Raw genomic sequence first — 288,358 nt, forward strand, 5'->3', positions numbered from 1 at the left:
TTTAGCTTTTACATCTTACTGATTCCATTTTTATTTCTTTAATTCTTAGTTCCTTTATAAATCTCTTCCAAGAGATCTACAGCTGAATCCCACATATACATACATGTTTATATATATATATTTAGCAGTAATGTTAAATAATGTAAATGTCATAGAGACTATTTAGATAAACGTGTGCATTTATGATTATATAGTCTTGTTATATTATAATATTTAAATATATACTTAAGCATTTCTATAAATCTCAAGCATATGCAAATATGTTATTGTTAAGGTAAATAACAAATGCAAACTCATAAGATCTTTATACATATATCTTTGCTATTGAATTCATCTTCAAGGCATTGACACTTGCTTAGAATTTAGTCACTTTCATTGCTGATTTTCTAATTCATTTCAATCACCAAATGTGTGTGACTCTGTTGTGAAACAGTGCTCTGACAGCATACCCTGCTTCCTTTGAGTTACACTCTGCAGCCCTCTCCCATGCACTACATCATGACTGAACTCAACACTGGTTTTTGAGTCTTCAAAAATATTGATCTTCAGAAATGCAGCATAAACCTGCACATTAACTAATCCAGTGTCTTTCCTATTTGACTATATTTTTAGAAATCAAGAAACAGCAGAAGCTGCATCTCCAAATTTCCAATGTGATTATAACAGTCCCTTTCTACAAGTTAATGTAGGCAAGTAGATGATAAATGAACCTAATTCTGCCACCATGTTCGTAATCTGGCAAATTTTATACAGTCTACCCACTTTTGTTAGGGCTGCTTTATTTTGGTGATGAATTAATCATGCTGTAGTCATCTTCTCCACATGATTTTTTTTTTCTGAGAGCAATTTTGGAATTATAGAAAAACATTTAATACATTTATCCCTCCCTCCCCCCCCCCCAATATCTTATCTTGTAGGCAATCATCCCTTTTTTCCTCTTGTTTTCCTTTGTTGTTTTTTTTTTCTTTGGCCTCTGGAGACTCTAAGAAGTATGTGAATTTGCGTTTTTGAGTACTTGAATAGGGGTGACAAAAACTTTCACAGAGACTATGAAATGATGAGACTCTTCCAACCTAGCTCTGCATTTCTCACCTCTGGAAGATGTATGGAATGCAATCACATTAGTCTTTTGACATAAAAACATAGAATCACAGAATGGGTCAGAAGTTACCTTTAAAAATTATCTAGTCCACCCCCGCAGTGATGGGCAGAGACATCTTTTACTGTCCTAATGTTTGCACTGCCCCTCAGTAGGGCATGATTTAAAATAAGAGATATGCATTAATTCTTAGGTCCTATTCTGATTCATGCATCTTTCCAATTATTCTTTATGCTTAATACTTGGGCATCCTCAGTAGATATACATTTAGTGCTCTAAACCCAAGATTCACCTGTTTTTATCTTTCCTCTGTGTTGCTGTTTTTTTGGGGTTGGGTTTTTTGTTGTTTTTTTGTTGGGGTTTTTTTATTATTTTATTTTTTGTTTTTCAGAGCTGATATCACTGTTCCAGGTGCCACCTTGGCTTGAGCACCTGTGTCCAACTTAAAATTAAAAAGTGTCCCATTTGTTTTCAGGCTGACAGTTCATTCATCTTCTGCTGCTGCCTCGGCCATTACTGCAATGAGGAACAGCTCTGAGCTAATGGCTCTGTAGTCATCCTCTTTGTCCTTGGTATCTATTCATATTCTACTGGTACTTGCAAGTCCTGGCAACATGATAAAGTTCAATGCACTTCTATCTTCTTCCAAAAACTATTAATTACAGTGGTGAGTGCTGTTTGCTACAGGATGTACAGGTTCATGTGCTGCCTTTTGAGGCTGCCAGCTTCCTGTTACAAGTCCCTTCACTGAAAATATTCTAGCCAATAACTCCAACAAAGGCCACTCCATTCAGTTTCTTGACATCTGACAATTTCATCTTATGAAAGGTTTCTGGTTTCAGCCCCCCATGGAGGGATTGTCTACTCAGTCTTAATCATGGCACTTGTATTCCAATCTGTGGTAGACATACAGTGGGTAATTTCTTGGTCAGTATCCTGAATGTACAATGATCCACATTCCTGATCTGCACCTCCTAATTTCCTGACTTCAATAAGTGTTGAGACCAACATATTCATTTTGAAATACGTTTAAATTAATTTTGAAGTAGGTTAAAAAAACCAGAAAACCATGAAACTAAAGAAGGACATATAAGAAAACCAGTGTCTGAAATTATTAGAAGATATATGAAAAAATAAAACAGAAAACATCAATGTTCCACTGTAAAACACTGTCATGTACTCGTATCTTGTTTACTGATTGCAGTATGTCAGACAGTAGTGCTCAAAAGGTAGAGCAAATGGTTATAAGCATGTTGATGAATATGGAGCAGTTTTTCCCACTTGTGAAACAAATCCATGACAAAGACAGTAATAGCAAATTATACATGGTAGGGTAACAGGAAAGGAAACAGGAATAATTTAGAATTTCTCCAAGCACTGACATTACACAAAAAATTTTTTAGGCAGTGGATATAAAACCAGCAAAAGCCAATGCATTTTCCAAGCAAGATAAAATTTCAAGAAATCCCTGCCTCTGGGAGCTCAGAAGAAGATTTTACGTATTCACAGAAAATAGGTTAGCTAACAGTTGTCTATCAAATGTGATCATCTGGGGCAACCTTTGTCTAGGAGTGCTCTTCATCTACAGTTAGAATAGTGTATCAGCGGAACTCTCTGTATGCTACTAATTATCTTTTTAACAAACTATTTTTTAACAGTTCAGTGATGTCTGTGATTACAGAGATAGTTGGTCTAAAGTTATATCAGTCCAGACCAAGAAGCTGAGCACTTTCTCCAACACATACTTGCAGACCAGTGTTCTGTTACTGTTGATGAGAGATGTGGGATATCATCACAGCCTTTTTCAATGACAATCCAAAAAATTACTGGACGAACCTCTGCAGCTGACCCAGTATACAGTTTTACTAATTTAACTAAGGTACAATTACAGATAAAAATTTAAAAGCAAAAGATATTATAAATAGAAAACCTCTCTATTAGTTCTCCTATGGATGAATACACATTGTTTAACAAACTTACAGCAGTAATGTAGACAAGGTTTTGATTTATAAAATTAATTACCCATCTTATATCTGAAGGAAGGATTCTAATGTTATGTTTTGATATGAATGTTCTTTCAAGTTCCAAAAGTAATGAATACAGAATGTAGCATATAATCAACATTTAGTTGGGATAAATATATTCAGGATTAATTATTATGACCATTTTGGTTTAATGCATACTTATCATAAGTTATTAAAGGGATTATTGTCTAATTATCATTATTACTATAATTTACATTTTGCAATAATAAGTTTAATTCAGAATAAACAGGAATTTTTCCAAATTTTGAAATAAAAACTGGGAACTTTTTCTTACCTACTCACGTTATGCAGAAGAATGACGAAGAAGATGCAGCTGTGTCAAGGACATTACATAAGCTTAGTTTTGGAATTAACTAATCAATGCCAGTTACTGTTTTTGTTTATCTTGATTATAATATGGACAACTGACTATCTTTCCAGTAAGTCTATAAACACAGACTATGTGTACAAGACATCTCAGGGATCCTATGCATACAGAAACAATGACTCTGTGTAGGCTTCAAGGCTTGGCTGACCTCATATCGTATTTGTACACACCCTGATCTATACAGCAGTTAATTAAAGGATTTTGGTGCTTCATACAAACTTACTAAAGTAACCCTATTATTGGTTTCCTTATGTTTAAGCTATCTTTTGAAGGAAATATGAATATGACAGTGACTTGTCTTGGGCCTACTGCATAGGGGCAATTGCAAACTAAAGCAGACTCTGCTCTATTAACTTCTTCAGCATTTAAGTTACAGAGTACTGCTGTCACCTCTTCTCGGAGCAGGTTGGTGGGGAGAGGGGCACAAATCTTATTACAAGAGCAATAAGCAACTGATTTTCAATGTAATCTGCTGGAAAAGATATATTTTTACTTTAGGCCAATATTCTGTTTGCTACGGGTGCTTTGAAAACATCCCAGATAACACTGAAAGGATTTATCCAACCTGCAAATATAATAATCATTATTGTGTCCTGTTCTCCAAGCAAAATTTTTCATTTAAGAGTAGGTATTAAAGAAGTTTCCATATTGTTTTAGTGTTTTAATTATATCAACATTCTTTTTGAAACATTTGGAACAGAAAATTAGACCTTAATTTTGAAAGAGACAGCTGGATTTAGTTTAACATCAGCTCTTAAATGTTTAAATTACACTTCTTCTGAGCTCTGACTCTCAAGCATAGGGCAATGTTTAGCAGCACCTCTAGCTCCAAAACCCCTCATTGAGCAAACAGAGCTCCTATTGTTCTCTTTTTCATGTTTCATTTTCTCAACAGTGTGATCACCTTCCTTTTCCAGGCTCAGACAACTGTCAAAAAACCCACCCTATCAGGCAGTTCTTTATAACCAGTGACATGGTCACTGTGACTCATATGGTTAAGTTTTTTAACATGAGTAGGACACAGGCATGAACTGGCAATAATACAGTCTTTCAAAAATTACTTTGGAAGTTAATAGAGCTGAAGGGGTTTTTTACCAGAAAGTGAACTACTCTGTGCAAAGCAAAGGGTGTGGTTGTTTACAAATGGTATCCTGACCAACAGTTAGTACAGTTACCTTAAGGATATCAGAAAATATAATGTTTCCTCTTTGAGTATATTGAATTCATTCAAGCAACTTCTATTTTTAAGTCCTAAAGTATGAAAACATGTACCATTGGGTAGCTTCAGTTTGAAGGATTCTAAAAAAGCAAAGAAAGTGATGGTCTTGTGGAAAGAATAAAAGAAATGCTGGAAGTGGATAAAAAGCATGTTAATATGTTCCAGTTCCAACCTCATGAAAAGCAAAGATATCTTTAACTTATTTTTAATTTTTGCTCAGATGTGGAGGAAAGAAAAATTGGGAAACAGATTAAAAAAAGACTTTAAAAAGACAAGATACTTCATACCCTTGAGATACTCATGAAATTCTTCCAGTTATTATAGGACATCATATAACTAAGAAAAGTCAGTGGCCTTTAACCCTGCTGGGTAGTCAGTTCTCTTCCTATCAATCCTGATGAGTTATAATTACTGTAATCACATTCCTCTCTTTGTATTTATTTTTTCCAAATCAGTTGGGTGCTCCTCTGCATACACCGGAGTGGTAGAAGCTTGAGCAGAAACCTGGAAGGCAGGAGCGGAGTGAGAGTGCTGTGCTAGAATTCTGCATCTTACCCTATCTACCTGTGCTGCTACTCTTGGGGCACATTGAATATCTCAGAAAACTAGATCCAGAACCAAGGTATGACAAGGTCAAAAAAAACCCACAAAAACCAGTGGCTGCTACTATGAAAGGAACCTGGCATTCTTGAAAATCTCAATGTATCCTATGTCGTGTTCCTTTGGTTCAAGGATCCTGTACCAGGCTGAGAACATGGCAAAATATTACCTAAACTCTGCATGATGCATTTTTATTTCATATAACTAGTTAAGTAAATGCATAATCACATTAGGTCCTACAGAGTCTTTTGCTCCATTTGTATCACACTGCTTTTTAATCTACCTACAACTACCCAAAGTATTTTCCTCTATAGTATATCTTTTAAAAAGTAGGACCTTTATTGATTCACCTACTCTGACTATCTGAATAAAAAGAATATTCTCAGAGCACAATAATACTCAGCACAACATGGCACATACATCAGCTATTACAGGCACTTGCTCTTAACCAAATTAGCAGACTGGTATGGTACCTTACCTTCTACTTTTTCAAAGATAAAGGCTCAGTTCATGAAGAGAATGATTGGATATGCCATATGCAAAATATCGTCTGCAGAATCAGGCTGAAAGGATGTGGTCCTTGCCAATGCCAAAACAGAAACATATTTAACTCTTTTCCTCCAAAATTAATATGAAAGAGGAAAAGAAAATAGACATAAAATGTGAATCCCACTCAATGATTAATCACCATTCCAGCAGCAGTAAGCTAGAGAGGCACCAGAAAGTAATTGTAGCAAGAGCTTCAAAAAGCTACAGAAATGCCAAAACATACAGTCAGCAAAAGGAAAAAGTAAAAAAAATACAAATTATCTGAGGAGACCAAAACTAAAAGTTATTGTAAACTATCTTGAAAGTCAGTGAACCCCAATAGTCATTGATAATAAAGAGGACAACAGTGAGTTTCTGGTTAAGGATACCAGTGGTCAAAATCACTGCAGGATGCCAGACAAGAATCCAAACTCATAGTACCACAGGGTAATATGTAAATATAGACAAATCATTATATGTAATGTGCCCTGTGTATCAGAGCATACTGTGAGATTAAAGGAACTAAAGCATCTGCAGGTAATACTTTTTTTTTTTAGGCAAGGAAAGTCACATAAGCCATGTAGACATGAAAAGACCCCTCTAGAAAGTATTTGAGATGGCTAACTCACCCAGTACTAACCTGCCTGTACATGTTGAAAGTTTCTGAATAACTCTCTAACCCAGCTATATGTTTCAGGGCCTAGGCACCTGCTGGGCATATGTCTTCTGGCAAGGAAGCAGAGGTGACTGCTGTTGTCCTCACATGACTTTAAAGCATCAACATCTGTCAGTGAAAAAACAAAGGCTCTCATGCTAAGTTATGACAGAACAAGTCACAAAGCCCACTGGCACAAAAATATCCTGATGGCAGTTAGGAAGCCAGGCAAGCTGAGATATGTTCAGCCCAGAGTGAAAACTCAGTCTGAAAGCCCTAGTGCTTACAATGTCAAAGAAAAATATTTTCAAACCTAGTTAATGTCTCTTCTATCTCATGATTGCTTATGACAAATCAAATTGGACAATGAAAATGTACACAACAGAGTCTGGACTATTGTGCTAGGCATGAGGTTTAGAAAAGCAATGGGTTTGTTTTGTTTTGGGAGAGAATGCATAGTAACATCATCAAGTGCTTGAAGGACTTTCTAGAACTCAAATTACTGTTCTCAATTGATTATTTTAACAATTTTGTTAAAATTTGTCCAAGGACCCCAGTCTAATACATTTTTAAGGTACTATAGAGAGGCACAAAGCACAGAACACAGAAAGGTTCATGACTATTCTGCTTTTTCTCTAATAACAAAAGGCACAAAACTTCACATAGAGACTTCTGCATCAAATCTAAAAATCAGACTATATAACAGAGTGATATCTGTATATCACACAATTTTAGACAAATCCTGATCTTAAGGTAGCAAATCATGGCAAACTGGTTTCTCCTGTTTGAGCATAAGACAAGTTACAAACAAGTGTGAAAGGCAGGGAAAGAAAAAGGGCAAGGGCAGAGAGAGCAAAAACAACACGGGAGCAAGTGATAAAATCCAGCTGTTGGAGAAAAAGAGTGTGGATAGACTAAAGGGTCATAATCTCAAAGTTATTTTCCTTGCTAAATCAGAAGCGTTCAAAGTTTGGCAAATACATTTTTGGAAACAAAGAAGTAACCAAGGAACCAAGAAGATGCTGGATGCTACAAAAAGAATTAACTAGACACAACAGGAGGAAATTAAATGATAAAGGAAGCAACACTGAAGCTGCAGAAGGTGTTTAAATCTCTTGTTTTGGACACTTAAAATAGGATTGCATGATGTCTAATAGTCCCTACAGGTAAGGATAAGAACATGGACTAGGAGACCTAGCAAGTGTTTTTTCTCTGAACCTCTGCCATAATTTTAAGTTGATTGTCCTGTCTCAGTTTGACAGTATTCATCCAGCATTTCACTTTGGAAGTCTGTGAAATACCACATTCCCTTGCCCAGAGCAGCTGACAGCTAACAAAGACTTTCTGTCAAATGACAACCATGTTAAAACAAGGTCAACCATTGTTACAGCATCCATAAAATTGGATATGGGAACCAGTACATGCTAGGAAGATTTCTCTAAAAACAATTTTCAATAAATACTCTCTGTCCATTCAACATATTTTCAACACAAGGAATGAAAATGTCTCTCATTAAGACCAATAATTTTCTCAGCAGAAAAAACCTGTGAGACTGCAGGATGGGCAGCTAAAGGTGCTATTTCTCCCCTATTGCTTGCCATCCATTTCATACACACACAAAAGTGATCAAGAGGTTGTGGCAAAATTTGTGTCTACAGAAATGCCACTTTGAGTTCACTCCAAAGGTACATTGTATAGGTTGTATTCTCCTGCTTAAACAAAAACTAACCATTATGCTGTCATACAGAAATTGTGTTTCAGCAAGGAACTTGAGTGAAATGCGAATGGAGGACTTGCTTGGCTATCATATGAATAGCTTGCCTTAAAAAAAAATAGCAAGATGGATCCTTGGCCCGTATTTCAAACACTTGGTGAACAGACTCCTGTTAACTTCACTGCACTTTAGATTATAACCACTGCCATCAAGATGAAAAATTGCAAGCACTTAAAGTAAAGGTTCTGGATGGACTGAAAAACTAGATTTATTATCCCTCTAAGGGCATATCTGGAGGAAATTAGTATGCAATATATTGCTATACACAAGCAACCTCACATTGAAATTCAGGATTTGAAATGTTGGTAAAAATATAATTTATTAGAACCTTTTTATCTCTCATCAGCTCTGTTTCCTTTTGAAATCGTCTACTTTCTAAAGTAAATCTGAACTTTATATTTGCATAAACAACTGAATGGGCTCTTTTTCAAGCTTCCAGGCAGACATAGGATAAACAATAACCTGAAGTAAATAACCTGCAGTATAAGCAAGAACTACTAATAACATGTGGTCATCAGCAAGATTTTTTTTTATATCAGCCTTCTGGTGGGCATAAATTTTGGCTGATTTGCAAAATGTTGTCAGAAGAGAATTTAACTGGCAGGAAATTATTCATAGTACTGCCAAGTGAAATATATGCAATGGTTTGTCAAATTAAACAGAAAAATTGCAGAAAGAGAGGAGTCTGAACCCAAGACAGCCCATACCATCACATTCGACATGGGCATTTGCGGGGAAAGTGAGTGTGAAACCATAAAAAACTACTGATCTGCAGAACAGGGAATTATTTGTGCTGTAAATAGGTCACATTATAAAAGTGCAGGTATATTATAAATGTGACTTTCTTTTTAACATAAAGAAGATACTGCCCATATAAAGATGAAGGAGATAAATAGTTTCTGCTAAGTCTGTCACAGAAGAGAATTGGGTGGATGAGTATGTTTGCACCCTTCAAGACACCAAAGGAAGCAGCTGTCAAAATGTTAAAAGTAGTTTCTATAGCCATTTATGCAAACATGTCTCAGAGTGCTGAACAGACATCAATTAACTATATATAAAAGTCTTCAAAATCATATATTCACCAAAATAACTACTCACTAGCCAAGTTTCCACAGTGAGTCATTTCACTTGTTTCATGGCATAGAGCAACTTTTTTTTGGTGTGTGGTTGTTTTTTTTTGTTTTTGTTTTGTAAAGTAATGTATATTCAGGGTTTGGCTTACAGGGTCCAGTGTGTGAGTCTCCATAGATCCAGGTCCATAGAGGCGGTAGCACTGATCAGATCAATCCTCTGACCCATAAAACATAAGTGTTGTTGGCTCTGGAACAGCTTTTGAAAAAGAGGAGTGGGAGCACTGAAGTTTATGCAAAAAGTTTGTTCTTTACTTCAAAGACAAGTCACAGGTGTAATCCTGGTGTTTAGAAAAATTCAAGGAATGTGGCAACTGAGGTGAAGCTAAAAGAAGGTGATGTTTGAGGGTGTTACCACAGCTCTACTATTTTTACCCAGCACATGGGACAGGCTGGCTGTGCAAGGGAACAGGCTGTCTAAATACTCTCCTTGCCATCATCGCCTTGGGAGCAGGGCTACATGAATGTCTGAATTTTGTGTTTGTTGACTGAGCAACAGCAAGAAATTACATTAGGTTGAAGTGAATTGCTTAGAATTCTTTAGCTCTTCTTTGATATGTTTCTTTATACCCTTTTTTTCCCAAACATACTGATCAGTTTTGAAAGAAAAATTCAAGATTTATTTTTCAACTTCTCCAGTTTTCCCCTCCCCACACTTTTTTTTTTTGCTAGAATTATTGCTTGATTTGTCACAAGTCATTTCAGTATTCTCCAAATCACACTTCTCATGAAGTGACTATTCAAAAGCATTGCTCAATTCTACCCAATGGGAATGATTCATCTCCAGAATTCCCAGAAAGGATGCTAGTCCATACTAACATCTTGCAGAAGTCAGAAAATTGCACTGTCTTTCCAATGCTGAGGGACTGATGGGTTTTAAAGACTACAATTGGGAAGATTTTATTCTCTGTGGAAAGCCATACCAGGAATACTATCTTGAAAGATTTGTTAAACTGACCTCATATTTATGAAAAATATTTACAGATCACTGCACATATTGATCAATGATGCATGAGAATAATGTTCATTAACCACTTAATGATTTCTGCAGCTGGCATGCAAAGTCATGGTATATGACTATGCAAAATAAAAAAATAAGCATTTAATTCCCCCCCCCCTCCCCCCCCAAAAAACAAAAACAAAAACAAAAAAGCATACAAAAAACCAAACCAAATTCTTATTCTTTATGATTTGGTTTGTGCCCTTCTGGTCTAAATCTAAGGATATTCTTTTGTTCTGTGACTTATGTCTATTCAATAACATGGAAGACTCTTTCTTGCAAAATAGGAAACTGTTCTTATTTCACTGCCAAAGAATGAAATACAATGAGGAATACACAACAGACCTGTGTTTACTCAGTCATTTCTCAGAACAAAGACTGTTCTAATCCTGTTTATTTGTTTCTCCTACGAATCTACTGTTTTGCATTCCTTCAAATCAGACTTTCTAACCCAAACATTTTGGTCATCATACTGTGTGTCTTGACCTTTTGAAATCTTTATGGCATCTTCTAGTAGATAAAAATGAAGATTAAAGCAGAAATGGACATTGAAAGCCACGTCTTCACACCTGAGTTTCTTACTAGCAGAGGCATCACCCTTTATATGAAGTGTTCCATTGCCATCACTGCCAAGCAAAGAAATTTAGAGTTGGCCAGATGGTTTTCAATCCCTATATTTGCAAAAACTAATATTTATATAAGAAGACATTACAGGCAAGAGAGCAGCTGTAAATTATTCAGGCACTCATCTGGAGAAGATGTCTCCATTCTTAGCACATGTTTATAATTGAAGCATGGTCCAACTTTTCCAAACCTCCATTGAGTCACTCACAAAGAACAGCTTCATGCATGGTGCATATCACAGTGTCCCACGGCTAATGTTCTGTCACTTGGAGTAATTTCTATCCCCAGAGTACTGGGACATTTTGAAATCAGACCTCCTTTTTATGGCCAAGCCTTTAAAGCCCTCTTGCTTTGCCGTTGTGCTGTCCCCATCTTGCAGTTGCATCTGTCATTTTGTATATTACATGTTCTGGCAGGCTGACCTGAAGACAAAGCAATGTGGAGGGCTGGAGACCAAACAACACAAATCTTATGTTTCATCCCATCCACTCTACTGGCATTTCTGAGGCAACATGTAAGAACTCCTGGTGAGCAGCTTTGTAGTGTTAGATGCAAACAGGTTTTTGGTGATGCCAACCATAGAAGTTAAGGCATATGAGGTGAAAAGGAAGAGGCTGTTAAGGCAACCCAAGCTCTAACAGCAGCTCTTTGCTGAGACTAATTCAACTTTTGTCAAATTAAGGATGAAAACATGCAGATGGCTAGACCTGGTTGTTGAGGAATACATTCAGTGCAGGTGGCTTGGTGTGCAAGCTGCAGTTGAGCTCTGGAGGGCAAGAACCTGAGCCCAAGCCCAATCCCGAGGCAAGAGCCATGAAGTGCCAACCCTTCTTATAATAAAAGGCATGGGGACCTGTGACACCAGCAAAGTGAGTGGACTTTTAGTGGACAGCAGGAACCAACAACCCCCAGACTTTCCCGTTCTTAGACTGTAAGGATATAAAACCCCAGAGGCACTCAGCTCAAGCTCCCACTTATTTATTTATCACACCATGATTAAATTATTTTAAGGATCTTGACATCTGAGACTCTGCTATGGAAAACCTAGAGTTGGCAAGTAAGGAAATCTGGTCTGACTGTGTGAGTGTGGGGTATATAGCTGTGAAGGGGCTCAGTCCCAGCTCAAGAGACTGGGAGTGCAAGACACTACCAGCATGGCTCTTGGATGGTTAGACAGGGAAGTTTCCTTAACACAATGAAGAGTTTACTCTGGGATGCTACATTTAATGGTGAGAATAAAATAAGGAATGCATTCCACACAGGTAGTCTGTAAACAACGCACACAACTTTCCATATAAGATTTGTGACTGACATATGTATGAAGGGGTGGGTAAAATGCTATGAAACATTTATTATGCTTCATTTGGGAATTTTAGTGTAATCTGGGGGAGGGATTTTAAACTCTGCATGTTTGTACATTAAAATAAAGCATCTGAATGTTCAGTGAATGCAGACAATTTAACGAATTGTTTAATGAATTAGTGAAGTGATGGTGGCCATTTTAATGAATCACTCCAGACTGGAACCCATGAATGTAAAGATATTTGCAGTGAATTTTTAATAAATGAGGATGCCAAATTGAATTCTGTGAACAGTAGAAAAGAGAAGGATTAAACACACAACTGTGACCAGTAAAAAGTATTATTAAACACAGACAATCATTTGCCAAGTTAAAACCTTAAACTCAAATTAAACAGGACAGATTTCTATAGGCTGTTTTACTGTGTACCATAATGCTATCCACCATGCTTTCCAAGAAGCCTCTTTACCCTTTTGTTATCTTTCTCAGCTGTGTCTGTGCTGACTCTACCATTTTCTCTCTTTTATTTTTCTCTCTCTTTTCTTCATTCCCTTCTTTCAACTCTTTTTTACTCCCTTAGAGTGCATATATTTGCTCTCAAGGCAGTGCCACTGGAAGACGTTGCTCACTAAGGGGCACTCCAGCAGACTGGCCCTATTTTGTAGACTGAAATATATTGTGTTCCCTAATGATGAAAACATCAGATAGTGGTCTAGTTGAGAAACTATGTAGTGATCTCATTTGCCAGATTGGTGTTTTCAGAGCTGAGAACAGGGTGAAAGAGAATTACAGGCCCTACGGATAGTGCCAAGTGAACTGCCTTGCCATGGAATCTGTGCATCAAATTAAAACATATACTTTGGCTTGTTTTTCTTAAAAGAAGATGCTCATGGATCAACATAATGGATGCTGCAAAATAGCTAGAATTCTGCTGTAACCAAAATATCTTTCTCTGCTGGAAAAATTTGTGTTGTGTGACTTGGCTTGTCTACTATATCATACTTCATGTTGGTGAAAGGGTAAGAACATAGGGTTTTGCCCTCCCTGTACCAACTGCAATAGAGAAAAGTGTACTTCCTTTAAACTTAATCACCACAGTGTTACCATTTTCACTGAGGATAATTTGGGGCTTTTGGAGGAAAAACGAAGAAAGTAGAAGAACAAATGTCAATGTATGGGGAGCAGTAAGCAAGAGACAGCAGGAGACACTAATGTGGGGCATGGATTGAGCAATACAAAGAAAAGGACTGGGAAGCCTGGTCTAGTACAGCTCCTGGATAATTGCCAGGTAATATCAAGGGAACATGCAGATAAAAGCATTTTCTTCCTCTTGTTTGAAGCAACAGAGAGCACATTAATGTCTCTCATACACTAAGCAATGGAGATGACCCACTTTTCTACTCAGCACTTTCCTGCATGCAGCCTCTCTTGTATGAAACAAAAGATGGGGAGAGAAAGTCGAGACAATAAAAAAGAAGCACATTATAAAATGGCAGACACCTGATAGCACCTGATAGATGAATGTGTTAATGTCTCCCTGCCTACACTAGCTCCTGCAGATGAGTCTCCTCACAAATATATGTGTCATCAGTGTGCCTTTGGCAGCCAGGAGACCCAGCTGTATCCTGGAATGCACTGAGCACAGCATCACCAGCCAGATGAGGGAGGTGATTGTCCTGCTCTACTCTGTACCAATAAGGGTTCACCTTGAGCTCTGTGTGCAGTTTTATGTGCCACAATATAAGACATAAAGCTATTAGAAAATGTCCAAAAGGGAATCATGAAGGTGGTAAAGGGTCTAGAGGGAAAGCCACACAAGGAGTGGCTGGAGTCCTTTGCGTTGTTCAGCCTAGAGAAGAGAACACTGAAGAAAAACCTCAGAAGAAAAGGGGCAGGAACTGAAATTTTCTGTCTGGTGACCAGCAATAGGACCTGAGGGAATGGCATGAAGCTGCATCAGGGGAGATTTTTGTTAGACAGTAGGAAAAGGTTCTTCACCCAGAGTGTTTGGGCCATGCAATAGGCTCCCCAGGGAAGGAGTCATGGCATCAAGCATGCCAGAGTTTAAGAGTTTATACAGCATTCTTGGATACATGCTGTGATTCTCAGGGTGGTCCTGTGCAGGCATTAGACTTTGATCTTGTAGATCCCTTCTAACTCAGAATATTCTATGATTCTATGATTTAGAGTGTCTTTATTGTGGGTGGCATGATGTTGATCTCAGTTTTGTTCAGATAGCTACCTAGCAAGCTGAGCACTGGCATGATTGCTTGTGAGAACTGAAGTCCACAACCTCAGGCATAAGCTCAGACATGAGATCTGATTCAGGTACCTGAAGTCATGCAGAATAGACTGTGACTGTAAAATAGCATTGAATAACATGGTTTGCTCTAGCCAGCATGACCTGGCAGTAGCAGGGGACCACAGTAAAGGACTAGTTGGCACATGCCTAGCCCTCCTGTACAAATAAACTTTACTGTTGCGGAAAACATCACCTCTCACTGAAAGCTAATTCCACCATTGGTTTATTGAAGAATATTGTCTGAGAGCAATAGGTATTTTAACAGAGAAGAGCAATGGTTAACCAGAAAATGAACAAAACAAATGAAAAGAAAGCATAGAAAATACTTCAGCTGATATGAACCAACAGCTAATTGAAGAATTTCAGTCTTCCAGTTTTGTTCTCACATAGCATGCCTGTGGTCTCTTTTTTGGAAAATTGTGACATGACTTCATATTGTCTTTCTATCATGGCTGCAAAGAGTCAGCAAAAATTAAGCACTCAGAAGCAGATGCTGCAGTCATATGCTCAAACATTGTACAAGTTTTTTACAAATAATTTCTCTCAGATCTCTTTTACAAGTATTTAGTAATGCTCCATTTGGAAATCAAAGTTTTTCAACTTCTTATTTACTTGTTACAGTTTTTGTCCGATAGTTAGAAAAATTGTTTTCTCATTTAAACCTAAAATTCATAACCTTTTTTACATAGTACTCCTTCAAACATAGAGCAAGAAGATACATAAGCAAACAAGGCTTAATTTTGAAGTGCTTAATTGCCACAATTTTGCCCACTTTCATGGCAATTGTGAGTCTATAAGGGATTTTTCTATAAATCTGTTGCTAAATGTAATGACTATGATACAAAGTGATGACAAGAGACCTCCAGTTCCTCTAAAAGTTTGCCCTAGGAATCTTTTGCACATACAAACAAAAATTGGAAAAAACCCACAAACAACAAACAACAAAACACTGCTACTCTAGATATGTAGAATTGTCTTAAAGCTGTTTAAATAAAAGACAAAATATTACCTGGTTTAAATTAAGGTAAAATAGAGTAAGTGTGATCTTTGTAGCAATGGTAAAATTCTGTTACTTAACATCGAGTTACAGTTCCATGGTAATGCTTATTTGAATTTTTTATTTGTGCTGCAAAGTCCCAGAGTTTTACACATATAATTAAAATCCTTTATACCAAGCTCAAGAGCTATTACCATGGTTCTCATTCCAGCTTCTCTTTCAGGTGTAACCTTGAGTGGCCTCCATCCTTCAATTTACTCTTTCTCAACATCATTACTGTTTTGCTGTAATAACAACAACCCGAAGAAGAGTGAGAGGTAAACCCCTTACCTTTTATGATTACCTCTCCATCAAGTCCTAAGAATTTGCTTTGGAAGACAACAGGAGGAACTTTACTATTATTTTATTTGGAGAGCTAAAGAAGTTACGTATCTCCACCTCTGAGAATGAAAGTATTCTAGCTGAAAGAAAAACCATGCATACTCACTGAAAAGCACACATTAATCACAACATTGTTAAAAAAAAGTCTTTATGTCTCTAGCTGCAGAGCAGCTATTCACACAGGAAAATGCCAGATTCCTTCAGAGCCAGTGTGGGTTACGAAGCACTTGCTCAAACATCATCCTTCCAAAGTGTAAGTTTGTCACTGAAATCATGGAATCTGTCCACCTGCATATTAATAATGCAGCAGTTTCTCTAGTCTGGGAGACAATTCTCATTTCTCCCACGCCACAGAGAAAGTCAAGTCATACAACTTTTAGTGAGATTTAGGATTCCTGGGAACACAAGGGGCTCCACAATGAAACTCATTAGGCTTAATTGCATAAGACTATTCACAGGACTTTGCAAACTTAAGCAGCTGCTCCTCCCCTTGTTTATGTTTCCTCATATATCTTTCCTTTGTCTTATAAATGTCATCATACATCTAAGAATGGATTTTACAATGAAGTAATTTTTTTGTTCTGTGGGATATTGTCTTTTGCTGAAAGGAAGTTATTTGTTTGTTTGTCCTAGTTTTGATATAACTTTAACAGAAAATTATTTAGACAATGTTTTTTCATCTCCAGGACAATTGTGGTAGTCAAAAATAGGATAAAGAACAAGTAATTTCATAGACTTGCCAATAGGGAGGGCACAGACTCTGGTTCTACAAGAATAAGATTTAAGTCCATCCTCGGATTAAGACTAAAGATTAAATCTCAGATCTTCTATAACATAGAGGAATGCTTACAACTAATACAGTGCTATTCAGATAATTTTTCTGGATTTTTTTCCAGCAAAAATAAAGAGTAAAGAGCAAAAAATAAAAAAATCCTAGGGCTGCAGAATCTGACTCAAGTTCATTTTTAAGGATGCCGAAGACCTGCATGGCATTTATCTCCCCTAACTCTAGACCAAAAAAAAACCAAAACCAAAAACAAAAAACCCCAACCACAACCAAAAATTCCCACATCTGAGGTAGCTGACTAAAAAGCTTTTATAGTCACCTGTGAGCAACAGGTACTTCAAAGTTTCAATATATCACTATAATGATAATGCTATCATGAATTACACTGACTGTAGAAACCGTCTTTCACCTGACATCCTTTTTTTGGTTTTACTCTGTTTCATGTTATGCTGCTTTTTCTCTCTTTATTTCCTCTCTCTTTCTCCTGAGATTATGCCTTTAAATCTTTTTTTCAATTAGCTCTTTTCATTACTCGGTAGCAGTCTTAAGGTATTTCCCCAAGTTCAGTGAGTTTGTCTTTGTTGGAATCCAACTTGTAATGCACTGCACTTTCCAGTGTTTTCAAGAATGCCTCTATTGCTTCTGGCTCTTCACATTTCCTTGTGATGTTTCCTGCTTTAACAATTAATGTGGCAGGCAATGGAGTGCCATGGTGACTCATGGGGCATTTTTCTTCTCCAGAAGAAAGAGGGGTGCCACCTAAGGTAGTTTTTCTTCTCTGTCACCAGTCTGGTTGCAGATATAAAGTTTCTTACACTTCATCCTCTCTGCATCATTGGTTGTTCATTGATTTGACTTCTCTACTGCTTTTTTACAAAATAAATTGCTTTTCTTAGATATTCAAAACCTTTCAGTCAGGGAGCTGGAGTTACTGTGGCTTTTGGCACTGGATATCCATGGGCTTTTCCAATTTATTCATTTCAATAATCATCCAAATTTAGCATGGTTTATAGCTATTTTATTATTTAAAAAAACAAAACAGCTCAGATTCCACATTATTTTCCCTTCTTCTCCGGACAGAAATACAAAGGTTAATTAATCCTTGAAAGTTCTATGGATTACTGACTTTTTTCCTTATGTTGCTATTTTCATGAGGTGTTTTAGTTCACTATTCTTTTATCTTCTCATTATGAAATTTTAAACTCAGTTAGCACTACTCCTGAGTTAAGGATAGTCAGAGTGGTCTTTGTGTCAACAAGAAATGTCCTGAGAGATTAGAAATTATTTATAAATCTCAAAGAAATTTAGCCTTAGCTTCTCCCTACTCACTCAAGTGTCTGTGATAGACAAAATTTCATGCAGAGTTTTCTCCATATCCAGGCAGTCTGCAGTTCATGGATTTCTGAGGCAGAAATAGAAGGTTTTTTTAACATCCCTTATTGGATTGTATTTCCAAGGTTTTCACCAATCACAAAAAATACTGGACTACATAACATCTGCAATGATTTCCACAAAGACTTCATATGTATAGGTGTCACCATTCGTATGCTTCCATTCTGACAACTGATGATTTTATTTGATATCTTCCCTGGTTTTGTATGGGGACAGTGTAAACAGTCTTTTCCTAATCCTATTCTCTGAGCTGTTTATGCCTTCTTAGACTTTCAGCATGTGCAATAACAATGTATGTGCTGCATCTTTTTTTGAGCCTGAAAAGCCCCTTCATTCCTCCTGCAGAATTCTTTCTCAATACCTTTGCCCATATCCTTGTCACTTTTCCCTCTTCTAGTTTTACTTTTTCTTTTTTTTTCATATATATATATATATATATATATATATATATATATATATGGAGAATGAGAAGTGCATATAATATCCAAGAAGAAAGAGATACAGTGCTCTCTAGTCTTTTCAGGTGCTGCTGAGTGTCTTATGTTTTTTTTTCCTCTTAAGAAATCATAGAATCATAGAATTATTTAGGTGAGAGGAGACCCTTAACATCAATGAGTCCAACTGTTAGCCTAACCCTGCCAAGTTCACCATTAAACCATGTCCCTAAATGCCACAAACCCAAAAAGAAAATGCAAGTGATTTGTATGCTGAGCTGGGAGTTTTGCAATGATTTCCCAGACAATCAAGCTAATATGCAAAACATGGCAGAAGAATCACTACAGATCAGTCAGTTTTTCAGCAGGACTTGGTTCCATCCCAGGGCATATGTCCAAGAGAGGAATGGTCTGAGAAAGTTTAGTAAATGGGAATTTTGTAACAATCTGGGCATAAGATCCAAAATGACCTTGCACACAAGAAAGAAATAGCCCATCAAAGGCAGTTGTCCCTGTGCACAATAGAACAGCCATTTTGGGAAATATTAATCTGAAATATATGTGTATCTGTGCTTTTTATAATCACAACTATTACTTCAGAAATCCAAGCAGCTAAGGCAGATTTTTTCTGCAATTTTCCCTTCGAGGCCACCAAAATATTTACCAGGACTCATATGCTTTGTTGGGTTTGTCACTTGCAGCTCTGTCCTCATTGCTGAATACCTGTAAGATCACAGGTCTCCTACAGACACACACATTGCCTGTAATGAGGAATCCTTAAGCAAGAGTCTCTCAAAAGTGGGTGAGGAAGAGTAGGGCCAGAAGGGATCATGGCTCAGCAAAGGCACCACACAACATTACAGAGACGTTGGAAGACCGAGAGCCACCTGCAGCCTGCAGCAGCCCTTTATTTTCAGGCAAGGCCAGAGTCCAAGTTTTGGCATGCAGCACAACAGCCATCACTGTGTCCTGTGGATAGCAGGTCATGGTATGTGCTTACCAGTGTTATTATGAATTTTCTTTGTCTTTCTTCCCTCTCTTGCTTCTTTAAACACTCAACAGAAATTACAGCTCTTGAAATTTAAATCTAAATTATATTAGGGTTCTAAACTTTCCTCAACATTCAAAAAATTATTCTTCAATCACCAACATAACTTTTAAGACAAAATTGCATATATATTGCGTTCACTGTTTCACTCTGGTAAATATATATACATTTTTGCTGTGCCATGATTGTCAACCATGTATGTGGTGTATAATCTGGTTGAGTTAAAATAATTTTCAAGATTTAACCCTTTTTCTCTTTCTATTGCCTGACATTTTAAATTCACGTGTACCACCAGGGACCCAACCCTGGATTTGTCAAAGGACTGCCTAACATCTCTGTGCTAAAAGAGTATTAGCCATCCTAGTGGTAAATGAGTCTCCCCTTGTAGCTGGAGACTGTATGTTCTGCTATTGTCCTTGTAAATTTTAAATCAATTACCTGATGGACTGTCACACATTTCAGATTAGACTCTAAATTAATTGTTCTTATGATAGTTCTTATGTGAAGAAGACAGATATTTTCCTTTCCTATACTACCTATGACAATAAACATTCCTTATTAGTGTGTCTACATTAGGAGAGCTTTAAATTCTCTCTAAGAAACCAATCAACAGTGGAACAGAACATAGTACAGTCTACCTCTTGCAGATAAATACCAACTGGTATACCTTTCAAAAATATTAGGAGGGTTTAATTAAGATCACAAAAATATTTTCCAAGCTACATGGTTAAAGCCTGGCCTTTAATGATGGTTTTACCTTACACATGAAAGCTATTGATTCAGCAATTGTGGTTTAATTATAAAGCACTTATAAAATCATCCTCTGAGTCCCAAGGGGAAAATAATATTCTTCCCTTTTTCTTTTCCTTCCTTTCTTTCTTTTCCTTCCTCTCTTTCTCTCTTTCTTCTCCTTCCTCTCTTTCTCTCTTTCTTTTCCTTTCTTTCTTTCCTTGTTTCTCTCTCCTTCTTTCCTTCTCCCTCTCTTTCTCTCTTCTCTTTCACTCTTCCTTCCTTCCTTCCTTCCTTCCTTCCTTCCTTCCTTCCTTCCTTCCTTCCTTCCTTCCTTCCTTCCTTCCTTCCTTCCTTCCTTCCTTCCTTCCTTCCTTCCTTCCTTCCTTCCTTCCTTCCTTCCTTCCTTCCTTCCTTCCTTCCTTCCTTCCTTCCTTCCTTCCTTCCTTCCTTCCTTCCTTCCTTCCTTCCTTCCTCCCTTCCTCCATCCCTCCCTCCCTTCCTTCTTCTTTCTTTCTTTCTTTCTTTCTTTCTTTCTTTCTTTCTTTCTTTCTTTCTTTCTTTCTTTCTTTCTTTCTTTCTTTCTTTCTTTCTTTCTTTCTTTCTTTCTTTCTTTCTTTCTTTCTTTCTTTCTTTCTTTCTTTCTTTCTTTCTTTCTTTCTTTCTTTCTTTTCTTTCCTTCTTTTCTTTCTTTCTTTTCTTTTCTTTCTTTTCTTTTCTTTCTTTCTTTTCTTTCACCACAGCTTCAAAAAGAACTTTAAACAAATCTTTTAAATGTTAGCAGTAGAAAAAATATATGAAGTATTATAACATTTTTTTAATCTCTCCTTGGATTACTGAAAGTGATACTGATGTCTCATGTCTTCATCATCAGAATAAAAACCAAACCAAACTAAACCAAACCAAACTTATGTGTACTTTAATGAGGGACTGAGGGAAAAAATCCCAAATAAATAGAACAGTAATTCAGAACAGCAAACATATCCCCTCCTCTGAGTGAGCAGTGAGAAACTGGGGAATGACAACACACTTTCTCTTTTCTACCTTTGGGGAAAGACTTTCAAAACAGCTCTGGACATGATGTCCAAAAACTACATTCAAAGTAAAAGGATATAAACCACTACATTCAAAGAGCATTAACCATCTGTCTTAAACTCACTAAGGTAAGGAAATTCAGAACTAAGACTGTAACTCCTTACTTACACCCTTGTAGCCAGTCCACATGGAATGACAGATCACCCACTGCTAAGAGTCAACTGCAATCTCAGCTTTAATGTTGAATATCTTTGCTCTTTAAGTGCTGAACTGGATCTGGAATGTTAACCTATTTGTTAGTTTTCTTTTTTTTCAGTAATATGAATAAAAGCAAATAAAACATATGAAGAGTATGTTTTGAAATAGTTTTTATTTTAATTTTTGCAGCTTATATTTTTTTCCAGTGATCAAATTTGAAGAAAAACTAATTATAGGGAAAAAATGTGCTTTTTTACTATGATCTTATGCCAAGGTTCAGTCCAGTGCAAAATTTTACAGTTATGTGAACCCCTAAAAGGAGAAGTTTATAATGGAAGCATTGACAAACCCTTAAGCAGAGCAAGGCAAGTAAATGTCTCTATAATTTACTCAATAAGGACCTTGCAATTACAGCTCTCAATACAAGGGGAGACTGTAGGGGGAATGAAGGATTTTCCTCCCTGTGATATTTCTGGCATAATTTGTGCTGAAAATTTTCCAGGATTTGTTGAGCCATAACCACAACTCACTTTTCCACCAACAAAATATTAAGGATACAACAGGTTTTCACTACACTTGTAGAAAAAATTTTTGCTTTCTTACCAAAACTATATTTTATTGCTTATTCTCCAATTATAGTTAACAAAAAGATTCTGAAATTCCTCTAATTTTGAAAATTGCCCTTACCTTGTATGAGGAGAATGTGAAATTTCAGTAAAATCACACTTAATTCCAAGGAAAAGGGCTTATATTGTGCAAATACTAAACCTCCTACATCAAGCCATTAGAAACTGTTCCTCTTTATCAAAATTTAAACAGATATAAAAACTTTTCAGTGATTCATTCAGTCAGGCTACCCAGCTGCAGCTTCATCTTTAAACTTTATGACCACAATCTTCCATCTGTAATTCTTTCCATGTTGCATTAAAGATCACCTTTGTCAGCTTCGATGTATCACTTTTTCTCCAACATCAAGACATTGCTTCTGGAGCATCCTTCAGAGAAGAATAACCACAGAAAAGTCCTTCCAAATAACTTTTTCAGAATGGGACTACATGGAAGAATACTGTAACTGCAATATCCTGTAGGATATCTATCTCTGGGACAGACAGGAGGGAGGGGGAAGGAAAAATAGAGAGATCATATAATAATTTCATATACAGACATACATGGAACCATTAGCAACAGAGTGGAAATGGACAGAAACATAAATTGGGCATTCTGGTGAGATCAAAGACTGTGAAGGAAAAAGGCGTAGGCTTTTGGCAAGTATTTCTTGAATATGAAGGTAGTTTTATTCATTGCATGGCAATGGCCACTGTTCTTGGCCCCCACTTGGGTCATGTTTCCATTAACGTGACATTGAGTTGGTTTTTTTCCACCTACCCTTTGATTTACAACACATTAAATAAACCGAGATTTGCTCCCCTGAAACCAAGAGAGTTTTACACCAGTATAAATCTGATATGAATGAGAAGGCAGCTCAATTTTGAGGACATTAGGATTTGGCTTTAATAAAACCCCCACAAAATTGATTCCATTCTATCAAATCTTGTATGGGAGAGACAAGTAATAACACTTTATATCTTTCTCTCCAGGCTTGCTGTATGTGTCCATTGCTGAGCTTCACAGGTCCTCCTTTTTCCTTTGCTGCTGAAAGACCAGCTTCCCCTGTCAATTCCTCTGTGGTGGATGAAAGGATGGCAGTGGTGTAAAGTAAAGGCTAAATGTTTTTAATTCAATCAGACAAAATCCTCTGAGTACAGATACTGATAAAGACAACATATTCCCTGCCAGCCCCAGCCCATGAGGGGCACAGCAGGAGCTGTGCTGGGTCAGGCTCTGGGCAGTGTTATAGTTGCCTTCAGAGGTGATAAGGTTTTGCTGGACACTCGGGGCACGAGAACTGAGGCTGTCCCTTGATAGTTTACTATCGCCTTCACCTCCCAACCTCATTGTGGAGAGTACCATGGTCTGCATCTCACAAAAGAGGTGTATCATCTTGATGCCAGATGGGACTGATGACACCAACCCAACTCTGTTGACTCTTTTTGACTGCATTGACCTTGAGGCCAGAGATTTTACTAGGGTTGCCCCATATTCTTGTCCAGTATTATATATCCTCCAAAATTGTTACTGAACTACAATGTATATTTTACTGTCTATATGTTCTTTTTTGTTTTTTGGACAATAATTTAAGAGCATAAAAACTTACATATGAATCACACACTCATAGGTGTAAGTGGAAACATCCAAGCTATATTATGCTAAAAAGAACTCCAACCAACCATGCTAGGTGCACTTTCATGGGATTAATGGCTCATCCATCTTTGTCAGTTTCTAGTCCACCTTGTTACCTTTATTTCCATTTCTAATAACATATGGAATTTCTTCTTAAAAGTCAACAGTTTTTTAGAACACACTGTCCTGTAGTCACAAATTGGGTAAGCAACCAGGTAACTGTGCCCCAACACAGTAATATGCTGTCATAATATCAAGAGCATGAATTAAATGAAGAAAAGGGTTCTATCTCCATAAGCCACCTGAGAATGTATCCATCTGCTCACAGGAATTCTTAAATTTGGGAGTATACAAGGGGAGTATATGTTAAAATCTAAGAAACCAAAGAGGAAAATAATGTCAGCTTCTGGCACCTTTAAAGCTAACTGTCCTTAACCCTTCCCTACCCAACATACAGGTCTTTGCATAATCAAGGCATGAACGACTTTCAGTGTTTGTCTCTGGATTGCACTGACATGGTCATATTTGCTTGTGTGAGTCTCTTTGAAAAAGCTTCTCTTGATACTTTTGTTCAGTCATGACAATTTCTACTGAACATAATTTTTTCACACTTTTTTCCACTGTTTTCTTTTCAAATAATCCTTTTTCTAGGCTGAAATATTCCCACTGCTTTCAAGTCTAGAGGGTAACATTGGAAAATTTGAGCAAAATCCCTTTAAACTGCTTTTACATCATTGTCAAAGTCTACTGAAGCCAATGGAAAGATGCCTGCTGAATTCAATATTCTTTGGATGACACTCTCACTGTGTGAAATAGAGGTTCTATTCCTTTTTATGTTTAAACTCGGATATTCTCTACCATCATGGGCCATAAATTATCCAGGAGGATATTTTCCTACCACAAAATTTCTAATCACCACAGGGAGGATCTTTTCCCAATAGCTACAGTCACAGATCTACCTTACTTTCTTTCTCTTTAACATCAATGTCATTTATACATCTATATATGTCTTATACATCTTAGACATTTAAGGACCAAGATGGGGAATCTAAAGATACATGATTCTTTTAGACAGGAACCACCTTTGTTGTGAAACAAAGAACACTATCTTGTAACCAGTGATTCATATACAATATGACTATAAAATTTTTGGTCAGCTGATACCATACAATGACCTTATAATAATGAGCATCTCAGTGCTGCAGTAGTTGCAGGAATGGGAGAAGTTAGGGCTACAAAGGGAAGAGGACTTGGGGTAGTTGTGCATGATTCTTCAGCCAAAAGCACAGTAAACACCTTGGACGAAAAGTACTTGTAGTAGCTACTAAAATATACAGATGAAAAGAAAGGATATGAGGGAATTCAGAGAGCTTGCCTGAGATGACATGCAACACCACTACTAAAAGCTGGTGAAATCTTTTCAGCAAGTATTTAATTCACTGCAAAAATGGTGTTTGGTCCAATAAATGAATTTGAATTGAATTTTCTGAATAATTCTGATGCTTTAAAAGTACATATATATCTGAAAAACTAGATAAAACCGAAGAGGAGGAGAAGGAAGAGGTAGGAGAATTATTTTCTGATCCACACTGTGCCTTAGCAGAATAACTACAAATTTATACCACCAGACAGTAGATTTTTCTTTCACAGATTGTCCTTCTTAGGACAATTTGATGAATTTGGCAGTATAGTACTAAAGAGCAGATGAGAATCCTTCTATAGTCTAAGGCTTGAAACATCCCAAGGCAAGCTCTAGCTCATAATCCAGAAAAATATCTGATAATTTAAAGCTAAATAGAACTCTATCATTAGAGAACATTTACTAGCACAACCAGAGAGATTTTCAAGATGCAAAGTCCATCCAAAGGCTGATCCCCTGGCTTTGGGATGGGCAAAGTACCTTAGACCACATGTCAGCTTGCTTCTCTTTCTTAACTATGCCCAAAAGGCACTTGAACTTTTTCTTTCAAACTGAAAATGTAAGGTAAACTTTTTCCTTTTATACATGTTAAAAAAAATTTAAAAAAAACTAATTTGAATTTTACAATTTTTAAAAATTATTTCTGGTCAGTCTAATTACTATTTGTTCCTCTTTTAAGATTCTAAGAGAGAGGTTACGGCAAGGGCTTTCCCACAGACATGAAAGCTCAACAGGTCAATTGTTAAAATTCTAAACAGGAGCCTGTTAAAAATTCAGTGCTGCATTTTAAAAAAAGACATGCACATTGTCTGAAATACAAGGCTGAGACTCACAAAGTCACAAAGAGCAATGTAGGTCATCTCCAATCTCTCTGCTCACAGTAGGCTGATTTGTTGGAGCCTGTCTCAGGCTTTCACCTTGCCATCCAGAAGTTTTATTCAGCTCAGTCATATCCAGAACTGGAACAGATTAATCAGGAGGAAAGCTGTACTTAAAAGACAAAATAATTTAGATAAACAAAGAAGAATTACTGAATGGATGAGGTAATGTAAAATTTCAGGATATTCATTCCATAATTTGTGCATTTATTTCATTCAAACTATGCTAGATAACACATATGACGGTTTTGGAGTAAGAAAAGTTATTTCCCATGTTGACTGATTCATCCTGACTTGGTTATACCAAGTAAGTTTGCTGAAAATACTAAATTAGGAGGAGCTGTTGACTACCTCAAAGGCAGAGAGGTCCTGCAGAGAGACCTTTACAAATTAGAGAGACAGGCAATCACCAACCATACCAAGTTAGATGAAGACAAGTGCAGTATTCCGCAGCTGGGGCAGGACAACCCTGGATGTTCATACAGACTGGGGAAAAAGAGGCTGGAGAGCAACCCCACAGAAAGGAACCTGGGATCCTGGCCGATGGCAAGTTGAATCTGAGTCAGCAGTGCCCTAGCAGCCAGGAGGGCCAGCTGTGTCCTGGGGGGCATCAGGCAAAGTGATGCCAGTTGGTCAAGGCAAGGGATTATCCTGCTCTGCTCTGCACTGGGGCTGCCTCACCTTGAATATTGCAGCAAGTTTTGAGCACTACAATATAAGAAGGATATAAAACTATTAGACCACATCCAAAAGAGAGCTACAAAGATAATGAAGAATCTAGAGGGGAAGCCATATGAGAAGCAATTGGGGTCACTTGGTCTGTTCAACCTGAAGACTGAGAGGAGACCTCATTGCAGTCTACAGCTTCCTCACAAGGGAAAGCAGAGGAGCAGGCACATATCTCTCTGCTGACCAGTGAAAGGACCCAAGGGAATGGCATGAAGCTGAGTCAGAAGAGGTTTAGGTTGGATATTAGAAAAAGGATTTTTTTTTTAATCCTAATGGTATTTTGGCACTGGAACAGGCTCCCAAGGGTCACTATACATGACCCTCATGCACCAAGCATGTTTGAGTGCAAGAAGCTTTTGAACAAAGCTCTCAGGCACATAGTGTGATTCTGTGTGTGCCAGAAGCTGGACTCTGATGACTCTTCTGGGTCCCTTTCAACCCAGGATATTCTATGAGTCTATGATTCTATGCTGGGAGTACTCAGATGCTTTCAGCTGTCTGCTAATGTGTCATGAGAGTGTTTCTGGCATAGCAACTGGAGTTATCTTAGTTGTTGTAGTAAGAGTTCCTAATGGCAAGTTGCAAAATGTTTATGTCTCCTGAGCCAACCCATATTTAATCTGCTGAGAAATTTCTTGATTTACCTGCCAAGTGGAAGAAACTAATAAGAAAAAAATAATGAAAATATTATGGGAAGCATTTTTTTTTCTTTATGTGCTGTTTTTCAAACCAGAAAGGAAATATGGTTAGTGGCTTTTGGAAACAATCAGAGTTCATTTAAAGAGTTAAGAGCTCCATAGGAAAATATTTGCAATGAAATGACAAGATAAAGCAGTGAAAGGCCTGGAAAGCAAAGGAATAAAAAGTGGTACTATAGATTCTCTTAAACAGGTGTTAGACAGATATAAGAGTAGATGAAATAAAATTGAAAATAAATAGTTCTTGCATCTGTGATTGCAAATAGTCAAGAAATTGGACAACTTGTAAATCATTTTCAATCTGTCATATATGAACCATCACATGGAGGTAACTTCAGTGGCAGGGTGACCAAAACATTAGCCTTTCAGGTTGTGGAGACCCCATTCTATTTCCAACATTAGACTCCTTCTACCAGATATTGAACCTTCCCAAGGTCTCTGGAGGGCAGAAGAATGAAAGTGTCTCTGGTCCATATGCACTGCAGACAGAATAACCTCAATGGAGCTGCACTGATTTAGAGTATGTGAGGATCTAGCCTTCTGTGGGAATGATTCGTCCTAACTGAAAGCTTTTCGCAGAATATGAATTAAGATTAAGGCTGAAAAAGAGTGAAAGGAAAAGAAGGAAGTAACCTTCCTTTGTGAGGAAGGGAAAACCCTGGTCCCTAGCCTGTATCTTTTACCAGGAAAAAAAGGTGTGTTTTGCATAGCTGGAGAGTTTAAGTGTTTATTTTCTCTGTCAGTTGCCCGTGGCATAACTACAAGACCAAGGGCTCACTTTGCTCCTATCAGTTAGAATCCATTACAATAGTTAAAACAGAGAGAAGCATCTGAGCTTGAACCTGCATTTAATTATCTAGCCTGGAAGCAGGTTTGTAATAGAGAGGGTTGATCCAGAGCAAGCAGGGATAAGTGCCTGAAGTCTGGATTGGTATCCAATTCTTGCTTTAATTTTTGAAACCTTTTCCCCCATGGCTGATTAAAATTAAACTGCTCATTTAGAAAATTCAAGCATTCGCGTGAACATGAATGAAGCACTGAATGCAGCTCAGTAGTAGACAGGTCTTAGTAGTTTTGTTCCTTCAGGTCAGCTTTAGTTGACACTGATTATGTTGAGCAATCATTTATCTAAGAAAAGGTTTAGTTTGGTTGCTGTCTCTTCTATAATACAGTTATCTCTTATCTTAAGTCTTGAAGAATTTATGCAGTTGAAAGATAAATATAGCTTATTTACAGCTATAAACACATAGGTTAATGCTAAAATTAATTTAAATTAAAATACCATTTCTTATCCCCCCCGATCCAAAACCTACTTCCAATAGTACCCTTTTCAGACTCTTGAAAGCTGGGGAATTCTCTCAGATTTAAATTTCTTTCAACATTTAGGAATAATTGCATTGTAAGAAACTCCTGGGTAACTAAGTTCTTTTCAGCTTTCTCAAAGAAACTCAAACATGAAATTCCTTTTTAACTGAGGAAATTATGACTTTGCTGTTCACTAAAAGACCAATTTTTATTTATGAGGCTTCAGACCTGTCTGAAATGCTAATGCAATTAATATGATATTCACAGGTTCTTTTTTCTTTGCAAAACTGAGACTGTATAGATTAGGTAAAAATTTGTGAATTAAACTCTTTATTAAATAACTTATTTTTACATCTTCAGGTAGCCAAATAAAGAATCTTTAGTATTCTCTCTCAGAAATAATTTAAACGTGTTAAAACAGCTTTCAGCAAGCCCTTACAATGGAACTTCTCTTTGATCACATTCAACCTTGGTGCAGTTGTAGCTTCAAGCATACATGACTCAGACAGGAAAGAGTTTTTTAAGTAATTTATGTCTCTCTCCCTACTCAATGTTGCTAATCACATTGCCACCCACTTCTTTTGGTAAATGATTTACAGCCTTAGTGCATATAATCACCTGCAGTAACTGAGTCACAGAGAATGTTTTTGAACCCTGAATCTCTGTGGGTATGCAAAGGAACTGGGAACCTCCAGCTCCTCATGAGGTCTCGGTAGCCTCTCAGTTTTGCATATATTTGTGCTCTAATTACATCTCACAGCAGGTGCTTTCTAAATCATTCTTCTCAGGTGAGGCAAACTATACAGGAAAATATTAACTGGCATGCACATTCAAATTTTCAGAAAACAGGTGGTCCCTCCCATGCTGAATGTGTCCCTCCATAGCTTTAGGAAAGCACAGACTTTATGAAACTTAACCTTAATTAAAAAAAAAAGAGGTATAATCATGATCTTGGTATTAAATCCCCTTGGACCAACCTAACTGCAGTAGAAGGTGTGGGATTGTATTTTATACTTTCACATACAGGTCTACTCTGCCATAACATTACCAGAAGCAGTGACTTGTCCTTCCCACATGCCCTCCCCAGCTCCCAATGCTCTCAGCTGTCAGATGCAAAGTTCCTTGATTTTAGTGTTTCCCTGTTTGGGGAGCACTTCTTGAGGCATGTGAAGAAAACAACAAAACTAGAGAATTCTCTGAAAAGGTCAACCCAACAGCATTCTTACAGGATTCTACAAATTTTCTCTTCTGCACCCACCCTGCAGGAAATGGGATTGTTTTGTTTTGTTCTTTTCCTATTTGTTGAAGCAAACAGCTACATACAGACAAAAATGCTAATATGACCCACCCAAACGCAAAAGAATTCAACAGTGTGGGAGGTTTTCATTACAAAGAGGAAGAAGTCTGTTCAACACAATGTTTTTGTCTGTGGTATTTCAACCTGAAGCTTCACAAGGATAATTTCAACTTGTAGATATCCCTTTCTCTTTTCCTTTGAACAAGACAAAACTCTGACACTCTTTTAAAATTATATTAAATACTTTACTGTTCATTTATGCAAGATGAGATGTTAGAGGTGTTATGGGTGTTAAGGTCTGATGCAAATTCTATGCACAAGGTATAACCAAAGTACACAAAAGGCAAATGAAAGATTGAAAATTAAGCTTTTCCCTCAGGTTTCAAACTATTGCACACCCACTAAGGGTGATTTTCACAGCACATGCTCTGATGCTAGGATACAGCAAATGTGCACCATTCTGGGGTGGTTTTAATGTTACTCTGAGCAGTCAAGAGCTTATGGCCATAAGACAGCAAAAGATACAGTCTGGAGCAGCTAAGCTGAAGTCCATTCATTTAGTTCATTATTTTTAAAAGACTGCATAAAGGAGAGAAATAGGAAGGAATAAAGTGATAAACAAGTGATGACATGTAGGAACTACGGCAATAATGTGAATCTCACTTTCCAATCAGATCAAGGATTAGTTGAAACCATCAACAATATCAGAATCATTTTAGTCATCTCTGGCACTTCTCTGAGAAGCCCTCAATATCAGAGAACAAAGATCTGTTGTGTTCCAGTGCCTTCCCAAACCTTGCAACCCTCTCCTTTGACCCTTCATGAAACCTCCATATAGGGTGAAAGTGGAAGCTGGTTTTCATTCAACTCTTTTGTTGCATTGCTATGCTGTAGTTCTACCACCTGCTCTTGTGATTTACTCTCCTGCTAGTTATGAGATATTCTCCTAAATCAAATTTTCTTTTTTTACACTCCCCTCCCCCCAAGTTTTTTCATATTTCCATTTGTCTAGCTAAAATTAGGAGCAGTTGTGTAGGATTTGTACACTTCCACACAGTTGTAAGGAACTACCTGCAGTAACACTGAGCTCAGTTCAAGTACAGATGGTCCGCTGAGGACGCAACCAGTGTAAAGCTGGACTACAAATGCCTTTGTGCTCTTTCAGTTTTAAAACACCTTCACGTTGCTCATGGGAACAGGAGTGCCCTGGCTATGGACCAGACACTGAGCTGGGACAGGAACAAGTAATGTCCTGACATGATTGATTTTTAACATGAGATGATTCCTTCCAGACATGAGAGATTTACAAATGACCTCTTAACATTTTAATTGCTTCTATACTTTTTGAACAATATGGCCCAGGCACTGCCTCCCAGTGGTGCAAAGATGGTGTTCAGCAAGGGGCATTGGCAAGCAGTACTTGTTTCTAGATTAGACTTCCACAAGCTTCAGAGCTGAGAAGCTAATTCTGAGATCAAATGTGGCAAAAAAACAATGTGAGAATTTTTCAGTAAGTGAATTACACTTTTAATATGCTGGCCTCAGCCGGTGGCTCTGCGGATGAAGTAGTTTTCTACCATATAGAATTGCTGCCTACTATTATGCCCAGAAGCATCGGTAGAGTTCATTAAAAAAGACATTAAAAGTCTGCTGTTAAGAACACCAAATCAAGCAGTTAAAAGGTAAGAAATGCCAGCAATAAGATTGGCTCACCAACAGCTTTCCTGAGCATAATATTGTAACATTTAATTATATTATGATAATTCCTCCACACACACCCCTTTTTTTCTTTTGATCAGTGCCTCATTTGCTTCTTCTAATCCAACTCTTGTTGAATTATTTTAAACACTTTTACTTCTTTAAGTGTTGCAGTCCTTTCGTGATATATTTGATTTTAATTTTTGTTTCACTATACAAAGTAAAAGCAAAAATCATCAAAGACACTTTCCACAGTTCCCCAGTATTACTAAGTGTACTGATCACCTATTTGTCATAATATCTGAATGCTCAGTCTTTGAGCTGAAAAACATCTCTAGCTCTCTCTAACTCCTCCAATCACATTAAAGACTGATGATACTTCATATTCACAACCAGGAAGAAATAAAATTTCACTCATTTTCATTTCATAACTTCTGAGTACGTGGTTTGGCAACATGAACTTATTTTCAACTTAAAAAAAAGGCCGAATCTGATTATATTATGGGCCATTTTCATGGTATCTCTTCTGCTGGATGATCACCTTGCCAAATTGTTACTTCTTTCTTCAGATGTCAGCATTGCTAAAATTTGAAAAAGGAAAATAAAGCTCAGCAGTCTGTGCTTAGGAACAACTCCCACTTTCCCCTTGCACACTTATTTCCATACTCTTAATTCACAAAGCTGCCTGCTGTGGTACTACCTAGTGGTTCACAACCAGTGCAATAGTCATTCATTTGAAGGAGACAGATTCCTGTCAAATTGGATTCTTTTAAAATCTGACTACAACAAAAAAGAAATTAGACACTAGTAACCAATGTCTACTGTGTGCCATTTCATCCCTGGCACAGCAGCTAATAAAAAAACCCCTTTGAATACAATGCTAAAATATATTATGAGTTAACTTGAAGCTATTCAATTTGTTTATGTTTTATTTCTATGGTTTACTGCATTACCCACATCACTTATTTCCTAGGTATATAACATGCATATATCCTGTCTGAATCTGAAAATATATGCCCAATTTAAAGAACTTCCCAGTTTCAAAAAATAAATGTTTTCATAAAACCTCTTTGTAATCAGTCCCCCACCCAAGAAAAAAAAAAAGGAAAAGCTTTCACAATTTTGTAGGTATTGTGTGAAGATAGATGTGTAGCAAAGCTATTAACAGGTTGTCATATTCTTGTAGACGATGTTATAAATTGAAAAATATGATAATGAGGAAAATACAACAAGGATTAATAAAAGTATCAGTGGCTGCATAATTCTCAGGGCAACAGCTTTCACCTACTTTCATCGAAAATGTCCTCATGATGCTGTCACCTGCTTTCCAGCACAGAGCAAATAGACTGTACTATAAACTTGAAACATTTAAATGCAAATGCCTCAAGCACAACTAGGGGTTCAGTGTTTTCCAAACTATTTATCACTGTTGAATTCTGTATGAGAGGAATTTATTGCCTCCAGGCCTTCAACTGACCAAACAGTGAATAAAATAAGAAAGAAAATCTGCTGAATGTACATCTCTGCACAAGTTACTTCTTGTGAGTTAATTCTTTGAATAGTATTCTCTTAAAAAGCCTTGTAGCAGGTCAACCATTTGTTGTATCTCATTTTATTTTTCCTCATTTTTAATATGTTAGCTAACATTTTTCTCCATTCCTGTTATCAACCAAACTATTTTATATAGGCAACAGTGTTCACTCACTTTCCATCTTTAATATTCTGGTTCGAATTTCTTTTTACATAAGTCAGGATTTTTACAGTCAGGCTCTCACCCTTTCTTATTTCTGATTAAACCACTTTCTCATAGATTTCTAGTTTTCCTTGCCCTTAACTTTGTTATTACTTCCGTCACAACAATGCCAATAGTTCCTAGACAAGACTGGGAACAACATACCATATTATTTTCTCTCTAAACACCTAATAAAAGGCAGGATCTTTTATCATCAGTATGGACAAGATAGACATGAGATGGCAAAACCCCCTTATTATCAACATCTTTGCTTTAGATGTGAATAATGGAAGCCACGTAAAAGATCTGGATATCTAGCTGCTAAGTTAAAACCCAGTTTAAAATCAGCCTGTGGAGGAGCTGAAAAAATGAAAGGACAACTGGTAAGAAACACTCCATACCTTTAGTCACAAAATATTTAAAACATGAGAACCAGATCCACTTTGCCTTTTTCATGCATGGTATGGCAGGAGGACCCTTTCTCTTTTCTCCTGCTGTCTGTGGATGACGTAGAGGAAGGCAGCTCAGCTCCCCTGTCCGTCCTTTTACCGCCTGCTGTGTGCTGGGTGGAGGACAGACAGATTGCACCATTCATGACCTCCTCCCCAGGCACTGCTTAGGATTACAGGCACAGAGCAGTAACATATTTTACCAGAGCTTTTGTCACAATTGCACAATTGAAATCCTAAGTATTGTTTTTGTTGACACCCACTGTATGGCATAAATAGCTTCTTATGCTGTCAGTTGACTTGTGCTCACCCATGTATTTAATTTCTTTCTTCATATGTTCCAAGGACATCTAGTCCCTTGGGAAAGACCTTTGGAAAAATACTATAATTAGCTCCACTCTTTATAGGACAGTTGCATTGTCAGATCTAGTCACTGTTGGTTGAAAACACTCACAAGCATCAGTATTGACTATATTCTCTCCAGTCTCTCAGTTACTATTGCTTGTGTGTTTTTCTTGGCTTTTTTTAGAGTTCTGCTCTGGCTTTCAATTGAGTATATATTCTTATTGTCCTGTGCAGTATTACAAATATTTGCTGTGAAGTATCATTGATATGATTCAGAAAGTATGCTTTATGAAGGCTCAGAGCAATGGTTTTCAATATTTTTGCATGTTCTGGAAAAAATTTTGAATTCATCAACACTAAGGAGAAACTCAGTGCATTTTATATGGATATGAAGGCAGAGTGAAGGTGATCTATTCATTACCAAGTACATGCAAGTGTGTTTTGAATACAGACTCAAAACATCCTTGAGTTTTGCAATTAGTTGAAGATATCTGCAAGTTAACTGGTCTCCAGTTACAGATGTATTGTCATGGTTGTAGCTCCACAAATGAGTTTAGGATCCCCAGTCAGTCCTACATCTTCAGATGACTCCTGTTCTGACCAGTTTGAAATAAACCAGCTGGTTTTCCAAGGAGAAAAACACAAAAGCAGTGTGGTAGCTTTTAAACCAATTTGATTCCTATAGACAATACAGACACAGCAGGCTCAGGGTAATTTGTATTTCAATCTAAATAGGTATGAACCTGCCAAAAGTTGTATAGATATACCCTCTGTGACTGTGCTCATCTATAAAATGAATAAAACAATTATTTTTTTAAACATTATCCATCTTGTTTTTGAAAACTCTTCATTTGATGCTGTATCCCTGAATTAATTAGTGTAACAAGACCCTTGTCTTGATGTCATGGAAATAATTATATTCACTGGAATTATCTTGCAGTGATGCTAAAACCGGGGGAGTTAGGATGGAATAATAAATATGTTAGGCTACAGGTAAGCAGTGTACAGAAACTGGTATTATGAATGACAAGCATTGCCTGTCAAAATATTTGCAAAACTTGTTAACTTGCAAACACACATGAAAAAGTACAATATATATTTGGGAAAAGCTTCTACAATGGAGTGGTAAATTCCCAAGAATTCGACTGACACAACCTTGCTGAACAAAAGAGAAAGCAGAGGATTTGTATGTAAAATAAGGGAAAGAATCTGATTGAAGGAGACAAATACTCAGGACAGCTATTCTCCACAGGAAATAGGAGCCTAACTCTTCAGCTCTGTGGCTGTGAAGGAGTAAGGGATGCATGTACCCCACCTGGGAATAAAGAGGTTTCCCTGCTGAAAGATGCTGCTCCCACCACTGGTTTCTTTTCCAAGAACATCTGTACCTCTGGGCCCAAAATCCAGTTTCTGTCTGGCTTGGCACACTGAGGCAAAAACTATGAGAGGGTAGTGATATGTTTGCCTTGAAGAGCTCTCCAGCAAAGTTAAATGTTTTTCAGTGAATATTTCTGCACAATTAAAAATTTTCAAATTAATTCCATAGTCGGCAGGACTATTTTAACTAGAAATTAATGAATTAACCAGAAATTCATGAGCCTTCTCTAGCATTGCTTAAGTTTCTGGCCCTTGGTGTACTATGTTTGGTCTTTGGTCTCTGCTGCTCCACTTAAGCTATGCAGATGATGGTCTTCAGGCTCTACAAAATTAACATGTAGGGGATAACCTGTGAGCAACACATTTGTGGGTTTTATGTAAAAATTGCGAGTCATGTTTCTGATGCCATATACTACCAATATTGAACCTAACTACCCAATGTAAAATGTTTTCCATCCTTCTTTCATTGATATTTCCTTAATTCTCTTGTATGTATTCCCTACTTGTTTACACTGAGCCATTCCAGCTTCCAATGAAGATAATGATATAATTAGTCACTTCAAACATGCTAGGTTTCTGACCCACAGAATAGTTTAAAACACAAAGCCAGTCCTCATTTCAGTGATGCAGAGGATCCCTGACTACTAAGTATAATCCCTTTTGCAACAGAAGGGGAATTAGAATAGGTATATTATCACACTGAGCTTTTTCCTCAGCCAGGCAGGAACTGAATGGACTGAGCAGCCTAACATCTGTAGCAGGCAGAGGTTGTGGGTGTTAGCCCCCCAGGGCACCTAAGCTTCATCAAGGCTCTGACATTTTCCCCATAAGGGACTAGTGAGGCATCCCCTGAGCCAGATCACTGTTGTACAACCCTGTCATGTTCACATCTTTCCTAGTGAACTATCACCTAACGTGAATCTATGTTTTTGCAACGATGATTTGCCAAGAAAATTCATGTCTTCTCCTAATGAGACTGAACATCAAAAACTGATTCCAGAGTAATGATTGCATGTTCAGTGAACACAAACATATCTACTGACGTTTTTCAGTGTAGGAAAAAGTATAGTCTTGACAAAATTAAGCCATTGGTCTATTTCACTCTCTCAACTGCCTATCAAAACAGTATAATTTTAGAGTTCCCCCCATGCGTGTACATGCAGCATGGTTGAAAGGGCAGGGCACTGAATGGCAATTTGCTGTTTTAAAATGTGCAGTTCAATCTATGGCAAAATATTGGTGCATTATGTAGAGTCAGCAGACTGTTCATGACAGCTCTATGAATAATAATGGTGAATTCATCATCATGGTTTTGCTCCTGCTGGATATTATTATGCAAGACTGTTTCATAGTAACTATTATTGAACTGCAACTTATAGAAAAGCTCAAAGTTTGCAAGTTCAGTAGAGAAAAATTGTTTTCTCATTTTTCTAATTTAATTCTGCATTTACAACAACTCTCAGTTTAACATTTCACATAGATTTAATCCTTTACCTTCTTTCCATGTGGAGGGTTAAGACTCAGGAGAAAGACAGGCAGAGTTGCAACAAGTTTTTCTTCTTCTCTTCCTTCTCTCCTTCACTGGTCTCCACTCTCTCCAGACTCTTGCTGTTAACCCAGTGATCTTCCGACCCGAGCAAGTATAGAAATGTTCCCATTTAGCGATTTCTCTGTGGAACCTTACTTGCTTGTCTCCTCATCCTTCCTAGAAGCTTCTAGCAGAAGCCCAGAAGTCCTAATAAATGCACAGGACAGCAAGACTTAGAAAAGATAAGCAGGAAGCATTAGAATTTGAAATCCTGAGTTCTGAACCTTCATCTTTAAAGATTCTTACCTGGGAGCTGTCATTGTGTTGCATTACCATTTTCCGGAGCAACAATAGGCAAAGAGATTTGGCTCATACCCATCTCCTTTGTTAGTTGGTAACTCCTATAGGCTATCAGGGTCACAGGGCTAAGGTCAAGGTCATTCAGAATCAGCTCATCCTTTGTGTGCCCTTCCAGTGCCTCTGGATGACCTTCATGCTTGAGGACTCTGAAAACAGAGATGGGAGCTTTCTGTGCAGAAAGATATTCAAAGGAAGCTAATGCAGACACCAGAGATGAGGCCATGTGGATCAGATGCATGGTAATGTCCTTAGCGAGGCAGACCTTTTCAATGCAGTGATTTTCTGTGAGGCTATATTAGTTAAGAGTAATCAGTCTTGAAAATTATGATGCCATCATGGATGATTTTTGTTCATATGCAATGAAAGACCTGTAGTGTTTGTGTAAGTAAAACCTAGAGAAGTACATGTAGAAAATACTTGAGGTATAAATTGATTTCCTGATTCAAAAAGAAATGTATTCAATACACCTTACCATAAAGGATAGTTACTTTGTTGGGGGGTTTTGTTTGTTTTCTTTTCTTTTCACCACTGCTGGTGCCTTTTGAAGCAAAAGTAACCTACTGGGTTTTTTTTTCTGATCTTTCCTGGGAAGGCATTCTGCTTTTGTTCAGTGTGCAAAAGGTAGCAGATGGGATGCCAGCTAATTACTACTGCTGTTTTCAGCTGCTGCTCTTTCTTATTCTTGCCTATGTTTTCCCTCTGTGAATTTATTGTGGCTACTAAGCTGTAGGACAGGAAAATGCCTATCACAAGTCTCAGCTTGCAGGCTGACAAAATGGAGGGAAGCAATGTCCCAGGGATCCCAGTAACTGGTTATGCACTGCAGTCCTGAGAGTGCTCCCACGCTGTGCTTATCTCCTGCAAGAGTGTGTTTGAGAGGATTATGTCAATGCTATACTGTTCCCAATTTCTTAGGCAGGTGTATCTCATTTTATGTCTACATATGCTAGAAAAGTGTAAGGCAAGAAATAAAATTTAGAATTACGACAAACAAAGATTAAAACCTACTTCTTGGTCTTTCCTAATGTCATCTAGGTATTGCATGCATTTGCAGTTTAATCTCTGTTTATTTATTTATTTTTACACTAGATTTTATTTTTGAGAAACTGGGACTGTACTAAGACATAATACAAATGTATAAGTCCAACCTTCAGCATATGCAATATCGATACTTAAGAATTTTTTTTAATTTCTGTCTCTCAGCTTTTCCCCCAAAATTTTCATATAGTTATTAGTTTTCAGTTTTCCTCTTTTGAATTTAATTCTTTCTCTTCTGCTCATTAATTGCTGACTTTTCTTAACTGAAGCACAAAACAATAAACCATTTCTGGTTTGAACAAAGCACTGCTTAGGATAATACTAGCTCTTTCAGTGTATGTCTCTGAAGTCTTTAATACAAATATGTCTCCATCTTGGGAAAATGTATGAAAGCACATCATAGTATCTGTGAGCAAGTTTATCTGTTCAGTTTTTTTTCTTTTGTCTCTAGCATATTTGTACAGATTCCTGGAAAGAATTAAACTCTAACAAAATGTAGAGCAAATTGCAGAAAAATACCCAACCAACCAAACAAAAGCCCAAACAAATAAACTCTCCCTAAAACCAAACCAAAACAAAACCCCCTAAACTAATGTGGTTTATATAAAAAGAAATTTCCCTTAGAACAGGACTGTATGGTATCAGCTAACCTATGTCACATATTTCAGTACCCATGTGTTACTGCTGGGTTTTGGTAAATTATGCTATGGTTGTCACATTTTTCCTGGCAGCATCTCTCAGCTGCTGTACTTTGGGGAATTATGTTGCAGCAATGAAAACATGGTGTGTCTGGTGCTGTGGCACGCCAAGGGAAATGAGATCATAGTTCAGCTGATGAATTTCTCCCTGGAAATTTAGTGGGCACCTTCTGGAAACAAAAATTCCTAAAGTGTGGGTAACCACAGGCAGAAAAAGTGTATGCATGCCAACAAGAGAAAAAGTCACCATGAAATGAATTCTGTTACAAAAAGGTAGTAATGATATTAATCCTAAGGACTGAACTTTTATATAGCCAGTGATTTATTTGCACCCAGTTGTTTGCCCTCTTTTGCTGTAAGTACATACCAAATTTCTCTGAGAACCATTGTCTTGAAAGTCTTTTCAGGTACTTCCAAGTAAAATTATTATAGAATCTTTAATTGCCAAAAAAATTCATACCAAAATCCCAATAGGCAAATTTTGAAAGATACACATCTTAGCTCTGGGATTTGCTAAAATTTTTGTATGCAGTATTTATTTTAACCAAAGGCATTGACTTGTGTATAGAAAGGATAACAAATACTACTCTGGGATGGCAGCCATTGTCTTAAACACATGATCACTCACTTTAGGGAGGTCCAGAGCATTAAAACCACCTCTGATTTCAAAGAGTGTTGAGGACTACATCTACATTAAAACCTGACCAGCAGAGCTCAGAGACATCCTTATTTTGTATGATTGCCTGCCATAAAAAGTAATGTGACCCAAAAGGCTTATAGGGAATTCCTTAGCAGGAGATTCTTTTGGAGACTTGCTTCCTCCATGATGAATCTTTGTCTGCTAAGAGGAGAGGGTTTAGGGAGTTTCTGTGCAAAAGAGACTACAATAATTGGAATTCTGTGATGTGAGTCCAAACCATGAAAGATACTGACAGAGAACCATCTGGCCCACCCCTTTTGACAGGTAAAAGGGCACAGGAAAATGTAGTCTCAGCTTTCAAAAGATGACAAGAACCAGAAATTTACCTTAAATGATTTCAGCTATCAAGTCCATGGCACTACGGTGATTGAACATCCGGTCCATCAGCTGGAGGGACACAACCCTGAGCAGCCCTGAAGAAGGGCTGAAGAAGGTCTGAAGCAGCCCTGAAGAAGCTCTGAAGAAGGGAATGTCAGAGAGACGCTTTTCAGAAATATTAGATACTTGAAGAGCATCATTCACAGAAAAATTATTGCCACACAGGTGACCAAGGATGGATCTTGGAGAGGAAATGCAGCAGGGGGTTTTTAAAAGATGAAGAGGGGAAAGATGCTACTTAGAGCTTTGCCTAAACTTTTGTGGCCATAGCAGAAAGATTCCTCTAATTCCCACAGGTCATGCAGCGAATCTACCATGATTATCTAAGCACATAGGAATATGTCATAGGAATGACAAAACTGATCCTGAGTTTGGAGCTGAAGGGGAAGAGTGAAATTGTCAAGAGTGATAAGCAGAGAAGGAAGAGTGGTAGGTTCAAATTAAAGACTTATCTGTGATCTTTTTTGCTTCATATGACAGGGAGTCACCATGAATACACAAACTGTCAATTCAACACACACAATGGAACAGAAACACACAGGACAGAGAGGTGAAAATATTGGCCTGGGAATAATAGAAAAAAACCAAACAAAAGAAAAAGGTGTACAATGAAAAAAAGAGAGTCTGTAGTGGCTTTGAGGGAGTCCCATGGAGAAGGGAGAAGGAGCTGCTGTAAAAGATGCTGAAAGAGCAATAAAGAGGGTTGATGGAAAGCCACAAGGGGGTACTGCCACAAAAGCCAGGCAAGAAGAAAAGTGATCAAGGGTATCAGATTAGACAGGAAGGTCAAAGAGGACACAGAGATTCCCGTGTTAGCCAGAAAGAGGTCATTTGAGACCTTGATGAATTAGTTTGAATGGGGAGGGCTGGAGCCAGATTGCAATGAGTCAGAGGAAAGGAAATCAATGTAGTGGTCGTAAACAGGCATTTCAAGTCACTCAGAAGTAAAAGGGAAAAGGGAGTGCTGGGAAAGAAATAAAAGCTGACCTATTTGCACTGGAAATTCACAAACAATGTACTGTTTATCCCTTTCCTTTCCTCAATGTATGAATTACCTTGTTATTTTGTTTTCTGATGAATCTTGTTGTTGTTTTCATTTTGAAGATCAGAAAAGTTTCCAGACTCCCTGATTTTAACAATCACCCATTAATATATCTCAGGCACCTACCCAAGGAAATGCATATATATAGCAGTCTCTATGAATTTGTCTCTTAAATTTATTATTCAATCTTGATCTAACCATAGAGCTTCATTTGTTTTCATGATTACTACTTGTGTGATGTCTTGTACTGGAGTTCATGGGTGCCAAACTAAAATTAAATTTGGTTTTAAATCCCTGGAACTCTTACAGAAACATGAAGCGAGCGATTGTACTATAGAATACAGTGTAGAGAAGCCTGACTTACCATGCTGTTTCTCCAAAAACATGTTTGGTCATTTCAAAGAGGACATTTGACACACCAACCACACATTTTGCCAACCTAGCAACGTTTAAAAGATATAAAAGCATTGTGATAGAAATGCAAATGTTTAGAATTTAGTAATACAATTTTCACTGGAATGAGAAGGTAGCTCACAAGGAGAAACATTTGACAATTACATGCGAATAATGACTTGTGCTTTCTGGCACTAGCCTTGGGGTCAGTAAGTACCTCAAAATAAAGCAGAGTAATGGAGTTGAGAATTTTCACAACTGGCTGGAAGCAATTCTTGCTGTCTCTTTGTAAGATCACAGTTTTCATGTGCTAACTTTTGCTCATGATGTCTTAATTTTATCAGAGTGAACACCTGTTATGGGTTTAGCCAGGCCTAAATTTAGGCTTTAGCTTTCACTTTAGGCATTAGATTATGAGCTGACTCAAACTGGGTCAGGCCAGCTGACAGATAACTTCTACTGGCCAATGGTATTCCCATACCATATTCCAACATCATCTCAAATATAAACACAGTAGAGTAAGAGGAGTTCTCTCAGTTCCTGATGGCTGTGGTGCTATGTGGATGTGCTCTGTGCTGCTCTACTGATTAGGCCCAGCACCACCTCACAGGAAAGTAAAATGTTTATTTTAATTTTCTCTACTTTGGTCTTGTCCCTCAGGAGATTGAGTTCTCTTGGGTGGTTTTATAGCTAGAATGGTGGGATTTGTGTTCAAAAGGGTTCAATTTTCTGTTGAGTGGAGAGGTGAAAAAATTATTTGTTATATCTAACTTCAGTAAGTGTGTGTTATATTGTAGTTGTCTTTTAATTTTCTCTTTTCTGTATAAATATATAACTAGTTGACTTCAAGTTTAAGTGTCCAGAAGGTTTCTCCCTTTTCTTGGCAAGGTGAGGAGAGAGTTTTTGTCCTTTGGTTTATACTTGGCATTTTGCCGAAGTATTCAAACCAAAACAACACCTCCAAAATAGAAAAGTCCCTTTGAATCACAGTTTGATCCTAAATACATACTTGAAGCAATACCATACTGTTTAGCAGCTAGCCCTGCAGTCAGATCACTGGTGGCCCACAGCGCCTTTCTATGTGACCTGTAAAAGATTTTGGTCATGGGTGTCCCTTGCAGAAATTGCTGATGGGCAAGGAGACAGTGCCTGCAGGTCCCCCTCTAACCATGAGCCCCCTCTGTGGGAGTCAGCCTGGGAGCCCCAAATCTCCCTGTGTCAGGCACAGGCTGCTCCCCAACTCAGATACATTTTGCTTTGCAGCCTGGGATGTGCTGTCCCACCTGTAAAGTAATTCTCCACAAACAAAACTTAGGGAGCCTCTAGTGAAGACTACATTGTATCTTTAAAAACAAAATCACTTTAACATCATTCAGCTTCACCTTCCTCTCCTCCAGAGCAATAAAGCAGTTTATCTGACTGGATTTTTTTCCCCTTGATATTTAAATCCATAATTTCGTCCATGTTAAATGAATAGCGTCTACAGCAGATTTAATTTCAAGTTACAAAAAAATAATCTTAGAGATTTAGCTTGATTTTCAAATAGTGAATTACTCTCACTTCAGATTTTGCAAGTGTGTTTTTTATTTGCAAACGTGGGTGGAATATTCTGCATAAAAACATCTCCAACTATGCTGTGCTCTGAAGATGTCCCCAGAGACTATTAATATGGTGGGTCACCAAGTTTTTATAGAAACGACACGCACGATTTGATGAAGTTTTCAATATTAAAAGCAAAAAATATAGCATTTAATAAGCTGTGAATAATCCTGATAGCACACATATGCACACATGCACATTTAGCTCATCTACATTTGAATACAAGTGTTTAGACTGACATTATCTACTAAATGTCTTCCAGGGAAAGCACACAGAAGGAGACAGAACTTAAACGTCTGAAATGAAACACTAATTCGGGGCTACATTTCCACGTTATTTACACTGCTGTAATGTTACTGTGGGCAAGGTAAATATGGACGTGTTTCAGCCCAAAGACATAGCTCACTGTCTCTGCAAGTGCCCATCTGGGTGACATTTTCCCACTTCGCATGACTGGCACACAAGAACCAGCCTGCCTGTCAGTGTTTCCATCCTCCCCTAGAAAAACAAATGTGTTGGAAAAGTCATTATTACTTCTTCCAACATCCCTTTGGTCATACATAGGGCTGCACAGGGAGGGATTGGGTGTTATACCCATGTAATGGAATTGCTTTTCAGCATCTGCTTGGTGTCCAGAGCTGGAGCTGTCTGGCACCACATTGCTTTCTCAAGGTCCTGTAATATGGCTGCATCAGAAATAACTATTTGCATTCTGAGGGATTTTTTTCTAGCATATATCCACCATATAGAATATTCTCCCTGCCTTCTTTGCCTTTAAAACATTCTCAAGAATAAAACTTAGTGGTAGGGAGTACATTAGAGACAAACACATGAGATTCCAAGGATTATTTATAAAGTACCTGACAGTGACGGCTTATGCTCATTCTTTCTCCCTAGTGTATGCTATGTGCAAAATGCAGATTTTCTACCTCAGGCAGATTTCGTTTAGGTGTTTTTTTCCATATTATCCAGGCCACTTAATATTTTGCAAATTCCCAAATGGAGTCATAAAATCTTTTATCCTGGAAAAGATCTTTATGATCATCGAGTCCAACCACCACTACAGGTATTGCCAAAAATTCTAATTAAACCTATACCATTTGGAAAAGAAAAAAAAAAAAGAAGAAAAAAGATATTAATCTTTTTTATGTTTTTCTGTGCATTCTTATATAGTTCCTACCTGATAGGTACTACTGACCAAATATCCAAATATTCTCCAGGGAGTCAACTCACAATTGTGTAAGATTTTTGCATTACTACACATATCAGAAGGCCACTGAAAATATTGCAAACTATGTCTGTTCCTTGGATTTCTGACAGCATCCCTGATATACTCTCAACTTCTGAATTGCATCTGGCAGAATCAAGGGATCCTGAATTTTCCCTTTCCCACATTTCAGTACTAAGAAGCTGGAAAGTGTTGGCTTTCAATGAAGTTACCTTTTTCTAGCAAATTGAAGAAGTATACAGAAAAAGGGCACAGTTAAAACGACACAATATTTTGAAAAGATGAGGGGGAACCTTTGCAATTCTAATTATTTATTTAACTGTAGTCACTACACTACAAAATTACTGTCCTCACCCTCCCATTGAAAAACAAATGACTGTGGCCAATTTTGCTTGACAACTGGTTGTCATACTTTAAAAAGTCTATCGGCATGTGGTCTCTCAGCAATTATTCTGTAAACAGTGTTTCAGGATGCTGCAGCTCTTTGGCATGACCTCAAATTCTTTGTATAAACAGAATGCACAAGTTGGAGTCAGTGGGATTTGATGAACAAGTATTGAAGAACCCTTTTAATAAGCTTGAGGGGCAAGGGAAGGAACAACAGGGTAACATGTCTGAGGGGGAGGCTGTTTTGCTATTGTGGTCAGCAGCTGGAGCAGGTTGGATAGCAGAGCAGCCTTGAATCAGTCCTCAGTATCACATGTTGAACAGCACTAACAGCACCTTTCAAGCTGCAGAATGAAAATTCAGAATAATCAAAGACAGATAAAAATGGAGCTCATTGCCCATAAATGCAGAATTTTATCCCTTGTTGTAAGATAAACACCTTCAATCACCTATGATGTTTATTTTATTAGTAATAATCACTTAGTATTTACGCAGTCAAAACACTGTTCTGCCCAAGAAGAACAGTTTCAAGGAATGAAAATAAAGCATTCCCAAACAGTATGCAAGCTATATCAGATTGGTTCCTTTTTGTTTTTCCATGAAGAATTACACATTACATTATGTATGTTAATAAAATACACCTCCATTAAATACAAAACAATAATGTGACAGAGTAAAGGAGCAAATGGAAATGGATGCTTAGCCTGAGGAACTGGGCTCGAAAAGTTTCTAGCAGTTTTATTCATGCATTTCCTACCCTGTTTAATTTTAGACTAGTCAGAGTTCTCACTGCTAACAATTGTGCAGACAAAGGCTATTGAAATTGGGTCACCTGAAAAGGCAGAGTTGTTATGTCTTCTCCAAAATCTTGTCTTTTGATCATTTCCATACTTTTTAGATGGAGGGCTTGAGCTCAACTAGGTATATCAAGACAACTCATTTATATCCTTCAAGAATGTCTCCATTAATTTAGTCTTAAATAATGTTCTTGTATGTTTTAGTTTCTATGACTTTCATAAGCCCTATATCCTAATTACTCTGCTAATTAGTGGAAAGTCCCATGCTTCTCATAGTTGCACCTGCCTCTGGAATTTTTATGGAGAGCAAATTTAAAAAGCATTTTGTTCTGACAGTGTGGGGACTGGATCTTAAGATTTAGCAAACATAATACCACATGCTTTCTTCTCAATAGTTACATTTATTCTGCAATAAAGTCAAAGGTTTTCTCTGGATACATCAGTAGAAAGTGGAAGCAAAGATACAGTGAGCATCAGTAGCTTTCCTAGATGTTTACAATTGAGATATTATCTAAACTTGAGCTTTTAATGAATCTTAGGTTTGGTATTCCTTATAAATTGATGACAATTAGATGATCTGAGGGTTATGCAAAATTTTAAAGACTGTATCTGAACTTTGATTTGAGGAATAATCTGAAATCCCATGCCCAGAAGCACCACAATCCTCTTTCTGCTCCCTGTCCAGGTCCCTAAAGTTAGAGGGCTGAGGAAAGGGAAGCCCAATTAAGGCAGGTGGGGAAGAGCTGCTACCTCCCTGCTCAAAGAGGTAAAGCACCAGGAGTACAGAGCACACTGTATGATACACCTGCCCTCTGCTTAAAGACAACCAAGGCCTGTAGCTCACAATGAAACAAAAGAATTCACATAAAAAGAGAAAAGGTCCTCAAACTATCCACCTCCTGAAGGGATTTCTGCCTTAGCTTCAGGCTGACTGACATGCCAGACTAGTTCCTCAGATATATACTATCCCTTATGAATAAAGTCCCACTTACACATGTAGTCCTCAAAGATTCTTCCCAATGACAAAGGAGTTAAGGTAGTTGGCCTTACCAACCACCTGGCTCTGCACCTCATTTATGAATTTGCAGCTCCTTCCACTGACAGGGTACCTGTGAGTCCCATATGCTTTTATAAGAAAGGAAAAATAACATCTAGAAGCAGAAGAAAACCAGATTTAAGATGAATTTTCCTCACTGAAATTCTGCAGCAACCTAAGGCCATCTGAATAAGAAGATATAGGGTTAAGATACACACTTTAGGCAACACATAGGCTGTGTTTACTTCCAGAGTAATTTTCTGTCTGTCAAAATAATGTTGAAAGAAACTGCATTTCTCATTCCCAAAAACTTCATGATGTTGATGATGGGATGAAAGCAACTTGGATTCCCTTTGTATCAAACACACAGTCATGTTCCTGGTGCTGCCTTCTATCTGACTCTTAGGCATCAGGCTACCGCTTTGATTGAATCTGAGTTTCAAAGAAAACCTCCTCTGGGATCCTCTGCCATTCTCAGTCATGCAAAAAAAAAAAAAAAAGGAAAAAGAAAAAAAGAAGTAGGCATTTTAGAGTTCATCTTCCTAGAGAGTGTATATAATCCTTTCTCCATGACAGGCTTCTAATTTTCATCATTTCTGAAATTTGACCCAGAATTTTTTTGTCTCTTCTCCAATATCACTAAAGAGGTTGGGAATGAAGTTATCTGATCATCAAGTACTTGAATATCTCAGTTGTTGGTGTTGTAAGACTTGCTGTCGCAAAGAAAAGCAAATAGAAGTTGGGAGTGGTAAGGAGCTCATGGGATGGTAAGGAGCTCTTCACAAAAAGGGAGCCTGTTCTTCTGACAACTCATGCAAAAGGCATAACTGAGGAATAACTACAAAGTTCAGATGATATTTTCTGATGGTGATATGTCAGCATTGTGAAATCAGGCAGGTTATGAAGGCAGGTAGAGGGCCAAGTCTTACCTGTAAAATAATCATTTCTAACCTTTATAATACACTTATTGTGCAACATCACAGAGAGAAAACACATTTCAGGCTTTTTAGGGTATCAAAAAATTGTTGATGTTTAGTGAGGGGAAAAAAGCAAGAAAGAAAAAGAAATATTTTAGCATAGATCAGTGAAAATGAGTGTTTCTTATACTATCACTTTTAAAGTCAAAATTTCTGTACTATTAGCTGGCTAAATATTTGCTTATTTTGCATTTTTTCACTCTAGTGACACTAGAGAAACTGAAACTTATTACAGTTTTCAGGAGTTTTATGACTTGGAACAGCAGTGATTTAAAAGGAGAGAACATTTTAGTAACTTCTTCTTTTGTTCAACTGTGCTATCCAATTGTTAAGTGGAAAAAATATACATAAGAGGATTAGACTAAATAATGAATAACTGCCAGTTTCCTTCTCTTTCTAGAGTAGCACAATGTATCAAAGGTTTAAACCCTTTCAGACAAGTTTAAACCTCCTAGTATTGTAGCATAAAAAAGACATTATTCAGCATATAGCATTTGCAGATTTGTTAGTTTTCAAACAAACATAGTAAAGTCTGCACAAGTTACACATGTTCACAGGGTCATGTTAATATGAAGAATGTGAAGAGAAATAGGTTAAATTTAGAGGCACTTGAAATCTAAAGATGACTCAGGCCCAAAATCTGAGCATGAGGGACTCTGCAAGAATCAGACGGTGATTATAATGATAAAACATGGACCTGAGGCTCCTGGAAGCCGTCATGATTATGCTAGATAGATACTGTGGTACCAACCCAGAACTGCACACAGATGTGAGTAATGCACTCAGATTTTCAAAGATTTCACCATGGATTCACAGACCCTGTATATATATACATTTATCATGTGAACATAAGGAGTCCAGCCAGACCGCTGAAGACAACTTTCCAAGTCCAGATGACAGTGCTGACTGGAGCTGTGCTCCAGCTGTCCTGAGTGCCCAGGCTGCAGGGCACTGCCACTCCACTGTGCTGAAAGGTAGTTGGTCAGGAGGGCAAGGTGAGGGCCAACAGAGTGGCCTCTCACTGTGCCCCAAGTTTAGCAGAGTAACCAAAACAAGGTGCTGAGTGTGACATGAAGAGTTTCAGCAAGGAGCCAAATAGGAAGACCATGAGCCAGCTCCTCAACTGGGCTGGGAACGCCACCTACTCTATCTGGATGCTGCAGGTCAGCGTGATGAGTGAGCAGTTCACATCTACCTGAAAAGTACCATCTAGACATAACACCCTGTAAGACAGGAATGAATTAATTACTCTGGTTGACTGATCAAAAATGATGAGACACCTGCAGCTAAAAAGCCTTACAGAGAAAGACTTGCAGATTCAGGTTTTTCCAACAGCCACATGCAGACAAGCTTGTGTAACAATGCCTTGGACTGAGGAACATTGCAAGGCAGGAGTGCAAGCCAGGGCTTGTGAAGACACCTCAGTCACAGGCTCTTCCCACACTATGGGGTCCAAGTGGAATATAGGAACCCCTGGGGATGCACAAATGCTCTGAGCAAAATTTTTTACCCAGAAGCAGTGAAATAATGGGAAGCAGATATGGGGATTGTGAGCACTGGCATGACCTCCCAGCAGTGTGGCCACCACCAGCAAGCTAGTGCTGAGCATGGCAAGGAAACATGGAATGTCTAAAGAAATAACAAAGTCCTACCTAAGTGGCCCAGGCTCTCACAGAAAAATGTTATGAAGGGGATCTCTCTCTCTGACAAATGAGAAACATGCTTCATTGCATGCAAAGAGGAGTGAGATTTATGTTTAGCCAAACAAATGGAATCATGAGCACTCTTGCTGAGGCACCTTCACCCTCTTTTCACTGCTTGCCTTCAGTAAGACTCAGGCAATTTTGGCAAGACCTGGGAGGGGTGACAGAGCCTTGGGCAGGACACATTTCTTGCATCCAAAATGAAGGGAACACAGGATCATCTCAGCACCCCATGACAGCTGGAGCCCCCCTGGCTGTATGGGGCCAGCCCCACTGTTCTGCACTGGTTCACAGGTGAGAGACATGTGGAGCCAAGCAGGAAGGGGCTAGATTATCAGGTCACTAACAGGGATGAGCTGTGGGAAGAATGCAAAGTGCTGAATTCTGCACCAGGAATGGGGCAACGCCGGATGTACAGACAGACTGGGGAATGAGATATTGGAAAGCAGTGTTGCAGAAAGGGACCTTGGGGTTCTGGTTGATGAAAAGTTGAAAATGAGTCAGCAGTGCCCTGGCAGTCAGGAGGGCCAGCTGTGTCCCGAGGGGCATCAGATACAGCACCACCAGGTGGGCAAGGGAGGGGATTGTTCCGCTCTGCTCTGCACTGGGGCGACCTCACCTTGAATATTGTGCACAGTTTTGGCCACTGCAATATAAGAAGGATATTAAGCCCTTAGAGAGTATCCAGAGGAGGGTAACAAGGATGATGAAGGGTCTTGAGAAGAAGCCTTATGAGGAGCAGCTGAGGTCACTTGGTCTGTTCAGCCTGGAGAAGAGGAGGCAGTTACACCTTCCCTGTGAGGGGAAGAGAAAGGGCAAGCACTGATCTCTTCTCTGGGGTGACCAGTGAGAGAACCCAAGGGAATGGCCTGCAGTTGCATCAGGGGAGGTTTAAGCTGGATATTAGAAAAAGGTTCTTCATCCAAAGGGTGGTTGGGTGCTGGAACAGACTTCCCAGGGAAGTGCTCACAATACCAAGCCTGACGGAGTACAAGAAGCATTTGTACAATACTCTCAGACACATGGTGTGACTCTTAGGAATGGTCCTTTTCAAGGCCAGGAGTTGAGCTCAATGATTCTTGTGGGTCCCTTCTAACCTGGCGTATTCTGTAATTCTATGATTCTGTAATATGGGAATACGTCTTTGGAAACTGGGACAGAGCTGGGCAAACTGCACCTGAAGTGCTGAAGGTAAGAAATTGGAGAAGAAGAGAGGAATCTACGGGGAGCCATAGCTGGTAGTTAGGTTGGCAGCTGTAGCAGAGAGATGAATATCTTTCTATTTTTTATACCTTCAGAATAAAGCTCTGAAGCATACTGATTAATAGAAAAGGGTTAGTATAAGGGAAAGAGAGAAAAATATTTGTAAATTACTAACTACGTGCTTTTGGGTTTCTACCCAAGATCTCCTTTCAAAATAATGTGGAATTTCTCTTTTAATTTCTTGATGTAAAACTCACTGTTAAGATATTATTTTCAGACTCTGAGTTTTAAACAGATTGGTAGTTGGACAGTTACAGATAGCTACATAGATCTGTATCATCTTCACATATTATTCTTCCATTACAGTTTAAGAACCTAATATTTAATAAATTCTTAGTCATGTCACAATTAATTAAAAAGAAAATATAGTAATTATAGCTGGATGAAGAATTGGTTTCCCATGGCAGGGGGGTGGGGGGGATGGGGTGGAGGAGGGTGGGAAGACAAGAGAAATTTAGAAAGTTGTCTGTCCAATATCAAGTAAAGTCCAACCCTCAGAAAATCAGTTAGAGGCAAAAATCTTTGTATATTTGGTTTTGATTTTTGTGTTACCTTAAACTTTTTAAAAATTAGCAGGTCAATTCAAGCTGTATATTTTCATGCAGAAAATATTAGATTTATTAATTTATTTAATCTTTTGACATCAACTAGTATTGTATCAATGAACCAATATTTTAAGACAAAAAGGTAGAGCCAGAAAATTCCTACTTCATCTTGTAGATGCCCCAAATCACATCTTTCACCGACTGAGGCTACTTGTCTTCTGAAGCACACCATTGAACTGTGCTTTTCTGTGACTCATATTTGTCCCAGCATGTATTTACAGATTTTTAATGTCAAAAAGAACAAACTTCAGTATGATTAAAAACTCAGCTCAGGTTTTCCTGTAGGAGATATCTAAATAGCATGACAAATTGCAAGATCCCCTTTTAGCCTGTGGGTAAAAATTGATGTAGAGATCAGCACATGGACCGATAAGTATGAAGAATACAACTGTACCTGGCAAGTAGTATAACCTTCAAGAACTCTTGGCTCATCTTATAATATCTATTGCTGTAAACTGATGTAGATTAAAAAGTTAACAAATTTATGCATGCCTCTCATTCTCATTTCCAGCATGGATTTTTCCAAACTTGTCATATGTACTCATCCTCATTGAAGATTTACTGCACTACAACTTTGAAATGTTAAAAGAAGATGTGTTTGATTTCTGGGAAAACAAACCTGGGCCAAAATGATTTCAACAAAGCATTCATGCTTCATAGTAGAAATAAACTGTATGATTTTTAGAAACTTTGCTGGAAACTTTCACCTTTGTTCTATGACTTGGTATTAAATGTGTTACATCAATAAAACTTTAAGAGAAAAGGTTTACAGGATGAAAAAACTGAAATTAAATTCCGCAGAAGCCACTTCATTTTAATTATATATTTCAGACTGCTGAAGCTCTTTCTTTCAGTGGTTTACTTTGCACTGCACACATACTTCCAGCAGAGAATAAAGATGTTACCTTCTAAAAGTTGTTTACTGCTTTCAATAATTGCATAGTTCTACAAACATACCTCCAAATTTAGATGTTATGCCCATAAAGCCATCGCATGCTAAAGAGTCCAGTTACTTTGATAATAACTTCATGAAATTCACTTCCACAGATGTATTTTAATAGTTACCTGGGTAGAAATGGCTAAAATATTTTTGGAGGTAACTGAATACTTGTTTTTCCTGGTGGCTGTCCTGACTATTTCCTTGTAGTGTAGTCCTGTTGTCTGTGTGCTCCTTAACGGGAGATGCTGTATTCCTCAATCGGTAAAGGCAATCCTTCAAGTGCTGCCGATTCTGTTATTGCCTTTACAGGTGGGTAAGTAGTTGCTGGGGTTTTATTTGTTCCGCTAAATTGCTTTTATGGCTTCTAACTGCAGCACACTTAAAGGTGTTTTTGCTTTCCTTCTGCTGTTTAGTGGAAGCTGTATTTTTATTAGACTCATTTGCTAACCCTGTACTTTGCCTTACTTTGCTCAACTTTGCTTTCCTTTAAAACTTTTTCTATTCTCTTTGTCTCTTAAATGAAGTCCAGCTCATGACTGGGAAACCAAGGAGAAGGGCAGGAGGAGAAGTTCTGCCAAACATCAAACAAGCTCATGTGTACCAAACAAGCTCATGAGTTGCTGAGGCTGTGGACAACTTTGCTGTTGCAGGCAGGCATTGGTTGAGCTGCTCTCTCACGATGTTACTGAGGAAGGAGGATGCAAAGCCCTCCACCTCTGGCATCCAGGGGAAGCTATTGTTGAGGTAATGTAAGGGGGATACCTCTTTGAATTTGGGTACTGGTCATGAGTGAATTACTATTGCTTTTGGGTTGGGAGAGGGATCAAGAGGGATTCTGCATCACAGGTTTGTTCTTCTCAGGGCAGACTTCATACAGAGCCTGGCTTGGTAGTCTGATAAGATCTAAAATTTAGTTCTAAAGATGTAGTTTTTCTCACAACACAAATAACACTTTCCTTGAGGAAACATAAAGGGTAAGATGAAAGATTTTTTTTTCCTGCTGGGTATTTCCAAAGGGGGAAAAATGTAGTAACTTTTGAAGCTGGCTTAAAAATTTGATTGTCAAACTCTGATAGGTCTATTGATAAATCCTCCCACAAGCCAAATAAAAGTCATATAACTTTGCCTAAATATAACTTCCTTTTTATTTAATTTATTTTTTAGCCTGTCTTCTTCCTCATTCCCAAGGAAATTACTAACCTTCCTCCTGTTTATCCTTTCAGCCTCCAGGCTGAATGCAATTTGGTTTGCTTTGGTACTATGCTACATGCTTTAAAACATGGGGGAAATATGCATTTCCAAGGAAAAAGTATATAGCAAGGTGTCACCAAGAAGACTTGAAAAGAGAATGAAATAAGTAAGATGAGCATACTAAGAGACATATTGAAAAAAAAACAAACAACCAACCGACAACAAAATCAAATCAAGACAGGTAATGCAAATCTATACTGGAACAAAGTCAAAGCAAACAAAATCAATACTAGGAGTATCTTAAATATCTTTGTTTTTATATAGCTTCTTCATTCCTTCCCCCACAACCCCCATCTCCTTTCTTCTTGAGAACACAATAACGGACCAGCATCATTCACTCTAAGTAATACTTTACTACAGAAGGTAGCTCATGAAACCCATTTTCTCTACTTAGGGAGAACTGGTGATTGATAGTTCATGACTAATTACACTAATTAGTGTATCCTATTTATGTACCTGTCTTAGCCATTCAGCTGAACTTGGGTAGGTTGTAGGATAAACTGATGGTTTTGTCCTGGAGAAGAAAGGAAACCCAGTTCATTACCACTGGGTGTGATTTGCTTTTGAAGAAGACTCTTCCATTTCTTTCCTTGCCTCTAGAAATCTGATTGATTTTTTCAGGTTAACCTAGCTCTCTTGGTAGAGTCATAATGATGTATTTACCCCTTATCCACCCTGCACAGAAATGATTCTGCTATTATAATTAAAATAGATCCATAGCCTGGTTCAGCAGCATGCTATACTCACTCCCATCTGCTAAGGCAGCAAGACCCACTGAAAAGGTGATTGGCAAGTTTCAAGAGGGCAGAAAAACCAACTGAAGATTAGATTGGAGAGAAATCTCACCAAACACAGCAAGTGCCATATTTTCTGCCATTAGGACCTTCTGTTTGCAAACAATGCCAGCTGAGAGCCAGATGTTTAATTGCACAGGATGGTAGGACCTGTGGACATTACCCAGTCAATCAGTGCCTCTCCTTTGCCTCTAGTTTCCTTGTCAAGATGACTGGGTGGAATTCTATCTTCAGTGGCATAATACTGTTATTTATCTGTGGTTTGTAATTATGTTTGCAGCAGTACCTCCTAAATGCTAAGTCCTCTTCAGCTTCACTTACCACCAACTTTCCTGAGAGTCTCACCTGAAGAATTCTTGTGCATAGACATAGAAAGGTCAGATTTGAATCACTGTCCTTCAGATATCCTATTTTTTCCTGTGCATATTACACATCTCAAGTGAAAGTTTGGAAGAAAGAAAGGAAGCTTAGCTTTATGTAGCACCTTTCAGGCTAAAGGTACCCTCCAACACCTGACAACAGCCTTAACTGGATGCTCCCAGCTGTCCTTAGTCAATATTTTAAAAGGCACATGGCTTAGCCTCAGGAGAAGTTTTGGCCATCCTGGATACTTTGATGCACTTCCATCTGACCTTGAGAAACAAAATTTCACCTTAAAATGGACCTGAACTTCAGAGATGTTTGGCTTGTTCTTTAGCACCATTACTTGGTCCCCCCTTATTGAAAACCTTTTCTGAAAGACTCACCCATTCCTTAATCAGACAGGGAAAGGGTACTGCTCTTGCTTTTGGAGCTTCTTAGAAAGTTATGACAGAACATGTAGGGATGTTTTTGCTTCTATATGTTCAAACGCCCCAACTGGTGATATTGGCCTTAGAGTAAGTGATGTGCTCTCACATATGTGAATGCAAAAATGTTTTATGATAACATTCAGAAAAGAAATTAGTACTATATAATAGCACTATATTATGCTTTCCAGCCTTCTCCAGATAGATTTTGCCAAAGGCCTTCTGCCAAAACAACCTGGCTGTATATTTGAGACAATCTAATAAATAATTAAAGGAAGTACCTACCTTATGAATTTCTTAGAACTTTAATATTGGATTATGAGAGTTTCTTGTTCACTTTTCCAAACAGATTCTGAGAGAAAGGCTTATTTTCAGACACTTGATGGCTTGGATTACCCAAGTTCCTGTTATCTACAGCTTTTAGAGTGGTTAAAACCCTAGTAGAAATGAAGGGATGGAATCAATCACAACCTGAAATGATGAGAGAATGAAGAAGAGAGTGAGGTTTAGCATTTACACAACTCTTACTTCACTGTGCCACCCAGGGTAGACAGGTGCTCAGGGAAGTGAAAATGGAAAGGCTAAATCCCCTATTACCTTTCCCTCTGTCTCTCCCTGAGGCAAAATCTGCTCCTACAACAATTTCATTCCTCTAATGACCATTTTTAATGTGTATAAAGCATTCTCTATTTATATCACTCCAGTTAGTATTTGTGGTAAAAGAAAGCTTAATTGGGGCCTCCAATGCAATTGATGCACAGATATAATTCCAGTGAGAAAGGACTATAAGGCAGGACTGACAGGGAGTCCTGTGTGGCTGTGAATGATGAAAGAAGAATGCTACTTGTAATATGCTGACACTGTACAGAATTAGGCTTTGTGTTCCCTAGTCAAAAAATGTCTTTTGGGATTAAAGGCAGACATTTTGGATTAGTTAGCTCTCATTTAATTATGTGGCTTCTAATGTTAAAGGGTTTATTGAAAGTATTCAAAAAGGGAGAAGAATGGAAAAGACTCACACATATTTTTAGTTTATTCCAAAGTTTTTCATTGTGCAAGTACTTAGGCATCTCACCAAAATAAAACTAGAAGGGTTTTCATATTTTAAATAGCATTAGACAATGTTAAGGAATCTAAAACTTCCACTGGAAACTGCCCTTCCTTCATTTTCTCTAGTAGTAACTGAATGAAATCCAAAGAAACCATTATGTGCTATTCAGGGTTTAGCCTATATATTTCTCCTTATTTTTAAACATAAAGTTTTACTTTTTTCATCTAATCTCTGCTGTTGGTTTTTTGTTTTGTTTTGGGGTTTTTTTGGGGGAGGGTTGGTGGTTTGTTTTTCTGATCGTTATCCCCTACGGAGCAATTTTGCTAGTGTCCTTGATGAATCCAGTTTAATTGATTTCAGGCCATTTCTCCAATCTATGATAACTAAACTGTATTTTATTTTCATTCTCCCATGAATTTTCTGTCCTTTCCTGCTTTGTGCCATCTGAAAATATGATTTGCATTCTCTGTATTTCATCTTTCATTTCATGCTCAGATTCATTCAAACACACATGGCACATGGGATGCCCTGAAGCAAAGAAAAATGGACAGTTAGATGCAGACACTCTGGGACAGAATTTGTCACCAAGATATAAAATGAGAAAGCTAGAAAATTGGTCTCATTTCTGAAGCATTTTCCTGAAGCCCTATGTGGATTTAATTAGGGGTATAACAGAAGAATCATGTTCATATCTTCTTGCTTATAATCTGTGTAGTTTTTATTAGAAGAACTTACATCCTTGGAAGGAGTTCACATCAGAATCTGGATCCAAGCTTCATACTGGGTTGATATCAGATGTACACATATATTATATTAATTTGGTCTAATAAAGCAGGGCAGGTGAATACAATGTTAACAATACAGTAAACAAAATGAAGCGCACAGTTTCAGCTGCCTGGGCATGGGTGAAGTACTATATGAGACCACAACATATCAATACACATACCAGTTTAAAAATATATAAGAAAGAAAAAATAAAATCCATAGAAATTTAAATAAATAGTTAAATATGTTGATCACTTTCTTCATATAGCTGTGGTTTCCAGATAAACCATTACATGAAGATAAAAGTTACTATTTTTTAAATGCCATTAAATTGTCCAGTGATTGCTATGGTAACAGAGAATCACTGTCATAAATACTGAACAGTTAAAAAAATATTAAAACTAATTATTTTTTTCAGAGCTTATAACTGACATGGTAAAATAAAAAACAAGTACCTCATGGCATTCTTTTTTTCATTAAATTTTTCTCTATTGAGTCATGGACTCTTAGGGATTAGTACTGTGGTATTTGGTAGCAGTTGGCTGAGATTTAAGTTTCACTTAACACAGTGCAGTCTGGAACTAGCACAGTTACCATAAATTTTTTAACCATGAGTTTGATAACCACAAGTTTCAATGTATGTTCTTAAATACAAACACACACAGAGCAAGAGAACATATATTTATTTACTTGTTTTGTAATAGACTTACAGTAAGCAAACTAATAAATTTTATGGATAATGCTGTAACTATTAGGCAGGGAAAAGAAGACAATAGGGTGTTATTTGTTCCTTACAGCTGCTAAAGAAGAGTTCCTCCTTTAGGACCATACTGCTATTTTGTCCTATCCCAAAATTATTCAGACATTTCTTTTCTATTCGGAAAATTGAAACTACAGCTATAAAATTCTTTGTTTCACCAAATTCCTCTAAACCCTGGTAATATTGTCATTGACTGTCACTAATAAGAGATGAAAAAGCTAGTTAGAGAATGTCTACATAATCTTTTGGTCAGTCTGTTTGTCCCTTTGGGCTGAGGTAATGGCACAACCCAAGATTCACCAGATCCAGCTGCAGAGCCTCATCTTAAGAATACATTGGACTGGTGTAAAGACAAGACTATTTTACAGCCACAGTTTGCTTTGCTTTTGACACATTTAGAGTACTTATGGGCAATTTCTGAAAGTTAGAAAGGCAGCAAAGTTTCAACATAAAATTGCTGAATTCATCATTTGCTGTAAAGATGAATGAAGACTCACTCTGAATGTTTTAAGGTACAGAGAAAGAAAGCACTAGAGTCTGCCACAAAATCTATCATGATGGGCACTGTTGCAAGAAGAATTTATCTTATAGTGACAATAGCTCTGAATGACAATGAACATAACAAACAGGGACAATCCAGCAGTGTGTTGTTGGGCCTGAAGACCCAATGGCCCCTCAGATATGGAGTAATGATGTTTATGGCTCATGCTTCAGAGCTGTGTATATAACCCAGCTCCTTCCTGTGTAAGAACAAGGACAGCAATAACAGTTCAAGTCTCCACATGCTCCTGCCTGGTTTGTGGAGTTGTTTAGGGATCACTAGAGAATGTAATTTGAGCTTGGTGAAATGAAGGGCCCCAGTGACTCATCAGCTCATCTCCAACAAAGACCAGCAATGGTGGCCTGGGAAAGAGCATAAGAGCACAGCAAGCACATAGTGGTAATTCCCTGTGGTGACCATATAGCTCTTTGTCATACCACCACTGCAGGAGAGCACTGCAATTTCACTATGTTCTGTCTGAGAAGGCAAATGACCTCCACGCTTTTCAGGATCCATGTAAATGACAGTCCCTCACTTATAGATTCACTCTGATGAGAATTTCCTTTGGTTTCTTCGGCTTTAAATAAGCCTCGGGCAACTGAGAGAAACTTTTGTGGACCAAGATGTTTTCATGACAGCAACTTTTCTGGGTTAATTTTTACAATTATGGAGGATAGTTTCATTCATGCATCTTTTTAAGAACACAGAGTTTTAACTACCATACTTTGTTTCAAGGTAAGTCATACTCTATTTTTGAGGCTAGTGTGGACCTACACATTTCTGAAACAGTCATCCAATTCTTGGATGCCAAAATGATTCTTTTCATCTTTTAGGTGCTGTGACAATTCAATTTATGTAAGGCACTATGCTGACTCCATATGTATAAATATCTGGGTAACACTCTTATAAAAACTCAAAGCCCAATCCCCAGGTGCTATCAAGATTCTGGTTCCTTCAGTAGGATGTATAGTTTACTATATTGGCTGCATAGTAAACTGCTACATATTCCAGAAAGTTTGTTGTCTTAGATGAGATTGTGTATAACCAAGACCAAATCATTCCAGTCTTATGAGCCAAGTTCAAACTGAACAATTATTTTAAAACTGACTAGAGTACTCTTTCTCAGCTTACCTGTGCATTTAAATGGAGCAGAGTGACTCTAGCATGCCTTCAAATTTAACCAATTTTGAAAAGAAGATTTTAGTGCCTTTCATTCTCTAAGAATCCCCACAGAGAAACTGTGTGATATTTTGAAGTGATTCAATGAGGTAGTCTCATGTGGTTTTAATCTTTTTTTTTTTTTTATTGCAAGCCTGGATTATGAATCCAAATGTTCTGAAAAGTGTCCTTTAAGATACAATTCTTAGGTAAATGAGAGTCATAACTGCTCTGGCTTGGGTTTTTTTTCTGTACAAATGCCCAGAGGTCATATATAACTTTGAAGAAAAGAAATTAGTTTGTTAAATGTAGTGCAGTATTCAAAATTCAACTGATTTTATGCATCATTTCAAATTTTCTGCTCCAGGGTATATAACTATCATTTCCACAACGAAAAGAAAAAGATGACCAGGTGAGCAGTGTTTAGTACCAAATTAGGAAGTTGCAAATAAAGAAATGTCAAATAAGAAGGTTGTGTATCCAAATCCTGCATACCCAAACCATCTCACAGTACCTTCAATCTGTGAAGTTGTGCTGGTTTAAAGGTGAACTGGCAGGAGAAATGAACCCAGTTCAGGAGAGATTATAAATCAGAGTTACAATTTAATAAAAATATTACAATAAATACAATGACACAAAGAGAAATTGCTTTTAACCCACAAAACCTAGTAATATAACCCAGCGCCGTGGGACACAAACAAAAAGGGGTTTGCTAGCCCCTGTGTTGACCACCACGTGGTTCCCCCAAGTCCAAAGCAAAAGGGGGTGAAAAACCTGTAGGTGCAGATGATGGTTGCAGTCTGGTGAAGAGTAGTGGTCTCCTCCTGCCAAGGTGCTGATCCTCCTGGATCTGACAAGTGGTTCCCCAAGTCCCCAAATACCCCAAAATTATACACCCTCAGGTCCAGGTGAGACCGCCCAGCACCTCCCCCAGGGTGGGGAGTTACACAATGAGTAATCTCACTCTGTGAGTCATAGGGTATTTGGAATCATTGATGGCCCATTAGCAGACATGACACCTCAGGCTGGGTGTGGAGGTGCAAACAACTTGCTGGAAGGGAGTTATCACAGCTCTTATCTCTCAGGTGTCTTTCACACCCAGCTCACAGCCTGAGGAGTCGGGTGTGCCCTGGGCAGCTGCTGCAAATGGTCCATTGTTAACAGTTCATGGGAAATGAATAGAGGGGGTAGAATACACAGCTTTGGTCCCATCCACACAGTGATAAACTGGTCGCACCTGCTAAACTAGGACAGAAGTAAAAATTACACAGAATGAACACTAGAGGATTGACAAGTAATTTAGAAGGCATATCTGAATAACTCATTAGGCAAGATTAACACAGTCAGAACATGAAAAATTCTAAATCCTATTTTGCTTGTATAAATCCTCCATGTGGCTTATACATACATGTAATTAAATAAATAAATGTTATAAAACTAAGTCACAGAAAGGATAATGGAGGACACACTGAAATTTCTTATCTAACTCTAAGATATAGAGTCAACATGTGTAATTTTAATTGGAAAAAATGTTGATAAATTAAAATATTTAATTAATTCTTACTCCAGGATCTTTCCTGGAATGACCCGTTTTGAAATCACATTTAAAATATGGGATTCATGTACAAAAAATTGCTAATAGAAAGGAATGCTAAGTTAACCATTTCCCGGTTACAATACCTATGTAAAACATTTTGAGACCTAGAACAAAACCTTATGGGATCAATATTATTTTATTTATTTTTAAAATTTTCTGCCAGCTGAACTGTAAAATATTATGTTTAACTCTGCGTAAATAGATGATGAGTTAACATACAACACTATGGGCTTCACTACCTCATTGAAAGAGTTTTTTAATTAAAGCCAGTGTGTGTTATAGTTTTCAAATTTGCATTTTTTACTTTTACATATGTAGCAATCACACGCAGTCTAATTTTATTAAGAGTGTTGTGATTAAAATTTCTATTGAAATAAAAGGCCTTTCAAAAAAATCAAACTGTATTAAATGCAGATTGGTACAAAAAACCCAAAATTCTGTTTTAAAGGAATCTGAAATTTTCAAGTGTTTATGTACATGATAATTATCTTTTAAATACCATGATGCAAAACATGGACTTTTATTTTCTATTAGGAACTGATTCATTCAATGTGTTTTCACTACTGATAAAGAGGGGAATGTGTGTGTGTATGTGCGTGTGTACATGTGCATGTGCAGACACACATCTTGAAATTTAATCTTTTACAACACAAAAGACTGAATTTTTTAAGAAGTTACATCACAAAGAAAGGTGAGAATGGTCATGGATCTCATTACAAAGAAATAAGGGGCAAATTACTGAAATAAATGCAGCAATAGATATAGAGTTAGCTGTCTCTCAGGTTAGACATCGAAAAGGTAGATGGTGCCAAATATCTATAATATTTCATTAAAAAAACAGGAAAACAACTTCTCATATACAACTGATTGGAAAAGATCTGTTTCCACCACCTCATTATAAATAGCAAAAACAACATCATGATATGAAAACACATCTGCTCCAAGAAGACGTGCGACCTCTCATCCAGAACTTGCTCAGCTGGGGTTCAAGGCAGAGAATCCATTCCTTATTTTCAAAATGTTCTTCTATATGCATGTCTTAACATTCACAAAAGCATGAACCAACCAGAAATTTCCAAGAAGGATAAAAATTAAGAAATACAGTAGCACAGCAAAATAGTTTACATTTAGAGCAGATTCATATTCTCTTTTGTGGTGTCACATTCAGAGAATGCAGACAGCTCCATGCTTTTAGTTTAGCAGTGTAGCTTTTTCGTTGTAGTTTCCCCTAGATTTACCAAGTTAAACCAAAATGTAATTATATTCTTTACTGGGAACACAAACCATCCCCAGTTTAAACTGACTTAAAATGAGTGTGAAGAAATCGTGACTGGTAAATCTGGCTCACAACTTAGGACCATACTATTCTATCTTTCAGAACACTGAGCTATTTTATCAATTAATGTTGTGACTTTGACTACTAGGATGATATCATCCACAGTTAACCTGTCTTGTTCCTACAGAGGCTCTGGAGCTGGTCCATAGTGTCCTGGGTTGAGCTGGCAAAACGCGCTTAAACAGTCCTTGTTCTTTCCAGGGCTGTCTTCCACCCCTCCATATTGTAGGCAATAGTCCATTAGGATGGGGTATGTACTTCAGGCAGGAAAAACAGTTCATCATTGGACACCAGCACCAGTTTAGCTCAGGTCTTCTTCATCTGATGGTTTACTGTCCTGCAACACAGAACTCAAATTGCAAGTTACCTTTTCTCAAGGTTAAATGTCCTTGAGGCACACATTGGGATTATCCCATTCCCTTTTCAGGGGTCACTATACCCTCTTTAGGGTCTCCATCCCCACACTGGGGTCTCTATCCCCTTCTCAGGGGTTTCCATCCCCACACTGGGGTCACTATCCCCTTCTCAGGGGTTTCACAATAGTGGATAACCTGGGAAATAATGTCCATGGTTAAATCCACCCCTCGACCTCGTCCACCTGCAGGTGGCCTGAGGCATCCTGGGCACATTGAGCCAGGAACAACTCTCCCTTATGCTAGTCCAGGTGTGATGTTCCTTCATTAGCTCAGCCTTTGGGCACATGAGCATCCACATGATGGATCTCTACAGATTCTACTCAAGCAGCACTGTCCTGCCACACACCAACAGCCCACATGGGCCTCTCTATGCTTCAAGCAATCTTCTTTTGTCGGTCCAGCCACCCTCAGAGGGGCACTGGCTGTCATCTACAAGTCAGTGTAGAGGTACAGTCTTGGCTAGTTTTCTGGTTCAGCAATGTCCAGTAGACTTGGTCATTCTCCTCCTCCTCTCGGCTGGAGGCAGGGCGGCTTAATTGATGTTCTTGGCTCTGTTCTGGGATCTCTGCTTCAACATGTAGACAGCTTTTTACCGGCTTTCTTACGTTTTGATTTCCATACTTGGACTTCAAGCACAGAAGTAGATACACTGTCCCACCTCCTCATGCCTTTCCCCTGGTCACACAGGAAGGACAGTTCACCATATGACTCACGCTTGGGGTTTGCTCTCTGTTGAGGTGAGGCAGGAGAGAAAGACAGCTTGCTTTGGCTGTAAGGCTTCTCCTTGCAGTGGCTACATTCACAACAGGTAAGAGTTGAGCTGTCTGAACTCACAGAAACAGTCAGTACAAGGAATAGAACGAGTATCCAGTAGCAAGAGACCATTGTTTATATTAGATGTACCCAAGCAATGCAGATATCAAGGAATGTTTCTATAACAATGCTCCCGGGAACCCTGCCAACTCTCTGGGACACTTGCTAGTGTCCTTCATTTCCCGGCCAATGCACTATTATCTGTCCTGGATTGAGCTGGCAAAATGCCAGCTGTCCAGGACAGAGTGAAAGGGTTCCTCCTCCCCTCAGCCAGCCAAGGGAAAAAGAAGAGAGAGAGAAAAGAAAAACCCTCAAAACCAGGTTTATGCTGGAACTAACTACATGTATTTATACAGAGAAGAGATAATTAAGAGGATACTACAATATAACACACACTTACACAAGTTACATATATATATATAACAAGGCATAACTTCCCACTCCCCAATTAATACAAAGCCCATTACTCTAAATTCATAAGCACTCCAAAAGACACTCAGCAAGAAAGAGAAAGCATAACAACAAAATATCTCTACTTCCCTGAATGCAAACAAAATGCAAGCAGAGGCAACAGGAGCAGGGCTTAGCATAGTAGAGGAGCTGCTAGATGTCCTCCTCTTAGTGCAGCCACGATGGAACTGACCAAGCCACTCCCACACACTGGATTTTACACCCTTTGAGATGATGTAGTATGGTATGGAATACAATATTATTGGCTGGAAGAAGTCAGCTGTTAGCTAGCTCAGCCCAGCTTAAATCAGCTGACAATCCTAGGCCTAGCTGAACTTTAAAACCTAAGTTTAGGTCCACCTGGCTAAACCCATAACACATAGATAGCACGGTGGTGCATGGTGACAGCTACTTTGCTGGTTTTTTCCTCCAGTGCATGCAAATTTGTCTGGACATTAACAGTATTTTAGGAAAAAGACGGTGGAAGATGAGGCATGTTAAAACTGTGTGAAGATAGTTTCATTTTTCTAATATTTAATTTTTAAAAGTCTCTCCCTTTACCTTCAAAGGATCATAGTCTCACTTCTAAATGTTTCAATTCTCATTTGAGAAGGACATATTTAAGAAAACAAAGCAAAACAAAACTCATAGGGATATAATTGCCTGACAGCAGAACATGAAGAGCCTCGCCAGAGACTAATGTGGGCTGGATATGTAAACTTTCATGAAGGTGCTGGAACAGCTTGTTTCAGTGACTTTAGGACTCTATGACCTTGCACATGTCTAGCCAGGAAAATTGCCTTTAAAACCACTCTTCTCTTCCCCAGTTCTTCAGGATCACACATTTCAGCATAGCCATATGTTACTTAACCACAATAAATCCTCCTCACTCTGGGTTTTATGTGTTCTGGGTACTTTGAACTCTCAGTCCCTCTTAAAGCTAAGGCACCCACACCAAAGACAAGAAAAGGAAGTTTTAAATTGCACTGTACAACCCAGATCTATTATAAAGCTGTCACAGTCTCCAGCCCATTAATTTTGTGTGGACAAGTGGGATATTAATATACTAAACTTGCTCCATTTAACTATAAAACCATTTAGCTGAGTCCTGGTGTCCTAACAAGCCAATAAAAATAAAATGCTTGTAGTCTATCAGTAAAAGACAAGGTCAGTTGCATGTGCCTCCTTTCCTTTCCAGTATTTTGCAGAAGATCCTGATATCCAATAAACTCATAACTCTTCACACATATCCACACAAGCATCTTCTGAGAAGTTTAGCTATCCAATGTCAAAGCCATGTTGCATCCATACTATATACTTTATCTAATAAATTCAGGTTATTTCAAAGGACAAAATATTTATACAATGGTTGCTAAATATTTGTGCATTATTTCTCTCCAATAGTGCAACCTTGCATGATTCGTGGAAACATTATCAGCAGCTAAGATTGTAAAAAATACTCAAATAATAAAGAAAAATTGTGAGATATGAAATATTACTGAAAAAGGAATAAAAAAAACCTATATTATAAGAGCAGAAGTGTACTTGGTGCATTTAAAAGCAGTAACTTGAGGCACAGTTCAGACTCAGGCAGGAAACCTTCTTGTGTCTGATTCCTAGACCTTTGCAGAACTGACAAAGGTTCAGAAATAGAACATCAACACTTAAAAAAAGTTAAGGTAAACAGGAAGATTATAAACTCTCAATCTCACAATATTAGTCACCATGTGTTCTGTTAGATTCCCCATAGGCAAACAGTCCTTTCATCATGGAGACCATGTTAACCCAGTTTTGAACATCTAATACTGACCAGTGTCAGGCACTAGGAAGAACAGGCTCAGCCCCTTTGGCATGAACCTGTATCCCAGTGTTGATGATGGCTTCCTGATGGATGCACCATTCTCTTTTGTGGTGTCACATTCAGACATGCAAAGCTCACCAGCTGTTGTGGATCCACAACAATTTTGTACTGACTGAATCCCACAACAAATCCTCAATCATGAGCAAAACAGTAATCCAACTCCTCAATACCTCTACTGTGGTGTGAAGAGCTTCGTAATGGAAGGACAAAAAAAAAAAGGAAAAAATTGAGGTAAACAGAATAAGGGGTCAAAGTGTAGAAAGAGAAATTGTTAATAAATCATCCTTGTTGAATTATTTCCCTTTTTTTGTTTCCCTCCAGGTCACCAGACCTCATCACCACGATAACTATTGGTTTGTGTCTTATTCATTGACTTTGTTTCTTTTGACATGGTTCCTAAGTATATTAGTTCTTTTCAAGCCTTCTAAAGCTTTCACCTGTGCTTAACTTTATAGTGAATGAAGAGTCCTAGTCTCTTCAGTGGCATAGGCCCGTGAAAAGTCCTCCACGAACCCAGGTGAATCATTGTTCATGTTTTCATTGTGAAAACTCTATTGACATAAGTTAAGCCTTTTTTTTTTCCTTCTCAATGTTGCGTAATCAATTTGGGTTATATTCATTATTTCTTATTTGATTTACAAATAAATATGAAGACAAATTTTAGGCTGTGATTTGTTCTTAAAGCAGCCACAATAGCTATTTTTTTATTAGTAATTAAAGACTGATAGTCAGTTACTTACATGGTGTGACATTATTTCTGCTTCCATCTTGGAGGAGTGAATCATAATAACTGGAGGCAAATCCCTTTTTTTTTTTGATGCAAATAATTTCCACACAAGAATGCTTACCTGTACAATGTCTATCTTGTGTTAACAGCAAAATGAGTGGGTTTTTCCCTAACCATGAGTGCACCTCACAACATTATCCATGTCAGCTCACACAGCCTGTTTGTTCACAGTAAGCTGCCCTGTGACTATAGTGCTCCTGCAAAAACACTGTAAACACTGGAGAAGCAGCTTTGTGGTTCACTGACAAAATATTTGTTCTCACTGGGCAAGCAGTGCTGCATCATTCACACACAAGAAGCCGGGAGCAAAGAGTGGACTTCCTTTCAGGAGAGCAGGCAGACCTGTCCAGCAACCCTTCTCCAGCCATGAAACAGGGATGGGTGCTGCGCTAGTTGTGCACAGGGATTGGAATGGGCAGCAGTGGGTTACAGGAACAGCATCTGGGACATAACCCCAAACAGCTTTCCCCCTCTCCTCCCTGGACAAGCATAGCTTGTGGATTTGCCAGACTGACCTTCAGGACTCCTGTCAGAATTTCTGTCACTGGAGCCATTTTCTAGTATCGTAAACACAGTTATAACCCAGTCAGTTTGTGCAAGCCCTTTATACATTATTGCTGCACATTTTTTGATGGTGTCGGGGCACTTACATACCTCACTGCCCCTAACAGCCTCTTCCCATCTGTCCATGGCCCAGGACCCTATCTCTTCCCTCCCAAAAATGTCACCCCATGGCCGATCTTGAGCTTGCTACAGCCCTGCCCTGCCTTGACCCCACTGAGTCAGACCCAGCTGTGGACTCACATCCTGGCCCATCCTAATCTGAAGGAGGACCCGGGTGCTCAGGGCTCAGACTGCCCTTGGGGCTTCCTGTCTGCCCTGCTCCTGGCTGAGCAGTGGGATAGTCACAGGTTCCATTACTGCAGTCCCCTCCACAACACCATAGTGTGTGGGGATGTTAATGGTGTTGATTTGGTTGCCTGTTGTAAGGCCACAGAAAAATAGTCACCTGGGAGCAGAATGCAGATTTTGCTTTGTTTAAAGGCCAAACTTGACAGGAGGGGAAAAAAGAAAAAAAAATAAAACCAAAAAACCAAAGACACAATCAAGAACTAATGTGTACATCAGAGATATCAGGAGCACTATGAAACACATGCTGGTTCCCAGATTAAGGTAGTGCCATGCCACCGAAGTCAGTCACTTCTAGCAGTGAGGGGGATCTGGAAGATCCCACTGCCCTTGTACAGCCACCCTCTGAACTGCTTGGTGGGCTGCCCACAGCCATTCACATCTCAACAGGCAAGTGGTCTGAAATTGTTCCCAGGCATGTAACCAGAAAGAAAATTTCACTGTCTCAACTGAACAGGTATGTCTCCATGTCTCCTTCTGCCTTCCCTTCCACGCTGTGGAATGCAATTCTGTAGGAAGATAACAATGTCTTCTTTCCACAGTTTCCCTGAAGAACAGAAAATAAAAGTTTTTCTCACCTTTGCCTGAGACAGATGGGTAGAAAAGAAAAGCACCTCTAGAAATGGGAGATGAAGCAAATACTTTGTACCCACATGCATGACAAATGACCACAAAGCTCATCTGACACTCAGCCTGATTTTGAGATAGCATATTGGTAACCTGTGGGTGGATGGAGGAAGAACAATTGCATTATTTCTTTATAATTCACATTGAACTTCCAAAGAAAGAGTACACTTTCACATTATGTTTTTCCGAATAAAGCCTATCGTTAAGACTGTAGCTAAAAACTAAGGAAAAAAACTAGTATGAGAATGGGAAAGACTGCTCACAAATCAATCGTGAAACTAGTTGTTCCCACACTTGAAATGGCAGATTCTGGTAATGACTAATGCATATCTATTATATTCTGAGGACACTTATAGCATATGACAGCTGGCCTGTCCTGACATTTGGAAGCAGATGCTTAAACAGCCCACAACACAGAAAGCTCCAGTGCTCTGTGAATCATTAACTTTCTCAGGAAGGCCTATGTGGAAAGGACCATTCAGGATCATTTTACTCCTTCACCACAAACATTTCTGCAAAAATGTTATTATGAACTCAGTACTCCATTCTTAATACTTCACCTGCATCAGAACACTGTCTCTTGTATGAAGCAACACATATAGGGTCCCCTTTCATCTTTGTCCTTCTGTTATTTAAACTTATTAATCCTCAGACTTTGGTATGTCATGAATAGCTCACTGTTTAATCATGAAGGCAATGATGCTTCATCACAGATATACTCCTGAGTTTTTTCTGACCCTTGAAAAACCTAGAATAACCAAAAAATATGACCAACGCTTATCCGGAATTGTACCTCATACTAAGACATTGCTGATACATTTTTTTGAGGAAAATCTCTTTATAATGATCTGTTCCAAAATTTGGTTTATACTCACCTCGGTATGCTTATCTTATACTCCCCTTAATAGGAAAATATTGTTCATTTTTAGTTTTGCTTGCCTTAACTAAATTTTATATCCAATGAAGATAATGGGCCAAAAAGAACATTAATAAAAGAAGTTGGATTTGAAGATACCATAGCAGATCATGGCGTGGCATAGAGACGTGGCTTATCCTGATTTCATGAGATACATTATATTTTGAGAGAAAAGTGTCCAAGAGCATGATAAATTCCATTAAAAATTGTTCATCTCACCAACTGGATAGAGATTTGTTCCATGATTCGTGGGTCTCCAATGCTGCAAACTCTTCTGTTCTCAAACTCCCAGAACTTCCCAAACTACTTGAGTGACAACCTGCCTAATACCCTCCCAGTTTTCAGTGTCAATGTCAAGGACTAGGTTAGAGGAAGGAGAAAGCTTTGAGGGCACAGACTGAAAAGAAAATCAAACCCAAAAAAGCCAGAGGGATGGGACAGAAAAGCGGAAGCCAACAACAACACTGAGACTTTGGTATAGTTATTGAGGTAAACAACTGTATGAATAGTGTTAGTTGGGAATAAATAGACATCACACGTTGTTTCATGTTTTGTATTAGAAAAATATGCTAAAGCTTTGAGTGCAGATATGGACAAAGGATGAATTTCTCATTCTTTATCCAGTAACTTGCTCAAATCTAGTAACATGCAAATTTGAACCTCCCCTACCTTCAAAACCCGCTTCCAGTTTGAGCCATCTTTTGTGAAATAAGTAGATCTGGAATATAAACATGCCAAGATATTAGCTAAACAAAAACTCCCTGAAAATTAATTAAATCAAAACCAGTAATTGAAAAGCCCTTTTTTACCCTGCCAGATTTCTTTGTCTTACATTGTTGAGCAACAGAAATACAAGACGGAAAGCATAATTTCAGACTTTTGTATGATCATCTAAAGTAAAACTCTGATTTGAGGAAGAAAGACAAACTGGGATGAGTCTTGGAGCTGAAAACTACTCCTCTGCTTTCACCTATTTAGTCTCATGCTTTCAGAGTGTCCATCTATAGAAAAGGAGTTAATAAGAAAATGTGGTCTTTGGAAAGGCATGCTCTGTTATGGAAACTGGTTGCTTCTTTTCAGAGACATTCTCATATTGCTGTTACAAAGCCCTGGTTGTTCACAGTGTGGTGTCTTGCTATATATTTTTTCATTAACATCCCCATGATTCCTGTGAAAGACTCAGGCAAGGGTTGTAAATACAATTATCCACATTTTACAGAGGGGAAATGTAGACCATGGGGTAAAATTATTTATTCCTAGCTGTATATGAGTTGGTACTAAAGCCAAGATTTAGAACTAATTCTTATACCAAGATCCTTTCTTGAGACCCACTGTTTCACAGGACCTCTCCCGAAGGTACAAGTGCAGCAACTGGAGCGTACACAAAATATTTTTCTCCTGCAGCAACTTGCAACTCAGCTATCTTCTAAGATGTAAAAATGACATACACTGTATTAAGACAACTTACCTGCCAAATACGAAAGGAATTTGAGTAGTCTAATCACAAAGTTTGAAAGTAATTTGGTTATTTCTCTGAAACCAATGAAGCATGCTTTGATAAACTGTGTTTGAGGATGGATCAAAAATGGTTAAGGGATTTTTTGACAGAATTATAGAATCCAATTACGTCATAGACAGGGATAAAACTGACCCAATGTCAGATCTAAAGAGAATTATTCTGAGTTATACTTTACTGAAAAATGAAGTCTGGAATAAAAATGCTGAACTATGATGCTGTAATAGGACGCTACAAGCTTTCTAATTACTGCATTTTTAAGGACATTATACAACAATATAACATAAAAAAATACATGTGTTATAATAGTTTTATCACTTGGCAGCCATACAGATTAATGAACATTAATGTGTGCTATGGACCTGTCTATCATATCAGGAAAAAAAAAGTAAAGTCGTGAAAAAAAGAGGGTAGCTCATAGTGAGATGGTAGGTGAGAAGAGCTGCTGTTTCTGTTGCTGTCTGTGGGAAAGCTGTCGCACGAACTGCAGAAGGCCCCTCGAGGTTCAGGTCAACTTCTCCACATTTGCCAACAAACACATCATGTAAATGAGATGGCAAAGAAGCAGGCACAAAGGTTGTTTCAGGTGCTCTTTTTCAGTTTAATTTTCAGTCCTATAACTCATTTTTGTCTTTACAGTGCTACATGCTAGATCCATAGCGTTTAGTAGTACAATCCCATGGATTGCATTGTGCTTTTGCCCCAGCCTAAATGATCACTCCTCCTTTATTTAACATAGATATTCTTTTCATTTTTCTGTGCAAAAGGAGACACATGACTAAGTATGCAGCTTATTATATCTTCTATGCTGTTCAGGTGCTAGTACTGCTCTCATCAACAGAGTACTTGAACTTCTTCCAGAAGTGCCCCCTGCCCTTTTTCTGTGTCACTCAATAGTCATTAATGTTTAATGGCTAGAGGAATGGGTGAGAGATAAAAGACAGAGAACCATGTGCAGCACATTTTACTCTGCAGAGAAACCTGATGACCCTTACTGTGTCTCTGGTTTTTTCCCAGTGCAACCAGGAAGCCTGTTAAATCCTACTTAATGCAAGTGATGATGACTTAGGATAAAACAAAATAAAACTGAGAAACAATACATAATTCCCTAATGATATTTGCTCCCAAATGTATCATTGTTTATGTAATAAAGTTTTCATTAAAGAAAGTTAAACTTATTTGAGTTACTTTTCAGCACAATGACATAGTGCAGCTGTCCAAATTTTAAGCAAATACATTTCATTAGGTTTCTCCTATCATGGCCATAATAGCATGCCTTCAGGACTTTCATACTGACTTTCAGGTTGCCCTTGTCTGCTAGGGAAACCTTTAAAATTTAAAGGGAAAAAAAATAATTTGTACATTCTGCAAGCTGAGGAAAGAAATCCTACTTGGTGTGATTTGCTATAATGATAAATTTATCAGAGACTATTCATTTTATCTCCTGCAGAACTGCTCTTTGATGGCATTAATCTGCAGTAATGATTACAGGAAAGTAATTCAAAGCTGTTCAAAGGGAAAGGTGACATGATGCTTTCCATCTCCTTTCTGAATGCTGCCTCAGATTTTTCAATAAATTACAGATGTAGAAAGAGAAAAGATGGGCCATATGCAGCTGAATATTTTGGGGAATCTAGAAACATAGAGCAATAAGAACAAGATCATATTTGTGATAAAATACATGTTGCAGATTCCTCATAGACCTTTTATAGTGATAGGCATTGAGTTCAAAGTTTTGAGAAAGGTTAATATTATATGTTTTTCAGTAGTTGTCAGTGAAGATGAACCACAAATCAACAGTAAATTAATGTTTCATAATTTTTCAGTTTAAGTGGATTCATAGTGCCTTTTTGCATGGCCTTTTCAAAATAAGAAGAGATTCTATGACTTGTAAGAGGCAACTGGAGCTCATCTAGTTTGACCTTTGAACAGGATTTCTAGGCTGTCAAGAGCCCAAGTTGCTCAAGGTTTGTCTGTGATCATTGCCTTTACCTTTACTGTTTCTCCTTGTTTTACCAAATGAATTCTCAAGTTATTAGAATTCAACGCAATATTGCCCCCAGACTCCAAACACCACCTTTTTGAGGATGACTCCTAAACTGTGTGGGATCATACTCACAAGGTTATCAGACACTCAGTATGCCACTATTTTATGGTCTGCTTCAGGTGTAATATTCTGGAAGGAGTCATGATATCACCGCTGTGAAATTTAGGATTGGAGTAGACATTACACCCATGTAAAGATCCCTTGGCAGCTTTAGCAGAGTCAAAAAGCCAGCTGCAGGTGTTTAAGAAGCACTGAAGGTCTGCCTTGAGACACTGCAGTGCCCTGTTGCACTCATACCATCAGCCCATTAAAACAGTTCTAGAAGGACCTGATCACATCCATGCTTTCTCCAGTGCTGAAGGATGCTACAAACCAACAGGATACACAAGTCATGACCCAGAAAAGCCACTGAAAAACTCATACTCCACCAGGCTCCTATGCACTACACCTGTCCACCCCACTGCAACGGTCACACTTACCTTCTGGTTCTGAGCATCTAGGATTATCCAATGGCCTGAGTACGTACTGACCAACTACAGATAGCCAGGCAGAAACGGCAGGAAGGAGGCTCAGCAGCTCAGGTGTACATGTACCCCAAAAGCCCCAATGAAGCCTGACAGTGATAATTGCACTGATTCTGGAACTGTTATGTTTCCTGCTGTCATACCTCAGATATCAGGATGCCTTGCCATCTGACCAGCTTTACAGTGAGCTCCAGCCACACTCTTTGGCAACAACAGCAAACCCTCCAGCTTACACCATATCTGCTCCTTGGCGAACAGATCATATTGCTTGTGTTTTGTGCTCAGCAGGACAAACTTGGGTTTGAATGGAAAGCTGAAGGGTAGGAAATGGTTGCACTTACCCACATCAAGTCCTCAGTGTGATCTGCTTTTCTATGGGACTTCGGAGGATGGGAAGTAGAAATGAAAGGTCTAGTCCCTTTTGACAAGACATATCAACAAGTGAAGGAAACTTGATTCCCTTTTTTATGTAATTTATACCCAAACTCCTCTGGCCTTTTCCACAGGAAAGGCCATATGAAGTAGGATCCTTTGCCACAACCATAGCAAGGACAGTATTCTCACTGCCTCACAGCCATAGCTGTAGAAAAACACCAATGCCATTTGCATGGAGGAATTTATTTTCTGGGCCACTGTGTCATGATCTGCAGCAACCAGTTAACCACTGGATGAAAAGCAAATAAAAACTGGATGCTCACTGAGCCAAGAATGTCAATAACCCACTGCAGCTGTGTTTCTTAGAATTAAACCTCAGATTTGCATTCTTCTGTGGCATCTGTGCCTAGTCCTGTGAAAGCAGAACTTCACGATGTTAAACAGTTTGTGATTTGGGTCAAGTACAAAATCAGGATTTATCTTTCAGTTATTCATTAAATTATCTCATCTCAAAAAAGTCTAGAGAAAACCATGTTGTAGAAATAATATTTCCATTGACATAAATGATAGAGACTGTAGGAGTAATCTCAGCTTCTTTCTACCTTTTTTCTACCATCTTCCTTCTATGTCCTGATTTTGTACCTGAAGACTAAATGCAGAGTATCATGAACTTCCAGATAGGGGGTCTGTATAGAAGGAAAAATGCACCAATATCAAGTGCCTGTAGTGGAAGCTCTCCTGCATATTTGTTTGAAGTCATTGTGTTCTGTATTCCCTTCCTGGCAGAGGCATATTGTAATCTTCCTGTATTCACCAAAGAAAGTGCAAGGGAATGGGAATGAGATAGGGCTCCCTTTGCAGAGGGATGAAACAACTCTCAGGAGCATTCAGACATCCTAGAACCAGAGAGATTGATATGACGTGTGTAAAACAAATCATACAAAACTTTCTTACAGGTACCTAGAGAAATAAAGGGATAAAAAAGTTTCTTAGGCAGAAAGGAAGAACTAGGGAAACTGCCATAAAAATTATCTTTGTTACTAGGTTTCTACCTTAACCAACCTGGACATGGTTCATTTGGTCAACTTTCTTGTATGCCTTAGTCATAGCCTTGTCCAGGTCACTGAATATGCAGCACCATGGTAATGTATTTGAGGTGAAGCTCCTGTAAATGCTAAAGAGACATGTGTACTCAGCCTGTGGTCATTCACCTGCCTCTATATGTCTCAGGAGCTCCTACAAAAACACCCAGCAGCCCAATGGCATCCAACCATGAATTCCCATGGAACAATCAAAACAGAGGTGGGCATGGGAAGGTGCATGGTTCTTTGCAGAAAAATATTGCCTTCTCCAGGTGGGTGCTGTTTCTGGTCCAGTTGGGTATCTCTCCACTTACAATTGTCTCAGGAAGTAAGTTTCAGTGACACGCTTGGATATATGTGGAGTGCCTTAACTTATTACACAGCGGTATAGGAATATCCTTTCAAAGGCACCAGGCTTCTATGGTGATACATGGAAGCTTAGTATGTTGCCTTGGGCATATTATTTGTGAAAACGGCACTGGATATAGTAGCTTCTTGGTGTTGGGACATGGCAGGAGGGTGTGCTAACTAGAATGTCCTTCTGAAATAAGTGCAAGTAGACATGATGCTTGCTGGTACAGGTAAACATGGATCATCCTTGGAAGGGTGATTCCCAAGTGAACAACATCTCTATTTGGCTATGTGCAGGCAATCAGAGTATTGTAGTGTGTCTGTGACTGACACTTCCCTGTATGACACTCCAACTGAAATAAGGGCATTTCACTCCTGAACGCATTCATGGAGTTCAACTTTGAGAGTAACCAGTACATTTTGCTTTAAGTATGATTGGAGCATCTTGATCAATGTAGATGCAACAAATGAGAATATAAGATTTGGTTATTTCTTTACTGTGTGTTTTCCTTTGTTCCAGGTTATACAGTCTGGAAAGAGAAAAAATTACAAGGTAGTGGTACTGAACAGGCACAGTTCACAATACATCCAAGGGGAGACTATTTATTAGTGTTCATCAATGGTAAAAATCTTCTCTGCTATAAACATCAGAGGAGGCAGACAATTAAATGCCAGATGTTTGAGAAAATCATATCGTAAAGATTTTCTTTCAGTGCATAACAAAATATATCCTTTCAATAACTACAACACTGTGGATAGGACTGCAAAGCAATAAAAACATGTGGAGGAAAAAAATAAAAATGAAGAAGGATTTTCCTAATTAAACCATAAAATATCAAAAGGTAAAATACCTACTTTTATGCACATTGTGGTTTAAACCAAGCCAGCAACTAAGCACCACACAATTGATCTTTCACTCTCCCTCACAGCGGGACTGGGGAGAGAATTGGAAGAGGAAAAGCGAGAAAACTCATGGGTTGAGATAAAGACAAATTAATAGGTAAAGCAAAAGCTTCACACACAAGCAGTGGGAAACAAGAAATTCCTTTACTGCTTCCCATCAAGAAGCAGTTCTTCCTTCTCCTGGAAAGCAGCTTAGCAGCAACTTGGAAAAACAAGTGCCATCACTGCAAATGTCCCCACTTTCTGATTTCTTCACCTAGATTTATATGCTGAACAGGATGTCATATGGTATGGGATGTCCATTTGGTCAGTTTGGATCAGCTGTCCTGGCTCCATTTCAGGCAAAAGCAGTACAAAACAATAGACACATGAACTGTTTCCAGTGATGACTAGAAGGGAAAATGTGAAGTCTTTATTCAGAGGTCAGAATAATTTAGCTAAGAAAATGCTCTTAAAGACAATAACAAAATTAAAAGTTAGGGGGTTTTTTATTTCTAATCCATATTTAGAATTTACAGTATTTCAAAAACAGTGTGTTTTGCTCCACAGCTTCCTACGAGCATGCCAGAAAACTGTAGAAAGAAGGAAACAGAGCTATTTGTAGGATGTGTGTGTTGACTGCAGCGAGTATTTAAGTTACAGAACAATTACAATCACACCATCACAGTTTGACAGTGCACATTTCTTCACAGAGCTAAAACTGCCAATAATGTCTAGCTCTTCTGCAGTATTTCTCATCAGAAGATCTCAAAGTATCATTGATAGCTGCCACTGCAGCTCAGCCACAGGCATCCTTGTCAGCACATCTCTGACTGTCCATACCTTTCTGGCACAGGAGAAGTACTGAGACACTGTGCAGCCCTACATACATGCAGGTGCTGCTCACATACCTGGCAAATCACACTGCAAAGCATCAGAGAAAGTTCTCTTCTAGAGAAGAACTAGAAAGTTAGAGAAAAGCTAGTACACAACACTGTTGAGATTTCAGGAATGCAGGAGTCTTGTGTATCTGCTTTGCCAATAATACTAAATATAGACATAATATTTAATGTCAGTAAATGGTGCAAATATGAAGTTGTACCTGTTGCCTTCTTTATTTCTGTCTTATGTCTGTTCTTTATTACACAGGACACAAAATTTCCCAAAGTAGTTCTTCCACTGAGCTCATATGATTTGGATGAACAAAAGAAATGCTTCTTTTTGAAAAGACATCCTATCTTGATTTAAGGGTCCCGAGGGAATTAGATTCAATTTTTCACTTAACCTTCTCTGTATTAAGCTATATACATAGAAGTTTGTTAGCATCCAGCTGGAAGACATATCCTCCAAAACAGAAAACTACTTGTAAACACTCTCTTGTGTTGTATCTCCACATGCTCCTGTTTACTAAGTTGTTTTCCTAAGTGTAGACTCCACAGGGTACCCAGTATACCACAAACTGCAATGGAGTCATTGCTACTATAAGGGTAGCTTTTCCACTTCTTCTCCCAGTCCTCTGTTTGAACATCCACAGACACCTTTTGGGCTCTGAGACACAGTGAATTCATGTTCAGCTCCAACCCACTACCACCAGCAGGTTCTTTTTCAACTCGTCCTTTGCAAAACACTGCATCACACCCTATAAGTTGCTGATTAAAGACAGTAGGACTCTATGTTAGCTGCTGTGGTTTAGCTATGGTGTGGTTTATCACTAAAAGTGTACACTTTGCTTTGCAGAACTGGCTTGTTATGCTCAGGTTCTCTGCTTAAAGCAAGAGCTTTTAGTCTCTCTCGCCAAGTATGGCCAAACTTGGTGAACGCAGATTTGGGCAGGGCTCTCCCCACGTGGGTGTGCCCTTCCAGCTTGCGCAGTGGATTTTTTAGGTGAGGCACAGCATGCGCAGAACTGGCCCCGACAGTTTAAGTCCTGAGGTCCATCTGCCACGGCCGAGCGAGAGCTTGGACAGTGACAGTGAAGTCCTCAGGACTGTCTATAGCACTGGGTACTAACCGGGGCTGACCCTGCTGAGCATCCGAGATCTGACAGGATCAGATGGCAGGGAGGCATTGAACTGCCCGGTACGGTCTCCACTGAGACTTGAACTCACAACCTTGTGATCCAGAGTCCTGAGTGCTCGCCATTACACCACGGGACTCGCCAAGTATGAATCAGGAGAAGTTCTTTTGATAGAGTTAGTTGATATGGATCTAGATCAAGTGAATCAGAATCCTGGAGTCAAGCATCTTGAACAAAGTTGCAATACATATATACATAAAGGTATTATAAGAATTAATGTTATCTCATTAATTACAAGTCAGATATCGTTATTTATATTTGAATCAAACTTTTTCTTTTTCTTTTTTTTTTTACTCTTGTGCAGTAATACACTTTTTTATCTACATTACTTGCTGCTTTGTGGATGTCTCCACATGATAACAGCTTTCTTTCTACTTTCACATATAAAATCTGCACCAAACCAGACATTCATGTGTTTTACCAGGCCTTCATTAGGTTTACTGAAATTGGGTGGGGGAAAAAAGGAAAATGTTTTCCTTGCGTGTTTCTATACATTCTTAGTTATTTAAAAGTGGGCCTTTTTAAAGAACACAAAACCAAAAATAATTATGAGATATCTAGAAATGCTGATCTTTTCCAATATGTTATAAATGAAAGAGCAATATTAATGCTGTGTTAAAAAGCTATTGATTCATTGAGACTGAATTGCAAAAGGTGATGAGTGGTTTAAAAGTTCCACCACATTAATGTCTCATTTCTTTGTTCAATGAGTGACCAAACTGAAAATAAATACTTTACAATTTCAGAAAATGAAGAAAATTGGAAATTTCAACTCTCCACAGAAGGTTAAATATTAACAAGTGCATTTTTATTTCCAAGAAGAATACATGGTTTTTCTCAGATAAAGTAAACTTGATTTGGAATACAGGGCTTTGCAATGTGGGTGAACCCTTCAAGTCTGCGCAATGGAATTTTTTAGGTGAGGCACAGCATGCGCAGATCTGGCCCCACCCTTTACTCCTAAGGTTCATCTGCTACGGCCTAGCGAGCTTGGATGGTGGCAGCGAATACCTCAGGACGTAGGTTTGGTTAGAGTACCCTTCTCTTAGATGGATGGCCTTACAGGGCTAAATGAGCTCCATCTGCCCAGGTTTGGGGTTGGAGTTGTCCTTCTCCTAGGATGGTTGCCAGATGGCTAGCGAGCCCATCCTGCCCGTGGACACACTTTGTCTGACCCTTCAGCTGAGACCTGTCTGGCATGGGAGACCCAGCCGGTGGCACAAACCACCTCCAGCATAGCTCTCAACCTCATGAGGGCACGCAAGCTTCTCCCCCGCGACAAGGGGGTGTCCCCAGAGAAGATTTGGAATAACAGAAGGTAAAAAGGATGATCTGTAAAGCATATGCATCACTAGAGCTGTATAAAGTATATATTGTGAAAAGATTACTGAGACTTTGTATTTTGGATTGGCACCAGGAAGCTAAAAGAAAATGTTGTCTGTTTTAAAATCTCTAAATTAAAATTTATGTGAAATTGGAGTAGGTTACTCATTACTGTAAAATTTTGTAAGGGCGTTTGCTTTCAATTTTCTAAAACTGCATTGCAGTAAAAAATTAAAAAAAATAAAAGCAATAATTTCTAAATGAGATTTTCTTATGGTTTTTCCTTTTTTTAAAATAGTGAATTTATTTTAAATAAACGCATTTTAACAAAGAATTTTGTTTTATTTAGAATCTATGAGACCCTTGAGTTTCCTAATTTTGAAACTTATCTACCGTTTTTTGAACAAGTTACACAGTGGGAAGAGCACAATCTTTATTTAATATTTGTTCTGGGAAACTTTTAAAACTTAAAGGCATTTTACAAAATTATACAGTGTTTGGAAAAGGAGGAATAAAGTTGATTACTCCCTTATTTATATTCAAAAACAAAAGAAAATGCAAAACTTTTAAACAGGAGGGACAGGAAAAATATAAAAGCTTTCAATTTTCTACTTTATTGCAAAAAAAAAAGCTCCTTGTTTTGCAGCCTGAGTGCATCAGGGTATTTTAACAAGTTTAAAATTATCTATTCATCAGCACTGGTAATTAGCTTTTGATTTGTTTTTCTGTATATTATTACTAGGGTTTCATGTGCTGTTACTGACTTCTTATATTATCCTCCTGCCCTTCTGCTTCATAAAACTGTTTTTCCAACAGGTTTAATAACTAAGCTGTATTGTATGGTTGCTGCCAGTCACATTGCAAACTCCAACCTGTGGATTTGTGACAATGATAAGTATGAAAAACATTTTCAGAATGCAATTATAATTTATGTAATTACATTATCTTTATATATGATGCTGATGAATAATGGAATGATAAAAGAAAGTATGGGAAAGGAAGAACCAAGCAGAAGGGAATAAGAGAATGATAGAAAGGAAAACTGTTACAGAGATAATGATGAGAGAGCAAATGTACAGGATCATGAGTTCACAGGATAGAACTCAAGGAGTCAAGAGCCTAGTTTAGCGCTGACAAAAGGAACAGATTAAATGAAATTATTAGCTGAGGAAGCAGAGTAATCAACCGTGTCGGTTTCAAAGGTAGGGAATCAGTTACCATCTAGGTCAGCTAACCTCGAGGAACTGAAAAGCAAGCAGGAGTGAATTGATTCAGTAGATAAGTGGCAGACAGGGGCACATCAGTGAAAGAGTCGGCAGAGCTATTTATTCCATCAGATATCCACGGGGAGAGAGATGAGTCACCAAATGAACAAATAAACAGATCAAGCAGTAGATTAGCAGTGAGACATAATGCAGTTGGTGAGAATTAGCTGTCAGAAGCCAGGTACCTGGAAGTAGTTTCCCAAACATGCTTGGCAAACCTGCAGCAGGGCAGCCAGAGGTGTCTGCAGGGTTGCTGATCCCTTAGCCAGGTGTCTGGCTAGTGCTGCTTGGACACTGAGTGCACAAGTGGGATGGGACAATAGCAGTGGGTATTTGCTTGTTCATACTGGTCTTCTGGTGAGAGAGGGGAAAGAAAAGGGCAGCAAAAGTGCTCATCAGAGGAATGGTCCTACATTGAGTCTCTTAGCTTACATGTGCCCAACTTGATGCCTAAAGCTTGCATTAAAGATATGTTACAAGTCAGAGCGACCAAGCTGTGGCAAAAGAGTGACAAACAGGAAACAGATGATCTTGTTTGCATGGCCTTCTATGCTTACTATACAAAGAAAAAACTGCTCATTTTTCAGGCTTGTATCCTGTGATGTTTTATTGAGCAAAATGGAGAGCTATGATTCAAACTGCACTTCCTTTTTTAGATGCCACTCCTTCATCCCTGTGGCCTTAGTGGTGAGGCTGAGCTCATTGATGAGCTATTTGTACTGGTGGATTGATGTCCAGTTCTGGGCTCCTCAGTACAACAGAGACATGGAGCTCATGGAGTAGGTCCAGTGGAGGGTTATGAAGATGATTAAATGACTGGAGCATCTCTCTCATGAGGAAGGGCTGAGGAAGCTGGGCCTACTCAGTCCTGAGAAGAGACAACTGAGAGGTGACCTCATCAATGCCTTGAAGGAAGTATTTGAAGGCACGATGCCAAGGGGATGGAGACAGGCTCTTCTTGATGATGCCAAGCAATAGGACAAGAAGCAACAGGCAGAAACTGATGCACAGGAAGTTTCACCTGAATATGAAGAGGGGCTTCTTTACTGTGTAGGTGACAGAGCACTGGAACAGATTATCCAGAGAGGTGATGGAGTCTCCCTCATTGGAGATATTCAAGAACTGTCTGGACACAATCCTGTGCAATGTGCTGTAGGATGACCCTGCTTGAGCAGGGAGGTTGGACCAGATGGTCCACTGCAATTCCTTCCAACCTGATCCATTCTGTGTGTGATTCTGAGAGATCTATTTCACATATGCATTCAAACACATAAAATGACTCCCCTCTGGTTACATTCCTTTATCCATAAATAAGGCTACATCTCCTATTGGAATGAAATATGCAGTCCAGTTTCTCTGATATTTTAAACACATTCATTTTAAAGACTTGAAAGTCTTTTCATCGTATCTTGAAAAGGGATGAGGCAGAGGGAAGCTTCACATGTTTTTAGAAACTAGTGTTACACTTCTTACTTATTTGTCACTTGGACAGACTGAATCTTCAAAGGCCTCCCAGGCTGGGTTTCTGAGCACTTGTTAATAGAAATAGTAAATGACTGATGCCAGTGCTTGTTTTGCACAGTTGCATACACATTGCTTCATTGCTTCTACCTGTGATAATTCATTTATCTCCCTTAGTTTTAAAATGTTTAGGATCAAATCTTCTTTTCTAGCAATATTTTCTACTCGTCTTTAACTAGACCTTTAACTATAGTTCCTCAAATTTTAGTAGAACACTTTTAGAGTAAAGCAGTAGCCTTGGTATGGAAAATCAATACAAATAAGTTCATTATTTTCCAAAAGATAAAGATCAAGTCCACTTCATCTGCTAATGTCACCTCTCTCTTTTTTAAAACTTGGAAGGAGACTGGTGTTTTTTTATTGCTTTGGAAATGTCCTGTTTTTTTTAAACTGCCTTCAGAATTACCACTAGCAGACCAGAGAGGTCATTTGGTGCTGCTAAGGTGATACATAGACTTACGAAGACATTAAATTTCTGCATATGCCTCCTTTTTTAAAAAAGTTTTGATTTATTTTTGTTTTGGATGTTTAGTTCTGGTTTTAAATTCTGAAATTTTAGAATTTCTCTATTCCATATGCAGTCAGTAAGTACTTTCTTTTCCTTCACAGAATCAAAAAGCATGAGTAGCCATAAAGAAGAGGAAGCTGACATCTCCCTGTTTGTGTGACTGTTAACAGGAGTTCCTGATCAAACAAGAGTAGTAATTGAACTAGAGGGTTTTGCTGAGTTTCAGTAGTAATTGAAAAATTAAGTACAGTAAGATTTAATATAAAGTAACTATAAAATAAACACAAAAGTGAAAACTACCATTAAACATAAAAACTACAAAATTTGAGGTCAGCTGCAATTTACTGAACAAAGCACAGTGAAGTAAGACAGTAAAAAAATTTGGTAGAGCTATGAGAGAGTAGCGTTATTGTTCATAATCATCTCAGGAGTATGACTCAGAGTCTACAAGAACTGTATTTTCATGAATTTCCATAAATGACCAGATTTGTATTGTTTAAAGATGAAAAATAAAGCTTTCCAAGGTTATGTCGGTAAATGTAGATATATTTTACACCTTACTAGCTATATGTAAATTGTTCCCAAAGATTTAAAGAACTCCATAATCTAGGAAACAATAAAGATAGGAAACCTGCTTCTGTAATTTACTGCAGAAACAAACTACAATAAGGCCACAGTCATTACTTTTCATCATGACTGCAATCACATGAAATCTGTATTCACTTATTAATGCATTCCTTGGATGTAAATTCTTTGCTGCTGCATGGTTACATTTTAGCTTGCTTTCATATAGCTTCAGAAAAATTAAAGAAAACTGGAGTTTGAAACTTTTGTGCCAAACTTTCATGAGGAAAAGTTATTAAAATGTAGGAATTTATATACATTTACCTCTGTAATTTTTGAAAGATGTGTCTATGCATACATATGCACTTTATGTACTTTCCGAAGGCTTTCTCACTTTCACTCTCTTTGTCCCAGACCCTGGTGCTTCTCCTGTTGCAATAAGGAAGGACAATCCAAGAGTAAGAGAGTTTGGATCGCCAGGAAGATCTCAGTGCCATTCCTTCTCTATCTATAGCTCCCCCAATACTTTGGGCAAGTTCAGTGGCCTCTCTGGCTTCAGCTGTTCTGCCTGACTCTTCCAAGCCTCTTTCCAAGGCTAGACTCACCACCTACCCATGCTCCAGACACAGACACCTTAGCAGGTCATACAGTCCCTCATATGGTCTGGATGGAGAAGATCATCTAGAAGCTGTCTCTGCCACCCACACATAATTTTTCTGTCCAAAGAACAGTAATCATGTGAAGTATAAAGAAAAGCCAGACTCCCATGAAGACAAAGATAGGAAAAAAAATGGTTCTACTCATGTTTATCTGCACTGTAGCCTCCTTCAGTAACTGTGAAAAATTCTTCTTACAGTAGTATTAGAAGTTCAGGCACTTGAGCAGTAATGACCCTGTCTGTGTACCTAAGCTAGATAATAACTATGTCTTAAATTTTCAAGCTTGCTTGCATATAAAAATTGTTGCTCTTTTTAGAATTTAGGCCTCAAAGCTATTGTGCATGAAGTTATTTTCAACCATCAAGGAAGAAGCCTCTGACAACACAAGGGATAGTCGCAGTCTGAACAGGGACTACAACACAAAGTGTTTCTAATGGATGAGAAATCTGTTTGCACTATGTTGCATTATATGTTGAAAGTGGTCAGAGGTCCAGCCATGGTTTCTGGTAAAGCAATTATGTTACCTTGCAGGGAGGTTCAGTTCAGCTCTCTTTGTTTGCTTCAGTTCCCCCTCTTTTAACCCCTTTATCTTCACTTCCCATATTTGCCCTCTAATCATCACCTTGCTGTTAACTTCATCTGCTGATTTATATGACTGGTTTATATAACAGATTGCTACACTTGCTTTTCAATGAACAAGTATAATCTGTGAAGCAATGGGAGACCAAAAATGCCAGTAAACTATGTTCATTTAGAAAGTAAAAAAAAGATTCCTTCATAGCATATGCTTAAAAGGTGAAAAATAGAGTACTATACCACCCTACAACTGACAAACCTAAAAGTTGAATAATATCACCATCTCAAAAAGGGCCCATTAGTGAAATGAAATGCAAAGCCTTGAATGCACTGAGGGGCAGTAGAAATCCTGAATGTGAATATGAAAAATATAAAGTGTTGTAAAAGCAAAACAGTAGGAGGCTGAGCAGGCAAAATGCAAGTGGTAGGATTAATACTGAAATAGGTGCTGGAGTAACTGCAAAAAGACAAGAGCTTAAGGGACACAGATCTAAGTGGTAAATTAATTTATACAAATTTCCCTACTTAAGGGAACGAGAAATCCCTTCCCAATACTGGATGAAAACAAGCCCTTTTGACTCAGTGTTTTGTAAAGATATTTTTTACCCTTAGAGAAATGCAAACAGGGAAATTTAAACCTAGAACATTGCTCAGCCTAAGAGAATTGAGTTCTGGGTGAATGGATGGATGGATATATATAATGTATTATTCAGAATATTATCAACTTGATTTTTTGCTAAGGAGGAAATAAATACTATTTGGTTGAGCTGGAATGCTGATATATTTGCTAAAATTGTTTCTGACTTAGAAACAAATCAAGTGAAACAATTTGGCCATGGTAAATATGCTAATAACTGACTGTACAAATTTGATAAAATTCATCTATGCTGACAGTATTTTAATTTATTAACTAATGTGGCTAAGATGACTGGAAAATCAGTATGTGAACTAGTTAAACAAGTGGTGTAGAAAACCTGCTCAAGGAGGTGACTCTTCAGAGTACTTTCCTCAGGGATACTTCCAGGTGCTGCACTAGCCTGCTTTTATCAGGCTGTGTTTTAGCAGTTTTAACAACAAAATTATTCAAAACACTTCTTGTTTTCTATCTAAGAAGGCTTATGATTTTCAGTAACATTTTCAATGTTACTAAGAGACAAGCCCAACACAGAAAGCAAGCTTTGTCTTTGACCCAGGGCTCCTAGGACAGAGCAATTCAGGGCAATTTGTTCTTGTGTCTGGAGCTCAAATTTAGCCCAGAGTGACTGGTGAAGACAAAGAGTATGCCTTGTTTATCTGAACTAGCCTCACCCTGGCTAAGCAATAAGTTCAGAAATCCTGCCCAGACGTCTCTGTGGAAACAGGCTGTTGGCTTTTGTTGGCATTGGGTTCCATGACAGTTACATCATTTCAGCAGTACCTAAGCTAATTTCAGGTTAGATGGACAACATTTAATATTTTTCACTACAGAGTAATCAAAATATAAATATTCACTAGGAAAAAAACTTGAAAGTATTAAAAAATTAGTCATCAGATATATTTGATTTAACTCCTGTTTAGAGACGCCAGATGTAATCCATAATGATATTTCTTAACTGATACACTGAGCAAAAATTATTTATGTAAACTCTTGAATTTGCAAATAGTTTTAAGTCATCAGTGTTTTCTTGAATTCATATATTTGTAGTAATTCATGGGCAGCAAAGACTGGCAAAATTCATTTAATAAATTACTCATTGTGGATTATTTCTCCTGTTGTTTTCAAATGCGAATAAAGAAATAAACAGGTTTTCATTAACAACATGAAAGAAAAGAGGGCACACAGATGAACTATTTCTGCTTGCAAACATATTTCCGTGATGAAATATCACCTCATTTAGAATTAATCTACAATATAATTTCAACATTGACAAGTCATTTCAGTTGGAGGTCTATATCTCTCTAGATAGCACAACCCACAGCTCTATCTTCAAGAAATATCAGTAAAGCCCTAGTTGCATTTACCCTTCATGGACAGTTTTGTTTGATGACAAGCAATAGGGTACAAAGTCTGTCTGGGTTGCTGATGGCAAAGCTTGATTACAGATTTAACTTCCATTTCTCTCCTTCATTTTCTTTTTTATTCTATGTATTGTAAATCTGACTGATTTCAATGCTAGCCTTACCTTTTAGAGTTGGCAGAATATTTAAGGAACCAAAACTACAAATGGCATTTTAGGAGGAGATTTTGCTTTCATTGTGAGAAAGGATTTCATAAAGAACTTGTGCTGGTTTAAAGGTAAACCAGCAGGAGAAATGAACCCAACACGAGAGAGATTGTAAGTCAGAGCTACAATTTAATAATAATATTACAATAAATACAATGGCACCAGGAGAAATTGGTTTTAACTCACAAAACCCAGCAGAATAACCCAGTGTCCTGGGGCACAAACCCAAAGGGTTTTGTTTGCCCTTGTGCTGAGACCCGCATGGTTCCCTCAAGTCCAAAGCAAAAGGAAGTGAAAAAACCTGTTGGTACAGGTGATGGCTGTAGTCTGGTCGAGAGTGGTGGTCTCCTCCTGTTGAGATCCTGCTGCTCCTCTGGATCCAACAAATGGTTCCTGAGGTCTTCTTACCCACCACCTATGTACCCTCATGGAGCACCCAGTCCCTCCCCCAGGACGAGGACTCACACAAAGGGTGATTAACTCTGGGAGTCATGGGGTATCCCTGAACTGTTGATGGCCCCTTAGCAGCCACGCCCCCTCAGGCTGGGTGTGAAGGTGCTAATGACTCCCTGGGCTAATGCTGCTAATGGTCCATAGTTCTTGGGAAATGAATAGAGGGCATGGAATACACAGCTTTGATCACCCCCACACAGTGATAACTGGTCCCACCTGCTGAACTAGGACAGAACTAATGATATATTCTCTCACTCCCCAAATCATGTCTTTGATTATGGCAGCCTACTGCTCCTGATACCTTTTCCCTGGTCTTAGCCTTCAAAATCTATCCATTATCCCCTAAAATATTATTAAGGTCTTTGAACATGGTGTCCTCCCTGCAATTCTTCCTTATCAATTTCTACCTTCTCCCTTCTTTTTCCACGTGTTGCTCATATGCTGAGATTTGTGAAATTTAATAATTTCTTTATGGTGAAAATCACTCACTTCTTGAATTACTCATATGTATGCATGTTTTAATGAATAACTAAATACAGTGATCATAGAATGACTGGGGTTGAAAGGGACCTTAAAGATCGCCTAGTTCTAACCCCTCTGCCATGTGCAGGGATGTCTTCCTCTAGACCAAATTGGTGAAAGGTCTACCAAAAATATAATTAAAGGGATAAAAAAAAAAAAGGAGGGACTGTTGAGGTCATATATGTTGTTAAAGGGTTTATATAGTTCAAATAACCAAGTAATACTAAAATTGTAAAGAACAAAATCAATTTATAGATGGGAAGATCTCTTCTAACTATAGGGATAAAGGGTGTTAATGAAAGGGTGGTTTGAACTATTGCTAACAAACAAAATGGCCATGCTATTACAGGACATTAATCTTCTACAGTTTGTTGTGTTGCCTGTAATTTTTTTTCATGTAGTTTGTTGGGCATGCTGTCACTTCACAAATTTGCATTGACACTGGAAAGCAGAGTTGAGAATGATCAGAAGTGGGCGGTCAGAGGACTTACGAAATGGAAACATATTGTTCATTTTCTTGCTTCTATATACTATGAAGATGGACCATGGTGCCACTTTGCTGGCACTTTTTCTTGATTGCAGGTGTAAGATGTTAAGATGATTGTTCTGAATTTGTAGAAGGTTATCTGCATGACACAGACTGCAATGTCCTGGTAGGTTTCATAGTAAAATTATGTCTTGTAAAAAAAGATAAGTAAAATCTCTCCTTGAAAATACTCTTAAAAAGAAATCATAGAACACCTGCACAATAGTAACTGAGGGATAGGCACCTAAGAAATACAATTATATCCAGGAACCTTTACTTAAAACATCATCAAAACCAAATAAAACAGATATAACTATGACAAGCACATTCAATGTATAATGTCACTACCTCGTGCTGGAGAATTTCTGAAATGAAAAGTTTTAAAATCTAATTCCAACTTGTCTAATTCCAAGGACCTTCCAAGGCCATAAGAAAAGCCCCAAAATGAAATTAATGAATCTCCTATGTGAAACAGCATTGAAATACAAACTCAAATATGAACTTAGACTTATTTTAACTTCCAATTAATGTAGTTCTCCATTTCTGTTCCTTTATGATAGCTAAGGCTATTTTCTGGCTCCTGTTCCCATCATTCTTGCTGTATTAAATAACTTTCTTCCAGCATTGTTCATTCACTTGGAGTTGAGGACGTAAAGCTGCACAAACTTTCTGCTAAGAAACTAGAATCAGTCTTCAGCACTTCTGACTCTTGCTTTCCAAAGCGCAGGTTCCTTGACCATGCTTAAAAACTTTCACAGAGGTCTTCAAGGAGCCTTGCAGCTATTCTTTTTTTACAAAATGTTAAAACAGAGACATCTTGAATAGCCAGCCTATAAGCATGTTTATTGTATTGTGAGCACCACATCTCAGCTGTGAGGATTTGCCTGAGATTTACCTGCCTGAAGTTCTTTTTTTTTTTTCCTTCTTAGCATACTTCATTGCTACGAGGGCTTAAACAACAAGGGAGCTGCAGCCCCAAAGCTTTATTTACGTAATGTGATATAGAGGAGTAAGATCTTGAGTTTGCTTCTCATTTCAGAAAGGAAATTAAAATACTGCATAATGCAACTGTTGCACTGACCACAACAGGACTAGCTATGCACTGGCTTGTCTCCGTGCCCACTGCAAAAGAGGAAGGAACAAGCAGCCTTCCTCTGCGGCACATGGCTCAGACAGACTCATAGCCTGGCCACTTGGGGAAATTCAAGCACTGCACTTAATTGTTCTTTGGGGAAGCCATGGTGGTCAACAAGGGAGGATTCAGCCAGAGGCATGTTGCAGCAGTCTTTGTAACAAGTTCCATGTTGCTGTGAATGCCAAATATCAGAATACATCCAATTTATGCCATGAAAGTCTTCCAAATACGAATCTATGCCTTGAGGGCATGATCTAGCCCTATATAATTATTTCTTTATAGCTATGTTATCAACATACAAGTTTCCTTATCCTGGTTGGCCACTCTAATTCAGCCCTGAATGGTACTTGTGTTCTGAGATCCCATGTGACCAGATAACTGGGAAAGGCAAACTGTGCTTAAACAAAGTGCCAAAAGAAGATAAAATTAAACCCGTTTCCAAGAGCCTCCATGAAGTGGTTGGGATACAGAATCATTCATCATATTCTGCAAAGAGAAACAGAGAGATCACTTGCCTAGTGCTGTACAGTCTTCTGTGAATTGCCCCAAGCTAGCCCTAGGCTAACAATACATCTACACAGCACAGAAATACTGTGAACCCAAAAATCAGCCTTGTCAAAGTGATAAGCACAGCCAGTCTTTCAGGCTAGTTTGCTAAGACCCTGTGCTGTGGCTTGACTGCTTCTGCTACTGAGACTGAACTCTTCAGAATGAATAAAGGATGCATCTGACTTCAATTCATGGTGTAAACTCCCCTTGTCATTCACACCTAGTTTTGATGAGGACTCAGGCTCCCTGAACAGTATCCATTTATTTCAAGTACCACCAAGACCTCTTGATGGTGATGAGAAGGCAATTAATAATCGGCATCTCTATGCTGCAGGCTTCAGAGGAGTAAAGAAATTAGCAAGTAAGCTGTAAACAGTTTAGCTCAAGTATCAAAAAGAGGCTTGTCAAGCACTGCAGATCTTCACACGGGTTCACTTACAGGTCAGGTGCTCTGCAGTCTGTAGTGCAAATGCAAACAAGGTTCACACACACAAACTACTTGGCCTCCCTTGGCACTGCTTTCCACCCTCTCTCCAGTTGAGGTTATGTCCCAAAGCTCAAACTCCTGAGAGCAGGAAGCCACCCAACACTGTCTCTCCACCATGTGAACTACACACAGAAGTCACAACATACTCTTAAAATCTCTGCCAGTTATTTCTCATTAAGGATCTGGGAAGGCAACAGAAAATATTGTAGCAGATTAAGGAGATTGGGAATAAATAACTATAAACTCATGGCATTTTGTTTCATGCCACACATAATGAAGCATTCATTGCTCATGGCATTTTTCTTGACATGTAGAATATAATGAGTTTTCTATGTTGTGACAGGATAGGAAATACCAGTTTCTGAGAGCAACACCATGTAAAGGCCTGGTTTTGATGTCGTTTTCCCTTTTGATTGTCTTTTCAATTTTTTATCCTCTTATACAAACCTGACCTGGAAAAAACTCTTCTATAACACAGACACCTGACATCATCATTCACTTTTAAAAATTTCTGCCTTTAGGAATTCTAATTTCCTTGTAAATAAAACACAGTTTGTCTATGACTTTTACTTACAAAATATGCATGCATTAGTTTAGGACTAAATCCACAAAGAAGCCTAAATCCCAACTGACTCTCCGTTCTGCATATTATATTGAGCTCCTCTTTATGCAATATCTCAGTGATTAGCAAATGCATTGAGGTTTGGATCTTTGTGATTTCTGGTTGCAATGTTAACCTACAGGGTAGAGCTTGCTCTCAAGCTGCTGTATGAAATAGTATCTCACAGGACCTCCTGCTGCATTATTCCACTCCTCACAGTATGGTGAAATTGTGCCAAGGACAGTCTCTGAGCTCCACTCTTCACAGCTGTAAAAGTCACACGGGAAAATGAAGGCCAGTTCCTTCCTAGTCCAGGGACCCCTGGACCTTCAGTGAGGGTTTTACACCCAAGGGATCCTGACATTTAGGGCAGAGCTGGACCAACTCCAGCAAGCAAAAAGTGCAGAAATGAATGGGGCTGTTCAGAGAGAAAAGGCTTACAGGTACTTTTCTGATGGCTTCCTTCTTCTAGAGATACAGAGACCTCAACATCAGTCTCATCCCTTCCAGACAATTTCCAGGGCAAGTGTAACGGATATCTATAGAAGTGAGTGTGTGGCTGCCATCACAGTGTGATGGTCAAGGTCAATGGCAGCTAATCTTAACTTGACAAACTGCTGCAATTCTTATGACTTTCATCTGGTTTTCTGCAGAATTGTATAGATTTTTCCTAAAGTAATTAAAATAATAATTATCTTATAAAAACACTTCACAAGATAATCTCCTCTTCAATTTCCTTTAATATTTTCTGGGGAATTACCATGGGTAACACAGAAAATAGGTAATTGAATTTCATTTCTATTACCATTTTGACAGCCTGAACTCTTTCCCAGGGTGACAGATTTAATTTCCCGCACATGGCTTATATTTTTTTAAAATGGAATAATAAGTGGCATGATATTGTTTCTTACTGTGGCATCTAAGCCATTATTTAGCAATATATCTGAAGTATTACTTCTGAGCTGATAGCCATTAAAACTTTTAAAGCAGAACCTTAGCAGGGATAGATTGATACAGCACCACTTGAATCAGCTGTGCCATGTTGATTCACACAATCTCGAGATTTAACCTGTGACATTGCTATCACTGTTGGGTTTTTTTATTCACCAAATTTTAGTGTAGTTTTCTTATTGATGGTCTGGAACAAGGCATGGAAAAAACCCCTATGCATTCATTATAAGCCCAGCCCTGCAACCCAGAGAGCTACACAAGGTGTGATGTGTCATTGTCAATTTGTGCTGAAGACAATAGGAGCAGAAGGTGTTCTGCCTCTTTCCAGCAGTGCTCAGCAACTCATAAGATTTAGGTTGCAGGAGCAAGCTTTGTTTGCATAGCTGCCAAGGACATATTTACAGCTAATTCCAGAGACACTAATGCTAGACTAAGCCACAACAAGGAAAAGGCAGATAGCTTTCATGAATTCCTCTTTCCAACACAGATTTGAAGGCTGATAAGTATGATGTAATACAACTGCTTTTGCTTCAAAATCAAGTAGTTTAATTCACCTCTGAAATAACAGGCCTGTATTTAAATCCTCAGCAGTGGATATAAATACTTGCTTTCTGCCCAAGTTAATAGCTTTTTTGCATGCAAGGGTACAGGAAGTTTGAGAAGATAATAATTTCCTACTAGCTATATTAAGAGAGTGTCACTTGGAGGTGCCATGCATCCCAAAATGAGTTGAAAAAGTTCATAGGAATCCCTTGATAATGGCATTACATTTTGTAATTCCATGATGCTTTATTTTAGTTCTGTTTCCAGAAAGGAAGTTTCTGTCATATTTGCTGTATAATGGATGTGAAAATACAGGTAAAAACAGAGCAGGATATCCAATAGCTAATCTGAAAGGGAGCAAGCTGCTACAGCAGAAAACAGGCAAAGTCCAAAATAATTATATAGACTTAATAACTAGAAATATAGTTAGCCCTTTACACTTGTTTTGCATTTCTTGGAACCATTCTACCAGAACCTTTTTGTCTCAATTCCTGAAAAGAATTATGTGATAATGCAATATGGACTTCAGCTTTTTGTTTATGGGGCAAAAAAGTTTATTTGCACACTTACCCAACCCTGATAAGATGAAATGAGGGGAGTTATAATTTTAACCCTTTCATCATTTCAGACACAGTGGCTGTAGCAGTGGCAATTGCATTTCTGTACTCCCCATCCCTTCCTCTTGCAGCCTGCAATTCACACCTCACAAAGACCCTAAAGTAGTTCCCAGTGAAAGCAGAACTGAGGGCATGCTGATTTTCTGCTGAAGCTGTTGCAATCTTTTCTCAGCCTGGCAAAGCAGAATACAGTAGGTGAAGAGGTTATAGATGGGGAAGCAGCTGAAAGAATGATATATCAAATGGGAGAATAATACTGTGAGCTGGTAACAAAATTAAGGTATTTATCTCCTCTATGCAATAGTAATAACATCCATTGTCTCTGCTTACCCGTATCATTGAGAATATGCCTCAGGTGAGAAACTGTTTCTTCCTCAATAGAAGATAAGAAAATCAATACTTCACAAACATTAGAGCAGCATTTTGGAAAATTTTGTAGTCATTGTGGATGGAATGCTGGCAGAAACTAAGGAAGCAATTGCTAAAGGATATAGAGTGACTGTAGAAATATTCCAGAATGTGTAATTGCAACATTGGCTCTCTGGCATTTAAAACAGCCCTAAAGGTAGTGACATATTTACATAAAATCTACTGGAAGAGAATGAAAATGTGTGCATATTAATAGAGTAGCTTAATTTAGGGGATCAAGTCAATCTCCAACAGCACTGGTAGGTTGGTTAATCAATGCTATTTCGCTAAAACTAAACCAGTTCCTGCCAGAAACAGACCTCTTCTGCTCATACTGAGGATCTGTCTTGACTGTGGAAAATTGGACATGGAGCTAATCATGTTTTTTAGTTTACAATAACATATTTATTTTGGTCTGAGGTTGTGGAGATGTCAAACAAAACCAACCATTTCCAAAACAGAACTGCAACAGAATTTCTTGATTACCTCAGCTTGTCTCAGACAGGAGTGTTGCCTAGCTGGCCTCAGTTTACCACTGCTGAGTTCAGGGGGATTTATAACCTAAACTGTAATGAAGTTCCTCTCTGAGCTTATTAAGAGGTCCAGCATATAAAAAAGTATGCTACTCATAAGACAAATTTCATAAAACAAACATAAAGTAGGTAGATTTACCTTGAAGAACCTATAGTCAGGGACATGAGTACTCATCAGAAATTCATGGCTTCCCTTCTTCGAAGCATTGAAACTCCAGGCACACATCTACAGGAAACCACAAGGAAAAATTCAAACATGCAGGGAATCAATAGGAAGTAGGCAAGAAATGGCTGTGAAGTAACTAGGAGATAAGTGGATTAATCTTGCACCAGAGTTGGCAAGGTTTTCTCTGCTTGAGCTTTACTAGCTGAAATTTGAACTGAACATGGAGCCTACTGTGGGATGTTTAACCTCCTGCAATCCATTTATCTCAGGGACTAAAATGATCAGTTTCTTCTAAAGGGAAATCAGGACCTCAGAAGATTGGCTATATGCCTCCATGACTCATTAATTGTGGAAGAAACTATGCCAGTTTGATATTTAACTGATTTTTAAACATTATTTTTAAATACAGTCAAAAGTAAACCTCAAAAAAGAAAGGTCACTCAAACTGAGAAATCAAAATCTAGCAAATATCAGAATGAAATATGGATTTTTAGTATATTTTTGATGGTTTGTTCAGTGATTTTGTTTTATTCCTGAAGGAAGAAAGTGAGAAAATCAATGCAAATTCACAAAGGGTTACAACAACCATGAATCTGTGTTTTGAAAGCAAACTTTGACTCCATATTTGTCTTGGTTTGAGATAAGCAACTGCCAACCCTCCCCCAAGCACAGAGAGAAAAGCCTCCCTCCTAACACCAGGGAAAGGGAGGAAAAGTGAGGGGAAAGAAAAAAAACACTTCAAACCGCATTTATACTAAAACTACATATATTTGTCACAGAAAGAAAGAGACAATTAGAAGAGAGTACAAATATACACTCACACAAGTCTGCAACAACAAGTTCCCCACTTCTTAACGAACACACAAATTCTACTGTCTTAACTACACATTACTTAAGAAAAGACTTATTCCCCAGGGAGACAAACTCAAGCAGAAAGGAGAGACCCAGAACAACACAGTTTACTTTCCTGAGATACCTTGTGAGCCAGTGGTGGGCCTGGTCCTCTCCATTCCCCCTGGGGCAGCATCGTACATCCTCCCAAGAGGAAGGCTGAGAAGCGACTGCCTTAACCACTCCCACACTGGTTCCTACTTCCCTGGAGATGATGTCATAATGTGGTATGGAATACAAAATTACTGGCTAGAAGAGGTCAGCTGTTAGCTCAGCCCAGCTCAAGTCAGCTGACAGCTTCGGCCTAGTCCAGACTTCAGAGCCCAAATTTAGGCCCACCTAGGTGAACCCATAACAATATTAAAAACCACAGTAGTTGTAAGAGTAACTAATGCACAAAGTGTTACCACCACAGTTAAGAGCAAGTCTCTGACTTGCAACGGAGGAAGTTACATGCACATTCATACATTGAAGCCTGACACACACTATACCCAGAATCCTTGCTGCTACCTCCTCTGGTTAACTGGTTGGAATATCAATAGCAACCAGAGATTGCCCTTTTCTTTATCCCTTGCATGTGTCCCAATGCGCCAAGGAGAAAAACATCATACTCTTCTGAGCAACAACTGCCTTTTGCTGAACAGAGGCTCTTTTCTTCCTTCCAAGCTCGTAAGACAATAAAGCTAATAATCACAATCTGGATTTCTTTGTGGAAGCAATGCAAGACACAGAGAAAAGAATTTATAGTGATTTTACACTCAGACCTTCATTTCTTTTTCTTCTTTTCCCCACCTTAAATTTGATGCGGAGTTCCAAGGAAATTATGTGCTTATGTTAATGTAACATTAAGGTTGATAAATCAAGTTCTCAAATGTCATGAAATACAGAAGTCAGGCTGTGGGCTCAACCTTTACTCTGGCTTTTTGCTTCTTTCTTAAAATATATTCTGTCTTTATGCTATTATAAATTATTACTCAAACTATATAGAAGTCAGTATAACACAAATGGGAATTTTCTACAAAGATTTATAAATAGTAAACTCATTATAGAGAATGCTGTGCAGCTGTGCTATATAAGGAAAGGAACAATTTAATCACAAATGCTTCTGTATGCTCTTCCCTGTGTTTCCATTTGGCATGATCATCTCTCTGTCTTGATCATCTCTCTGCCTTTATTCATGAAAGGAAATTTTGTATATCATTGGTATTGTAGAAGTGCTGTCCCTCACAGTGATACTGATATTCATGTGCAAATGAAAGTATTCATATGTGATCACAAGTATTCCTTTTTTCCTGCCAAGACTGCTGGATACTGAAGATAAGCCTTTCTGACCTCAAAGATAGAAGTAGAACACCTTGGAAGTAAAAAAATACTGTAAGGCCTTCAGGTTTCTGGACAGCCTTGACAGAACAGCTATAAGCAGTAGCAGGACAGAACTCTGCTCAAGGTTATGTTTGTCTAGTATCCCCCTTACAGACACAGTAAACACCAATTTTGTGATGGCAACTATCCTCAAGTGTTGGCAAGGAAGACAAGACTCATCAATATTTGCCTTCTGGCCCCTTCTTTAGGCACCAGTCACTCCACATGTATCTTGATTAGTCCTTCACTGTGTAAAGCCCTTTAAGACCAGCAAAGGAGGTATATGTTAAGGTACCTTCCCTGTTTGATGATCCAGGAGCCACTATGACAGTCACACTCATACGACTTGAGCATCAGCTCCTGTGGTGTCTTTAAGTGTCCAGTCACCAGGCTTTTGCCACAGGTCCCCACGACCCTTGTTATTCAAAGGGGCCCCAGTTCATGGCCTCTTTCCTGGGGATCCTGCCACCCAGAGTTCAATCTTCAGCTGGCACTGCAGCTGCACATTGAGCTACCTGCACTGAATGTATTTCTCAACATATAAATAGGGTTTTTCATATGCACATGTACAGCAGTTTCATAAAAGGGTGGCATGTACAGCTCCATCTTCTGTCAGAAACCCAGACCAGCATCCATGTTGTTTTAACGTCAAACTGGGAAAAGTACCATGATGAAGACTAGAAGTGTCTTGATGGCTTCTCATATAAGTGTAAAATACCTCTTTCACATGTGTAACAAAGTCTGTGTTGAAACATGAAGATTTCAAAGCAGCATATGATCTGTTGGATGAATGACAAAGAACCTGAATGATGTTATGTCCTCTCATGGCAGTCTTATGTAAACTGTATTCTTCTGACTCCTTTAGAAATGTAAAGGTCCTCTTACAACAGGGAGAGAGACTAAAGATAGTGGATATAAGGATAGATATAGACTGTAATGTATGGATTTTGTAAATACTGCTTTCAGATTATCATTGTGATATGATTAATTTCAACCAAGTGTTTCAGCAGAACTACCTACTTTGTCATGCAGGCAACGATTGAGGAAAATTTCTAGGTATGGTTATATTTTAAACCATTTTGAACAGAGTGAAAATGTTTCTGCCTTTTACCAGTGCAGCTCAGAACTCCTGGTATGTACAAGTGGAATGCAGAGTGCATAATAGCCAAGTACTTTAGTTTCCACCACTTTAAATAACCTAAGAGGAAACATAAGAGACCTGCTCCCAGACTGCATTCACCAAGGTAACTACATCATAAGATTGCCATGAAAACAGCTCTGTAGCACAACATTTAAAGGACGATTATATGGAGTACACCAGAGGACATGATTCCTCCCTCACCATTGATTCAGTGATATAAAATCTCATTGGACATAGGGTGAGCTGTAATCCTTGACTTCTCTCTTCCACCATGGAAGGAGCTCCATACCTCTGGTTTCACCCAGAGTCCAGGGAGTCCCTCTCCTGCCCTGCTCCCAGGTCAGCCCACTCACAGCAATGTTGCGCCTTGGTGGGAAACTGGCCTTATGTCTGAAACACAGGCAGAAAGAATAGAGAAGAGGCTTAGATGCTTTTAGCAATCAGGTCTGTTTTGAACATAAGCTGTCAGGAGATAAAGAGTATTTGAGAAGGTTGTGCTTTTATTTCTCAGCATGTGAAGTAATATAGTACAAATAATATCCTGGATATTCCACATCTAAATATGAAAGCACCAGGTTAGAAATAAGTCAACTGGTCAAGGTTATTACCCTGGATAACATCAACTGAGATTTATCAGACTTCTAACAGCAATTTTCATCACACTAGTAAGCACAGTACTATTGTATCTGTGATTTAGAACTCTTGAAATTTCGATAGCTTTCAGATACTTATCTTTGGACACAAAGAGAAATTTTAAAATTGTACCACTGCAAAGGTGTGCCAGTTTGAAATAAATTATTTCAGCTTTAGTCAAAGATGCGATGCATACTGCTTTATAACAAGTACCTGCTTCAAGCACATTTTTGACTGGTCTCAGATTACTCTTCAGGAATTATTTTTATATACTGTGCATAAGGATGTACTTGGCTTGAGGATATAGTCAAGGTAAAATCTTGATCTAGCTGCTACGTTTATATTTGTGTTGGAGAGTACGAGAGGAAAAGACACCTCCGGGAGGGGAAGTGGGAGGGGGGGGGGGGGTGTAGGGAGAGGCAGGCCATGTTGCAGAATGGCAGCAGAGTATCCCCTTTGTCTAGCCAGCGTGAGACCCAGTGAAGAACTAGTAGATCCTACTCTACCATGATCACACACTGGTAAAAGGAACGAAAGCCTATGCATTGTAAGAGAAAAGGATGATTCACCACAGTATTTAAGTGTCAAAAATTACTTTGTACTCCTACTGTTTGCAGTGAGGACAAGCTTTCCTCCAAGGCTCAATGTTTTGGGTGCCTTTCACCATAGTCTTCATTTTGGGCATTACCCATGGCACAATTTAGCCTAATGTGAATAAATCTCTGGCAAACCAATTTTCTTTACATAATCCTGTTGGCATATCATAATGTTATGTTTAAATTCCCTTCCACTAAATGCTATTCTTTGCATCTTAAATTATTTCAGACAGTTTCCTCTAACATTAACTGGAATTAACATTCACTTTGTGATATATAGCAAATGACATCTTTTGGACCAACTTTTTCCCCCCAGAACTGTATTTCCTACCAGGCAGATAACCTCAGAATTTCAATGAATTATTACACAATGTTGTTTCCAAGCAAAATAAATGTGTTCAGCTTTCCTATAGGCAGTGGCATTAAATAACAGTTAAACAGCTCGGTCCTCTTCCCACTAAATTTGGTGGCAAAACTCCCACTGACTTTGTGGGAGCAGCCTTTGATTTACTGTAACATTCACAGAAATTATGGGTTAATCTCTAAAAGTTGGGAAAGCTCAGCCACATGAACCTCTAAAGAGCTAGATATTTAAAACATATTTGTTGCTGCTACTTATACATCACTCCATACACTTTCAGTCTCCCTTTCATATGCTTTCACTAATTGCACAGAAATGCTTGTGAATACAGTCAAAACAACTGGAATACTTAAACCTATTTTTAGGGACAACTGCAATTAATAGGAAGTAGTAATTTACCTTCTCCCCTTTCTCCAGACAAGAAAGACAATCTTTTGAAGGTTAGCTGCTAAAACAAAATTCAGAGAGGGGCTTTTGCATGTTTAACCACACCTATACACAAACTTGTAACTCCCTTACTGTCCCCACTATACCCAAAGGTGTCTAAATTCCCTAATCTCTTAAGCAATATCCTATGTCCTTGTGCCAGAAAAAAAATTTTTCCAGCTGTATGATATTAGTTGTGCCTTTTTTTTCTGAGATTATTGCCAGTTGCAGCCATACACTAAGCTTTCGCTGGTCAGGTCTGTCCTTCCTCACTCCAAGGAATGAGCACTGCAAGAAGTTGCTTTACACAGAGGAGCCCTGCACTAAGGAAATACTTAAGTCCTGACTGAGGCTGAGGGAGTGAGGAAATTCTCAGAGCAATCGCTCTAAGCCCTTTTTAAGAAAGAGACTTCCCTCAAAAGAGTGCCTCCAGACTAATCCTTCCAGGTGTCCAGAGCAGCCTGTGGAGGACAGAGATACTGAACATAGGCAGAACATTTCAGGAGACTTTAAGACTGTATAAACTACCTCATTTCTGCAGAAATCCTGAGAGACAACATACCTCCCCAGCATGAGGCCCTCCCTATTTTGTCAGGGTTTGAGGAAAGGGATGGTCATTTGTTGTAGCCCAAACGAACAGTAAATATCAATATTTCTTGCCTGACTCAGCTGCCCTATTTAGTGTATTGATCTGCCCGTCTTCCAATTCCTCTTCCTATGCACCAAGGGAGGAATAATAGGCAGGTACTCGGCATTTATTTATGTCAGTGCACCCTAACACCAGTCCCAGGGGCACAACAAGAATTCTCATTTCTTCCCTTTTCTTTAGAGGGGTGCAAAATGCGAGTCACATTGTAGCTTGCTACACTCTGTTCAATGCTTATGAATAACATATGTGAATGTAGAAACCTGGAAATGTTACTGGAAAAGGCACATGGGCCGTAAGTCACCTGCTGTCCTTCATGTGCCAGTACCTCTACCTGCACTACCTGCACTACCAGCTGAGGAAGAGGACACAATTCTCTCCTTCATCACAGCTGTAGACTGCCATGGTTGGTAGCACAGTTACAAAAGAAGTGCAATCTCTCATCCCATCATACAGATCATTTACTGAAATAACATCAGGAAAAGCAAAAAAAACAAACCAACAAACTGAAAAACCAAACCAAACCAAACGAAAAAAACCCAAAAACAAAACAAAACAAAAAAACAAAACCCAAACCAAAATACCACAATAGATTTTTTTAGATTAGTTAATAATATTACCTAACAGCCTCAGAATCTGAATTCTTTGTTACAACTGAGCAAACTGTAAGAAATACTTTTTTAAATCTCAGAAATCCCTTCTGCATCCAAACCAATATAGAATAATACCAATAATTTGCCTGTAATAGTTGAAGAAATACTTGAGGCAATAAAATACCATGAAAGGATTTTTTTCCTTACCAAGTTCTATAAAATCTCCAAGGCTTAGTGGATTCTAGTTTTTTTTTCCAATAGATATTTAGAGAAAATGAGGAAAAGGATCATTTTTGGTACTTTAAGATGGAGTTTTTTCTCACAATGCTAGGAATTGTTCACAATACACCAGATAAGAATTTTTGCCTTTAAAAAAAATCAGTGGCTTTGTAACTAAATAATGCCATAGCTGTGGTCAAAAGTATTTACTGCAGAAGTTTTTCTCAGCTATGAAAAAAAAAGAGAGAGACAAAAACTATTTCCTTTAACATTTTGTACTAGTTCTGTTCCAAAAGTTTTAGCAATCAACACAAAGGAGAGAGCATAAAACAGAAATGAAACAATAGTAAAATTTTATGCATTATAATAAAAATAATAGATCATAGAATGACCTGCATTGGAAGCGAGATGTGAGGCTTACAGGTCTGTAGTTCCCAGAGTCCTTACTACCTTTTTTGAAGATGGGTGCAATGTTTCCCTTTCTCCAGTTACCCTGGTCTTCACCTGACTGCCAGGATTTTTCAAATACCATGGAGAGAGACTTGGGAACTACATCAGCCAATTCCCTCAGGACTCTGGGATGCATCTCATCAGATCCCATAAACTTTCAGGTACATTCAGGTTCTGCAGGTGGTCATGAACCTGATCTTCACTTACAGTGAGACAGACGTTGCTTTCCCAGACCCCATCCTGCTTCCCATCCACTCAAGAGGTTATAGGAAGAGACATTGCCATTGAAGACTAAGGCAAAAATTTATTGAGTACCTCAGACTTCTTCTCATCTACAGTTACCAGTTTTCCAGCATTGTTTATCAGTGAGGGAGGTTACACCTTCTTTGACCTTCCTTTTCTCATTAACATACCTGTAGAACCCCTTCCTGTTATTTCTTGAGTCCCGTGCCAGTTCCTTGCAAACTCATTCTTTGAGTTCCAGCTTCGCCTTGGCCTTCCTCACCCCATCCCTACACAACCATACTTCATTTTCCCAGGTCAACTGTCCTGGCTTCAACTGTCTGTGCATCTGCTTCTAGTAGTAGTAAAATATACCAGGACTCTTAGGACAGGAATTGCTTGTACTATAATAGGATCATTCAGGTTTGGCAGAAGACTAGTTAGTCATGATGCCATTGTGATTATAACTGCTTTTAGACATTGTTTGGACTTGCCTTTGTGATCTTCATAATGTTAAATGGCAAGAGAAAAACCTAGTGTCTTTTAAAAATGACAACTACTACTACAAGTTTAGTAACTTGTCATAAAGTACAGGTACGATAACTAACAGAGGGGCCAGAATTAATAGTGGTAATAAAGCAGATGCTTCAAAATACATTGTTTTCCTTCAATTCCACATGCAGAAATTCCTTTACAAAGAAGAGGGCATATTTCCCACTTTTCTCAATTATTGAAGCATCTTGAGAGTCAGGGGAAATATGTAGATTTAAATTGTTGAGTCTTTAGCATTACACTTTCTTCTTTCTTTTTTAACCATGAAAACAACACTTCTAGGTTAATTGAATGCCAAAAGATTCTTTACTCTTCCAGAGACAGAAAATAACCAGAAACAGAGCTGAGAAAGAACGTTTCACTTAGTCTCAACACGCAGTAGCTGCGCAATTCACATTTCAACAGCATGTGTTAGATTTCAGTTAGTTTCTATGGGTAACTACCAGTTATTAATTTATTTTATTTTCTACATTCACCATAAAAAGATTTTAAAAAAAATAGAAATCAACACCTCCATATTTTCAGTGGGACCTGGTAATTGATATCTCACATCATGGGAGCTCAGTCTTTACTGAGAACCATTTTATCTAAAAAATAATACTTCTATAAAATTTGTGTGTTAGTATATCAGATTCAACTATTAAAAAAAAAAAAGAGGAATGGATCATTGACCCTAGCTTTTCTAGTTTCATGAAACTTCTACAAATTTACTCAGAAATTGCAGTAAGATATTTCTCTGGAAGGCCACAGATTTTGGGAGCCACAAAGAGTCTGTGGGAAGCTGGTCCACACAGGATCTTACACAGCACAATTTCAGTGTTTCTGTATTTAAATTGCTTCCTAGCCCTTCCCTCCAGTCTGCATTCATTCAGATGAAACAACTAAAATGAGGTTTGACCAAGCAGGAGGAGTCCCAAAGCCTGCATCAATCAGCTAGGCTCTATTGAAGTCAATGAGCCAGTTTATCCTGGCTGAGGTATGGGCCCCTAATCTCTATAAAAGAATCCATCTGCACATTTGGTACAATAAAACCCAACAAAGCTGTGAAATTTCCGTTTCCAAGTTGGATAGGTCTGTGGAGGTTGGTCATGGATGGAAGCAACCCTGATCTCAGTGCCAGCAGGGGAAGGAAGGATCCCCTCTGGTGCTGTGGCTGGGCATTATCACATGAAAGGCGGCATGTGATGCCCTGGAAAGTATTAATCTGGAGTGAAGTGGATCTTTTTTTCCTCTGCTACAGCCAAGCCTGGATGTGGATAAACAAACAAGCTGACAATGCCAGGTGTCAGCTGAGCCTTCCACCAAATACAAGCTTTCACATATTTATTTAAGCAGTGACTGCAGTGAATTTAAAGGTCAGTATGGATTACCTTGATTCGATATCACCTCAAAGTTCTGTTAACCACAAGTGCTTAACCTGTATATCATTCCTTGAGCTAATGAAAAATGTTAACTTACATAAAGGTGCCTCTCAATTCACATTCCTGTACCCTCTGTTTAAAAGTACATCTTGAGAGTTCTTGTATTTCATATTCCTAATATAAATTTTACAAGTGTGAAAGAACATCTGATGAAAGCACTTTTGTTATCCTGATTCTAGAAAAAGATGCCATTGATTATAGACCTTCTTGTGGCTGTTAAAATTGGGGTTTCTTCAGGGATTTGTTGCTATTTTGGGAGTGGTTTTTTCGTTTGAGAAGGTTTTTTATGGGCTTTTTGTTTGTTTCTTTTTGTTTTTTGGTTTTTTGGGTTTTTTTGGCTATTGCTAGTTCTGCTCACAAAGGTGAGAAATGAAGAAAAAGACAGACAAAAAAGCCACATTAATTCTCCATTTGTCTGTGTTCTCATTTGCACCAGGCTTAATTTCAAACCATATGTATAATTCACATTGAGCCAGCATAAATGACTACACAGGTGTAGAGCAATGCAAAGTCTGCCCTAAACCCAGGGATGTTCAGATCATCTGTGAGCACTGTTACCCAGGAGACCAGTTTATGCAGTGAGATTAGAGAAGATGATTGCAAGGGAAGTCTCACCTTGAGTTAATGATCCAACATACAACAGATTTAAAAACTGAAGATTGCAGAGGAATAAGTGACTATGAGTCTCATTGTGCAAAGAACTGAACAGACAGAAATGCACATAATTGGGCTTACTATTTCAAACATCAGGATCATACTAGTGAGAACATCCTCAAATAACCTACCTCCTCTAGGACAGACTGCCAAAGGGGTTTCTTTTAATTTATTTTCCAGTAAAGCCACACCTGTATAGCTTGCCATATCAACACAGTCTCATTGAATGGATTAGAGTATGACATAAACAGCTGGGTCACTGGAGGTGCAAGGACTGAAAGAATGTTGGAAAGGAGAGAGAAAGAGTAATTAGTGGTATAATCCACTAAGTGTTTTAAAATCCAAAGGGAAAGTGTCACTGACAGTGAAAGGCAGGAATAAGGCTGCTTGTGCCTGCGAGATGGAGGGGATGAGCTGAGAAAACTGGTTTCTTTGGAGGAGGTAGGCAGTGATGGCTGAGCCAGGTCGTTTCATGGGAGTAGCACTTGTTTCAAGGATGTTTATTGTGGATTCCCCAAACAATATACATCTCTGCATCAGACAGGAACAGCAAAGGGATGACAGACAGTGGGTGACAGCCAGACACCAGTCTGGTTGCTGGGAGTTTCTTGCTCTAGGCAAGCCACAACCTGTTAGGACCACACAGGCAGATGGCATCTTGCTCCTTCACCAGTTTGACCTGTTTTGCTTAGATAATTTACCACTTCACCTCTCAGCCCAGTATGGACCAGTGAACAAGTCCTTCCTCCTCATGTTCCAGTTGAGAGGGTCTCTGTTTTATCATCCCTTTTACAGTGATGAATTTATCCTTTCATGAATATCTCTATTTTCAGGGACCATCTAGAAATTCTCTAAAGAAAATCTCATTCCCTTTCTTGAGTGCTTTCCCTTTGACTTTGCTATTCTTTGCTTTTATGATTATTGCCTTCTTTCTCTTTATTTACACTGCGTACCATATCAGTATTTCAGCTCATTTCTTGTACTTTCTTTGTACATCCTTGTGCTCATTCCCTCAGTAAATGTCATTTCCAAGAACTATGATATTAGGGTCCTGAGTCTCCTATATTTTGCTTCAGTGTTCCAAGTTGCAATACTTCTTTACTTTTTTTTTACTCTCTTTGCTTTTCACTGAATTAGACTGTTCTTTTTCTCTTATGCTTTCACTGCCCCAATAATTCCTTAACACATCTCTCCTTTGCTCCACATCACTTTATCTTTTGTATTTGTGCTGAACTAAAAGAGTGAAAGTTGCCCTCCACCACTTCAAGTCCTTCTTGTCATGCTTTACTTTTGACTGATTTTCACCTAATTATGCAGTCCTACACTATGTTTTTACTGAATGTAACAATTCTTTATTTTCATAAACTTTGCTTTACCCTCTCTCACATCCATTCCCTCGTTCCTCAAAAGATATTGCCTTCATGTACCAGTTATAATACCAGTATCACCTCTTGAAATATTTTAATCCAGTAGTTGTGATGTGAAAACCCTTTTTCATTTTTATTTAAATATAAATAGAATTCAAGTAACAGCATCTTGTGAATTAAATTCTAACAGGTGCATTAGTTCGATATAAGTCAAAATGGTATTTTGAGATATCCTTTCATTTTATTATAAAAAAGGTGCTTCAGTCATTCAGTTTCACAGGATTATGAATCGACAGTTGACACTGAGGAGGAGCGTGTTTGTTCTACTTCGGGCTTTTTTAAGCAAAGCTCCTAAGATACCCCTGGGATTGCTGGATTTGAGAATGAATGAAAAGTTAAAATTTATTTTACTTGTCTCTAAGTGTAAAGCAAAATATAGACAGGTACTAGACCCCACTCCCTTCAAAATGCCAAAGCAATGGAAAGGATTCCAAAAGGTTTATTTCAGAGACAAGGGCACTGAAAACTTACAAAATCTCACAGTGCTGCCAGACAGCACTGGATCTCAGTAAAAAGGCAGATCCAGTGATCTTCCAGGGGTTTTTGTCTTCTCTCTGTCCTCTCTCCCCCTCTCTGGCCAAGGAGGCTTCTTCCATGTCTGCAAACATCTCTCCTGCACACCAGAAAGAGTGCTTGCTCACAACCCTCTCTGCGACTTTCTCTGGAATGCAGAAGGAAAAGAGAAAGGGAAAAAACTATCTAACCCTCTTGAGAGAGACCTATTTTGCATGCAGGAAAAGCTTCCTAAGTGGAAAATGAGTTCTAGCTTCCAGTTACAAATTCTTCCAGTAAGGGTACCTACTCCTATGCTAAGCCCTAGCAGAAGACAAAGACTTATCATATTTTGCTCAGTTTAATACATATTCTCAGAGGAACCTTTGTCTTGAACCTGACAGAACATGTGGTCTTTTCCCCTGCCCAGACAGTGACACTATGACCTGAGACAGATCCCAAGTCTGGTAATGACTCCTCCTGAAACACAGCCTTTTCTCACTCTGGTATAAACAGCAGTTAAACTAGTTCAAAGAGCCAGCCTCACCATCAAGTGTCCTGCTGTCTAGTGTTTTGGAAATCCCAGATAAATACATCATTCCAGATGCCTATGATAAATCAGATGGGATTTTCTGAACATCAGCCTAGGCAGCCACTCCCTGGGGCTTTTGCTAAAGCAGAATGGCCTGAACTACACCTAGACCCATACATTCTGCCCTGGTTGTCTTCCTTCATGCCGGGTTAAGTCCCATTGGCGAGCCAGTAGCACAGCAGTGCAGCGTAGCCCTGGGCTTTGGATCCCCAGTCAGGGTGAGCTTGTCCACCAGCTCTCCAGGCCAGGGCCTTCAGGTGTCTGTGGAGTGGCACTGGGGCTGAAAAGGGTGCTTAAGGATTCTCCCTAGAAACATAAGTTGGCGTGTAGGCACAGGAAGCCTGTATGTGGAATATTTCACAAAAATAGCCTGTTTTCCAGGATACTAAAGGCTAGACAAAGCACAGCTTAAGTAACTTCAGCTTTGGATGATATCTGCAAAAAGACTCTCAAAATAAAATATTTCTGGAATGGTCATAAGCACTCTTAAATAGAGTTTTGAACAATTAACATTCTGTTGTGTTCCCAGAAGACAAAACGTTTTCTTTCTGTTTAATGAGTGCGAATTCTGATACTGCTTGAGTTGATTTTTTCTGAGCAGTTATGAACTCTCACCTAGAATCTGAGGATATTCTTTTCAGTCTGAGGGAAATGATGTTTGTTTTTTTAACTCTGGTCTACCTTGCTCAAAAGAAAATAAGTGTTGAAAGTGATTTAATGCCATAAAGTTCTGGAAAATTAACACTAATACTGAACTTTTCCATCCCTTGAAAGTTTAGATTTTTAATCACGAAGAATAAAACTTGTTTTCAGGATAACAATGCAGGCTGAGAATTTTTGTTGCTGCACATTCTCTGAGGTAGCTTCTCCTCAGAATAAGTACACTTTTGAAAAGAGGACAGACAGATTAATTTTTCTGTATTTGGTAAGTAATTGAGTGTTTTCTCAGTTTTTTGAAAAGTCAAGTAGTTTATTGGTTGTATTTTGCTATTCATTGACTTTGGGATTAACTGATCTCTCACATACAGTATTTCTCAGTTTTTTTGTGAATTTTGTGTAGTTTGTATTGATTTGCTGTACATGTAAACAAAATTTCTCATGCCACATATTTTTGCTGTCTGAGAGTTTCATCAAGAAGTAGACTCATCGTGAACCTGTCTCCTTAGAATGCAGCCCTCTCTTCCACTGGCAACAGTAATGTTATAAAATAATAGTGATTAGTCTCTGTCACTGTAAAGCATTTAACCCATTTTTTCCAATCCAGCCTTGGTTTCCATGGAAACAGAACACAGTAACACAGGAGATAGAACATTTTCTTTTTTTCATTTTTTTGCTTTTGTTGTGTCTCAGCTGTCTTCAAAGTTCATTCACAAAACCCTCCTTTCCTCCACCTTTTTTTCTTAAACCTATAGATTTTAGGATTCAAGAAATTTCAGTCATCTGGGGTTTTCATTTTGCTGCAAATGGTTTTAAAGAAAATTTGTGGCCAGCAAAATTTGGCAGACTTGGACATTGGGGTCCCGGGTTAATTCACAAAGTTGTCTGAATTCAGTTTCTCAGAGATAAAATGAAGCCTTAGTGGAGCCTTTTGGAGCTGTAATTTATCAGGAGTAAGACAGACAAAAGCTATTATCTAGATTATCACTTTTTGTCATATTAAGAGACAAGTGTAGAGATGACTAAAAGCATATAACAGTCAAATTATATTTGGGTTACTATGTCCTTAGAAGGAGGTTTTTTGCCTTTCTGAGAAAACAGAGATACTTTTTTAAAGCCATTTGAAATACATGAATATATCACCCTGCTGGACTGACAACTCTTTAGGTGGGGTCCAGAAGGTATATGCTAAAATTTTAGAAATTAAATATACAAATCAAATTATTTGTCTGTATAGAAAAACACTTCTAAAGGTCACAAAGCATTACTTAGCACACATTAATGCTAAAGACTAATACTGTATTCCAAGATTAAAGAAGCTGGCCTTCCCTTCCATGTAAAACTTATTCATTAATAAAAATGAGGTTTTTATCAATATTTTTCTTACCAATAATTCTATGACAAAATTTACAGGGGATAAAGGAGATACCCAAAGTAACTGTTTCACAACATTTTCTGTTCAAAGGATCACTGATCATATAAATCACTAACAGAATATGTTGCCATGCTACACAAACAGTGAGACAGGTCTCACTAAAACAGAGGAGACTGATTGTTTCATGTAGTTTTTATTCTTTTCTAATTTAGAAGTACAAGAGATATAACAGAACAACACAGGTGGATAGGGAAGGTCAGAAAATCTACTTTGAAACATTGTTTTTTCCTCCTCCATACTTTTAAAAAGCATTGTAGCCTGTGGAAACCAAGAAGATTTGTAACTTTTTTCCTCACCTCTCTTATTATCTGTGTTGTGTACTATACGGGAACACTCACTGTGAACTAGTGTTTCTCTATGACAGATATAGCTGTTCTTGCCTTGAGAAGCTGATGTCTTTGATTTCAGTGAACATCATCTCAGTGCTCAGGTGCTGAGTTTCTTCTGTTATTGTTGTAAACTTGCCTGTTTTCATCCCTGACAAGGGAAAATAAAGCAACGTAGTCAATATACATATGCATTCTTTTACATCCCCAAAAAATAACTTATTTTTATATCCATGCATGTTCCTCTGCAAAGAGCACATTGTGCCACCTTATATTTGTTTCACTCTTCCTAAACTAAAAAATCATATTAAAAGTCTGATCGGGCTCCCAATTCTCACTGGAGACAGCTGCTCTAAGCACAGCAGACCAGGCAGCTCAGCACTGCAACAGCGACACAAAACACTTACCTGTGCTGTACCTTCTGACCTCAAGCAACGGTGACCTACCTGCAAGACCAGCGTAACCTCTCTAACACAACAAGTGTCAGTTTTGAAATACCTCAGAATTTTCCTTTATTATCATTGGGGTGTCTTATGGAAAGCACAGCTCTAGACTTTCCTTCCCATTCTTTCCACCACAATGCTTCCCTCCATGTCCTCTCCAGACATCCACTCATTTCTGCAGTTCTGTGGGGGTGACAGTGGTGCCCCAAGTGCCACCACCGCCAGAGGAGCAGGAATCTTGCCACCTCACAAGCAACTCCTGTCTCAGAGAAGTCAGACCAATTTAGCATCACCAGAGATGCCCCATACCCCAGGAGGAACTAAGAACAAAACTCTGAGCACTGTGGCACTGGCCATTTCTCAGATCTCTGAGAAGCTCCACAGCAGGTGCCAGCAAGGTTTAAGCAGTTGTTGGCATATATTTTCATTGTTAGCAGTATCACATTGTTAGCACAGTCATTCTTATTGCTGATGGGATGCTGCTTCTCCCACCTCTGTCCCTAACTGCTTTAGTCATCCTTCAACCATGCATCAGAAGTGAAATAAATGGATATTCTGATGAACAAAATAAAATTCATCCCCCAAATTTATGTATACAGACAACAATTATCTGACAAGATGATCAATTATTTTTATTTTTTCATACCCTAATGTCCCCATGGACTTTTTACTGGAACCACCAATTAACTTCACAGAGATAAATGAGCAACAAAGATACCATTTTTTGCTGCTGTCACCATGGGACTCATTTCAGTTAACAAGGTAACAGTGAAACCTTCCAGGTCTTTTTCCCAATTCTCTCAGCTGTCTAGACCCACAAACTTGATTTTTACCAGAGTAAAGACTTCATCAAATATATTTATTTTCTTCCCCAACAGCTGAGCATAACAGTTGGCTCAGCTGAAATGAGCCCAGAGGTTCACATTGGTGCTATCATAAAGGGAACCATCCCAGGTCTATTTCTTTCTTTTCATAGTTCTTGATTTACAAGAAGAAGAATGTCTTTAGAAAGGAATACCCTGGCATTTTTACAATAGGAGTTGTACAGTGGTATCACAGAGTACAATTTCTGGAACAGATTATTATGGTCTTTCCCCACAAGTAACACGAAAGTAATTTACAGATATAAAACTCTAAAGAGGATCTGAGAGACTACTTCATCCATTTTTGCATCAAGGGAAAGTGGGATGGTATGGAGCTACTTGGTGACAGTAAATACGGCACAAAGATGTCATTAACAAAAATTGATGAAGGGAAGTGAATATGACATTGTAAAGCCTTTTGAAGAGTTTCAATGACAGTTTTTCTCTTAATAGAAACAAAGGCTAGATATATTTGGTGTAGATTATATTTTTATTTAGCTAAATTTTGATGCCACAGAAAATATAGCTACAGGACTTAGTAACAAATCATATGCAAATTGTAAACGTAAAAGAAAGACTGCAGTATTGACTGAAAATCTATTATTTTAAATAATTAATCATTTTATTTGTATATTGTAAAATACAAGCATTCTTTTTTTTTTTTGTATATTTTGTCTGGTGCTAATTAGATTTGGAAGAAAAAATTAGTAAAGCAACTTAAAATGTTAAAGTTTTAATGCCACCATAATAATTAATTCTAAAAATTCTAAAATTACTAATAAACCTGTAAAAATGTCTTAATCTGGGTTTGATTTTTTTTAATTACGAAACCATGAAATTTCACCTGATGAGAACTCAGAACTCTGATTAATTTTCTTCATTATTCGTGTTTAAAGTTCTTGCAATGTGAGTGATTATAAATCTCTCATGGGTCAAAACTTATCCTACAAGGGTTTTAACAGAAGGATTTCAGTACTGAGTGTTATGAGAACAGCCTGCTGAAAACTCATGCCAAGTTATAAACAATTCTTCCCAGAGGATATCAACTTTCCATCACAATTCCCTTGTGGTTTTCAGAAGTCAGTATATCTATGAATTTTGGCTCTGTGAATGACTTTGTTTCTCTGTTCTGGCTTATGGGATCCATTTTTCTTATTCTCCTAACCTTCTTGGGTAAACTGTGTGAAAGATAATTTAGGCTGGCAGCTCTGTATTACTCCACCCAATACATTTCTCCAGCACCCATGCCTTGTCCTTGCTCATACTCTGCTTGAAAATTTTAACGATTAGGTTGACTCCATAATTTGAATTTAAAAAGGAGTTGATGTGTTTCCATAAAGTAGGACATCTACCTGCACAGAGAAGGCTGAAACACTAGTGCTCTCCAAGGATGCTTAATTGCTGCAATCAACCCTAATTAGTGGGAGGAACTAGGGGGAAAAGCATCAGGATGGACATCTGGAGCAGTTTCCTGATCTCTACCTTTTCAAAATGTAACTTGCAGGCAAAAACTGTAAACTGAGCAGCAAACCTTCTGTGTCCTAATGGATCATGACTGTGAAGAACACACTCCTTTGATGATTTCCCTCTATGTATAAACAAACTCCATCTTCTGTTCCTGTTTATGCTTAAAATGAAAAGGTACTTAGCAGTTCATAAGCCAGAAAACTTGTCCATTAGTTCCCTTATTGCTACGGTAATGCTCTCTTATGTTCTATGAAATTACTTCTACAATTTGCAAAAAAATCTGTGTTCACATAGTGACAGAAAGCAATTATCAGAAGAGGAGGAGGAAAGTTGAAGAGTTTTTGCCCTCTGAATGTGGCATCAGGCAGCTGGGGGGAAGCAAGTGTCTGAAGTGTTGCCATATTACAGGGCATTAATTTCTATCTGAAGTAGGGCAATTCTGATCTGACTTGTTCTGCCTCCAAGTTCCCTTCACTGTAGTTTATTATGTCTTATTTTCTGTATTGTATGTCATGCTATTTTACTTCTCTCAGCACTTACAATTTAGAGATTTGTGACCAAATCATCATCTTAGCCTAAGCTAGAATATTTTCTAACTAATTAGGCACATTTAATTAACTCCCAACTTGTCCTACTTTCTATGACAGAGCAGCAGTAGAAGACCCACAGCACCTGAGCTGCCCTTCCATCTCAGGGAAAGTCTGGTGAAGAACAGGAAACAGATCATAAACGAGAATTGCTGTGCCATGCTCCTGATTGCTGCTTTTCAGTTTTTAGCTTTTATGCATCCTGGGAAAAAGGCATGATAGCACATAAAACAAAGTATTCCTCTTGGGGAAAAAAATCAAAACCAATTATGATTCAAGAAAAATACAGAGGAAATTATTTGCAGATTTTGAAATCTGCATTTTTAAGTGCTTTGGTAGTACTCTTGGAGTTTTCTTCAATCATGCTTCTTTTCTTCATTCGGGTCTAGTAGTCTGTAATTTATCGATGGCCCACAATATAGTCAGAGATGATCTAGCAAGAAAAACAAAACAAAAAAAATCAAAGAAAACCACAACCAAAAAAAGCAAACCAAAAAATCTTAGTTCTATACCCATTTACATCATCCAGTAAACAAGCATTGGGCTATTTTTCTATAAATGTTTTATTTCTGATAAGTTTGAATGCTTTGACATGGTTCCTTTAAATAAATTATTTCAGAATTATGACATAAAACAAAAACTAAGAAATATGGATGGTTAACTAACCCTCTGACAGAATAGAAGGTAGAGAAATGAAGAACATAAGCTTTGTATGTTATTATTATTAACCATTTTACCTTCAGAAAGGAACTTTTTTTTCTTTTTGCTTACAGAATATTAGATTTTTAGAAACAAATTTTAGTATGTACTTACTATTTCTAATTGTTGAGTAGGCAAAACCTTTCTTTCCAGAAAACACTTCTCTTATCATGAGAACATATGCAATACCAAGCATGTATTTGCAACTCCCTGAACAAGATGCTCATTAACAGAGTTTAAAAATTTATTAATTGGTTCCCGTAACTGGGCCATCTGTCACAAGAAGATGAAAAGCTATGTGAAAAGAGTCATTCATTTGTGAATTGGGAAATAATTTTTAAGTCTTTTTATTGTTTGTGTCCTTATTATTTCCTAAGACAAGAATTTTTTCCTCAGGTGCCTGCCACTTTCTCTCAGAAGGAGACATGTACCAGAACGGCAGATGCTGTTAGAGAAATAGTTCAGCACATTCTCATTTCACATTGTTCCTTGAAACAAAAATCCTCAATTTGAACCACAGGATCATACAGGTTGGAGAAGACTTAAGATCATCAACTCCAACTGAAAATTCTCATAAGCAGCTAATTCACAGCAAAATCAGTGACATTCAGGTGTTCAAATACTAGAGATTTGGGCCATGAGTCTATCCTCCCAAATATGGGAAAAAAAGAACACAGATATTTTACTGCTTGTACATTAGAATAAAGTGGGGGAAAAAAAGGATCCTGTGGTAAGTTTATCTCCTCTCTGTTGAGGTCTAAATACTGTATCAAGGTTGGGTTTGTTTCCTTCATCCAGGTCTATAAGACATCAGTGGGATGAAGGATTTTCTGGTCTGGAGAAGACGTGCTTAAGTGGGAAAATATCCCATACTATTTTAGCAAAGACAGAAGTGTTTCAGAGCACAACTAGTGGCTGTGGTACATTATTTATAGGGACATCAGAGCTATGACCAACATGTTCCTGTGCTGGACGAAGCTTTAATGTTCAGGGGTCAGTAGGAAAAAACCCTAGTGAAAAAGGTTCTCCTGAAATTTTCAGACATCTCTGATATCATCACTGTTCCCAAAATTTTCAACTGTGTTTTCTGTCTGAAACTGTCAAGTTCTCTGCCCAGACTGGATTTACATATTCCTGCAGTTTTCACCTTGTAAAAATCATTGTGGATATAACTGTCAGCTTGAGGAAAATAAAATATGGAACACAGCCACTAAAAGACATTAAAAAGAAAATTTCAAACAACAATTCATGTAAACTTATTATTGAAAGAGCTGAGTGAAAAGTTTATGTAGTTATGGCTCCTGCTCAGCAGAGTTTAACCCTGGTGCTGTTTTCTGGAGTTCTTTGTACCTAGACAGTATCAACAGATAACACCCTAAGACAGTGTAACAGACCATGCTCAGTCCACAAGAAGGATGTGAATTTGGGATTTTAAATGCTAAGACTGCTAATGTCCACAGTTTGAGTAAAGCAAATGAGTGTCTTGGCCAGTAGCAGTTCTTCAGAACTGTTATACAGAGTTACTAGAGCGAATCTGGTGTATCTACAGTAATTTTTGTTGGTTCTACAAGACTCAAGTATCATGCATTAGTACTTTTGTTTGTGCAGATCATCCACATGAGACTGGTAGAATTTTTATTAGTTTGAAGGTCCAAAAATTTACACTTCAGAGTCAACTCTGACAGGTATTTTGATAAGAACACTCAAGTGACAGTTTTCATATTTGTCACAGTAAATGCCCCAATCCTAAACCAACAGAAACTTATTTATAAGCATCTTCTTCAACAGGAAATCTCCAGAAAAGTGCTTCTTGATAGCCCTTTTCCAGCAAAACATTCTGCAAAGAAATGATCTCTAAATCTGTCTGGAACTTCGAAAAAATTAGAGTTTGAAAGGTGGAAGCTGGTCTTGGAACAATGCAAAAATGTGACTCTCTGTTCATAGGCTGAGCAAATGTCTCTCTACAAACAGTACTTTTGGAGAACAAAATCAGGATTATGTAGTTTCACTGTACATTGCAAAGTATTTCAAGTAGACCAGGGAGCTGGCTGGAAGAGAAGATGAGAACTTGGCAAGCACTTTACAGGATATTTGGAGCCAGGAACATTTATCATGATTACATAATCTAAAGTCTAAAAAGTATCTACATGCAAAATCTACATGGAAAATTAAATTACAAATCAATTCCTAAAAAAACCCAGTTGTCTGGAATTTTGAGAATTGCAGATTTATTGTTGTCCTAGTTTTTATTACTTGTAAAAAATAAAATCTTCACTCATAAGCAAAAAAACCCTTGGGATTTTACTAGGGCTTTTTGGTGTTCATTTGGGAAAACATACCTACTTTCTAAAATGGTGTAAATAATTTTTGGAGGAAAAAGTCTCATATTAACTATCCAGAAACTGAGTCACACATACAAACCAGCCATATATAAAGAACTTTACTTGCTGTTGTGGTGGCCATGGTCCTGTGTGTTGGTTTGCAATATATAGGTTCCCTTTCTGTGACTAAAAGTTTAGGGTCTCAACTGCACATTCAATTAAGATGATGTGCTGGAGCAACAAGAAATGGCATAAGCTTAATCTCAGTTATCTGTCTCATTTCCACATTATGCACTGCTGAAAAAAAGATTAGTTTAGCAAATTACTCTTATGCTATTTTAAGTTTCGTAGATTTGATTTAGATTTAAAAGGAATAAATTTTTCAGCCTGAACAGCTGCAAAGAAACACTGGGGAGTAGAATCATGGCAGCTTACACACACACACACACACACACACACACACACACACACACAAAAGGCAAATAAAAAGAATGAAAACTTTCTTTGCAATTACATCTATTTCTTTCTAACCCAAACTTTACTACATTTCAGATTCTTGCTAAGTTTTATGTGGGGCTTTTGAGCATCTTGAAGTTTTAACAAGATTGTTGCTGCTTCTCAAAAGACAGTACTTAGGAAAAGGCATCAGTAATGGCAGGGTGCCCTGTGAGGGTGCATGGGGAGAGTCTTGAAGCACAGAACAGCAAGGAACAGAAAGTACCACAATTTAGAATGAACCATAATTGTTCTTATTGACCCTGAAAGTGGAGAAGTTAAGTAAGTTTAAAAGTTATAAATCATCACCATGGCTAGGCTTCGTGAAGATTTGGGAAGGGCACTACCCACGCTTGCTGCAAGTGTGCTGGTGACAAAAATGACCGATGCAGGATAGGCATGTCTGGTCGCAAAAGGCACAGCAGAATGTCTCCTTTGGCAATATTGGCAAGGAACAGTTCTGTCTGCTTTGTCTTTTCACCTCGAGACTGATTCTGCTTGCATTCTCAAAGGATCCATGAATCCCATTTGGAGGCCAGAGTGGACCACTGGTGGCAGCCAATATGGCCAAGACTGAGGTAAAGAGTTCTAAACAAATGACAGAATAAAGGAAATAGTTTCAAGCCATTATAACTGCAAGTAAAGCCTGAAATCACTTTTTTATGAATAATCTACTGCTGTTCACTCATCATTTCTTCTTGTACACTTACTTTGACACAGTCCCTGCTCAGAATTTACATCCTTTCTTTTCCTTCTTCTCCCAGAGATAAAAATCTAATGGCATTAATGAGATCATATAAGACATTTATTATGCCATAAAACACTGAAAGCAACTTTGAACATTTAAAATTTCTTTCTATTTGCAGATATTTTATTAGAATATTAGCAATGGGCCCAGTAGTTTTAATGTCTCAGTTATTTGTCATTCTTTTGATCTCTGATGAGTTTTTCATCTGCTTTGCTTTGGATAGTTTCTTTTGGTTCCTTTTTTCCTTTCTTCAGATGATTTAGGGGAATAAGGAGAAGAGGCTCTTAATACAAGATGGACATCTTTGAAGCTATGACAGAATGAAATTTTGGAAAAAATAGAACCCATAACAAAGAATCCTAATTTTATTTCCTTAAAGTCTGTTCATTTTAAGAGACATACCTATTTTTATGGATTCTTTGCATACTTCTACAAATAGATAAATTAGAATGAACTAGAGGGTTTGCCTTTTTGTGTGCAGTTGCTTGAGAAAAAGCACAGTTTCACAATGAGGGGGGTTTGTTGGTTCTTTTAAAATTATTCTTTCATATTCTTAAAATGAAATTGTGTTATTGAGTCTCCTAAGTTCCAGTGACATATATCAATATCATCTTAGGAAGTGATGGGCAGAGGCAGATGGACAGTCATCCTGCCTCTTGCTGCCATAACTTAAATAGATGCCTTACAGAAGGCCCCACTTCAAGATGAAAATCACTGCATCCAAGACAACAGAAGAGCATTTGCAAGTCTGGTTCTGGCAACATAAGTCATACAGCATCAACATCTCAAGTGCAATAAATAACAGCTCAGTAAAATCCACTGTGATATAACTGCGCTTTCTAGACGTTACGACAGGACTATCAAGGAGGTGCTAAACATTTCAATGCTGTGAGCACCAAGTCCCACTGTACTATTAAACCACAGCAATGAAAAGGATGTAGGCTGCATGCCTGGAATATTTATCTATGTTTTCCAAGCTCTCTGAAACACTGCATCACATCGCAACACTTCTTGCTTTTGCATTTCATTAGAGGACAATAATGGTTCTCACAGTCGTGGCTGCTAAAGACAGTGCACCCAGTAGATCAGCCATGTAAAAAGAGAGTGAAGTTTTGAGTCTAGAAAGGCACATTTTGTGGAATCTAAATTTTATTGCAGACAAATGAAAACCTCCATATCATTCAGATTTACAATCGCAAATATTCTCTGTGTAATTAAAACACAATTTTCTAATTACAAGAGTAGAAAATCTGGCATGTGAGCTTTTTCCAAATACATTAACGATACAGTAATGATTGTGGTACATACTGACAGGCAGAATTTGATTACTGGAATCAGCTATTTTACCCAAAGTCTGCCTCTCTGGAACTTTATTTCAGGAACTGAAGCATCATTTCGCAAGTGCTCCAATTTTATGGTGTAATAAACATCGAAATTATAAACAGGGTTTCTGGAAACAGCTTATTTTAATGTTGCTTGAAACATTTAGGTTTTTTATACTTAGCACCTTTTTTTTTCTTTTACATTACATTTAAAAGAAAAGTCAGTAAATTCAAATTCATGTATGCTTATGCCATTTCATTTTCCCTACAAGTAATTATCAGGAAAAAGGATGTAAAAAAATAGCAATGTAACAGCAGAATATTAAGACCTGACATTTACATATTTCAAGACCTACAAAATTTTAAGGTTTATTAAAGTTATTGTCTGTATTAATTTAGAATACATTCTCCTAGTTCCTATAATCTGGATCTTCATTCAAATTGTGTCTTTATAGTGCCAATATTCCACTGAGAGTATCAGTCACGGCTCTGTAAATGGTGACTGCTTAAATGCCTTACTTTTGCTGGCCACTTTGTTTTTGGATACACTTAGTAAGTTAACTTACTTCTGACCCTGCAGGATATGCTCGCTGGTACTTTCTTTCAAACTTTGTAGCATAACAGCTGTAATTCTAGGTAAGATTCTGGATGATGCTATAATATAAACACTAAACCAGAAATTACTGTAAAATTTGAGTAGTTTTAAGAATTTGACCTTTTCTTGCTTGTTATTTAATTTAGAAATTACTTGGATCTAGCTGAAGAGTTTACTTTCACTTTCATGCTTCCACTGGCTTTCCTTTACATCTTTTCAAGGACTTATGGAGAGTGCAGCAGAAATCAATGTCAGTTTTCAGTCAGTACCTCAAAACTGGCCATCTGTAGCTAGAAATTAGAAATGTGACCAAGATACAGAAATTGAGCAGCTTTTGTCAAACAGGGTCACAACTCCTACACATCCTCTGTACAGCTTAAGTTTCACTAATATGTAAAGCTTTGAGTTGCCCAACCAGCTACTTGTAACCTCTTCAACTGGCTCAAACCCTGTATGACAAGAGACAAGTGGAGGGAAGTGGTCATTCAGAGGAGGTGAGAAGTTTCATTGACTTTCTCCACTGTGACTCAGACTCAGTGCCATGACATCTCACTTTTCCTGCTGTTTTGTGAAAACACCAACTGCCCTCCACTCCCACTTCCTCCAGCACCTTATTCCATAGTCATTTCTGGAAGTTGATTGCAGCTCTTGTACCAAATAGATTTTAAAAGTGTCAGATAAGTTCATTAGGTGTCAAGTATTTCTGAGACACCAATTATATACATGCTTTGTGAAGTGTTTATGCAGTGAATAGGACAGCTTCAATGATTCTCTACTCAGACAAGATAGAAAGCACCTGGACTTGTACTGTAAAAGCACCATGATCCACTTTTCTTCCTTAAAGGTCACAGGGGAGAAAAAAATAAAGTGATATAGGAAGTGGCTGATGCCTAAAGTAGCTGGAATACACTACAAAAGCTGTTGCACTAGGCTGGTTCCAGCTACAGAGAAACAAGTTCATTCTAGATTCCTCTATAATGAATAGAAGATCCCAAGACCAAGCAGAGAAGAGAATGTGAAAGAAATGCAACCAAAAGTCTGACCAGCATTGAAATTAAAAATGCTGTAAAGTCTACAAAAAGAAAAATATCTGTGGAGTTGCTAAATGGAAACATGATGGTTATTCAGGGAGATTGTACATGTACTTGATGGTAACCAGAAAGATGAATTATGCTGACTGAATGCCCTCAGGCACCTACATCACCTCCATACATGCTGATTCCTTCTTTTTTCCTGAAACTACTGAATTGTGATGGAATATCAAGCTGTCTGCAGTCTCAGAGACATTCAGGACCATTTTCTGACTTCAAACTCTTTTACAGTTATAACCCTCCAGTCCCTAAATTCAGAGATACATGAAAACTGCTAAAACAGACAAGGTGTGCCTGCTAGTTCTGCCAAGCAGGGATAGTCAAATTATAATGATGCACTTCACAGTAGTTCCAGTGCTCTGATGGCCACTCTGCAGAAAGCTCAACAAAAGAGACTGCAAGATTAGAGAGCGGAGGCAAAGGCAAATTTTCAAGTCTCTCAATGTGTTCCAACTAGTGTGTTTAAATTTCAGCCCTAATATTTGTACCCAGACTCCTCAGGGAGCTTGTGGAGAGCAAGGGTGCCACACTCCAGCTAGCTAGCTGATTGGGAAGGCATCAAGGCCCACCAGATTCATAGTGGATCTTGTCCTTCTGTGTGCCAAAGCAACATCTCAGCCATCCAGCTCTCAGTTCTCCAAGTTATGCTTTGCCTGATTTCTCATAGTTGAAATTCCTCTATGATTTAAATTCTTCCATAAGCAGGTGCAACATGGTCCTCCTTTCACCACCAGTGCCTACTATGTTGACAGGAGACTCAAACTTTTCTTTCCCCTTTCCAGTTCCTTTCTGCAGAATGGCATATATTGCAAGAGAAATAATCACCCCCCAGAGCAGTACTCTCTCTTAGTTTTTGTGGGACCTGTTTTAGGTTTTTGCTCTAAACTAGAACTGTAACATGAGTCACCATGAGAGGCTGAGGGCCATCAGTGCAATGCACAGTGCCATCCCCAGCACTACAGTTATAATGTTGTTATGCCCTGTGCCACACAGCCGCTCTTTGAGAGGGCCACCTCAATCCTGCAGCTAAAGGGACACAGAGTTTAAGCCTCTCACAAAGCTTTAAATATTAGCTAACAATGATGATATCAGGACCCTGGCAGAGCTACCAGAAAAATTACCTCACAGATTCAGGTAGTGGCAAAGAGAAGGGTTATGAGAACCTCTGTAGCACCTACGTATGGTGTGGACTGAGTTCTCAGAGCACTGAGTCTGTTAAGCCCTTATTCTTGCAGCTTCAGTTCACATTAATTTAGCACAGTGCTTGCCGCCCTTAAGCCAGCCAGACTCATCACATGCTCAGATTTGGGTACATGTTGTCTAAACTCTTTGCAGAATCAGGATTGGGAGAAATAGCTGGTGCTGATAACAATGTTCAAAAGCAAGTACAATGCCACCATTAACATTGAAAAGGAAAAACCTACACAAAGAAAAGAAAACTACCACCCTTAGGGCATGTGAAAGATAGTGACTAGACAATAGTTTGGACAATAAATACAGAAAGTCCACTTCTTTTAGTGATTAGTGGTGTAGATTGTTGTTCATTTGCTGGTTTTGCTCAAACCTAGTCTTTTAGCTCTATCACCACTATATCATGTGTTATAAGAATCCTAGGGGAAAGCAATATTTTTCCCATTTAGGAACTTTTCTACCTTCTGTAACACATAAGGTATTACAGTTTCTGGTAAATCTGTTTTCTTTATTTCTGTTTTGAACTAATTATATGTTATTAACGGATTAGTTATACACTGTACTTGTTTTTATTGTTTCTCCTGAAAATGCTAGTTTTTTTTCTGAAAATTCCCCACCCACAGAAAAAGTAAATCCCTAAGGCAGTAAATACTGGACAGTGAGAAAATATATTTTCAGGAAGTTTTGGGTAAGAAAAAGCAGACCAGATCCAGAGCTGACTTATTATCCAAAACTTCTTGCAGCCCTTTATCAGTGTTTTAAGCCTGCACCAGGCAGTGGATGTTTGATAGCTGATTATAAAAGTTCTTACTTTTGCAGATTAGCTGTAAAACAGTTTTAATGTATTCCCTCTGTTTGCTCATACAGCCAGTTTTTATTATTGCCACTGCAGAAGTAAACTAGTTTATCTGTGAGTACAGATGTAGTGTTTTGCAGAGATGGCAAACCAGAAAATAATCGCTTACTAATGTGCTTTCTTTTGTTTTCCCTCTTTCAGAGAATTCCATTTGGGTTTATGGGATCACGAGTTAGTTAGGACTGCATTACAGAAATCCAGTATTGCCTCTCATACAATTACAGTAACTATCCACTGATCACTGGATAGCTCATAGGTGGTTGGGTTGTTTGGTTTTTTTTAAAAAACCTACTCTGTAATCTTACTTGCTCACAAAACTTGACCTTACTCCTCTAGTAAAAAACCCAGTGATGCATCCCAGTGTTGGAAATGTGCAGCTTATCAATTTTTATCTGCTTTATAGCTTTTTTTCCCTGTTATCTACTAAAATAGGGACAACTGTTGCAATACAATTAAGACTCCTGCTAATCAGTTGGTTCATCCAAGCTATCTGCTAACATCATATACAGACAAGATAAACAGGCAATTACCATGGAGAACATTTGCTAAACAAAGCTATAATTAATAATAAATGAAACTGAGTTTCCAACTACTTAAACGCAGCAGTTATTAATTATCATGTGGCCCCAAGCTATTTGTGTAGAGTATATAATTTACAATTCTGCGTGATCTTTGCTGTGCTCCCTGAAGCCTCCAGAGCTATCTTTTGCATAATTTTAAACTCCAATATGTTGGTTGGGATAGTTTCTTCTGGCTTCTGCCTCAACTCTTGACATTATAAGGCCAAGAAATGCAATCTTGTATTTATGTGGAAGAAATTACAGCTTTTAAACAGCACTATGTAGCAAATGCCAGAATATAGTGTGCAACCAAATTAGATCTGTCTGGCAGACACGGTTTTGTCACCTGTCATAAACAATCAGCCTCCAGCTGTGCAGTAAGCAATTTGCAGGTAGCCAATGCTGTCCTACATATTGTTCACTTAAAAAAATTATTGTCAGGTCTGTTTTCATCACTAGATGGGTTTACCAGACAGTTTCCAAAATCCTATGCAATTTAACTCTTATTACACACTCTCATTTCTTCAGAAAATTAGGTATTCCATATAACATAAAACCAGATATCTTTCCTACTAGAGGTCATAATATTATCATAGATCCACGGGCCATGCAATGTCTTTAAGGTTTATATGCTCATGCTGAGAAGGGGACCATGAAAAGCTAGGCTGTTGGTAATACTCCTCACGCTACATTTTTACAACAGCACGGTCCGGAGCTCCAAGATTATCACTTGCTTCCACACCTTGATTTCTCACAGTATCTCTTTCAAATGGTTCCAAGAAGTCATAAGCATTCTCCTGGAGGCTCACCAAATTTAGAAGTCAGACTACTGACAGGGTTGTGTGTTTTCAGTGTCAAAGACCAGACATTTTCAGAACAGGCTTGTTCATATTTGCCCAATGACATAAGACACTGTATAACTGGTGTAGAAGGGAAAACTACAGCATCCGCACAGGCCAGCCCCACTGACATTACTCACCTCTTTCTTCAAACATATCCAAGATCTCTCTCCATCTCTTTCACTTCCCTAGGCTACAGAGCTCCTACTGTGGTTCCTAGCACCTTAAGCTCTTTTTAAACTGTGCTTATTTTTGTTCTCAATCTTCTGTCTGTCTTGTCAGCTGCTCCCTGAGGGAAAACACCCAGTTTGTGATCTATTCTACCTCCAACTAACTCTTTTTCTCTCTACTTAACAATTCAGTAATATCAACAAAACTTGACTCCCTATTTCACACCCATGTCTTGCTTTTTTGTCCCATTGAAGACATTAAATCTCAGTGTTGACTCAGTTAAAAAATGGTCAGGGAAAAAAAATTACTGATTTATTTTTTTAAGACCCACATTCTTCACAAATGCCTAATTAAGTAATTTTAAAAAGCTATTGTCTCTGTGACATACAGCATCACTATGTTGTCTGGTACCCCATAATGTTCACCAGGTAATTTCTTTTATTATGAGTAATTTATGAAGGTCAGTGAAGTTGCCCACAGTAATTGCCATAAACCATATAATCACCTATCTCTGTGGCAGACTGCTGCTACTGACCTTGCCATCTGTGCATGAGAATTAAAGGTAACCTTCATCCCAAAATAAATACAAGTAAGTTCAATTCTTGTCCTTGGAAATCCTTGTACTTAAGTCTAAACTGTAACAGGATCTTCAGCCTTGTTCCTGTTTGTGGCAAACCACAATGGCAGACTTGAAATTGTCTGGGTGTAATGGTGGCAATAGTGTTCAGGTGCTTGCTGCAAGTGTGGTCTGAGCCTGTAAATGGATGCTCATAACTGTCAAGCAAGAAATTGTATGCTTTATTTTTTGGGATCCTTGTAAGTTTAAGCTATGTGTTGTGAGGGACTTTGCCAAGTGATAATAACCAAACAAAACTCCCAAATAAATAAATTAAAAAAAAAAAGAAGTCATTTAACACCCAATTTTTGCATATTTTTAATAACCTTGACCTTTTTCCAAAACTGTAATCCTGAACACCATGCAAAGGAGCCAGGCGAAGTGATTGCAAATTCTAAAAATGCCAACAAATGATTGCTAAATTTCTAGTAATGATCTCTTATCACATCTGGAAAAACTCTCACTGGCAAAGTACTCTTGACTAAGGAGACTTATCTTCAAACCACAGAATTCTGAGATGGAAAAGACTAAACCTGGAATCTCTCCTCCCCTCAGTTACCTCAGATGTCTGATTCTTTGTCCCTACCTTCTGCCCTGTGCAGATCAGAGACAGTACCAAGATGGTTGGTTTAAGTCACCATCCCATGATATTGGGAAGCCACTAATTTTACCAGGGAATGCCATTAGACCTGAGTTGCAGTAACAGCAATAATGGGAACTTTGAGGTGAGGTGAGGTGAGGTGAGGTGAGGTGGGGTGAGGTGAGGTGAGGTGAGGTGAGGTGAGGTGAGGTGAGGTGAGGTGAGGTGAGGTGAGGTGAGGTGAGGTGAGGTGAGGTGAGGCAGCAGGTGCTTTCCCAAAAGAAGTTCCACACAACGAGAAAATATTCTGGCAGTTAAAATACAAAGACTGGACAATAGCTCAGGCAGGCCAGTACAGTCCAAAATCACAAGAGTGGAGAATTTGGGAAACATGGAATCATGCAAATGAAAAATGCATTTCGTTGTGATCAAGTAGCCATCAACATGTATCACCTGTGGCCATGGGTGCAAACGATGTAATACAGCACTATCAGATTTCCTTACACTGCACATAGAAATAATTGAAATTTGTATTTTGGCATGTGATTACCTTCTTGGAGGTCCCCAGTGAGAAATTCTGCCAATATTTCTGCCTCTAGACTTGGAAGTCAGCTGAAGGTGGGAGTGTGCTGGTGGTGGTATTCAAGTTAGACAAAGACAGTACATGCTAACATGCAGAATTAGAGAGATCTTTTTCTTGGTAACAGAGGGGGAAAGTGGCTTGGACCTTAAGTGTGTAGAATCCAATCAAACCACACAGGAGCTGCCATGTTAGATAAAGTACACACTCCCTCCTGATGAATAGGCTGAATATCCAGCATACTGCAGCTTTACGATCCAGTCCTTGGAGTCTGTGCTTTTTCTGCCGGACACCAGACAGCAGCCCTGTCCAAAAAAGCTATTTTTCCCTTTGTGTCCACATGTGAGAAAACCTTTAAAGGGGCAGCCTTTGTATCTAGCCTCTTTTTTATGCCTTTTAAGTAGCTTTTAGGTCAGCAGCATTGATCTTTAAATTGGAGAGGATGTACAATTAACACTGCCTGTAGCCAGCTGTATTTATCAGCAGCGTATTTTTTCTGTATGTATGTGTAAAAAGAATACTTTATTTATCTTCTAAAAGAAACTTACAAATAGAAGGTCTTCCTTAATCTCTTGAAATATGTCTCAACTATAAACTTAAATACTTATATAAATAATATTTTTAATAAGAAATTTTTTTTCTATGAAAAGCTCTCTGGTCATATAATTCATCTACATATTTTCCAATGAGCTGAAACTCTTTAAACAACCCCTTTAACATTTTCAGGGGCAAAAGCACTCAGTAGTTAGTTATATCAGATGGATGAGATTTATCATGTACATGTTTCTGAAAATATGTCTGTAATAGAAATATTTCTACGATTTCAACTCCCAAAAAATTCTACTTATTTGTTCCACCTGTACTTTTTAAGTCTTCTTCCACTTAACTAGAAACTTTAACAATGGTGATGAGAAAAATACTTTTCCTCTGTGTGCACAGGTTAAAAACAATTAATGTATCTTTGGTAGCTAAAAATTGCAAAAAGAAACCAAATCAAAGCCTATGATACAATTGTTTTCTTATAACTAGTATGTAAATACCTCTTTCTAATTATTTTTTAATTTAGGAAGAAATATAAGCATTTCTAGAGTTTATTCAAAGTTAACCTTCAATTTCTTTGAAAAATTTCTAGGAGGTTAAACCTCATCCCACTAAAATCAATGGAAGTTTTCTGTGTGACGGCAATGGTGGTAGCATTTTACTCAGAGATCTTAGCCACCACTGGATTAGCATTCTCTGAGTATCAGCTCCCACTATCAGACATGAAGAACAGTTATATTACTAATTACTTAACAAAAATTAGTAAATTTTGTACCTATTACAATTGGTTTACATTAATAGGGTGTTTTTTTATATTTTCCCATAAAAGGAAGGGGGGGAAAAAGAATATGGATGTTAAAATAATCCAAGCCCTTAACTATTGTGTTTTATGACAAAGTCAAAGTAGGAAGCATAAAAATTTTAGGCAGTTTAAATATTACTCTGGAATGACCTCAAAGGAATGATGAGTATGTCACTATTTTGGAATGGAAGTTTTCTTAGTTTGAAACTCTTTTGTTAAGTTCTGAGCTTGAAATTTACAGTTTCTGACACTGACCCACCAGATCTCACCCTCTCTGAAGATATATTTTGGAGATGAATGGGCAGTCACATTCTTTTATTCATCTTTCATCTCATAAAAACAAAGTGCTGTGCCAATGCCACTGTTCTATTTCCAGGACATGTTGTCTCAGCAGGAGGCTACCTGTGAGATATGATCTCAAAATACCTTGGTTATTCAATTTTTCTAAATATTATATCCTTCACATCAGTAACACGGATGTGTTTTTCTCTGTCACAGGCAATGGCAGCATTCCCAGATGCTCTGAACAGCACAGACTGAGAGAAAGGGCAAACAGTTCAGTTCTCAACAGACTTCTTTTCCTTTTTTTTCACCTGGAAATCAAATGTTTATCCTTATGAATTACAAGTCACAAAATTTTCAAGGCCAACAGTCAATCCTTATGTGGATGTAAAGATCCTGTTCCATTTGAAAAATCATAAAGAAAATGAGGATGCTTATGTCCATAACCAACTGTGTATGGATCTACTGGTAACTTGACAATATGATTCGGATCAATAATACTGAAGTTCAATGTTGCTAAACCTTTTCAATATGTTGTTTTGGTGCTCACCTTTCTTTAATGAGACCACTGCGAAAGTCAAACATTTTTGTCTAAAAACTCTTTGAAGATAGACAGAGGATTTGCTTTTGTATAACTTTCTGTATTGAACACCATATATTTCCTAGTAAGGGATATTAAAAAACATTAGTATACCTGAACTATAGTGAATATTTGTAGTTATTTCTAAAAAAAATAAGTTAATAAATTGCATTGCAGTAAATTTCATGTAGTGCACTGGCCTTGCCCTAAACAATGATAAATACCCTTTAGGGCAATCATTCCTGTGGCATTCTGAGATATAAGAATTCTTTTTCTTTATTAGGATGCTGCAATTTCACAGGGAAATAAACAAAACAAATAATTTAGTTGTAGGTTCTCAAAATGTCAATAACACATTTCATTTCTAATTCCCAGTGGACCCCTCTTGTCACTGGGAAACTTCATTTATAAGTGCTTATAGAAAGATTTTTAGTGAATATATTGGAATCTTGTTAAAATCTTCTACATATAGGGAGAGTTTTATCAGCAGTAATATTCATTAGGCTTTCTGCTCTGCTGATGACCATTTTTGACCCTTACAACATGCTAGGTCTTATATTAGCAAAGCCAAATGCTTATCAGAATGCAAGTAAAGAGGTAAACTGACACTTGATGGATATTCTTGACATATGCATTAATAATACATAAAAGCTTATTTTCAATTTTTCACAGCATCATAGGATCACAGGTTCACACTATGGCTAGGTTGGAAGAGGCCTCTGGAGGTCATCTGACCCAACCCCCTGCTCAAGCAGGGTCATCAGGACCACATCCACATCACCTTTGAATACCTCCAAGGAGAGAGACTCCACCACCTCTCTGGGCAACTTGTGCTACATTTTTGTCACCCTTGCAGTGAGAAAGTGTCTCCTGTGTTTCAGTATGTGCCATTGCCTATTGTAACTGGGCACCACTGAAAAGGGCCTGACTTGTTTTCTTCACATCCTCCTTGAGATATTTGTATACACTGATGAGTTACCCCTGAGACTTCTCATCTCCAGGCTGAACAGCCCCAGCTCTTTTAACCTTTTGTCATAGGAGAGATGTCCCAGTCTGTTACATATATGAGGCCATTTGGTGGACTCTTTCCTGTAGCTTCATATCTCTCTTGAAATGGACACAGTAAACTGTGCCCCAGAACTGGGCAAAGCACTTCAAGTGCAACCTCACCAGAGCTGATTGGAAAGGAAGGATCATCTTCCCCCACCGGCTGGCAGCACAATTCTTATTACACATCAGGACACCATTAGCCCTCTTTGCCACAAGGCCGTACTGCTGGCTCAAGTCAACTTGCTGTCCACAGGATTCTCAGGGCCTTTTCTGCCAAACTGCTTTCCAGTTGGGCAATGTCCAGCACATATTGTTGCCTGGAGTTGTTCCTCCCCTGGTGCACAACTTTACACTTCCCCCTTTGAACTGTATGAGGTTTCCCTCAATCCATTTGTCCAGATTGATGAGGTCCCTCTGGATGACAATACAGCGTATCAGCCACTCTGTTACATGTTATCTTCCAGCTTGCTGAGGGTACACTCTGCTACATCATCCACATCATTATTAATGATGTTGAATGGTATGATATGTGTTATGGACTGCCAGGTGGTCTTACCTCTGCTCATGAAGGCTGGACAAAGAACTATGGATCAACAGCCTAAGAGGAAAGCCACTTGCCTCGAGCTCAGTCTGCAATAATGTTGGGAAATAAACCCTTTCAGAGAGTAATTGACTATATCAGTTAAGTTTTCAAAATTAATCATGATCTATTCAGGAATAACTCTCCAGTGAATATGGCATAAACCTCAGGGCATATCACTCTTGTTGATTGAGGCACTGAATATGGATACTAATAAGAGGCAGAATAAATGCCCCTTCTTCTTACATAACCAATGTTATTTGGTGGAAGAGACTAAGATTGTTTTAGTTTAGGCAATTATCAAAACCAGGTTTTCAACAGATTTTGTGTACTGGGACATGAAAAAACTGAAGCAGATCTCACAGCCTGGTAGCAACAGAGCTGTCTGAAGACAGCTCCCTATTGCGAAGATTTCATGTAAACTCAATCCAATTCACTCAGCTTTGTACTGCAAAGGCATAAAATGTCACCTTTACTGATGTCACATGTAGGTTTTTGGTCTGAACCTTCTTTATTCCAAAGATTTTAACTGTGATTTCTGCACCAACTCTTGTTAGTTATCTGAATTTCCACAGAAGTAGGATATAGACCTGTAACTTTCAAATCGCTTATTCCAGTTGTTCAATAACAACTGAAGCCTCTCCTGTATAGCAGTGCACAGCACCTTAGGAAATATGGCACACATATGACATAAATATGAAACCTACTAGCATTTTTTTAAGGAAACATGTACTAAGTTTTGTAAAGAGCTATGTGGATTTTCAGAGGAGTTGGCAATCAAGGTCTCAAGCCCAATCTTGGACTTCACAGTACAAGCAAAATATGGATCTCTTGAAGCAGTTCCATTGCTACTAAGTTGGTCAAGTGTTTGGAGAATCTCTCTTACAAGGAAAGTCTGAGGAAGCTGAACCTATTCAGCTGCAAGAAGAGGCGACTGAGAGGGAAACTCATCATTGTGGATAAATGTCTAAAGGGTGAGTATCAAATGGATGGATCCAGGCTCTTCTTGGTGGTGCCAAGCAATAGGACAAGAGACAAAGGGTAGAAAATGATGCATGGGAAATTCCATCTGACCATGAAGAACTTCTTTACTATGCAGATAACCATGCACTGGAACAGAGCACGGAGAAGTTGTGCAATCTGCCTCACTGGAGATATACACGAACAATCCAGATGCGATCCTGAGCAATGAGCTCAAAAATAACCTTGCTTGAGCAGGAAGATTGGACCAGAAGGCCCACTGTGGTCCCTTCCAACCTGACGAGTTCTGTGATTCTGGGAAGGTGAATGCCCAGCAATTTCAATAGTGTAAAGTAGTATTACCTTGGCATGATTTTTTAGTGCCTTCCAGATGTCTTTTATCTCATCTATTTTTCAAAGACAACATATTCTTTAACCTAAGATTATCACATAAAGACCTAAACACATAATACTCATGTCTTCTTCCCAAAATGCTTACCAGTCTCTCACATAAGTGCATTTAAAAACAAATTAAAAACACACTTTATTTAGATCACACAAGCTGTCTGGCTCAGATCACAATGGGAGTAATTTTCCTACTGAACTTGCTCTGTGCTGGATAAAAAAACAAGCAAATATCTAGCCCACCATGAGAGCAGAGTGTGGGAGCTAGTACTGTGCATGCTGGTGGTGTACCTTAACCACTAAGCTGGGGACCTGCTTACCCTCTCCCTGGCCTCATGAATTGATACTCAATGCAGCTGGGAAGAGCTTCAGGATCAAGGATTTAGAGAAACTTGTACTGCAACAGCCAGAGGCTTAGAAAACTGGTATGGTGCCGAGACACGAGTTCAGCCCGCTGAGGTAGGAGAGTGCCCTGAACTGGTGTGTCCTGAATTGCAGGGGCCAACTGTGTCTCTTAGTATTTGGGTCAGTGCAAGGCATTTCACCCTTTAAGGAAAAAAAAAAGGAGGCTGGGCTGGGCACCCATATAAACAGACAGACCATCTAACAAGAACAAGTACTTAAAACATTGTGTTGGCTTTGAAAGATTAAGATTGTACTTCATCATATTTGGAACAGCCAAAATACTAATCTTCCATAAGCAGATAGGAAAAAAAATACAACTGTAAAGCAAATGAAGGTAAGAAGTCAAATAAATTCCATAATGAATATTCTCTCCGCTGACGTAGGTTTTTTTAAAGGTAAGACCAGACATCCTATTTAGTTGGTCCCAACCATTACACCAGTATTAGAGGTCTTGCATGCCCTTGGAAATGTGATATTACTCTGGCCTAATTTTCTGTTCCAAACACACAATAAAGACAAATGTGGCTATGAATACAGGTTCTTAAGCAAGCTTGTGTACTTGTACACCCATGGAAAGCTAGGTGCATGATGGACATTACAAGAAGGTGCTCAACATAGAGATTTCATAATGTGTGCTGTTAGTATGATGCAAGGTGCAATAACAATAAAGTATCGTTAACTGGATTAAGAATTGTCTGGCAGATCCAGAGAATCATATGTGGCTGGGGATGCCCCTAAAGTTGTTACCCTCAAGAACCAATACCTTGTCCCATAGTTATCAGACTTCTTTGAAAATACTGTTGTTTCATGTGTGCAACTGACATGTCAACTTTCAAAGAAAAACACAACAACTGCTATTCAGCAGCATTTTATCTTTTGTGTGGTAGTTAAATGCCTCCCCGATGCCCAATCCTGTCAGATCTCAGAAGCTCAGCAGGGTCAGCTCCGGTTAGTACTCGGATGGGAGACCTCCTGGGAATACCGGGGGCTGTAGGTTCTAGTCCTGAGGACGTCACTGTCACCATCCAAGCTCGCTTGGCCGTGGCAGATGAACCTTAGGAGTTAAAGGGTGGGGCCAGTTCTGCACATGCTGTACCTCACCTAAAACACCCACTGCGCAGGCTTGAAGGGCACACCCACGTGGGTAGAGCCCTTCCCAAATCTTCGTTCGTGAAGCCTGGCCATACATACCTACATCCATCTTATGTGTAGGGAGGTTACAAGACGAAGTCTACCAAAGGATCTGCTTTTCCATAGTGGCCTCTCTGCCTGTTATGTCAGCCATGCCCAGTTAACCACTGTAATATTGCAGGCATTGCTCCGTCCCTGTCAGGCAACACTTTTCATGGTACCAGCTTTGGCCCACCAATTTCATTCAAGTACTATATGTCTGATCTGTCAGAATCCTTTTTTGTTGCTGATTTGGGTTTTTTCCCCCTAATGAGCAATATACTTTGATCCAGCAGAGTTTGGTTAAAATGAACAAAAAAGAAAGGTGAAATTTTAAGATCTGCTAAATTCATATCAGCTAAGCTCATCCAGTGGTTCTTTCCCTCCCACCACTAGCTTCGTAATTGTGTAATTTATCTGAGTTTTAGAAAGGCCAAATAGTTTATAGTATTGCAGAAGTTATCAGGGGAACAATGGATGGAAGGATTACTATTGACATTTTAGTATATAAAAAGCATAGGAACTGCTTGGGCATCTAAGCCAGCATGATTTTCCTGGTAGAATAATCACTGGTATTATAATTAATAATGACGATATTCAGGAGTTCATTTCTATGTCTCAGGCTTAACAGCCCAGTGAAATGGATAGCACTGATTACATCTTTCAGAGTTACTGTTTCAGGTTTTCTGTAGCTCATTAAGACAATATTGCACTACATGTGCTTAGTTCACACTTTCAAGGTCAGCTTCTACCAAAAGGACTAAAGAGCATATCTGTGAAACCCCCGTGTAATACTCACTCTTCCAAACTGCACTGGCTACAGTAATCTGTCATTGCACCTGCTGCTCCCCACTAAATAGTTGTTTTCACAAATAAATACAATGCACATGCTTTAAAGAAATTGTTTCTTCTATTTTGCTTTATGCTAAAATACATCTCGTGAAAAAAGTCCTTGCTATAGCCCCAAGAGCATGTAATTGACAATCTTTTAATTTGTCATTTGAACTTCCATTAATGTAATAGATTATACAGTCCAATAGCATATGGACTGTACTGTTCTTCTGTGTATACATTGTAGACATGTACAGCAATCTTGGAAAGAGAAGATGGGGGATGAGACATTATACAATGGAGCAACACATAACCTCGCAACACTGTGAGATTATTGCTATTGCTTTCCAGCATGTTGGAGAAGTTGGTGCTAATACTTATTTCTTGTCCTTTTGGCCAAAATGTCAGCAGCTACAATTGCTCCTGACAAAATTAATCATATTGGGCCATATGTTTCCTAATGATCCACAGATGACAGTTTGACAGCAGCTGCTGTAGACCAAAGGTGTGAAAAATAAACAAAGAATGCATCACCATAAAAAGCTGAAAGGTTCCTGCAATTACAGATCTCTATCAGAGTACAAAGCCTGGAGCATATTGACAGCAAGATTTTTCCAATGTATGAGGAAAAATAACTTGTTGTGGTGTTTAAAGAAGGCTTGCACATGTCAGTAATTCTTCAGTAGTTTGCTTAGGTGTGAGAATATCAGTTACATAAATTCCCCTGTCCTAGCACTCCATAAGAAAATATCCTTACATACAGACAGAAATTACTGGTGAAACTACAATATTACTCAGCATAAAATTTGTGCCTTATCATCTTGACTCTCCACCCCCTACACAAAGCTCACACTGTTGTAATAATATTTTTGATTTCTGACAAGGTTCTCATGAATTGTGCAGATTAGTAATGCATTACTCAAGCTATCAATTTGCCATGAAACACACATGAATTTCATTGCTGATAATTGCATATCAAAGTGAAAATATTCCCATTAAACACTTTTTCCTAAACCATGTTTTCAACTTTGGTAATAATAACATTTTCTTAATGAAGTTAATCTTATGTTGTGAAATCTGTTCAAGCACAATAATAATAATAGTAAGGGAAATGCCTGCACCCATTTTAGAATAAAGAAGCAGAAAAAACCATATCTCTTTCTGTTTAAAAATAATAAATAAAATTAGGTGCGATATGAAAAGGTATTGTAAGAAGAATTCTTTCCAGTGTTTTGGAACTTCAAGATCTTTAAGGTCCCTTCCAACTCAAACAATTCTAAGCTTAATTGTCAGTGCATCCTGCAAAACATGGCCTATGAGTTAGTCGTACTTGTTCAATACAGACTGAACTTTCACAGTGAAAATTTAAGTTTTACTAGGTTGGAAAACCAGCTGAAGACATTTAGAGAAAATATTACTATAAAACATAACACAAAGTCCTGAAGATTATAATATCTTCTACTTAGCCTTTCTGCACACTCTCTTCCTTTCAATCTGAACTCATAACTACAGGTATGATGATTTGTCAAAAAATATCCAAATATGTCACATGTTCTTTTTTTGTCATGCTGAACCACTTTTTTGAGTTTATGCTATTTTGTAATTGTGAAGAAGGGATGTATAAGTTTTCATAGCATTGAGCAATTTTTTCATTAGAGGCACCTTAGAGAAATGCAGGGTCAAATGTCCAGCATGCCCTCAACAAGGACTGAATTTTTGCATCTGCAATTTTTCAGACACAGCTGAAGTTATTTAAACATCTAACTATTTGATTTACAGATGCAATCAGGTACCTGCATATACAAGTGATTGTAACTGCAGGTGTCAGATTGGGGACTGTCATCTGAAATTCTTCCTCAAAATGTGCAAAATAATTATGGTTGAAATTATTTATGTGAGTTCATTAGACAACTAAGCTTTGATACTTTGCATTCTCCCCGTGTCAGAAACCGTTTCAACCCTTGGGTAGCCATCCTGTGATTTCTGCTCTCATTACTTTCCCAGCTCCACTTTTTCTTACATCAGGTATGAACACAGCATCACTTGCTCTGGCACAAGTGCAACGTTTATTCTGTGTAGGCTGTGCACCCCGTTCAGCTGCAGACTCCCCTGAGCTGGTCCCTTTGTTTTGCATACAGAACTTGTGAACAAAATTAGACACTCACATAAAAATGGTGTGAGCCACTCACTCATTCCCTTCCTCTGATCCAGGCTTCAGCAGCATCAATGAAACAATTCTTACTGGCACTGAGGGCTTTATGTAAGACTTTAACAACTAAGCATGACGGCCACAATCTGGCTCCACATTTTATTACTCCATCTAATAAACAGTCTCAGAATCAAAGATATTGTTTTCCCCTTCTGTCCTTTTAGCTGTCCCTGTAGGAAGATAATCAATACAGGTGAAACAAAAAGATAATGGAAGACCTTGTTCTTCAGATGTCTTGCATAAGACAAAGTGACATAACCAGGACACACAATAATTTTGTACCCACAAACAGCTACTGTAAGGACTAATATCACCTTATCCAAGGATTAACAATTTAGAAATTAATAAAAAACAACAGGGAGATCAGGTGTAATGATCTGTACTCTCTGTACTCTCACAGGAATGATAGAAATCTTTACGTGCTGTTCCTGGGCTCTCTCTTAAGGCTTCTGTTTTGTCCAGATTGCAGAAGGGCCATTGCAGTGACACATTGTCCAGGTAAGAACTGTAAGAACAGGTAAGTTACTGTTCCTGCACAAGCCAAAGTGTTCCACTGTGCCTGTAGAAAACTTTCTGGCCCATAGATGAAAAAAAGCTACAACACTGAAATTTACCATTTTTAAGGATGCCAGGAGATGCTATGCATGTTAATAATATAAATGATTACAAAAACTGAAGTATAACAAAGAAGATTTTAGTGTTTCGTTTAATTATCTTTGGTAATAATTTTGTTCTTTCCCTTTAGCATGAATTTTATCTCCTTTCATTAAGATAATAGATCATATAACCCTCTTCTGCAAAAATTATGTCTAGTTCATTCAGTTTAGCCTGGCAGTTTTCCAGATCATTAAAGATATTTTTCAAAATTAAATATCGGCTATGATATAGTCATATCTTTACTGTAACTAGATGAAAGTTAGGAGTATATGTCATATGTTTTTCTTTCATTACTCCCTTACAGGATGTATGTTGGTAAAATTCATTAAAAGGAATTACAAATGCTATTCTTACTTTTCTGGATTCCTGTGAGAGCAAAGAAAAGTTTTCCCTGAACAATACTGAAAAAAACTAGCAGAAAATATTAATAATAACTAATCATAACTATAATCATTATATAATAATTATAATGCAAACTAATTAGGTTAGCTGGAGGAAGGGAACAAGAATTAAAATCCTCAAGAAAAGGAACATTTCTGGGTGGTACTAATGACAGAGTAGCTTTTGCAGTGTGTATGAGCAAGAGCCTAAAAGTTTAATCTATTCAGGGCTTCAGAGCTTCTGCTAATCTCCATTGAGAATAAAATGTCTTATTCTACAAGGAGAAATGGCAGCCCTACACAGGGCAAAGCTCTGGGCACATAAATGTATATGAAATAACATTTAATACCCATGGGGCTTTAACATATCCTGCTGCTGGTTCCTAAATCATACCACAGGTCATCAACAGGATAATTAGAAAGATTTCTAGTGACATCAGCAGGCCTTGGGCCAGGCTCCAAGCACTGTATAAGTGTATGACTAGTGATGGCAAACAGACAAGGACTTTGCATCAAGCTACAGATGTTATCTGGAAAGTAAATGCAGACACTGTTTATTAAGATTCCACACGGAAATCTGAAAACATATTTGTGCTTCTTAATATCATAAGATAAGCATAATTACAAAGGAAATTAGAGTAGAATGACAAATGTGGCTAGGGGGTTAGTAGTCATTAACATATAGAGATTGGCTAGGTTATTGCTGTGGGAGAGAATGATGCCAAATGAGACATTATAAGGGTGCAAATGCCAGAATTGTCTAACACCATTTTTCTTCATAATACAAAGAATAATGAGTTCAAAAAAACATCCCAAGATAACTTTAAAGTAGAAAATTTATGTTTTTAGGAATTACGAGTTCTTTACTGGAAACCTCTATGTACCCTTTATTTCAGCTATTAAAATTAGCTTGGAGAAAATGTGATGTTCTCTATGACTATGGGAAATTTTGGAATAAAAAATATAAAAAAAAATATGAGAACCCCCTAGAAATTAATTAGTGTCCTTCATCCTTCTCCAGAACATAGGATGCTGTGTTGGAAGGAATTGTGACCCCAATGCCACCAGGTACTCTGTGGATTCAATCTTCCCACTGCGCACAGTTCTTGGTACTTCCTATTGTGACATCCAGAGGTTTTGGAGTCTCTAAAGCTCCACACAATTAACTTTTATAATTTGGTAAGAAAGACAGTAGGTCTTTTCCAAATGTCTCATTGTTGGTTGTCATGACTTTCAGAAATCTTATCCCCCACTAAGATTTATAGAGCAAGACAAATCACGTAAAGGACAAATCAGTACTCTGGAAACTTTCTTCTTTTAGATTAGCTTGTAAATTTATTTTAGTATTGCCAAACACCTTTGATTGCCAGCCCTTAAACAACTCAACATACCATCCAAACCCTCTGCAGAGGGTTTCCCTCCCTTCTGCTTGCGAAGCAACAAAACTGCTACCAGAGCTGGAAAAAAGACAACACAATTCTCTCTGCATCTACTGCAGCAAGAAAGAGACAAGCCCTTGATTATTTTTGGGTTTTGAAAATATGATGGGTGCACATCAGCCTATGAAATGTCTGTAATGTGCAGCAAAAAAAGAAGGGCAAAAAACTCTTTAGAGCTGTTGTGTTTTATTTAACAGGTTGTGACAGAACCTTGGCATGTGCCAAGGGGGGAGGCTGAGGAAACTGCCTGGGATACATGTAATGTTTACCTTCCTGACAGAGAAACATTTTTTCTGGGCCTGTCATCATATCTGTTGAATACTTGCCTGGAGGAAACCAAACAGTTTGCACTGCTTCTGTAAGAACACAGAAGTTCTCCTATCAGCATCCCTGGAGCAAGACAGTCCCACTCTCCAGACATGGGACTGGGTCTCAGCCTGCTACATAAGCTTTGGAGTGAAATAAAGTATGGATTCTGCTGTGTGCCATGTAGAAGATGGTAGCTGGAGCTAGAGAGAAGGAAGGAGTAGAATGAGGCACTTCCATTAAAGATTCTTCCTGGAAGAAGATGTCTCCATAAAGAAGTCTAGAAAATAACTACTCTTTCGTGGATATCAGAAAGCACAGGGAGGATGCTTCAAATGTCTGAATTGCCATGCCAAGTAGATATGGCTACACTGCCCCTCAAACAGTCCTAGGACAGACAGAAAGTATGATGCCTGCAAGTGTGCAACTATACCCCACCATGTTTGACACTGCTACTGGAACTTGTGCACATATTTAATGACTGACACAGTGCAATGTTGTCAGGGTTGACCACATTTTCCATTCCCAAGTAAAAGTTGTGGTTAAGTCACAACAACCAGGGTCCTTGTGAGACCAAGCATCACATCTCTTCTATTGTTAAAAGTACTGGTGAACTCATAACTCCCTTCTTTCAGTCTGTCTGTGGAGGCTATTTGTGTATGTGACAGTTAGAGTTACAGTTTCCCACTAGTGTATCAAATAAGATCTAAAGAATCACTTCAAAAAATAAAATAAAATGAAGAAAAAGGATCTGGTTCTCCATAAACAGCCAGGTACCTAGATGCTTTCCTTTTGTTCATAGTAGAAGAGAGCCAAAGAATTGTTTTGCAGAGCATTCAGGCAAAAAGGGAAAGAAGGAAGGTTTTTCTGAGGGACAAATGTATGTGTTTCAGATTGGAGTGGCCTCAGGGAGAATTCGTCTCTGCTTTTCAGTGAGTGAGTGATCTGCCTGTGACAGGAAAGTAAGATGCAAGAGGCAAATATTTGTGACATAGTGTAAAAGACTTGTTTGGATTCCTTGTCTCGTACAAAACTTTCAGCCAGGAAACCACCCTTTGCTTGACAGTGCAGGATAGGAACTGACCACACCAAAGAGCTGCCATAGAAGTAATTCTTCAGTGTGAGGAGAAAAGTGTGGATCTTTTATTTCAAACTGAATTTAGGGAACAAATTATTTTAGACCAAATACCTGGTTATCAATGAAACTTACATATGGATCAAGTAAAGATTTTCTTTTTTCACTGTGTTTTAAGCCTACATCTGAGAGTTTAATCAAGTAAAAAAGAAATTGAAGAAAATATGGGATAGAGAAGATGGTAGAGGTAGTTATGGGTTTCGTAGAGGTACAGGAAGAGATAATTGACCATTTGCTACCAAAAGAAAATTGTTCAGCAAGGTCAAAAGGCACTGGAAACAATACTGATGGCAATGTAATTACTGAAAATGAAAATGGTTATGATTTTTATTGGCCTGAAAAAGAATTGCATGGTAATAGTACTGCAGCTGGTGAATCTCAAAAGGCAGCTGAGGGATAAAAACATGAGGAGGTGCCAAATAGCCTTTCTGGCAGCCATGATATAGTTGGTTACAGCAGGGATGTGCTTTCTGGGAGATTTCTCTAAGGGATGCTTTGCTTTGGGATGTTTTGCTTTGGGATGTTTCTCTAAGGGATGCTTTGTTCAGCCTGATGGCTCTGGAAAAGGTGATAGGCACAAAGGCATTAATTTTATTTTTTAATACTATACATTATTTTTTCTCCCTTTTCCCCTGTTTCCCTTAGACATTCATGGTCCTTGAATGCAGTGGGATTGATCATAGCACAGCCAGAAATACAAGCCAAGGAAGCCACTGGCAATGGGCAGCTGCATGGTGTTCTGGTTAATGGTGCCCCATCTCTTACCAGATGTCAGCTCTGGTCTGATCTGCTGGGAGCAAACCTCTTCTTTTGTAAGTGCCTTCTGTCCTTACTGCCATTTGCCTGCTGGTGCATGGAGACAGATCACTTTGTGCAGGCAGTGACTGTCTTCCTCTCTGTTTGCACACTGAGAAACAGAAGGAGAGCCTGATTTCAGTCTAACCTGACTTTACAGCACTCCATCACTTAAAATAACCCACTGTAAGTGTTCTTTCCACTAGAACTGGCATACTTCAGTAAAGCATGGAATTCCACAGATTTTAGCCCAGTTCACACTGTTGCAAGCTTGGACAGAAAGGGATAGCAAAAGAGAGAAAACATTGAATATTTTCATGTTTTAGTTTACTATTTTACCTTAATTGGAAATAAAATACTTTTGTATTTTAAAGCTGTTGTTCATTACAAAAAGCATGAAAATTGTTGATGGAAACAATTTTTAAAGAAAGATTTTCTGTTTGGAAAATAGAAGCTGCATAAATCAATATATCTCCAGGGAAAGATCAATTTTTATGGAATTTTCTCATCATGATAATCTAAATTAAGTATTTTATGTTGACATTAATTTTTGCATCCAGTTAGACTAGCATTGTGCCTGATAACACTTGCAGTCAGAAAATATGCTTTCTTTTCCCCAGCGAGCCAAGCTTTTTGTTTGATCTGCATCTCCCTCATGCTTCAGAGTTTCCCATTGATGATTACTTGCCCTGATGAATCTCTAGAACTTCAACTGAACTCAGAAATGAGAATGGAAGAGAAAGGAAACCAAGAACCACAGTGCAAACAGACATTGAAGAAGCTCAGGCATAGTGGCACCAAGGTCAAGCTGAGCTAGATGCACTGCTATTGCTAGTTCCTTTTGATTTCAAGTAATTCAATTCTGAAAAAGCTCTTAAATTTTTCTTTGCTTGCTATGAGTTAGGTTTGGATTTATGTATACTCATATTTTGCTTAAAGGTATTTTCCCACTAAGAGAGGAATCAACAAAAGACTGAGATCGAGAATAAGGTCTGTAAATAGTATGGCAAGAGGGGCAGGGAACTCAGCATGGCAAAGCCCTGATCAGGCACAGAAGGTCAAAGAAAGAAAGGGAAAACATGAAAATATAGAACTTGGTTGGTTTCAGTAGCAGTTTGATGATGATTGTCTTTCAAACCGTGTCATGCATTGAAGGGGTTTATATAAATCCAGCCTACTAACACCGCTGTTCTTGCCGGGGGAAAGCTTCTCACACTAATGCTTGTGACACCAGAACAGTAGAATTTCCTGACAGATTAGACACAGCTACTAAAATTCTCTTTCACCTGATCCGAGGGTGGCTCTCCTTAAGGATTCATGATGGATGAGGAGGAGGACTTTGAGTGGAAAGGCATCAACCCTTTCAGGATCTGTGCAGATGACCTTTTCTGGCAGAAGCAGTGTGATGAACCATGTCTGAAAAGGTGCTGTCCTCATGGTGTATCATGACCATCCAAATACCTCCATGGTTCCACACCATCTGAATCAGCTAGTACCTGCCTGGAGGCTGAGACTGCCAGAGTGAAGTAGAGGCTTTCAGTGATTGTCAGGCAAGGAGATTGCTGCTATATTAGGAAAATCAGTCTTTCTTCTCCTGAGTCACAATATAGTCCCTCTGTTTTATATAATCTTTCTGCCATAATTATGAATAATTCCTAATCCATCCTCTCTACTGCTTTATATTTCTCTAATACATTTCTTATTTAAACTCTAGTTTTATTATGTGTTTTTTTCATCTGTTGTAATTAGAAAATGTGATAAAGCTATGCAACAAAGTGAAGATTCAGGTCTTACCAAATGCAAATTTGCAAAGGCTGGTTTATGACAGAGACAGTTTGAAAAGTGATAAAATAATGATGCAAGGTCTTTCCTTTTTGACAGGCCAGATTTACCAGTACACCCCAGACACATTGCTCCTCTCCAGCCACATAAAACAGCTGTAAACTTGGATTAACCAGGCTGTTAAATGGAGTTTACAGCTGCTTTGCATCACCAGAATGGCTCAAAGCAGGCAACACATACCAGTGAATGCAGGCCTAATTGTACACTAATGAACGATGAAGTAGTTTAGGATGCAGTATTCACTTTGGCAGAATGAAAAAGAAATCTTATATAGAGCAGATACGTAAAAATTTATCCTGGCTTTGCTCAAGGGGAAAAATTCATCCTCTTTTATGCTGAATGGATTATAATTAAGAAAATCATCAGAGACAAATTATTCAAGGTTAGAAATTTAAAAGAGCTTTAAGAATACATTCACTCTTTCCAGATGTATTAGTGCCTGCTCAAGCTGGAGTTACAACTAGAGAAACCCATAGTTTAATTATAAAATAATTGTCAAAAAAACCTGCTTAGGTAAGCATGTGTTTCCATTAGGGAAGAAAAATCATTACAGAAAACAAGATTAAAAGTTAATGCTGCAAATCTCATTGTCTGTGTATAACTTCATTAATGCTGGATAACTACTGTATAATTAGCAAGGTGTTCATTGTAAAATTTGTTAAAACAGTTGAAATGAATCTACCTAGATGTCTGCTTAGTCTGTAGTTACCTTAAAAAAAAAAGCCCTGAATATATTTCAGAGTTTTAAGACATTGTTTTTCTTCTGTAAATAAAGTTTACAGCCTTAAGGCATTTGCCTTTCTGGGAATACAACAGTCTCTGATTTAATCTGACAAACACAGAAAGCATAAAAACTCCAGATGAACTGGTTCTCATTTGTATATATAGTGAATCTTGCTTAAATTGTAGGGGAAAGCTGGGTCAGGACAGCCCATGAACAGAGTAGCACATTTTCCTCTTCACACTCCCAAGTGTTCCACCAAGAATAGTGCAAGATATGATAGAGATCTGGGCCCTCTGTAGTGAAGACTTATGCATCATTCATCTCTCCAGGTGACTCTGGAAGCCCAGATAAACCTTGCCTTTCAAATTGGCTTACCTTTGAAGGGGTTCCACCTTCAAAATCAATTGCCGAACCATAGTTTTCATACAAACAGAATTGAGCCTATTATGCCTGGGCTAGTCACAGACTGGCTGTGGGTACAGCCATGTAGCCACAGGCAGGCAGAGCTAAGCAGAGCTTTGCAGACTGAGCCTTAGCCCACATCCACATAGACACCTAAGGGTGTGCATGAACCCATATCCTCTCACGAGGCTGGTGATGAGCTTAGGCCAAGGGCTGTGCTCACCACAAATACATGGCTTTCCCTTCACTTCTGAGGAGCTTCCCACTGGCCCAGAGCATGAGTATGGAGATGATGTTTTCCGGCAAAATACAATGTAAAGTCCTAGTAAAATACTGCATTCATTTTGAAAACACGTTATCCCAAGAGGGATAAAAAATACCAGTTTAAAGAAATGCCAGGAAAATCTGGTCTTCAGGCTGCAAGATATTTAACCTTTTTTATTTCTAAGTGCTGAGCATCCCACACACTTTCAGTGATAATAATAACAGCAGTAACAATAAGAGGAAATCAAAATATGAAACAAAAGGCAGAGTTGAACTGAAAATACTTACAAGGTATTCTGAAAATTATGGACCTAAAAGATACAATTTAGGAAATCATACTTAACCAACAAGAATAAAAGAAGATTAAATCCTCATGAAAAAAACTATTCAGAAAAGCCTTTTGTTGCTGAAACTACAAAAGCAAATGGTGAATCAGATTGTGGCATGTCATCAGAAGGAAACGTTTCTTCCCTATGAAAATGGCTTTTAGCCAATTCAAAAATACACTTCTTAGGAAAAAAACTACACACACAGAAAATACATTTCCTGGGCCAATATAAAACCTTTTAATAAAAGCAACAATTCAAACAAGCTAAAAGCTTGTGGTCACATTCATAAAATGCAATATTCAGATAATATTACAACCATAGTAGAAGATGGTTGTTTAAAGATGCTCGCTACTACTGCTTTCCCTTTTAACGTGGCCCAAGGCACACTTTATTTCATTGAATCCAGTCAGGTCCAAACGTAAAGATACTACTAACAAATATATGCAATTCTTTGACTGCAAATAGTATTTTGGTCAGAAAGTCTGCAAAGCTGTATCCATATTGCTTCTTGTTCTTACAAACCAGACTCTGACCTGGCATGAAATTTTTTTACCATCTTGATCACCAAGGAACGAGCCCAGATTACTTCCAGGGAGGATATGGACTCTAATTTATTATGACTGTCTCACTCTTCTAGGGCTTCATTATTGTCTGCATGAATGAGTAAATAAACTGGGCATCTCTGTCTCGTAGGATAAATATCCATGTATCTGATATCTTTGAGAAAGGGCGGATGATTTTCTGGACACCCACTGGATTAGTTTATGGAGAAGTTTTATGGTTCTCATTTAGGGGACAGTTAACTTTTGCATCCAACTACAGGTGTTTGGGGAATAGTTTGCCCTCTGGAAGTAGGACCTTTACACAACAAATTGAGGGAAGAGGGAAAAGATTAAGAAATAGATTACAAGGTGCTAGTTCACTCTCAAATTAGAGCTAGAAACCTGCTGCTTCTGGGCAGGGGCACCCACAATCTCCACTGACCCCAAAAAGCCATGGCTGACCCATTCACTGCTCACTGGGCAAAAGGATGACCTGAGCCTGATGTGCAGTGGATGCTTGGTGACTCCAGCCTTAAACACTGAAGGAAGTTGCAGAAAGTCAAACCCATGTCACTTTGAGTTTATCCCTGCATATACTTTCATGGAAATATGGATCCTGGGGCATAGGCAATTGTTCTTGCTCATGTCCTCCTATTAAAGCACGTACTTACATATACATGTAAGTGTATTGGTACCAGACTGGGCTCCTACTCCAACCCTCTACTTAGTCCATAGCCTCAAAGAATATGCAGCTTTGAATAAGGCACTGAAATATTTCAGTCTCTATGTCTCTGTTGGGGTCAAGACGGCTCAAGGTGAACTTTGCACTGATTTAAAATAACTTGGAAGACACTCACACTGAGTGTTCGGGACACCAATCAACTACTCTCTCTCTCTGTATAGCGACAAAATTCAATTTTAAAGTTGTTTTGCATGTGTCCATCCCATGTGAGTGTAAATCCTTACACTCATCTCTAAAATATCTAAAAATGATCGTCTCTGGAAGCAGATCACTGGATAATTAACCTAATCTGGTACTATATTTCATGTGTTATAACTGACACAAGAAAAAAAAAAAAGCTGGTGTCCCACCTGTCTGTACATCAAAAGCTAGGAGCATGCAAACAGGAAATTGAGTGAGACTCCTCTGACAGAAGTGCAAGCGATCAGCCAAACAGGGACTAATTACAGGCAAACTGGAAAGCTCACATGTGACCCCAGGAATAAACCAGACCTAGTGGTAAAAGAAAGTCCTATCAGGTTCCTAAGAACCTTCTCTCAAGAAGAAAAAAAGAAAAAAATATTCAATACAACAGATTTAATTCAAAGCACTGATAGAAAATCTACTGTGAGCAGAGACAAATAGATATTTAGCACAAAAGCCAAAGGTCAGACAAGGCAGATTACTGATCTTTCCCCTTCTAAACTAGCTTGGTTTCTACATTCTTTTAAACATGAAGCTGCAAGCTATACAAGATGATTTTGCTAAGTTGCAAGTCTGAAAATCTCTGTTAGACACAGTTGAATGTGTTGGTTATTTCCACACAAATGATACAACTGATTTGCAACTGAATATTATTTCTTTAAATGGGTTGAAAAGTAGAAAAATAATGACAAACATGTTATTTTCTCATGTAAATGAAGAAAAGCATTTCTTACCCTATTTTCCTCTCATCATTCTTGCTTAAAGGTCACCTTTTGCTAGCACATTGTGTATGAAGAAGTTAGGGAAATCTTTTGAGTGTTTTTTGTTTCTTCTTTTTAAACTGGGTTAAATTGCTTACTTTCAAAACAAAGACTGTCTAATAATTCAGCTTGTATGGAAAAAAATCAGTTGACAATCTAGTATAGTTTCCAATAAACACAAGCAAGAGGGTTAACTGTACTGAAGATATTTCTCCTCATAAATTAAACTTTCTAAATATTTCAGGTACAGAAATCCTCAAAAATCCCTGATTTTTCATTATGAACTTTTATCCATATGTTCTGAAAGTTAGGTACACTTAAAAAATAAAATCTTCCTGAGTTGTGCTCATCGTTGCATTATGAGACCTAAGATGGTTGGATTGGGTTTTGTTGCAGAGGTAACATTAATATTCTTAATTCATGAGATGGAAAAGGAAAAAAAATGTTGCACTTTTTTCTATTATTTGTTGTTATTTAAACAATGATTTTTGAATAGACAGAATGATGGATTGTATCACATTACAGATATCATTTACAGAGTCTGGAATATCATATTTATCAGCAAAGATCTGAAAGCGTTATCACTACATCCCAATGAGTTCTGACAGAGCAATACAGCCATGTTTTTTGCATATTCTCTATAAATACGTATCTGTGTTTGGACAGTCATATGTGTATGTGTGTCTACATATCTACATATGTACAATGTGTACAATGAGAAAAGGAAAGAAATATCAAAATACTGAGAAATATTTCTGGAAAAGAAATAGCCAGTTCATGTGTTTCTCACTTAGACAACCTGGAGAGCACTGGAGAAATTGAGTTTCTTGCCAGGGTTCTGCTTTGTTTTTCTCCAGAGCACAGGATAGAGATCTGTTCCCTCTTACTCTACCTGGTGCTAGCAGGGGTTACACATCTCCAGGCACTAGGCACCTAATGCTGAGGAACCAGAGCACGGTGATGATGATCTTCTCTGTGGTTATCAAGTCTTGGGCACAGCTGTGGGGACAGGAAGCAATTCTGAAAGCCACATAAATGGGCCATACTACATAAAATAGAATTTTAGGAGTTATATGCTTCAAAACTTAAGCTTGGCTATCAGTCTTAAACCTCCAAAATTCTCTATTTCAGGCCTTCTAGGAGCTAGAATTGAGTCCTGGGTCTCTCTGTTATTATTCCCTTTCTGTCATACCAAATAACCACTTCCATTTCTGTAGGTCTTCAGACTATGCAACTCTTATGTATATGGAATCTGACAGTTTTTCAGGACTTTTCTTGGTCTTCTGGCACTAGGACTACTATATCTTTAGGGAGAAATACAGGTGTTTGTTCAGGAAAGGAAATAAATGTGTGGCAGGTTTACAGCAACAAGGAAAAAAAAAGACATCTGTTTGAAACTGTTCAAAAGTTTAGGTGTTGAAAGCAGGTTTTGAAGAAGAGATTAGAAGGCATAAAAACTACTTGAAACTAGTATATTTAACCACAAAGATCTCACCTACTTGACTTCTTGGTGATAGATGAAATCAAGCAACACATACATTAGAAATGTATTTAGAGATGTGTGTCAATCAAAGAACCGTGGAAATTTTCCACTTTTTCATCTTTCTGTGAAACAACAGAAAAATGAGACAATCGATCATAGCTTATACACTCAGACTCCCAAGGTTTACAGGATGCTCTGTAATTTGTGATTTGACCTTTTGGTACCTTCCTCTTGCTGAGGTTCTCACACAAAAAAATTATGTGCCAACGAAGAGTGACACAAGATTCATCTTGTTTGACTGGCTAGGTCACAATGACAATTAAGTGTTAGTCTATAGCCATATGTGATGTCTGGGAAAGATATAGTGAGGGTCTGTGGAAATGCTTCTTACAAGCATCACCAGGAAAGACAGAAAAGACACCTAGGTCTATCAGATGGAGGATTGGGTTATCGATAATACAGCAACAAGCACAACAACATAAAGATCTTGGAAAGGAAACAAGAGCTAATCTGAATAGCACCTGGTAGCACCCTGCACTACAACTCTGTCCACTGCACTGCTCCAGTGTAGGCAAGGCTTTTGGAGTTATAAAATCAGTGCCATAATTTGCATACTGATGCTGTTTGGCTGCCAGAAAGTGAAAGTGAATGGTCAAATTCAGCAACCAGGACAGGTTGACCTTGGGTCTGTCTCGTCCTTTGTTCCGCAATGGGTGTGCTGAGCTCCCTGGCTGGTGCTGGTTTGGCCTGAAGAGCACTGCAATGTCTTTTGGGCAATAAACCAATGTACTCACTGCTGGCCCAGGATCAGGAGTACATGTTTATATATGTGTTCATGCAGCATTCTCTACAGATACATCTTCCACCAGCTCAGTATTGTCACTTAAGCAATGGTTTACTGTCACCAGATTGCATGGATCTACAGCCCCTTGGGTACCAGCATTTTTTCAGGAAAGCAGAGGCACTCTAAAGCTATGGTAGTTCACTGGTTAACAATAATCTTCATGGTGTTGTGTAAGCCTGAGACCTACATCCATAGAGATATTTGCTTACACATTAGGAAGGCAGCAGTGGGAATCAGAGGGGAATATCTACTCTTCCTATCTGGCCACCTTTGCTCTTCTTATCAGGTCATAAATTTATATACTGGATACAACTGTATGTAATAAGGAGTCTTGCTGCATCCACCAGTGATGCACTGCCCTCACACACACACACACACACACACTCACCTCACTCGCTGCTCTGCTATTTACTTCTGATTTATGGTCTGCTGGCAATCCACATGAACTGGGATTGAAAGCATAGCACAGAATGAATCAATTATAGAGCACTAGATTGATAGGCCACCTACTGTATTTAAAAATAATTGAATAGTAAAATAATTAAGTAAACTGAGAATTTCTGTAAGTTTGAGTGATAGGTAATTACAAATGGCAACCGTGGAAGAACAAAAGTATATTAAGCAACACTGAGAAGAATTAGTGTTAAATTTCTGGTACTTCAGAAGTCTGGTTTTAACTTCAATATGTATGAGTTCTCATCAAACCCATGAATCCAAACCAGATATAAATCTTTAAGAAGAAAGAGTTAAAGAAGTATCAAATGTATTAGAAAAATATATTAATCTATGAGGAAGTGATACTCAAAATCAGGGCAATAATGAAATAAACTAAGTAAGAAATATTGGGACGATAAGGATAAATGGGAAATTTCAAATGCTACAGAAAATATTTGTGCCAAAATAGTTGTTTGACAAATATGGAGACATATAGAGAGAAACATATTCAGTGCATTACATTTAGAATTACTTTTTTAATAATACAAGATAGGGCAAGGAAGAGAATTCATACAGTGGCCTTTTCTGAAATCAGTTCTTCAGTTCACATTAAGAAGAAAAATTACAATAACATTTTAAGCAGAAAAAAATAATTAGCAAAGCTCAGATGATCTTTAACTGTAACAAAGGACTGAGTACTGAAGTCACAAATATCCTCCACTAAAAAAGTGAATATACAGTCAGTATTACCACACGCCTAAGTGGTTTGTTCTCCTTTGTAATTCACCAAATAAAATGGGTGACATTTCTAACTCTCTGACATATTTACTATGCAGTGAGGGCTATGAAAAAAGTCTCCTAAATGTTACCTCAAGAAAAAGTAGGTAATTACACTTGAGAAGACAAAAGCTTGACCATTAATGAGAGACACTCTAGCATCTCAGGGCCATGGAAAATGGAAAAGGCAGAAAAATCTTATCAGGTCGTCCATTAGACAAAATGTTTGTACTCAATAATGTCAACAACAGGCTTCCCATCTGCTTCAGGAGGATGAGAAGATTCATAAAATTAACTTTAACCAAGACACAGTTACTCTCCTGTTCCCTCTTCTGCCACTGTGGAGAGACAGACTGCAACAGGATGCATGTGACTCCCCAGCCATCTGCCCCAGTACCCCGTGCTGGTGGTTAGGAGATCTCAGGGACCTGGCAAAGGTAATAGACTTTCCGTCTGACCCCATTCTTCCATCATCTACCTCCAAAACCCCATTTATCACTTGGGCCAGAGCAGATGGCCCCATGTCTCCTGATAAGCCTCCTCACTTTAACTCATTATGAAGCTTTTTTAAAAGCATCTCTAGCCAAAGAGTCACTGCTTGACAGTAGGACAAGAGTTTTGTTGACCAGCTTGAGAACAGAGCTAGCAGAAACTCAGAGATTTGTATTTATTTGAAACAGTAATATTTTGAACAAAAAATACTGAAGTGAGTTACAAAAGTAACAATGGTGTGGTGCAGGTTTCCATTTCAGATGATCTGAAGTTTCATTCTGTATTTTAAAAAAAATTATCTAGTTTCTCTTTTCATGTTAACATCAATTTTATAGAGTTTTGCAACATCAATAATGGGAGCACACTGTAAGTAATATGGTATCCTATTATGTTTATTTTATAGTTAAATTATCAAAAGGTTTTATTAATAAGGATTTACCATTTTCTTTTCAGGTTGGAAACATCTTCTGCTTCAGTTGTATTGAGAGTTTGTGTGATAATCAAAGCTTCTTCCCTAAGAAAACCTTTCCTAATAGCCTGTTACAACTTCATTTATCCTGTCAAGAAGTAGTACCATGAAGTCAATGTGACTATGGGCATGGTCAAAGAGAGCAATGATGATCACATCTGAACCATGTCTCCCTAGTTATTTGAAAGAGCCTGACATCTGGTCTATAGAACCCTTTCATTGGCTACCAGGTTCAGCAGGAGCTGAAGGGCTTCAGCAGCATTAGAGGCATACAGCTTCTCCCAGGATCAGTCTTCCCAGCTCCAGAAGGAGTCAGTCATCTCTTGATGTACCTGAAGGAAGGTCTTCAACATTTCCTTACAACCAAATCCTAAAAGAGTAGCAGAATGTGAAAAAATCTGTTATAAGCAATATGTCCTGTAGAATACTGTAAACTGACTAGTTATAGGAAAAAAAACAAGCACAAAAAAATCCCTAACAAGAGAATGCTCAGGAGAATGGATTGCTACCCTAACTTCAGAAACTCACAGTGCTGTCTGTGAATCATCTGTACAGTTCCTTGGCATGGTGTTATTTTAAAAAACAGGAGAAAGTCCCTCGTAACCATTTATACAGTTTTTTATGGTATCACTATAATATACCTCTGGAGTAGAAATCTCACTGTGAAGGCACATAGCACTATTCTCTGATAATTTTTTTATTATTTTTCATCTGCAGTGCATTTTTTACCATATATTACATATGTTTGCTTTCCCCACCAATGCATAACAATGGCAATCACTGATCTGAACAGTACAACCAGCACCCCACGCAAAATTTCATAGAAACAGTTTTTGGTGTGCATTGGAGGAAGAATGGAGGCATCACAGACATTAGAATGTGATTGTTCTTCATTTTATTGCTTAAAAAAATTCAAATACCCTTTCTGTCTAGCACAATGATTTGTTTAGTGTAATGTGCATTTGGAAATGATAACAAGGAAAAAAAGCTTAACCTAAGATACTGTACTTTGCACTCAAATGAATTGCCTCTTCAAAGTGTGTTTGTATAAACTGAGAATTTAAACTCAGTCCCTGTGAACAGCTACTCTGATATTGTGTTTGCATTAGAGGAAAACTTTTAGAACAATCCTAGGAAACTAATCCCCAGGAGGCCTGCAATTCAGAAGAGGCTAACAAGTCTGCACCTTTGATCCACTTTCCACACAGCAAAGCCAGATAGGATTATGGCAAAGCCTTTAACAAAAATACTTGGGGAATTTCAAATGCAGAACTATCTGAAATATTTAGAATCCAGGATCTTTTTCATTGGGTTTTCTTTTGCAATATTTCTGACTTTTACATCTTTAATAGGCAAGTCAGTTTGCAGGGATGACGAGTAAATATCACTGAAAGTCTGTGTAGTTCTCATGCTCTGTCATGTAGCAAAAACTGCTGAAGCATATCAAAGAAGGGTTAATTTACAGAAAGGATGCATTTTTACACTACCTTACTTTAGCCTTTCTCCCTAAAATTATTGATTTACTCCAAATTTGAAAGGTTATAACCAGTGATTTGTGCCTATACTCCTTACAATCATTTTTCAAGGCAAGGGAATTTATGCACCAAAACATGCCTCAAAAAATCTGTCTGAATTAAGTTCTTTTCTAGAAGTTTGATTCACTCACATAGCTGCACACTACAATACAAAATTTTCTATTTATTGACAGATCAGTGTCTGAATAGTATCAAAATTGTGCCTACTGATGAGCAGGTTAGTGCAGCAGAGCGACTCACCTCTGGTAATATTAGAAACACTGCTAATTACCAGAACTAAGTTTTGACTAGCAGCAATACAGAAATCTTTTGAAAAAAACCCTGTCTTTCTAGGGAGAGAGACCACTATGTCATTTCATTGTATTTGAAGAGGTTTTAAAAGACATCTTTTGTTCTGACTAGGTGGTGACAGTACTGCAGAATTTCACAAGATGCCTGTGATAAATGCAGCAACAAAGGCAAAGACTGCTTAATAGACAAGGAACCTCAGTGCCTATTATTACTGTTCTTCCAAGAAGTAGGATTTCCTTAAATCAATTTCATATTTCAAGGTGTTTTAGTCAGCATTCAAAAAAATTGCATTTAAAACGTAATAGATCAAAATCTATAGACACTGCCCTGGAGATTCTGGTTAATGTAATGGAAATTGGCTGTGAATGTCTAAAGAAATATATTTGAAGTTCTCCTTTTCACTAGGCAAATGAAAAGGCAAGCCTACTTAGCACTTCAGCTTCACCTCATAATTATTTTTTCTTGTCCAGCTTTAAGTACCTATGATTTGGCTTTTCTGGAGGGATCAGAAGATTATTTTTTTAAACAGTCATCCCTTGAGATGAATATTTCAGGTTCTCAGAAAAGCCCTCCATAGCTCCCAGGAACCAGGTCATTCAGGTCACCAAGGGAGCTGACCTGATGTCCATTTCATATTTTACTAGTGAAGTTCTGCTGTAAGATCAGTCTCATTTGGAGCCAGCTCTAAGTCGTTTTGCTTTTCTGTGCAGGTCAATGGATAGTTAAATGTCTGTGAAATGGTACCATGGCAGCAAGGTAATACTCTTATATTTCCTTTAATGACAGTTTTTGTTTTTCACTGCCACTGTACCCCATTAATCCTACTCTGGGAGCTGAAAAACAAGCTTCCATATATCCATGTAATTGGTTGCATGTGTTTTCAAGGTCTCTTCTTTATCTGTGTCTTCCTAACTCTTGAAGAACCATTACCAAAGTTCTTGAATTCTTTCTCATCCTGATATAAAGCACTCTATACTTCAATGAATTTCTGTTAAGATTTGCTTTCCCCCTTTCATATGCCAGCCCCAAGGTCCAGTGTTCCCATGCGAAGTCTGTTGAGTAACAAAATCAGCTGGCTCTGCATTTGCAAGGTGTAACAGGGAAAAACACATGTTACGCATGTTAGATCTTACTCTTGTTGGACTGTAAAGGAAGTAAAATTTATTCTACTGAGATCATAAAGATAGGCAAACATACGTTTCTCCTCAGAAGGAAACAATCCCGTTCACAACGCATACCTCAGAGCCTGTGTTCTGTCTCACTGCCCATCCGACTCAGGACTGAGCCCAGACTTTGGCCCAGTGTGAGCCAGGTTGGATAACTTAGAGCTGTTCTGCTCAAACTCACTTGCAATCTCAGTTGGGGGACCTTATTTATAATGGCACTGCAGCCCAGCAGTACTCTGTTTCTGAGGTTCCCACCATTCCTGGAAGCGTTTGAAGGAGTTGCAGGGCAATGCTGCTAGCAAATCTTCCCTTTCCATCCACACTGGACCCTTCACTCCATAAATGACAGCAAAGTAATCTCAGAGTGTGGTGGAAAAGAGGTATGCAGCAGGCTGGACACAGATATGGCATCCAGTGTGATGTGGAATTTATCAGGCATCTTTATCTTACATGAAATATCAGCATCCTTTCCTTCAGTGCAGCCCAGCTGCATGCTTGCTTTTACAGTCTGTTCTGAAGTTACTCAAGGTTTTTAGTTCCTCCTAACCCTTTTTTATATGACTAGGGGATTTTTGGTAGCAAGTCTTTGACCCTTATTTCTATGAGTATGCCATTCATGTTTACCTCAGAAAGACTCGCCTGGACTTGTTTAGAGGAGTAAATAACAAATCAGGTAAAGTGTGTGTGACAGGGAAAAAGAGATTAAATCACTTTAAGAGCATAAATCAGCCTCCTACAGCTTGTCCTTGCAGAGGCTAAAAACAAAGTGACAGCAAAGAGAACAAAGATCAAGGAATAGAGTAGCTAAGCTGTCTTGCAAGGAGTTTTTTGGTAATTAATCACCAGTAGTGTGGGGTCTGATCTGCAAACACCTGCAAAAACTACTATTCCTCACCCTTTTGCCCAGGTGTAATACAGAAGTATCTCAGGCTCTGGGGAAATGGGCAACATACCAGCTGGGATAATTCAGGTGAAAGGTTTTATACTGATAGGCTTTTAGCTGTAAATAATAGAAGATGGGGAACTTGGAGGAAACTTCTTTTGCCCCTTGGTTTTACTTTATTTGGGGTTTTGTTTAATTATTATCATATAAAAATTCTTATTCTTCTGCAAGAGATTACCAACACTAATGTCCTTTCCTGGTATAGAAATTTGCAGAAAAAAAGTAGTTTATGGTGCATAAGTCCAAACACTAATTTTAGACACTCAGTTAGGACAGGTTACCCAGGCATATCCCAGCCAGAAATAAAACATTGCCCTTGATCCTGGTGCATGGCACAATCACTTTACACTGCTACATCAACCTAAAACAGACTTCAAACCTAATTCATCCAATCTCAAAGAAGCACTGCAGGCTTTGCAGTGTTTCCATTTCAGCTTCCATAGTGCAAGACCCCCAGCTAATGACAGTGCTTGGGACCCTGGCAGCACAAACCAGCTGCAGCACACACCAGCTGCTCCAAACACAGGCTATGCCAGCTTTCCCCAGCATAGCACTCAGTAAATTGTTGATCAGAAGACCATGTAAGGTGCCCTTTTTGGTCACCACTGAGGACCAGGTTCCATCATTCTCATGCAGAGAGTTACAGGCCAGAAAGGAGTGCTCTGCTCAGGGTTGTACCTGAAGCAATAGACAGTGCTGCACATCCAGCATGTCATAGTCATTGTTGCATATATGTGATATACTCAGCCTTTTATTGACAATGACTGACTCATTCCTTAATTTATTTAGGTTAGTTTTCTACGCAAATGATAATTTATTCTAACATTCATCAACTTTTTAGGATTTCCAGAAGTGACAATTGCTGAAACCTGCCAAAGCCACCACTACTCCATGCAACATTTGTGTCCCCTGCTGGAAGAACCAGCAAAGCTCTGTCTCTGGGGAGTGAAGATTGCTGCTGCAGGGAATGGACAGCAGCAGGGAGAGGGGAAGAGAGTGGAGGGAGAAATCATGAGCTTCTGTCAAAAACACAAGACTGTACTCCAGGCTTTCCCTGGAAAAGTCCTGAGAGAGTCCAAGATGCAGAGATCTGCCAGTCATAATCAACTTCACCTTATGCATTTGGGTGCTCAGCTTAGCTGGACAGCCAAAAAAGATATGATGCAAACTGATTTTTTAATATCATACCTGGTGCATTGTCTTTCATATCAACTTTGATCCTGTGCTATCAGAACAAGAGTGTTGTCAAATGCAGCTCTTTGAGCCCTGGTTTTCTGTAGCTTTTTCTTTTCCTGTGTGTACCAAAGTTCAGTGGTAGCCTTGCCTACTGTTGCAATGTAGACACACATCCACCCACACTATATGCTAGACACAGAGAAGACGGGAAGCACCCTTTCCAAGCAGGAAGATTATTACAGAATCCTGGGGCAAGATTTCATGTCAGTTAAGGACACCCCATTGCTTAATGAGCAAAACAGGGGCTGTTGATAGTTCCCTAAGTAGAATTAGAAGGCCAGTTTGCAGTAAGCCAATTCATGATGTACATTAATTTCATCTAATTCATTTCCAAGGAGGAGTTATGGCTGGGGAAATATAGGATTCTTTAAATTTCTTAGTTTGCAGCTAGGAATTGATTTCTAAAAAGCAATAATTTGAGAATGACCAAGAAACATATTTGCAAAAATCAAAGCAATGGTTTTAAAAACCGGCAAAATAGAAAGACAGATTTGACACCATGCAGGCAAATTATCTACTAAGTAAGATTAGGTTGAAGTATGATGACCAAGAAAGCAGATCCACTCTTGCAGGCAACAAACCAACTGCTTTAAAACGAAGAGAGAGCGTTCTCAAAAGTCAAGTTAAATGAAGGTATTATCTAAAATAAGATATGGAAAGAAATTTTAACATATGACAGACAAATCTGGGAACTCTGCAAATAAGGCAGAAGATGTGGAGTTTCATTTGAGAAGAACTAAAAGAGAGGTGAAAATGTGAATCTGTGGTGCTTTAGAGTCACAAAAAGTAGTGTTTAACTGATTTATGGGAGGGAAAAAAGCTTTTTCTCTAACTCTTTCTCTTCAAAATTCAATCTCAGTACACATTGAAAGTCTCAGTTTGTACTTGGAAATCAGTAGTGATGGTTTTATGAAAACAGAATTGAAGGAATGACATTTGATTGAGGTAGAAAATACATATTTCAAAATGCTTTGGGTTTTTTTGTTTGGTTTGGGTTTTTTTAATATTAGGAAAATGTAGGTTTTTATATACTCTGTTCTTTCAATACAGTTTAAAAACCCTCAGTGCTGTACTTGTCACAACTAAGTCATTCCCTGTTCTGCAAATAAGGAAGATCAGGCTTGACATTTCTGGTATTTCTACAGTAACAGGTAGAACACAAACGTTTTAAGTAAATGTGTTCTTCCATGCAACATAAATGAGTGAAAAAAGGCCCAATCACCTTTTCCTCAAAGATCACACATAAAACCTAGCAAATAAAGTTGTAGCATATTACTCCGCACAGACTTACAGGGAGTTTAAATTCATTAGTGGAATTCAGAAGCAAACCACTGTGGACACCTGGGTGCTAGCCTGGATTGTCAGCTGGTGCCCACATGGAATGTGTAGGGACCCTGCTGATGCTGGTGCTTCAGATCTCAGGGTATGAGAAGGGTTGGCTCTGCCCAGCACCCCAGGCAGGCAGGTGAGGGTCCTGGTTTCTGAAACCTCACTGAAATCCTATCATTGCTATGGTGCTCACTGGCACATCCTCTTGAGCCCTCAGTCATTTACGTGTCCCCAAGTCTTAAGAGTAATTTAGTTTTACATTGAGCCTCTGAGTAATTAAATAACACTTTCCTTTCCTTTCTGGTTCCCCTGTGTGTCTTCAAACTTTAGTGCATCTTCCATAGCACATTAAGGTAGAAATCTCTAGCTTCCCTACTCTCTGTGTCATACAGAAACACACATGCTCTCTTAGGACATAAGTAGGATGGACTGTATTTATCACTGCCTGCACTATGCCCTGCACATCTTTCTCTTCCTCCCATATCCATGCTCCCCGGGTCCCTCGGGGGCTCAAATGGATCATTCCCCCTCACTGTGAGAAATACCTTTGCATTTATGATGTTCCTCCTCCATCTAATAGGCACATCATTCCCCAGAGTAATCTTGGTCTTAAGTGGAGCCACACTAGCCTGTTTGTATGTTGCAGACAAATCATTCTTGGAGGCCTGTCTGCTTACTACTTACCACCACATCTAGCAACCAGGCACTCCTCTGCTGATATATTGCTAAATTTGCTGTATGTTTCCTTGTCACTTGTGAAACTGGTCTTTTTTTTTTTCTTTTTTTCCTAAAATCCCAAAAGCCTGCAGTGTTCAAAGCAGCTGAGTCTAGACAACGGTCTGGCTTGGATTTTCCAATTTTATCTCCATCCTTTCTCCAGCCTCAAGCATTAGGTTCTAAGTAGTGGCAGGATATAAATCCAGATGACTTATGCTTTTTCTTTTTTTTTTTCTTTCCCCAAGAAATAGCCTATCTGGGAATAGATAAAATGAAATTAATTTTATTTTCCTGAATAACATGATGAGAGTAGAAAGAGCAAGTTAAAAGAAAATGAAAAGCTGTGTAGGAAGGACTTTTCTTTGTAACACATGGGGGAAAACAGTAATGTGCAGCACAAATCTGAGCCAACAAATTATGAAATATCATTTTTATAACTTGCAAATGTGAAATAAAGAGGGTTTTCCAAGTAAAAAGAATCATATTAGAAATTACTGAAAAACTCATTACTGTTGTTTTATTTTGTTTTTTTTTTTTAATAAGACCAATATGGAATGTGTGGGTTAACATGACCTGATGGAGAAACTTTTCTTTCTCTGCTCTCATGGTCCACGGAGCAACATGAGATTGCAAACAAACCATCAGAAGCAAAGACTTAAAATCCCTGAGAACTCAGAATTATAGGAATTCGATAGGAGCTGAAGTGCTTTGGATGGAGCACTGACGCTCTCATTCCCTGTTCTGGTTAGTTACATGATCTACATATTCCTTTTCATACACCAAGGACTGCTAGTTTTCCTTGGGGGGGACCATTTAACAGCTAGCCATGTCAGTGGCTGCATAGCAAAAACATCACCTTTACCAGTCCCTGCATTTCAGAACAGTTTGGAAACCTCAGTGTAAAAGAACTTCCTCTTGCTGCCTTCCTAATTTCCTACCTGAGAAAGCCAAGCACATGCTCTGGCTTCAGTGCGGCCCAGCTGCCAGGTACATTGATTTTGGAGAATAAGAATGAGAGGGGAAAGATCGTGCTTGTACCCAAAAACAAATGCACAAAAAAAACCAAACAATCATGCAAGGGCACATGGGAGGGCAGCAGAAAGCACAGCCTCACACAGAATGTGAGGAGGAGGAGATGCTTCAGCATTACCTTGTGCTTCTGTCAGTGTGTGCTTTAGAAATGCACCTGAGCCCTGAAGAGTTGCAAATTCATGCAGAAAAATACCATGTAATTACCAGATTAATGGCTACCATGTAACTTGTATGCATGAGGAGGTAGAAAGGGCACACTTTTTGTCAGTGAGCCTGGGAGTCTCACACCAAACACACGTTTTCACAGAATATTTTTCATTTGCAAACACATGTTACTTTACAAATTACATTTTCATTCCCTAGAATAGATAAAGGCAGAAGCTGTCAAACATTCTGTATAAAATTATACTGAATAAGACGTTTCAGCACCCTTACTAGGAAAAATGAGATTTTTCCAAAATACACTTGCAACAAAAAATTCTCCCATTAAACTAGTTTCTGTTAAGAAGTTACAGTTTTTCTACAGAAAATATAGAAATATCATGATAGCATGTCTTTCTTTTCATAATTTTTCCAGACATTCTTCTTTTATTTTATGTAAGTTTTTTGTTTGGTTTTGCTTCACAATTTCTCTGTTATGCCAAAACTCATATAAGGGTTCTGTATAATGAACTTTTTTCAACAATAAGCAATCTCATACAGTGCCAAAATGTTTTCTACTAATTAACATGGAGCACATATCAATTTTTCCTTCTCTTGTTCATGCCAAAAAACCATGTATTTTGGCTAAATGTGAATTTAACTGCAAAAATAGGACTATTCAAATATTACCTGGATGTGTCATAGCTGATCACATTATTGGATGTTTTACTAACTGATAAAATAATCCTGTACTAATTATCAAGCCACACCTTAGAAAAATAAAGATACATAATATGGGAATATATTCTGACATTATTCTTATCCTTCTGCATAGAAAGAAAAAATTGTAACAATTAATATGGACATGTACTGACATTTTTAGGAAACTATCTTACGTGAAATGAAATAAGGTAAAAAGAAAAATACTGGGACTAAACTTCAACACTGAAAATGGTCTGACAATCAAGCATCTAAAATTAGATAAAGCTTCATCACTGGTTTATCAGCTATATAGTTTCAGCTCTTGAGTCCTAAAACCTCCATCTCTGAATATACTGTCTCAAACAGTTGGTTGTGGAAGGTGGTATTTTACACAACAGAGGCTGGATTTCTTTAACTGAGATCAGTTTAACTGAAAGTAATTTGTGACATCATCTGTAAACATAAAATACACCACAGTGGGATGCTCATAAGATATTAATTTTATTTTATATATTGCCCATCTAATATCAAGATTTTTTAAGTAACTCTTAGAAGGCGGGTGTAGGAGCAGGCAAACCAAAACAAGGCTAGTGTTGTGATCTGGGCCAACATTACAAAAGAAAGATACTCAGAGTTAGAGCTTGTTCTAGCCTCATCTTGATTCTATCTCTTAATCCAGGTGGAATCTTTGCACTGACTTTAATATCTGTTGCATTAGTATTTCATTTTCTGATCAAACTCCATTTAAATATATGTGCATTCATACATATACTTTCATAAATTTATGTGTGTGTATATATCTGTCTATCTATATATATGCTGTAAAGGAATAGAGAGATGTTCTCTTCAAAATGAAATTGTATTATAAACTACAGGAAAATAACAAATAAGCTTGACTTTTTCCTACTTGTATTCTATCAGGAAAACACTCTACTTTTACTTAATTCTCTCTCTCTCTCTCTTTTTTTTTTAATCTGTTCCGTGCTTACAGTATACTGTTTTCATTATAGACTGGCAGTGTCTGGGAATTAAGCCCATTTTATGCATAGACAGATGTTATTTTATAGAGTGTCATTCAATGTAATGGTACCAGATTTTAGCACTTAGTCTGCCTCCCAATTACCCATTAATAGTTTGTGTAATTGGGGAGCAGGAAAATACCTACTCTGCATTGTAGAAATTATTTCAGGATGTCTGCTTCCCAAACTTTATGTGATGGGAGGCTTTCCCATGAGCAGTAACCATTGTTTTAAACAATTTGAAAAGCAGTTGAGTATTTCTGCTGGGCAAAGCTCCCTTTCTTATCTTTATTTCAGTCCATAACGAAGCAGAAGTTTTGCATAAAATCCTGTGTAAATGTACCTGATACAAGGAAACAATCTGAGAATGAGCTTACAGAATATTGTGTTGGCACAATATGCTGGTGGTTTACATTCATTACTATTTTTTGTGGGTTTTTTTAAGGAAAATTGGTGTATGTAGACAACTGCCACCTTTTTCTCTCATAAAGCTCCCATACATCTGGAAAACTCTCTCACATTCAGTACATCCTCTGCCAATGATGCTAAAGCAGCATCTGTTATGTGCCTCTTCAATAGCATGTAAAAGGTTACTGAGTACTGGAGAATGATATGCAGTTATTGTTCTCTTGACACATTTTTTGGATGTCACTTTGTGATGGTACACATAAATATGAGGTTTTTTCTGAAAATTTTAACAGAGCCATAAGCAAGTTTACAAGAGAAAGATGTAAGCACGGGGCTGTATTTTCTCATCCCATAGAACAGGGAAAAACATAATGATGCCAAGCTTGATAGCCCAGCTTCTGAGGAAGAACCAGACTCCCCAAGCACGCCTTCAACAATAGGTCCTTATTTTAGGCCCATATTCAGGGTGTTCAAATAGTGAATATTTTCTAAATGAATGCTTTTTCAGCAAGCCTGAACTGAAAGCAGGTTTGCATATTCCTTCCTTCTTGTTGCAATGCCCACTCCAGGACCTGAGCAATGATTATCCCTGGGACAACTCAGTGCCCGAGGGTCAGCTTCATCCCAGCAACAACCACCTTCACTGCAATTTGCAGGTCTGCACAAGCAGCACTGACCTCTTTACTCTTGTTAATGTCTTGTGAGGAGCAACCTTGGAAACTGTCTCCTTCCACAGGTGGAATACTAGTGTACATGTCTATGCATGCACATATGCTTGTAATTAAATCTGAATCCTTTTTGAAGAAAGACATTTGCTGGGGAAGAAATTTCTTTTTCCTGTTTTGGTACTCCTACAGTTTCTTAATCTTGGAAAAAAATCAAAAGGCAGTGCATGAGAGGAACATCCTTCTTCATTAGACATTTTTTTGTGGTTTGTTTTTTTTCTGACTTGTTCATGTTTTTCCCTTTTTGGAGCATTGTTTGGCACTGACAAAACAGAATTATCCAAGTATGATCACAAGCAAAGTCTACCAAGGGTTGTACTCACCAGCTATTAGTAGTGAGTAAAATTAAGTGTGCGAAGAGTATGAGCAATGCTAAAGATGCTCACCCTGTTAGGTATCTACCTACACTCAACAGCATGCTGCATGATCAAGAATCTCCTCTGGAAAGTTAAGCTCCCAGAAGAACAGTCTGGAAGGCTGGAGGAAGGGCTGGTTCACTAGAGTGAGTAACTTCAGATGCAGAGTGACAGACAGTGCAGGCCCTGCCATGGGCAATAGCATGGTCAGAGCTGGATGTACTTATGGAATGATCAGCCATAAGGGAACATTGTTTTTTTACATAACTTGCCCTAACCAATTCCCAGAATAAAATAATGTTCTGATTTTCTTCAGTTAACAAAACTAAAATACCTTTAAGCCTCCAGAACCCTGACCATGACAGACCATTGTCCCTACCTCTGCCTTACACATGTTCTATAGTTAGATTCAGTGTTTTATTTTGAAAACATGACCATGGACATAGGAAGGCAGCATTTTGCACCCTCCTCTCCACAGGACCTTGTGCCATTTGCACTGTTTAACCTCTGATCCCAGGTTGGATTGGGATAGACAGCTGTACAGCAGAACTGAGTGTACATCTTATGTTCTCTGGCATAGATACAAGGGATGCCTTAATGATTTGTTTCCTTTGGAAACAAAATATGCTGAATAAAATGGGCATAGGTAAGTTTTGCTCTTCTTACCCTGTTTTTCTTGCTTTGCTCTCCCTGCATTGTAAGTCAAAAGGGCCAAGGTTTTGTTGTCTTCTCATGCCTTTGCAGTTACAATTTGAGGACCTGGATATAGAGCCCAGGGCAGGGCAGCCTTGTGATAGCTCTAGCACCTATCAGGCAGCCTCTGTATTCCTCCTTCAGCCACAAAAGGCTGGGAGAAAATGTGAAAAAATTTGAATCTGGAGCTATACAGGGAGTTATACAAATCAAACAGACAAGGAACACAATTTATATAACCAGCCAGACAGTTTATGTTACAGATTCACTTATCTCAGTTGCTTTTTTAAGATAGTAGTCAAAGAAAACAGCTTTGTTGCAATGATGTGCAGATCCATGATGTAATGTGTCAGATTTCAAATGCTCAAATAAATAGATCTCTAATCTTTACCACTCAATTGTGGTCAAAAGTCTCCTGAGTCAGCCTATGAGACATGTTGACATTTCTAGTGGTAACCTAAGACTAGAAAATTGACTACTTTTCATTGGGATAAAAATAATATTGTGTGTGTTGTATTTTTCTGTTAATTGGGGGAGGGGGGGGGGGGGGAGAGGAGGGGAGGCTGAGGGTGTGGTTTAATTCTGCCAGTCTATCACCTTTTTCAATAACTTTTGAATGTTTTGAGTCTCAGTCAAGTTTGTGGATAAATGCACCAAGTAGTTTAACCTTGCAAGAATATGTTGCAACTTTACTCATAGGCTAGAACATTTTTGACACACATTTCTCTAGCTTTTGATTTAGCTTCATAAAATGCCATCATTTCTCTCAGGAATAACAATCCTTCTTTTGGAACAAGTAGTCTTGTTTTCTTCAAGACATTTTGAACAACAGCTCCTAAATCATGAGTCTCTCCAGTTCATTGCCAAATCAACACAACATGTCAAATTCCTGTCCAAAGTACACTGGTATTAATTTGGGTACTACACGCAATGTAGATGCTCCTGATTTGTGTCTGTGAAAGGCAGAGAAGACTGCAATTCTCTGAAGAGGAATTACAGGAAAGACCTGTTGCATCAGTGGGGTAAAACTGTTTTCCCATGACAGAACAATTATTTTACCCTATCAGAAGCTTTGTCTGCAGGACTTACCAGATCAAATGAACATTAAAAGCATTTTAAAACTAAATAAAACTAACAGAGGTGTCAAGCAGGCATTGATTGCTCTCCTTTATGTCTTATGTTCAAAGCCCTGGTTCATCATTGATTCACCCTGATTTTGGTGACCAGCAAGGCAGTCAGAAGGCAGCATGTACACTCCAGCATGCCCTCCTGCCACACTCTTTCCAAGCATATTCTTTGGGAGCAATAGCTCCCAAAAGCAGTAGCTCCCCAAAGAGCATGGAAAATTAGCAGATCTTTGCATTCCCTGTGTCCAGTTGATTTTGCCAAAATTCAGTAGAACCCTCCTATTTGCTAAAATACTGTGTACTTCTGCCATATCTCATATCTTTATGGGAAGTGATAACGTTCCTTTGCAAATCTGTTTGTTCTACTTTTTGGGATCCCAACCAAGACAAAATAACCATCTTTTCCTCTCTTATTTAGACTCTTGAAAAATTTGATTCACACATTAGGCTAATTTGTTTTTCTGGATAATTTCTCAGTCCATTTTAATTTACTTTTCTGGAAATGGGCACTGCTAGTTGTCAATTAAGATCTGGATAATTTTATTGATTAAATTACCTGGGTCCTTAAAGGATTTATCAAATTATGGCATCTCAAACTCCCTTGCCCACTTTGGTTTTGGAGTTCATGAGCATCAGCCATTGACATTTGTCAAGTAGAGATAGAGGTTAGCAGCTGTGTGGCAACACTTTTTCTACCTCATATTTGTGCAGAATATGCATCACTTCAATCTTCAGTTTATTCATTGCAAAAGCCCTTTTTTGACACTGAAATCCCATCTTCCCTGGGCAATGGCAGAAGGGATTTAATAAATAAGGTAATTGTGACAATCATATAATTCCCTTCAGCCTCATATTTCAAAGATCTCAGCCTCATGCAAGCAACAAAGTTCTCTAGAGACTGATCCCACAATAACACTCACATTGCACCTTTATTTCCAGCTTCATCATGTCCAATGATTCGTGTCAGTTCATGTTAGTACTCCAGACCATGAATCAGTTTGTCCAGGGAAGAGCTACGCGCCTTGTTCGTCTCTTCTAAGTTCAAAAGAAAAGCACATTAAAACTCAGGCATGAAGCTCAAAGTAGTTTGCATTATCCAGGGTTAAAACAGTCTAGAGTGATTAACTATGTCTTCAGATAGAAAAAGCATACGATAGGAAATAATTTGATAAAGGGCATTCTTTTCCCCAGATCTTAAGAAACTAATGCTATGAGCACGTACCAATCAGCAAACCTTACTCTTTACATGTCCTAAAATCAGCAGCTGAAATATTGGTTTCTCCTAAGGTAATAAAATAGTATGTAAAGTATGACACATATTAAAGAGTATAGCACAGCAGGATGAACCCTGAGTTCTGTATAACTTAACAACAGGGTGATTTTTTTTTTTAATTTTCACTTGTTACAAAGCTGTATTTCAAATCAGTTGTGATGAACATTATACAGAACTACCTTAAGAGGAGCAGCTGAGGGTACTTGATTTGTTCAGCCTGTAGAAGAGGAGACTGAGGGGAGACCTCATTGAGCTCTTCAACATCCTTACAAGGCAAAGCCGAGAGGCAGGTACCAATCTCTTCACTTTCATGACCAGCCACAGGACTCAAGGAAATAGAATGAAGCTGAGTCAAGGGAGGTTTAAATTATTTTTTTTTACCCAAAGGGTAGCTGAGCACTGGAACAGGCTCCCAGGGAAGTGGTCACAGCACCAAGCCTGCCTGAGTGCAAGAAGCATTCGAACAACACTCTTAGGCACATGGTGTGATTCTTGAGGTGTCCTAGGCAAGGCCAGGATTTGGACTCAGGAATCTTGATGGGTCCCTTGCAACTCAGCATATACTATGATATATTGGCTAAACTGGGGAATCAATCTCATCCTGTAGAATTGTGAACAGGAGGTATAATTACTTGGTTTGTCCTGATGATTCAAATAACATGCAGAGACGTTCTAATTTTGTAAGTGATTTCATAAGCTTTTATTATAAGAAAGGTATTGACAAAGGAAAAATTAACAGAGAATATCATGAAAAAAACTTCCAGATGGTGAGATGTAGAATAACATCCCAAGGGAAGAGGTGGAAGTTGCCTTGCCTGGAACTTTTAAAAATAGACTCTGCCAAACATAAACAAACCTACAATAAGCAATGATCTTGCAACAACAAGAGGAACTGTTCAGCCCTCTTTTTCTCTAACATTTGTTCTTGTTTACAATTCTCATCACCTTGTTCAGGGTATGTCCTCTCTGTGTGTACTCAAGCAGCTGCAAAGCTTGAGAATGGTGGGCCTCAGCTTCATCAACCTTAGGCACTTCCAGTGTTAAATCCACAACTAGAAACACCTTAAGAGTCAAAATATTATAGTAGGAACTGAATGCATTATATCCACTACACTTCAGCAAAGAAGGGTATTTAAAGTATTCACTCCCTTTAAACTTATGTGGAAAAACCACAAAAGTATTATACAAACTTTTTCATAAAAGTAAACGAACCCTTGAAAATAGCTGTCAGAGAGAGTGAGGTGAACAAATAAGCAGCAGCAAGAACATAGAGGTAGTGTGGGTCCTGTAAGGAATGTGGTGGTGCAAAAGTATGAAACAGCATGTTTGCTTGTTTTCCATGTGTACAAGAACATCTCAGTTTTAAAATACTGGAAAAATATTGAAAGAGTATATAGAAGATAAACATCTTGGTGATACTAGAACACAGAATAAAGACCAGGGTGGCAGAAGCAGTTAGTATTTATTTATTTGCAACTGACCTAAAACATGGCATGTTAGACAATGATTTTTGATACTGGTTTATTCAATGTTTTAAAGAGTACACATAACACAAAAAATCAAGCTCAGTTTTTAAAATTACACCATGTTTTAAGGAAAAAAGTAAGACCATACACTTATGAACTGATTCAAAGTCAGACAAAAGAATTTTCTATATTTTTGATGCTGTAGGATCTATGAATAAAGGTAATTTCAAGGTACTTTAACATTACCTGGTGTAATTTTCAAAAAGAATACAGAAATCTAGAAGCTTGACTTTGAAACACTCCTCTAACATCCAAACAAAGAATTTGTGGTGGTACAGATGCTTTCCTGCAGGGGTGCCATCACTTGGATCCATTGAATGGATTTTGTCATCAGTCTGAACAAAATTATAGAATAACTACTTCTTAATGAGCTGTCTGCTCATTCATTTAGTGAATTGTAACTCTTTATCTATGAATTGGCAAAGGGAAACTGAGCTAGATGGTCAGTGTACTGCAACAGGAGAAAATTGGCCATCACACAACCTGCTTGGCTTTCAAACTAGGCTGCCTAAATGGTCCCAGAGCACCTAGGCAGAACACTTAATGACAATGAGGCTGTTGCTAAACATATGATGTTTAAGAAAATCAAACCAGAAATATATTTTCTATGAACCATTTAGAAATGGAAAGCAGGCATATGTCCACTGCGTTTTAATGCCAATTTCCAGAATTCCTGTATCCCACATTATGTCAGTGAGGTAACTGAGCTTGATCCTCTCCTGTACCTGAGAGACATGATAAGTTGGGTGACTGGCTCATGGTTGCTGAATTTTTGAGCCAGACACACCCCAGCCAGGGTTAGAGCCATTTTCAGACAGCTTCAACTACTCTTCATAGCTTGCAGCTTTTAACAGTACTTGCACAAACGGGGCTGCTTGGACACCTCTTTGCAGTAAAATCATCAAGATGAGGACCTGGAACCAATGAGTCTGCCCTTGTGTAGAAATATCCTTTAAAGGAGACCTCTGTCCTGGCCAGCTCTTACTTCTCTGTACATGGCATTAGATGTCTGCCTATTCTGCTGCATGCTGTGCATCACATTTGAGCCCAGATGGAAAAGTTCTCTTTGTTCTGCATCTGCACTTTACCCACCACCTAGGGGAGGAACATCAGTAACAGTACACACTGATTACCAGGTCAGACATATGGGATTTAAACCACTGCTTCAGAAACCTTCTCCTTCCTTGTGGACTGCACTAAATGGGACAGACTGCAACCACTGAAGGAGGGGTTCCACAGTTAAGACACTGGGTGACTCAGTGAAAGCAAGTCCTTGTTTAAAGACCATTCATTGAAGGAAGCCAGCCTTCCTCTTGTTCCAGCAGAAACCAGATGTGATGACAAGCAAAGCATGCATAAAGCTTATCATCCCACTCAGGGTGTTCCCATAGGACTGCTGGATTGGGATTGGGGGCAGAAGAGAAAATTTCTTATTCTAGAGAATTGTTATAGTCTATGTATGGGAATTAGTCTGGTGGAACTGAATTATCATTTTTTTTCCTTCAAACTGTTCATGCATGGACAATTTGGAGTAACAGATTGTTATTTACATCTGCTGAGGTGCTATGAAGAGAGCCTATTTTCCACGGCTACATTGGTTCATACCCCACAAAACAATGAGCAGCTGAAGCTGAACATTAAATGTCATAACCTCTGTGGGAACCTCAGTGAAGTAAAAGATCATTATGCTTCAGTTCTCACCAGAAATTTATCATGCGAAGGAAGAACGTTGTGTATTTGCTTGAATGACACTGAACACTTACAAAATGCTGCCAGGGTGAGTAAGAGTAATCTATCAGAAATCTTTGTACACAGATGATAGTGAATTATACCCCATTTCCTAGTCTGTCTCACCCTTCCTCACGGCTTTACGAAGCACGAATTGCTACCCCTATGAATTGCGTGTGAATTTACAGGCTCACGTTGTACCAGCTGAAGCACCGAGCAGACAGTTTCACAAGCGTTCAAGCTGTTAATGGCTAAAATTCTGGCAAACGTTAGAGCTGTATTAAGACTAAGCCCTGTTCTTGGTGAAGTTAACACAGCCAGTTCTCACCCTTACTGCCAGGGTCGGCAGGAAGGGCAGCTGGAATAAGTATCATATGAAAGTCTGGTTGGGAGCCGGGACACCTGTGGAGCCTGTTTGGCTCTGGTCTCTGTGTGTGTAAGGAAAGGCAAGCAGGAATGGTCCATGTTTCACGGAACCTCCCATTCACCTCTCCCACAATCACAAAGTGAGCAGTGTTTTTAGGCTTGTGGCACTAAAAGTGGAGTTTTTTTAAAATCTTCCTCCCCCCAGAAAAAAAATATAACTCACCTACTTTTATATGGGGTCTGAAACTGCAGCTCCTCTGCTTTTCCACTCATAACTAACCGTGGGTGTAACTGTCATTGTCAATAGCTTTCCATCTGGGAGATGTTTGAACTTTACCCAAGATATTTCTTCCAAAGAAAAGGATGCAGTATTTATTAATCAAAAGACACACATCTATTAGAACAAGAATTAAAACTTTATGTGAACATTTAAAATAATTTACATGTCCATTACCTTCCCTATATTTAAACTTTTACTTCTAGCTTGAGCTGGTTCCCTTTACCCAACCCCTAACAAATGCCAGACTTGGTGAGACTAATTTCATTCTTATAAATTATGTCTCCTCTAGCTGGTATTTTTTTGCTTTCTCCTTTAAAATTCATTTCTTCTTCACCACGTCTAGGTTTTCTTTCTTTTGTATTCCTACTCAAATTCCCTGGAGGCTGTGAGCCTTCAGGTGAACTTCACCAAGCTGGTTTGATCTTCTCTCTGAAGCAGAGATAGAGGCTGTTGTTTATGAGGTTTTCTAGAATTTTCTGGTTAGAAAGCAGTAAGTTCAAGTTTACAGAGTTCTCTAAATAGTTAGATATGCAGCATTCATGGAAACATATGTGCACAGGCAAGACAGGCAATATCCTATGACAGAAAACTTATAGGAATAGGAAAGTGTACTGGTTTAGCCCCAGCTGGCAACTAAGCATGCCATAGCCACTCATTCCACCTTGGTACAACTGGGGAGAGAATCAGAAGGGCAATAGTGAGAAAACTCATGAGTTGAGATAGAGACAGTTTAATAGGTAAAACAAAACCCAAAAACACAAGGAAACAAAACAAGGATTTAATTCACTACTCATTAGCAGGCAGGTGTTCAGCCATCCCCAGGGAACTCAGGTTCCATCATGGGAAATGGTTATTTGGGAAGTAAAATGCCATCACTGTGAATATCCCTACCTTCCTCCTTCTTCACACAGCTTTATATACTGAGCATGACATCATATTGTATGGGATGTTCCTTGGGCCAGTTGGGGTCAGCTGTCTTGGCTGTGTCCCCTCTCATCTTCTCATGCATCCCCAGCCCACTCACTAGTGGGGCAGGGTGAGAAGCAGAAACTACCTTGGCTATGCATAAACTGCCCAGCAATAACTAAAGCATCCCTGAGTTATCAACTCTGTCTTCAGCACAAATCCAAAACACAGCCCCATACCGTCTACTATGAAGTCTACTTCAGCCAAAACTAGCAGAGAAAGGGCTGCACTTCTTTCCCCAAATGTCTGTGACTTGATTGCTCCTGGCAAGGGAACATTAAAGCAGAAAGCTCCCAATATTTTCAAGGGAGAAGCTGTGTGTTTGGGATCGCAGCCTTTCTTGAAAGACAGGGTATGTGTCCTCTGCAGAAGCAGCGGTTGCTGCCTTCACTCCACTCACACCTCTGAAAAGGAAGAATCAGCCACTCACTCATCCTACACCATAAGCAGTCCAGCCATGGCCAGTCCTCATCTCCTCATCCTTAGGGTAGGAAAATTCAGTTCTGTGTCTTTTGAATAATGGATACACACACACACTCCACAGTGACTGGCAAAGCCTGGCATTGGTCAGGGCTGCAACAGTAGAAAATATGTAAATGATTCTCCCAGATCAGCACAGAGGATTTTCCTCAAGATATACCACTTGCTTCCAGGTAGCCTCAGGCTTGAACATATGAGGTATTTTTCTCTGAGACTGCTTTGAATCTGAGCATGTACTAATCTCCTAAGAGGAATCCTTAGCAAACAGAGCCACTCCTTTGTTTGTTTTTTTTAAATAGTGAATGAAAACTCACTATTTGTCAGACCTGTAGCCAAATGCTTAGATAAGAGCATGCCTTTCAAAACACCACTAACACTAAAGGGAATCACAGCTTATGTTTGCTTGAGTTTGCATATTTGAAGAGAACTTATAAACTCACTTAACTCACAAATTCTTGAGTCAAGCTTTGTCAAGGACATATGAAATAGAAACATTGGTGCCCAAGAATCACTGGCATCAAGCCTAACTCATTATTTTATAAAGGATCTGGCAGTCAATCAATAGGAAATTATCTGTGCTGTATTGACATAAATCATAATTGGTTTCCCTTGAATGCCATGCCAAATCCTTAAGAGAATGAGTTACTGTATGCTCTATGCCGATTTTCTTTCTTTATCTGTTCAGCTCAAACCCATCTTTGAATGCAGACAAACAGTGGTGGCCCCAGCAGAGTAATCCTCTGGGAACACAAGAACTGCCATACCTAGCCCAGCATCCTACATCTAACAACAGATAGTATCTGATGTCTCAGAAGTCACATAAGTGAGAAAAAAATGTATTTGCTCAACCATGCATTGCGATTATAGGAAACAGGATTTTAAAAGACTTGTTTCTTCTCTAAATGGGAAACATGGCTGCCTCTCTTTTCCCCTTTCTGCAACTTACACATATGCACTTCAAATACATTCACACTTCAGTTTTACTCAGTAACAGATTTCTTACTTTGTATGACCTTTATTTTAAAACCTGAAGGAAGAGCATGGCAAAGCAGCATTTTTGTTTTTTCTCTGTTTCTCAACTAACAGTTTTTTCTGCAGGTACAGGAGTTACTGAAGGTCATGGTATCAACCTGGCCTTCCAGTTCTACTAGTCACACTCTCCCCAGCTGATCTCTGAAGAGACCTAGCACAAAATTAAGCAGCTTTGCCTCAAGGGCTTGACATCTTGCTCCCAGTCTTCTGAGTGGTAGAGTTTTCTCCAAAGCCCTGCTAACACAAGGTCTATCATACTATCTTTGAGGTCTATAGCATCTCTAGGATCAGCACCCACTGAGGCTGGCACCAAACCTTTATTTCCCTCCATCATAATTTTCTTCAGAAAGACTAGAGAAGCAGTGGTGAAGGTTATTCTCTTAAGTCCCACTCACTCATTGGTCTGGTACAGACAGAACAAGAAAATGGGGGGAAAAAAGAAGGAAAAAGCTATGAGAAAGGAAAAGGATGAATATGGGAGGGTTTAACATGCACGCTTTCTGAGGACTGGGAAAGTATTCCATCATTCTACAGTCAATGAACAAAACTCCATCATACCAACTGCCTCTGCCTTCTTTCCTGAAGCAAATCCCAGGGCCCAGAGCAGACCTTGCCTTGCAGATCTGCTGCTGAAAGGGTCAACTGAGCTGCTGTGGTCAGATTAAAAGAAGATCAGCATCAGTGAGCTCATGGCAAGTAAGAGCAAACATAGGCTAATGCAACATTAACACTGCAGTAAATATCTCCTCCTGACTGCTTTTTCCCCCCTGGATTTTGTTCCTGTATTTAGGATACATATTTTCTCATCATACATCAAGAACTATTCTACTTTGAAATTCTTGGTGGATTAATGACTCCTGAACTAGAAAAACTGACATTTAGAAACTTCTTGTCTTTTTTTCTCTATTTTTTTTCTTTTTCAACAAGTTGTTCTAAGTGGAATAACAAATTCCAGGATGTACTTCCACCAGCCAAAATAAGCAGACTTTATATCTGTTTGGGCATGAGGCATACATCTTAGATGCACTTGCATTAACTCACTAACCAACACAGACCCAGGATTTAAAATATCCTGTAATTCCTTGGCACTTGAACTGTGTACTTACAGTAATATCATAGGCTGACAGTTTGTTGATTAAAAACAAGCCAAGTAAAGCACATGCAGATGTCAGTGTATGATTTAAATGATTATTCACATACTCCCCTAGGTTAGATGGAAAAAAAGCCCACGATTCTTTCTGTAGTGTAACAACGTAATACATAATCTGGAGTAACAACAGGACTTTTTTTTTCACCTCTTTAGTAAAATTGTTCTTACTATAGGTTGGTATGATACACATACAGCAACTTTTAAGGGATCTTTAAAATACCTTTTTTCAATATTGTATTCCTTGACATACTTCTCAGATTTAGAAAGAGCTGCTTTTTTTTAGAAGAAAATAAACAAGCAAACAAACTGAATCATTTTTAGATTGCAGTAACAAAAATAATCAATACATTATTTTTCTTTTGTTAGACCATAAGAAAACCTTCTAGTCATATAAATGCATGCTATGTAATAATAAAATATAGTGGTCTCAAACAAATTAACAAGTGTTCTGATCCAGAAACTGGATAAAACTGGACATTTGAGAATATATTTATCACGTCAATATATGATAAGGATCACTTGTGCCAGAATCACATAACAAGAGGAAGAAGAATACGAAAAGGTAAAGAAATACAGAAAACAAATGTATGTCATATTAAAAAATATAGAGATCACTTCTCCATGACTCTACATGAACCCAAATTATGACAAAGTAAGCCTAGGGAAAACTGCTCTCTGAGCAGGTGAATGGGTGACCTGTTGTGATGATATATACTCTGAAGAAAAGTTATTAGTACTTATCTCTCCCTTCCAGATATGCAATCAGACCACATCTTCATTCCAAGATACTAAAACACTCCTAGGAAATCTCTGAAATAATAATACAAGACCAATTGTAAGCAGCAGTGCAAAGTGATACAATTCAAAAACATACTTTCAGCATCATTGCCAAAACCTCCATTTTATGCCGAAAGGTTAATAACCTTTTTGTTCTTTTTTCGATACCTACTAGACAGAGACATCCTCAGAATAATTTCATGCACAGATAACTTTGTCAAGATCTGAGAAGAATTTCCGAAAGAAAGGGATCAGTCTCACAGAAAAGAAAAACATCATGGAACAAAAGCTTCATAGTTGGAAATAAGTGAGAAAAGTAAGTGTAAGCAGTGCTCACCTGGATGAGGGACATGAGTAACAGAACATGGAAGAAGAAAATCAAAGGAAGAACAAAAAAGGCAGAGAACAGACAGCATTTCTGAACATTTTAGTTGCCTGTGTATTAACACAAAAAGCATGAGGAGCTATCTGGTGGATCTGTAAGTCTTTAAAGAAGAACAAAATTATCAGTCAACTACAATAGAGACCTGGTGGGAATACTCACACAGCTGGAATATTTAACAGCTTGTTCAGCCAGGGAAAAGGAGGGAAGAGTGGCAAAACGCAGAAAGATCTATAGGGAAGCATCTTGATTATAATGAGAAAAAAAAGCAGAGGTGTTATGCTGGCAAATGTCAACTATCAAACCAGGAGAATCAAGTGGAAGACACTTTTGTGAGAAATTAGCAGAAAGTCCCTAAGGTACAGGCAGGCCTTCACAGTAAGAGGAAGCTTGAAAGCTCCAAGAATCTCTCAGGAAAGAGTAGAGCAGGCTTTCCAGAAACTTCCTGAAGAAGTTTGATGATTTTTTTGATGCAGAAAATTGTACAACCAACCAGAAGGGAAGTAGGTCTGAATCTGAATCTAGCCTATAGGGAATGGTTATTTGAAAATGTCAGAGTGGAAGGTAAAAATAGGAGTTAGATGAAGAAATGAGAGTTAAAGATCTCCACAAGCAAAAAAAAAGCAAAGAGGAGCTCAAAGAACTAATAAATAAGATCCTATGGGAAACAGGTAAAAGGAGTTAGAAATGTTTATCTCTAAGGAGGTAATGAAAGCAAAACTATGGAATTCTAGTCTGTAAGATGGGCAGGATAGGTACAAAGAATGCAGTTTGGTAAACAATGATGACCTCTGAGAGAGGAAAGAGATACACCAGAAGTGGAAATAAAGTCTAACTAGTTAGAATTACTGCAATCAGAGAGTCATAATTTAAAATGAGATATGACTTGAAACAAATACAAAGTGGAGGAAAACAATCCAGAAGTCCATTAGCAGATAAAAAAAAAGTTAAAAAAAAAAACCAGAGGAAGCTAGAAAGCTGAAATGATTAGTATCTTCCTTTGCTTTACTCTACAGCAAAATTCCAGATGAGATCAAAAGCTATCAGACATGAAGAAAAAGAATCTAGGTTACTTAGCAGAGAGACAAGCTACTGAGCACTTTGCTTTGGGGTTTGTTATTCATTCTTTTCCAAATTGCTAGACCCAGGGGTGTTCACCTTATCTGCTTAGACATGGTGAGTCAGTGGCAGAATCGTTAGTGATTGTCTTCATGAAGGATTGATCTGGAAAACTAGAAAAGATCAAACAAGTAACCTGTATTGGGTCTGGCTGTCCCCATAGCAGCCCTCACAGTGCTGTGCATTGCACTAGTAGCTACAAAGCTGTTGATAACACACCAGTGTTTTGGCTACTGCTGAGCACGGAACATTCCTTTCCCAGTCAAGGGCAAGATTCTGGGAGGGGAGACAAGTAGTCCAGCTGACCAAAATTAACTAAAGGGATATTTCATACCATATGGCATCAGCTCAGATATAAAAGCTAAGGAAAGGAGTAGGAAAGGGGAGCATTTGATATTTCCAATGGCTGACTGCTAAGAAGCCATTACGTGTACTGAAGCCCTGAAGTAGCTTAGCATCGCTGCTGCTGGAAAGTAGAAAATAAACCTTGCTATTCTTCACTTTGCTTTTGCATGCACCAGCATTTGCTTTTTGCTTTAGTAAACTGCTTTATCTCAACCCATAAGTCATTTTCCGCCTTATCCTCTCTCCCCTTTATGGCTGAGAAGGTGAGTGATAGAGTGGCTGGATAGAAGAAAAGAGAACAGGGACTTCAGTTAACATCAGTACCCAGGAATACTGGAAAATCAGACAAACTATTTGTAAAAATTAAGACTCCAGAAATGCAAGTAAGGGGATAGGTGCAACTGTCAAGCACAAATCAATCAAACCCATAAAATTTCAGTCTTTGACAAGGAACAGGCTTAGTGGACAGAAGAAAACATGGCAAGTGTCTTCATTTTTGTAAGATTCTTAACATTTTCTCAATAAATGTATCAAAGCAGGTAGAGAAAGTTGGTCCAGGTGAAACTATTAAAACATGGGAAGAAAAACTGGTCAGATATACAGAGGAATGTTCATGGTCAAAAAGGAAGGCAGTGTCAAGCATCATTTCAGCACAGATGTATCTTGAGCTCACATTACTCACTGTATTTATTAATGGCCTGGAAGATAGTGCAGGACATATGGTTGCTACATTTTCATGGGACACAGTAATTAGAAAATAGGGGGGAAATTCAACAAGATCTTAGTGAACTGAAAAAAAAATCTGTAGAAATACTGACTTGGCATCAAATCTGCAGGAAAGGAACTCTGAGTCTAATAGATGATCAAAAGTTGAATGTGAGTCATGAACCTCATATGGCAAAAAGGGTAAACATTGCGTCAGCACATGTAAATGGACATATTTCTATGAGTCATATGGAAAGTTTCTTCCTCTCAATTTCCTAAAATTCTTTGTCTTAAGAAGGCATTCTTTAAGTAATATTAGTTCAGTGCAATAAAATCATATCAAAATCCTCTTTGTAAAGAATAATGATGTATCAAGTGAATTATTCCTATACTGAACACTAATCTGAATTCACAGTGGTGAGAATACAGAGATACTGTCAAAATCTGTGACGCAAATGTAGTTTACCTCTGTCATGCACAGATTTGGCATTTGGGAGGATACACAAAACTCAGACATCAGCTGATCACAGGAAGATGGCAGCAAGATTAAAATCAATTAAAAGTAAAGCAAAAGCAAGTCCCCTCTGTTATCTTCTTCTACCCTCTCTCTTTTTTGCCACTGATTTTTACAAAGCCAATACCAATGAATTCATTGCAACTTATGTCTATATTTATAGTCACATTTTGATCATCATGTACTGTCACATTTTAAACCACAGCAAAACACAATTTCTTGGCTTCCTTTTGTAGAAGATGAAAGAATGAATATTTTGTATAGATATGTAGAGAAAATTCCTTACCACTGTATTATTAGCTGAAAGCCACTATTTTTTGGCTCCATCCAGGCTTAGATGGCCTTTGAGTCAACCAGCTGCCAACCTGTAACAATGTGAAATAAATCACCCAGCTGTTTAGCTATGGTTTCCCCAACAATGATAGAATCTGCTCTGCTGGGTTTCAAAAACAGAAACAACCATAAAGGTCTCCACAAGAAAACACAAGCTTGGATGCATTTTCTGAAGGCTTCACATTTTTTGCTGGCATTTGGGACCTTGTTCAAACCTCCAACTCTGGAAAACACTTTATAGCCCCGTGGGTCACAGGAAGATAATTGGAACACCTCCTCCAGTGGCTGCACCAGATATTTCTATGTTAATGAGGGTTTAGCTCCTCAATATAAAAGTTAAAATAATGAGACACAATAAAACAAGCACTCTGATAGACATTTTTAGGTGTTTATTTTACAAGGCACTGATCCTAAGGAACAGAAAATGGAAATCCCTTTGAGACAATGCCTGTATACAGCTGCCAGAAATGAAGCAAGACCATAAGGCTAAGAATCATGGATAGCAAGCTGCCATCACTAATCACAAGCAGTTGGCATGGCAACATTTTCCTATCTTTTTTCCTGTAGATCTGCATCATTCCAAATACTATGTAGTGTGGCAATTCTGGGTTACTCATGAGAACACAAGAATTATTACATAATCTTTTGAAGCATTTACTGACTTTTGTTAAATAAACTGACCTTGCAGTTCTGCATAAAATGGAGTAAGTAAAAATGCTTTATTTTTAAGGTTACCCAGTGCACATTACTATATAAAATATAGAACTCCCTAAAGTTTTAAAACATTCAGAGAAAAACAAAATTTGGAAGAAAATATGTTGTAAAAAATGTCTATCCATATACTTGGTGAATAATTCATAATGAATATGTCATAGAAAGGTAATTTTAAAAAGCTTTAGACACATCAAAATATTCTGATGCAAGTAATGAATTATTAGTTTGCAATATTTTAAATAAATGTGTGACTGATGAGTTGAATTTAAATCCTTGAAATCACTTTTCCTCAACTTAATTTTTGTGTTGAAGTATTTTCCTGAAGTAGATAAATCCACCTTGCATCCTCTCTATGTTATTCACTCAAGTTGTCCTAATTTTTATGTTGTTTGTATGTTCAACCAAACTCCCTTTTTAATATGTCGTCTTTCTGTGACAAATGGAAGCCTTCATTTTTATCAACACCCTGTTATCCAAACCATCTCAGATTACCTAGATCTGCTAAACTGAATTTGTGAGTTTAGATATCCAACCACATTGGAATGGTTTCTACTTGTCCCTCCTTCCTTTCTTATTTCCTTAGCTCATCATTGTTTCTCATTCTTGCTGTCATTCTTGATGAGATTCCTATAATTGTTCCATATGGGCAGACTGAGTTAAACCTGTATGGGTGTTTTAAGCATCCTATCCCATAATGCAGAACACTTTCATATTCCTTTAGCAATCTGAAATCTGGATTTTTCAACTTTGACAATTATTAGGTTTGTGATAAGGACAATTTTCCTATTAAACTTTATAAAATATTGCTACATTCCTAGCCCCAAGACCCATTTTAATGGGTCCTTTTATGTTTATCATACAGCACCCCATAGAGTTCTAGGCAGCTTCCAGTGCAGATCAGTCATAATCACTTGCTTAGAAATTTTGCATTAACTATGTCACAATGATAAAATCCAAAGTGAAGCCATAGATTAAAAATTATCACTAAAGTAATGAAATCAACATTAGAACAAGAGGGCATGGGCTTAAGATCTGCCAGGAGAGGTTTAGGTTGGATATCAGGAAGAAGTTCTTTACAGAGAGAGTGATCAGGCATTGGAATGGCCTGTCCAGGGAGGTGGTGGATTCTCCAACCCTGGAGGTTTTAAATGTGAGATTGGATGTGGCACTGAGTGCCATGATCTAGTAATCAAAGTGGGATTGGATTAAGGGTTGGACTTGATGATCTCGGAGGTCTCTTCCAACCCAACTGATTCTATGATTCTATGAAATTGTCCAGCCAATTATTTAGCTACTTGTGTAGAATAAGTATCACAGCAGTGCCTTGGAGGATCAGCTCAGGACAGACACAGGATAGCTGAAAGCCAATAGGAAGCTGTTGGAAAGGTAACAAAGAGGCTGAAGTAACCAGAGAGAGGAAGTGAGAGATGATAGCTGCAGAAGGCAACAGCAGCTAAAGACTCTGAAGATATGGAGGAACCTTATCTTGAAGCTAAGAAGTAGGGAGAAGCTGAGAAGAAAGCCAGAAAAAGGACAGAGTGGTGTGATGTGACTTCTAAGTTCAATAAAAGCCTATTCCTTCAGAAATGTTCAGTAAAGCAACTTCTAATGAGATCTGTCATATGTTAGCAACATGTCATGTGTGCTCTCAAAACAGAGGTAACAACATACCAGGGACTGTGCACTTCCTGGTGTATAAAGTCTGTTAGTGATATAAACCTTAATAAATGCTATTAGTAACTCCATTATGGGGCATGGGTACAACAGCTTACATAATTCACATGGTAGAACATACATAAGAAAAAAAATTATATTTAATGCTTAAGAAACCCATTCAAGTGGGGCTCTCATGGCATCTTCTAGCCAAGCCAAGAAGGAAACTGCCACTGTTAAGCAGCCATTTAATGTCCAGTTCCAGACAGAACCATCTGTCCTCAGGATATATGTATAAATGTCAGGTTAAACTGTCCAAAAAAGGGGGTCGTTGCAAACTCCAGGATTATATTCTCCAGTCTGAGGATTTTGCCTGGAGCAGGGATGCTCAGGACTGACATCTGGCAGCAGGGATATCTTTTGACTGGATAAACTACATAGTGCAATAAAAGAACCTGTTGGCTGAGCTTAAATAACACTACATTTTACTCCTTCCTAATTAGGTTCCAGTCCTTCTTATCCTTAGAAGTCTGATTTTAATACTCTGGTTTAAGTTTGGCTGGCACTTCTAGAAAAGGATGAACCAAAGGAAAACTGTTCCATAGTGAGTTCTCAGGCTACAGCGGGATAGCAAAGCAACTAAAGCTGCGTGTGTGGGCAGCCCTGAGGGACCCTAAACATACTGGAGAAATGGAGGCACATGGCAAGGAAACACAGCATCTGTGGACAGTTTCATAACAGGCTGCAAAGTAGCTCTGCACAGGCTGCCAGACCCCTGCCTGTAGCCAAGGCAGGCATCAAACTGCATTCCTCCCACTAGGAGAAAAAACTGAGAGCATCACCACTGCTGAGATTAACACAGTGGGAAGGTGTTTGCAAAACAGTGTGTTTCACACTGGTGGACACACTTGGAATCCAGTACTGGAGGGACAAGATGCTCACAGCAGCAAGGCAAGGGTCAGTTTCAGCTGACTTCTGGCAGAGGGAAGAGTTGCTAGCACAGAAACTTGAAGATGGCCTGGCTCTCTCTGAGGGCCAGCAGAGGGGAGGCAGGTAGGGAAGAAGTGGGAGACTACATGCTCCTTAGAGGAAGAAAGGTGCAAGTAAGAGTTTTGTCAGAGATCAGAAGCTCTGTGTAGGCTATGAAGTTGAGTTTGCTAACATGATATGCTGGGACACAAAAATATGAATTGTCTACTTGGAATCTTTCCTACAGCTGCTAACATTACAGACTAAACTTTTGCAAAAGTAATGAAAGCCCAAGGTGGACTGAGTTTTCATCAGCAGGTAAATGGCCCACACTGACCACCATGGGGTGTTTGTGCCAGTAATTCTGATAATTACGCAGGTAAAGACATAAAAAAAGTTTTACGCTTTGGCAACTAACACCGAGACATGTTCAATTATGAATAAATATGCTTAGGTCAACAAGGATATACACAAAATAAAATTTATATCTGTTTACAGTGCACATAATTTTTCCTACATCCCAGTTTCAATTGATACATAATTGAACATATCTAGTCTTTGTTGATTTTCCCTTTATATAATTGAGGTTTAGTATTTCCAGTATTATCATTTTGCCTCTCTTCTTCCTCCTTATTGCACAGTTGGCACCTGGTCCAGGATTTATCATTCAAAAGCCCAAACATTCATGATAAGGGCCACCACTGCTACTCTAGAATGTTTTTATAGAATGAATCAAAGGTTACTTCATACTCATATAAGTTGGCAAGTGTGAACATGCTCCTTGGAGAGAGTCAGCAAAGTCTCAATAAACCAGAGTCAACCGCACCCCTATACAGTCTCTAACTAAAAAGTGGTTTACTGCCTTCTGTGATGGTGAGATGATCAGATTAGAAAACATACATCCCCTCCTCCCCCAAAAGACTTAAGCCTGGAGCCTGGAGCCCATCAGAGTACAACCTGCACTGCCTGCAAGCAAACACAAAAAGTTATGCTGTTTAATGCAAAAGCCATCTTGTAAACATTTCCTAATACCTAGTTAATTTTTTTGTACTTTATTTCATTTTTCTATGGGCAGGGACCTCTAACCTATCTTAGAGCTCCCACAGCTGACTAAAATGTGTCTTATCCAGACATTTTTAAAAGGTCATTAAGTACCTACATATTTTGCCTGACTTCCCAAGTGGAAGAAAGTCATTTTGCAGAGCTGATGGTTTAGCCAGTGGCAAAATAAAATGTCACTGCATCTTGCTCATTCCTGCCTCACTAGAAGCAAATAAAACCTCTTTTAACATCTTATATTTGTCTAAATGCAAAAGATTCAACAAAACTACTTCTCACTCATGGAAAAAGCCTACCAGAAAGCCTGTCCAGCCTGTTAGGGGAAGCACTAGGAGACTGCTCAGGACCTCAGCTTTATTTTGGAGCTCTGCAGTAGGCTGAGATCATTGGAGCTGGTCATGTTCATCTGGCCAAGGTGCCAACCGCTGCCCACTGTCTCTCTCCACTCATGTAGTGCTTCCATAGTACAATCAGACTTACATGGACTTCTTTTGGCCTTGTGTTCTGTGACCTTATGTCTCAAATCTCCACCAGCACAAGACTTTTCTCAAGTCCAGCTTCTCCGCCTCTCTTCTGTTCTTCAGTTTGGGATGGGATACTGGGATCATCTCATGTAGTACCTGGGCATTCCAGAAAACACAACAGAGCACTGGCCTTCTTTGAAGAATCAAACACTTTTTCTTTCTGTTCTGCTGTATTCTTTCTTTTGCCATTGTGCCATGCTTCTTTCCTTTTTGTCACCTCTGCTGTGTTTGGAAATATTTTAAGAGCCTGTAGTAGAGCTAGAAATATAAGAGCTGACATTTAACCATTTGAGGCTAATTCAGCAGCCAGAAACAGTTGATAACACATCCACAGGCCAAAGGATTCACTTTGCTTTGGTTTCTCAGAGCATTGGTCCCTGATGAAGCTCTTCTAGAAGGTATAACAGATGGAAAAGGCAAAAAAGACAATCAGCTGTCTTCACTATCCACTAATACATCAAGGCACTACTTCAAAGATTTCTGCAACTAAGCACATTAATTGTTGGTGTAGGTAGGGATAATAGAAAAGGGCTTAAGTCAAGTCAACAGATGAGGTTTGGCATAAGAATTAGAAACCAATGCTTCAGGATTTCAAATTTGAATGTGAATTTCTGCTGTTCCTGTATTTCAGAAAAATTATCTTGTATGTCAAGAGACCCAGCTACAGAGCCAAAGAACAAAAGGCTGTCGCCACACCACAGCCACTCTGTCATTTTTCCATGTTTAAGCCCACAGCAGGCTGTGCCTCAGCAAGGTCTCTAATTTGTGCTGAAAAGGAACCAGCAAGATGACTGATGCTATGCTTCAGCACCACATTTTTCTGTCTGTCTGGTTGTTTTGAACTCTTTCACAGTAACAAACAAGATTAATGCTAAGATGATTACTGGTAATAATCTATAAATATTAGTGAAGTGATAACATTTTCCACTTGGTGGCAGATATTCCTTTTAAAAATAAGCACAAAGCTCAAAAGACACATTCAATACAGTTTTTTATTGAGGAAAATCTCTGTGGTGCCTAATAGGCACAGGTCCTGTGGATAGAGGGCTAAGCTGCAAAGTTTTAGGGCAAGGACTTGCCCCAAGAGCCATGTGTGTGATGGGTAGCCATGGATGGCCATGTTTCCTCACATGCTCCTGAACCCACACAACGCCATGAGTGTCCCCTAGGGGTGAGAAACAGATTTTCCCTTTACCATTCAGGCAGTGCCTGCCACTCTATGAAACCCACAGGCCTTGGAGAAGGTTGGAGGATGTAGACTTTGAGCATGGAAGTGTCAGTAAAGGTTCAACTTCCTTGACATGTAATTGAGAGGAGATGCCACCTCTGTGCCTACATTCTCCCATTTGCCTTGCCTGCAGGCAGTTTGATGTCAAAAGTGGCAATTTTCCCCATTCCCTCCTGCAATGTTGTGCTATGGCAGTCAACTCAATAAGGGACATTAAATGCAAGGACACTATTCCTCTAGAAAAATGGACATTGGAGTAGCTGAACTGTTTGCCTGCCCCAGGACAACCAACCTTGTTTTTCTTTTTCTTCTAAGATCCCACAATGCTGTAAGGGCAGAGGACAAGTTTTATCCTGATGGCTAACAATGAACATCTCAGAATCTTGTGAATGCCATCCAGCTGCAGGTAGGACTGTTGCACATTCAATCATGGTGCTGACTAGAAACAAGGTCATTGTACTAGCTGGCAAGCAGTTAGTCAATTATGTTCATGAATGTCAATGCATTTTCACATTAAAACTTTTCTTTAAAAAATACAAACAGAAAATATTGAAGTTCTGGCTTTTCCTTCAATATTCATCATAATCCTTAAAAGACAATTATTTTTTTCTGGTGAAAGTCAACATATGTCCTTGAAACATGGCCATCGCCACCTCATTTGCTGTTCTGAGAATACTTCTTGAAGTAATACTATGCCAGCTGGGGAAAAAAACCCAAACATTTCAATGATACCTCTCTCTTGAGCTTAAGGGTGTGAGGAAAAACAGCTTCATAACATACTGCTGTGCACTGTCATGTTCTTCATTCAGCAGAACCCCTCAGTTTCTAGGTGATGCCTTCATCTCTAACATAGCTGCATCCTCTTTCAACAAAAGAAAGATATCCTAGGTCATGGCACTTATATAGCTTATATACTTATTTAGCTGAGATATATTTTGAACTGTAGCAATAAATCCTCTCTTAGCACAAAGCAACACACTCAAAGTTCCCTTCTGTCATCACTGAATGGGAAGCTGAGTGCTTCTGCCTAATTATTCTGACCTTTCCACTATCAGGATTTGACTCAGACTATTCAAGGAACAGAGAAAGAGGCTCTGTTATTGCTTCTGTAATGTGTTTCTTGGTGGCAGCATAGGTCTCTGACACTGCAGTGTCTGCCTTCAGCATTTACTTCCTCTTAGGCCTTTTTTTCAATTTAGAAAAAAATATATCCACCGAAAACAAAACAACAAGATAATATAAACCGTTCCCATCAAGCTATGAATCTCTCCTGTATAAGTGTGGCTCTCTGCCATTGAATTTTAATGCCAATGAATCATATCCCAGAAAGGGTATGGGCCACTGCTTAGTGATGCTAATGAAGCCTCCCTCCCTCTCTATTACAGCCATCTCTGTTTCAAGAACTGATGATGGACAATGGCTTTCTCTCAGCTAGAGAGTCATATGGGCAATGTACAAGTGGTGAATCCTACATGTGGTTTATTGGGAGGATCAGATGCCAGAAATTTCCTACCTCTGCCTCAAAAACAAACTTACATTTATTTCCACTTTCCAGATAGTTGGCGTGATGCTGCATCATGTCCCTACACAGGGAGTTTTGGGAGGGCTTGCAGTTAGAGAGTTAGAGAATTGGTTTTTATTATTTATCTGTTGAAATTTTTGTATAGCGTTGGAAAATTCTCTCTTCCAGCCAGGTGGACTAGTGAATACCCATGCCATCTGGTTAGAAGTCTAATTTGCAGTATGCCATCCATATGACCTTCAGTTTTCAAATCATTTTATAACCCATCAATCTGTGCACCTGGCACAATATACTGTCTGTGTACCTGATAAGTGGTTAGCACTTTTTAACCTCTCTAGTGGCAAACAACAAATATTTCCTATGCTCATTACAGCTTTTCCCCATTCCTTCCCATGTCTTTGCTATTACAAGAGGATAACATAATGAATTTGTCAGCACCAGAGTAATTTTCATCTGACATTTTGCAAGAATACATTTGCTTTCAGCACTAATATTTTTTGAAATATTTTAGCTGGTTTTTACCTGTCCTGCATTTTTTAAAGGGAAAAACTCTGCAACTCAGCACTATAACTGAGACTAAAAAGAGCACATAAGACAAAAAGCTGTGGACTGAGAGCATTACTCACACAGGTGCTCACCACGTGGTATTCTACATAAAAATAGTATCTGGTGTTGTCGTCACTAAAATTCTCTAAAAGAATGAACAAAGGCAAACAGCTTGCTACGTGCTCCAGATGGGGTTAAGTGAATGTCTGCCCCCTAAAGCATTTTTGGAAAAGTTTATATGTCATGTCCTTGAGGTGCCTGACTGTCAGTGATTTTTCAAATGCATTCAGCATTTCCTTCCTTGCTCTCAGCCTGTCAGATGCTGCTGATGTGGCATTACCAGGAATGTGACTTATTTTAGAAGGGAAAATGGTCACCCAGCACATGTTCAACATGTGTCACAGGGAAGGCACAAGCCCAAACAGATAGCAAGAGCAAAAAGATGTCTCCTAGCTCTGATCCCTGACAGAGTGAAGCACTGAAGCTCTCAGGTGAAGCTTTTGCAGTGAACGAAACAGATTCTCAGGGCAATGCAGAGCAGTGTGATGGTAAAAGGTTTGCATCCAGCAGCATAATGGAGTAGAAATGGAGAGAGATGAAGTTTACTGTCTTCTGTGGGGGCATTAAAGAATTTGTTCATGTCTTACTGCCCAACCTAGGACACTGGGAAAGGCATTAACTCTCTCTTTGGTTAAACAGAAAAACGCTGCTCGTATTTCCAGTTGTCCTGTTGAGTTTTGGCATGATACAGGATAAGACAGTCAGTATGAATGTGTCCTAGTGACCAAAAAATGAATCCCTCATCCAAAGACAGAAGGATGCCACTGAAGACCATCTCCCTGCAAACCAAGATGACAGCTGGTAATTGGCATCAGATCATTTCCCCTGTCACCTCTGTTGCCTCACTTTAAGTCTTTCTAAGTCTGCTAAGACTAAAGTAAACATTTTCCAGTCTCAGTTAAATGTTGGCAAACAGGACCTGACACTGGGAGTGAGAGTGGCTGGGGATTTTCTGGCTAGTTTCTTGACTGGAAAATATGAATTTGGAAAAAACTGACACTTTAGTACAAGGAATGTTTCTAGGTTAAGAAACAGAGTAGAATTACCTCTTGTGTTTGCCTCCACAGTGATATGAGGATACTAGTAGGGTATCTTCATCCTTGCTCTCTCTTACTCAGATTACAGATTTTGGTCTGGGTCGGCTTGGTGAGAGCCTGGCCCATGCCTGCAGATACAGGGATGAGTCTGCCATCAGCATCTCATGTTACTGGTTGATACCTGTGCAACTGTTGATAACATCAGTTGATGTAAGAAGAGAGATAGCTTTTCCATAAATTAAGACACATACTCTGGATGAAAGAGAGGACCAGAGCCTTTTGCCTCCACACACTGCTGTAGTTACACCTATCTCTAATCCATAGTTACAGGTGTCTTTCTAGAAAGACAGTATTCAGTTTCATCCAGTCATAAAAAAAAGAAGGGGTGCTGAACTCTGAACAGTATTTGAGCATAGACCTTGTCACTTGTGACTCTCCATGCCAGTCAGTGTTGGCTGGCTGAAACCCACAAGTGGTCACCTCATTCATCCTTTCTGCATTTTACCCAGTGTGGCTCCCACCTGTCATGAAATATCATCTCTGTTCTCTTAAGCCTTGAAGACTTTAGCAACCTGCTGTCATCTATTAAACCAAGATCAAAGAACACAAAAGTGCCTGTCTAATCTCAAAGGTAATCCTCCTTTTTTTGGGTTTGGTCCTGAGCTGCAAGTCAGTGTCGCTAGTCCTTCTGTCCCCACCTTTTTGCTCGGGGATTGAGATACTGGATCACTCATACTGTTGCCACCATGGATCTGACTATTTTTCAGCTGTCCAGTTTCTGCTACCATTCATGGTGTATAGTACATAAAGACATGAACAGAGTTTGTTATTAGTCCCATAGCATATGACAAAGCTATCAGAAACTGGCCTGGCATCACACCTGTCATATTGCTTTTCAAAAGAGAGTTCCTGTCATTAAACAGCCACCAAACCCTTGGCAGCAAGACCAGACAGGTGGGAAACTACAAACTTCCCCTATAAATGCTAACACACTGTCCTTATCTGACACTGTACAGCTCCAGGTGATAAAATCAGTTTGACAAAAGTGGAAGCTGGGAATCCTGCATAACCAGACCTATAGGAAACTGGAAAAATGAATAAATATGCTGCTTTATTTTCCCTTAAATGTTTTCTGCCAGATGGATCTTCTTTTAGCTTTCATTCATGCTGTATTTCTCACATCTGCATGCATTTGCTGGCAGTGAGGCAACACATCCTGCACAGACCATGGACCTTCCCTTGTGTGCATCCTCTCAAAGCCTGGACAGGCTCTTCCTTCCTTGACAGGGGATTTAGCATCACTCTTTTAATCTTCTCAAGTTTTTCTTGGGCTTGAGTATTCCAAATATGATATAGTTCTAATTATTCCAGTAAGACACTGCAAAATCTCAAGTGCTTTCATTCCCCTAAAAGCTGGCAAGGGATGTGTAAGTTATCTGTGCTTTTGTTTCCCTTACTACATATTTTGTTTTCTCTTTCTGTCCCACTTGCCAGCACAAAACCAAAATCTGCAAACTTCCCTCTAAACCACCCATTGCCAAATTTTCCAGGCAGTAATGTGTAGTACCGAGTCCTGTAAAGATATGTTGTTCCCACTGCAAAGATCTGCACTGACAACAGCACAAGGAAAGATGATTAAAAGCTAAGCACATCTTACGTTCTTTACATCTGTGTGATTATAATCTATTTAGTAAACAAATTTCAAAGTTTCTGCTATGATTTTTTGTTTCATCTACAACCACATTTGCTGCATATAGGAATTAATTTCTCTACTGTGCTTAAAAAAATGATTTACCATTTTTATCTAAGATTATGTAAAATACAACACATGATGTTACTTAGCTATAGTGCATTTAGGGTAATAGTTCTAACTTTAAATAACAATCTTTTCTTAAGCTTTTAAAGACAAACTGTTGACTAACTTTAAAGCATGTATCTTCCAGGTAAATTATATTAGTCATTGTTCATTTTTAGAAACATAGCCACATATTTACCGTAATACACATTTATGTTGATTAATTATGTAAAACAATACCAGTTTTTCTTCCCTGGAGTTAAGAGAAAGACTCCTATTTAAAACAGGGACTCTTGGGAAAACAAATTTCATTTCAAAGGTTATTAGCAAAAAGAAGCCTTTGTTTTAGTCTTAATAGAATCATTCTCCTAGGATGACACAAATATCCATAAAGCACCATGATTTAATTTGCGTTTTAAAAAAGCAAAAACAACTTTATTTTCCCTTGACACAAAACAAGATTAGCTGGGGTGGGTTTTTTGCTGTATTGGGTAATACAATAATAGCCAGATTGTTTGTCTCTGGCCATTGCATGAGTATCCAGTGAGCAGGGAAGAAGACATAAAAGATTTCCTCTGCAGAGCCATTGAAGAGCAGGAGGCGGTGTGCCTGGAGCACAGCCTTCTCCTCCAACCAGCTCCTTGGGGCTCACTTCAGCATCACACGTGCCTGCCCGGCAAAGCTGGCTCCCAAAGCAATGCAGATTGACTCCTACAAGTTTGGTCTCCTTGCTGCACTGCCATGCAGTCACAGCAAGGGAGGGAGTGAAAAAGAAGCTGGACCAGGGCCTCGTATTCTCTTGCTCAGCCAATAGACCCATCTGGCACACACAGAAAATGAAGCTGCTGCTTCCTACATTGGGCAGGGTGAGTATTATCCTGCGGTCTGCAGCTGTGGGGGAGGCTGTGCTTCCTCCAGCCAGAAACCGCCAAGGGCTTTGTTTACATCAGTGCAGCTGTGAGATCCCCAAAATGCAGGACAGCTGTTAAAAGCCAAAATGAGCTCCTAAATAGTGTGAACCAAACTGTCCGCCTGCATCTGCCTCTTCAATCCCATCCAATAAACTGTCCACTAGTAACAAAATAGTATGAGACTAAAAGACACAGAGCACATGGTATAACATGATTGTAGTGATTCATCAATACATCCTACCATGTCTCCTTGTAAAAACAAGGCCCTGGAGAGGACCCCTCACCTTCCCAGAGGGTAAAGTGACCAAATTTCAAAATATTTGCATGCTTTTTACTTACTCTTATACAGGAAAAATCTCCAAAAAGCATGAGGCCAAGATGAGTAATTGAGTTTACTTAATTTGTTTACAAACCCTTCCTCTCAAGAAAAAAAAACAAAAAAGGAAAAGTAATAGTTAGGGGTTTCTTCAACAGATACTCTGAGGTCTTCAGACTTGGAAATGTGTTCATTAATCTGGGGCAAGTCCTCGAAAAATACTGCAAAGGGCCAAGTGCGGAAAAAAAATCTTAATATACTGTCCTATATTAGTAAATGACATATAGAAGCAAGGGACCTAACTAAAAAACCATGCCAAGTTGTAGAGGATCACAATTTGCACATAACCCATAGTATGAATCTAAGAATCTGGCTGCACCTAGTAAAAGTCTCCTCCTTAGTACATATTGTCATATGAGAGTTTGTGACTCCTAAGTTCAGGGGGATTTTTCTTTCTTTGAAATCATCTATAATGTGGAGAAAAAAAAAATCAAAAAATCTTTTAGAGCACAGAAAAAGAGATTATGTTGTTTGCAGCAGATATCTGCAGGAAATTCTGTTCTAGTTATCATAACATGAACGTGTTCTCAAATTGAACTACTAAGAAAGTTCAACAAGTTGACTAGGTTTGTTTTCTTCATGGTTCATTGTGAGCTTAGATACCTTACACTTCTCCAGGGCAGAGCCAGTATTGCATTGGGAAACATATCAGGCTCCAGATTTATATTCATATACAAGAAGAGTATTTGCAACACAATTTAATAAATAGTTTTTAAATAGCAAATGACACTGATAAAAAGAAGTGTGGAGTAGTTTCAAGACAGAGGTTTTCTTTGGGAGCAACTGAAAAAAGGGTGTAATGAAAGACTTGTACCTCCCTAAGTCCTCCTGGAAGTAAGTAGCACTGTAAACAAAGCCATTATCAGAGAAGTCCTGAGCATCTCAATATAAATTAGGCCTGGTACCTTAATTGCATTTGCACTCAAATCCCTATTAACATAAGCATCCAATCTATGCTACACTGTCATGATTTTTGGACTACAGCACAGACGTGTCACAATCATTTGCATTGTACAGTTTGGAAAACACTTTTCAATAAAATAAATTTATTTTTAATATGTGCAAGAAAGGAAGGCTTAATTTCTAAATACAGAAACCATTTCCAGAAAATGCAGAGTTTCTCTCTTGATGTCAGAAAATAAAAGTATTTGCTTTTAGTAGGGACTTCCTCCCTTCAAAATGGCATCTTTTCACCCACTGATGTTATGATCAACACAAATAATAATGAAAAAAAGTTCTGAGTAAATATTTTTAAATGAACAACTAGCTAAATATGTAAATAATTATGCAACATTCATTTCCTTTTATATCCTAAGGAAAAAAAATCCAGAACTGTTCAATCAGATTTGGCAAAAAGTCCTGAAGAGTTGTTGAAAAATGACCTGTCTATCTCTACATCTGCCTAATTAATGCAAGTGAATTTGTCAAATATTCATCCTAGTAATGGATTAAGAAATTATCTGCAAACGGCTTTGGAAAGCTGCAGGCAAACAGAATTTCCCAGTATCACTATGCAGAACATCCTGCCCTACATCAGGGCATATCTGAAAAAGCTGTAGTAAAGCAAATGGGTTATAAAAATATGTACATCTTTAAATTTTCTTGTAACAGACCAAAGCAGCATTACCATAATAGTTACATCTATCATGTCTCCTGTCACATAATTCCTGGCTCTCCCACTCCGATTTTGCCAGTCTTGAATGCATATTTGTCTCTTTTTTGCTGGTGAATCTGTAAAGCTACAGGCAAATTTCCCTTACTGATCCTTTGCACACATTCCCTGAATCAAGCCAGAAAGATGTTTCGCATCTCCTTCTTCAGACTCCTTCTCATGGCATACATGTTTCAGAATGCTGACAAGGAATGAAATCCCTTATAGCAGGTGAGGTGAGAGCAAAGATCACTGAGGAATCATTTTGAAAATGCCTTTTTGAAACAATATATTAGTTGACAAATACATGTATGATTATATTGCCATTGCACAAATAATTTCCGCTTGTTGCATCCTGGCCTCTTTTGATGAAGAAAAGCAAACAGCATAATTTTTACAGATAAGAAAGGCAGAAGACAAAGAAACATGGCAGATGGGTGATGATATGAAGAACACCGGACAATTTCATTGACCTAGTGCAAATAAAACACTACCATCCAAGGAAATCACTCTTTCACAGTTACAGAGAGATTGCATGGGACATTTTTCAGCAAAATATTTAGCCACTAGAAATGCAGTTTTAAAACAGCTAAAATTGAAAATTTTGTTGTGCTGATGAGAAAAAGATGGACTTGGTGAAGCAATTAGTTTCAGCATTTTTCATATGAGAAGCTTCCATTGTGGGTGTTAAATTCACAAAAGGGTTGGGAAGATCAGTGAATCTGCTTCTCTTATATTGTCACCTCTTGGGAACATAACCGATGTCCAGATGTCTCTAGTCAATGCTGGTTTTCAGTTTATATTTTCAATAGGTGTTGAAACAGAGGAGCAGATCCTAATTAGGATGATTGTTTCTCCCAGTCATTATAGACTAGTACATCTCTGCCTTTCAGTCTTTTACTAGCAGAATGCTATACTTTTTCAGAAGGAAAAACTTGCTGCAAAAGTAGCATAATTTAGAAACTCAGTTAGGAGAGAGCATTACAGCACACTGCAAACAGGACAAGAAAGTTCATCCTGGATGGGAGAGGGCCACATTCTCCTTCATGGCCATAGGCTGCCTCATCCTTCCCATCCCGTGACAGAGTGCCAGCAAGAGGAACAGGAAGAGCCTGTGCCTAGGAATGAAAACTTGTAAAACAGGACATTGGAAAACTATTGAGAAGTACCTTGTCCAGGAAGAAAACCTGCCAGATGATGGGGGGAAGAGAAGAAGCAACACTTTTTACAAGGCACAGAGGTTTTCTTTCTGGAAAACTACCTAAAAGAGTATTGTTCCTTTACTTGGTTTCCAATAACAATGTTTAGGTGCATAACCCTTGAGAAAGGATTTATACCATGAAGCCCAGCTTACAAATATATTAAAATGAGGCAAGAAAGAGCATTTTGGACACATCTGTACTACCTTCTGCTAATTAGTTTTTGTGTTTCCCTGATGAATATCATGGCTTCTGTGAATTTTATTCTTAGTTATATAATTGTATAAATGGTCATAAATGTCTGTAGTGTCAATTCATTGTACAAACACAGAATAGGAGACTAAGACCTTAACAGCTGAAAGTGAATTCCATTCCAAGTCTAATATTTAGGCATCATGTTATCTGTGCATATTCTGGATCTCACTCCATAATCTTGTACATGTGCTACTTTTCACTTTCCAGAAAATCAGTAACCCTATCAATATTTAAATATTGGGTTAGTCTAGTGTGAACTGCTCTTTGAAAGGCTTTGTTCAATTCTGTCCTCTATTCCATTCACCTCTCTTTTTCACTATTATTTCTTTTAAAATCCTTTCCTCCTCCACTGAGTCCTCTTTAAGTTTTGTTTATAGCAGGCTACTAAGTAAGCCATTAGCCTGAGAAGCTAGACATTCATCTGTGGTACCACAATTTTATGGTCAAAAGATTGGGCAGGCTACATCTTAAATGAACATAGTGAAAATACAGGAAATTCACACAGCTACTTTCTTAATTTCTACTGAGTGAGGCTAAAAATGGCTTTTACTGGCAAATTTCACTTCCTGTACTTTTTTCCTGGTGCTGCTTTTCCATAAAGAAACCACAGGGCATGTTAGGAGAGCAGAAAAAACTGCAAGACTGCCCTCTAGGACTCTCCTGTGCCAAATTCTTTGTTCTTGCCTGTGGTGTGTGCACAGTTATTGTACAGCATCCTCTCCCTCAGCCTTGGCTCCATCACTCAACCCTTGGCCTCTGTCTGTGTGCAGAAACCAGTGCTCTACACTGAGAGTACTCATGCTCATCTAGGGCTGGGAAGGGCACAGACTCCATCTTCTCCCTCTCACCCCACCTCATTCCAGGACAAGGTGTCTCCACTATTGCTGCAAATAGAAGTACAGAGCAGCTCTACAGGTGACTCCTCCTTGATACTACAAGGTCTGGGAAAGGGTCTGGGATTGAAGGTTCCAAGGCTGAGGTTCCAGCTGCTCAGACCTCACAGACACATGCTCTGCTCCCTCCATGCCTAGAGAAGCAGAAGTGGTCAGTGAGGTCTCAGCAGTCAGTGGCTTTGGACAAGTATGGACAAATGAGATAGCCATCTTTTGAATTACTGCCTGGAATCCAGCATGCACCCACATGAGCTGTTTGGTGGCAGAATCCCTTTTCCTCCTTCCCTTCAACACACATACTGTATTTGCTGTCTCACACACAATATGCAATGATTGGCTATTTCTGAGATATTTTAGAATTCTGGAAAAAATTCCTGTTCCCAGCTGGTTTCCACCTCTCTTGTCATGTCTTCTTCTGCCACTCCTGAATTCCTAGGAGTCTTTTTCCTTCTCTTTCTTGATAAAAAATGTACTTTTGTATTTGAGCTACATTGATCTCATGTTGAATGTATTTCACCTCCTCTATTTTTTCAAGATCTTCTCTTAAAGGCTAAATAATTTTCTTAGAATGTTTTAATGCTTTCTCTAGAAGGCTTATTTCACCATATTTGGTCCTTTTTGATTTGTTCTGTGTTTTCTGATCTGTATGAACTGACTTCTTTGCTGATGTGTCCTTGTAACAACTTTGTTTGCTGGGCACTCACTCCTACCATCATTCAGAGGCAGTTGTTGACTCAAATAGCTTTGGGAATCCTTACTTACAATTTTCTCCCTCTGCTTGTTTGGCAAATTCCTTCTAGGTTTTGTAATTTTGATTAAAGGAGATTTCAAGCCTCCTCCACATTCAAACCCCTGAACACTTCAGTCCAGTTGACTTTACTAACCGCTTCCTTCAATTTCTCAACCTGCCCTCCTGAAATTACTCTGTTTATTTTAAACTTAATCAACTCCTGCTCATACAATGCAAGGTAATTTTCTACAATCAGCCCTTCTAGAAAGTCCTTAAACCTTCATAAAACCTAGCCTGAAATAAGTAAGTGCAAATTCTCTTTGCCCTTTTGTGATTGTGAGAGAGAAAAAGAACTGTGTTTAAGGACTCTGAGCTTTTATGATCATAATGAAGCAATAAGATCTGTAAATACAATTTTCCTTTACAATAAGCCTTAAATATCTATATGCTTCATCAGAAAAAAAAATTTTTGTTTTGCAAGTGAACTGAAATAACATATTCTGAAGGTAGAATCTTGGCTTTATGGGAATAAACAGAGAACTGAGTTTAGCAATGTTAGGACTTTGCCCAAGAGTTGTGAAATTACTATCAAGTGTGGAAGCTCTCAGCCTGCCCTTAGAGAAGCTGGCTGTGCATCACATTCAATGTGTCAGGAAAAACAGGCTGATAAAAGGCATCTGGGAGCAGACTCATTATTTTTCACTTTTGCATGTACTCTGTGTATGTTTGCAAAAGCTCTAGGTAATAGTTGGGAGTCCAGTGTGGTGGGAAAATGTTGACCTAAAAAGGAAATGTGAAGCTTAATATACAGCCCCAAGTTAAAGCATAGATGTTATAGTCATGTGCACAGGGGCTCAGGCATTATGTTCACATGATGGGATACAGTTTTTTCATTTAGTTTAGTCTATTTCTGATTTATCAGCCTTGTAACTAAAGATGAATAAAAAATTTAATAAGAATTCATTTGAATTTTTTTGTTCATATGAAAACCACAGGCTACCCTAATTTGTAGCTTCACGATACTCAATATTCAAGGAGCATTCAGGTGTCTAGCCTGTACTGTGAATGCCTTTGCAAATCATAGAAATTCAGTGCAACTGTTTACTCTGTAAAATATTCCTACCAGGAATTCATTACACTGTTTTGCACAAGAGTTTCCATCATTTACCTGGGAGAGAGAAATTTTATGGCACACCACAAGCAACAGAAAGAAAAATCCCAATAACAGATAGACACATGGCCATCTTCTCTCTAAGACATCTGTGCACTCGGGGGTCAGAGAAGAGGGGAGTGAGGCAGGAGTGTAGAGGGCTACTGTACAAGCTGGTACAGGTAGTTTCAAGGTAGTTTAAGTGTTCTTAAAATATACTTCAGTCCAACCCCAGTGAGTGGGATGCCACAGAAAGGACTGAGGTGTCAGATCCTGTCTCTGTGGCAGCACAGAGTTGAAAACCAGGCAAAGGGTCCCACCACACAGTGGGACAGTACCTATACAGGTCACACAGCCCCTCACAGGCATCTGCACTACATTAATGGTGTCCTTGCACTGAACATTCAAAACTTAAGAGTATTAAATACCATTAAATATCACTGGGTATTAAGTTCTCATTTTCCAGAAAGATGCTTTTTGCAACACAAAATTGCTTTCAACATTACTATCCTTAGGCATTTCGGATTCCATGTACAATTGCAAGTCAAATTTAAAAACTGGACTTGGACTCATGGTTTGCTTAGGTTCTTGTGAAATCTTCCCCAGAAGATATTAGCCCAGTGTGGGAATTATGTGAGAAACATCTACAAATAAAAATGACACACAAAAATCCTAATAACTTGACCCTACAAGCCAGTTCTCAATATATTCAGTGGTTTTATTTCAAGCATTCATGCTATGTTTTTTATTTTATTTCCTCATTTTCTCCAAAAGATGAGCACAGTGTCTGAGACACCTGAAGGAACAGACCTGCACTTAACTTGGCTGGTTTTCACATCCCAGGATTTCCCTTTCACCCATCCACTCTATTATCATGAAGCCTGTTCTTTGCTACATTTAAGAACAAATATACATAAAATAGGAAACAGGAGCAGGAGGACCAAATCGGAGTTGACCACATACTGCAATAAAGCACAAGCTTTTCTTCTCTAGTATTTACTAGAGAATGGATGTCAGGTTTCTGACTGACCAAACCAACTGCAGCAGGCTTTGTAGCCAAATGCAGTTTTAAAAACCCTTTTAAATCCAGGTTTCTCATGATTCTTCCTGGCAAAGAATTAATCAGTTCAACATATGAGGGGGTGGTTTGGTCACTGTTGTGTTGATGTCTGAATTGCATACAGACAAAACAGCCTGGGTTTTTTTCCTTTCAAAGAACAAATTTTGTTTCCTGAGGAATCACAATTCATAATTTTTCCTGAAAGGAAAACAAATAATATCTATATTTATATTTTTGTTCTTAGCATGTATTTCTTTTACTTGGGTGGTAAGCCACTGAAATAGTACTTAATAAATTGTGATCTTTCTGAAACTTGACCTTAAAAGTGTAGTAGCTGAAGCCAGCCATCAATGTTGTCAATAATCATGTTTTACAATTTCACAGTTGTCATGTATAATCCCAGATAAGCTAAACAAGAATAACTAGTTGCTATGGCAAAATGTTACGGAAATTTACAAATAATTTGTCATTGTAATGAATTACACCCTTGTATTACAGCTAATTATTAATGATTGTTTAACTTTGTGGGGAAGGGTGTGGTAGTTATTTGATTACTGATTATAATGTTCTAGTTATAGCTATCAGCCAAATATTTTTCTTCCATTCCTAAACAACAGCTATTAGGTTAAAATGTGTCTGGACAAATCTCCTACATGTTTACACAGTTCTGCGACTGAAGCACAGAACAGGGTAAAAGCCAGGGCTCAGGCTGGGACACTGTTCTTTCTCACCATGAAAATGCATGTTTCTCTGAATGCATTTCTCTGCCTCTCTTCTTTTATACCACTTGCAGCATTAACTCTCATGTTATTAGGCTATTTCTCCAGGAGTGAAACTCAGGGAGAAAGAGTGAATGTCTTTCAACCAGTGTCAGGCAAGAAGATTCACAACAAGACTGTTCAAGAGCTGTTTGTGGCCAGTGCCTGTAACACAAACAGTACAGCTATTTGCAACACCTCTGTCAAGAGTTGCTGTTCAGAAACCTGTACAGATATGGACCAAAGAGAGAGATACATGCTCCGCAAGAAAAGAACCACCATTGGATTAAGTAGAATTTTATAGAGGCATATCTTTAATATGCTCTTTAATTTTGCATCAAAAGTGATATCAAGGGAGAATGCAAATGTCTTGCCTCCTCACATGTTGGTTAATAGTTTAATCTCCTAATAAACCTCCAGGTAAATGCAGCATGGCACTACTCTTTCCATTTTGATTTATTAAAAATAACTTGCTCTACTATCAGAACCCTTGATTATTTTTCCTTCTTAACATCCCGTCGAAGCACATCCAATGCCATTTTGTTCATATATATGCACCACATTACTTTGCCACATCAGCTTGTCATCCTTACATTTTATTCCTGCTGTCATATTCCAGCATCATTATCTTTTGACAGATCCCTGTTTCACCTCTGTCACACACAAAGTTACTCTTTATTTAGTAAGGCAACTCTTGTTTGAAGACATTTAGAGGAATCACCTCTGCCACTTCCACTAATCTGCTGGTAAAGCTCATATGCTCCTTTTAGTCCTCAGAGGTATTATTTCTTACAAGGCTTTTTTTCTTAATGTGGGAAAACCCTTTTGTCATTTTATTAAATATCTGAATACCTGAAGCATAATCTTGTAACTGTTCATGTGCCTATTCTTTGGCACACTGTGACGCACTGGTCCTTCACTTGGGCATCTGAATGACCTCAAACACAACAGCTGTACCACTGAAGATTCCAACAAATCAATACTTATCCAAGTCAGTAAAATCAGGTCTTTGTTTTGACTTCCTGTGTAAAACTTTTACTCCTGTATTTCTGAAAACAATAATTAAAACTACTGTACATGGACTTCCACATACTCTGTGAAGCTCAGCATAAATCTAAATGATGGTCTAACCTTGTGCAGTAAGCAGCAAACTTCCATAGCAGAAGGGCAGGTCCATGGGATGTTCTTTGGCTGCTGTACTGGATCAGAAGCTCTGGACGAGAAGTGGGGCCAGCAGCCAAGGGTGACCTTTCCCATCTCCCTCATGAGAAATGCTGGAGCCTGTGCATTTGAGTGCTTAGTGACTACTCCCTTTTCTGCTTCAGAGATATCTGAGGCTTGGAGAGGAATTGTTTGCTCAGTTTCGGAATGTGATTTATTTACAACTAGAACGAATCCCAGTTATGTAGACTTCTGAGTTATTAAATTCCTTCAGTAGATAAGCAGACTCCCTTGCTTAGCTCCTTGACACTCATTTGATAGTTTTTATGTCTCTATTAAATTGCAGGACTTTTTCTCATATTTGGGATGTTCAGATGTGAGCTTAATGATAATTTATTGGCTTGGAAAAACAAAGGTTAATTTAATGGTGGTATTATTAATCAAAAGATTAGCTGCCATCTTTGGCTTTACCTTGAATACCAGAAACTAAAAATTATAATAAAAATAATGTGTGCTTAGGAAATGTGGCAAACTTTAAACAGAGTCAGAAGGAAAGGCAGATAAAAAATGTGAATTAATCTTAGCCAGAGAGAAACTTAGAAACTTTAAAAATACTGCCTGCTGTCTCTTCCCATATACCTTCAGCAGCAGATAGCTACCAGTCAGTATGTGTCTGTGAATACATGTAAAGATAGCTGATATCCCACGGCATCTGAAATAGCTGCCACCAAACTCAGAAGTAGTCCAGAGGATCCAATAAGGACCCTGACAGGAAGAGATAATAGTGACAGGGAAAGGCTGCAATTCACCTGTATTTTCACACATTCCCCACCATTTTCCCAAGTAGATGACTATCATCCACCAACTACCAACTCTTCAGGCTACACAGATGCATACACTGAAAACTGACTGCAGAAGTTGCAATTAATCTTACTCTTCAACAAGCACTTCTAGACTGAAAAGTAGCTTTTAGAAGGTTGATACTGAAATCTGCATGGCATTTGAAACACCTAAGTATTAATGGGGCAGGGGGAGGTTGAAATGGTACCAGGTGGCCTCCTACATAATCATGCTCAAGAAATGACAACCAGTTTCCTGCTAAAAGTAGTCTTCTGATGAATAACATATCTGAGTGAAATTAAACTCTCAGGACAAGCCATCTGTAATGCTTACAGACCCAAGAAAGCATTAGGAAAACATATAGAAAATAAATGCATCATCTAATTTGCCTCAACTGGGTCTCCATCTGCAGCTGAGTGACTGGAGCATAACATGCTCACCTTCTCACCCTGACCGATCTTACATCCTGTTGAGGCCCCATGCAACACCTGGGCACCTGGAGCTTTGGTGGATTGCAGGGATACATTGGGATATCCATCCGTGAAGGTATTCCTGTCAGTCAGAAGAAGACCCACCAGGCAAAAGGATAGGAGATTTTGCAGCACTTTGGGCCCAAAGGAGGGCCCAATTAGGGCTTGACTTCTACCTAATGGGAGAGTGAACTTGCTTAATTCAGGTCTTTGTCAAAAGGATGGAGTTTTATTTCGTGTTCTGAGTTTTTTCCACAGTTTATGCTTCATCCTGTGCAGCTATAAAGCATCAGAACATAGTTGTCTATCTTCTCATCTAACAGAAGGTGTGAAAGAGGATTTTGCAAGAAACGTACAGTGGGATTTCTGTTATTTATAGTTTTTTCCTATTAAAAGTCAGAGGTTTTGTAAGTATTTATCAAACTGATTTTTTTTCCTACCCTCACATTTTAATCTTCTCAATGGGAATGCTGAGAGGGAGGGGATACCCTGTGGGGAAAGTGGGTAAAATCAGAAGCACTTCAACATAAGATTCTGTGAGAAATCTTAAGGATTATTTTTTCTCTGGGGGAAAATATTTCTTTAAAGTCATCCCTAGTTTTATATGGAAAAGAGGCTTGGTTATATCAGGTTGGCCAAGAAATTTACTTTCATCGAAGCTTATAGTGAGCTATGCTTTTTAATGTTTCTCTTCTCCATGTTCTTTTCCCTAAAGGGGAACCAGATTGCTACTGCATTTGAACTCTGCCAAGTAGGTTTTCATAGAATTTTCATCAAATTTCTTCCTCATTCCTACAATCTCAGTTACTGCCACACCACAAGGGTTTTTTATAAGAAAACTGCAAAATCTCACAAAAGATATTTTTGCACCCGCTTTACTGTCAAACCAGATCTTTTATGACCAAGACCTCAAAACTTCAAATAGAGGATAAAAATTAATATATTTAGCGTTTGTTAAATAATTACAATAGGAATAACAAATGCACATAATTTTGAATTATCTCCATATCATGTAAAAATAAATAAAGGAGTGTCTCATCAAATTAGATGTTAAACAATTAACATTGTGCTGTTTCTTTGGAAATTTGATAAGCAGAAGAAATCATGTTTTCAATGTGCAAGATAACAACCATTGTCTAATATCATTAGCAATGCATCACAAAAGAACTGCTTAGCAGGTGTTAATACAGGTGTCTTTGTTACCAATGGATATTTTTGAATAAAAGATAACTAATTTAATATAAAAATGGTGTCAACTTCTTTTTCGTGAAGCACAACATATTGAAAAACTCTATTACAACCCAAAAAATGATGGTAGCTGCATGTACACTATCAAAGATGGCACATGGGCTGTGAATTTTGCTGTTTATGTCCCCATGAATACTGTCAAGTTACACATCAAACCTCTCTTCAATCTCAACCTCCCCTTCTTAGCACAATAGAAGAACCTTTTTCATCTAATATAGGCAAGTTCCTAAATCCCTACTACCCTCTACTGAACTTCAACCCCACTGGCTGTGACCTGGAGAAAATGATGTTATTTAGGCAGGTCATGGCCCTCAGAACTGAACAACCCTGAAAGTCAGAAAATAGTCAGAAAAAGCCTCCTCTTCTGAGATTCTCACATTGATCTTCTTCACCGGGTTTGTCCTCCTGCCTCTCACTCTTAACAAGAAAAAGAAAAGGAAGACCTGTTTATATGATGGTTTAGATGAAAGAAGCTTAAAAAATGAAAAAGAAAAGGGAAATACATGAGAAAAGGAGACTTTACATTGAGAACTATGTAAAGGAAGCTGGATTTATGACCTAAAGCCTCTGCATAGTGAGGATATAATTTAGAAAATTACATCTTTTCTCCACAGCCAAGAGAAATGTCAGCCTTTGGTCTTATCTAAACTCCTTACTTTGCAGTATTTTTAATTTTTCCTGAGTTCCTCTGGGGAAAAGAAAGTGTTGTAGCAACTGATGATCAACATAAACAACCTCTAGACTTTGCTGAATTTGCCTGAAGAGCACATGCACTCATTTCTTTGAATTTCATTGTCATCTTAACATAAACAGCAGGAGGTCTCTTATAGAAAAAGGCCTTCTTTTCCTGGATGTCTAAAGGCAAATATTCATTTAGCATTTATTTTTATTACAGTAACATGAAGAGGATCCAGCTGAGATTACAACATTGCTTTTTTCCCAGGTGCTCTTTGCACAGAAAAATAAAAGTCCCTGCCTCTGAAGATTTACATTTTCCCTATGAAAGACAAAGTAGGAATTATTGCCCCATTTTCTTGCACAGATGCCATTATGACACTAAGAAAAAAAATAATTGCTTCAGTCACAAGAGTCCAAGACCTAAACTTCCCATACTTATTGCTTATGTCAATAAGTTTTCCTTGCCTCCTGTTCTGGTCTGTCAGGTTTGATCAGATGTAGTGAGAAACATGGCCCTGTGGATGGTGCATAGAGCAAGCACAGAGCCAAGAGCAGAGCAATATCCAATCATGGACACTCCAGGGCACTGCACATCATTCACAACTCAATGTTTTCTACTCAAGAGAAGCCATGGCTGTTTATTCTAGAAAACAGTAAAAGAGCCCCCTTTAAATGACCCATGTCTGCAAAGAGGAAGTCCTCTTCCTTGCTCCCAAATGAGAGATTTCCTCCTCCTCCTAAACATAAAATTTTAGGCTTTGGGGATCCTTTTATTACCACTATTAGCTTTACTTTGGATGATCTCATCATTCATGTAAAATTCAATTCCTACATGAGGAATATATACAAACAAAGGAGTCAAAGAAACTCAAAGGGATTGACCCTCCCTGATCTCCTTTGGGAAACTGAAAGCTTTTTTTTATTTTTGGCATGTTTTTCGGAGTAATAACTTTCTGTATTTATTGAGTCTTCTGAGAATTTTCTCCCAGCTTTGAGTAAGTTAGCCAATCCTTCTCTTACCTATTCCCTATGGATATCCTGGCTTTTGTTTCAGTCACCTGCACCAAATATTTTTGTTAAACTATTTTTGATCACAAATAAGTCCTTAACATTTATATATTAACTATGTATTAATTATTAAAATTTTGTCTTGTAGAGAGCTTATTTTTTGGAAAGAGATGGTATACTTGAGTCCTTGCTCTCAGGAGACAGCAAAGCTGCATTACCTTTGACTCTATCCAGCACAGCTGAAAGGCACCAGCGAGAGCAAACATTTCCGCATGGAGACAAAACCTTGTTTACTGACATCTTTCCTTTTTTTCCCCATTTCTTAAATACATATATTATCTTTGCTAATATCCAGATTTATGATAGTAACACATTGATTTTGATACTTTTCCTGAAGAAATACACAGTTGGACTAGCAAACTCATGCACGTGTTCTGCCAAAATCATGGGAAAGCACTTATCCCTTGTTGATAGGAACCATTTGCAGTTTTACTTCTGCCTCCAGTACCCATTGCTGGATGTATTCCTGCTATCAGTCTTATCTCCTTACACAGCCTCATTTCATCTAATAAAATGAAGTTGCAGTATTTATCTAAGTTTTGAGTAACACCTGCCTATTCTAAATCTGTATCCATCTCATGTTCTCTTTCAATATTTTCTTTAAAAAATACAACTGAAGAACTTCATGCTTTTTTTCAGTGATCTTTCTGAGTTATGAGTCAGCTTGACTTAGCAATTCTCACCTCAGCACTGCCATTTTTCACTTGTAACACCCAACTCTCTTCCTCCACCACAAAATTTTTCTGTTTCTTAGAGGCTCTCTGTCTGCCTGCTTAGGCTCAGTATCCTTATGGTAGTTATTTATCTGTTTGCACCCAGTACTTTGCAAAAATCTTTCCATGTCACTTCTGCTACAAACTCTTAATGATGCAAACAGATTTGTGAGCCTCCTCTGCATTCAGGCCTTATATTCTCCAGTCAGTCTCATGAAAATGATCTGCCACATTTTATCAAAGTTAAGCTTTTCAATTTATTAGTCTTAGCTGTCCTATTTGTGTCTCAAATAGGATTAGTTCATGTTCACTTGGTCCACAGTTATTTTCCATAATGTCATTTCTTCTACAACTTCACTGGTTCTTACCTAAATCGAGTCTAATGAAATATTGCCTTTTGTTGTTTCAGTGATTATTTAGTGAAAAGCTGCTGGTTGTTATACCTTTGAGCATCTAAGCCACAGTTAGTAGCACCTTTTTCTCCATTCTATTAGCTTACATGTTAAGGCCACCCAAAATTACATTTTCCTTCTTAAAATATGACTTTGAGGTCTACGAACAACTTAGAGTACAGATTCAGTAGAATTTTTCTTGCAAGCCATCTCACAATGGACAGTGATCCAAACAGTTTCTTTTTTGGCCATGCATATTTCATTTTTACAAGTAACACACACTGAATAGTCTATATGACACCAGACAAGTTACCTATTGCAAAGTACTTGGCAAGGGATTTTGTTGTAGCATTATTTGGTAGTTTGTGGAGTCTGTTTCTTTGCTGAGAGGTGGACAATGACATATTTGATTTTCTCCTTAGCCATATTAAAACCAGATAAAAGTATTTTTCTTCAAGCCCTCAAAAATATACTGTTGTCTGGAAGCCAAGAAAAGAAAGTATGATCTGCACAGATGAATCAGCCTTAATAATTTATTAGTCTAAGAAAAGAGGGCTTATAGCTGAAATCTTTGTGTCTTTTTAACATTTGGTTCTAAGGCTCCATAGAAGATAACTATAAACTATACACCAGGTTGCCAAAGTAATTAATTATTGTAGAAGAATAAAAATTCAATTTATACTAGTGGTAATCCAATGGAAATTCATACTTTGGGAAATATTTTTTTTTCAATAGAATTGAAACACTTTATTTTTCAGTTACTATTTTACAGTAAGGCTTCCTACATAAATTTTGTGTTCCAATAGAATCTTTTTTTTTCAAGAGAAAGCAATAGAACATTTACATTTATGTTTATGCTAAAATGTGGCTGTCACTGATCAGGGAAGGAATGCATAAATATTTATTTTATTACCAAAGTAAAACACAGGAACCCTTATTTTAATTGTAAGTGTGCTATGTTGAAAGTTGCAGCTGACTGATATCTCACCACTCTCCTCAATCGGAAGCTGAACGTTTTCACAATAACACACAATTGAGCTTACTTTCCTTGAAAGTCATAAGCAGTGCAAGTATAATCTAGGTCTCAGTATAATAGTTGTACTGTTTATTTCAACCTCCAGAGAGCTCTGTTCAATTCCATCTCTCAGGTGCCTTTCTTAAAATCCCTGAAAAGAAAATTAAATCTGACTGTGTTCCAAAGGAACTTATGTTACATCATGTGTCTTTATAATTAACTTTTTCTTATAAAGAAGCTTTTTTTCCAAATACTTGTTTTCTCTCACTGTTTAAGAGAGTGGCACCCAGCTGGGCAGTTGCACTGAATGGGTCATAGGGTCTTTCAGAATTGCCATTAAAACTTGACTATTTGAGTGTTTTATAATGTGGCCAGTTTTATTCACATCAGGCTAAATCTTGGCAAGTGTGTCCCAAGCTTAGGAGAAAATTTTTTGTACAGAACTGAATTGATCTAGTTGTTGCTCAGTGAGAACAATGCCAAAAATCACAGCTCCTGAGGTCAATTTCCACCTCACAGGGAAGCCAGAGGGCAGCCAGGTGTTGATTAAACCTTGCTTTGGAACACCTCTGCCCTCAGTCCTTCAGTCCTCCGGGTCAGCTCTGTCCTTCCACTTTCTGCAGGAGCTTAAGTGAAAGCCATTTCTTTCCTTATCAGATTGTTTTGGAAACATCCTTTTTATTATAAACCAAAATACTGTCATTTTGACAGGAACAAGACTGACTCCAAGGGTTATCTACAAAGTTCATTCTGAAGTTGGATTCAAGACTAGACTGACAAGCAGTACAGATTCGTCTGGGACATCCAGGCATAGATGGTTCTGGAGAGGCCAGGGAGTTCATCACTGGGAAAGCTTGCCTCTACCATCACTTGGGTGGCAGGCAAGGGAGCAGCCCAGGCTTCAAAAGCCCCCAGAATTCTCCTCCAACAGGGTGAAGACCACCAATACTCTGTAATATCAATTTACTGGTTTAGGTAGCCTAGATTATGTTTTTTAAATTAATGCATTTTAATTTCAACAGTCCTTTTGAATTATTATTTGAAGCTTCTCAAAGTGGAAATTGCACTGTTTTCTCTTCAAAACCTATTGATTGAATTCCAAATACATTGTACTCTATTAACCAAAAACCAGAAAGTAATAGCCTACTGTTGCAGTACTTCTTCCCACTGTTGTTTTTAGCAACATAGACAACATATACAGGTCTGCAGAGAGGGTGGTTGTTACTTTTTTCCTCCTTGATTATGAGGCCCACTTTCATTTCAACTGAAACACACATTATTTTCTGAGTATTAACTTAAAGCTAAAATGTTGCTTAGTCCTATTAGTGGACTCATTTTTTTATTACCTGTAGTTCATCATGGAAATTTCAGAGGCTTTCTAGTGCCCCATTTGCCATGCCCACAAATGAAATCAGGCCCAGTAGTGAATATCTAAAACAAAATTGTCTTGAACAGCTAAGCTGGTATCTTGCTATTTGCTCAAGTCGTTCTTCTGCTACCTTTTGCTTACTTTTTTTAAGTGCCTTTGACATTTTTGGTTTCCCAGTTCAACAGTTAACAGACAGATAAAGTTTGCATATTCCCTGTGTATCCTGCTATGTGAAGTTTAATGTCTGCTGTCAATTGGCATGTAAAATAAATTATTTTTTAAATGTAGTGGGTTACAATTACTTCCTCTAACTTTAGTCCTTTATAAATCTTTAAATTATGTGGTACTGTATCTTCAACTAGGTAAATGAAATTCTGTATCATTTTATGCCACTTCTCGCTGCATAAATACTGGGGGGTTTTTATATGAAGAATTAGGATAAGAAAAAATATAGTAGTTTCCTTTTTTTTTTTCTATTTGATGTAAATTTTAGAAAATGCTTTTGATCAGTGGTGCTGTTCACTGAGAAACTAATTATTCCATGTTTACTCACTGCAGGTGAGTACCAAGTAGAGCTAAGGATGGTAGAACTTTGTTTAAAATATTACAGTATACAGTGTATCTATAACATCCCAGAGAGTTCAATACCTACACAGAGTGAATACCAGCTAGGTCATCTTGTTCATAGCTGTGACAGTTTAAAATAAACCCCAATATTGTGCATACGATCATTTTTTTTAATGTAGTTAAAAGAATTTAAGCTTTTGCAGTTTGCTGTGGAAAGTGCTCTGCAGAGGGGTAGACCTCAATTTCAGGATGTGTCTTCCACAGGCTTTAATATTCCTTCACTTTATTCACTCCATCCTTGCCAATGACTATTTCTGGACAGCCCTCAGACATGGTCCTCCCCCTGGTGACCTATTTGCATGATAGACAAAAAAAAAAAAAAAGTAGAGATATGCTGGGATACAGACACACACCCAGCATCTGCTGCCAAGGCAACAGGAACAGGATGCATTTTCTAATGTTTCAGATAAAGAAGGAATGACGTTTCAGTCTGCCAACACCCACCATTTCCCTCAGGAGAGGCCAAAATTGCCAGTAGACCTAGAAGTCATTTAGTATAAACACTTTGCACTTGGCTTACCTTGAGTTTTTCTGACTGAGGCAAGTACAAAATGTGACTTTCAACAATACTATTTAGAAACTAGAAAATGCTATTTAGAAACTAGAATCTAGGCCCTTCCTTCCACATGTATATATATCATCAAGACATCTCCCTGCCTTCTTTCTGCACTATGACCTAAGAAGACATAATCTGATCCATGCAGTATGTGTCTTTTGCATAACACCGGAACATGTCCTTGGCACCATGTGATATTATTCCATTTCAGGTCTTTGATCAGATTAGTACACTTAGGAAGATGTTATGCTGAAAGGCAATAGTCTAAATATCAGGTGGCTACTCACAATCTGTGCACAAAACTATTTGCATGCGAAATTAGAAAAGGACAAAAAATTCTGCAGCTGTGGATAGACACATGGAAAAAAATTGGGGCAAATACAGTTAAATAATTATCTTACCTGTCTTTTCACAGAATGAAATGGGTAGAAAAGTTTCACTCCACAGCAAACAACTCTGTTGTGCGATGTTGGGCACGGAAAACTCCTCTCTTTACCCTCCTGCAGGACTCCATGTCCCAGCAGAGGAATAGCTAGGAATGTTCTTGGGAACACCACAGCACAGGAAAGAATCTGTTAATTGTCTTTTGGAAACCTTTTTCGAACACAGGAAGGGAGTGCCGTGTCCATTTAGAAAGAAATGTATGCACTTGGAGCACAACACTTTCTATGAGAAGTCACTGGAGTCTGGCATTGCAGAAAGCCTTATGCAGCCAGCTCATGACACTGGCTTTTGTCAGCCTCTAAGATGTCCTCACACTTCATCAGAAAACAAGTAGAAAATCCTCTCTGTGTACCTCCCTAAATGTACATGAAGCATAGGCGTGTTGTTGAGGTCTGCCTACTGAAGGAGCTCAAAGTACTCTCAGCCAAAGTGGTTGGAGAGTGCAAAGGGAGAGGTTGCACACAGGCACCTCCACCCAAGACAGGAGACCTACCTCAAGTTGTGTCAAGGGATGTTTAGATCGGATATTAGGAAAATTTCCTCATGGAAAGGGTTGTCAAGCACTGGAACAGGCTGCCCTGGGAAGTGGCTTAGTCAGTATCTCTGGAGGTAATTTAAAGACATCAGATGTGGTACTTATGGACATGGTTTAGTGGTGGACTTCGGAAGTGCAGGGTTAATGGTTGGATTCGATGCTCTTTTCCAGTCTAAGTGATTCTATGATTCTAAGATGCTATTTCTCATCACCTTCTGCCCTTTCCCATGTGCCTGAAGAAAATGAAAATTTGAGTGTTAAAGACTACAGAGGTAGACAAAAAATGACCTTAGAAACTGCAATAGTTGAATATGCACATGGTGTATGAGGGGAGAGATTGCATGTATATTGTCTCCACAGGGGATCAAATCTGTGATGATGAACCTGGTTTAGATTGTCTCACACTCCTTAAAGCAAATGATATAAACCATTATAACATTCACCATAAATATTGCTTGCATATTTATAGATATCAGGTAAGAATGTTACTTACCATGATTATTATCAATATTTTTGCCAGACTTCTATTTTGATCAAGACAGATTTTTTTTTTCATTTTCCTTAACTTTTATTTAGCTGGTTAAGTAACAGTAGTTTATGCACCACAGAGGTAACATTTGATTTTCTTTTCTAGTAAACCAATTTTATATGGAAAATTTTAATGGTTTTGGAAAGACTGAGACAACACTACAGGAAATATTTCTAAAAAAAAATTAAATTTGAAAAGTTGTTTCCAAAATGCAAGTTATAGTGAGATAAAAAGTTTTTAGTGATCTTCCATCCCTGAACAATGTATTAAAAAGGATATACATTTTCATCTAACTTGTAAAGGTGGTTTAAAGTTAAATATACCTCACTGTGAGGTGGTTTTTAGAAAGTTTGTTTGTTTAAGTGAAATTGTATTTCTCAGCAATTTTTAAGACACTATGAAATAGAAGTTTCTGGCACTTCCTGCTTACACTGTTATGTGTTAAATCTACAGAACTAACCCAACACTCTGCATAAATACATTAAATTTGGGAAGATAATTGGCTTTACTGGAATTACAATTATGTATCTGCATATTCAGGTATTTTATGTCCACCTTCAGTTATTTTTCAGCCACAGTGTTTTCATTTTACTTAAGCATTTATGTGGAAGTTTCATTTAGGATAGCAAATAATAAAAGTGAGTGTTAACATTCTTGATTTTAACGCAAAGGAAATCCTTCTGAAATGTATCTCACCGTGTCTTGAATCTTCAGAATTTATGTGTGCCCAAGTCCAAGTTTTTATCATCTAAACAGCAAGTGGCTATTCCACTCCACCCATTCAAAAGCTTTCCAAAAGCACTCAGCAAGTGAGGGGGTTTTTCCAATATCTTTTCTTTCTCCTTGTATCCAGCAAAAGCATTTTAATATTACAGCAGACAAAGCTTCTCTTGTGAACTGGCCTTACTTCCACAAAACATTAAGCACATGATTAACTTTCAATGCATTTTTTAAATTTAAGCTCGAAATATATCCCCATATGACAGATATAGCTGACATATCACATATGTGAAAGCAAACACAGGCCCAAGTGCTTTACCAAATATGAATGGCTGTCCTGTGTGCTGAAAGATAAGTATGTGCTTAAGTGTTTGGACATTTTTTTATTATCAGTAGAGTTTCATCCCATCTATTTATTTTTATTTTTAACAAACCATAAAGAGGTTTTAAAAAAGAGAGTTCTTATGACTTTATGAAGGGTTTCCATTTATTAAATGTTTTGAATCATGTTTCTACAAATGCACGTTAGCGCTTATTTTGTTCTTTTTACAGTACTTAAATGAATTATTTTTACAAAGTACTGTACTTCAAGTTGTAATATCTTTGGTTTAACTGAGCTAAATTACAAACTTTATTTTTTATATAGAAAGTGGAATTTAATTTTTTTTACTGTTTCTTTCATTCACCTAAATTATTACCTTGGTGCTTTTACTTGTGTATGCATAAAATTTACCCTTAAAATTAGACAAATAATGAAAATTCCCCCAGAGCATCATGCTTTTTTTAGTAAATTAAAGCTAATAGTTCCACAGAGAGTAGATACAAAAAGTTGCACTCTTCCTTACAAGTTCAGATAACAATTCGGTATGTTACAGATGAGGTGCCCAAGCTCTATAATTCTTGTCTCTGCTTTCTTTTCCTAAAGTTTCTCATCAAAAGATTGTGTGCCCCAGAATAAAATTGCTCTGCTATTTTGTACAACAAATACAACTAGGGCAGGATTCCAGCCTGGGGGCCGGGGGGGGCAGCAATGCTATTACTATTATTTCTATTACTCTTTCTGTTACCATTACAATAACATGCTGTATGTTCTCTTCCTATTTTGTATCAAAGTGTCCTTTTCTAAACAAGTAGAGAGCTGATATGATACTCAACAGTTCCTTTTCCTCCTTTCTCATATTCCACATTTTCACAAAAAAAAAAAAAAGATTATAACTTGAAAGCAGCCAAGTAAAGAACTGTGCCTAGTGTTTGTATCAAATTCATAAAGAAATTGACTAAAACATTTTGTTGTTGTTGTTGTTGTAGTAGTTTATGAGAGCATTCAAAACATTTGTATACAGATAGAAGAGCTGGCAAAACCAAGCAATAATCATTTACATCAAATAATGATAAAAAACCTCCCAAAAACTTGTATTTTTTCAGTTTAATATTTTGTTTTGTTTTGTTTTGTTCATACATAAAAACAAAGATCTCAGAGTACTAGCAATTGTATGAAGTTTACACAGGTGTGTTTTCATAATGAATAGATCATGTTCAAGTTAGGTCTCAAAGCTTACTCAAACTCTCTTCCCAGTTAACTCTGAGCTTTGTTTGCTGCAAGAAGTGCAGTCTCCTATCACCTAAAATATTTGTTCAGATCAAGAAGAATTTCCCAAAAACCAGATTTATTTTCAGCACAACTGTTGAGTCATACAGTAGAGATGTCCTTTTATGAAGAATTTGTACCCAGTGCTGCAATAACTGAAATTGGTAATACATTTTCACTGTCATCTGTATTTCTTCAGGTTAGATCTTGTTTCTGGTGCCACCAAACCAAAAATAATAAAGAGATATGGCTGCAAAATCTGTAGCAAATCTGGTTTTATACTTGCATTTCTTGAACCATTTTTATCTATATAATGGGAAATCCCCGCCACCACCACCCAGTTCAATGCATACATTGCCTTTCAGAAACATCTCTTTGTTTTTTTGGCTTCAATGCTTACCCTAAGTATTTCACCAGTTACATTGTTCAGTCCATGCCTTGAAGTAAGACATGCACAAGAGTTGCTGGCTATGGAACATTTTTACTATTAGCAGCTAAAATGATCCCCACTGTCTCCCAAATCCTCACCTCCTCACTAAAATAACATACCTTTCTTTCTGTCTGTACAGCAGTCTTTATGAGACACTCTTTTCTGAGTGTTGGCTTCAAGTTTCTAAATAGGAGGAACCTTCTGACCTTTTCCAGAAGCTCACAGACATCAGGAGAGGCATGTCATGCAAATCTGGCAGTAAACCTGCCTGCATGTCTATTCTTTCTACTCTCTCTCCTGTGCTTTCATATTTCATTGTGTCTCTTGGTGGTCATGGCTGTATGTATTTACCTAATAGCATGGTCTCTTGTGTGCTCTTGATAAAGAGCCCAGCAAACCACTCAGGAGGCTTTGCTGGAACATGTATAGAGATGTTAAAGGGCCACAGACAATCTATAGGTAAAGGCTTCCGGAGCTCATGGGGTTGTGTGATCCCAGATGTGATTACGTTTAACATGGCAGTGAGCCATGCAAAATAGATAGTGCTTTTATCTGGCCTACAATTTGCAATAACCTGGTGATAAACCAGGAAGGTATGCAATCCTGCTCCTGATAGCTTTGGTTCTGCACACGTATCACCAAGACACTGCAGAGAGGGAAAGATGAAGGAAGCCAAAAGAAGGTGTTTGTTGTATCTCTGGCACTATTAAGAGCTAGTTGTGACATTTTCATTTCCAGTTGTGACTGATGAGGCAAATGAAAGGGTCAGCATAAGGATCACTCTTTTCCTTCATTCTCTGAAGAGACATGAGACAAATTGCAACCAGGCTGCTTTTCTTTACAGCAGTAGTTAATGATCACATTTAATATTATTTGGAGCAACACTTTGCACCTGTGTTAATTCACAGGTTTTGCAAAAGCGGGTCCAAGGGATAGCTGCTGGAAAAAATGGGAATGAGACCCAGACATATCACTCCTGTACAAGCTCCTTTCTTACCTCTTTCACCTGGCAGTAGGAGGAGCTGCACTCGCAACTGAGAGTTTTCAAAGGGTTTGGAAATATTTTATTTCTGACTGCAATCTACTTTACATAATTATTTGAATAATTCTCAGTTTTGTCTGTTGAACTGGTCATAAAGAAACCACCTAACATTATTTTAAATGCATTTCCGACATATGCCCTAGAAAATAACACCATCAAAAGTCTTTCTGGGTCACCCATGGCCCATTGATCTTATTACAATGAAATCAATGAAAAATACACAGCAGTGTCTTGAGAGACCCTTTATAAACTGCACAATAAAGTGAAAGTCTTGGATGAGAATGTGACATTAAATAGTCACCTGGATTTTTAGAGCCATATATGTGGCAGATGTGTTTAATTGTACACAGCAGTTTTCTATTTCCAGTGGCCAAAATCCTGGTATATTAACATGGAACAAGTTAAATAAATATCAGAGCAGATTATCCCCATAGTAAAATTATATATAGTGTAGCCATAGTAAATTATAACCTAGTATCACCATAGTAAATTATTGTTATTTACTACAATATTGTGACAGTGATAAAATGAAACAGGATCTAAACTCGGGTAGACAGACACTAAGTTGGACTGTGAATTTTCTCTTTCTAAATAGAGTGTAGGCATTTTTAAGTGGATACACCAAAATACTCATCAAATTGCTAAATGGCTTATGAGTTTACCACAAAACACACCCACACCCCAGCTCTGTGCACGCCAATGAAGGGGCAGACAGAACAAAACCCAGCCTGAGCAATGGGTTCTCCAACTGAGAAGCAACTTTCAAGGTCAATGGCCACAAGGATCCAGGTCATGCAATTACAACTCAAACCTGTAAGTACTATGAAAAATATTTTAGTTTGCAATGAAGTGTGGGAAAGATTTATAAAGGAAATCTATATATGTAGTTCCCTAGGCAAGATGTGTCTTTCACTGAAAGTCTCAAGCAGTTTCCACTCTGCTTGAATAACGTGCAATTATTTCCTTAAGCAGCTGTTCTGTTCCTTGAATCTGGGCTCCTGACTGAGAAAAGGAACTTCCTCTCTAGGATTTAGATCACAATCCAGGTTAAAAGAAGCTACTGAATTTCAGGCTTCCCTGAAATTTTATGAATTTCCACAAATCAGAGAAGCTTGCTTAAAAAGGTTTGGCAGATAAATATAAAAATATAATAGTTCGGGGAAAACATCACTGATACTACAAAAACAGGAGAAGGAACCAACCATTACTTTGTCCAAATATACAGGTCCTCAGCTTTGTATTTAGGTCATTATTGATCTTTGAATGTAAGGATAAATTTCAAGGAGGATTTTCTAAAGGAAACTCTCACAGGGTGTCTCAAAGCCTGGCAACATCCCATTGCCTCCCCACCTTTTCAAAAACTTCTTTTTTGGAAAATATTGGTTTTAAAAAGAAACTATGCAAGCCTCTCAAACACATAAATAGATTTCAGGTCCAACTTGGTTTGTAATCCTTCAAACAGATTTGTCTTTTTAGCTCCCACCCTCCAGAAAAAGACGGATGTAATATGTAGGTAAGATTTAAGTTGGATTTCATTAAAGGAAACTCTTAAGTAATCAAGATCATTTCCTTTCCAATGCAAACATGAACTATATCCTCTTATTCAAGAGTGTTCCCAGTGGGGAGTTCCAGTACATGTTTTGCTCACATTTTCACATGTCTGTGTGCCTGCCTGTGATAGTACAGGTTGCTGCAACACGGTGGAATTTCTTTGCTATAGGTAGTCCTGTGGCACTCACTGCCCAGAGCAGCACATTATCAAGACTTCCCAAGAGAGCTGGTTGACCTGTTGGTCTGTCACCATGGTTTAACAGATTCATAGGTTTTAAGGTCAGAAGAGAGTGTTATCATCTCACCCTAGTTTCATGTTTCTCTTTTTGCAGGCAAAGGAACATTTGAGCAAGATTGGAACAGGACAGCACTAGAGGAAATAGATATCCTCCTTCCTCATAAAGACAGTATTGAACAGAAATGTCAGGCTAGGACCTTGTTTTTCTGACAAAACAAGAGATAATTACCAGCACTTATGTCTCAGTCTGTAACCTCCACACAGGTTTTATCCATTTTTCTATGCTGAGGTAATAATCTCTTTGTAACTGAACCGCTTCTCAGTTTTAGAAACAGACTTTGTGTTCCAGAAATTTATGAAGATCACTAGCAAAAGCATCGACTTCTTCATTCCCATTGAATATTCAGAGGATAATCAATGAAAAACAGCCTTTCATTAGTTTGTGGAGCATTAACTTACTGCAACAGTTAACTTCAAATGCAAAGTTCTAGCAACAAGAGCTACATAAACACTACTGGATGGTCCTAGGCCTCCCAGGAGCCCTGACATGCAACATTATACTAATTATAACATGGGCATCTTTTGTGAGAAGACACAACAATAACATGAAGCACTAGTCTCAGCAAACACAACCCTGACACGTCTGGGGACAGGCACTGCCAAAGGGCTGGTGGGTGAGCTGCATCCTTTTGACTTCCCTTTCCTTCTCATCTTCTTCTCCATAAGTCCTTGACTCCTCACAAGCAACAGATGCTATGAAACAGCTTCATAGCAGGAGAACATTTCTCCCCTTCCCTCTTTCTTTGGAGCAAAGTGGGATAACAGAAGAGAGTATGAACTTCCAACTAATACATCTTCACAGGAGACTCTATAAAAAATTTTTGTATGCATATGTGTTATATATAGTTATATGTATATTCATATATCTGTCTCAATGTGGTCTTTGAGACAACATTTTTCCATACCCTCAAAAACACTGTAGGAACATAAATGTGTATATGTACACTCAACACAGCTGCAGTAACAGTATTAGATTACCTTTAGAGCATAATATACTCCCAGACTGGCAGGGGATTTTAGTCCATCAACAACAAACTCTGTTATTTTATCAGCACCAATTTAAAACAAATTGTGTTTGAAGTCTGGTGCATGACGCTGCCACGCAAGAGGACCAAGAGCTGACTCAGCTGCCAACAGTGAAAGACTACTTGTCTGCTTGTGGGTACAAAGCAAGAGGTTGATTGAAAATATTTGGATGTATGTAAGCAGGGCTAAATTCAGGGAAACACCTAAATCAATAAACATCAGCTTTCAGCCTCTCTTGAGGAAGGCCAGAAATTACTCTCACCTGTAGGAAAGTCTAATGAACACTTCAATATAAAACTTCAATTCACTTAAATGAAAGTACCTGACTATAAAAAGTAATTGATTACCTACTATAAAAGAGAAAAGGCAATTATAGACACAGAATGCAAGAAAATTCTATTATGTAAAGGATTAAAATTGCTCTACTGTAAATAAGATAAACTCTCATTTATGTATTTGTCTAGAGAAGTTCTGATTTATGATGACTACCTCAGAAAACCATTCTGTAGTTGTTGATTAAGAAAAATGGAATTTACATCACAGTGATCCAGAGAATATAATGTTATCAGTATAAATCCTTTATTTTTTCCTTAGGTATAGTATTATATTTTCAAATTAAAAACCTGATCCTGCAAACATTATTTATTCTCCCCGTGAGCAAATTTGCTGATGTTTAAACATTTCTATTTTGTGCTTGCTCTCAAATAATCCAAGAATTTACTTACAACAAGACTTTGATCTGAACAAGGGGATTTACCAAACAATTTGAGTAAAATATTTTTAATCTTTGGATGGCTATCAAAAATTTTATTTGGACTTTATATTATTTGGGAGGGTCTTTGGACATTGGAAATGATACTATGCATTATTCCTCCCACCCTGAAACCTTTTAACCTTCAAACCAAAGTAGAAAACAGTGAGTTACATTCTGTTTGATGTTTAGGTTAAGCCAAGTCTCCTCTGCAGTTTCATCAATAAAGCAGTCACAGTCATATTACACTTCTTCCAAAAGGCTGCTGAGCATTAAAACTACACCATGGTATTAAAAGGGTAAATCTGAACAAATGATACTTGCTTCAAATGCATACCTTTACCACACATAGCAGACCTGATCCAATGTCCATTGAAGTCACTGTGGATGGCATTCCCCTTATTTAACCTTAGACAGTTAAAGCAAAGGTATCTACACCTCAGCCAAATCTTTGTCTTTCTACTCAATGGAAGAAAATAGGTCCTTTAGGGTGTGTCTCATTTGACCATTTTTTTACTTCTACATGAGGATGGAATAAATCTCCCTCCTGGAGCTACTCTCTTTTCCCATTGATTATAAAGTGATCACAGCATAGCTCAGGTGACTTTCACAGAATCACATAATCAGAAAATATTCTGAATTGGAAGGGACCCACAAGGATTACTGAGTCTAGCTCCTGTCCCTGCATAGGGCCATCCCCAAGAGTCACACCATGTGCCTGAGAGCATCATCCAAACACTTCTTGAACCCTGCCAGGCTTGGTGCTGTGACTACTTCACTGTTCCACTGCCCAAACACTCTCTGGGTGAAGAACCTCTTTCTAATATGGAACCTAAACCTCCCTTGGCACAACATCAGACCCTTCCCTCAGGTCCTGTCACTGGTCAACACAGAGAAGAGATCCGTGACTGGCCCTCCTCTTCCCCTCATGGGGAAGTTGTAACTGCAGTGATGTTTCCCCTCCTCCAGGCTGAACACACCAAGTGCCCTCAGTCGCTCCTCACATGGCTTCCCCTCAAGGCACTTCACCATCTTCACTGCCCTCCTTTGAACACTCTCTAACAGCGTAATACCTTTCTTATATTGCAGTGCCCAAAACTGCACATAACATTCAAGGTGAGGCAGCCCCAGTGCAGAGCAGAGAGGGACAGTCCCCTCCGTCGACCAATTGACGATGCTTTGCCTGATGCCCTCCAGGACACAGTTGGCTCTCCTGGCCGCCAGGGCACTGCTGACTCATAGCCAACTTTCCATCAACCAGGACCTCCAGGACCCTTTCCCAGCACTGCTTTCCAGCATCTCATTCCCCAGTCTGTATGTATATCCAGGGTTGTCCCATCCCAGGTGCAGAATCCAGCACTTTCCCTTGTTGAACTTCATATGGTTGGTGATCACCCAGTCCTCTAATTTGTCAAGGTCTCCCTGTCTCCAAGGGAGTCAACAGCTCCTCTTGCTTGTTCCTCATGTTGCATGCATTGGTGTAGAAACATTTCATGTGTGGTCTGTTCTAGCCAACACCTCATGAAGCAGAACCTCTATTGGCTGCTCCCAGATGGTCAGAGAGGAGCTCTTCCTGCTTTCCCTGCCATGCAAGGTGCTATGCCATGGCCTCACTGATATGCCATGCTCCTCTTCACTGCACTCCCTTGAGCTCTTTAAATGCCCCTCTGTTGCTCTCAGCACCAAACCCTCCTTGTCCAGTTGGCTGCTGAGGGCTTCCAGGTCATGGGGCTGCTGCTTGGGTGTTCCTGGGCTCAGGAACTCCACTGTACAGCCAGCTCTCAACCCCTTGACTTTAGGAACATCTAAAGTTGAGTAAGAGGAACTGGAACCTCTGGCTTTCAAAGCTGTTGAGTGGGGTTTTTTACACCCTATGAGTTAGCACTATGGTGTAAGTTTGAATGAGGAGACCTAAATTTTCAGTCTCTGCAGTTGCACCTGTGATGAGGAAAACTTCAGAACAACCTGGAGAAAGAGAGGAATCTCCAGTTCCTTTCCAAGAATCTCTGAGTGCCCCTGTGTGCATCTTCAGGGTTACAGAGATCACTGGAAATGCATAGCTAAGTGAGTGTTTAAATTAATTAAAATGCATTAAATGGAAGTCCCGAGTTGACATACTGAGTCAGAAAACAGTATTCTCATTTTACTTTAGAGAAAACACCCTATGCCATCTCATGCAAGCCCCACATTTAAGCTCCTCATCCAGGACCTGTCACAGCAGTTGTGGAAATTTCAAGCAATTGCAGAGTTGTGCCCTACCCCTGTGCCAGGGGGATGTCCCACTTGTCCCGATCTGTGGACATTTCTGTGTTTTTAGTGTTTTCCAGTGGTACTGTCTGGCAGATTGGATTGATGGGCAACAAACAGCATAGCCAGGGCCAGCACAGGGCAAATAATGATACCAGCAATCACTCATGGGCATGACTGTTTCACAAACTCCATCCAAAAACTGTGAATGTATAAAACTCTCTGTGGTGCAAATTTGCAAAGCGTCTGTTTTCACCACCCCGGCATTTTCTACTTGCAGCATTTCAGATGTAATTCTATGCTGTCAGCAATGTATCTAATATAATTCAGAGACTGGGCACTGAAAGGATGGGTAAAAGTCTCTTCCTTTTATTCTAACTCTGCTTCTGATGAAAGTAACTGAAAAACTATATTAAATTATTTGAGAACAGAGTTAATAATCTTCTGCTTTGTTCTGTGAACTACCAGGAGACACTAAACATGAATTTAATATTGTAACTTGAGGCACCCTTTCTTATCCTCAGTATTTTATAGAGTTTATTTGAGTATATACCAATGATCAGATTTATTATTTTTATTATTGAAATTCATTTATTATGGAACCTGAGAGAGAAAGATTCTTAGTCAGGAGTTTTGCCTAAGTAAGAAGTTCAAAATTTGGCTCAGTCTATAGCTTCTGTAAATGAAAAGTTTGCTTGTTTTTTCACAGATATATGTAATATTCTGTCTGTAACAAAAACAAGTTTTTTTAAAAAGAAAGTAATACAGAAAGAGAAAGAAAGAAGGAACTTGAATTTCCAGTGGTGTACTTTAGGCATTTGCATTAATACTTAATGCTTCCAGCTCTGCACTCTCAAGAATCCATAAACAAGATAACTGGCTTCTTTATAAAAGAATAACAAAGTCTAAAAGATTATATAATGTGATGCAGCTTCTTTTGAAAAAATTACTAAAGCCCTAATTGCTAACATAGTATCTTCCCTTAAGGAATGCACATATTTAAATGCATTAATTATAATGTGTTGACTGTATTATCTAAGAAATTGATTTTTTTTTTCCTTCAGAAGATGCTAATCAGGTCCTCTGGCAGATTTGTTTGAGTACAATTCCCAAGATTTTATGCTTTAATTTAAAATAAATTCTGAGAAGCAAATTTTATTCTGTTATTTTCCTTTTTTCCTTGTTATTATATTTTCTCCTGTGCTCCCCAATCCATTCTGAAGATAAACTTCCCATTTTTCTAAGTCCTGTTTGGAGATTTGAGGCACAAAATCCTCTCTAAGCAAACACACTGACAAACTTCACATTAATTACTTTTTTGATGGTAAGATTCTCAATTAATTACTCAAGTACACTGGCAAACAGGGTTGGATTTTAACACTGATAGTATGAACACATTTTCTTTTTATGCTTGGGAAAGCTATCCCTTGACATAAAGTTTCATACAGCTCTGCATAGCATCAAGTGGTCAGCTCTGGACAGATCAAAAAGAATGTTGTTATCTAAACCACTAATGCATGAGCTGCACCTGTAAGATGGGGGGAAAATGAATTAATTTAGCTTGTTACACTTATAAGAACTGTATTTTGATTTGGCTTCATTTGACATCTTTATTCCCTGATTTTTTCCTCAGACCTGCTCTGAACTCTGCACAAAATTTCAGCATCCAAGAGCAAGCAGAAATAACTTAGAAATCCACTGATTAGTAATATTCATTTTTATTGATTGCAGTTATCATCTGAAAAGTATGCTTTAAGTTCCTTCAATAACTTCCACAGTTTTCCATTTTTCAAGAAACTTGGCCTTCAAGAAGGCAGAAGAGCAGGGTAACTAGACTACAGGATTGAGCACTTATTTCACATGAATACAACTGGACAAAGAGGCAGACTGGGGCTTGTAAATCCATGGCTGAATGTTGGAGATCCGTTTAGTGGGAAGGGACATTGAGAGATTTGCAACAGAAAGGGAAGTTTACATCTGTCTTTCCTTCATTTCACACTGTGTTAACTCCTTTTCCTTCTATCCCAAGGTGAAAGGGGTCAGTTCATTAATCTGGCTGAGTTCAGCATATAGGAAATTTGAGTAATGATGATTTTGCACCCTTCCCACTCATACAGATCAGGGCAGTGTTTTGGCATGTTGACTTGAACATGAACCTCACTCTTAGGACTCCTTCATTGATGGCCCTGAGGCAGGTTCTTACTTTCAGCTGCAATTGTGAGGAGAATGCCTCTTCAGATGGATTTAGCTTCTGATAAAATCCTATTACAGTTGTTTGAAACAAAATAGAACCAAGCTGGGACTTCTTTTCTCTCTGTCTCTTTTTTTTTTTTTTAATCATTAAGCAGAATGTGACTTTTTGTCAAGACAGACTAACCCCTCCTTAAGAAGAAAAGTTGGCTTGGTCCAGAAACCAGTATGTGAGGCAGCACCCTGGGCTTACCTCTGCACAGAGTTAATTCAGGAGCATTCAGAGGGAAGACCAAATGCACCAAGAAGTACACCAGCCATAACCTTTGATAAACAGGCTTGTTGTCACTCTGCTGTCCTTTTGCAGTCTCAAGATGTACCTTGTACTTCTTTCTGCAAACAAGCATGGCCAAAATGGGATTGAAGTCAATGGACTTATTTCATCTTCAGAGCATCATATCTAAGGTGACAATAATCCATCCTCTGCATTTAATGAGGCTCTAGCCAAGACCACCCTGAGCACTAGCATTCAGACAGGACTTCCTGTGGAAGCTCCACTAGCAGTGCCTGCTCCCCCTCCAGCCACAGCAGCACCTGCCCAACCTCTGATTCTGGAGTAGACTTTCAATGCTGTTTAGTGTGGAGAAAAGAGAAGGAAAAATATCCCAAAGAAAGCTGAAACTTCTCTCAGTGAGTCACACTGGGAACATACAGCTGAAGGAAATGACGGGAGATTGCTGAAGATTAATTAAATTCAAAGTGCTCACTACTCAACAAAAACAGCATAGAAATCCTGAAGGTGACCGTGTGGTATTTCAGAGTGGTTCTGCTGCTGTTGCTATTGGTTTGTTTTTCTCTAACCCTGAACTGAGATTTTTCTTCTAGAAATTAAAAAGAATTCCTAACCTAATGTGTTATTGAGGCACTGCAAAATAATACATTCCCTCTACTTCCTGAGCACATCTTTTTTTCAGAATAAAACTTTAACAAAAATAAAATTACTTTTATGCTATTCAGAAGAGGACTTTGTTAGGCAGCCAAGAATTTTCCCTCATTATTTCAGACTGTCATTGAGCCTGACTTTTGTAATAATAATATTTTATTACTTTCCATTAATAGGAAACACAAGCCAACACTAGCCCGATATAGCTGAGATGGGTGATCACAGCTCCCAGGACTGCACACATAGCTCACAGCATCAGGGATGCCCTTGTCTTCCTCAGCACACAACACACCACTAGGGCTGCACAGAAAACCCATCACCAGCTCATGGCACAGCGTGGCAGCAAATCTCTCGGGAGCTCTCATCCCAGAAACAAATGCAGAGAACCTACAAATGGAGTTTCAGGGAAAAGGAGCAGGTTTAAGAGTCCAGAGGATCCAGGAGATGTCACACATGCCAGCAACCCCTTGAGAGGCTTTGCACATTATTGTAGTGATTTCTTCCTTTCCCAGTGCTGAACCTCTTATGTTTTCTGGATATTGTGTTCATTTCAGACCCCTGGTGTTGATCTTGAACAGCATTCTGCCTCTCTGTCTCTTATCACCTGCTACAGAGTCTCAATCTGTAGCTGGCTGTGTATATTTGCTCCAGAATTTTGTCACCCTTCCACTTTAATCCCACCCTGTTTTGGTTTAGCCATTGTTTCAGCACCTGTTTATGGAGATATAATTGATGCCACTGGCTCTTGCAATGAGTTAAAGGATCTGGCAGAGGTCTCCTAACTCTTCTTCCCTTGGTCACTCTACCTAAGAAAAGAAGTTTGTGACACTTTCCTGTCTAAGATATCTACTTTCTCTGCACTTCATAACAAAGCATTCCCTGACAGCAGATTTTCTGCACTTTCTCTCTCTCTCTCTTTTTTTTTTTTTTTTTAATCTGAACTAGGGATATACACACTCTGTGAATGTGTTTTCTTCCGTTAAGAAAAAACAGGCTGGTGGGGGAGCAGGGTGTATGTCTCTGATCTGGCAACACCATGTTCCATGCTACATGAGTGAGTTCATTTTCCTTCCATCTACACCACTGTGTTTATTGTCACTCATCCCCTGCAGTCAACTCTATTACACTTTGCAGAAAGCAGTCCTTCATTTCTCTCAATATAATGAAAATTTCTACAAATATTTTGCCCAGGTTTTAGACTATTTTAGACTATTTTAGACAAAAAGCCCACGACAATTACCACCATATCCATTAATTTATCATTTTAGTAGGAGAAAATCAGGAGAAACCATGTTTCCTTGGAGAACAAAATAGCCCATCAATCTGTAATCCCTTTTCCAAAGCATCCCTACAGCACCATTAGCTAGAGGAAACTACTGCCTCAGCATAGCCTTCATGTCTTCTCCAAAAAAAGGCTGGAGCTATTTGAAAGCAGTTATGATCACATGCATGTAAGCTCTCTGATATCTAATCTATGGTATGGGAGCAGCATTTGATAGTCTTTGTCCCCTTGTAACATTATCCTGCTCTCTGTACACTCAAACTGAAGGTTGCATTTCTCACATACCTGGTCATGCTTCCACAAGGTGAGTCCTTCTCCCTCCCTAAAACTACTCCCTGCCACACCATCCACCAGTCCTCTCCTTCTCACCCACTAAAATTCATTAAACTGAATTAAATATTTTTCATAGAAGAGATTATAAAAAAATGTTCACTGCCCCACTAAAAGTGGGAAATCCCACCTGAACTACTTGAAATAATTATTAACTTTTGGTATGTTTAATATCTTGTCATTGCTGGATTTCCAGTCCTCTCTCGAGAATAAATAGTTCATATAGCAAGAGCCAACAAATTCTTGGGATGTTTTTACAGTAAATACAAGATTCTGAACTGACACACTGGCTACTGCAGTGCTATGCCAGTAAAAGAATCTGCCTCTTCATCTAGTGCTTTGAGGATCATTTGAGTCTCAAATCTATCTCCAACTGAAATAACAGGCTGTGTTCAACCCAGAAGTGGCAAATAGCTATTTCTTTGGTTTAGGTGATCCATAGGTAATAAGCACTTTGACTTGTGGCTGAGTGCCCGCTGCTCAATACTTTGTTGTCTACCCAAATGTCATTACCAAAATAAATCCTCAAGTACCATCTGACTCATTTCCTAGGCTATGTGCAAAGATGTAGCTTTATCTGCAATTTGTTTTGTAGGTACAAGAACTGTATCAACAAAGGCTTCTATCAAATAACACCAAGCACAAAGAGAAAGATTTGTCTCAAGCACCTCAACCTCCATACAAAGATTATGAATCAAATCTATGGATCTGAAATGTTAATACTTTAGTCCTGTTTAATACTCACTTTCTTGAATTTTGCCAGCCCATGTTCATTTTCACACAAAGCCACAAATACAGATTGTTATATCCATCCTTTCCTCCAAACAATTATAAAATAAGGATGCATTATGCTCATGTTGCTTCTTCTGTAACTGTGGACATGCTAAGGCAACTGCCCATGGCCACCACTTGTTTCAGATGGGTACTTTGACATGAACTTTAATACAACTTCAGAATTTACAGTAATTTATAATGCCCAAGCTTCTTATGGTGTTCAGATAGCTTTGCCCATTAATTGCCTGAAAATCTCTGTGATTAGGAAGAAAGCATCTTCCTGGATCAGATTCTTCCCTAATAGTCACACTATTCTGTAAGTCTCACCACAGAGAAAATAAAACTCTTAACTGTAACAGTACAATATATTTTCTCAACATAATATGCTGACTGAACATGTAATGCACATCATTTTTTTTCTATAGACAGTTTGACAGTCAAAGAGAGGAAAAGTACCAGGGTTTTTTGTTTGAAAGCTCTGGTCTTCAGCCATATATTTATGTTTTCTGCAAAGTTATGCTGAGATAACATCTTGCATTTAGTTAATAAGAAAAACCCACTCTATCTTATCTTCACATTCTTTGTCAGGCCTTGTGGCTGGAGTATGCCTTCGTGCTGGATTCCACTTCACTGTGTGCACAGCATGCTGTGCATTTCTGCTTCCCCATCATGCACCACTCTGCATGAAGAAAGCCGTGACTGGAGGAATATCCACTTATAAGTCATTCTCAGAAGCTGGCAGTGACAACAGGAAAGTTAACAGCCCAGAAATCTCTTAAACACTGAAGTGAAACAGAAGAAAAGAATCAAATTAAAATAAGGTTGCAGACCGTGGAAGAGCAAAGACTGCTTCTAAAAGGATATGGATACTTAATTGGCATCAAAATAGATGTTGCAGGAATGCCATGTGTTTGTAGGCATAGAAATAATTAGTTGCTAAATTGGCATTATTCAGTGTTCAAAAACATTCTTTCAAAGTTTTGCAAACTACAGAATCAAACATTATGTTTGAAAAAGACTGCCTTTATGTGTCTCTTTATGTTACTGTCTAGCAGGATTACTTCCAGGCATATATACTGACTTACAAATGATTCTAAATTATATTAAAAATTTTATCTTTAAAATTCACTCACAGCAGTGTTTTAAAAGAATGTGCAAATATACCGGTCTTCACTGTTCTGAATTCTGAGAGACTAATCATCTATTCTTTTGCTTGCTTAAATGACAGTACCTTCTAAAAAGAATTAAATTAAATTTTCTGCTGAAAATTGAGGTGTTTGATATTGGCAGAGCTAGATATAGAGCTCTTTAGAACAGTGTGAGAATGGAGACTAGTCCCATAGTGTTTCAGTGTTTTCCTATCATTAAAAAAAATCCCTTGCACAGTTTTAAGCAAATTTAAGGTTCCTTAAAGGTGAGTAAGTCACCACAAAGCAAATAAATTATGCAGTGAATCTCTGTTCCTTGGCCCAGGGCTCTAACTAAACTATTTGTCTTGTCATAGCAGAATGTGTGGACTATGCAAAGAGCTGTGCATTCCCTTCCAAGAGGGGATGTTAAAGAGCAAGTACACAGCAGCAGTGAGAGTGTATGCATGCTGTTTCCCTGGAGGGAGATGCAAGGCACTTCCTGGGGATCTTTTTTCAGTTTGATACTTGTTTCCACCCCCTTTAATGAGTCAGGAATGGGAAGCAGTAAACCATCACCTCCACCCCTGGAGCACATCATCATATCTATAATATACATGTGTGCACACACTGACTCACCTCAATTCCCAGTTTTAATTCCTCTGTACTGCTATCTTTGCCTAATAAAATGACATGAAAGGAAATCCCACAACTGCCCTACATTTTTCTTTCAAAAAGTCCAAGCCTTTCTTCAATCCCTAACTCACCCAAGTCGTGGAGTAGTCCTTGCTTGGGATGAGCTTTGCCACCCTGGATCTCATAGAAGGAGGAAACCTTATACAGAAGCACTGGGGGAGCATTCCATGTACACTGATGTCTTGAAAGGAGCAGATGGAGTTGTTCCCACTACCACCTCATTTTGGCTTTATCAGCCAAATCTGCAGCTGGATAAGCATAGTGCTTTGCAATACCACCTGACCAACTTTAGCAAGAAGTTTCACCTCATTCTGGTTAGCTTAGGAGCACCACACACTGCAGGAAGGTGCTACAGGAGAAGAAAGCGAGTGAGGAGGAGGCAGCAGAGTGCTAGCAAGGTGGAGCCATCTCTTGCTCAGACAAGGGAAGTCCCCTGTACTTGGGGTGCAAACGCAGTTGCCTTCTGGACTACTCTCTGAACAACCTGGGACACTGCAACAATTATTCATAAAAGCCCAGCCCCAGCAGCTGAGGAACTACAGGACAAGACTTATCCCTCCCTGATCAGGAATAAAGCAGCTCATCTTTCACTCTTTTCATTTATTTTGTCTATAAAGGATTTGTATTAAATCCTTACATAGTGTCAGTCATGTAAAACTTCAGTGCTACATCTCCTGTTAAATCTTCATTGATATGTGGGGAGGGACAACTAAACTCCAAATGGATTTAGAGGTATTTCACTTAGCTGAGGGTGGCCTACTTCAGGTCTAATGTATTCATCTCATATGCTGAGCTTTAAATCAGAATGAAAATTTCAGAAAAAAATTTTCAGTAATTCTCACAAACAAGAAAACCTCAGCAATGGTCCAGGTGAATTTTACTTTTTCTCATAGAAAAGTGTAAGTCCTCTAAAATATGTGTAGACCATCAATGCAATCTGCAGATAAAAAACCTCAAACCCTGAGTATTTCATTATTCACACTTATCTATACTTAGTATTAACATAAAATATAGTGAATGAGAACAGACAGTCAATTTGTTTTATACATAAATGCTTTTGGAAAATACAGTTACATTACCAACTATGCTTGACTTATTATTCTAAATGCATTTTGTAAATTGCTCTCCTTAATATACTACCACAATTTTTATAAATTGCTCTATTAGCACAATTTATGGAAATTGTGTCATGCAGATTGTTAGTAAATTGAGTCTGGTTTTGTCATTTATTTACATTCTTCTTTGCCAAAGCGTAATTCAGCAGAAATACAAAGATCAGATTCTTCTCTCAGCTACACCTGATATTTTCTGAATTACTCCACTGGACTCATTTTTAAGAAAGTGAACCTAGATCCTGATTTTCCGTGTTGTAAATACCATGAAACTAAAAAAGATTCTTCAACATATTTCCACAGCCGAGCTGAAATTAATTTAGCTATTACTAACAGGAAGCTCAAATATTTCTTTTTTTCTCTTACCACAGTATTAGGTTAGACAATAAATTCTAATGTCTCCAAAATAATGTGGTTAAATTGCCCATGCAATTATTGTCATTTGACCAAGTTTTGAGTAAATTATAAATGTTGGGGGGGGGGCGGGGGGTGTTGATGGAAAGCATGCTTAAGAAATTAGCAAAGTGTATAGAAAAGGCAAAGACAATTAACAAAAATGTGGAGATTATCATCACTCTAGGCTGACTTCCAAAAAATCTGGTAGCAATTCCCCACTGCACACAAACCTGACTGAAGTTCCTTTCATTAGACTTTTTCCTCTATCATAACCAGTATGGACGACATTTTTGAAGACATGCATTCCAGAGAATACAGCATAGCACTGCAAACAGATCATATTTGGAAAATGTTGGTCTAGATCTTGAGCACTTTCAACGGACAAAAGGAATCCCATGGGGTCTTCAATAAGTTTTGTGCAAAAGCTTTAATATTTCAAGTCTTAGGACAATATCTTGGGATCTCCCAAGAAAAACTGCAAATCACTTTAATGTTTGGATGACCTAAGGAATAAGGATGATGTATAAACTGAAAGATATTAGGTGAGACAGTTGCCCCAAAGATGAGGGAGGTGATTCTGCTTTTCCAGTCTCCAAAGTCTCATAGAGGTAGTGACAGACTTGACAGCAGAGGGAAAGGAGTGTCCCTATTCGTTCCCTCCATAAGAAGCATTTCATGGAGGATAGGCACAGGAAGCTTACCTTGTAGGGAAAGGTTAAAAGAGGTGCTGGAAGTTGGAGGCTTTGGGGAATGGGGTACTACATGAGAAAACAGCACAGAGATGCTGCCAAAAGCACCCTGTTCCACTAGTTGTAGGGCAGAAGAAAGAAGCAGCTGAGAGGTAAGAAGAGAGACAATGGAGGCAGCAAAAGAAGTAGAATTCATTAGACCAGGTGAGATGTAGAGGAAATACATCTGATTGCTGAACAGGGGTGAGAAAGAAGATACACTGGAAATACATTTAAGGAAGGGTAACAGTTTTAAAGCAGGACCAAATAAGGCAGAAAATTGAGATTGTTACAAAGTGTAATTTTGCCATCAAACACAGAGATTATGGCAGGTTTTTGCCATCCTGAATGCTAAATGGCCTAGTAGGCAGACCAATGGCTTTGGGGTAGGAGCATCAGTTGCCATGCAGCATTTCTGCAATTTCACTCACCTGCACTGCCTGCCTAATGTAAACTGTGTTCTTTCTTCTGATGGAGGGCACTAGTAAGACAACCAGGGCCCTGCCACAGATGGAGCAATTTACTTTTCTTATTATTAGAGCAATTTGTTGGACATTTGTTTCTCTAATATAGATAAAGGCTTAGATAAAACAAGAAAATACAGCCTGATCAAGATCCAAACATATTTTAAAAATGAATAAAGGAAGGTAAGAAATTAAAAAATAAAAGCTCAAGAATTGAAATCCAAACTGACTGTACTAATTTTCCCATTAAATATATATTTTAAATGAGCTTCATAACTTAATTAAACATTTCCAGAAGAATATATACATTTAAGTGTTGTAAAAGGTCATGTGGCAAGGGTTCTTCAAGCAATAGTCATGACATTGTAATACAAACATGAACTGAAGTTTTGCACTTGTTTTAATTGTGAATTGTTTTTATTCCTCAAACCTATAATAATGTAAAAAGGTTGCAAGACAGTCTCTTGAGAACCTGGGTTTTGCAGCAGTTTTGATTTCCATTAATAAAGTTTTCCATCCATTTCCTAATTACCTGTTCATGCTTGAGACTGGGCTTGCTTCCATTTTGTGGCAACCTCCTGGTATATAGCCACTAACAAGTGAAAAAGCAGCTTCTGATTTTAGCAAAGTACAGCAACCAGATCACCAGCAGGTCATCAGGTAGCATTCTCACAGTTCAGTTTTCTCTTTTCTAGTTTTGGGGTTTTGGGGTTTTTTTTAGACAGCTTTATTATCACAGCAAAGAATGACATGAATAGAATCATCACAGTGTCATAGAATGGCTTGGGCTGGGAGGGACCTTAAAGATCATCAAGTTCCACCGCTACTGCCATGGACAGGGACACCCTCCACTAGATCTGCTTATTCAGAGTCTCATCTAACCTGGCCTTGAACACTGTGAGGGCATCTCCAGCTTCTCTGGGCAAACTGTACCACCACCATCACAGTAAGGAATTTCTTCCTAATATCCAATTTAAGTCTACGCTCTTTCAATTTCAAACCATTCCCTCTTGCAATATCACTACATGCCCTCACAAAAAGACCCCCTCCAGCTTTCTTGTACACATCCTTTAGGTACTGAAGGGCTGCTGTAAGAATGTCACCATCATATTTGTAAATGAATGTTTAACATAATGCAGGTTTCCACGAACCATCCATGCTTTATTTAAATACACATTGATTCACATACATGCAGGCATCTAATAATGAGCAAGGAATGAGGTGTCTGAAGGAGCAGGCAAGGGTGCATTTAAAAGAAGCCTTTACCCTAAATCAAATCACTGATATGTTTTCAGGGGGTGTGACTCATCTGATGAGCTTTTTCTTTTCCTCCCCAAATAGGTTGAACAGTGATCAAGAAATAAATGACAGGATTTTAACATGTATTACTTAAAAGAAATAATTAGAAGCTCTGAAGGCTTAACAAAAAGAGGATCACTTGTAATACTCAGCTTGCACTTGTATGCAATTTTTATTCACTTGTTAAAAAAAAAAAAACAAACAAACTAACAAAAAATCCCCCAAAACAACAAAACAGCATAAAAACAGAATAAGGACTGATGATCACAGGTTCTGCTTCAGTTTTATTGTCATTCATGTGACAGCAGTTTAAAATATTTTCTCAGTCCCCAAAATCTTCAAATAGATGGAATGAATTGGTTATTTTACACAGCCACTAAGAAATTGCTCACATTTCCATAGAATGCACATTCGATTCAGAACAGTGAAAAAAAAAAGTAGCCAGGTAATGGAGATAGCAGGAAAGACTTTTAAGCATCATTAATGACTAGGATGCAAGTCTCTATGTAGACTTCAAATACAAGTATGTTCCTGAGGTTCAGAACCTGCTCTATTACTGAACAAAGACAGATATAAGGAACCAGCTGAAGTTCTCCCTCTAACTGGATCTTAAATGCTGATTGCATGGCCATAACTGGTAAGAATCAATCTTCTCCTCACCTTTTACTACTGAACTTTACCTACTAAGCACCTACTTAGGAAAAAAAAAGTAAGCTGTGCCTAAAGTGAAGGATTAAAGAAGAAAATATATAATGCTAAGAAAAGAGCTATCTAGGACAGACCAATCCAGCCAATTCAAATACATGAGATAAACAGGCATGGCATGGAGACAGTCATTACAATGAGGAAGGGATGAAGACAAGTCAGGAGAGAAAAGGATGCAGTAGGGGGCTGAAGAAAAGCAAGACAACTAGAGAGTAGATGAAAACTACAAAGGAGGTGACAAATAACAGGTGGGAAGACCAAGAGCTGTGGTTTTTGAAAGATTAAACTCAGACTCAATTGAATTCCCTCTACAGGCCAGGTGATAGGACTGGTCACTCAGATGGCTGGGCAATATGGCTAAGAAACCCTAATGTGTGCTCAGTGGTCATACTCCAGCTGAGACAGAAGCCTCTTGGAGCACACCTTTTCCCATCCTTTCTCTCACTTACTTTCCTTTACTTTAGGAGCACATTGGAATGGGGGCTTTGTCTGCTTCAGGCTTTTGCTACAGCAGGGAGTTTTAAGCTGTTCAAGTATGTCTGCATTTCAGATGCTTACTTTGGTCTGGGGAATTTGGAAATTTTTAAGAGGTCAACATTGCACGTTTCACCCCTACAGAGGGTGCATTATAAAGAAGCCCTGTTATTGCAAGTAGTTCTTAATTTAAATAACCCAACTTCCTCTGGGATTTTAAATTAAGAATTCAGTTTTCTCTCACTGTTTTTCTCATTTCTGGATTCTTTTTTCCTCTTCATTGTACCAAAGTCTGTCCCATTGCTCCTAAACTGATATAGTTATATGTCAGGAAATGTTTCTTTTTTAAAAAAAGGGGCAGGGATGTGAGAAGGAAAAAAAATAATTTCAGTAAATATTCCAGACCAACAGAAAAAATAATCAAGGGACAGGGTGAGGCAAGTCCAATCTTTTTTCCTTCTGGTGTGGTTTATACACATCCTATTCTTGCTCATTTTCAAAGCAGTCTTTGTAACCTTCAAACCATATAATAGAGACTCCTTATTTTGTCCGTAATAACTTTTTATACTCATCCTTAGTAACTAAGCCTAATTTCCAATTTCTGTACAAATCCTTCTTGAGCTTGGGTAAGTGAGAGGCCGTGATTCAGCCAGTGGGTCTCTCACTACCCTTCCTCACCATCCTAGCACAGAGATGATTTTCAGCTGTGCTCTTCATACTGTTTCTGTCAGCAACAGACAACTCATCTCACCTTCTTTTACCCAGATTTGCTTCCTGAGGAACTCTAATGTGGCTGAATCCATTTTTCCACCCACCTGTGGTCTCTGATTTCCTGCTTGTTTTCTTTCTTATCCCAGGATTCTGAAGTTCCACCTTTTCCTCTCGCCCTGGCACTTGCAGCCTACTGGCTAGGATTTAATAAAAATACAGGATTCCCTCTTCTGTTTTCTGCATCTTCTGAAGAAAAGTTACCAACTCTTCTCAGTCATTTCAATCTAATCTGTTGCCTCATTGTATTTCTGAACAGTTTAATAATTAAAATCCTTCTTCCCCATTAGCACTGATCTCTTCATTTGGGGTGATTCTGCAGAAACTAATCATTCTCATTTGGGGATCATTGGAGAAGCACTAGCTTGGTATTGCCCTTGCTGACTTCTCATCTTGTTGATCCACTCTTCAATATGATTCCCTTAATATTTGCACTGTCAGAACTAAGGGGATATTAAATGGCATAATTAATCTGCCCAACTCCTCCCCGAAAAGGGTGTAAAACAAATTATAGATTTGATGGCTCCTGGACTTTCAACTCTGTGCTTATTTACCAGGAGAACAGAAAGAATTAGAAGAAAACAGCAGTAAAGTAAGCTATTTGCATAATGGGCTTGCTATGATGCAAATATTAATGAACAAGATTCCCCTTGGCTAAGTTAGAGGGCAAAGGAAATTTTCCAAGTTTTAGCATCAGCCCTTTGTATTCCTTAATCAGACTGCCATTGTCTGGTCTCTATACCTTTCACATCCCCAGTTATTTTTTGATGACCAGAAAATTTTGTTCAGAGTTCATTATCAATGTAAATTCTCCCACAAATAGTTTTTGGACATACAAATACGGAAAATATATAAGTAATAATTTCCATCTCATTTCTTCATCTTCAGAAGATTTACCAGGAAAAGAAAGCAGTCCTCCACTGTGCATCTGCAAACACACAAAAGCATCCATCACCCCATGAGAACACACATCTCATTTAGGTGCCTGAACTTGAAGCAATCTATTACCAAAACGGTCTGATTCTGCACATGAATGCCTAATACTGGATGGAACACAGGCAGCTGCATGTTGGGACAGTGGATTAACAGCATTTTGGAGAACTTTGGCTTTTCAACATTTACATAAACTTCCAGATTTCATAAATAACCCATGAGCTTATGCTACCTTACTGAGATATCCTAAATGAGGAATGAGTGGCATGGCATCCTGCTCATTAGAAGACAGGGAAGACAGGTAATAGGAAATATAAGGAATAGTTTTGTCAAGATATGAGCTCTATCTTCCTTTCAAATGATGAAGTACCACCAGAGTAACCTCACAAAAGCAAGTCAAATCCCTGTTTGTTATCCATAGCTTTCCAAAGCTCCTCTTCTGGTTTTCCAGGTCTTCTGTATTTTGGTGTGCTACCCCTGCACACTCTTCTACCATGTGCTGTTTTCAGTTTACAATCTCCTTGTTCTCTGGCAGGACAACCCTGAAAAAAGAAAGCAATGGCTCATAACAACCAGTTTTCTTCATGACAAACTGTCAAAAATGTTACTGGACTGGAGAGTACTTTGTCCTCTTCAAACTTGCAAGTAGAAGTCCATTTTGCATAATTTCAGATGTATTGCTCTTTATCTGTGAATTATTATGGCTTTATGTGTTTTCTATGTCTGTACAGGGCTCAGACTAAAAAGCAGAGCTGTCATGGTCAAGCGTAGCCTGAGTCACAACTCTGAGATATCCAGCAGATTTTGTGTGTCATGCAATAGATTTTCAGATCAGCAGATGTTCTGTGTCCCCAGCTGTAAATGACACATAGTAATGACAGTCTGTGCTTCTTGCAGAGACTGTTCACAACCCAGAACTGTCTAAAACATGGATAACAACAGTCCCTGTAAGAAAGGCCTAAAATAGCAATGTCCATCCAGCCTACAAGGCACACACCTGAGGTACAAATGAAATCATAAAAAAGAAGCTTTACTGGTCATAAAGAGACAAAGGCATTCCCTTCTGTTTGTAGAAAGTTTTCAGATATGCAGTTTTAAAGTGCTTGATAAGAAAAATTGTTCCTGATTTACATCTCCTGAAATAGATTTAATTAGTTATGGAGTATCATAAAATGCCTAAGAAGTAGCCACTTTCTGATGTATTCACCTGGGAGCAATTTGAGGAGCTGTTCTTCAGCCCTGCAGACATGCAAGATGAAAGAATAGACAGATCATTAGCCAACAATGAAATTAAAAAGAAAAATACAGTGACTGGAAAAAGCAATTATCATCTCCATTAAATTTTATCTGATTCACTATCAAGTGTAGTGGTACAAAAGGACAAGAACTGGTGTCCCAACACTTCCTTGGTGAGCTGTTGCATTCAGGACAAGAGGAGATGAAAGGCAGCCCTCTCCACTGAGGGCTAGGTAGGACTTTGGCACATCGAATCCCTTGCTCCCAGGATCAAAAAATATTCACAGGGAGCTGGAGAAATAAAGCTACTATTGATGAATAATTTGGAGACAGGCCCTGAATTTGGAGTTGGTACTCAGATCTAAAATGAATAGCTGTTTTGCCTACAGAAGCTGCATGATTTCTGAATAAAGTCATATTTTTCATAACATATATGAAGCAGCCAGTAACAATCCTCTTCTGCTTTCCTTGGGCAATCCTCTTACAGGGTAGGCACTTGCTGGTGCTAATTCTTAATAAATGTGTGACTTAGTGAGCGGCCACAAAATCTTGGATGCCACAAGACCAGTTGTCCATGGCAAGGTCCTTCTGAACCTCCTCTCAGCTCCAGGTGCCAGTCTGCGCCTCAGGGACTTCCCTTCCCAAGCCATGGCACAATGATACTCTCCTATTAAGGTAACTTATTTAGACTTACTAGGGATACAGCTACTTTATATATAAACATCATCAAAATATTTGAAAAAATTACCAAGAAAGTGCACCAGTAGTTCTCTCCCTTTAACTGTATCCAGGACTATTAGTAGATCATTATCCTGCAATAATGCTATGTCAAATGAAAATCTCCAAACAAAGAGGATAAAGTTTATTTTTAATACTCTTAATTCCTGCGATTAAAGATACATAATTCTCATTTCTATTTTCAGGCTTTCTCTGAAGAAAAGGTCATAGTTAATGTCCACCATATGGGAAACAACCCACCAAATTAAACACTTCCAGGGATAATTCCATGGGTATTCAAAACAACACAAAATTAATTAATTTTCCTTCTGATTCTCAATAGCTAGACAGCAAGGAAGATTTTATGATATGTTAATTTCCTTTCTTTTCCCAAATACCATTATTTTTATTTTCTTGATGTATTTTGCTATTTCAGATTCTTGTCCTGATCAGAAATGAAAAAAATTCAAAGGATGAACAAACATGAAAGGTTAGCAAAATGTATTTGCACCTCAAAAATATTACATTTGCAGTTTTGAAGAAATCTAAATGTCATTTCATACAAACAGATTTCCCCACAGCTCTCCTTAATTCTTAGAGAACACGATAACAAGGATGCAGTTAAGAGTTCAAACCAGGATTAATGAGACCTAAGTGAGATATTTAATGGTTGAATCTGTGGGATGATATGCACAGGAAAAAGATGAAATGGTCATGAAGCATGATTCAAGAGTGAACTTCACTAGAAAGAAGTATGTATCAGAGGAAATATATTTTCATTTTAAGAGGAGAGAACCAAATAACCCAGCAGGGCATTTCCATTTCTAATTATTTGTTACTGTGATTCAGTGACTGAATCCTGGGTTTTTTGAAAATGCTTCTGTACACTGCACCAAAGAGATCAAAAGTCATCAATTTTTATGTTAATGTAAAGGAATACAATCTCAACACAAGATCTGCCTGGAAGAGAACCTTATAAAAGCACAGCATCCAATTAAAAGCAGCCCAATACCTCTATTGACATAAAGCTCTACAGCAGCATGCACACTTGCAGTGTCCTACATTATCTTAATCAATTCCTTTTAGTTAATTCATTGCTCAGGTGCCTAGTCTCTTAGTTTTCTTTGCTGATAAACACGATTTGTATTTTCACAGTTCCCCTCAAACAGAATCCTAAATCAGGAGTACAGGGCTAGAAAGTACCTCACACTGCAGAATATATGGAAGATGCTAAATCACCTTGAAGTATTCTTGACAGTGAGTTTAAAACACTGAAAAACTCCAAATGTTCCTTTTGCAGAATAAGGGCTGTTTGTCCCATTTGTCCTAACATTTTCCTTTGAGAATCATTTATTCTTTCAATGTTGTGATTCTTTTTCTTTAATCACAATGCTGAAGATTTTCTTCTCCCATTGTTTGTCACTCTGAACCACCAATCATAGTTTTGAAATCCTTTCTCTTGAAGGAAAGACATTCTGTTCACACTGATAGCATGCTGATTAAACAGTCTTAGCTGACAATAACCATAATGGGAGATTATCAAGATACCATTATTTTTCAAAGATATTCCTGAGAACAGATCAGTCTAGATTTTAGATTAGCATTAAAGTTCCTTTAATATAACAAGTTTCATAGTTTCAATTTAAAAAATAATTTATGAGAAACACAGTCTCTCTGTGTATTACAAGGTACTACAGTTCCATGGCAAGTTTGAAAGATGACTTTTCATTACTTTCTGGGTGTATGATTCTTACTCTATGAATAGTAGAGGTTTTCAACTTCTGAAGTATTCATTTGTTGAAGGTTAATTAATAAGCTTCAAGCAGTCTACTTTTGCCCTACTCCTTTGTTAGGTTAAGGACTTCACTCTATCTGACAGCACAAATCACCAACTGATATGGGGCTGCTCATTGCACCTTGTAAATAAAACAAGTATACAGGTTCTAGTAAACTAGTTTCCTTCCTCAAAGCCAGCACCCTCTGGACAGGCAGCAATAAAAGAGAAGAGACAGATGAAAGTCAGGTTTTCCTTCCTTTAGTCTCTACTGATATAGTAAAGTTTTATTGGAAGTATGATCCATCACATTTTTAAAAGGGCTCAAAACCTGGCTGACCTTTCTATATTTTGCTTTGACAACCAAGTGCAACGTGAGAAGGGAAGGAGAAGGATAGTAGCAGTTGGCACTGCTACCATAAGCTGTCCAAATTCTTGGGGAGAAGTCTGTGTTTACCTATACCTAATTTATGCTACTGTTTATAAGACTAGTTTGATATATGAATGAATGCAAAACTGAATTTAGCAAAGGCAAAAAAGGCCTCCAAAGAGGTAGCTGTGGGTCTAAGCCCCTTGTTGGGCTGCAGGGCATTCAAGTGGCTGTCCCAATCCCTGCTCCATTGCTCAGGGCCTGGGGGGGCATCCAGCCTCGCAGCCATGGCAGCCATGGGTTTAAGGACAGCCCTACTCATCCTCTCCATCCTCCCTCTTGGAGGAGAGGCAATTGTGGGGGAGGCTCAGCCCCTGTCTCCTCTGGGGTCCTGCCCAGAAACCAGCCTGCAGAAAGACTGCAGATGTGACTCGCTGACATCCCTTCCAGGGCTGTGGCCACTGCAGATGTCTCAACCACCTGGGAAGGCCAACTGGGAAATGTTTAATAAACCCTGTTACCCTAATCCTTGTGTCCTCAATAAAACCAAGCACTGGCCAGATTTGGGGAACCCATATTTTACTTTGAAAATATGAAGCAAGGAGCCTTGGTAAGGATACAAATAGGGTGCAAGACAAACAGAGCCTCCCAAACATTATATATGAAATGTCTGAGTCTCAAGAGGATATGCAGAGGAGTGTCACAGCTGTTAAACAGCCCTATGCCAAGTACTCAGAACAATATTGCTCTGAGAAGCTACACTCCTCAGGCACAACCTGGGCGAAGGGCATCACCTGGGCATCTCTGATGGTACTAACAGCCTCATAATAAAATAAACTCATCATGATGCACTCTTTATCCTGGCTTACTAGCAAATTGGGATATTCAGCTATGACCTGAAACATCAACTGAATTATATATTTATCCCTTCCCCCAGTAGACTGGTACAGCATGTGATTATACACTATTAAACAGCTGTTGGCTTTTCAGCAAAACTGGACATTATTCAGCCATGGATAAAATAATTATGTATAGCACTTCATTGTGTCTAGCCATCCCAAGACAGCTGCTCAAGCAGTAAAGAAACAGATTTCAGGGCCCCCAGCCCCATTTTTAAGGTGTTGCATGACTAGCAGTCTCCAATAGAAAGGGCAGTGCAGTAAGATCTCTTTTTAACTTGCAGATGGATGTCTGCAGTAAGGCCCATGATGACCTTTAGTCTGAGCTGGGGAATCTGGTGTGGTTTTATAATGCTTTTTTTTTTTTTAATAAGGCATCCAACTCTCTAGAGCTGGTCTAGGTAACCCTAATAGGCACTTAATGATATTCTTCATTTTATTGTTTAGGCTTGAAGTATAATAATGTTACTGTGCTACATGTGTTCTAAAGATAAATCTCTTTCTATTTATTGTTTTCTGATTGCCTCTTGGACATTATGCACTTTTTCTTCAAACTCTATCTCATTTGTAAACTGTGGTTGAGAACGATTTATGAAGCACTGTTTGAAGCAAGAAGAATTTTTAATGAGTATATTTTGTAAAGGGCAACAGCACCATGAATAACACTAATTAATAGCTTTATTTGATCCAGGGAGGAGGAAAAAGCAAATAGAAGCTCAGATATTGATTTGTCCTATGGTCTGCCTATTGCAGAAAAGTAACCCTATGTGTTCTTCATCTGCAATTTTCATTTCTTAGTGTAGCATATGCAGGTACAACATCTGAGCAGAAATAAGAATTGGAAAAATCTTTTGACAGTGTATAGTAAGTAACATGGGGTTTTGGCACTTGATCAGAAGTAACTTTCACTTTAATAGTGCTGAAAAAGCCTTGATTGGAGAGGCAAATTTTAATTTATTGCCTAATGTTCAATAACTACAAACTGACAAAGCAAAATAATTAGACTAGCAAGTTTAATTCTTAAAGAAGAAAACAAATAAAAATACTGTTTCATTCTTTAATGCTTTCCCAGTTGTGTTTTTTTATTTTCTGCATTTGTCAAAAGCTTACAATTTTCTTCCCCTCCCTGTCCCTTCAAGACTTTACTCAATGACTGAGTAAGCAGGATTCTCATGAGTAAATGAGGATGTATAGAGAGTAGACAAGGGCAGGTTTCACAGGCAAGGGCAAACAAGCCCTGTGCAAAGATCTGTACTTCCCACCAGGCCAAACAGAGCCTGTCATTTTGCAGTAAACTACCATTTTGTCCTGCATTAACTCATGCTCCTCTGATATTGATACTAGAAGCACTGATTCCCTAACTCTTGAACAACCCTTCTAGCACAGCCCACCCCATTTGCTGCTCTAATTATAAGATTTATTAGATTTTTTATGACACCTAAGTTGCCTCTCAGAGCTTTCTGATGGTATCTTACTTCCCCTGCACCCTTCTTGCACTTCACATGAAACAACAACAGAAAGCCCTGAAGCATGATTTTCCCTGCGTGACACAATGCAACAAAAATTAAAATAGACTTCTTCAATAACACTGCAGATTTGAAACACACTTTAATATAGAACACAAAGATTATAGAGATGCTTCTAAAATATGTCAAATAAAAATGAAAAAAAAAAAAGAAAGGGGCTTTGGCTATATCCATATCTGTTTGGTATAAAAACAAAACAAAACAAAAAAACCCAAAACCAAACCAAAACAAAACAAAAGAAAACAGATGTGGAGAAATAGTTGAATAGTTGTAGCCTTTAGGAAATTTTCAGGGCTGCTGTAAGTCACCGTCTGCAACCACCCGGGGGACTACTGTCACACTCAGAAGCCAAACACAACAAATTTTAGTATTGTAATTTTCTGGATGCAAGTTTTTATATGTAGGACACCTGGTAAGGGGGAATAACAGGTAAAACCCCCAGAGTCTCAGGACAGGCAGTGATCCAGCAGTGCTGGAAGATCTCCTGCAGGCTGGTCACTGCCTCCTCCTTTCCAGCTCCTCGTGGACAGCTCCAGGACTTCATCCACCAGGACTAGCTGTGGGTTAAAGCATTAAGGAAAGCAATGAAGGCATTTCAGATGTCAGGGACAGAACAGCTGCAGAGAAAAAGAGAAAGAAGTGAGGATTTGGTTTGCCACAGGATCACAAACCGTCTCAGTGAGGTAACCTTGCTTCAGGTTTTTTCTATAGGGATGCCTGCTGTCCAATAGAAGGGAATGCCTAGCTGACTGCTTACCAGCATGCTCTGCTGTTCAAACTACATAGATAATGTTTCTCAAGTATCCACACTTTAATACCAACAAGTGTTTGGATTTCTTCCAGGTTTGATATTTACTGTGAATTTCCTACATTTGTATTTTGGAATGTCCTTTGTAAAGCAATATAAGATTTACAGATAGTCAAATACCCCTCTAGTAGATCTGGGCAGTGTTGTTGTAACAACATGGTGCTCAAATGCACAAATTTCATATGGTGAATCAGTTAACTTCAACCATGGTGGACCTGCATGTCTGACAGGACTTAGAAAAACCACTAGTTGTTAGTTAAACCAAGGACCAAAACTCATTTAATGTACTGACAGGAAACACATAGTGCAGCCTGATGAAAGTTCTTCCTGTGGCCAAATACTACCTCAGAAGGCTCCCACAGGGATCTTCTTTGATGAACCCACCAAGCACTGGCACCTCTGAAGTCAGTTGCAAGATCAGCAAGGCACAGACATCACATGAGCTTCTCCACGCAGACCATGTTTCTGTGGTAGATATGCAACACATTCTTTGCTCTCCAGGTGACTAGTTTTCAAGGATATTATAGGTGTTTTACTGTATGTTATTAAATAGTTAATAAAGCTAGTGACACTGTCTGCTCTGTGCATGCTGCCATCACCACCACTACTGCATGGATGATCCCATTCTTCAGTGATTTTACCCATCCATCCTCACCACCTTGCAAAGCACTGGGTCCCTGCAGCAATACAGCATGAAGGGCAGGCCTTACTGGTTGGCTCTTTTCATCCTTCTTGTCTGTCCCCTGGATGTTTCAGCATGTATTGAAAAATTGGGCAATCATCCTCCAGTTGGTTCTGCATTATTCCAAGCAGGTATTATGAAGGCAGAGGAAGATGTGCATTTAGCCAGGGATGCACAGATATACAGTATTTCCTTTTAAATATGCATAGACAATGTAAAAAGATAAATACTAGGATTGCTTCAGGACTGACTTTGGCTCTGATTAGAAACAGCTGAGCAAAGCTAAATGCTCAGCTGTTTCTGCAAAGAGATTAACACCTGTTGAAGATGGAATAAAAGTATGTGACTGAGTTTGAGAGAAAATATCAAAAGATCATTATTGTAAAGCTAACAGTATCACCACTGACTGATCACATCCCCCCACCCTGTCACACTACATCACTCCTGGGAGGGGAAAAAGCACATTAACACATCTACAGCACATAAGTAATATGTGCACATATTTTCGGTTCTTTCTTCATCCACAGCTGTGAGAATGGCTCCTCAATTCCATTATCCAAAGAAAATTTACAGATGGTATCAGGTCATCACGAAATAACATCTACCCAGGCATGCCATGTACACTTGAGGCAGACAGCTGTGTTATAGCATGTGTTGTTATAGTGCGTGCCAGTGTCCCATTTGAGGTAGGAGGAACATCCTTAGTGTCTTACAGGACAATCTTGGGTATACATACAGACTGGGGAACAAGAGTTTGGAGATCAGCGTCACAGAAAGGGAGCTGGGCATCCTGGTTGATGGCAGGTTGAATATGAGTCAGCAGTGCCCTGGCAGCCAGGAGGCTCAACTGTGTCCTGGAGGCCATCAGGAAAAGCATCACCAGCCTGTCAAGGGAGGGGATTGTCCTGCTCTGCTCTGCACAGGTGTGGCCTCACCTTGAATATTGTGTGCAGTTTGGGGCACCATAATGTAAGGAAATAAAGCCATTAGAGAGTAGTGAAGGGTCTAGAAGAGAAGCTGTATGAGGAGTTGCTAAGGTTACTTGGTTTGTTCAATCTAGAGAAGACTGAGGGGAAACCTCACCACAGTCTACAGCATCCTCACTAAGGGAAATGGAGGGACAGGCATTGATTTCTTCTCTCCAGTGACCTGTGATAGTACTCAAGGAAATGGCATTAAACTGTGCCAGGGAAGGTTTAGGTCAGATATCAGGAAAAGATTCTTCACCCAGAGGGTGGCTGAGCAATTAGACTCCCCAGACACCAAACCTGACAGAGGTCTAGAAGTGTTTGGACAACACTCTCAGGTACATGGTGTGTCTTGGCATTGTGCAGAGCCAGGAGCTGGATGCAAACTCAGGATACTCTATGCCTCTGTGATTCTATGTGTGATTTGCCACATCTTTTCCTGTGTGCTGCAGGGATAGTAGGAGTGTGTTGTACCTACCCATCTGTTGGCTGAAGGCAGCTACCTGCCTCAGGGAACAGAGGTTCTCCTACACCCCACAATGCCAGCTTTGCCCCAAAGGGTACAGGGAAAGAAGACCTGGCACTGCTGAAGCAACTCCATCACCCTGAAGTGCTCTCCCAAGGGCAGCAGAAAAGTGTCAGTCCCTGAGGGATGCTCTGCAGCAGTTTCCCCTGTGTTTGCTGCCTGTGAGCTCACTGCATTTCTCTGAGGCTGATGCTGAAACTGAAATAATTGACCTCATATTTTTGACCCCAAACCAGAGTTTCTTTCTTGATGAAGGCCAACTGCAGGAGCAGTCCAGATTGCAGTATGCTCCACAGTTCATCAACACAGAACTATGCAGAGTAGGGACTACCAGGCGCATCCCAGGAGTGGGGCTGCCCACACTCCAGGGAGGGAAATACTCCCGACACTCTTAAAGGTTACACTTGCAGGATCTCTCTCTGGGTACGTGCCTCAGGAGTGCCCTATGATGCAGACATATACCAAAATGCAGTAGACCACTGCTGCAGGCATCGTCCACCATGCCCCAAGGCAAGAAGCCCACAGCAGTGACCACTGGTATGGTGGTGGTGGTGACACAGCCCAGGGCTGTGCTCTCTCAGGCTCAGATTAGACCTCCACAACATCAGTCACTAACTCCGTGCAAGAGTAAACATGGCAACTGTGAGCCGCATTTGGGTGTGTGCCAAAGATACCTATGGTGGTGCAGGAGAACCCATGCCAGCCAGGCTCCCTGCTGGCATCTTCCCACCAGCTTCTAGAGATCACTGCCACCTCCAGTCATGTAAAATAACTGGCTGAGGTGAAGTCCACCCCTGGCTTTCCTCTCCCTGCAAGCTGAGGAACTGCAGCTTGCTTCTCTGCTGCAGACGTGTCATTCTTCAGGCCATGCCCAGATGCAAAAGCTGATAAAATGGCTGTTTTCAGCACATGTCACCACACAGGTCCCCCAATCCCAATGGCTCAGAGAGTTACACTGGCTAAAAGTTTTGATGTATGCCTCCTCAAGGCCAATTTATTTTTATTCCAGAAGGTATAAATAATAGAGAAGCCTGGGGTTTGCTGGCTGATCTCTTATTTATTTTCTCTGGCCATTTATTGCTGCTCAGTTTATTTCTTCCTCTGATTTCAATTTCTGCTCTGGATTCATTTTGATTCTAGTTTCCTCAAATATTATGCATATAAATTAAGGAGTAGTATTCAGAAAAAAAATATCTGGGAGCCACCTATGTAACCCAGAAACTATGAAAGGATGCAAAATGCAGAAAGCACAGAGAATAAGGAAAATAAGGAAAAATAATGACATTTTTATACGATTTTATTCCAGTGTTGTATATGAAAGATCACAGATCACAGACTATTCAGAGTTGGAAGGGACCCACAAGGATCATCGAGTCCAACTCTTAAGTCAATGGCCCACAAAGGGGATTGAACCCATGACCTTGGCATTATGCAATCAAGTTTTAACCAACTGAGCTAATGGGATGCTGTATTTCTTATGTTATTTTAAAAAACTATATATAGAAATGGTTCTAAAAATATACTTTGAAGGGATAAAGGAACTGTAAGTCTATCCCTAAGAAGACAGACTACAAAGATTTAAAAAGAGGAATGAATAAGAGATGAAATGCACTAGATATATCTAATAAAGGACTTTGAGATAAAGTAATGCAATGCATCCTTTTTCCATACAATAAAGGAAAGATACTAGACCTGTGAACTAGGACTTCTTTCAAGATTTGGTGAAACTTAATTTTTTGATTTAGATTGTCAAATTTTCACAAAGTCACTGGAGAGATTTAAAAGTAATAAACAATAAACATTCACACATTATACTGAGTGCATTATTCAAAACTTGATTGTTGTATACTGTTCATCTTGAAATATCTTGCTTACACCTGTGGACCATCTAATATTATCAGCTTCATTGTTACTAGCTGGACTAGGCTGACCAGGAATGGAAATGTTCAGGTTTCTATAGCTGTACAGATTTTCCCAGGTCCAAGTGTGTAGAGCTAAAGTCATCTATTTATTCTTAAATGCAGTAGTTTATTACTTGGAGGACTTGGTTTTAAAAAGCATAACATTTTCCATGTCAAATACTGCAAACTAAAAGTACAAAAAAAAAAAGGATACTGAAACTAATTCAAGGTTAATAAATCTAATGCTTGAATAGCTAATAAGGAAGGGCATGCAAGGACAGACTTAGTGATATAATCATTACCAAAAAAAGGACTTTGTGTCACCTACTACAGAAGTTTAGAATTTAAAACTTTTGAAATTATTGCCTGAACATGAAACTCCTTGGTTCAAAATACCATATTTCTGGTAATTGCTTCATGCATTATCTGCAATCACAAATTATTTCATTCTACCATTCACTTGAAAATAATCCAAGGACTGTCCATGCAAGTTCAAGTCTATTTTCCCCTGGGCTGTAACTTTCAGCTGTTTGTCACTTTCAGCATTTTTCACTGCTGGGTCCCCCAACTAAATGGGTCCATCAGGCTCCAGCACAAAGAATCACAAAACAAGTAGCAGAACCCTCGATTAACATTTTATAATGATTCCTTTACTTCTGCAATTAGCACTGCCTGTAACTGAAGGTGCTCATTTAGTTCTCACATCCCTGTTTTAAGGATCCCACATTTTAAGAGTCATCAGAACTCACTGCTGGGAGAGGCAGTCATGGTGACGTCCTCACTGAAACCAAAAGTTACTGCATCAGAGAGAAGCTGCTACCTACACTGATATAATAGTGTTCTCCCTAAAATGAGTCTTCAGAGCATAGTTTCCGTACAAAACTTGCACAAAAGTAATCAAAATGAAATTTCTGTTAATTGCCTAGCTATCCAAAGTTCCCCAGTAATTTGAAAAGCTACAATTACCTGCATGTTTTCCAGAGGGACACTCCGGGAGGGAAGCAAGGCTGGGCAAATGAGGTATCCTATGGAAATGGGAGTTTTGAATGACTTTAATTTTCTTGTATTTATGGGTATAACCCTAGGTATGTATCCAGAGCTCTTGTTCCTGCTTGTGGCAAAAGTTTATCTGTATCATAAATGAGGCAGACTTCAGGCATCTATTTCTACCTCTGCCAGGCAGACAGCCATGGCAGCTAGTTCTGCAACTGTATAGGAAGCCAAATGTCCGACAAGGCCTTGGCTGTGGGCTACCACAGTTACATGATCGCCTGTTTCAAGACAGGTTGGGCATGTCCATATGAACATCCAGAACAGCTTTGGCAAGAGAGCAGATGTGGCTACACGGTGCCATTTTTTCTTTATTAAAAATAATATATTTTAAAGTTATAAATGCTGGAGTTGAAAAACATTGATATTCCCCAGTCAAGTATGCAAGACAACAAAAAGTAGAAGTTATTGAATCCACAGTGAAATGGAAGAAGTTGAAATCATTTCTTTGTGAACTGGTTTGGTTATTATAAAAGTAGTCCACCAGGTAGAACCCACTACAGACAGGGCTGTAGACATATGGCAACCCACCCTCCCACCTCCACGATGCAGAAAGGGGCACTGGTTGAACAACATTTTTGTAGAAGGTTGTGGGTGTTCATAACCAGCAATGGCTCCACATGCCAGTGCATGCTCCTTTGAGAACAGCCTAGTGAGAATCCAGGATTTATTTCCCATGCTCTTGGGTACCCAGGTAGGCACCTTGTCAGATGAAAGAGCATAAGGTCTGAAAAATAGTTACAATTTCTTTAACAAGGCTTGAAGCTTTTTCTTTGGTTTTGTCTTCTTTTTTTCAATTTGTTCAAAGCAGAAATCAAACTGACAGGCTTAATAATTATAGGCAGTGTGCTTTGACAAGCATAGTATCTGTTTCCAAGTAGTGGCAGCTGAATATAGTAGGTAATTCCCAACCTCCTACCCCAAAGTAGGTAATCTCTGTCTTCCCTTGCTGTGTGCTTCCTCAACTGCCAAATACTAAACAAATATAGAAGAAGGAATGCTATCAGGTCACATTTGAGTCCAGAAAGTTTAGAATTTCTACAGACCAACATGTACAACAGTTTTCAGACAAAAAAAAACCCCTTACTTATACCTCTCTATATATTTTTTTAAAAATTTGGTTAAGATATAATGTAGCATATTTCAATATTGCAGGGGTTCATCTGTGCACAGATTCACTTGTGCAGTTGAGTAAATTGCCAGAGTGACTGTAGGTCTCTCACTGTTCTTAAGGTGAGGGAACTGGGGAGGGGGTAGAATACAGTAAGGAGAAGTAAATTACATTTTAGAAAACGCCTCCATATGTCAACATGGGGAGTTTGATTTCATGTGGTAGGTGTTCTTGGAAGTGAGCATTCCAGATTTCACATGCTTTTTGAGCTTTAATTAAATAATTTGAAAAAGAATACCATATGTGCACAGACTTCTCAAGGGATAAGCATGTACATTTCTACATTGATATTTGCAGACTGTCAAACTCATACCGGCATGGAAGAAGGCTCAGGGATTTTTCATTTCTTCCAAATAACTGCCTGAGTAACTACCAGAGAAACTAAGTGGGCATCTAGTAATCTTTGATACATTCTTCAAGGTTCAAGTTTCCCAACACAGAAACTACTGCATTACTGAGAAATTTTCCCAGAAAGAAAACACACCTTTATGAGCGTATTTGTTCTCCCATAGTAATAATAAAAAAACATTAAAGCACACATAATGCAGCAGTCGGTACCTGTTCTAGCTGTGCAGTAAAAAGTAAAAGGAGCCCAGAAGAACAAAGGAAAGGCACGAATAAGTGCTAACACAGGCACCGGGTGAAGTGGCACAGCCGTCAGTACCCTGACTGACTCACTCACCTGGCTTGTTTTTATATCCATCAGCCACGAGACAAACTCCACTGTTATGTGTAGCTTTGATAACACATAATTAGTTGGTGATTTAGCAACCATCGAGATAAAAATAGGACAGTAATCATGGCAGGAGGAAAGAATGAAACACCAAAAAAAGGAGCTGAATTCGCCCCTGCAGCCAGCAATGTTTTGAACTCTTTGGGTAGTAACAATAGAGGTGATTTTGGAAATAGGAGCAATTCATAAAGTGGCAATGCTGCTGATTGACATCCCTCTTCCTAACTAAAGAAAAGTTTGTGAATCTGTAGTATAGAATTCTCTTAAGGAAATATTTTAAAACCTGAATAACTACTGCAAGCATTGTTCTTCTAATCAGAAGCAGGAGGTGAGTGACAGCTATACAGGTGGGGATACAGAGAGGCAGAAGACAACCGGACCCAAGGTTTAATTCTGGGAGAGATTCACAACTCTCATCAAAAGAAAGCTCATCTCTGTTTCTTACAATGAATAGGATAAAAAGACAAGTCTTAAACATAACAAAAATTGGTCCCAGTCCTCACTGCAATCGGTGTGGAATTTGCCACTAACATTAACTGATGAAAATATCTGCTGAATTCTGCTATTAAAACGGCAGGAAATATTTTTTGATAGAAAGAAGGCTCTGGAATTAGCCTTTGCATTCATTAGAGGTACCTATTATAGTGATTATGTATGTATTAAAATATGTCACATAATTGTAATTTTAGGGAAAGGCTCTGATATGAACACATTTTTTCAGTTTGTGATAGCTGGTATCACAGACTGGGAAAAGAGCTTTTACACACTCACTTTATCATTCATTTCAGCTGCCTCTCTCTGACACAGGAAATTCAGTCCAAAAAGCTAACCTGAAAGCTCCAATTTAACTTGCTCGTCTGTATTTATGCTTAGGTATGTTCCCTTATGGAAAACTGGTTTTGAACTAGCATTTTATACACAATTGCAATTTCCTATGCAAAACTTTGTGCAGGAGAAATAGCAGCATCATATTTGTAACTTGCAGACTCAATCTGGGCACAGGTTTGTGGTTCGGTTTTTGTTTTTTTGGGTTGTTGCTGGTTGTTTATTTTTCCCAGCTGATCTCTACAAAGCAAGAGATCAACTCCATTTTTCAAGTTTTATTAAAATATAAAAATGGTGTTCTGAAGTTGAAGGCAATCCAAGACTTCAAAAAAATCTCAGATTTTTGTCCTTTTGCCCTCAAAACAATTCCATATTGTGGGATTTCTGAGTTGGAGGTGATTTTTATTTAAGTTATCTTAACATTCTAGTGCATTCTAACTTAAATTCAGTTATAAACTCTGTTTAAGATCTTCAATGTAGAAGTGAAAAGATTGATAATATTTACCATAATTAAGAGATTCATAAAGGTAGGTTTATCTTTTGCTGGCTGACTTTAATCTTGAGTTTTCCCTTAAAACAGTAGTCAATAAAGAAAACCTCACACTTTCCTAACTCTGAACGAACTTTATCAGAATGAAAATTACTGACCCAAAGGTTATTCTCCTTCAGCTACTCTTGTTCAGGCATAAATTCTCCTTACAGTTCTCCAGTCACCCTCCTCTCTGTTGCTCTGCACAGTTCGGGGAAGGAGGGAGCGGGGAGCGGGGGAGGGGGGGGAGTGTTGGAATGTACATATACACAAACACTTATATGTCCACTGGAAAAAGAAAAGCAAGCCTTAAAATCTAAGCATTAGTTTTATTCTTAATAAAATGGGAAGTACACAATGCCTTAAATCGAAAATATTAAAGCACTAGTTCTTAGAAGATGCAACAGGTATTGTCACTTCAGTTACACAGACAAAAGCCTCAAGTCTATGGTGTAATAGCTTGCTCAAAGGAAAAGGAAAGTCTATGTGCATGCATACTGGCTATAAGAGGGGTGAGAACTGGAGTTGCGAAATATTTTCCACAGTGTTGACACAATGTGGTCTACCATATCAAACAGTAGGAAAACACAGCAAAAAAGAATAACAGAATTTTACATTTGAAAATTTGGCACACATGATGTCAAATCACCAGAGTTCAGTCAGGAACAATACTGCCCTTTAGGTCATGCGTCGGTCCCTTTGGCATTTTTACATCTAGCAGTAACTCTGGCAACAAAAATCAAGAGGATCAACAATGATAACAAATTCAAAATGGTACTGTGAAAATATGGGATTAAAATACAGTTTTGAAAAAAATAGCTTATATGTAGACTGCATAAAAAATGTAAGATTTTACAGTAAATTTCACATTGATAAATAATGTTGTAGAAAGCATATAAATACAAAGATTCCTACTGAGAAGCTGACTTATAGTTCATTTCCAAAACAGAAAGTAAGAACTTCTAAAATGTAGCTGAGGGAATGAGACACAAAATACATTTTTATTTCTTCATTTTGCTGATAGTGTTGACATCACTTGTTGCCAAGTTGTTCTGGAGCTTATTTTCCCCAAACAACTCCTTTCAAAAAACCCTCTTTTAAATGTTGAACACTCCGTAGAATAATGGTGTGGTGTCATCTTGGGAACTCTACCTCATCAAAAATAATGGCAGCTCCCTCAAATGCAGTCAGATGTGCAACTGTTACTTAGTGTTATTTATTCATCTGAGTGATGCAGTTGAGTCTGTTCAGGAATATATTTCTGTGGAATTCTAAGTGCAATATTCTTGTGACTTAAACCAATTTTTTTAAATGATACTTGCTTTGTAAGAGTGCATTCGAACTCTGTCGTACCAATTTGCAAGGCTCATCCTTAGAGGAAAGCACTGCAAATCTGATTGAGGGTCATCTGAAAATTGAAACTGGATTTGACTTCAGAATAGCAGCCTGTATTGCTGGAAAAGGACTGAAATTTCAGACCCTCTAAAATCACTAGCTATTTGGAATTATGGCACAAGCCAGCAGCATCAGCATTTCACGAGTCTTTCCAACCCAGGAAACCTGGTTTCCCGAAACCTCCCTTGATCTTGAAGAGGGTTGTGACCACTGCCATTTCACTCCTCAGCTACAGTTCTTACCAATCCTCTGCAAATATGGGGAATAAGAGAGTTCAAGAGGCGTTTTATGCTCCTTTGTCTTAGTCATCAATTTTCTATTTTTCCTATTTTGTTAGGTAGCAGACACCCAGGTCTTTTTCTACTCTTCAGTTTCCTAGTGTTAAAGTGTAGCTTCATATTTCCAGATGTGCACAAATTTCTCTGAAAAAGAGAAGAGGTGGGAAGGAAAGTTTCTGAGGCTTAGAAGTTATATATAACATTGCATAAAATTGCTCTTTAATGTATTTTGTGGGGCCTCTGTTTGATCCTGAAAAACTTGAAATTGTCATCTGCAGTTTCTGGTAAATAACTCCTGACAAACTTCTGTTTATCAGCAGTGTCCTCTTCTGAGACTGTGCTAGATATGATGGCACTTGGTAAGTGGATTTACTCATTACTGAGGAACAGGATCCAAAGAAGGAAGCTAGATAATTGGCTCTGAAATGGTGGTTTCACCATTGAATAACCCAGTTCAGTGCTATATTTGTGTCTGCCTCTGGAAAAATGTGCTTTTTGAAACTCCTAGCTAAACAGTCATGTGCTTTCATAGATCATCAGAGTTCATAAACACTGTGGGTTTTCATCAAGTTGGCAATTTAGTTTCATTTTGATCCAGTGCCGCAGTCAATTTGTTGACTTGATTTTGATATGATGAGTGTAATGTTCCACTTTTACTTTTGTGGAATATTAATGTTAGATGGGCTTTGATTTTGTGGTTCTATTTTAGTTCAAGTTTCTTAAAATGTATTGAACTGATCCTTCAAATGGGATTTTCAAAAGTGCTTAATCTGCACAATTTTTTCAGTATGCAGCATCACTGCAGTCTTTGAAGACATGGTTAAGTATGAGCTAGTCAACCCAAAACAACAACTAGCTCTCAGCACAGCAAGGAGTTTGCTCAGCACAGCAGTAAGCATAAGAAAACGTCATCCAATAGAGTAAGTGTTTTTGTGGGGGAAAATAAATCCAACTTTGTTTGCATTTTACTCCTTTTGTTTTGGTGGGGTTTTTTTAAAAGTAACTTTTTTCTACAGTGTCTAAAACAGAACAAAGCTGCCATCTTTGAATATGATCAGTCATCCAAGGATCCTTCTGAACAGAGAAAAAGGGTATTTGTATTCCCAGATGTAGTTATTGGAATTTCCAGCTAGAGCCCATGTGCCATCTGCATTGCAAGAAGACATAGAAGGCTGTGCTCACATTCACCACTTGCAAGAATCTGCCTAACAGAGATCAGTCCTTTAAGTTATATGCCTAACGCTGGGTAGGACAAATAGTCCACAGAGCATGAAGAAATGCAAATGTAATTTCTGCATTCAGCCGAGGGTTTTCTGATGGGAGGCAGGGATTGCTGAACTGTGAGTAAAACACCTTGTGAAGTGTTTTGTGCCATTTCTTTGCTTCACACTGAAGGACGTGGAAGAGTCATTAAGGTCTGCAAACTCAGCTCCCTACATTCACATATAAAATTGATCACGTTGAGTACACTCATCCCATTGTCAGGGCTGAGTTGACAAGAGGACTGCAATTTCTACATCTTCACCCTGTGCTTGAACTGCGAGGCAGTCTTGTCTATACTTCCGCACAGCACTTGGAAGCATCCCACAGCTAAAGTGAGGCTAATTCAAAGCTAAGGCCTTTCACAGTTCTCAACACTCTCATCCACTCCTCTCTCGACTTGATATTTTAAAAAGATGGAAACTGAGAAATGTAAATGTTCATGGCCTTTAAGACTGTCTCATCTTTTAAGTCCAGTTGCTCTTTGGCTTTCTCCAGGCTCTAAAGCTTTTTACTCTATTACTATGCTGAAAAGCTAAGTTAGGGCTGCCACAGGTCACCTCCATCAGTTAGTTTTAATCTGAACTTGCCACTCCTCATCCTCAGCTCACTCTGCCCAGACCAAACACCCACTTCTCTGAATAACAATTACAGAACCAGAGAATCATAGAGTGGATAAGGTTGAAAGGGACAACTGTGGGTCATCTGGTCCTCCCTGCTCAAGCAGTGTCATCCTCAAGCACATTGCATAGGAGCACAGAACTGTCTTCAAAAGGTTGTTGAAAATCTCCAGTGAGGGAAACTCCACAACCTTTCTGAGCAATCTGTTTCAGTGTGTGGTCACCTGCACAGTGAAGTTCTTCCTTATATCCAGGTGGAACTTTCTGCCTGTTGCCTCTTGTCCTATTGCTCGGCACCACTAAGAAGAGCCTGGCTTCATCCCCTTGGGACCCTCCCTTCAGATATTTATAGACATTCATGAGGTCCCCTTTCAGTCATCTCTTCCTGAGGCTGAACAGGCCCAACTACCTCATCCTTTTCTCATAAGAGAGATGCTCCAATCCCTTAATTATTTTTGTAGCACTTTTCTGAACCCTCTCCAATAGTTCCTTGTCTCTCTTGTACTGAGGATCTCAGAAATTAACTCAACACTCTGGATGTGGTCTCACCACGGCTCAGTAGAGAGGCAGAATCACCTTCCTTGACCTGCTGACATATTTGTGTTGACATATTCTCTCTGTATATCAACCAAATAATGAAAGTCTCTGTAGGAAAGCAAATTCACCTGATAAACAGTTCATTTTGTTCCACCAAGGATTCATAGGGGTTAATTGATGGAGATAATTGTAGGAAATATTTTCCCATTTCTTTGGAATTTGGACCTGGTATGTCTAACTTCACTTTTCTCGAGTGCCCATCCTCTTCCCTGGCCTGCCTCTCAGCACTTCTCCCCACTGAATTCTCAGGCCTCTTTGCTGCACCCCCTTTCCCAGGCTGTCTCCCCTTCCTCTCCAAGAGGCCTTTCCCAAGTATTTGCCATATGCCTGGCCCCACCAGCCAGTGCTGCACCTCTCATAATTTTATATTTTTCAGCTCCCACAGTCAAATGATTAGGTGAGAATTTTGGCTTACGGTTTTAAGTAAGTTTCCTAGACCTCATGGTAGCAAAGCAAAACTTAAAAACATGACTCAAGTGCACCCTAAAGGCTAAGAAACATGAAGGTAATAAACCACACCCTAAACTTATTTTCTTTTTAAACTCTCAGCTGTAAGTTTTTAGCCAATCTCAGGCCTTTCTCAGACTTTCCTCATGATTTGTGAACATCTGGCATTGGCAATGCTGCAATCTGAGCACACAGGTTGGAAAACATCATCCTACAATCAGGCTGCTCCCTAGGGTCCACTTCCCACTGGTCCCACCAGACTTCATCTCCTGAAATAACCTTCTGAGATGCACCAGGACTCCAGAGGGTCACACAATGAGTCATTGCATTGCCTCAGCCACTGCTTCCCCATTGCTATCTTTGGAAAAGTTAATGACCACGTTGGTTTTCTGAGCTGTCCCAGGGAGAGTAGAGTTCTTCAAGCAAGCATGGATATCTGGAAGCAGGAGAAAGAGGTGTGATCAAATCCATGTGTTTTCAGTTCCCAGAGGAGTATGTATTCAGCCTTTGCCAGCAAAATCTTTTTCACTTGTTTTTCCTCTGCAAAAGAGCAATTCCAGGCACTCCTTCAGCTTGGTAAACATGTATAACCTGAGGTTGGATTTTTCCAAGTAACAAGCTTTTATTTCTTTTGTTGTAATTTCCAAACATAGCAGGCCCAGAATAAAGATTTGTATAAGATTTGCCCATCAAAAATTATTGATTTCCTGCCTAACAAACATGGCATTTCACTCCAGCTGCTTACCCTGTTTTTCCTCTGTATCTCATTCTGCTTTCAGATCTCACTGTTATACTAGGCAGAAGAGCCTGCCTCCATTATTTCATATCTAGCCTCAGTAAGTGCTTACATTTTAAAGTTAAATTGATTTTTCCCTCTCTTCTCTGAACACTGTCACTTGGTCTTCTGGCCACACGAGTCCACCCACAGCCAACAGAGTTCGCAAAGTACAAAGTCTGTTAGAAGCCTGAAAAATGCTGAATTCTAATGAAACAAGGCCAAAGTAATAAAAAGCACTGAAATGCAGTGCTGATGGTAAGAACATCACTACTAGACTGAGCCCTGCTGCGATGAGAACTGCAGGGGTTATTAAATGTGTCTTCCTTCTTAATAGTTCAGTTGATCTTTTCAGTAGTGACACAGAAGTTGCTGTCCAGTGTTAGATAAAAATAGCTAAATAGCTAAATACTGGTCACAACAGTGCTGATCAATATGGGTTATGATGAAGATTTCCCATCTTTGGTTTTCTAAGGGTTAGATGATTCATGCAAGTTAGTTGAAATAGAAAATAACTTTTTCTTTCATCTATGCACTCTTGCTGGCCATGATCCATTACTGGAGACAATACCAAAGAATGTATTTATTATTAATAATCAATACAAATATACCAGGAAAAAAATAAAAAGCCCTGTTATTTCAAGGTAGCTGTTGAGGCTTAAAGTCATTGAAGCCTGTGGTTTTGTTGTTGGGTGAATAAACAAATTACTGGAAGACCTGCAGGGATTCCAATGACAGAAACAGAGAATTCTGGGACTGGAGTCCCAGCTAATAGGAGGTGACTGGTAGCACCTCATCTTAAAAAACCAACTAATTTTTTGGTGACCAGGCAGAAAGGCTGCATCAAACTAAATCTCACACAAGAGCATATCAGACCATCTGCAGGTCCTCTGCCTACCAAGTAAATCTGTAATGTGTGCCGTACACAAAGCACATCAAAAATTTAATGAAAGCCTTGATTTTGTTACTGACCTTGTGAAAAATACTTTTTCTGTCACTGAAAAAATCAAACTCATGCGAAGATGAGCTGCCCCTTCTTTCTACATATGAGCTGCAGTGACCTCCTCCTTAAATCTGTGCATCCCTAAACATAAGTGGGGACATCAGGAAATTATCTTGTTACTGCCAGTTGTTGGCTCCTGTGAAGAGCTTCACTGGGACCTACACAAAGGTGTTAAAAGCTCCTCAAAATGCAGCCAGACAGCTGAAGGAGGGAGGGGTGAGGAAGGAGAGTATAGAGAGAAATGAGACTGCAGTATGCTCAGGTTGCTGCTTGATCTGTGAAGATAGCAGAGTCTTTTCTTAATATGTGCTTTTAGGCTAGGATTGAAACACTCAGTAAAAATATACCTGGAGCTAACAGACAATTAGCTTTTATTGTTACTGCTTTTTGTCTGTCACTACTCCTTAGATTAACTGCTTTACTTTTATTCCAGTATTTGAACAAATGGTACTATTACAAGTCTCTCCTCAGAACCAGTGAGGTGGTTTGTTTTGGTAGCTAAGAGTACATTATACCCCAAAGACTATCATCTATGTCCTGAAAAGAATAAAAATCTTTGTACTGTGCTAGGTATTATAGTAAGTGGAAACTGAAAATTTTATAAGAAAAAAAACATGACACTGTAAGTGGCATTGTTCAACTTCACCAGGAGTTGGGCTTCCCACACACTGAACTTCCACTGATTGTAATCAGTTTAAAAAAATGCACACTGGGAGCTCTTATAAACTTTACAGGAACCAGTGGATGCCATCATGCTGGTGAACTCACAGTTTGAAATGCATGTTAAGATAAACAAGCTCCTTTTCTGCTTTGCCCCCTACCCCAAAGCACTGCTGTCACCTGGTGAAGGAGCAGAGCAGCAACACTTTTCTACTGATGGGCACCAGAGGCTGCTGTCCTGCAGGGATGAAAGGGACCAAGGGGAATAGCTCTCTAGAGAGCACTGTCAGCTTTGCCAAAGTCGGATAGTGTAAACATATGCTTACATTTTCTCTTTTTTAACCTGTAACTCTTATTCTTGCAATCCCAAGAGAAAGAGGAAGGTGTCATCTCCCTCTTGTTTGGGCTGAAATGCAAGAGCTGTTTTTGCTCTCTGAAAGTCTCTGGTAGCTATGCTCCTTTTTTTGTTCAAAAGACAAGTAGTGCCTACATTTACATGCCACAGTGATATGGGAAAGATCAAGGCCAAAACTGTGCCCATTTTTTCTCCTCATAGAAGCTGAGTCACTAAGAGCTCTGTTACAAGCTGCATCTGCCATGCCACATATGGTGAAGCAAAACCAACCCCTGGCTAGGGATCAGTATTGAACAGAGGGATGATACAAATCACTGGGGAACAGAAATGACTCACTGACATTGCATTCATCTCCACACCTACAGCCTCGTGGTCATTACATTCAAAATAAAGCAGAGTACTTTATATTATCAGCTTTATAAGGGAGTATTAGTGATAGCTACCAGGGTGCTGTGTTTCTGTAAAACTCACACTACAAATATTAAACTACACAAATTATTTATAAATTTGCAGTTTTATAAAAGAACAAAGATATGGTAAATGCAACTAAACCCATGCATTTAAGTTCAAAAATACATAAATAATGAATGGAGATGTCATCCTGTCATGTTTTCCTACACACTTCAATATATTTATCATAAACCTTCACTGGGCATTTCTAATTGTGACATGTTTGCATAAGATCCCATTTTTTTAAACTGAGTTTTAGCAAATGCTTACTTTCTCAGAAGAATGATAATGCTGGACTGGACCAGTGGTTCACCAGGTGAAATTCATAACAACTACAGAGCATGATGAACTTGGCCTTCAACTTTAATATTCTTGTGAGTAAAGCATAACTATAAATGGAAACAAGTGAATTCCTAACACTAAAGTTGCCAGCAGGATATTTTCTTCTACTTACTTCTCCAGCACTAAACTTTTGCCCATAATTGAGACTGAGAGCTGCTCTTAACTCACTGAATTGGTTTATCTTAGGGCTTATCTTTTTTCTTTTAAGATTTCTAACATATTTCTTTTTACTTTAACCTCCACTTAAAATAGCAATAACACCTTGGTTTTCCTCTTTCCAGAGTAGCTGAGACTATTTTTCCAATTATACTTTCTATGTTCTTTGCTTTGCATTACTCAGTAATATTTTTCAACTTCCATTCTACCATGCTTTTGTCCCTTCAAGTTCCTCAGTCATCTCTCATTTAAGCAACCTGAATCACTTTGTCTACTGAATATTTTTCATCTTAGTGTTCACCTACTTTTCAAGAGAAATATGCATGTAAACACATGTGTATTCAGAGAGGGAGCCTGAGGCACTTCAGTATTCACCTTTGCTCACACTAAGAACTAACCATTTAATCCTACTTTAGTGAGGTTTTCTTGTCTTTCAGTCAAGGTGGCGAAGCACTTTAGCTCTTCTTCCATGAAAACCTATTCTCCTCAGTTATACTTCTCATGAGGCATGAAGCATTTTCTGAAAAGAAAATTCAATTTAAATGTCATCCCATTCTTCACTACATTTCTGTTGACTTGTTCAGGGATTTTTTTTTAAATAGAGAAGTATGACTTAATAAATGAAACACAATCTGGATATAAGAAGATCTTCAAATGACATCAGTATATCCAGGTGTCAGCACCCTGACCTTGTAACATCCTTTATTTCTGTTCCTTAGAAAAAATAGGTTTCAGAAAAACATATTCACCATTAATTCCTATGGTGAAGATGGAAACAAATCTTTCACCATTGCAGCATTTACCCTTCTTAACTATAGTTCAGGAAACTTACAGGTTTTCATGCAGTTTTTTTTTCTAATTTCACTTTATTGAAACCTTGAGCTTTATTTGGTCTTCTGTGTCTCTGGTTATTTGTGTTTCATGGGTTTCCTACGTCTGAATTCTCATACTTTTGTCTTCTTTATTTCATTCATTTGGGGAAAACTACCATTTTTTGAAGAATTCCTATTTGCTTATGAATAAACCACTTGAGCCTTGCCTTTGCTCTTATCATCCTGCTTTTTGTTGAACCTATATCTGTTATAAAATGCTGCCCGGTGTTTTCACACTGGTTTCTAATAATTTTCACATATCAAAGTGCCTTTATCTGTAGAATTTTTTTTTACCAGATTTCTCATTACACAAAATATTTCTTTTTAAAGCAAAGTGTTAGGGTGATAATTATTTCCTATTAACTTATTTCTTTGGAACATTCATCAGGGTTTTTAAATGAAAATGCCTAAATTTAGTTTGAAAAATAAATGATTTTATTTTTATAAAGCACTGAGCTCTCTGGCACCAAATGGAACTGGCTCAGCATTTTCAAAGCATTGCATTTGGAGGTAAAACTTTACATACCTCTTATTTTTAAAGTCCTGAACAATCATTTCAGAGAGAGAAAACAAGCTTTGCATGTCATTCCAGATGTCCAAAACAAGAGAATAACATCAAAAAAACTAGGTGTGCAACAGCATTTTAGAAATCTTAGAGAAAGCAGGTCTGGCCCTATGGCCAAATCAAAAACTGTATGAGCTGAAATTTGAGGAAAATAATTGCTAAAGATAACAGAGCAATTGAAATCTCCTTCTCTGTAAATAATATTAATTATCAACATTTTTACAGTACTGCCTTCAACAGAACATACCCAAAGTCCCCAGAAATGACTTGGTGACCTCAGCCTTTCTTTCCTCTAGCTCTGTCCAGATTGACATGCTTTCTGCAAAAGCACTTGACTTTAGTTGATGAAGTTATCACTCAGTAAATGGGACATGCTCAAAGCTTCTTGTTTGGTTATTTTGCTGTTTTTCCAGAATTTCTCATAAACAAGACAGTTGTAGGAACAGAATTTGTTAAGCAACTGTAAAGGGCATTATTTGCCGCACCAAATTAGTCTGGAGCTCTCATTAGCTTTTTGCTTTGGCTTTATGTTAGTAGCTATACCAAAAAATCAGAAGAAATAAAAAAAAAAGAAATTAAAAAAAAAAAAAAAAAAAAAAAACAAGGGCAAAGTAAGACAGTATTTTTGTTGGTTTTTTTTTAAATAACCAAAATCAAAGCAATTTTATTATTTTAAACAGAGTAAATATTTAGTTAACAGGAATCTCTGAACTCAGTTCTGAGTCACTTATATCTAGCTGTCACTCTTCCACAAATTTCACAAGGCAGTGGACTTACTGACCCTTAAACAAACTTCAAGAAATTCTAGAGCAAGCCAAAAAAAAACTTTAAGAAGCTGCTTCAGCATTTCACATTATGTAATCCAAGTCTCATATAATGTAATCTAGAGTCGCTTCCCTTAATAAATCACTTGGTTAATTACAGCTCCACCACCAAAGGTAAGTGCTGTCATGCATTGCTACTAAAACTTTAGTTTCCCTGTTATTCCAAGTAACAGATTAGATAGTAATCTAATGTGAGGCATTTATTTCAAATATGGGGAAAAGGATATCCATTGTATTTCAACAATAATATGTTAATGTTCATCATTATTATTACCAGTTTTGATGGCCACCTTCCCCAAGAGGCTCTAACCTTCTTGAGACAATTAACTTCTGCTAAAAAGATTAAATACGTGGTAGACGTTGTGTTCAAAAGTATTTACTATATCAAAATCATTTACTTATGTTTTAATATTAGTTCAAATGCCAGAAAGTGTTTCCTCACAAGACTGTAAAAACCATTCAGGTACATTTAGGTACTGAATACACAGATGGGAGCAAGTTCTCAGTGAGGGTAAATATCGTTTCTTCATCTACTCCTAAACGATTTATTCCCTCTGATGATCTGCCCTTGCTAAATAACCATTTCTTGGTTCCTTGTATACTACCTGCAGTAGCAAATGATGGCTACTACAGTAGCAGACCTCACTCACAACAGCCAGTAAAGTGACAAATGGAGTGATACATTGACTAACTCTGAAGATAATACAAAATGGAAATTCCTACCAGAGAAGTGCTTGAAGACACGTTGTCAATAATGTCCTCAGTCAATAAAGACCAGTGCATTCAGTGCTGGCAAATCTTTTGAGACAAGATGTAAAGCTCTGCTCAAAAGAGTTCACCTAGGCTCTTCTCTGAAGATCCCTTCCAGGCTCTCCACCAATGGGCAGACAGGCAGGTCGCTTACTTCCTTGAGCCACTTGAGCCTATTTATAATTCCATCTTCCTATCTGTCAAACCACAACAGGACCTGCACCTACACCCCAAGTCTATCTTCACAGTGGTCAAAGCTGGTAACAGTATCCTCTTTAAATAGAGAACCCAAATATACAGTGAATGACTTCCTAACAGCAGATCGTGGCATGTTCCACAGGCAGCACATCACATGAATTTCTTTGCCCTCCTGTCCCTGAGAGACTTGCTGATTTGCCAGTATTTCTCCAGCAGTAGATTTAAAGCAAAGTGGATAATCTCATCTTAATTGTACTAGGAATTTAGGGCACCTACATATTGGAAAGATGAAATCTGGCAACAAATTTCACCTGACAATGACCAGTATATACGATTACCTCACATTTGTCATTTTAAAAGTAAAATTCCCATCAGCTGGGAAGTTAAAATACAAGACAAAGTTGGTGAGGATAGAGAACTAAGAATCTTTTCCTTGCTCCTTTTAGTCAGTTTTCATCACACATAACCAAATGATTGTCTTTTAGGTCAAACAGTCTCAGGTACAGAAGTTGTTGAGCAACACAGTAACCCCCTTACAAAGAACAAGCTGCCCTGTTAAGTTTAGTGAATATGCTCTTCAAATTCTAATGGGTTTATATAATATTGTATCCATAAATTAAAATGGTTTGGGCTTATTCTTCAAAAATATTGCAGGTGTGGGTTGCCCATCACTTTGTATCTTCCATATTTAACTGCTTTATGGAAAATTAAGGTAAAATAGGAATGCCCTATGGCAAAAGTAGGAGTACTTTTGTGGCCAGTCCAGGTTTCTTTTGCACAGGGATGGGTACCTGATGAGCCACCTTACAAGGCAGATGTGAAGCCCCAGGTGCTATCTTGCTTTCATTCCCATTCCACCGGGTCAAGGCGGGCTCAGGCCATGCCCAAGGGGGTGCCATGTTTGGGCCCCGCTCCCCTCGGCGGGGCGGGAGCCGCACCTTGCTGTCAGCACTAGAGGGCACTCCGGGATTAGGCAGCACTGCTCGGTACTCCCTGGGGGATGGAGGCTCTGCCGCCTTGGGACAGGCTGAGCGTCCATTGCGTATTTCCCACCAGGAGACCCTTGGTACGATGAAAGCAATGCACTGTCTATGCTCAGCCCAATAAAGGGGTAACGGGTACTGTTATGTTGCCAGTGACGACCTGATCAGGTGGTAATTGCAACTTTGTGAGCAGAGATAAAAAATAGCCACCTTAGGCGTGACGCACAGAGCTCGGGAAGAAGTGATGTGGCTCTTCCTAAAGGAATGGTCAGTGTAGCACTTCTTAGTCACTGTGCTGCTTCTTTCTTCCTGAGGTACTAAGTATCACTTTGGCTTTGTCTTAAAAAGCCTGTTCTTAGAGCTCAGTTTGTAACTACTCACAGGTCTTCCAGAAAATGCCATGCCTTTGCGAATTAACATCTCCACCCCAGCAAGGCAGAGAGAATGGTAGATTTCCAGAGATCTGCTTTACCTCAGGTGCTAATGAGAAAGCTGTTTAAGAAGCGCACAGCTAATGGACTAAAACATGAAGGAGGGAAGAGAGCGACTCGACCAGACTGACTTTCCAGAAGGAAGAAAACCCTCACTGAAGTTCAAAAGACTGCCTATGGCTGGAACATGAGAAAAGCCTGTTCCTAGTGAGCTCTGCTATCCTTTTTGTGATGGGAGACTTAAATTGACCTTAAACCATCTCCAGCTGTGCTTTAGGAAGTTTAGTCTTAAACGGTCTCAATGATGTTGATTCTAAAATATTCCCTTCATGACTAATTCATATTTTTTCCTTGATATTTAATCTAATTTGCTGCAGGCTAATCCCCTTAGGTTTTGGCCTGTTGACAAATGAAAATGACTAGTCCCCGTGCTTCTCTTCCTTCTCTCTGTGGATCTATGGATACTTATTATCTCTTACGTGTCCTTCTGTTTCTTCAATAACTCCTAGAGCATAAACACATCTGCTGCTCTTTTTTTCTAGTTCAGAGAGAAGATTCCAGGTGTTCAGGGATGGCTGAAGCAGGCACTATCAGCAAGTTGTAGGTAAATGCTACATTTCCCATACACCTATTTGAATGAAATTATTTGTGCCTACGTGCCTTTAATTACCACCTATAGACTCTTACTAAAATACTTATCCCTGAGGTGTTTTCCTCCTTGCTCTTCTGGGTAATATATCAGGGAATCTTCTTCAATGTTCCTGTTAGCTTTAGTGTAAGAGCTATTACATGCTTCATTAATATTTTAAGTAACACATACTATAAACCTAATGTTTAATACGACCCTTTCAAATGGTAGTAGGCTTGGTTTACATCATGAACTATAACAGTCCACAGATCCCTTACAGAGAGCTTCTCAGCAATTGAAATCTATATGTATATATATATATCTATCTATAGCTATATCTATATCTATATATATATAGATAGATAGATATATGGAAATTTGCTCAACAAAAACCGATATGCTACGGCCACCAAGTTTCTGGTGCCTAGGAACACAATTATTACTTTGTCATCCTAGAGGAAGGTTTGTATTCTTTTGTTTTGTTTACAAAATACTCTGAAAATCCAGACTGCAAAAAAAGATGGCTCAGTAGTTCGTGCAGCAGGTGGGATGAAAGTCCAGCCTAAGTTTTCATAAGCAGCCTTGGGCAGCTATTTTACCTACCCTGCATGTCTCAATTTCACTTCTATAAACTGAAGATAATGTTCATATCCCACCTGGGAAATGCATTGATACTAGTGAGATATTTGGATGCTATAGAAGAGCTAGGCAAAGCTTCTGTGCAGTCAAATTATAAAACTCCTAAAAGACAAACAAAATACATCAGATTTAATATTCTTCAGCTTTTGTTTACTTACCTTCAACACTGGAAATTCCCTGAACTCACTGCTACTTCCTTGAGTTGTCTTCATAACTGAAGCCTTGAGCTGGCCAGACAACTAAAAGTCAAGCAAAGCTTTTTCCATGACCTGCCTTGCTGTGGAAGCTGGTTTAGACAGCCCAGCCCCAGTGATGGCTGGGACAAACTAAACAGTTCCTGGGGACATGGGTTTCTTTCTGGTTTGGAGTACCATGCACTAAGCAACACATAATCAATGCAACAAAACTTTTAACATCTTTTGGCAATATTGTAAAAATAAATCATTTGGAAGCTGAATTGGAGAATAAGGAACTTCATCTCTAAAGGCTTATTTTTGAAATAATAACAATTCTACCTTACAGGAAGAGAAAAGGAGAGACATTCCCACCTGCTCCTTGTGATTGCTACCTGTGTCCTCTAAAGCAATGACCCACCCCACAGGTGGAATGGTCATGCAGGCATCACCTATGAAAAAGTACCCAGTGCTGGAATATATATTTTTCAAATGAAAAATTGTTAATTTAAGCATGCTATAGGTGTACATGCAAAGCCATCAGGGAAAAAGCAAATCATGCAAGCTGAGCTTAATTTCTAAGCCCTTGTCCTACAGAATTACTTAAACACGAGAATCTAGGATTTTTCAGATAACTGTGGAGCATTCGAGCAACATAAGGCAAGTTCAGAAAGTAGTGGCCACACTGTTGATGCTCTGCACAGTCTCAGTGAGCATTCACGGGGAGTGTAAGGGCATCCCCCTGCTTGTGTGTAAACAGTGAATGTACAGGTCTACCAGGTAGAATGTCTAGCACTTGCAAAATTGTGCTCATGTACACCAAAGGGCTGTGTCACAGGGCTGGAAACCCCAGGTAAAATGAGCAGTTTTCAGAATCCTCCAAAATTTTCCATGGGAGAAGAAATAACATTCAAGGGGAAATGAATATATCAACCCTGTTATCAAATATTTTATTTTGCTTTCTTCATCCCCCTGGGCACCGATCACTGATAGAATGTTAAGTTACCACAATGAAATGGATGGAATTGATTGCATATTGGCATGTAAATAGGTGTCTGCAGGATCCTGAGCCTGCTTCACAATTAAACTTTATTGCCAATGGCACTAAAGATGGAATTAGCATTATTGTAATAACGGCACCATCTTTTGTCTTGTTTTGGTAGAAAAAGGAACTATAATGATGTCAGTCTGCATGAGAGGAGTGCTGGACCTGCAGAGTTTTACAGAACACTGTAAGCATCTTGCTAGTGCAAATAAGAGCAACTCGCCATAAAATTAAGGGAACAAATACCATCCACTCAACAGCATAAAGCACAATGTTGTTCTTTATTATATTATTTAAAAGGGGCAGATTTACTCAGTCATAAATTAATAATTCAGAAGGTGTAAGAAGGCACAGCCAATTAACTGCAGTAATTTGCATTTTTATGCTCCTTCATTAGTTTTCTAAGGTTCTTCTCTCCTATTACAGCAATGCAAATGCCATCTTCCAAAAGGTGAGTAGTCAACCTGTTTTTTGTTTGCATAGTAATGAAGCCTTTTCAATTATTAAAAGACCAAACAATTTAATAATTTTTAAGAAAAATATTTGTTGCTACAATATCTCTTCTTTGTGTAGTTTTTCAAGAAACATGTTTTTTAATATGTAATTTATTTTAATCTGAAGCAGTGAGTTTATCAAGTGACTGATTTTCTGAGGTTTCTAAAATCATGTCTAACTTTAATCATGTGAGTAAATCTCTTGAAGGGAGGTATTAAAATCCTTTCTTAATTTAGAGGCTGAGAAATAACTCAGTGCATGATGTCTTTGTTTGCAGCACAGGGTCTCCTAACCCTTTGTGCAGGAATAAATTGAGAAGGATTTAGTATATGTATTTGACTGTTAGGGGAACTTCCCTTTCTCATGCCCCATGCCTCAGATATCTGCTGGCACAAGCATCTTGAAAAGCTTCATGCTGCCTGCCCATGGGATCTCCCTTTCAGTCATTACTATCTATGGGCAGTCTTGCTAAAGATGACATCTTTAGCTTTTTAGAAATACTCCTGAGGCCAGCAAGGTTAAAGCTAAAAGTCCTCCTGTAGGAATGACTAAAGCCCTGGTGACCAGAGTGCTGCAGGGCAGCTGTACTCGCTTTGTCTCTGCCTTCCCATACAGGGCACCAGCAAATCCCACTGGCTTCCCGGAGAGCTGCTCCTAACCTGCAGCTGGCCTGACACGTACTTATTTTTCCATTTTTACTCTGGTATTTTCCTTTCCAAATGCTTTCCATGTGAGGCCATTTCATTTTATTTTTATAATTATTTTATTTTTAATATGGCCCCTCATTCCAGATGTAGATAGTACATACACTCACTCAAGTATACATATAAGCAAAGTGATGCTGAGGCTGCACCTTTATAGAAATGTATCTGAAGCAGAGTGTAACCCAAGAGAAGTCGACAGATACTTCAGAGGGCTGGTGGGTACTATATAAAAAAATATATATATAAAATAAAAAGGGGGTAAAGTAAATCTAGAAAATTAAGCAAACATATGGTATGTTTTTGGAGGCAAACTCTGAGGGAACCTGGCTCTTCAAGTTGCTGTGAATGCTATCACACGGCTGAAGAAACCACAGGAAACCTGCCCTTCTCTGTTTACCTATACAGATTGCTTGTCTTTTGGCATATTTGTATTTTCTAGGGGCAACCGGGAGCAGTGCTCTCTCCCAAGGAACATGGTCCCTGCAATCCACTCCAGGCTGTTCGCCAGTCAGTTCAGCATTTCTTTCTTTTAGCGGAGATGGTATTCACCAACTGTACAGATCATCTTGGAATTTTTTTCAACAAATGACATACAAAAAGGTACCATTTTTATCATTTCACTGGTAGTGCAGATAGCGTGCCTGTAACACAGACCAAATGACTGACCATGCTAGTAGAGGATGTGTTTTAAAAGGCTTTCTTCCTTTTTTATGTTAACTTCTTGGTGAAGGCTGCATGTGAAGGTCAGGCTCTGAATCAGTCTAAGCAGGAAGGGCACAGTAACAGACTCTAATGGCTGAATCAGCTCTAAGAGCTATGACTCAACAGCAAATGACATTATGCCAGCAGGTGCAATGAGGTGAAACAGGTGCCAGCAGGTGCAATGAGAAAGAAGAAGCAAAGTGACTCAATATGTACTTTTAACTAGACCTGATCAAAACCAAAAGAAAATGTTGAGCAAATAAAGCCATCTGAAAGCATAAAGAACAATGTTTCCTAACATCATAGTAGCAGAACTCTATCTATGCCCTTACTTCAGCCCCTCCATCACCTCCTCCCCTTGTCCCCAAGCCCAGCCCCAACAGATCTCCTGCATGGCTCGATGCAAGGCCCCTGGGTGGCCCACAGGCAGGCTGTCAGTTGTGTTCTGACAGCAGAACAGAGCCTCCTGACTTCCAGAGTTAATCTCTACAGCTGCAGTGCATTATGCTTTCCCCTTCCTATATGGATAGAAATGAACACCTCTGATCTCTGAACATGCTTATTTGGAGATGAAAGATGAGAATTTGTAATCTAGATGAATTTCTGCACTTTATGTCATTCAGAAAAAGCAATCTTTTATTATGTAGTGAAGAATTTGAACTTTTCATAGTGTATACGCCTGATATTTAGCTTGTAAATTAAAATTATTTGGAAAACACATTTTTAAAGAACAATACTAAGATCTTGTTGCAGATCATTTCAACAGAATTACATGAGCATTTTATATTTTTGACTAAACTATGTTGATATTAGAAGGGATCTATTGATTATTTAATGTGACGTCTTTCACTACACATCTACTAAGTGTATCAAGACCAATATTGTAGCTAAGCCAGATGAAAAACTGATCATGGTTTTAAACTTTCTGTTCCAAGAAAGTCCACTGCAAGTCTCAGTAAGTTTCTCCTGTGGTCAGTTCACTTCTTTGTGGTAAGTTACCTCAAACCTAAATTTCTCTATCTCCAGGTAATAGATTTTGCTAATCTTTTCCAGAGAAATTAGAGATACCTTTGAACCATTTTTCTGTTTTTTATTGTCAAGAGTTTGAAGTTTAGTCCCTCATTTTCAGCATATTTTCCAGTTCTTTAAGCTCATCCAGAGTTCCTATCAAACTGTTCTTTTTAAAGAAAACCAAATAAACAATAATGTTGGGGGGGTGGGGGGGTGGGAGAAAGAAAGGCAAAATAAGGAAGAAGACCAAAATCCTTTCCCACAGAGTGCAAAAGGATTTGGCAGTGCTGAAGCATGGTGAATGTCTGCTGGACTGCACCACAGGCACACAGGAGTTGTGCAGTGCCCTACTTGCTCCTCCATCAGAAGCACAAAGCCCAAGCCAGACCTTGCCAAGGAGCTAGAGTCTGTGTAGCACTTTCCCTTTTCCTTCACAGTAAATCTTCACCTGAATAATGCAAGCTCCCTGCTTTTATTCATATTCTCCTCATTATAGTCCAATGACCATTTTAGCACTTTGGTTGTGATGCACCGCAGGAGCTCCACGTGTACCTGATTATCCATCATAAAATCAAATCCTTTTCAGTACCTATTTCCCAGCATGGAGCCTTTTCCATCCTACAAGTGTGGCTCACACTGTTCTCACTGCACAGGCTTCCAAAAAAATAGCTTATTCTATTTTGTAAAGAAATTCAGATTGCTCTCTGTCATTCACCAGCCTTATTTATCATTTAATCCTCTACCAGTTTTAGTGGTATAAGAAAACTTCATCAACAAAATGTCATGTTTTCTTGTCTCATTAAAAAAGATAATGTGTGTGGAGCAAACCTCATGAGGAACAAATCCCCAACATGATGGTTCCTCATTTATAGTTATAGGACCTATTTCTTTTTAATTAAATTCATAGATGTTGGGTGGATTTTCTATTGCTTTATTTTCTTAACAAAATGTCTTCTGGTATGAATGCATGTCCTTTCAAAAAGTTTGTTACATCAACAATATTATCTTTATTGAAAAGAGCTTGTAATCTCATCAAAGGATGGATCAAATTAGTCTGACAAAATTTATTTTTGCACTGCTAATGTTGATGGACATTAATTGTGTTTGAGCAAGCTCAACTTGATAGGCCCTTAATTTCCTGAGTTAGTTCTGTTATCATTTTTAAATATTGGCACACATTAGATTTTTCCCAACTTTAAAATTCCCATGTTCCAACACTATAACCACCAAAATAAAAAGCCTATGGGGGTCTTTTGCTAGTTCTTTTAAAACTATCAGATGCAAGTACACATGCAGATTTTAAAATGTCTAACTTAAACGAACTGCTGTGTAACTGGTTAAAATTAAAAGGGCTGCATCATCATGTCATTTGACTACCATCTGGCTTTCCCCAAATGCAGACACCAGGTGACTGAGATTCTGCTTTTCATGAATTCTTGTCAGTTCTGCTATCACCATATAGTCACAGAACAACAATGCTATCAGGATTCCCGGTACAACTGAGAACTCCTTTCTCTCTGTTTTCATTCTTAGATCTGCTAAACATAGATTTTTGTCTTTAATGTTTTGCTTCCACTATCTACTTTCTAAAATTCAAGACAGTTGTTATTATGACTGTTCCAGCTTTTCTTTTTCTGTGTTTCACTATGATTTAGAGATGCTTTTGACCCGTACTGTTCTTTCTTTAAGTCACTGCAACAACATCATTCTGAAAATGCAATTTGGGCATCTAGTAAAATGTTATTGAACAATGGACAATTATCCTTCTCATCTGTCTGTTTACATTTTCTCCAGTTGATTGTCTCAAAATTATTTTCAACCTTATTAAATTGTCATTTTCAACCCCTCAAGAACACATATTCTTGGCAGAACTCACAATAAAACTGTAATCAAGACAAAATCAATTTCATCTATTTTTCAGTTCTGTGATTAACTCTTTACTTTGTAAGGCCTTATATAGAGTTCTGCTCCATTAGATACAAATTTTGTTTATATAGGAAAATGTTATATAGAATTTTAAAAATTCAAAGGGTGCCTTAAAATCAGCAACCTGTGTCACATGTCTTTCGAACTGATGCCAAGCCATAAAAATATTTGTTCTCGCTACATACTGTAGCTCAGTGGTTGTGCAGCCAATTGTTTTATTCTCTAGTGTGTTTGCACATTTCTAGCAGACCAAAGCTAGCAAAGTCTCTTGTGCTTTGATCCTACGGAATCCTTCTCTTTTTTTAGCATTGGCCTGTAAATTGAACTTGAGCGAAGCCATTTGAGAGCAGAATGTCTCTCACACTGCTGCATTTTTCATTCAACCTTTTAAATAGACTGTTACAGCCAATAATTTTTACATTATCAGCATGGGAATCTTCCTATTTGTTTTCAGAACACCTAGCTTTATGCTAATTAATGAGAAATTTTCACTGTGTATATAGTACATAATAAATTAAATGCTGTACATAATAGAATCAAATAAGTTGCAATTAATCTATGCTATTAAATATTTTCACATTTCACATTTATGGTTGTATTGGTCATAGACAAGGTCAGATAACTTAACTAAAGCCAGTGTGAAATACCAGGAAAAGCAGATATTTCCTATTTATTTCTCTATGTTTTATTTTTTTACAGTCCTTCTACTGCTTATAATGAGTATGAAGTATGACTGAGTGTAGACAAATGTGTTAAGGGCTTCTATTTGCAAATTTCTTGGTACAGCTGTCATTATTTTTTTAAGTTGCTATGGAGACATTAGTTTGAGGCATCACTGTTTCGATGATTTTCCATAGCAATACTGCTTTGGCTCCAGTACATACCCAAAACCAACCATGAATGTCCTTCAGGATAATTTATCTTCAGTTGGACATACTAAAATTTGTACACAATTGCCTAAAATACAGTAGAAAGCAATAAGATGTGAAATAAGACTGACCTACTTGCTAAAACTAGTTTCATAATTAAGAGTTCAGTAAAAAAAATAGGTAAAAATACACAGCTGGAAGAAAATAGGAAAGGCAGAGTATTTTGTCAAAATAATATTTTTATACTTTCTCAATATTTTAGATTTTAAACCTAAAGACCAGAATACCCCTGGTAAATCTCAGACTTCTCAGAAGTTAAAATACTCAATTTTGTCAGGTATATTTTCTTCCTCTTTATGCTCAAACAGAAATAACTATATTCCTTTTCAGCTAGTTGCTGCTTTATGTATTTGTAGAAGGAAAAACTTTTTAAGAATTGCATAGTCCAGTGGAAAGAGTGGCAAATGACAAAAATCATAAACTACCTTTATATGGACAAAGCATATCGTTATTATATGGATGAATGAAAATCTCTCAGTGCAGATCTGTAAAATACTCTGTTCTGAATTTAAAATACTCAGGACCTGATTTATCTTTCACCAAATATGCAGAGATATAAGGAACCAGGAGTAATTGGTTTTACACCAATGGTAGTCACTCCAGGCCTGGAAGTGAGGTAGACCTCACCTCCCAGAAGTGCTGGGTAGGCGGAAAATGCAGTGAAAAGTTTACTTCCCACCATTTTTTTCACTGATGCTCCTCAGCATTTTGTTGCAGCCTCTATCCCTCTGCAGGATGAACCCAACATAGCCTTCTAGAGACAAAAAAGGACAGCAATTCACATGAAAACCAAAGGAGTCAATCAAGAAAATTTTTGCCAGTCCAGTGATATCTCAGACCACTCTTGATTAATTCAAATAACTGATTCATTATACAAAAAGGCCACAGAAAAATTATCTCTGTTGAGAGAAAGATTGTGATCCTCTTTGACCACAGTCCCATGACTTCCACTGTGTTGGTGAGGAGCTGCGGAGGTGATGTCCTCACACTCACCTGCAGCCTTAGAGTGGGGTTTTAAGGGAGCAACAACAGCCCTGTGCCCCCTTATTTCTCATCATCACTTACATCTACACACCTGGCTTACCGTAGCCCTTGGGTAACTTAGGGCTAAAGTTGGATGTTTTTCATACATTTTTATCAGTTTACTGAAGTCTATTGATAAAGGAATAATAGCAATAAAAACCCTTCCCATTTTTCTCTTAATAATTTCATTTCACTCTTTGGAAGAAGCACCAAGAGACATCTTCAATTTTTCAGATGTGTTCTGTTTTTTATTTTCCTAATGTTTCACATCGAGAGTTAATTTGGTTTGGAGGTATTTTGCTTGGATTGCCAATATATTTTCCATTAACATACCCCTTTGTAAGCACATCCCATGATGCTCATCTAAGAACTTTTTTTCAATAAAATCGCTGCATGGTGTGTAAAACTTTATTTTTTCACCTCAACAATATACCTTTTTGTTGAAAAAAGCCCCAATTCTTCAAACAACTTCGAGTCTCTGCATGCTAGAGATACTGACTTATGGCAAGGCTACATTGGGTTGCAGGCCTATGAGTGGGTTTTGAACCAGTGACTGAGTGGCCAAACTGGTGCTATGGACACAGATGTGTAAGTTAATTAAAAAGGAAGCATAACAGCACTTTCACTTATAACCATATGGGAAACTCTTATCAGTGTATGACATATGGCTTAATTTTTTTTCTGAAAAAAATTTACATGAAGTACCTCTGTTGCAATGCAAGAAAATAAAGATGTGAGATTGCAGCATCTGGTGTAAATGGGCACAGTACAGAATATGTGGACTAGTACACATTGTATTTTCCCTAATATGGAGTATGTTGACAACACAGAGTGGAACGTGCTGCAAATAAATCAGTGTGGTTTGATACCACAGATCTGACACTTTTCAGTCTGGAGTATGAAAACAGTCTGTATTTTAAGGTTGTGCCCCTAGTCATTTTAGTTGTTTATATATGGACATCAAAATGACCAAACTGTATCAGACCATAGATTCATCTATTCTAGTAGCCTAAAATGGTCCCTTTGAGTTCATCAAATCACTCTTTAAGGCTGTGACAGTGTGGGAAAATTCTGCTTGCGTAAGTAATGTTTTACTTTGAATAAAAATAGTCTGTGATGCATGACAATAACAGTACAGTTAAAATCTGAAGTATCTATCCATTCAAATACTATTAAGAAGTGAAGAGTGGGCTTTTTGTTATTTTTTCAGATTCTCTAAAGAAAAGAAAAATCAGCATAGTTACAATGTGTAAGATGGTAGTAATAAGAATTGAAAATAATTCTAGCTTTCTGATTATTTTATTCCTAACACAGGATTATGATAAAAGCATTGTACTTAAAAAGTTGATTTTATTTGCTGTTGAGAAAAATGTTCTTATCACCACTCAGATCTTTTAGAGGAATACCCCAGAAACTGACATATGTACACTTATTTTTATCCAGCAGTTAAAACTGATATTTTGCAAAGAAATTTTTAATAACTTGTGTGAATGAATTCATACAAGCAAGTCAGAGGGAGCTGTGAAAAGCACTCTTGTACAGAACTGGTCTGAGGCTATAAACTATTACAAACCCATTGCACTCAAACAATTGATCCCTATAGGCACAGATGGACTCTCCCCTCCCTGAGACTAATATGTGTCCCCAAATGAAAAAGGTATAAATTAAATTAGGTTAATCAGTCTGTTTTTCAAAAAACTCAATCAGACTTCCATGCAGAGGGAAATGTGCCTTTAAGACTCTCATGAATCAGAGCCAAGTATGATTAAGAACCATGAAAAAATGGCTAAAACTCTGGGGTAAAGGTATATGAGTGAAGGTATCGCTCTGCTTGCACACCCTGACTTTTGACTACTTAACTGTAATTTTGTATTTGCATAGGCCATTGCAGGAAGACATGTATTGGTACGGACTATCAACAAGGAATACAACTAGGACCAATGAACAAAAAACATGTAACCAACTGCTATGGCTCTTTTTAAGAGTCCATCTACTGAATTTGTGGAACCAGATTTCAGTACAGCTATCTCAGGAGACACTTGAGTCCCTATGGGCTTGGAAATGACAGTTGAGTTTGCCCAGGATGAGGGTGTATCCATGGACATTCTGCTTTCTCACAGCTGACCTGAAAGGGAACAAAACACTGCTGCTGACTGACAGCCAAAATGATATATCAATCACAACAAATAGTACAGATCTTCAATCATCCCCTTTCTTACAGGAAAAAGAAAAAAAGAACAAAATTAACATGACATTACTAAACGTCCACTGGGATGAAAGGAATAGTTTCAAGTTCATTGAAATTTTTCAGAAAGTGGCTTGGGTATTTTTTGCCATATGACATCTTTATATTACAAGACTGACACCTTCACTTCTGACAATCTTTTATTTCATTTTGATTTTTCATAAAGAAAATTATTCACACAAAAATCAGTGCAAATGAAAATTTAAAAAAAGGAAAAAAAGGCTTGCCAAATACCATTTCTTTAAACTAAAAAGTGCTGGAAAATTCAGGTAGGCATCTAATGACACATCCAGCAACATCCAGCTACATAATTTCTATGGATAGGGAATGATCCTTTTACTCCATACTTCAGGCCCAGGTAGCATTGGATACTGGACCTGAATCAGGGGACCCTGAGTTGTTTGAAGTATTTAAACTCCGTGTGGTGACACCAAGCCCTTTGCGGCATTTATTATTGAAGAGCAATGAGGAGCCAGAGGTTGCCCCTTTTGCAGAATGAGAGGTGAAACTAATGCGTCTGGCTCCCCCTTTGACAAAACAGCCACAGAGCCTCAGGAAAGGGTCTGTCAAAGTTAGCCATGAAGCAACTTCTAAAGCTGCAATTCACTGTTACTTCTTCTCAAGCAGGTAATCCTTAGACTATTAAAACCTACTGTTTCTGCCCACTAATGTAGGAAATCCTTTCCTTCAAGTCACATATGTCTGTGCAGAAGGCCTGAATCTAAGCACTGAGAAAGCTGCTGAAGCCACACAAAACAGCACTTTTAATACGAACCTTTCTTTAAAAAAAAAATCCCAACATTTTACATGCAAAGAAGAAATCAGAATCTCCCCCATTTATGTTACCGAGTTCTATGTTCACTGTTGTCTTTTTCCTGCATAGTAAGTTTTATGACGTTAATCACTGAGGGTGAAAGAGCAAGAAGTCACCCCCTCACTCTTGCTACAAATACATATTTTATTAAATGCAAATATAATTCTTACACTTGCTGTGCATTTGGTTTGTATTAATTATAATTTCGTACATCTGTCACCCAGTTAGCTCCCAATATAGCCACACAGCTTCAGCAGCTTTACACAACTGAAAGGAGAAAATCAATCATCGCTCTAATGAGAATTCAAAACTTTGTTAAAAAATTTGCTGGAAGAAATATGAAAATAATTCAATCTGGAACAACTTTGGAATAAGAGAGAATATTTCAGTATGTATTGAAACTTGACCTAAAAATGCCAGTAAAGCACTCGTCTTTTTTTCTATTATTTGAACTGTTAGAAGTCTCTGTAATCTCTAGAGTAAAAGTAAGTCTTCATTCCTGGTAAAATCATAGCATGTGGGTTTTTCAGTGTTGTATATTTTATGTTACTGAACCTCAGATTTTTAAATTGTCAGTTCTGTTTATAAAACACCAGAATCTACTCAAGAAATGTTCAAAATATCAACATTTGTCCTTTAAGGATGAGACCTCAAGAGCATTAATTAATCAATAGTCAATCTCTCCAACCAAGATCTTATCCCTTGTGGGGAGAAAGAGAGTGTGTGTGTGTGTGCCCTAAGATATTAGCACAAGACATTTGTTAATCAGCTTGGCTTGCGGAGAATATAAAGATGGAAGAAAAGGGGTGATTTTCTGTGGGGAAAAAACCCAAAAACTGCTAATGCACATGATAAATTCACATTTTGGCTGTATTTGTTTGCTACTGGGCTTGTTCTGACATTCTGAGTTTAACTAACTGGTTACAAATAAGCACAAAACAACTGCAGAAACTCCAGTTTTCAAACTGCTATTGTAAGGAATTCAATTGCCCTACATATGTAGGGCAACCCTGGATGCAAGAGATAAATTAGCATCTCTGCTTGCGACTTTCTGAACACTGCACGATGAATGACGGTTTGGGGAATCACTCCCAGCTGCTTGCTTGTTTTCTTTTGGAGATAGAAGGTGTGCTTGACACTGTTATGTTATCTCTGCAGCATAGCTGCAAAACAATTCCAAAAAGCAAGATAAATTAATTTTTAAGAGATAGCACATTCCTCTGTGAGACGCACCAAAGACAAGTCACATTTCAGCTTTAAATTAGCTGATGAAAGCTGTCTTTTAGTTATAATCAGTAAGATTTTTAGCTGCAGAAATACAACAAATAAGCAGAGGAGGCAACAATGACTTCTTAAGAGTTTATAAAATAGCAAGTGTGAGTTTGGCTTTTTTTTTTGTCACATGTATCACATGTGCAATGAGTCATTTATGGCCATGCAAAGCAGGTACAAAATACTGCAACCTAACCCTAAACTTAAGGAAGGAAACAGTTAAAGAAAGTATATGTGCCTGTACAGTAAACCAAATAATCATATCAAAAATTATCACAGAATGGTGCAGAGCTCTTTCTGCCTAAAATAAGTGCCATTGGTTCACCAGTAATTTCAAATTACTGATATGATGCAAACATGATAACAGTAAAAAACCTCACAGTGTTCTGTACAGAATATGCAATTAATTTTATGTTTTCTGTCATTCATTGAAACTGAGTGGCTTACTATTGCAGAGATAAGCAGCAGTTTCAGGTGCACAAACAGCAACACATCTCAAAGGAACCTTATTTGCAAAGGAGTAGCAGCCAGTATGCATTGGACTAAGTCAATATATCCTTTCCAAGTTATTTTCTTTTTCAAAAGAGTTTTGGTTACATCCTGAGATTATCACAAAGAAAATAGGGACAGATTCCAAAAGCTTTAAGAAACTATGAGTTTAAGAAATATAATCAACAATACATTGTTTGATGTTCGTATAATAAAAACTTGGATTGCATGACAGAAACTCACTCTCCAAAAATCAACAAGAGATCTTCGGCTATAATGCCAAGAATGTCAAAATCCACTCTTTGCTTATGTATAGTTACAGCAAGTGAGTGTTTCAGTGAACAAAAGCAACTGACCAGAAGCCAGCTGTGTTCATGTTTTTTATCTCTAGAACAGCTGCTGCCTTTGACTATGCCCCTAAGAGTGAAAGAGTTTCCCCCTCTCTCACTGGCCACTATATTAAGTAGCTTGCTGTAAGTGCTGCACAGCATTTGGCAGTCTCAGGCATGCTAACAGTTAGCATTAATAAAAGTAGAAACTGTTTTCACAGTTGCATGTTTCACAGCCACATGTGTGAAACATATCACGTTTAGCATGGGCATACCCGATATCTATGGAATGGATGACTGCAGGTTGTGACAGAACAAATGAGTTCAGCAAAGTGTGTTTCCATGGGCCCACATAGAGTATTGAATCTTTGTAATTACACAGTAAGAAAATATGCAACTATGATGATTACTGAAATTACTACTTACTTATTTCATGTTTGAGAGCTCAGTGTTGCACTAATAAAAATTAATAACTTTGAGGGACTGTTTTAATTTAAACATGAATGCCTTAGTGCTTGAAAAGTAATGTGCCTGTAGGCATGTTTAGATATATTTTTTTTCCTTCTACCTTCATCTGTAGGGAGGGAATGAGTCAGAGTAACCAGTATATAGCTCTATCTGTACCTGTCTATTCTCAAAATATCACAACAAATATTTAAGGATCTTTTCAACTGACAGAAGTAAAGGTCAGGGTCATAGCAAAGGGCAGTTTGTGGAGGAGGAGTTTAGCATTTCTCTAAGTGATTTCTTCTTCCATCTACTTTTTTATATCCTCTATAAACAGTCCTCTCTAATTTCAAACACATTTTTTGAATTCTTCAGAGAAGTCAGTTCTAAAAAGGTATCATCCAAAATAAATGTTTTTCTTGGCTAATACATCAGCTATCCTGTCTTTTCTAGTACAGATATGGGCGGGAGAAGGGATATATGTGTGTATATTCTGTATATATGTAAATATTAGTGTAGCCTCTATTTAGCATTCTGTACACACATACCACTTATGCAAAGGTATTGACTGGAGAGCTTTGTTACAAAGACTTTTTTTTAGTCTTTATTTCATTGAAAAATAATTACTTAATAGATTGATTAGATTAGCATTTATCTGTTTTATCTGACTAGTAGGCTAATGCCAGAAGATAGTTCCAGGTGCTCAGCTCCTTCACAAAACAGATTTTTATTTTGCATATCCAAACACAGGGCAACTCTCCAGCATCCCACACACACACTGAATTCTCTTCTTTTAAGCAGCTGTAAATTGTGTGCTAGGTCATCTCTGAATTCATACAGACTGCATTCACTTTTCATTTATTTTTAAAGATTGCCTTTAGATCAGAAATTGGTAATTGGTTGTCTGGAAGGGTGACCCTTCCACTGCCACCCTCTGCCTTGTCTCCATCCAGCAATAACCAGCTGCTCCTAAAATAAAACTAAATGAAGTGTTTCCTAAAGATTGTAATATAGAGTGCTCATTTCAGATGTTCTTCCCACTTGTGTTTTGGCAAGAAGTTTTCCAGGTTTTAGATCAAATTCTTCAGTAAATAGTTTTCTCTCTCTCTAAAAGTGTGCCCAAAAAGCATAAAGAACCCAATTCTTAATAGCTTTTTAGTTCAGGTCCTCACCTATCATTTTGCAAAATGAAGACAGACAAGGAAAACAGAACCACTGATGTGACAGCAACTCACAGGCATTTCATACAGGTATAATTTATTCGTGTTAAAGCTGCAGCCACCAGTAGCATTCAGCCTCATCCCTGCCTGGCTTTGTGCATGTTGGCACAGCCCGTTAGAGAGACTGTGAAGGACTGGAGGAGTCAGGGATGTGGAAGAGGAGAAGGTTCCAAAAGCACCAGCCCTGGCCCAGCACTGGCCATCAGCACCCTTGGGACAGTAATAATCCATCCACACCACTGGCAGACCTAACAGTAGGATTGCTCTCCAAACTCATCACTGACGGCACTTGTGCCTCTCCCATGCCCCAGGAATGCAGGTTATGCCCTGCCTGCTCATGTTTCTGAGGGCTCCTAGGGAATATTTCCTCCAGGCCTTCACCAGTTTTTAGCCCTGTGCTGTCTTCAGAGCTCTCAAGGAGAGTTCAAAATGGGACAGTGGAGGCACAGCCCAAGAGTGCAAGATTTTTCTCCTCACCTTGGATGGCACATGTGACAAAGTATGTAAATGCACCTAAACACAGACTATATCAGCTTGAAAGTAAGACATGCAGAGTAACTTGGGAATTTGCTCCTGATTTCAGGCAAAAAGATAAGAATTTAGAACTTTCACCATAGAGCAAATACATATAAGAGTTTTTGAAGAGGACTAGGAGGGTAACTGTAAAGACCTAGAAGTCAGTTCTGGAAATGAGTTTCTGTGTTGTTTGGCTGACTTTCAAAAGATCTGATCATTTTAATACTGCAGGTATTAAACTGTTCTGTTAATGATGTGTTAAGGCAGTCATGCATTTACTAGAGGTTCTGCACAGATCAAGGCTACATCTTTCCCAGTGGGCACACAAAGTTTTGGACAGACATCATTTATCTATCATTTAAATAAAGGAAAACATAGTAACTGTTTTCTAGAGCTGGATGAATTATTAACATCAACTATCCTTTTCTTGCACACAGTTTTCTTCCAGAAGGATGACTGCAGGAATGTTTCATTGCAAATTTTACATAGGTTTTTCATCTTGGGTTGCCTTGGTGAATGGCTGTATATTAATTCAGGTTATAATATTCTCTGTTGGCCAGGAGACATAGCCAGACGCATTTTGAATCAATTCTTCAGAAGGAGTGGCCTTTATGGATATGGTTTTAGCCAGCCAGGAAAATTAAGGCTGAAACCTACTTGTTAGTCACAAATTTTGCTGTTCCATTGAAAGAGAATAGGTTTAGGTTTTTGAGCCTGCAACACCATCAGTAACCTTTACTGAAGGCAGTTATCCTGAATCACTTGTCAAACAACTCATGAAAAACAAAACAGTAAATCATCTGCAAAGGTGAGATGACAGATCACAGGCTATCAGTGATCTTCTACAGATGTTGTTAGAGAGTCAAATAGATACGTAGAATGAAAAGTCATGACATGTTCCTCTTTATTGGTCTGTTTTTTAAGAACTGTGAATATGGTTAGTTTAACTGTATGCTCAAGCATGAAACCAGCCTATCCTAGTTGTTAGATTAGCACTACTTTTTATTATTTACCTTGAAATATTAAGAGACAGATTCTTAGTACCAGAAAATCTGTAGTCCTTTCCAAAGAACAGGCTACCAGCACTCATGGAAAGGCAGGGTTTCTCATGCACATAGTTGCAGATTGGCATTCGGGAGAACTGTGTCCTTATCCCAGGTGTATCATTGCTTTCCTGAGAAACCATGGAGAAGTCATTCCCTTGTCTTCTACCACAGCTTCCCCCTCAGAAGAGTATGAATAATAATGTCAGACTTATTTGGAAAGAACTTTGAAATCAATGAGTGGAGAGCATTGTGTAAGAACAGGGTAATTTATTAATTTACTGTTCAGTTGTGTGGACACTGGTCTACTTTTATCTACTGCTACACTACAGCAGTAATCACAATAAACATTACATTCTTGGCAGCTGAAACACTTCCCTTGTGTTTACTGCCCAAACTCTTGTTCCAAGTCCCCTGTCTCCTGCAGCTGACAGGTGGAAGATACATCACAGGTTCTCACCCATTCTAGAGCTGGACCTGCCTTCATAAGTCCTGTGTACCCCAGTCCCCAACCTCCTCTGGCTTCTGTGCTTCCTTGTCCCCTCACAAGATCCATTCCAATGTAGTGTCCCCTGGGCAGTGATCCCCACTGCATCAACTGCACTGTGCCAGCTGAGGCAAAAAACCTCTCCTGCTTCCTCACTCTCTGTTGAGCGCTGTCACAGTTTGGTAAAAACAAAAAAAAATTAGGCGGGAAAAAAAGAAAATAGCAAAGCATCCATGTATTTTCTTTTCTGGAAGCACAGAATCTGATAAGGATGTGCAGATGTGCATAGCTACAAGACACTGACAGCAAACTGGATGAATGCTGGTTTCCACAGATGTCCAAGAAAGCAGTCACTGTATCAGACTTGGTTCCCCACCTCATGAGTAAGGACTTTCAAAAGAAGGAGCATTCTCGAATCCAGTGAAGTTCACAAGCATCACTGAACTAAAGGGAATGACAGGAGGCTTTATATATCTGACATTGTTTCATAATTTTGACTGGGGAATAGGGGACGAGCCATCCCAAAGATGATTGCTTCATTGTGAGAAACCTTGCAATTTTACAATTTTAGGGTGAAGCCAATTTGTTTCACCTGTAAAACAAATTTAAATAATACACAGGAAGAGGCCTTGAAATTGCCATTGAAAATATTCTGAGGGCTCAAAACCTATGTAATAATTAGTCATAGTTTATTAGGTCTTCCCCAAAAGTTCAGTCTCTCTTTTCAACCGCTGCCATTCATATAATACAGCTTAGTTTCTACCAATGGAAGATTAATTAAAGTTCTGATCTAAAAATTAAATCTTTCATCATGTTTTTATTAATTCCCAAGCCACTTCCTTTAACTTCTTTCTGCCTTAATCTGTTTTTCACCTCTATATCACCTCTGCCTTCAGAACTGCCAGTTTGCTAGCACAATATTTACATTATTTTGACTCATAATACATCATCACAACAGAGTCATTCTTGGTGGTAGGTCCGTGCTGCCTTCCTCCCTATTTTTTTTTTTAAACAAAACAATTCTTTACCATAGTAACTTTTCTTGGCTACCTCCTCATTCCAATAACTTGCAAGCAGCAAACACTTGACAACACAGATCAGACCACATTGTCCTTCTGCCAAATTGAAAGGCAACACCTCCCTGGAACAGTAAAAGCAATCCCAAAGTTACAAGATGAAGCTGTTGCAGGTCTCTCAGAAAGCTCGTATTCTTTAGAAAGTTATTGAACATTAAGAAGTTGGCTGTGCCAAAACTTTCGGTACTTTAGAAGTAACTCAAGGGAGTAACTCCTCCCTAAGCCTTTTAATTTATGACAGGAAGCAAAGAGCTATAAAAGCTAACAAACTATTCATAAAACCAGTAAAGGAAAAAAAGTGTTCAACTCAAGAAAGTATCAAACAAGGAACAAAAGTCATGCTGAAACAATTTCTTCCAACAATACTTAAGGCACTGTCAGTATGACATTAGATTTTTTAGAATATGTGAAGGCAAGAACCTAATTATTTAATAAGGGTTGTTATTTTACCTATCTAATCATAACTTTCCAAATTAAAATTCATGTTAAAATATCACAATAATATATTTTCCTTCAAAAGTTTTCTACGTAAATTTTCTCATGACTTAAAGCTATATATCCTCCAACATTCTGGTGAAGGAAATAATTTCAACATTCATGCTCATGTTTTCATACTGCAAAAGTTTATCAAAGTTAAACTACAAGCAAAGAGGCTTTGCCTTTTATTGAATAACTTGAAAATTATTTAGAATTATTAATTATATCTATATTATAACACTAAGAAATAGCACTGAGAGTCTCAGTAAGTCATTTCATACTTCCAAATTAGCACGTATGAAATAGCTTTCAATTTGTTTTATACTGCAAAACCAATGCTCTTCAATTTATTTTTGGTCAGAAACACTATCATTAGTCTCTGATTGCAAACAAATGACTTAAAGAGAAAGATTTTACCTGCCATTGGCAAAATTGGATAAAGCTAAAAAATATCCAAGATTGTAACATTTCAGTGCAGCCAAGAATCTGTGTAGTTATTAGAGGTTAGTGATTTTGAAGAGGAAGTAGCTACAATATAAGCATAATAAACAATATCACCACATAAATATTATAGGATTCCATATATTATATGGTTGTAAGAGGTGGTAGGGTTTCTTTTATAGGTATAATCCTAGTGTTACTACTCATTCCCTAATTTTCCTGAAAGTTACCATGCTGTTGAAATTCTTTCAAGATTCAGTTTCTAACCTTGTTGCCAGAGATTTGCATGCAGAGATAAGACAAATGCTGCAGCAGTGGTACAGATAAAGTCAAAGATATGGAGCGGTCATCCTCCTTCTTTTTGGAGCAACCTAGCTCTTACTGCTCAGCTCCACACTTAGGGTATTTGTTCTCTCCAAAACCATGTGAAACAACAGTAGATTCACCTCTACTCCTGAAATAAGCCTTTTCGTCTCTGCCCTTTCCTATCATTTACCAGGGTGCCTCCTTCCTTACTGAGTCCCAGACTTTACTCTTCCTTATCTATTCATCACCTCTGCTGGAAACTTTCGTTCCCCCATGAAACTTATACTCTTAGGACATATCTTCCCAATGCCTTCAAATGCCGTCTCCCTGGCCCAGGAAAGTTTCTGTTTTCATCTTTACTTTTGTTACTCTGGCTCCCACGAATATGTGTGAGAAAATGCTTCTACAGGGCTTGTCCTATAATTCTTCAGGTCTCACTCTTCAACTTCATTTTCTTACCATAAACATGACCTATCCTGGCTTTATTTTTTCTTCTATGTAGTGCATGAATCCACCTCTGCCACTCCATTTGTTTTGCTAATGTAGGGCTCCATATGTGCTCTTCCTCAGCAACCTGCATCCTCTCTCCTATTCCTGAAATAAGAAAGATTTCTCCTCTCTCCTCCTGTCACAGGGAAAATCTGCTCATTGCACATAGCTTAACCAAACTGGAACCAAAGCCTTTTAGTGACTTTTTAATGACATAATCAACAGGCAAGAGTGATTCCATACATTCATTTCCAATACTAATAGTAAAACAGATGAACCATAATATTATATACCTATGAAATGCTCATAAATACCCAAAAGCTTCCAAACTCTCTCTGTGAGAAATCCAAAGATGGACTATTATCCCATACCTACAGCTAGGTACACATTCATGTGCACATGGACACGCACATGCACACAGAGGAGTGTGGGTTACAAACTCTCTTGTTCTGGGAGCCCAGGTACTTGCAGACACCTCCAGAGGGAGATGTGGATGCTGTCACTTCATGAGGAGCCCTGCTGCATCCTACAATCCTCTAATGCACCACCTGCACCTGGTGAAAAAGCAGCACAGAAGGGTCCACATGCACACCCTGAGCACAACTCTCTGGTTGCTGCATCCCACACCATCAGGATCCTAATTGCATGCAGGCTACAAAGCAAGTTATTAAAAGCTCTGTTGAAGCTTTCACAACAGCATGTATCTTATTTTAACTATTCTTTTACTCAGTATTGATAACACCCAAATTATTACAACAGACTCATGTTTAGGCTATCAGGGTCTGGATGCCTCCTCTGCAGCCTACAGAAGTTACCTTGTCTGAATTTTCCTCAATTTACAGCCTTGTATTTTGTACCCTTCTCCCCATAAATATGAGAGCTGTAGGGACAATGGCACCAGCCAATTTGGATAATGGCAAAAAAGAGAAACAGGGTTCAATCCATAGCCCTAAAACTCTGTGTAAAGACCCAAATCCATCAAATCAGAAACTTGCTAGAAGAATTCAGTGCTTGTCAACATTTCTGTGAACTGTTCCAAAATGTGGATGTTAGCCGATCCATTTCAAACTGGTTTAGACACTCCAAAGTTGTCTGGAGTTCTTTTTCTCAGAATGAAAATGAAGCATTTTGGAAAGAATATTACCTGATATATTTTTTATAGGCTGAGAAATTAAAATAATAATTCACTAAGAGCTTACTGTGTTTTTGGCAAATCTTATTGTGTTTGCATTCTCTAGCCCCTTCTTAGTTTGTCTGCATTTCTTGTTTCAAACAATCAGTAATATAAAGTCATTTGAACCTCATGTCATGAAATTGGTTACATTTTATCAATACCCTTCAATCAATCCCTGGTTTCATCTTTGTTCCGGCCTCTTCTCCAAACTCAGATATTCTGCATCCTCACTGACCTGTGCTTCTCATAAAAATCTAAGATTTATGCTTCAGAAAGAAAAAAAATCTATATTTTTCCTTTTCTTATCTACCATTTTTGTCTGAGAAAAAATATATTAAATCCTAATGAAGACAGAATTTTATAAATAAATTAGGTATGCCTTTCAGAAATCAAAACTTGCTTGGTAAGCAGCAATTGATTTCTAACTTTAATAATGGAAGACATTTTAAACCACTAATACTGTTACCAGAAGATTATTTGTGAATCTATTAAAAAAGACCAAAATTAGGTTCATCCAGAAAACATAAAAGTAATTAGCTATATAATATTCACAGGGACTTAGTTGCAGCACTTCCTGACTGAAATATTTGCACTATATTTCTGTACCTTGCTGATTCACAAATTCATTTCAAGTTCCAGAAGAAAGCTTACCTTCTGCCCTGTATCTTATTTCCTCATGTGATGTCCTAAATTGCACTTGAAGCTTTCCTTCAGAATTTTGCTAAAAAAGTCAACTCATTTGTTTTGGCACTTTCTCTTTGCAAATTTTCCAGTTGTCGTCACGTTTTCACTAACATTTTTTTAAAACATGACTCAAGAGTATTCCATCATGTATTGTAGATGACAGAGATCATATCCTATCAGATTAACATTTCTGCTGACAGAAAGGATGAAGGATACTGGTCTAGTGTATGAATGATGCTGTTCTAGTGCAGCCTGATTTCTTTCACAATTTGGCTGCACTAGACCAGACCTAAAAAAACCAAAATTCATTAGCTGTCCCTATGAAAAATGTATGGGGAAGATGGTGCCATTAACTATGTTTCTTTCTCTGGCCTACTGTGTGCTACCTTTTCATGCACATCTACTGAGAGGTCAGTAGTTTCAATTTAATTCAGTGCCAAAGTTCCTTTGTTGTATTGCATAGCATCTCTACGTGGAAAGGGCAAGATTCACTCCCACACACACCCCACACACCCCACCCCACCCTCCCCCCCCAGTTATATTCATGTTCACAATTAAAACTTCTGTTATATTGAAATTATTTTTCTAGATGCCTTTGTGCTGGCCTATAGTCAGAGTACCCCACTGCAGCGGGGTAGACAGGCAACTCATTGCCACAGCAAGAGTTCACTGACCTGCAGTCTTCATGCACACACAGAAGGGCCCTGCATTGCCAGCTTCTTGCTGCTGAAAAGGGATATCCTGGGAACTCTCAACCTTCTGAGAAGCAGCATTGTTTACCTGAAAATAATCACTAGAAGTTAAAGAAAGGGTGAAAAATAACATACTGCAAAGCTGATCAGAATGTGTGAACCTAAGATTCAAGAAGTCCTTGCTTAGAATTTTAATCTTTCTTTTCTCATCGTACAGTTCCTAGGACCCTTCTCCCTCCCATACAAGAGTTTCAGCCCATACAAGAGACATGCAAACATTACATTTCTCAGCAGCAGACCCTGGCTTGTTCCTCTGTTGACTCATATCAATGCCCACCACTATCTCTTACATATTCACAGAAAAACCACTGTTTTCCTCTGTTTATGTTCCCTGTTGTCCCACTGAGACCTAACAATTACACTTAGACCGAGAAAGGCCTCTAAGATAATCTCCCAGACAAGGTGTCTGATCTAATATCTGATCTCCTAGTCTCATTGAATGGGAAGATTTTACTAACCATCTATTCAGCAACATGTTTTCTGTTCCAACTGGTGCAAACATATGAAAGGCAGAAAATCTGCCAGTGATCTTTCAAAAAATTCTACTTATAAATCAATCTCCATTCACATGATAAATTTAAACTAGATGTTTTACACGGTCAATATTACGTTTGTGGGCTTTGTTTATGGTCTTATTTCAGGGCAAAGAAAACCAGCTGAAAATGTAATTGAATAGAGAGTTGAAAAGCACTGTAGATTAATATAAAATGATAAGAACTAAACCATTCAGCTTCTGTAACAATAAACATGTGTCTACAACCTATTAAAATTCTTAGAAAGAATTAATACAATGATAGATAAAAACAAACTGAGCAATACAATTAATTTGGTCTTTGCAAAGACTTTTAAAAACCAAATCTCCTAGAAGTGGCTCTTAAGAATATTTGGAAATTATTTGAGAGTGCATCCACACCAGAGTTTTAATTGAAATTACCCCCAATTTCTGAGGTTTGAGTTGCATTGTGGAGCTGCCTCAGAGTGCACAAAAAGTTTTCCTTTCAGACAGAGCTAAATCAGATGATGCTGGGCTAAAGCAGACCTGTGACACTTCCAATGCTACTGCACATTTACACTCCAGACTTTATCAGAAGAAATCTAGCACGTACATGAAGCCTGTACATGAGGGACTTCAACTGTTTTGGCCTACAGACTTGCTCACTCTGAGCTATTCTGCTGGCTGATGCAGACCTAGTCTGGGGCTCATATTCACCATGTGAAAATTACTACAACAATTCATCTACCCTAAGTTAGGATGTCCTTTTGGGACACTAAAAATCAGCCTCATGTGAGTAACCATCTGTCTCTCAGGTAGTTAAACTAAATTGCTCAAAGCAACTTACTATACAGGGAGAACTGATATGTACTGTGGAAGGAAGCCGGTGGTGGGAAAAGACTAAGGTGGCTCAGCACACCAGTGGAGTGAAAGGACATGAAGGCAGCTAACAGACAGTGGGGCTGATGGTAAGCCTGGGAGAATTTGGAGACCCTGGGGGATGAGAGTCAAACTGAGATGGAGCAGTGGGGCTTTCTTCAGGTGTCTATGAAACAGGGATTAGTGCTCCTTGTCTTTTGGCAAACTCTCACCCCTTTCTCAGCCACATAGCAGAGGAGAAGGAGGAGAAGAAGGAGGTAGGAATTTGCTGTTTATGCAGCACGTTCTCCTCTTACAAACAGCCCTCATGCCCTTTGGCATAGGCAAAGCTGTTGGCTCTGCTACTGCTGGCTACTGCCTACTGTGCCTGAGCAGCAAGTTGGCCCTGTCTGTCTTGAATGATACACCCAAACAAGAGTCTTCACTGGTATGCCAGCTTACAAGCCACCTTGCCAGCTTCCCTGACAGACAGACTCCAATCGTGGCTGTTACAACTCCCCTCTGCCTGCAGACATATCCTCTACAGTCTATAGTTCTAATATTTTGATGAGGCTAATTGCAAGTATCACAAATGACAAGTGTCATGAGAAGATTTACTGCAGTCAGATCATACCTAGCAGCTAGTCTAAATGATAGAGGCAGACAAAAATGTATGTTAGATCAAGAAAGTCACTGAGTGCCCCTGACACCAGGCTCTTATTCTCATACTAAGAAGCTCTGTGTGTTCTTTAAATGTTATTCTTGCATTTCTTTGGTATTTAAATTTATACACTTAAAATATATTTCTCTTCAGCAATCCTCAGCAAAACAGTGTTCTCAAGACTGCAGTTTTATCTTCAACATTTCCCTGGTATTTTGCTGCTCTTTGAGTGTCACCTATCTGGCAATGCATCCTGGCCAATCATCTAAAAAGGGAATTCCAGGTACTGTTTACACTGGCACTTTACTGAAGCTCTCTCCTTCCCTGGTACAGCTTCTCTGTGTGCTGCATCAAATTACAATATCCCTTTTTTACTGCCATATTGTATTGCAGTCATATGAATTTGCTACCTACATTTAGGCCTGTTTCAACATTCCCTCAGAAATCAGCACTAATAATAATCATTATACTTTTCAATATAAATTCTCCATAACAGACTTAAGCAACTGCCTACACGTTCTTTGGATCCCAGCCTCATGACTCTGTGCTTATTCATAGAAAATATTTTACATAAATTCAGTATACTCTCACTGCTTAGAATGAGAAACAGCAGTTGAAACAGATCTGTGAAAAACAAGAGAATTAACTTGTTCTGATGAGAACAACTAAGAAGCTTGGCTGAATGTCCTACATCAGCATCTTTGGTGCATCTCCTCCACTTTGAGGTACTGTGAAATCATTTTTTTTTTGTTTATGTAATATCTTGATAAAGCAAGGTTTATTTCCAGCAGTAGTTACTTCAGTAAGGTTGCTTCAATGAAAAAAGACAGAACTAGTACCTAGTGTGCTGTGTTAGGTTCCCACAAACTCTTTCTCTCTCTTGCTTCCTCTCTATTTTTAACGTCTCTTCTAGGTGCCTTTTTACTGAAGAAGCATAGCCAATTGCAAGATACCTTGCTTTCATTTGAAAAAGCAAACCTGGCCACTCTCCAAGATTTCTCATTTTAAGTTACGTGGAATATCATTTTAAACAGGAACCACACATATTTACTGGTAGGCAACCCAATAATTTTATTCTCTGGAGGAATTTTGGGATGTATACACCAACAGTATAAGCATAGGGGAAAAAAGTTACTCTAAATGAGAAACCTCTTGTTTACAAAAGCAGTGTTTGATACTTTAGGGTGGAATTTGGTTTCATTCCCCAGCATGTTAAATCATAACTAGGCATGTGTGATTTAATATAGCAGAGTAATTTCCTGATTTGTTTTTAATTGCCAGTATACACAGACTGAATTTTCAGCATGAGTTATTTTTATTTTAGATGAAAGAAAATGGGAACAATAACAAAGCCTTCATGAGAAAATACTTTTCTGTAACATATCATATTGACTATGTTTTGCAAAATGTGAATTTCAAGAAATGTCAAGATGCACAGAAAAGGAAAGTAACAGCCTAAGTCCCAGAACAAGAAAGGATTCAAGCACAGCTAACATCAATAGGACTTAAATACATACTTTGTTTAAGCACATAACTAAAAATCTTCCTAAATCACAAGGGGTTTTTTTATATATTCATACATATATAATATATACATATTAATCACTGTTCATGGTAATGGATTCACAAATAAGAGAGCCATGCGTAACATACACCCAACATGGTTCCCATGACATGTTTATACATAAGTTTTATTCCGCATTTGCCCTACGGCTGAAGGTAGCTTGTTAGAAGGGGAATTGGCATTTGTTCATTCTCAGCCCTTCATCTGTATTAAAAGATTCACATTCCACTGTAACATTTTCATTTACAACCCCTTCAGGCCAATAAAAAGCATAATCATTTTCCTCCCCAGTAACTGCATGAACATCAGCTTTAATTTCAGCACACTTTTCTCTTCCTAAACTTTTTTGTTTGGTAACAG

General features: G+C 38.4%; 2 long non-coding RNA genes across 2 annotated transcripts; both read right to left on the reverse strand.

The window, feature by feature from the left end:
• Positions 1-86,904: 86,904 nt before the first annotated feature.
• On the reverse strand, positions 86,905-95,336 carry LOC139668422 (uncharacterized). Its single transcript, XR_011697054.1, has 3 exons — positions 95,247-95,336; positions 94,244-94,330; positions 86,905-89,901 (listed from the first exon to the last, which is right to left on the reverse strand). It is a non-coding gene; the product is annotated as an uncharacterized lncRNA (long non-coding RNA).
• Positions 95,337-111,009: 15,673 nt separating this feature from the next.
• On the reverse strand, positions 111,010-207,315 carry LOC139668423 (uncharacterized). The gene is made up of 3 exons (XR_011697055.1): positions 207,230-207,315; positions 164,546-164,660; positions 111,010-113,159 (listed from the first exon to the last, which is right to left on the reverse strand). It is a non-coding gene; the product is annotated as an uncharacterized lncRNA (long non-coding RNA).
• Between the last annotated feature and the right edge of the window lie 81,043 nt (positions 207,316-288,358).

Source organism: Pithys albifrons, chromosome 2, assembly GCF_047495875.1.
Source record: "Pithys albifrons albifrons isolate INPA30051 chromosome 2, PitAlb_v1, whole genome shotgun sequence".
NCBI lineage: Eukaryota > Metazoa > Chordata > Aves > Passeriformes > Thamnophilidae > Pithys > Pithys albifrons.